Source organism: Natator depressus, chromosome 13, assembly GCF_965152275.1.
Source record: "Natator depressus isolate rNatDep1 chromosome 13, rNatDep2.hap1, whole genome shotgun sequence".
NCBI classification, from domain to species: domain Eukaryota; kingdom Metazoa; phylum Chordata; order Testudines; family Cheloniidae; genus Natator; species Natator depressus.
The window spans coordinates 5,576,309-5,816,140 of record NC_134246.1 but is presented as its reverse complement, the minus strand read 5'-3'; the positions used below and the strand labels follow the sequence as shown (position 1 = coordinate 5,816,140).

The following is a 239,832-nucleotide window of genomic DNA, read 5'->3' as shown; positions in this document are numbered from 1 at the left end:
GAAACAAGCACTGAGCGGTGGGATCACATCGTCATGCAAGTCTGGGATGACGAGCAGTGGCTGCAGAACTTCCGGATGAGAAAAGCCACTTTCATGGGACTGTGTGAGGCGCTCGCCCCCGCCCTGCGGCGCAAGGACACAAGATTGAGAGCTGCCCTGACGGCGGCGAAGTGGGTGGCTATTGCAATCTGGAAGCTCGCAACTCCAGACAGCTACCGATCGGTTGCTAACCAGTTTGGAGTGGGCAAGTCGACTGTTGATGCAAGTTTGCAGGGCCATTAATCGCATCCCACTCAGAAGAACTGTGACTCTGGGTAACATGCATGACATTTGTGCAAAGCCATCCATAATGGGTTTCCCTAACTGCAGAGGGGCGATAGATGGCACACATATTCCAATTCTGGCACCAGCCCACCTAGCTTCCGAGTACGTTAATCGGAAGGGGTATTTGTCTAAGGTTCTCCAGGCTCTTGTGCATCACAGTGGGCATTTCATTGACATTAATGCAGGCTGGCCTGGAAAGGTGCATGAAGCACGCATCTTTCGGAACACTGGCCTGTTCAGGAAGCTGCAAGCCGAGACTTTTTTCCCAGACCAGAAGATCACCATGCGGGAAGTCGAAATGCCAATTGAGATCCTTGGAGACCCTGCTTACCCTTTAAAGCCATGGTTCATGAAACCCTACACAGGGAGCCTTGACAGAAGCAAAGAGCGGTTCAACAACAGGCTGAGCCGGTGCAGAATGACTGTGGAGTGTGCTTTTCGCTGTTTAAAGGGCCGCTGGCGCTCTCTGTATGGGAAGTTGTACCTGGCCAATGACAGCATCCCCACAGTTATATCCGCGTGCTGTATCCTCCATAACATTTGTGAAGGGAAGGGTGAACAATTCACTCAGGCATGGAACTTGGAGGTTCAACACCTGGAAGCTGAATTTGAACAGCCAGAGAGGAGGGCTATTAGAGGGGCCCAACGCGGGGCTGCAAGGATTAGGGATGCCTTGAGGGAACAATTTGAGGCTGAAAGCCACCAGTGTAATGTCTGGTGCCCTGCACAGGAGTGAAGTGCAGTGGTTCCAATGTTAGTAGGAATCTGTGTTTGCTACGCTGACTTGCAGTGCCTGTTTCTTTCCTGGACTAAGGTATTATTGCATAAAATAAAAGATAAAGAATGTTTTCAAAGCCAAAAAATCCATTTATTGAAAAGAAACAACTGCTTGGGAAACATTGGGAAACAGAAAGGTCAAGGGGGTGGGGTGGGGAACAGTACAATCACAGATTTGCGTATGTCCTGTCTGGAGTGCTGTGCAATGAGTGCTGCACCTCAGGATGGCTATACTGCATGGTGATGGGGGTTGAGTGCAGTGGGTAAGGATTGTAGTTTTCAGGGCTGGGTGGTGAAGCTACAGGTGTTGGAGGCAGCTGGTGGCGGTAAGAACCCAGATGTTGGGGAAAGTGGGTTGGAGGTGACATGGGGGCACAAGGGAAAGAGTTTGGGGACAAAGGCTGCGGGGGGGAGGGGGGCAGGCATGGTAGTGCTCCGCCTGCATGGCTATGAGCACCAGCGTCAACTCCACTTGGCGCTCCATGATGCTTATCAGCCGATCCGTGCTTTGCTGCCGGAGCACTGCGCTTTTGTGTCGGCGCTCCTCATTTTGCTGGTGGATCCTCCTTTCACTGTCCCGCCACTCCTGCACTTTTTGATTTTCATTACTGGAATGCTGCATGTCTTCCTTGCTTCTACGTGGCCGCTTTCTGATTCATTGGAGTCTTTCGGCCGGTGATAACATGGACTGCTGAGATCTCAAGGTTGCATCTGTAAAGGCAAAATGCAACACTTAACAGAGGCAGCATTGTTCACACCAGACAGAGCAATGATTCCCCTGTATTTAAGGGTAAGGACAGTCTACACAACAACAATTTGCCCGTCCCAAAGTGAGTGCACATAACCCATGGGAGCCCCAAAATGGTGAATAAGCACAGGGTCAAGCGTGACTGATTGTTTCACGGCTGTCCTCTGCGTTTCTGTGCCTTGGGGAGAGCCAACAGCAGCAGGGGTCCCCTATACTGAACACAGTCCCCACATTTTCCACAGGAGTTCGTCCTGGAAGATCTCTCACTGCTGAGGGTGACCTGGGAAGCAGGGGAGGGTCTTCTACTGTAGTGTGGCTTCCACTCTGGCCCATCTGCAGCTTGCCTGTGTGCAGCAATGGTCTCCCTGCCCCTCACGGCACAGTGGTGCAGACAAGTTAGCCTTACTGGGACAAGGAACACAGTGGCTCTCCCGAGAAACCTGCGCAAACACATTGCCCAAGTTCTGGATGAGACCTTTGAAGAGATCACTGAGGCCGATTACTGCGATGTGAGAGAGCACATCAATGCCCTATTCCGTATCTAGGCATGCATGCAGCCCTAGCCCTCCTCACCGCAAGAGCCCGCACCGAATAACTTCCTTCCCAAAATAAAAGCTGCTTACCGGGAATCTCCTCTGGTGTTTGTCCTTTCCCAAGCACCAGCCGCCGTGAGTGGCTACCTTCATTCTGGCTTGAGAACAGCTCCTGACTGCATGTATCTAGGGATGCCAGGGTGTCTTCCTCTGCCTCAGTACCCTCACTCCCGCTTTGCTCCTCCTCCTGCCTTGTTGAACTGCGCTCTGAAGTGACCCTGGTGGTACTCTGAGTGGAGGTGGGGTCACCCCCAAGTATTGCGTCCAGCTCTTTGTAGAAACGGCAGGTTGCAGGGGCAGCACTGGAGTGGCTGTTTGCCTCGCGGGCTTTGCAGTAAGCATTCCGCAGCTCCTTCACTTTAACCCTGTACTGCAGTGCGTCCCGGTCATGGCCTCTTTCCAGCATGGCCCTTGATATCTGCCCGAAGATATCATAATTCCTGTGGCTGGAGCGCAGCTGGGACAGGACAGCTTCCTCCCCTCAAACACTGATGAAATCCAGCAGCTCGTCATTGCTCCATACTGGGGATCTCCTGGCGCATGGAGGCATGGTCACCTGGAAAGATTCGCTGAGAGCACTCCACCCCTGGCTGAGCAAACAGGAAGGGGATTTTCAAAATTCCCAGAGAATTTAAAGGGCAGGTCTGATGGTTGGTCACCTGAGGGCAGGGCAGTAGAGTTCAAAGTGATGACCAGAGTGGCTAGAACGGGCATTGTGGAACATTTCTGGAGGCCGATCAGAGCGCACTAACAGACCAGGGCGTCCATGCTGGCGCCGCGGCGCTCCAGCGGGGACGCACAAAACATTATTCTACTCGCCGAGGTGGAGTACCAGGAGCACTCTAGCCACGTAGGCAGAGCGCTCTACGTGCCTTGCCAGCGTGGATGGGTAGTGAGCTAGTGCACCCGGGGCTCCTTTAATGCACTCTAACTCGCAAGTGTAGCCAAGCCCTCTGTCTCTTAGGGTAGGTCTACACTTCAAGCTGGAGATGTAAATTCCAGCTCGAGGAGACTGCGCTAGTTCTGACCTCTGAGTTGGCACGCTAAAAATAAAGCGTAGCCACAGCATCATGAGTACAGTGCAACGGGTCCCCAATTTCATATAGTGCTACAAATAAGTCAGCAATATTCAGCTAAAGATGGGGTGGGCTTGTTCTGTACAGTTAGTGGCTAAATAAGATAAATAACCTGCAGGTAAACAGTACTATCAGGAGCAATCCAGCACAGACTAGAAAGGCAAGAGTGAAATGGACTAAATGACCTAACTAGTAATTCTCATCTCTCATTTCTAGGATTGTCGGATTGTTGCAATATGGACTAATTTGATCAACTAATAGAATGCTTTGTTGATGGGATGCCATGCCCTACATGTAGAAAAATATGAATTATGGATAAACGCATTTTTTAAAATTTCCTTTTATTTATTGTATATAGTAAAACAAACAAGGAACCCAGAGTTGGAAATAGTGATACTATCTAAATTATGGAAATTCAACCCCCTGCACCCATGTTTTGCATTGTATGAGAAAATTCAGAAGTGAAGGGAAGACTTAATGGTTCTTCATACTGGACATCCAGCTTTTTATAAAAAGCTTAAACTTTGAGTCTGGAAGTTTCATAATAATTTTTAAAAGTGATGTGCAGTTTTAAATTTGTGTATTAAGCATGAAAGTTCATTAGTGGATAGGGCTATTTCAGGAACACTGAACATGGCAAATTTCCAGGCTTCTCTGTCTGTGGGATCAACTGAAAGTTCTTTTTAAGTCAGTAATTGTTTCCACCTTGTAAACTGTAAAATACAATTAAAATGACAACAACATAATTAACAAGAGTCTGATTTAAACCTTCAAAACCCAGGAAACTAGGAACGGAGGATGGCGTTCCAGCCAGAACAGATTCTCTCAACATTAGGCTACAGACATATATTGTACAGTGTAAGCATTCCAGAATGAGTTAATGGAATTTTAGCCTTCATCCTGTATTTCCTTGCTTTTTGTGGTTCTCTTTGGCCCCCAAGCCTTTTATATTATTTGAGCATTTTAAATTTGTGGTTTTTTGCCGGCTTGCCTTTTTTTTTTTTAAAAGCCATTTTCCCTTAATGACCTCCCAAACCAGAGTTTAGATACTATATTCCAGAATACGTTACCAAAATAATTCCCCCCAGACACATACACACTATTTGTAATTCTTTTCGGGGAGGTACAATGAACCAACCGTACTATAATAGTTTGCGGCTGCTGCATTATATCTGACCAAACCTTTTAGGTGGTAATCTTATAGTTGATGTTAAAAATCATTCACTTCCCAGCCAGAAAAGAGAGACATTGTACACCAGGTTTCTGGTCTAACCCTCAAGCAATTTTCTGTCTGTTTACATTGGCACCAGTTTGAAAACTAGGCAAATTTGTTGGAAGTCTTCCCACCTTTACTCTGTAGACTTGATTCTTGGTTATGAACAGAGTGACCTCTAGTGGCCAACAAAAATCCCTCTTGTGATTACATACTGTGAAAGGCTAAAAAATACCCACTTCAGTCTTCCTGTAATTCAAACTCCTAGCATCCAAAGAGCAGAGAGCCTCAGCTTAATGACAACTTGAAGTTCTAATTGAAACGAGTTAAATTCAGTTCCTTCCTGTCTGGGTATTTACAAAATAAGGCAACAAGATTTTGATTGAAGTCTTGCAGCCATGAATGGCATGTATTCTTCTGACACTTTCTGTGGGGACTCCACAGCTCCTCTTTCCAATCAGACTGAAATCTGTTGGAGCAGTATAGCAATATAACAAGAACTTAGGTGCAGTTCTACTCTGAAAAATTACTGTAAAAAGGCCATGAAATGTCCCACATTTGTCTGTATCTTCCAGATCAAGTTTCTTCAGTTTGAAGATGCAATATGGTTTTTCTATCAGCTATGAGCTCGGAACCTTAAAGTCAAACTGGATTTTTTTAAAAAGAAAATAAGAATGGCCATACTGGGTCGAACCGATGGTCCATCTAGCCCTCCTGTCTGACAGTGACCGGTGCCAGATGCTTCAGGAGGGAATGAATAGGACAGGGTAATTATTGAATGATCCATTCCTTGTTGTTCTGACTGCCAGAAGCTGGGATGGAGTTTAGGGACACGCAGAGCATCCCTGCGTTTGCATCCCTGACCATCATAGCTAATAGCCATTGATGGACCTATCCTCCATGAACTTATCCAATTCTTTTTTAATTCAGTTATACTTTTGGCCTTCACAGCATCCCCTATTAGTGAGTTCCACAGGTTGATTGCGCATTGTATGAAGTACTTCCTTATGTTTGTTTTAAATCAACTGATTATTAATTTCATTGGGTGACCCCAGGTTCTTGTTACATGAAGGGGTAAATGACAGTTCTTCCTCCGCTTTCTCCACACCATTAATAATTCTATAGATCTCTATCATAATCCCTCCCCCCCATTAGTCATCTCTTTTCTAAGATGAATAGTCCTAGTCTTTTAAACTCTCCTCACATGGCAGCTGTTCCATACCCCTAATAATTTCTGTTACCCTTCTCTGTAAGTTTCCTGACTCCAATACCTCTTTTTTTAGATGGGGTGACCAGAACTGCATGCAGAATTCAAAGTGTGGGCATACCATGGATTTATAGAGTGGCATTATGCCATTTTCTATTATCTTTTTCCTGAGGGTTCCTAACATTGTTAGCTTTTCTGTCTACCACTGCACATTGAGCAGATGTTTTCAGACAACTATCCACGATGGCTCCAAGATCTTTCTTGAGTGTTAACAGCTAATTAAGACCCAGTCATTTTGTATATATTGTTGGGATTATGTATTCCAACATGTATTTGCATTTATCATAGCGTTGCCAACCCTCCAGGATTGCCCTGAAGTCTCAATTAAAGACTTTAAAGATGTCATGTGATGAAACCTCCAGGAATACGTCCAATCAAAATTGGCAACCCTAATTTATCAACATTGAAGTTCATCTGCCATTTTGTTGCCCAGTCACCCAGTTTTATGAGATCTCTTTGTAACTCTTCACAGTCAACTTTGGACTTAACTATCTTGAGTAATTTTGGATTGTCTGCAAACTTTGCCACCTGTTTATCCCTTTTTCCTGATCATTTATGAATAATTTTCCTGGCTCACATATCTCCCAAAGACATTGCAATCAAAGTTTAATGAATTCCATTGCTAATATGAAAGCCAGACTAGAATTCAGTGCACTTTCCCTATAGCTGCCTTGGCTTGGGTAACAACGTATTTTGGGCCTTGATCCTGTAATAGATAATATGCAAACATACCAGTCCACCCAGTTGCTATCATCTGCAGAACTGACCATTAATAAAGTTAGCAGATATGACAACTATACACACAGGGAACAGTTCTGAATAGGAAGATTCTATTCATACAGTTACTTTAAAAATAAGTCAACCTTAATTTGAAAATGAAGTTGACGTTTGAAATTGGTGTCTTCTCCTACTCATTTTGTCTTTTCTGTTTGGAAAACAGGTTGCTGTTGAGGTCTCTAGTATGGAACACTAGCCAGCATAGCTCCCTTTTGTTTATGTATTTAAATTTACCTGTTTGTCCATCAGCATCAAATGATATTCAAAATAACTGTGCAGTCCTGGAAACAAGGTTTGAAACTTAACAGCTGCTGGGAGTGACAGAAGAGAGTTAATGCACATATTTGTACTTCACGCCCAATAATGGCCCAAACCCATCTTCCATATAAAGAGATTTTGAAATCAGTGGTATATACAATTTACTGTGCTTAGACTGAGGACTTCTCTCTCTTCTCCTCCCACAAGACATTAAACTTTGCATTTGAACAATTTGAATGGATAACAATTGCAAGGGTCTGCCAAAAAAAGGCACACAAATACTGTCTTCTGCATACTCCACAAAGATGACTATCCAGAAATAGTGCGGGCACATTTTCAGTCACCCTTTGAAAATTCAGTCCCAAGATCACAGATTTTGAATCACCACTTTTGCTAGCAGAATAGGTTGCACATGTTAAGCAGCAGTTGGACATCCAGCTACCAGAGCTGGGGAGTTTTTGAACATGTAAAACGAAGGCTTGAGTCTGCGAATGTCTAAAGTACTGGCATTATTCCATTCATGCCCAAGTTGTCTCATTGGATGCGTTTGCAGGATCAGGTCCTAAATGTACAACCAATTTATGCAACAATAATTTACAAGCACAAAAAAAGTGGCCTTTTATGTCTCTGAGCTCCCATTCATATTGTCTTGACACAATACATGATTGTTATTGTATGTAACCAACTGTGAAATTAGTTTCATAAACAATATTTATTGCAAAAATAATTACTATACCTACAAATCAGTCATGTAATATCTTGCTCTTTTTTAAAATAAAATTAGATAGGGGAAAAAACAAAAAGGAAGAATTATGTAATTATCAAAAATCTATAGGCACTTTATTTATAAATTGATTTCATCTACAAAGACCAAAGCAGGAGAGGTTATAAGGGAAAAAATAATTTTGGCACCTACTAGTCTGTGTTAAGTACGTTCTGCAGTAAAGATCTGATTTCAAATTAATATTTTACATTATTTCTTGTAAACAATGAAAATTATTTTGGGGATATCAAGAGAAGAAATCAGCTATTGTGACTATAAATCACTATACAATCCTATGCCATCTCAAAAAACAGTAAGGAATGAAAAACCAGAACTTTGAGAATTCTAAAGGAATCCATCAATAGGTTTTGATATCAATAAATAGGCAGGGATGCAGCATCTTTAAATAAGTGAGATGAGCCCAGCTCTCTTGTTAATATATGAGAGTTATATTTTAACAAATTAAAATCAAAATCTGAAGAGGAAAACAAGTTTACCAACAGTATAAGAATAACAACATTACTTTTTGTTTGTCAACTATTATTTATTATATTAGCACCCAATAATATCACTCAGATCAGGTTTTCACAGAGAAGGTCATGTTTTGAGAGATTTAACCCCTCCCCCCCAGTTAACACTTATTTTTGTTAATTACAAATTTTACAGTCCTATCAGTCAGAAAGTGTGAACTAGGCCCACTACATACAATCGTCTACATACAGTTATAAAAGCCTGGTAAGGGAGTAGCTACTGTGCATGTTTGCATTTGGTTTTCATAACCATAATTACTGCAACATTGGCTCTTATAAATCCATGGCATGCAGACACATACTATTATTAACGTGCTTTTAAAGGGTACACTGTAATTCATATTACACACAAACCACTAAGTCATAGCAAGACCTTGGAAAAAGGCCAATATTTTTCCTATACGTGTTTAATAGTACTGTACCATAAGACAAGAAATTAAACCACAAGAAGTATGTTCAAATGATATTAAGGGTCTGCCTCAAGGTCTCAAAGGAAATCAAAAATCAAAGGGTAAGCCTGAAACATTCTGACCTTAGCCCAGCTGAGCCTGAGTATTATCAGATTCCCAAGACAGTGGTTGATTTTATATACTATTGGTTACCTCGAGCAGCAAACACAACTCAAATGAATATCAACAGCAGTTGCAGGTACATAACAAGAGAATGGTATAGCTCTATACATTCCATTCCTGAGCATCTTTCTGGGTTGAGTGGAGTTTCAGGTATTACTGATGAACTTTGAAGCTTGGAAAGTTAAGTAGATTCTATAGATATTTGAACATAGCTTTTCTGGTTTAATTATGGAAGTTACTTACAAAACTTCAGTCTTATCAGTATATGGTTACACACACCCAAATGCCTCACAGAGACCAGAACAGATACAATGGCAGAGCAACAAACTATAACATAAAACATTGTTCATGAAGCTCTACTCTGAATTCAGACAATATACACTTACTCCATGGGACATTATGAAATACTGTACTTGTTTTGTAACATGAGACACCACAAAAAGGAACAGCTTTGAGACAGTGCGTATAGATAAATATCCACAAATAGATATTCAATTGTCATCCAATGACATAGCGCTACAATTTTGAAAAAGAAAAAGAGCGTTTTTAAGCCAGAGACACTTTCAGTCAACAGAAGGGAACAAAAATTCCACCTTACTAAGAACATCTTGGTGGAGTCTGACACTTTCCAGGGAGCTGTGATAGCATGCATTTTTTACCTGGATAACAATGTTTCATAGTGAAGAAGCAGAGTTAAAGCACATGCAAGTTGTTAAAAGATTCCCTCCAATGCCTTTTGAAATATTTCTCATGGGCTCTAGTCAAATGTAGATTTGGGATGTATTGTAAATGCAACTACCATAAAAACACTCCTATTGATAGCAAGTTTTAAAGTTAATATACATACAGTAGGCTAAATGGCAAATATCAGTTACTTGTAACCAACAGGTGCTTATCAGAAACTCTTCCTACCTGTTAATGACAGTCTTTTAAAACAGGACCCTTTCTTTTTGAATTAATTCAGTGACACAAATAATAATTACATTGGTCTCCTTAGGTGGAACGGGGCACATTCATCCCTTCTCAAAGTAGCAAAAGTTTTTCTAGGAAGCAGTGGATGGAAATGGAAGGGATTAGTTATATATTTACATATTACCCTACTGTTTTGATTCGGAGAAGGATATGTTACCCACACCCACACACACTCACACACACACTTGTCTGGACTAACCCAGAAGATATAAAGATGAAAATCTATACATCACCATATTGCAGGTGAAGGGTCAATAGATATAACTATTGCTAATGAAGAATACCTGCAGTTGACTCTTCTTGCTGCATTAAGATTAGTTTTCCATTTCAGCTAAAGCTGAAATGGAGTTTTCACAGTACGAATGAGAGAGAAGCCCTGAATGGTAACCATTAAGTTCACATTTTAAAGATCTTGCTAAGGGAACTGGCTTGCCAGTATACTGCTGTACTATTAAACCCATACCAATTCCATGTGCACTCCTAACTGCCAACCATATCTTCCACTATTCCATTAGCTACTGGTTTGCGCAATTGGGCTGCTTTTGGAAGATGATGTTCCAAGTTAAGATGAAATCAATGTAAACTACACAATTGCTTGGCATTAAGAATTGTCTTTTCTAAGAACAGAAATTTCTTCCTGCAGGTTTGATAATACCTATTTTTGCAAAGTATTCTTAACACAACATGATGCAGAAGCAAGGCTAAAAAGTATTTACTGCATTTATTGATATAGAAACACTCATTTTAATAAAATTTGTTTTCAATTGCTTGACATTTTTGCATGCCTCATGAGATTAGAAATGACAATAAAAATTGCTTTACACACTTATTTTTCAACTTGCATACTTAAGATTTCAACAGTTTGAAGCTTGTTTCCTTATGTACTTACTATTCTATCAAAATCTACAAAGAAGTCACATGACATTTAAAATGCTGACTATCTGGAAAACAAAAATAGTCATCAGAAAAGCAGGTAATATTTCCATAAAATTTATAGACTATACAAAAAAAAAACAGTATGCTACAGTTAATCTAGTAAACACACAAATCTACTGTACTAAACTACAGTGCAAGTGCTTGTGCACAGGGAAAATCATATTTACAAGTCCCCTTTATTTACAGGCTATAAACTACACTATTTCACAGTTATATTACACATATAGACTTTCTACCATGTTTTTCATTGTGACAATGGGACACTGACAACCTAGAACCCAAACTGCTTGTGTATTTACTTACTGTATTCAGGCATACACAGGAAAAATATTTTTTATGCATTTTAAAGAGCCCTACAAAATCTAGCAAATGTAATAAAAAAGGCAAATCTGGTGAAAATCTGACAAAATATCTTTTATAGTTACAGGAAAAAACATCAAACAGTGCCAAATGCAAAGATAAAGTAACAGAAGCAACAAATAGGATTATTCATATAAATATCCACTTCAAGTTGTTATTGACCATTTTAAAAATAACAGACTTCTAAACGGTATCTGTAGAAAGACCTGCAATTAATAAATAGGAGGGGGACATAGTAGCCCAAACCAAGAGGCTGCTCGAAGGGTGAGGAATTGTCATGCCGCTGGAGAGAAAGGCATATATCAATTACAAACATGGAACACGAATGTTTAACAGTTAAAAATAATATCCTCGGAGGTCACAAAAAATGCAGTTCATAGGGATTTTATTGGTCATCCATACATTGTATTTTATAGAAAAAGACGTTAGTTGTCACAAGTACAGAGTGGGTATTTGGAGACTTTTAAAAAGGGAGCGAGCATAAAAGCATTGCTTAGACATTTTAGACTAATTCCTACATTTTCGAAGTGTTGCACAAGATTTAAAACACACAACTCAGTCAATGCAAATTGTGTGATTCAGTACCATGTAACGAAGTCCAGGTTAATGTATTTTGGCAAGACAAACTTCATTCACTCCTCTTAGCAAGTTAAGGAGACCATACAAATGAGATCAAGATCAAGCCCACCAACTGCAACTGATGAGGAAATACCCTTCTAACATAGCTGGATTATCTACTGATAGGGTTATTATTTAGTTAGCCTTTGAGTGATCCAAATCAATGCAGCCTCAATTGTTTCCTTCTAGCCCCCAATATTGTACACAGATTTTTCAAACAGGCCAAAATAATCAAGCAATCTTCCCCTCAACACATGAATATAAATCTCCTCCTACCATCATTACAGGAAGACTTGAGAATAAAGATTAGAATTTATACTCCATGAAATTGCAGGTTATAAAGTCTTTCTACACAAGCTACTTAAAGAAACTAACAAAAATTAAATGAACTAGTAAGGCTGTAAATCTAGTTCCTGCTAATCTACAAGGACAAGGTATACGTGAACAGCATTGCAGTCTCCTTGCTACAGCATAGCCCCAAACAGGGCACTTAAGCATTATGTGTCAGTAGCATAACCACTCACTTTGGCTTCCTAGACTGTTTCCACTTTCCTGTGCAACCTCTGAGAAACAAAGTTTGGTTCATTTCCCAGGACACTCGCTACTTCCTTTAGTTCAGGCTAGGAATGCCTGAGACTACCTGCCTTACACTATGTCCAGCACAGCAGTCACACATTAACTCATATCAGGTCTGTTGATTGCACTATCAGCGCCAGTCTTAGATTAACTCCTTGCTAGGTTTGTCCTTTTCCCACCCATTTTTTCTGAATTACTTTATAAGTGGTGCCAGAGGAAACAGCCACAAACCTGATTGCCCTAGCAATCTTTGAAAGTCAGCTGATCAGTTTAGCAACTCTAAGTTAAATTTGCTCTCCTTATTTATTTTTTTTAAAACCTTACGTAGCTTGCATCTCACCTCAGACTGGATTTTACAAAACAAGCTGTTTTCTGTGAAGGAAACACCAACTCCCTGCCAAACATTCCTCTCCTCCAAAATCTAAAAAAAATGTAAGGTTTATAGCTAACCTGAGACCCACCAGTTGAAAGGTGGCCAGTGCTTTGCTTCAGTGTTCAAAACCTGGATACCTCAAAGTACTATCAAAGTCTGATTTCGTACGTTTGTGTGTTTTTGCAGATTACTGGAACAAACAAGGTTTACCAGGTCAGATTTTTACCAATATCTCTGTTTAAAAATGAAACCAAATGTGTACTCCATTTGTGTCAACGTTAGGAGGACAGCATGGACAATGAAGTCTTTAGAGCACTGCCTAAGAATATTTAAAACCGCAATTTGGTGAAAGTGCAGCCAAGAGATTTCAATAGACATCTCTGTGTAGTTAGTTTTCAGGGAATGATATCCTTCTCTCTCTAAGCAACTGAGCACTTCATCAGCTTGCTTTTTAAAAGGGAACACTGCTGCAGGATAAAACTATAGCATACAACCAAGAAGGAGAGGAAACTTAAAAAAAGCTATGATGTTTAAGAATACAGCAGCCACATTCCCCAGCTAGCCAGCCTACTGCCATGTGTGGTCATGTTAACAGGCAAGCAAGTGGTACACATTTGTCAAGCCCTAAGAAGTATTTTATTTTTATGTCTACCTTTCTGCTTTCTACGAACAAGATACTTATTTTTCTCTGTAATAAAGCAGGTAATATTTCAGGGGATCAGGCAAAGGCAGACTCAAGACCTTCTCTCTCAGAAAGTTTACAGGGGGGTCTGGCTTCAGTTCAGAGATACCCTTTTCCTCCTCTTCTCTCCTCTCCTCCTCAGTCTCCTCACAGTTGTTGTTATCATCTGAGGGGTTTGAGATACGACTGGCAAAGACTTCTTTATCCAAGAAGACAATGGTTTCCATGCGACGGCGGCGAACACGTCTTCGTTTAAACCTTGGAGGGTTTTTCAGACCATTTCCATTTTTGCTCATTGTTTCTTGATGTATTATCCTTTTAATAGTTCCTCGGATGGCAATGCGAGCCAGATCCTGTAGGCTGCGGACACTTATTGGTGCTATAACACAGAACAAAAATATGAACAGGTATAGAAGCAAAAAAACTGGCAGCACAGGCTGAAAAGTTGTCTGAAATGGAGTGAGGATAACTATTTTAATTCCCTGTTATGTTTATAAAAAAAACCCCAGCTTTATTTCAAACTCTGTCAACTCGGATAAAGTTAATGTTTTTCCCTAAAAAACATGTTGTATTATGCACTTCTCCTGTAATCTGATCACTGAGAGAAGGAGCTGAGAGAAAAAGTTCAAACGCACAAACCCACTGTGCACAAAACACAAATCAGTAGACATTAAATATAATATTTAAAATAGAATTTTGGTATTTTATACTCAAATGATCAAGGAACTATTTTATGCAACCGCGTTTTAAGTTTTAAATCTTAAGACTTTGCAATTCAAACTGTACAATAACGAGGAGGAGTTTGTTTCCAGACTTCTCAGTAATGTGGAAACAGTCCTCAATGCGCAAAACAGAGTGAGTAGATCTGGATTCTACTCCCAGCTCTGCTGCTGATTAATTTCGAGACTTTGGGCAAATGACTTAACTTTTGTCAGTTTCCTCATCAATACTTATCTACTTCAAAAGGTGTAGGCTAACATCATTAGCATATGAAACCTGTTTCAAGATCTGTGGATAGAAGGAGTTAGAAGCATGTGACTGTGTATTATACAGGGTGCATACCCACCCTCTTCAGTGGTTTAGAGCAGCAGTTCTCAAACCAGGAGTATGTGTAGCCCTGGGGGTATACAGAGGTCTTCCAGGGCTACACCAACTCATCTAGATATTTGCCTAGTTTTACAACAGCCTACATAAAAAGCACTAGCGAAGTAAGTACAAACTAAAATTTCATACAGACAATAACTTGTTTATACTGATCTATAGCCTACATACTGAAATGTAAGTACAATGTTTATATTTCAATTGATTTTATAATGATATGGTTAAAAATGTATTTTTAGGTCTGCTCTTGTAAGCAAGTAATTTTTAAGTGAGGTGAAACTTGGGGGTACGCAAGACAAATCAGACTCCTGAAAGAGGTATAGTAGTCTGGAAATGTTGAGAACCACTGGTTTAGAGGAGTCTACATGCTTTTGTGCAGCACTATTCAGCCAATCCAAGGTGCGCAACAGTCAACACTACTGCACAATTCCATGTCTCTCACGTAATATAAATAAAACCTGTATTTGCATACATCTATCCCTGCACTGAGAAGCATCAAATTAAATTGAAAACTCTGTTCCATTGTGGATTACAAATACTTACAGACATTCTTCTAAGCAAAGAAGGGGAAAAATAAAGTACGAAATACTTGCATGCTTCCTCATAGTGAACACAATATGCAAGGTATACTCAGATGGACAGTTAATATGCTCTGTACAGTGTGATAAACAGATACCAAAGCAGCATAAAAACAGATTAAGTAGTAATTTCTTGAGGGCAGGGACCCTGTGTTCTTATGTGTTTGTACAGGACCTTGCACAATGGAGCCTCAATCTAGATTGGGATCACTGGGCACTACCTGCAATACAGATAAAAATAATGCAACTCCCCTCTGGAAGGGTATCATGTTTGAAGGAAACTCTGCATAGCCATGCTATTGATATAAATTGATAAATGTCACAACTGAAACAAATGATGTGTGCATTTTTCACTTTGTAATATATTCCCTTAATACTATAAGAATCCATGTATGAATCCACATGGGCAAGCCAGTACAGTCTGACGAACAGGAAACTGAAAATGCAGGCAGATTATTTTAAAATACAAAGATACGCACTTTCAATTTCACAGAGCAGACACTAACATTTCTGGATTTGTTTTTTCAACTTGCTTTCCTAATACCACACCTCTTCAAATACTGGAAACCTGTATGTAGCGTAGAATGGACAAAACTGGACAACTGTCAAAAGAATTAAACATCTTGAGTAGTTTTCTCCAAAAGGAGGAGGCTGTACTTCCGCTGTGTATGAGTATCATGCTTGGATCAAGGTGAAACTAACAGCCAAAGGGACTGCAGAAAGAAGAGCAAGCATATCTATAAACATTTATACTTACGCAAGTGAACAAGTCTCGATTTCCCTGAATCTGCATGAATGGGTTGAATCAGAGGAGCAAAAGAAACAGCAAGGATCTTCTTGGTTTCCCAGGCAGCAGGACCAGTGCGTGTTATCTTCGTCAGCTGCATCAAAGAGAGAAAGTGCTGTCTACTATGTAAACAGTAGAAACCAGTTATCTATAGTTAATTTTTTATGCCGAGAATGAACAATCTACTGTTTGCCTTTTGGATTTCAGGCAAAGTGTTTGAAATACAGAGAATTAGTGGCGACAAGGTGAAAAGCCAAGTAATACACAGGTTCATCATAATTCTTTCTTTAAAGAGTGAATATAGAATTCATGAAGAGAACCAGATTTACAGCCCTAATGGACAAAGTTGTCTAAACACAGAACGTGTGCAGTGGCAATACCAGATTTCATCACACTGCCCTCCCAATTTCTCCCCATTCTGAACTATAGGGGCTGCCTCAGAGTTCCGAGGGTAATTCAATCTTCAATAGACATTCATTCCTTGGCTGAGAGAAAGTTATTGCAAATAATATCGGTGGGTTTTGCTGTGTGAATGGGATCACCAATTAATTTTACATATTGTAGGTGACCTAACAGCCTCTGAATGGTAATAATTTCTGTGAGCTACTGACCTAAACTAACTACTGTACTTTGAGATGAAAGGCTCCATATGTCACTTCCAATCCTAAACCAAGCAGTTCCTTGAAACAATAAATCTTTACTTGCCAGAGACGCCAGAATTATGAAGATATATTTGTTTAGAAAGCTCGGACATGGTTATTCAGACTTTGAAATCAACAGTGACCTGTGGCATACCATTAAAAATGGCAGACCATTAGAAAAATTGGTATCTGGCTTATTGGGCCAGTAAATAACAGCACCACAATCCTAGGAAAAGTAGAGTCCATAGAGTGTTGCTGCCACAAAGAAGGCTGAAGCACACTGATAAGGTAACAGTAGTCTAATAACTGTCTTGCTAGTTTTCCACAGTATAAAGAGGGTAGACCTAGAAAGTTCTTTTTATATCAGTTGCAGTTTTTGCTAAAGGCTGTTGGACTCTGTTGTTTATTTAACCTATGACTTGCAACTATTTTGAATGCTTCCTGTTTGGCAAAGTAAGCTGCCACTTTTTCTTGCCCAATTCTCACTGGCTGTATCTGGAATTCTGAACAAAATTTTCTGCTGGAGAACGTTCAACAATGTATGGGATAAGTAGAAAAAGAAATTCCAAAAAACCCAACTAAACCCAGATTTGTTCTTGCAGAAAATCTTTTTGTTTCTTCAATAGTGAAGGAAAGTTTTAGCTAATCTTTACCTCCTTGGTTCAAATTTTCAAAAGAACTTTCCTAATACCTGTAATATTTATTTATGCAAGTTAGGTGTATTTGTATTTCATATACACAGAAATTATGCAATTTGTGTGGACAAAGTGCTCAGTGGCACTCATGAATGTCGGTATCTTGGATGCCTCTTTAGAGGACAGTTTGTGAAGTTGACTCTTAAACACTTAAAGAAATGATCAAGCAGTAAGTATCCTTGACTTATAATTTAAAAATTATTTTCTGGTTACAATAAATATAACAAGACACTGCACTATATACTTGCAAAATCTATTTATGAAGTAGTTTACAATCAAAAATTCAAGCTAATTTGAAATCAAATTATTAATTCAGTATTTTCTCCCTCTCCTAGCCTCAAATGAAAGATATCAAGAGATGTAAGATTCACATAGCTACAACTCAACCGAACCCTGCACCACTATCTTCCTTTTCCACGTACTTACTATGAAAAACTTTTTATGGACTGTCTAATTTACCACTGGAAAGCAAAGTGTAGTATGGTACCTCACTTCAACAAATTTTGACTGAAGCATTCTTGAAGAAGTACAAAAATGAAGTGTTAAACTAACTTGGGAGTACCTCTCACAATTCACTAAAAAGTTAAATACAAAACACTTGAAGAGGGACTGTCTGGTAGAAGTATGCATACTTTGTAACATAATTAAGACATGTATAGTTCAGTTTCTGGAAATTGCTCTCTTTATTCCTAGTAAACACTTAGTGTAAGAGCTGATATGCCGAATAGTTACCTATAAGGAAGGTAGTGAACTGCACCTATAGGCTAAATAAGAATAAAGAAATCAAATCCTAGGTAAAGAGGCACTCAACCTTTTCCTCGAGTGGCATGACGAGAATTCCCCCAACTTTCAGCAGACTCTTCATGTAGTCCTCATGTTCTTTCTGTACACCAGCACCACAGTAAACACGGTCATACTGAGTAGAATCTGGAGAGATCTCTAAACAATTGCCAGTAACAAAGGAGGGCTCACAGAATTCAAATCTGAAAAAGAAGAAGGCCAATTATAACACTACATACTTGATAAGAAAAGAAATTTCATTGGCCATTTCCCCTCCCAAGCCCCAGTTTCCTGGATCTCAAAAAGTTTCATTCTACAGACTACCACAAAGGGCCACAATTTGAGGCCCTCCAGACTAGAGTGATTCTGAAATTACTCATACATGAGATTTTCCAAAGATCTTAGGTGCATAATCTGAACACATACACTGAATAACTGCTTACACAAATTATCAGGATTGGGGATTTGTCATACAATTACCCGATTTGTGGGCCCAGTTACAATCTCTTTGCATAAATATTACAAGTACAATTTGAACTCTAAGCTCTTTTAAGACTGAACCAGAATGTCTTCGGCTTAGTTTTCCATAACCTTTCCCATAAACTGCTAAATGGTTTTCAACACTAAGAGTGAGATGCTGCCTCCATTGAAGTCAATGGGAATTTTATCATGAATTTCAATTGAGCCAGGATTACACCACGAATTCATAGTTTAGACAAAAATTCTTGCAATACAGTACTTCTGATATAATTTAAAGAGAAAAGAAACAATTTTATGCTAATTTCTGTTTTTGCAGAATAGCCAGAATTCACGAAGACTATAATAATCCCTAAATTTGATGCAGCAATAATGGTAAAATATTAGAACTGTCAAGTGATTTAAAAAATTAATCACAATTAATCGCACTGTTAAACAATAGGATACCATTTAAATAGTTTTCAAATATATTGATTTCACTTACAACACAGAACACAAAGGGTACAGTGCTCATTTATATTTACTTTTGATTACAAATATTTGCACTGTAAAAAACAAAAGAAATAGTATTTTTCAATTCACCTAAGTACAGTAGTGCAATCTCTTTATCATGAAAGTTTAACTTACAAATGTAGAATTATGTACAAAAAAATAATTGCATTCAAAAACAAAACATAAAACTTTAGAGCCTACAAGTCCACTCAGTCCTATTTCTTGTTCAGCCAATCGCTCAAACAAGTTTGTTTACATTTGCAGGAGTCAATGCTGCCCACTTCTTGTTTACAATATCACCTGAAAGTGAGAACAGGCGTTCGCATGGCACTGTTGTAGTCGGTGTCGCAAGATATTTATGTGCCAGATGCACTAAAGATTCAGACGTCCCTTCACGCTTCAACCACCATTCCAGAGGACATGCGTCCATGCTGATGACGGTTCTGCTCGATAACCATCCAAAGTAGTGTGGACCGACGCATGTTTATTTTTATCATCTGAGTCAGTCAGTGCCAACAGCAGAAGACGGATTTTCCTTTTTGGTGGTTTGGGTTCTGTAGTTTCCGCATCAGAGTGTTGCTCTTTTAAGACTTCTGAAAGCATGCTCTACACTGCGTCCTTCTCAGATTTTGGAAGGCACTTCAGATTCTTAAACCGTGGGTCACATGGTATAGCTATCTTTAGAAATCTCACACTGGTACCCTCTTTGCGTTTTGTCAAATGTGCAGTGAAAGTGTTCTTAAAATGAACATGTGCTGGGTCATCATCCGAGACTGCTACAACATGAAATATATGGCAGAATGCGGGTAAAACAGAGTAGAGGACATACAATTCTCCCCCAAGGAGTTCAGTCACAAATTTAATTAATGCATTATTCTTTTAACGAGCATAATCAGCATGGAAGCATGTCCTCTGGAATCAGTGGCTGAAGCATGAAGGGGCATATGAATGTTTAGCATATCTGGCATGTAAAGACCTTGCAATGCTGGCTACAAAAGTGCCATGCGAACGCCTGTTCTCACTTTCAGGTGACATTGTAACCAAGAAGCAGGCAGCATCATCTCCCGTAAATGTAAACAAACTTGTTTGTCTTAGCGATTGGCTGAACAAGAAGTAGGACTGAGTGGACTTGTAGGCTCTAAAGTTTACATTGTTTTGTTATGGAGTGCAGTTACGTAACAAAAAAAAAAATCTACATTTGTAAATTGCACTTTCACAATAAAGAGATTGCACTAGAGTACTTGTATGAGGTGAACTGAAAACTACTATTTCTTTTGTTTGCCATTTTAATAGTGCAAATATTTCTAATCTAAACCAATATAAAGTGAGCATTGTCTATTTTGCATACTGTGTTGTAATTGAAATCAATATATTTGAAAATGTAGAAAAACATCCAAAAATATTTAATACATTTCAATGGGTATTCTATTGTTTAACAGTGCAATTAAAACTGCGATTAATCATGGTTAATTTTTTTTAATCGCTATTAATTTTTTGAGTTATTCATGTGAGTTAACTGCGATTAAAATATACAGTTGTACCAAGATATCCACATACCACCTGAGGCCCTTGGAAAGAGGCAGCCTACTAAAATATGGTATTAGTATTACAAAAGCAAAAGACTTCAAGAAGTGCAGCAACATGATATGTTTGTAACAACTGGCTAATAGTCCTTACCTGTGTTATGCCAGATATCCTAGCAGCTATTTTCCTCTTTTCACATACCTGTATTTATACTCAAAAACATTTAAAAAACGAAGACTTTCTTCTTATCTATGACCGTATTAATCTCTGAAGTACAAATTGGTCAGCTGTAGAGCAATGTGGTTTTATATACTATTTTTCTTACTCCAGGTACCCCAAAGCATTTTACAAACAACGAATTATTGGCCAATTTGTTTGCCAACATAATTGCTGCACTGCTATCAACTCATCAGTAGTTTGTACAGAGACTTGGCTAGTAGGAGAGTTTTATTAAAAAGATTTTGATATAGTTTAAATGAGATATACCAGTTTCTATATACCACAGATGGGCAAGGATCTCATCTAAATGACACCATCTTTAATACTGTAGCCCCCACCACTCCTTTTGTACTTGCACTGCAGTGTCACTGATTTTTTTCAAACAGGTCTCTAGATATGAAACTTTCTACTTACGTTGGTCTTTGCCATTTAGCTACAGTTATTGCATTTCTGTAAAGTGAGATGGCACGAGAACAATAACAATAGGCTTATTTATTTTAGTAATGAAGGGGACTGGTCGCCTATTCACAGGTACTCTTACCTCTCTGCTTACAACAAAAGACTGCATGCTAAGGGCGGGGTTACCTCTTCCCTACTTAACCATCAGCGTCTCAGTGTAGTGACTGGTGAAGTGGCTGCAGTTCAGCTCTTCTTGTTTAAAGACGGTTGTACCCATTTTATTCATTCTAGCATTGTGACAGTTCCAGGTGATCAGAAGTACTTCCCACAAACAAATTGCAAAATAAATCCAAAAATATGACAGCTACAACTCGTATTGCTAAGGTAACTTCTGGTTATAGGCGTTTTGCTTTAGTCATCGTAAAAATAGTTTCACATTTTAACCAATAAAGTTTTTCTTCCAATAAAACTCTATTAAAGCAGCATGGAAATTACTTTACACTCTTTGGTGGGATTCAGGCTGAGAGGTCACGAATATAATTTTTTAGATAGATGACCATCACCATTTGCAGCCTCAAATATATTGGCTGTAATTAAATCTTATTGCTAATACCCAATTTTGGCTTCTTTCAACTGGTGTGGCATTAGAACAGCTAAGAGTACAACAACATAGCAAAAATTTCTTAACATCTCTCCTCCCACATACCCATCAGCTTAGAACGTCGTCACACACTGCAGCTCAGCAAGCCTAAGGAGCTAGTGTCCTAAAATCACCCTTAAATCTGCAGTTCTTGTGTGGGAATAGGGAGAGCTACCCAAAGAGCTAGTAGTTTTGTAGTAGTAATTATTAAATTCAAAATCATGAAGTAGGATGCTACAGGTGTTCTCTACTCTTACTTGTCAAAGCTGTCACTTGTTCTGATGAAGAAGTCCAATTTCTGCTTTGCATACTCTATAACATCAGAGTGAAGCTCCACACCATGGTTAACACCAAAAGGACCTGCAAGTTTAAAGAGTGCAAAGAAAATGGTTTTAAGGGCAACTGGATAAAGCCAAGCACAACTGATCCCTGTTACTTTCTCAATGTGTTTCAGATAAACTACTCCTTAAGAATGTTTCTACAATTTAAAATGTTTGTTTTGAGGTCTGCACTTAGAAGTGCAGGACCATTTACTACTAGCGATGGCTAGTGCCTGGATGTATAGCAACCTTTTGTGACCAGTGTGCTCCTACTTACACAGAAAATGGTGAGGCAGGAATGCTGATGTTTCAGATGTACCGCTGCTATATAACACAAAGAATCCACTGTAAATCACTAAAGATTATTGCTATGGGAAGTGACCAAAAATCAAAAATTGGCAAGAGTTACAGTTCACATGGTAATTTTAGCTAGCTCTAGAAATCAGACTCACTACTATTACAGGAACAGTGCTTGAATTATTTTTAATTGAGCAATATATAAAAGTTCAAGTTTCTGACAGAACAACCCTTAAAAGAAAAGGAGGACTTGTGGCACCTTAGAGACGAACCAATTTATTTGAGCATGAGCTTTCGTGAGCTACAGCTCACTTCATCGGATGCATACTGTGGCATCCGATGAAGTGAGCTGTAGCTCACGAAAGCTCATGCTCAAATATATTGGTTAGTCTCTAAGGTGCCACAAGTACTCCTTTTCTTTTTGCGAATACAGACTAACATGGCTGTTACTCTGAAACTTTAGAAGATACATCTTGAACTTTTTTTTTTAAATAAAGTCTTTTAAAATGTTTTAGAAGGATTTTTCTGCTCGTATTAGCATATTTATAAGGGTCTTTTCAACAAGGGAAAGCGGGTTGGCTTAAAAACACCACAAGATGTGTTGCCAAATGCAACAATTCCCACAAAGTTAAAAAGATGTTTATGTTTTACTTTTCAGTTATAATAATCTTAGATGTTACTAGTAACTAATAGGTAAAAAATTTCAGACTAAACATGGTTAATAAGTTGGAAACATCCCTTTGAACTGTAACTTTAATATATTAGAGTAATACTAAGAGTGCAGCTGAGTTCCATAAAAACAAGGGAAAGACACTTACTTAGTATGCCATGAGTAAGATTTATTATTCTCTGTTACACCTGAAAGAACTTGAACATTACAGGAATCTGAACAGGGCTTATAACACTTTTGCATTCCAGAAGTTACTACAGAGGCAATATTGGTTAGCAATATTCTGGTTCTTCTGAAGTGCTGAGAATCTAAATTCTACCAGAGGACAAAAGAGGAATGACCATAGCCTTCAGAAGATTCTAACAGTTTAGGGAATTAATCTTTGATTGATTACTTTTGTTTTGAAGACTGACTCCTCTGAATTAGAAACAGAACAGTCCCTACATATTTTGACAAACCGAATCCTTGTTTAATGTCATAACAAGTTCAATGCAGTTATATCATGTGACTTTACATAACATGATCAAATATAACAAAGAAAAATACATAATATGGCAATTTGCCTTCAAATATCTGAAAGGAAATTGTTGCAGAATTACAGTTATGCACAGTTTAAGAGTCCTGCTATTAAGCACTGAAGACAATAGCCATATTTACATTATAACTAGGGCTACACAAACCCCTCTATTATTTTGACATGAGACAGGCTTGCTCATTTTAAGGGAGAAATAGTTCAAAGGCACCTAAAGTTATAAGTGTTCATATTCTAATTAGTTTTGTCAAAGCTTGTTGCAAACCAATAAACAAGTTCCAGCTTCATGCCCGCTCACTAGAAGTGGGACTAAGTCTCAGCTCTGATGACACAAACATTTAAACAATTAAAATTTCCGACCCACAGGCAGGAGGGTAATGGGGACCCTCCTGCTATTAGCAGCTGTACTGGAAGTCAGAAGCAGTGTGTAAGCACTGACTTTGCATTTCATTAGGATCAATGCAGTTTGAAATTTATTTTGACAGTTCTCCACACAGAGTGATTATTACCACCATGAGACTGAGGGGTGATTTCCTGCATTTTCATATATTTAACTCTGTATGATCAGCCACGCTTTTACATCCTGGAAGAGCTACTCTACTTACACATTTACTCCTGTGTGTTTGTCTGGAGGAAGGTAAGGGAAAAAGAAGGTTGCTAACTGTGGGCAACCACCGCCCCTGTTCTTATATTAAGACATAAGACTATTTGCTAAATTGTATTTTGAAGCATCACCTTGCTTGCACTCGGGAAGTAACTAGAACTAGATACCAGGTACTGATCTTACACTGGAATAAATCACAATTAGATCTTTTAAATGTATTTCAGGCTGGTTGCAGGGGATTAAGAATAAATGGGTCATAGATCTAAAGATTCAGGGCTCTCCCTGGTCAAACTCAATCACCATCCCACACAAACTTGTCTCTCTCCACTCCTGACATCTTGATCTTCCCCTCAAGTGAGAGCCCAGCAAGCCTACACTCATGCCAGTAGGAGGCCATGACAATCAGCTGTGCACTGCATCAGTGTCTGTTCTGAGTCATCACTAGGTTCCCCTGAATCCTGCTTAATTGGCCAAATCTGATTAACATATTCTTTATCTGCACTTAGACCGAATTTAAAATCTTGAAATTAAAGCGAGGAATATTTCCTACGATCATGAAAACAGATGATAATTTAATCAATAATTAACATGACAAAGTTATTTACCCAAGATGAGTCCGACCATAGAACTCAGGTAACCGGTGCCACTGCCCAGATTCAAGAATGACAGTCCCGGCTGTAGATCCAAAGCTTCCATCACCTCTGAGTAAATGCACGGTGCAGAGAGATGAAAATTTCCATGTTTCCACGCCAGGTCTTTGTAAGCATTGTCCTTAAAATCATCAAGATAGTAGTCTGCTCGATCAATGGCACGGAATGCCTGCTCCACCAGCTCTGTCCGGATATACTGCGCTTCTTTCAGGTTATCAATTAATTCATCATTATCTTCTCCTGCACTCACTGCACCTCCCATCTTCTTCAACAATTTTTAGCAAGTTCTAAAACTCAATTGGGGTGGGGGAAGATGAGCAACAGAAGACACTTAACATCATTATAAGCGCTAAGGCTGTTAAACATAAAACAACTTAAAGTCATAAAAATAAGACAACTTCTTTGCAAAGATATCAATGTAAAAACACTAGAACAGAACATATACTCAAAAGCTGACTTAAAATATTAAAAACAAAATCATGCACCTGGAGTTTCAGAATTACATACATGTTTTGGGGAGGGGGGTAGGAAGGTCATATTACATTTTTAGTAGTATAATATTCTCCTCCAGTGCACCAACCTTGAACTGCTAAATAAGATTATAGGTTCTGGTTCCCATTCATAGAATATCAGAGTTGGAAGGGACCGCAGGAGGTCATCTACTCCAACCCCCTGCTCAAAGCAGGACCAATCCCCAACTAAATCATCCCAGCCAGGGCTTTGTCAAGCCTGACCTTAAAAACTTCTAAGGAAGGAGATTCCACCACGTCCCTAAGTAACGCATTCCAGTGCTTTACCACCCTCCTGGTGAAAAAGTTTTTCCTAATATCCAAGCTAAACCTCCCCCACTGCAACTCAAGACCATTACTCCTTGTTCTGTCATCTGCTACCACTGAGAACAGTCTAGAGCCATCCTCTTTGGAACCACCTCTCAGGTAGTTGAAAGCAGCTATCAAATCCCCCCTCATTCTTCTCTTCCGCAGACCAAACAATCCCAGTTCCCTCAGCCTCTCCTCATAAGTTATGTGTTCCAGTCCCCTAATCATTTTTGTTGCCCTCCGCCGGACGTTTTCCAATTTTTTCACAACCTTCTTGTAGCGTGGGGCCCAAAACTGGACACAGTACTCCAGATGAGGCCTCACCAATGTTGAATAGAGGGGAACGATCACCTCCCTCGATCTGCTGGCAATGCCCCAACTTATACAGCCCAAAGTGCCATTGGCCTTCTTGGCAACAAGGGCACATTGTTGACCCATATCCAGCTTCTCGTACACTGTAACCCCACGGTCCTTTTCTGCAGAACTGCTGCCTAGCCATTCGGTCCCTAGTCTGTAGCGGTGCACGGGATTCTTCCGTCCTAAGTGCAGGACTCTGCACTTTTCCTTGTTGAACCTCATCAGATTTCTTTTGGTTCAATCCTCTAATTTGTCTAGGTTCTTCTGTATCCTATCCCTACCCTACAGTGTATCTACCTCTCCTCCCAGTTTAGTGTCATCTGCAAACTTGCTGAGGGTGCGATCCACGCCATCCTCCAGATCATTAATGAAGATATTGAACAAAACCGGTCCCAGGACCAACCCTTGGGGCACTCCACTCCATTCTTATTCATTGTCCCTTTTCCACTGTGGAGTCCAAGCAATAATAATAAAAAATAAGTCATAAAAACATGGCCTGTGTTTGCCAAAATTCAAGGAACATCCAGACTCTGTTTGCAAGAACACCAGAAGAGGATTAATAGACTTCAAAAGAAACAGGCAGAAAAAAGAAACAGGGAGCCTCCCAAATTGCCTGCAGTGAAGGGTGAAAGAAAACATAACAGGATGCTAAATCCACGGACATACATTAAAAAAAAAAAAAAAAAAGATAATCAAGGGGCACAGGCAGAAGTGGAGAAAAAAAAAAAATGTATCCACCACCTCCTCAATAGAATACATACTTTCTTGTGGCTCAAGCTTCTGCAGCTCCAAGCATCACCTTCAGTGGAGAATGCAATAGAATAGAGAGCAACTGTTGGAAAGAAATTTCCTCAGAAGTGAGTGCAATTTCTCATGGTCTCTTCTAAGAGTTAAGTAAGATCATCCCCCTCAGAAACTATTTCAACCCCATCCAGCCCTTACAAAATAATGACACTGCTGATGTCACTTTTACAGACTCGCAATTCATTCTGGGAAAAGAAAGCAAACTACTTACTCTCTATTTAGGAGACACAGTTCATAAAGTACATCTTCATCTTTTAAAGAATGAGTTACAGAGGGAAAGCACTTCATTTATAATTCCAAATTAATCTAGTTGTTTCCCACCCACTAAAAAGTTCCACTCCAGAAAGTACAATGCGAATTTTTATTTGCAGTGCTTTGCTATGCTGTGCTAACAATAACTGCAGAAGCCGTAGCTTTAGTGTTGTTTTCTAGATTCAGTAGATCTGCCCACAGCTAAATTGTTCTATACATTCAGCAAGAGAAAATTTATATACTTTACCAGTTTCAAAAGAAATAGAGAAGAAATTGCAGCAAGAAAATCTCAACATATGTATTCTCAGAGTGTACCGTCCTGTCTGTCTGCAAACAGACGAGGCATGATGAACTTCCATCAAGTTCTTAGGAAGGACCTTTAGTCTGTTTAATAAATGTATGCCTCCAAGTATAGTAATCCATTAATAGTGTCTTGGATATTTTCCCCCATTAGCAGGTAATAGGAATTGTCTACCATCCCTTTTTCACCAGTTTAAAAAAAAAACACCATTATACTAGATTGCTAGTGAGAGTGCCCAGAATCTAGAATATGTACATCAGCCGGTCTTATCCTGCAATTTTGTTTTTTTCTTAAATACCTATCAATTTCTTGTGATTGCTTGATTACAGTTTGGTTGGTGCCTTTGGGTAGTTTCTTCACAGATTAATTACTAAGTGTAGAAAATTCCTTCCATCCCTTAAGACCTTGTTTTTCTTGATGTTTGTTTGTGCACACTATTTTCTTGAGCATGTTTATCTCCTTCCCTCCATTCAGACCCTCTTTACACTATTAAAATCTCCATGTTTAAATACAATTGTGAAGTATGGTTTTGGCCCTACCAGGGCTCTGCTGTGGCTCCCTGACAAGGTTAAACAAACTTCGTTTTTCCTTCTTGTGCACACAAGCACCACAACCGTGGCTTTACGGTCCAGTATACACTAAAAACCATCATGAAATCACAAGTCCCACATAAGACATAAAGAAAAGGAATACTTGTGGCACCTTAGAGACTAACAAATTTATTTGAGCATAAGCTTTCGTGAGCTACAGCTCAATTCGGAGCTGTAGCTCACGAAAGCTTATGCTCAAATAAATTTATTAGTCTCTAAGGTACCACAAGTACTCCTTTTCTTTTTGCGAATACAGACTAACACGGCTGCTACTCTGAAACCTGACATAAGACATTGTTGTCCTCTGACCAGGCTTTAGCCTAGTTGTAGGGACATCAACGGTTCTCATCCACACTACAAGCAACAGTCATTTTGTAACCCAGACAGGGGACAACCAAGTTGTAACAGGGTCCTCTAAGTTATACTGGTAGTGTCAATGAGACTTTGAAACGGTTATTTCTGTAGCACAGACTGGTCTTCATTTTGTGGAAAACATCTGCTTTATATGCAGAATTTTAAAACATACCCCATGGAAACTTCTCTTTTCCAATAATTACACATTTGTTTTCCTAAACTGATAGCTATAATCAAAGGTACTCCCCCCGCACCTTTTAATACTTGAGTTGCACTCGTTTGCAGTTCTTGTGCAGAGTACAGACTTCTCTACAGATCACAGTGTTACAGGTCTGGGCATTACTCTGGAGTGCGCATGCCACAATTATGATCACTCTCAGAACAGTGTAGTTACTGAGTTGTGTACACTCCAGGAATGGTTACGCCACCCGCTATTTATATGGTGCCATGCTCACCTCTTCTGAGAAAAAGAAGAGCTTATAATGTGAGAAGCTACATTCATATTCCAGGAACAAACAATGATATTTTAATGATTTATTAAAAAGCAAATAGAGTTAAATGCACTGTTAGTAAGCTCACAAAGAAACACGAGAGGGGTAAACTCAGCTTTTTGACAACTGCCACAGACTCCACAGCACGCTTTGCAATGAATAATAAAAGGTAGCTAAAGTCAGACTGAGTTACGCCCCTCTCACTGATCCTCCCACAACCCTCCCCAAAACACTCACTCTGCACCCCCATTCTTACTTCCACTACAAGACCCCATGCAGGTCACTGGTGTGTGTGTGTGTGTAATAAATACTGCTGTGCATCGCCCTCCCTCGTACCCACAGCCCTGTGTCCCTGCTCCACTACTCCACAGCTCAGGATTGCAATTTAAATAATCAGAGATCAACTCAGCAGCTAGACTCAGCACTGAAGAAACACTATATGGGGGGGGGGCAGGGGGGGTTGCCAGGTTATCCTGGGGGGCCTCCCACATTGTGCAGGGAACCCCAGCAGCCCTCCCCCCGTATGATTAAAGGGTCGTTGGCGAGGTGCGCAGGGCCGTGTCATTAGAGGGCGCTGGGGAGGGGGGGAGGGGTGGCTCCACCATTACTGAGGCCTCTGGGGGCCTGTCCCACTGAGAGGGAACCGCCGAGTATCGGGGGGTCTCCGTCCCGCTCCCTCCCCCAGCAAGGGGCTGGGGGCTCCGGCCTCCCCTCCCCCGCCCGGGGCCTGAGGGGGGAGGGGCCCCCGTGAGGCCAGGGCGGTTGGGGGCCTGCAGCGCTCGGTCCAACGAGAGCGGCCGCTTCAGGCCGGCGGAGCAGGCGGGGTGGGGGAGGGGCTCTACCTGGGCGCCGGGGCAGCGGTTCCTCACCCCCCTCCCCCGCCGGCCCGGCTCTCCTCAGCCCTCGGGCTCCGGCGGGCAGCTGTAAACACTCACCCAGCTGAGAGCCCCCGGGCAGCGCCAGTGCGCAGTCGCGGAGCAGACCAACGGCGCGCCCACCGCGGGGACGACGGATTGGGAAATGGCATATACCATTGTAGCACCGTGATGGGGAGCGGAGCGCTGAGGTGCCCGCGTGGGGTGACAGGTGTGGGAATGTACCACTCCAGAAAGGGGGAGCCCGGTGTGGGAGTGTCTCACTGAGGGATGGGGGGGGGAGGCCAGGGGCCTGTGACAGATGGACCAATAGCTCTGGGGTTACTGCATTAGTAGAAAGGGCCCTAGCAGGGCCTCAGTGGGAGCTACACACACACACACAGATTCATCCATCACCTGTCCCTGGGCCACCCAAAATATAGGGAACGCAGATCCCAACTCTGCTGGGCCCTCTTAACAGTGATTTGGGCACCGCTACCCCCAGCGCAGCACTCCGCCACCACAACACACCTCAAAAGGCACAAGCGTGGCTTAAAAAATCAAGAGATTTTTTAAAAAATAATAATAAAAAAAATTAGAACTTTTGGGGTTCATTTTGTTTGCGCTCTGGTTTTAGAGATTTTAGGCTGCACCTGGGTCACGGGTTCAAGTTTTTTCTCTGCAATGACCAGGCCTGGAAAGAATCTTACATTTAAAAAAACCCGAAGCCTTGAGACACGTGACTGCAGGAACTGAGGCTGCAAGGCAAACATCAAAGATCACCAGACTCATGCTGAAAATAATGAGGAGTCCTTGTGGCACCTTGCAGACTAACCAATTTATTTGGGCATAAGCTTTCGTGGGTTAGAACCCACTTCATCAGATGCATGGAGTGAAAATACAGGAGCAGGTATAAATACATGAAAGGATGGGGGTTGCTTTACCAAGTGTGAGGTCAGTCTAATGAGATAAAGCAATTAACAGCAGGATACCAAGGGAGGAAAAATAACTTTCGCAGTGGTAAGAGAGTGGCCCATTAGAAGACAGTTGACAAGAAGGTGTGAGTAACAGTAGGGAGAAATTAGTATTGGGGAAATTAAGTTTAGGTAAGATAAAATCATAAAATCATGATAAAATTACCAGAGTTGGCAACACTGCCCTGCCCAGCTCCGTTTAGCATGGTGCTTGCTGGGCATTGGCTGCTGAACTGCATTGCCCCCTTGAAGCTGGAGGCAGCCATCCAGCCAGCGTGAGGGCTAGTTGCTCAGGTCTCGGCTGCAGCTGAGTTTCAGTCTGAGGGGCTGCCCCATGTGCACGTTGGCTGGGGCCCATCTATAGCAATTTGGGGTAATAAAATTAGCAAACATGGTAATAAAAACGATTGTGTGGCTAAACTGAGCCAAGCCTGCTATGCTGAAAGTTTATCCCCAGGCGTTTCTGGAATGGCTCGCATAGCCGGTGCTAACAGGAGCCCTATGGTTTGTTTGTGATTCATGTCCGTGGAGTTAATCTCTGCCCACACTGTTCTGCCGCTGAATAGGGGCTTTCAGTTGGTTTTGTGTGTTTCCTGCGTACCCTTTCTGGATACTTGTGCAGTGTAGTGCCACTGGCAGGTAGTTTCAATTTACCAGCAGCTACTCAAGTTTCTTGGCCGTAAAACCCGCTTTATAAATAAGAATAATAAAGATAGTGGAAGGTCTAGAATTTCTAAAGAGATTTTTGAGGCTTATTGAATAGGAGTTGGACTAAACCATAGCATTACTGGATGTTATGGGCCAAATTCATCCCTGCTGGAGCTAATGGCCTTATTTAGGACCAGTTGAAACTACTCTGGAACCTCCAGCAAATAGGCCTTTGTCAGTTGTCTGTTTGCCTTCACAGGGCAAGATTCAATGCATTTGTGCCTTTTCCTTTCCACTTGCCATGAACAATGTAATGAAGATTGGTTAGGCTGGGTAAGTATAGTTTTTTGAGCCAAGGGAGGAGGGAATAAGTAGACCAGGTTTGTGAGCTAAATAGGGAATAGAATATAGAGGTTTCCTGTTAAAAGTGAGGGATGGTGATCTGCGTAGGAAATATCCTGATTCCCCTGGGGACTCTATCCCCCTTCATTTCTCCATCAACATACTGGAACACGAGCAGTTGACATCACACTAGCATAAACTGACCTGAGCGACCTCTGAGGCTGCAGCTGTGGCAGCATTGTCTGAACTGGCCTTGATCATATTTGCTACTGCAACTAATTACAATCTATACTTGGAGGGACTACAGCGTCTGGAAAAGACACACATTGATTTAAGCAGCTTGGAGACCTGTACCAAAAAAGAATAATATTGCTACTTCCAGACACAACAAACCCGCACTGGAAGCGGCATACAAAAAGAAATACCTCCCAAAAGTGAGATTTGAACAAGAGAAAGTGAGTCAGCATCTGGGATGTATTTATGCTTTAAGATGATTATCCTAGCTGCCTTCATTATCATTATAACAGCAGATCCTGTGTGAATATGCACAGGGTAATACTGTAGATGTCTGCACTTTCATTTCACAGAAGACAGCTGCCTGAGAGAATGGGACTATTTGTGTACTGTGAACAGTGAAACTCCTGGTTGCTGATTCAACCAAAATAGCACACAGGGGTTGTGCGCTGCCTCTTTGTGTTTACTAGTGGCTGCTCTCAAGAAGAGGGGCAATGCAGTTGAAACCTGTAAACATTAATCAGATACCAAACTTCTTTCATTTACGATTAGTGACCAGCTAATGAATGATCTAATGATTTCACCTTTCTGAACCTTTGTTTCCCTCCCCACTAGAGTTGAGTGAAAAATGCCAATTATTTTTCACAGAAAATTTCACTTTTTTTTTCATTTGGGTAGAAATGTCTCATAAAAACATTTTTGGGGTTTTGAGAACTTGAGATGTAGACAGAGTGGAACTCATGTGTGTGACGGGTTGGACCCCTTGGGAAGCCACCTGATGTGCTGAGATACCATTGGGTGTAGCTGTTCTGCCAACATGGGCCCCCTTTAACCTGTCTTGCTGAGCCAGGCTCTTAAAATCTCCTCTAACACACACACAGGCAGAGCCACACCCAGCTGCAGATCAGCTCTCGGACAACTCAGTTTAAGAGACTTGCTCCAGCACTCAGATGTCCCCTCCCTTGGAGTACAGACCCAAAGATATATTATATTCACCTCTTCTCTCAATGTGGAAGAGGGTATGCACAATTTCTCGCCCTCCCAGTTAGAAATCACATAAACGGGGTTGTATTATAAACCAGAAATAAATGTATTAATGATAACAGGTGTATTTTAAGTAGTTAGGGAGGTAGCAGACAGAACAGGGCTGATTACTAAGAAAATAAAACAGAGCACCCAAACTAGGCTTAATACACTAAAGAAACTGGTTACATGTGAGTTCTCACCCTAAATGCGGTTCTAATAATCTTCTTCACAGGCCAGACGCCCTTCCAGCCTGGGTCCAGTTCTTTCCCCCTGTTCAGTCTTAGTTGTTTCTAGCAGTCATCTTGCATGGGGTAACAGGGGAGAACTGACGACCTGGATTTCCTCACTCCCCACTCTTAAATAGGATTTGCATAAGGTGGGAGTCCTGTGTTTCCTAGTTTGACTCCCCTTCCCTTATAGTGGAAAGTTACAAGACGTCCCAGGTAATGTTTTAGTATCAGGTGACAAGACCACCTGCCTCTGTAGGGCCCCTGTAGCCATTTTTCACAGGCTGACCCACAGGGTTCATAGGAAGACTAAGCTCTTTAGCAGTCCATTGTCCTTGTTGATGGGCCATCCACCCTGTCTGGCTTTTCCATTGTTGTACCTGAAGTACTGGCAGTGGGCGTCACCCAAAGAAGCATAGTTGAAATACAGATACATAGTCAAATATTCCTAATTTCAGATACAGAAATGATACAGGCGTACAAATAGGATAATCGCATTCAGTAAATCATAACCTTTCCAATGATATCTCACATGAGTTATCTTGCATAAAGTATATCTCAGTTATGTCATATTCATATAAGCATATATTCATAAAAAATATGGAATGACATGTCACAATGTGGACATGCAAAGATTGATATTTACCTACCACTGTGCCCCCCAGCGGAGTCCATGACTCACTGAGCTAGAGAAAAAGGTTTATCCTGATAAGATGGTTTGCTTCTTCTAATGGCAGCATAGGGAGAATCAGAAAGAGTTTGGAGACTCCATCTGGGAACTCCCAATTATGAACACTCCTGGGTTTATTTACCAATTTCTCTCGGCCTTTCATCAGCATGCCAGGTAAGTTGCTGCACAATGTGGAGGGGAGCAAAACCACTGAAATTCAGCCAGGGCAGCATGTAGTGTGAAGACAACTAAGTAGGATGCTCACCGCCTTCAGGTCATCGCCTAATTTCCCCTCTACAAATGAGCTGTAAGGTCATTAGACTGTGCAGGCAAGAGTGGGCAGCATGGCCATGGGGAGGAGCCAGACTGAACAGCAAGTTTCTTTCCAAAGGGAACATGTTATTTTCTGCACTTCAGGCATGAAGCAATATTAACTCCCAAGGTCCATGCTGTGAACCTGGCTCAGAGAACACACTCAGGGGCTAACAGACAGGGCTAACAAAAGAGCCCTGCATGTCTGTGCATTGTTATAGATCCTGTTATAGGCCTTTACGACATTGAATTTTAAGCATCATCTATGTCAATTATTTGCTTTGCATATTCATGTGTTGTTCTTTTCCCCAGTGAAAAAGCTACATTTTTGGGGTCCACTCATTACACCTTCCTTTGGAATTGTGGCTCTTTTTGACCTGTTCCCAAATATTCCTCTCAGGTTACAGCACATGTACTTTAGTATGTTTATTATGCAGTTATTGAAAAAAGATAATCACAAGCAAAGACTGCTACTATCACTTTAAAAACACCATTTAAGAGGCCAGAATGTTGAATTTTATATACGTTTCCGACTTCATGCTTCTAAAACTGATGATTCTTTCAGATACATCCTTCCACGCACTTTAAAAAGACCTTGCCTGCATCCTTATAGCTCACTTGGGGCTTTGTTATTCGTGAGTTATGGTCACAGTACAGTGTTAATGAAATCCTTTGTCTGTGTTGTTTGCATGTGCATCCAGGAAGCCATCCCTCTCTTCCCAGGTTTTAAATAGTCCTGTCAGCTTCTGACACTGGAAAAAACAGGTCTTTCCAAAGCGCCAGTCCAGAGCTAAATAAAGATGGCCGATTGATACTCTTAAATCAGAGTATTTATTTTGTTGGAAATTTACCACAAGGTGTCACCATCAGTGCAGACATTGATATTAAGGGAGTGAATAAGCACAAACCAGGACCCAATCCCTTTCCTTTACTCGTGCAAGTAATTCTTACACAAGTGGTTCCATTGTAGTCAGCCAAGCTGGTCTGCATCCTGTCCCTACTGCTACAAAGAGTCCTGCTGAAGTCACTAGGACGACTCCTGGGAGTAAAGACAGGGATGTTGGAACAATCTGTATAGTGGGGGTGCTGAGAGCTATTGAACCAAACTGTAAACCCTGGATATGATGGAAACCACTTCAAGCCAGGGGGTGTGATAGCACCTTCAGCACCCTAGTTTGAGCACCTCTGAGTAAGGACTATTTAAGTACATAAGGGTCACATCCCTCGGTCCACACTGCTTCCCGCAGCCCCGATTGGCCTGGCATGGCGAACTGCGGCCAATGAGAGCTGCGATCGGCCGAACCTGCAGACGCGACAGGTAAACAAACCGTCCCGGCCGGCCAGTGGATTTCCCTGGCGGGCTGCGTGCCAAAGGTTGCCGATTCCTGCAATAGTGCCTTGAGGCCGTAGATATCGACCAGAACCCCACTGTGCTCAGCAATATTCAAACAGAGAGATAATCCTTGTCCCAAAGAGCTTACAGTCTAAGTATAAGCTAGGAGGCAATAGGCAAATGCAACAAACAAAGAAACTACGAGACAACATGATAAGCAGCAATCACAGCGCAGCAAGTGTTTGAATGTAGATCCCCAAAGAATGAAATTACACTTAAACACAGATCTAAGGCATGGCAACACAGTAGTGTTGTGCTGAACAAACAAATCTAAAGCCATAAATTGTGCATCACAAGGTCTTTTCAACGGCAGTATTATTTTATCTGGTGAATAGTCCTGTTCCTTTAAATATTTAGGGCCAGATCCTTAGCTTGTATAGATCAGCATAGCTCTATTGAAGTCAACAGAACTACCTCAGTTTACACTAGCTGAGCACCTGGCACTTAATATTAACTACCATGTTAAAGGAGGCACTGCGGAAAGTCTTGAAGGACTGTCTCCGTTTTTACTCAGGCCTTGCTCAGGCAAAACTCTTTCTGATATCAGTGGGCAAGGATTTGATGATTCAGCTCAATATCTGTGAGTTCAGAATCACCTCGCATTATTCTTTCCTCTTTTCAACATGAATTCCCATTTTTACTGGAGTCTAATTACATTTCTGAGATCCATACAGGGAGGCCAGCCATTCTTGATTAATAGTCTTTTAGGTGGTTCTGATAAGAATGTAGCAACAGCTACTGAGCTAACAAGCCCAGCTGCACAGTGTGTAGCTGAAGACTAATTCTATTAGCACGTCTCATTGTCAGGATTCTACTTTGAATTAAAAGCTGGGGGAGGGGGTGGGGGGGAATATAGAACTTGGCAGCCAAAGTCAGTGGTATTCAGCTTCTTAGCAAGAATCTTCCGGACGCTATTATAGCTGACAAAATCAGAATTTAACCTGTTCTTTTTCTGGCTGAAACGTCTACTTATTCTAGGCTCAGTGTGATAACTTCTAAAAATAAGAGTTGAGCTGAGTGGTGGTATTAAGTAAAATTAAAGATTATCTGATGGCATGATACTGGTGTAGTTCCTCTGTAGCTTGCCCTACTCTTGTTAGATGTACACAGGAATGCTAGTTTGTTAAGACAAAGACAAATAAGCACCTGATGTTGGAGAGGAGGAATCTGAGGGTATGTCTATACTGCAATCATGTGGTATGATTGGAGCTTGAGTAGACATACCAGAGCTAGCGATAACATAGCTAGTTTGCAGATCAGAGCAATGAAGCTTCAGCAGCAAGTACTTTGGCTGTACACACCCACCCAGAACCCTGGGTAACTCCTTGCAGAGCTAGCCTGCACTTAAGCCTGTGTTTCTGTGGTTTCTCTGCTGTGGTTTCACTGAGCTAGTTCAGAAAGCTATGTTTACTCACACTGCGTCCATACCACAGGACTGTAGTATAGATATATCCGGAGACAGTCTACGCTGGAAGGATGGTTCTCAGAGGGAAAGCTGGGTGTAAGACCCTACAGAAACGTTTCTCCACTATTTCATTGTGGCAATAAAAATATCTTTCAGGTCTGCAGTGCCATCCATTACTAAAGAACCCAAGCCCCTTTGCAAGCTCAGTTTAATATAATATATATATTCCCCTTCTGTAGGCCCAGGTCTGCTGACCTGACCTGATGTCCCAGGAGGTGTGCTGCCTTCCTGGAGCCTGGGACCAAGATGTTACAGAAAAGTTGCCGAAGCTCATCTGTCCCTCCGATCACTACCCCATGCTGTTCATTCATGTGGGCATTAATGATACAGCCAGGTCTGACCCTCATCAGATCAGCTGTGACTACAGGGCTGTGGGAGGAAGGGTGAAGAGGTTAGGGGCACAGGTTGTGTTTTCATCCATCATCCAGCTCAGGGTGAGGGGCCCATGCAGGGGCACAAGCGTTTTGGAGATGAATGTATGACTGCTCAGATGGTATCGATTGCAGGATTCTGGCTTCCTCGACCATGGGGTGCTGTTCTGGGAAGAAGGTCTGCAGGAAAGAGATGGGGTCCAACTGACCAAGAAGGGGAAGGGCATCTTCACACATTGACTCTCCAACTTAGTGAGGAGGGCTTTAAACTAGGTTCAAAGGGGGCAGGTGACAGAAGCCCTGAGGTAAATATATAAAAAAGGTGAAATAGGTTACCTCAACAGAGAGTTAGATGTTAGAGAGGACATGAAAAATGACAGAAGGGTCATAGCAGTGACCAGATGGAAATCAGTGGGGGAATCTGATCAACATCTTAGATGTCTGTATACAAATGTAAGGAGTTTGGAGAATAAACAGGAAGAACTGGAAGTATAGTACATAAGCTAAATGATTACTTAATTGGCATCACAAAGACTTGGTGGGATAACTCTCATGATTGGAATATTGGTATAGAGGGGTATAGCGTGTTCAAGAAGGACAGGTAGGGTAAAAAGGGAGGAGATGTTGCATTATTCATCAAGAATATATACACTTGTTCTGAGGTCCAGAAGGAGGAGGGAGACAAACCAGTTGAGCATCTCTGGGTAAAGATAAAAGGGCTAAAAAGATAGGGGTGACATCATGGTAAAGGTCTGCTATAGACCATCAAATCAGGAAGAGGAGGTGGTTGAGGCATTTCTAGTACAAATAACAGCAAGACCGGGTAGCAGTGGGCGACTAACTACCCAGACATCTGTTGGAAAAGTAATATGGCAAAACACAAATTTTCCAGTAAGTTCTTGGAAAGTATTGGGGACAACTTTTTGTGCCTGAAATTGGAGTAAGTAACCAGGGTGACAGCCATTTTTGACTTGATTCTGACCAACAGGGAGGAATTGGTAGTAAATCTGAAGGTGGAAGGCAATTTAGGTGAAAGTGATCGTGAATGATAGATTTTATAATTCTAAGAAAAGGAAGGAGTGAGAGCAGCAGACTTAAATAAACCCAGACCTTGACAAACTCAGAGAACTGGTAGGTAAGGTCCCATGGGACAACAACTGAAGGGAAAAAGGAGTCTAGGAGAGCTGGCAGTTTCTCAAGGAGATAATATTAAAGCCACAACTGCAAACTATCCTAACACGCAGGAAAGATAGGAAGAATAGCAAGAGGCCAATATGGCTCCATCAGGAGCACTCTGATGACCTGAAGATCAAAAAGGAATCCGTTAAGTAGAAACATAGACAAATTGCTAAGGAGGAGTATAAAAGAATAGAACAAGCATGTGGGAACAAAATCAGAAAGACTAAGGCAGGAAAATGAGTTACACCTGGCAAGGCTACAAGAAGAGTTTCTTTAAATACAAAAGGAGCAAGCAAAAGATGAAGGCAAGTATAGGCCCTCTACTGAGATGGGAAGGAGAGCTAATAACTGATGACATCAAGAAAGCTGAGGTGTAATGACTGTTTTGCTTCAGTCTTCACTAAAAAGGTTAATGATGACCAGAAACACAACATAATTAATATTAACAACAAGGGGGAAGGGATGCAAGCCAAAACAGGGAACGAACAGTTTAAAGAACATTTAGATAAATTAGATGTGTTCAAGTTGTCAGGGTCTGATGAAATTCATCCTATGATACTTAAGAAACTAGCTGAAGCAATCTCAGAACTATTAGCAATTACCTCTGAGAACTCCTGGAGGATGGGTGGGGTCCCAAAAGCCTGGAGAAAGGTGAACAGTGTGTCCATCTTTAAAAAGGGAAATAAAGAGGACCTAGGGAATTATATACCAGTCCACCTAATTTCAATACCTGAAAAGATACTGAAACAAATTATTAAGCAATCAGTTTGTAAGCACCTGGAGGATAATTGGGTTATATGGAATAGCCAGCATGGATTTGTCAAGAATAAATTATGCCAAACCAACCTAATTGACAGAGTTACTGGCCTAGTGGATGAGGAAAAGCAGCAGATGTGGCTGATCTTGATTTTAGTAAAGCTTTTGGCACGGTCCTATGCGACATTCTCATAAGCAAACTAGGGAAATGTGGTCCAGATGAAATTAATTTAAGGTGGGTGTACAAGTGGTTGAAAAACCATATGCGAAGAGAAGTTATCAATGGTTTGCGGTCAAACTGGGAGGCCATATCTATGGGGTCCTGCTAGGGTCAGTTCTGGTCCCATACTAGTCAATATTTTCATTAATAACTTGGATAATGGAGTGAAGAATATGCTTATAAAATTTGCCAATGACACCAAGATGGACGGGGTTACAAGAACTTTATAGGATAAAATTAGAATTCAAAATGATCTAGACTTGAATTGACAAGATAAAATTCAATAAAGACAAATGCAAAGTACTTCACTTAGGAAGGAAAAATCAAACGTGTAACTACCAAAATGGTGGTAGAACTGCTGAAAAGGATCTGGGGGTTTTTGTGGATCACAAATTGAGTAAGTCAACAATATGATGCAGTTGGAAAAAGGCTAATATAATTCTGGGGTATATTAAAAGGAGTATCATATGTAAGACACAATTGTCCTGCTCTGCTTGGCACTGGTGAGGCCTCAGCTGGAGTACTGTGTCCAATTCTGGACACCACACTTTAGGAATGAAGTGGACAAATTGGAGAGAATCCAGAGGAGAGCAACTAAAAAGAATAAACGTTTTAGGAAAACCTGATCTGTGAGGAAAGGTTAAAAAACCTGGGCATGTTTAGCCTTGAGAAAAGAAGACTGAGAAGAGACCTGATCACAGTCTTCAGATATATTAAGGGCTGTTATAAAGAGGATGGTGATCAGTTGTTCTCCATGTCCATTGAAGGTAGGACAAGAAGTAATGGGTTAAATTGCAGCAAAGGCGCTATTAGGAAACACTCTCTAACTATAATGGCAAGTAAGTTCTGGAATAGGCTTCTAAGGGAGGTTTTGGAATCCCCGTCACTGGAGGTTTTCCAAAGCAGGTTGGACAAACACCTGTCAGGGAAGGTCTAGGCTTACTTGGTTCTGCCAGTGCAGGGGGCTGGACTTGACGACTTCTTGAGGTCCTTCCAGGCCTACATTTCTATGATTCTATAATTCTAGTGCACTGTACTCTCATGATCCTGGGTCAGCATATCAGCCACGAAGGGCTTTTCCAACCGGTGTTACACAAAACAGCCCCAGAATAAAAGTGGCATTAAGACATCTATTCTTCCAGGTCCAGTGCGAAGCACAGCTTGGCTGGATCCAAGGCTCTCTCCTATAGTAGTTCATTTGCTTGCATCCGTCTCTCACAGCTGTGCAGGAGCACTATAACCTTGCACCATCTGTTGTGCTATGCCGAAGGACTTGCAGGACTGAGGCTCCACAGAAAAACAGAGCTCTGCTCTGCAGTCTGGGACTTCTTATCATTCCAAATGCCCTTGCTCCTTTCTTTGTGATATGATACTCGCAAATGCTCACTGTGTACAAGCCATAGTGTCATGTTCAGAGGCAGATTTTCAGAGCCATCAGCAGGAAGTGGGTTATTATAAAACATAGGAACAGCCATCAGAGCTTCCTTCTGTTTATGTAATGGTGATATCTCATGCTTAATTTGTAATGAAAGAGGTGCCAGGGCTCAAGTAATTAGGTGCCAGGGCTCCCACAAGTTTTTTACTTTCATAACTGATGCAGCAAGCCTACAAGTGCCGGGCCTATCAACTGCCAAGCTTAGAGGTGCCAGGGCTCACCCCTGGCAGAAATTAAGCTCTCATAATTTAATTTTGTTGAACTGTCAGAGATATCTTGGCCTCATTCTCCACTCATTCATACTGGTTTTATACCAGCGTAATTCCACAGGTCTCAGTGGAGTCATTCCTAATGTGCCTGATCCAAAACCCATTAAAGTTCCTGGGAGTGGAGAATCAACCCCCCCCCCCCCTTGTCATTTGCTAGTGGAATCCTCACAGCTAGACATTTAATAAGATGGACAGTCCACAGTGATCACATTTAGCAATTAAATAGCATAAAATCAGTAGCTAGATTAACAAACAGAGTCTAGTTAGCCTGGAGAAGTCTATGGGGTAAAGAGATAAAACTGTTTGTAAAATGTTTATTATTGGCTGAGGATGAAGTCATTCATTTAATAACTACCATTACATGGGGTCTTACAGTTGTTAGCAGTCAGAAGGTTGCAGAAGATTGGGTGGGAAACTTACCACTTTCCTGCTGGGAAGAGTCTTTCCTGGGAAAGCTGGAGTCCAGCTCCCATCTGTCACCCCATTATCCTCTTCTTTGATACTGAATATATTAACATGTTGCGTATCAAAACAAAACAAAATTTCTGCTGTCCAAATGGTGACATTCTGAGAAATTTAATGAGGGCGCAGTCCTTTGTGTGTAATACCATTTCAAACAGCTGTAGAGATGAATGCAAAACTCTTTGTTAATGCTATCTGAGTTCTCTGAACATCCATTCTACAATAAACACAGAACCAGGAGATCAATAGAAGTTCAAGCATCTTTCTCTTTGGGTGGCTGCAGTTCTGCAAAGTTTTGAGATTTGTAAGAATCTCCTTTTCAGTGATTTCTCAGTGGGGTGTAAGATTTGCAGAATAGGAACATGGATATTATTTCAATCCCTGCTGCGATTGGTCATTGGGAAGCTTCCAAGGTCCCAGTCACGACTTAAAACCATGCATCTTCTGGAGGCTGATTATGGAGGGAGTCCTCTGATTAGCATTCCTCCCTGCTGACCATTGCAACTTGCTGCTATGCTACTATGTATGAGACTGTGCACATTTCACATCATGGGGCAACACAAAGGTTTCATCTGATAAAGGTGCAAGCACATGTATGTAATTTAAGCAAATCTCTAGCCTGTCCTGTTAAAAACATGTATATATATATATATATATATTGCACACTACCAGCACAAGAATCAAACCTCTGAGGAGGTCCAAGAAAGCATGCGGAATGTTTCCCACATCCAGGAGGCTGTTCCACTGTATCTTCTGCTTCCTCTGGTCATTTGGGAGTTGTTGAGTTATTTGGAACCTTCTGCTATTGATTCTGCTTTGCAGCCTGGACAAACTTCAGGGGCACTTACCTGTTTCTCTGTGTCTGAGTGAATGTAGGAGAAACAGCACGAGGAGAGCAGAAAATGGAAAGAGGTTCTCTCTCCTACTTAAAGGCATTGTGCTAAAGGAGACACAGTGAGGGTGGAGGGAAGCAGATAATTTGGCAGCTTGTCTGCAGGGACAGGTTTCAGGGGACTAGCAAGCTTCTTTCTTTAATCCTTCCTCAGAGCGTACCTTGTAGCTCAGAACCTGCAGAAAGCGTGAAATCAGAATGAATCCGGGGACCCTAGTCACACAGCACATGCTGAGGCAAAACAAAAAAGGGAACCCCAAGTGGCTTGTAGTTTTCCAGGAAGCAACAGCGCAGTCAAGATGAGAATGAACACTGGGCCATGTGACCACATCAGCTGGTAGAGTGGCACCACCCATCTTCTTCCCTAGCTAAGGAGCTGTTGGTTGGAGTCAACCCTAAGGGTTTGCAAATGTGGCTGCAGAGAATGCTGGGTGACTGGGCAACAAAATGGCAGATGAAATTTAATGTTGATAAATGCAAAGTAATGCACATTGGAAAACATAATCCTAACCATGCATATAAAATGATGGGGTCTAAATTAGCTGTTACCCCTCAAGACAGAGAACTTGGAGTCATTGTGGATTGTTCTCTGAAATCATCCACTCAATGTGCAGCGGCCCTTAAAAAAGCGAACAGAATGTTGGGAATCTTCAAGAAAGTGATAGATAATAAGACAGAAAATATCATATTGCCTCTCTATAAATCCATGGTATGCCCACATCTTGAATACTGCATGCAGATGTGGTCGCCCCATCTCAAAAAAGATATACTGGGGTTGGAAAAGGTTCATAAAAGGGCAACAAAAATGATTAGGGGTATAGAACAGCTTCTGTATGGGGAGAGACTAATAAGACTGGGACTTTTCAGCTTGGAAAAGAGATTACTAAGGGGGGATAGGATCGAGGTCTATAAAATCATGAGTGGTATAGAGAAAGTAAATAAGGAAGTGTTATTTACTCCTTCTCAGAATACAAGAACAAGGGGCCACCAAATGAAATTAATAGGTAGCAAGTTTAAAACAAACACAAGAAAGTATTTTTTCACACAACGCACTGTCAACCTGTGGAACTCCTTGCCAGAGGGTGTTATGAAGGCCAGTACTATAATGGGGTTAAAAAGGGAGCTAGATAGATTCATGGAAGATAGGTCCATCAATGGCTGTTAGGCAGGATGGGTGTCCCTAGCCTCTGTTTGCCAGAAGCTGGGATTGGGTAGCAGGGCACGGATCACTTGATGATAACCTTCATTTCCTTTGGGGCACCTGCCATTCACCACTGTCAGAGGACAGTATACTGGGCTAGATGGACCTTTGGTCTGACCCAGTGTGGTAGTTCTTATGTTCTGATGTTCTAACACAGTGCTCCACGGGTTTCTCTTGACCCTGACCTGAGGGGAACCACCTCTAGGAGCTAAAGGGGAGTCCAGTCTCTATGGCTCCTAAGGCTTCCCTATTAAGACTGATGACAAAAGGGCAAAATTGGTGTCAGCTGGGGTGGTGAACTCAGTGAGGAGGAAGCGAGTCTGATGGGAACTGGGCAGAGCACACCTGGAAATGTTATTTAAAGTCTGCAGCATTTGCTGCTGGCAGCTTCATCCTGGACGTTCTGATGCCCTCAGCCAAGGAACCGAAAACCTGAGGCTAAAGAAAACCTTGTTTGATAGTACATGAAAGGCACCATGTAAACCTGTGAAAAATGCTCCTGCTGGGGGAGGCTGAGTAAATGTTGACAAGTGGAGCATACCATTTTGGCAGAAGGGTGGAGGGAGTATTTAGCGATCAGCTTTGAACAATTAACTGTCTCCATTTGCCATGCCAACTAATGATGTAGTAGGTTAATGGTTTATTGATGTGTTAGGAGCACACGTACACTGACAAGCCTCTTTTCCCTCACATCCTTGAAGCAAGAGAGCCACTCATCACTGCCTTTCAGCTTTCAGACCCTGAGCATCTCCTAAGCACACCTATAACCGTACAGTGTGCCATCGCAAACCCATTCAATTCCCTTCCCTGCGATAAAGGAAGCCAGTTCAGAGAAGATAACATCTCACAATGATGGCTCCCAAAGCTGCAATTTAACACAAATCTACCCGTTCTATTATGCAGCACAAGCCAATTTGTTAAGAAAGGACAAGTTAGCATGTCTATCACCATAATCAAATATTGGCACAATAAACTGCTTGGCAATGCAACGTCTGTGTAAAACAAGCCTAAAACAATTATACGCCCTTCAAAAAAAAAAAAAAGAGTCAGTTTAGCTGCACCATTACACACCCTTCTTTACAAATGTGCTGCCCCTTTAGTGAAGTGCATAAGACCCTCTAAGCCCAGTCCTTATATCATCCAAACCTCCCACTGCAGTGCTCCAGAGAGGTCTTCCCTCAGGAGCCACCATCATTCAAGAAGGTGCTTCATAGACAGGGGTGGGTTCATCACAGGGATAAGGCCATTTTAAAATCCAAACCACGGAATGGGGCAGTGTTTGTGGAATAGTGATGCATTTGTTTTATGTTGACAGAGCGGTTTCCACACAAAGGATCCCCGACTTTATGGCCTCAGTTTTCAGACGTGCGTGCCTACCCCCCCGCCCCACACACAATATGACTGCAGTTGCATTGCTAGGCACAATAACTCTGGGCACAAAGCAGGTGAACAATGGTGCTGGTACAACCCCCGGTCAGCGTAGATACACTCCCCCCTCCGTGCCTGGTCCACAGAAGGGGTGAACATTACAGCATGGGAGCCTGGCTTTTTAGTTGCTGCTATGAGCTCTGGAGGGTCCCAGTTCAGTCTCCAGCGTCGGCTAAGGTGGCCAGCATCACACTAGCCCCTGCCCTGAGGAACTTAAATCCTGGGCTCTTAATCCTGCATCCCTCACTCCTGTGCGTAGTTCTGCTGATGTCTAAGGGGCCATGTAACTAAGGGATGCAGGATAGGGCCCTAAATTTGAAAGATCACATAGAGTAATGACAAAGACCCTGGTGGGATGGGCTAAGAAGGGGAGAGTAGCTACAGTAACAACGGGATGAGACTTTGCTCTTGGGAGAGTGGCCAGGAGCAGACGGCAGTGGAGCAGCGATCTAGTCAGGGACTGGGCTCTGGAGAAAACCAGATATTAAAACTCAAAACCAAACAGAAATGTTGTTTATTACTTCAAATTTGAAAAAAACCAAACCCCATAATCTTTTGATGCATGAGTTTTTCACTACAGGAGACATTACCTTGAGAACAGTTTATTTCTCCACTGGGAGGGGTATTGGAGCCCCTAGTCCCCGTCCCCACCCCCATTAAGCAAGGCTGAGTTCAGGATCTTCGGGGGGACAGGGAGGCCCTTTCCCCCCTTGTTGCTCCTTCCCACTGAGATCACTATGGTCAGCCAACAACAGACATTCAGTTTAGGATTGTGGTGCAAACTGGAGGCCCCTCCTAAATCATGGATTTTATGGATTCCGAAAGCTGGCTCCCAGGTCCCTTTCTGCAGCAAGCTTTCCTGCAGTCTGCTTGCTTTGCATCCTGTCAGCGCACTTCCTGTAGAGGGTATATGAGGCCTGACAGGGGCTGTGCATCTTGGCTTTGCAGCATACCTATTTCCTGCTGGAACTAGGAACTTGGGATGCAAACTCACATCCCTACTGCACATCCATTAGAGCTTCTAACAAATACCTGAAGAACTGTTTTGCTTCCTGACTGATTGTAAATGATGGGCAAACGCTGTGCGGCTGACAAGCAAAGCACAAGACATAACACTGTGCATCCCAAGATGTCTTGCGTGTTAAGACCTAAATGCTGGTTGAAGCTGAAGGGAAGATTTGTTACCCCGGCACACAAGCATGAGGTCAGCGGGAAGGCTCTGAATCAAACTGTCTCTAGTATCTCTGACAGTTGCTGCTGTATTGTTTAATGGCTCCTAGTAACTCTCCTGATTTTGCTGTCATTCACTGATTGTAGGAGACTGCAGGCCCTGAGTTCAATTGTCCTTATCAGCCCATGCCTTTCACTTTCGAATGCTGCTGACATCTCTGTAACATGTCCACTGAGGGGCAGGGGAGTAGAGAGGAAAGCGAGTCAGTTACACAGCAGACACCTCAGCCTGACAACATACAAATCAGGGACACAAGCCTTTGGGAAGATTATAGTAGCAAAGCAGCCATGCCTGAAAACAAACAAGGGAGGTAACAAGAGCTAAAGGAATAGTTTGATGTGCCTGTGACAGGCCAGCTGACCCTCCCAGGAAGGATCTTCCTGTTCTCAGGTAGGTTCTAAGCCTCTGCCAGATGCAGTTAATCCTGCACCATGAAGATAGTTTAATGTAGCATGCAGCTGATTGAGATATGAGCATCTGATACGGATGCGGCTTCCTTTAATGCCAGCGGGGCCTGGAGAAAAATCCTTGTTGCTGACCTTTTTGCAGAAGTCAGTGATGTTGATTTGGTTATTTTTGCTTCTCTCATCCACACCCATGACTCTCAGATAAAGCTGCACGATCTCTCACACTGGAATGACATGCTTTAGACAATGCAGTAGAAAATCCTGCCTGTGGATCTCATCAAAGTTTCACTATATCTTTTCCCCTCCCTGCTTTGAAAGTTCCCATCATTTTGACCCGCATACGTCCACCTGCGACACTTAATTCTCTGTGTCTCAGCCACCATCTAGTCAAGGATGACTGATGTGCTCTTTTAGGGAGCCCAACCACGTCAATTCTTTGTTAGCCACGTCTGGATGGCTGGCTGAGCCAAACTGCCAAGACTTTAAGCTGACTCCCAACGACAGTAAAGTGCAATATGGATCTGCCTTATGGTTCACGACTGCTGTGTTGCATGGAAAATGAAAAATTAGCAACGCAACTGGTCCTTTTTTGTCCATCGAATTCAAAGTGCCCTGGAGAAGAGTGAAGTAGGCAGTATTATTTTAGCCATGTCAGCCCCAGAGTATTAGACAGACAGGGTGGTGGAGATAATATATTTTATTAGAACAACTTCTGTTGGTGAGAGAAACAAGCTTTTGAGCGACACAGTAACCTGAAGAAGAGCTCAATGTAGCTCGAAAGCTGGTCTCTCTCACCAACAGAAGTTGGTCCAATGAAAGATATTCCCTCATCCACCTGATCTCTCAGAAGACTGAAGAGACAGATATGTCTAGTGTCATTAGGGTCTATGTGCCTCAGCCAAAGCAACAAAAAAAGCATGCTCTCAGCATACAGTGTCCACTGAACCACCATTACACTTCAGGGATGTGTCCGTTGACTTCCTCTTTTAGGGACACGTTTTTAGTAGCAGCCTGTAAAATGGCACCAGTAAGTTTTCTTGCAAAATTTGCAAGCACAAAAGAATGGAGTCCAAGAGTGGGATTTTAAAAAGCACTCAGCCCCGGTCTAACTCTCCTCCCTTTGAAGTTAGTGAGAGTGTTTACCGTTGATTTCAATGGATGCAGAGCTAGACCAATGCCGAGCGTCTAATTACTTTTCACAGAGAAATACTTTTTTGGGAATCCTGTCCTACTGAACTCAACGGGAGCTTTTCTATTGATCCTACTGCCATTGAAGTCAAACCTTTTATGTTAATTTTTCTTTGTCTAAAAATATGGGCAGAACCCCCCCCCAAAAAATGTAGAGGCTGATTTGAGGCCCTTTGAAAGTGTTTTTTTTTAAGTATATGATTTTTTCCTTTCCTTTTTGAAGTGTGACCTGCAGACAGAAAAGAGTGTGTTTGTCCCCGTTTATATTTCATCATCATGTATAAAGAGGGCCTGAATTTCTTCCTGCTTGTTTCTGCATTAGAAATATTAGGTGTTGTCTACCCTGTTTTGGCTAAAGCACTCTGGTCATCTAGGGATTATGGTAAAAGGCAGAACACTGAGCAGCTGACAGGAAAATACATTATTATTCAAACTGATATCATTTTGGTTTTTGTTTTAGTTAACACTGATTTCATTCAAACTTCTAGCAGACACTCGTGGGAATAATCTCTCTGTTAAAGGTTCGGATAGCCCCATCTCTTCAAATGGGGGATGAGAAGGCTCCCACTCCAGTTCTCTAGTCCTTTTAGGAGTCCTTCAGTAACAGGAGAAGAAAACAATATTCCAAAGGTAAAACCCATATTTTTTTAAAAAAAATATAAAAGCATTTTCAATCTTCTTTATAGATTATAAGGATCTAAACCCTCCCAAATGTGCACAAATATATTTTTCCAGTTACTTTAAAAAGAGATATATGTGTAAAATTCTTCTGTGGAAGTCTCTGATACCAAGACCTACAATAGCTTCTCTTTCATTATGGCAATAACCATGTTAAAGTGTTAGATACATTTTACCAGGGCAAAACTCTGTTATTCCATGAATTTTGTCTAGGACTATGACCGCCAACTAGCTGCAAATAAGGAAGCTTTTAAAAACAAAGATAAACATCTTCCAATGTTTCAAAATGAACCTCAGAAAAGAAACCGCAGCCTTCTTGCAAGATTTGTTGAGAAATCCAATGAGACATTTATCTTTGTTCACAGGGACTGTTTTGTTTTATAGATAGTAGCCTTTGGGGCTCATTCTGGATAACCACACAAAAGAAACAGCTTTTGAACTTTGTAGGAACAACTTACCTCTGCCCAGTGTGAGGACACGTCACCTCCCTTAACAATGATCTTCCCAGGCCAGTAGAGTGATTTGGGGTTTAGTCTTCCAGCCAAACCTAACAAAAGTCTTCTCGGGGTCCAAACAAAACTGTCAGCCCTTCTCCAGGCTCAAGCATTGCTGAAGGCTTTCCAGTTCTCCCCAGATGTAGTAGCCTCTTCCTGAGCCCTCCCTCAGTTCAAGCAATAGTAACTTCAAACAAAAGTGATAGGAATAGCTGTAGTTTTCCCACCAAAGGTCCATTGCGATCAAGCCCCTGTTGACACAGGAGTTAAAAGTGGCTTCCTCCCACTCTTTCCAGAACAGCTGGCTTGGCTTGCTTAAGCACGGACCAGTAGTAATTGGGCCTCTACCCCACACAGCTCAGTACTGTACAGTATCCTAGAGTTTCCTTCTCTTCCTTCAACCCTCCTCCAGGGTCCTGGCGTGACCTACCTCTTCGGAGGCCTTCCCTACCCCTTTCGGTGGAGCACCCCACACAAGATCCAGTCTCTCCCGACAGGTTTTCCTAATAAGGAAACACTCTTCCCCCAGATCGCTCTCCATTCAGAAAAGGCTGCTTTTTGTATCTCCCAGCAGGCTTGGCTCTCAGTCGTGTCCTCTTAGGGTAGGTCGACACTTGTGTCAACATACAGAATTCACAGCTAGCACAGGTATAGACAGTGAGGCACTGCTTAAGCGAGTACAGTAGAGCCATGTCAGAACCCTATATACCCTACATGGCTCTCTGTATGCTCCAGCAGTGCCTTCCAGGCCTGCACGCCTATTTTTAGCAGTGTAGTGTCCCTGCTGCTGCCCCTCCGGCCAGAGCCTTTCACTGCCATGTGGAGCTGCGCATCACAGTGTAGATGCAACCTGCCTCTCACCACAGTGTGTAGCTACACGCAGGCTACATGGTGCCGCAAGCGTAGACAAGGCCTTATTTTTGTTGCATGATCAGGGGAGATAACAGGTCAGAGTTGGAACCTGTTGGAACAGCTCCCCCTGTGACACACAGGAACATTTATGCAACATTCTGGGATGACTTTTGCCTTAGTAAAACAAGGGTCTACAGAGTAATTTGTGCATTTTCCTTCTACCTATAAAATTAAAATACAAGTATAGGCTAGGGACCAATTGTGCAAACTCCCACGCATATAAGTAACATTACTCATGCGAGTAGCTCATTGACTTCAAGGTTACTCACATGTGTAAACTGACAAAATTTGGCCGAATGTCAGTTGTTTGCATCCTGCTGAGCTGGACACCTGGAATGCGTTCTCTTGGTGTGAACATTCTTGAGGACATTATCCAGTGCCCACTGATTCCACTGAGAGGCCATTGGTTGACTTTAGTGAACACTGGATCATGCCCTTGTGGGAATGATGATGGCTGAAACAAGTTGTGATCAAACACTGGAGAATATTTGAGGAAAACGAATTTCAAATGTGCAGCTCCGAATATTCCCGCCAATAGCCTGGATCTAAAGTTATACTCATCCTGGGGAACAGAAACATACCTTATGACCTTCTTGTCCAATCAAAAAACAGCTGCCAAAGGGTATGAATGCCAAAGGGTATGTACTCATAATGAACTTCTGGGAAACCAAAAAAATATGACAAATCTAAAGTCAAAATTGCAGTGCCCTTTCTGTTGTAAAAGGCCTCTGGAACAATGGGAAAAAGAATGCATCTTTGCTTGGGTTGCGCACTTCTGTATTACCATCTTAAGACTCCTTGAGTGCCCCTCTCTTATGCACACCTGCCTCCTAGTTAACACTGTGCTGAGGCACACAGCTGTGAGGGCTTTATTTCAGCCCACTGCACTGCAACCATTAACCCTAAACCACAGAGCGGAAGTGTCTCCTTTGCAATGCGCAGAACCTTTAATAACCATTGCACAAAGCAACGATTGATTTCAGTCTGGGCTAGGCCCAGATTTCTGAAGGCATTTAGGTGTTGCTGCACACTGCATTGCAATGCCTAACTGATTTAGGAGCCTATGTCTCATTTTCAAAAGGAATGTAGGTAATTAGGAACCTAAAATGAAAACAGGCTCCTAAATGAGTTAGGCATTGCAACATTGCAACATTGAGCCCAACAACGCCTAAATACCTTCAAAAATCGGGCCCTGACCTACTTTGAAAATCCCATAAGGCACCTATGTGCATCTTCAGTTGCCTAACCATCTTTGAAAAACTGGGTCTAATTCCTCTAGCTGGAGTCATAACAGACTCCCATCTTTTGCAGATTGTGCTCAAAAAGAAATTCGTAACATCGCTGAACAGTGGGTTACCCATGCATTGGAACAAAGCTCTTAGAAAATACTGGGGACTTTAACAATATCTTTAAGAAAGACCATGGGAACTAAAGTGACAAACAGAACTGGGTTTTTATTATGAAAGAACCCTGAAAATACATAATGAAATGCTGTCTGCAGCATACATTTCCTGAGAAAAGTGGATCACAGTATTCAATTTTCACAGAATAACATGTAGCCTGCTATAACTTTCAATGTGACTCTTTATTATTTAAATATGAACAGTATTCCTTCACATAAACAATTACTCAGTCATCACAGAACCAACACACAAACGTGACAAAATAAATATACAGCAAGAGCACAGTTCATTTTGACTTAAATATTAAATAAATAATAAATACAGAATTTTCATTTACCGTTAATCAGTGCCTGAAACAATATGAATGAAAACAAAATCCCTAAAGGTCTCTCTTCCCCTCCCATTGTCCCCCGCCCCTTCTGAAAAACAAACCAAAAAATTATCAAAATGCCTCAGTTATAAAATATCTTTAAAAAATTCCCATTGTTAAAAGAATAAATAACAAAATATATAAAAAATAACTCGGTTGCATCAAAATTACAAGTAGGAGTTGTAGATACATGGGTTTTTTCCCTTTTCTTTTTCTTCCTTTCTTTCTTTTTCTTTCTTTCTTTTTTGGAATTTTTTTTTATGGTCAAAAAAAGTTTTACTTTTTTATTTTTTGCTTTTATTTTCTTTTCCATGGTGTGGTGTCCAGTTTAAAATAAGTATAAAATTAATAAATAAGAAAGGTTAAATAAATAGGAAAAAGTTAACATAAGGTGTTGTGAATATAAATTACATACATCTTGCCAAAATTAAATAATTTACAGGATAATTAAACTAGCTACTTTCCCCCCCTCTCTCTCTCTTCCAGGAAGTGCAATTTCTCTACTTTTAAATACTAACTGAATTGTAGTCACAAGCAAGTTGGACTCTATTTACATGTTAAGAATTGTGTTTTTAACACATCAAATTACATTTTTTTTCCATTTTATTTTTGCACTTGGAATGGGTTCTAAAATAAGTGAATTCATGGGATCCAATCCAGCAAACTCTTAAGTATGTGATTAAATTTATTCACATGAGCTGCCCAATTGACTTCAGTGGGGCTACCTACCTACTCATGTGCTAAGAATCTGATCCAATGTCCACCGGAATCAATGGGAGTCTTTCCATTATCTCCCTTGAGCTTTGCATTATCCCCTAAATATCTGCAGGATTGGGCTCATAATGACACAAATATTCTTCATTTTATTATTGGTGAGCAAATTCCTCTCCACCCCTCACCTCACTGGAAATGATATTGAAAGTGGGGGGCTTATGTGACAAGTACTGGGGTGCTAGAGGCTTCTACCTCCCTCTTCTCCAAAGTGTTATCACCAGGCTGATAAAGAATTCTGAATGATAGTTAATGCTTGTGTGACATTTATTTATTAAACAAGCTTTCAGGATTTGCAATTTGCTGGGACAGACCAATACTTCTCTCCCTCTCTGCTGACTCCTTTCTTACAGATTGAAAAATACCTTAATCACTGTGCTCTGCAATGCTGGATGGTTAGATGAATGAGGTGCTAGAGATTGGTTTTGAAAAGACATTCACATAGTTGTACTTCTTTTAAGTGCATGGTGGGCTGCATGTACCAAACGGCTTACAAAAGGGTTCTTTGGAAGATCAATACCCAAATGCTCTTTTTGCGGAATGACGCTTGCTCTGTAACCTTGCACAAAATACAGAAACCAAAACCAGCCAACCAAAGCAAAACAAAAGAAAAACCCATTGCCATAAGTACATCTGTAAGGAATCAGCCACAGTCCATGGTAGATAAGCACTTTGCTGGCCATCAATTAGCATCTTTCATTTTTGTTGATAATCTCTTTAAACATTTCTCCGGCATTGATGTATGATCTCTGCACTGGCAGTACTGCACTGCTGTAATGATGACCATAATATTGAAAAGAACCAGAACAGTCCACCAATAGACTTCCAAAAAATCATATACACTGGACCATGACACATCTGGTATTGGTCTATTCATAATAGCTATTCTCATATTTAAGACAGACAAAGGAATACTGTAGTTGCAAACTCCAAAAGCTTCCCTGAGAACCTTTTTTCCATTGCGCTTTCCACTGGAGATCCAGAACTGCTCTTCAGAAAATAAAAATAAGCTACTTTATAATACTTAAGAGTTCCCACACCCAGTGGATATCTGAATACCTTGGGGGTGGGAGGCCCAGCAGAGGTTCAGATTTACAGATAGCCTGCAGCTCCAGCTTCTCATTTACAGTAACTTATAACATAATTCATGTGTGAGTAGGTGATCTGGACATATGACCATAGACAACATGAGGGTTTAAGCCAGTCATACTCTGTTCTTAAATCAGACAAAACCCTGTTCTTCTAATGTACTAACCCTTGGATTAATTCTGCTACAATGCCTTCTTTTCTCATCAGTAAAATGTGGCAACTCATGAAGATGCCTTATCTCTACCAGCAACCAAGCCCTGCAACCTATTGTAGTGTCTCATTGTCCATTCTCTTCTACCACTTGGTATGGGTAGAAAATCCCACTCTTTGCAAGAAGGTCCAAGTTAAGTAAACGACAACATGGAGTTCAGTTCAGTTCTGCTTCTTGTAAATGGCCTCTTGGTTAAATTTTGGTCCTTTTTCATTCATTAGACAAGTTTTATAACTTGTAAACCTGAATACTCGGAGTGAAGGTTCCATCTTCTTACAGTTTGTTTGTTTATTTGTGTTATCCCACAGCACTAGACTTGAATTCCCTTGACAGCCTGTTTAATGCTTTCTAGCAGGTCCCTGTTCTCAGGGTTCTGGTAACACTCCTGATTGGTGTACATGTCGGTAAGGGTATTAACATAAGCGTCAAAGTTCTGTTCACTGATTGGCTCCTGAATCCAATAAAACAAAACATAAATATAAATCGTTAAAAAGAAGAGGAAGAGGGGGAGGAAGAAAAAAGAGCCTAATCATTGTGTTTAATTCTGCTGGGGTGGTGCTGGGATTATCAATATTTGGTATTAATCATTATTTGTATTACAGCAGCAGCTACAGGGTCCCAGACAAGATCAGGGCCCCATTGTGCCAGGCACTGTATATATTGAGAGACACTCCATGCAGAGAAGAGTTTAGAATCTAGGCGTGATCCTGAAAAGACTTAAGCACACGGTTAACTTTATGCACTGCCCGCAATGGGACTAGTAAAAGCGTGTACATTTAGGAACATGCATAAATATTTACAGGATTGAGGTCTAAATAGAGAAGGCAGACTAAAAGTGGAGATGTGCCTAAGGGCACACAGCAGAGCCAGGATTAGAACCCAAGTCTCCTGAGTCCTTGTATCATGCTTTATCAACTCGAGCATGTTGCCAGTGCTTAATTTGCACCAGGGCTGAGCCTTGGCACCTCTAGGCTTGGCAGTTCATAGCCCTGGAACCTCCGGGCTTGCCGCGTCAGTTACTAAAGTAAAAAAAATTGCTTGAGCCCTGGCACCTGATTGCTTGAGCCCCAGCACCTCTTTCATTACAAATTAAGCACTGCATGTTGCCACACCAGTCCAGGTACCACACTGATTGGCTACCATATGAACACCCCAGATAGACACATCAGATTAATCAACAGAGGGAGAGAGAAAGGGGAGGAGGAGAGAGAGGGAGGAGGAAGAGCAGAAAGATGAAGAAATATTAGTAATATGAGTGTGTACATTTTGTGGACACTATTTGATTTGGAGATGGTTGAACACATTAAAAAACATATTTGCTGGCTGGTTTATTTGACCTTCACCTATCAAATAGCCAATTCAATGAATAGTTTTTCGTCAGGTGGAGAGCTGTGTGAATACAGCCCAAAAGTATTTGTAAAGGAAATTCTCTGCTGAAGAAGAGATAGTATCCAACCAGCCCAAAATTAAATCCAAACCTTTGTGAAAAGAATACTGAAAAAGGTGATGGGAAAGCTCATTCCATAAATCAAAAGCTCATTTCTATGATCATCTCGCAAGTCTCTAGTATCTGCAATCAGATGCCTTCCACCAATCTGCCCCCCAGCTCACATACATACTGCACACCTATTTTAGACAATAATAATTAAATTCCTGAGACTAGAGAAAAGGTAATTAATAGCTCTTTTTGATTTTTCTATTTTAATGTAGTCTTTTCATTTTGCAGTAACATTATGGCAACATGCTGTGTCCTGTTAGACCTTGTTAAATTAAACAAAACACACGCTCTTTAAGGATGCTATTCTTTGGCTGCTAGCTATTCAAAACTGAATTGAAACTACCTGCATTATAATAGGAGCCGTAAGATCTTTCTGACGTTGAAATCAAATCCCTCCTGATCTCTGCTTGTGCTGTCTTAGTCTGAAAGGCGCTATGCGCCCTTGATAAAGTTCCTATTTTCTGATTTAGCTACTAGATGGAATGAGACAGAACAATAGATACAAAGGGAGATCAGCAGAAAGTGACAACAAAAGGAAGATAACAATATGTGCTTCAGAGATACAGTATAGGTACTGATGTTACAAAAGGCAGATGTGTGAATAAAGAGATGACGATCTCTAGATATTTCTCCTAGTCTTTAATTGTATATACACCTTATCATGAAAATGGCTTTAGTGTTGCTCATTTGATCACAGTGATTATGATGAAACATTTTAAAAGTTCCTCACCATATGTGGAAGGCGGATATTGGCAAGACTTTGGATAAGAGCCTGGCTCAGACCTGAGAGCTCCAAGAACAGGGCTTCATTCTGCTCCTCAATGATTTTGTTTTCCTCCTCAATGTTCTTTAGGTTCTTCTCCATGGTTGATATCTGCACAGCAAAGAGTGCAGCAAAGTTATTTGCCCTCGCCCTCTCCTTCAACCTGTCCCTCCATATAATACGCCCTGGGGTTGGTCAAAGATTTTCTGTTGAAACTTTTTTCCGATGGGAAGCTGGGTTTTCAGTGAAATGAATGGTTTCATGGAAGGAATCTGTGTTCCTGCAGCACGTATGATTTTTCATCGGAAAGCCGAAAACAACTCTGTTTTTTTCAGTTTTTGGCTGATTTTTTTTTTTTGATGAAAAATCAAAATTTTTATTTGGACAATTTTTCTCCCATTTTTGCCAGTTTTCCTCTGGGGGAAAAAAGCTACTTCCCAAAGGGCTCTAATATATAGGCACTCCGAATTTTTGAAAGTTGGTATTGTGATTAGAAGAAATTAATCAGGGGTTTGATGTTAATGACACTTCCTTCCCTTCTGTAATTACTTTGCTAAGATAAGTTACTGCAAATCATTTACATACCTAGGAAATCAGTGGAAGACAATGAGGCAGGTCCCGCCCTCTGATGAGGTCACTTTGCATTGCTTTTCAAGTCTGCCCTGGCTGGTCAGCTAAGGAGTCCCCCCTCCACTTTCCATTGACTCCAATGAATTTTGGCTCCAGCTCTATGATTACAAGAGCTTGGTAAGAGTCCATACTCACATACCTGTGACTGCAGCTTCACCATGGCAGCCTCCATCTCCGAGTTGGACTCATTCAGCTCAGTAATCTCCTTGTTTAACTGCTTAATTTCTTCATCATTCTCTAGAACTGCAGGTGGGAAAATTGCAGTCAGTCATCTGCTGCTCTGACTCACAGATGAGGAAAAAAGCAACAGGAAGGCAGTGTTTTCTGATGAATGCAAGGCTCGTGCTCTGGGACTTTCTTTCTTTTATATACGCATCAGAGTGCTGGCAATGCTTACATTCTTCCTAACACCACATCTAAAGCGAACTCACATTTCACATGGTTTTATATGTTCCATAGCATCACAGTTAATTATTTCATAGATCAATGGTTCCTAGGCGCTACAGTAATAATAATAATAAATAATATAATAATGTGTCAAACCAGAACCAGATAATGGACTCTTCCATCTAGAGCCTCTCCTACTCACAAGCTCTTCAGAACTGATGTATGTTCTGCTCGGCACGCTGCGAGTTTGAACCGTGTGTAGTCTGAATTTGTGAGGATCTCGTTTCAAGTGATAATGTGGTTTAGTAATAAACTAGGTGGAGTATAAACTAGAGCAATATTTCTAGAACTGTGTAGAATTTCCTTGGATCAGAAAGAAGGAAGTGCTCTAGTATAACGGTAGGGCTTGATCAAATAGTAAACCAACAAACCAACCACAAAAATCCTGATTTGTAAATATTTTTGTGAGTAAAAGCCCTGAGTACGTGAGAGTATTTGAAAGATTAGAAGGAATTCCTGAAAATGTCTGTGAATTCTTGAAAGGTTTATAACTTTTGACACTGGCAATTTTTCATCTGAAAATTCACAATGGCAGCTCATTGTTTATCATACTCCTTTTTTTAACTTTCAGTCATCCAGTCCGGCGGCAGCAACACCACCATGTGTCTTAGACAATCAGTTTCACAACAGGAGTAATGAATTTTCACAGCAAACAGTTTGCTAGCAGTCAGCAGGCTGAAAATTATTTGCTGAAGCTCTGTGCTGTACACGATGACTAACGAATAAACTCTCAGGAATCAGGATGGGTTTGCCTATGATTTGCTAAAAATGGAGCTAAATTCATAACAAATGTCAGTCATAGTTAAGGTACTAGTTGAATTGCGGGATGATTGTAGAGTAGTTGCAGCTGAGTTGTGGACAAGACATGGAAAATAGTGGAAAAGTAATAATGGACCTTTACTTATTGGGGTAATTTGGAAAAACCTGAGAAGACCTATTTGTTTAAGAAAAACTTGCTGGAACAATGTAAACACTCGAGTATCATGTTATGCCTGCTATTTTTGTTTGTTTGTTTTGGTAAAAAGACATTTTGCTGCCACTACATTATGGTCGGCAAAGAGTCCGGTGGCACCTTATAGACTAGCAGACGTCTGGGAGCATAAGCTTTCGTGGGTGAATACCCACTTCGTCTGATGCATGTCATTATGGTCATTAGTGTGCAGGGCTGACAGCAGGAGTCCCAGCCGGCCGGGAGTTGCAGCCCAAGCCCCTGCTGCTATCAGCGCCGATAAATGGGGTTCTAGGATACTAATGGAGAAAAAAGTGTATGTTGCAAACCTCAGAAGGTATGCAAAATTGTGGACTGTAAGCTAATTAAAATCAAAATTGCAGCGGAAGCCTAATATTGCAGGAATTGCAGTTTCCACAGTATCGCAAATAAAGAAGGACCTTACTCATCGTGAATACTCTGATCAGCTCTATTTAGCATTCAGAAATTTGTACAGCACATTAGACTTGAATATCTATTTTTTAAATAAATATTATATGAGCAGGGGTGAAAGTGGGCTGATACGGGCCAGTACGGTGTACGGGTAGGAAGCCGGTACCAGCCCGTAGGCAGCTCATGTTAAAGCACTGCCCAGCCCCTTCTGCCCATGGCCCTGCCCCTTCCACCTGTGGCCCCACCCCTTCTTGGGGCAGGAGCCAGCCCCCGTACCAGTAAGAATGTAATATTACTTTCACCCCTGTATATGACAGTGACCGCTGCATATCTGACACTGATCTTTATGATAACATAAAGACAAAAGTGGGGTAATCTCCAGTTTCAACAATATAAGAGCATAGGTGGAGGAAGAAATAGCAGGATAAGGGAAGACAGAATGACCCTATTCACGGTGATGAGCACGATCAAGCCCTAAATTGGGTGAGCATGCAAAGAAATGATAGGTTTCAGAATAACAGCCGTGTTAGTCTGTATTTGCAAAAAGAAAAGGAGTACTTGTGGCACCTTAGAGACTAAGCAATTTATTTGAGCATAAGCTTTCGTGAGCTACAGCTGTAGCTCATGAAAGCTTATGCTCAAATAAATTGGTTAGTCTCTAAGGTGCCACAAGTCCTCCTTTTCTTTTTGCAAAGAAATGATGTAACTGATCAATTTGTGGGAGCGAGAAGCTGAACGAACAGTAGGGCTATCGCTATACTAAGACAACAAGTTCGTATGTTGATGATCAAAGGCTGATAATTATTAGAGATAGTCAAATGTATTCACCGATTTTGCTGTTATTTGTTAAACAAATTGTTCATCAAAAGCCTGACTGTGACACCCTTATTCATGCCGGCAGTTCCACTGAGCAAACCAGGACTAACTGTGTACGTAAGTACTACTCAAAGTGAGAAAAGGTGGCAGAAGTGAGTCCCAAATAATTGTTTTGCATTTCTCTGCTGATCAATGGCTGGTCAAACAAAAACAAATAAACAAACCCTACGAAAACAAGACATGGCCCTGCACATACTTCTCCCCTTGGGGAGAAGATGACAGAACAAACAAGTGACAACTGTGGAGTCATGTTGCTTAAGCACTTCTGGCAGGTGCTCAGATACTAGACTCATGAGCACAGCGTGAGACCCTATATAGAATAGAACGGAACACAATTATTTCAAGACTTAATTGATAACAATGACAGTTGGCAAAATAGCAATTCTTTTTGCATGAGTCATCTGATTCTAATAATGATACAGGATGGATACAATACACAAATAATCAGCTTATCAACACATATGCAAGGTAAAGCAACCAAGTGCAATATCCTTACCATCACTGGTCTTGAATTTAGTGTTGAGAATTTCATCCCCTGAGAGTTTTCCTTTCTTTCCAGCAAAAGTAGCTCTTGGACACCCTGATAAACTAAAGGCAAGTAAAAATGGGTTTCATAAACTCTTAGCATCTATGGATGTTTATGTGCCCAACAAGGGTTCCCACCATTTGACTGAGTTTGTGCCATGAGGCGATTCTTCTAAAAACATCCTACACTAAATGTTAGAGAGGAAATTGCATTATGAACAATGCCACAATCATCCTCATCTATAAAACAAGAGCGATTTTTGTTGTGCAAAGATTAGGAAATGCAAATCCCCTAAAGGAGTGGACATGATGGATTATGGGACATCTCTGACTAACAATGACATTCAGAAGTGTCAAAAAGATGCCATAACATGCTAATTTAATTCAATTAAATTATCAGTTTTCACAATCTGCCTGACGTCAGATTTCATAATTTTTCACAGCACACTGGCTATTCTTGTTCTGCTGGAGAAAACCCCTTTCAAGTTCATGAAAAACCGGGCAAAAACTAAGACCCAAAGTGTGAACTTTTCCAGCCTATTTTGTGGCTGAAGGTCTGAATATTTTTAGCCCACCATCTCCAGAAAGGATGGAAGAAATCAAAAATACCAAGGCAACCTGACATTTACTTCCTTGTTGAGTGTGGTTGTGCATAGGATTGCTGTGGACCCAGTTATCACCTTCTGTGCGTGAGGAAGCTTCCGTTAGCATGACCTGAGCCATCACAGCCAGGGGTTGGACAGGTAGGCCCCTCATTCTTCAGTGACTTCCAGGAAAATGATGAGCCATTGAGTGATCCTTCTTTCTGCCGGCGGGCGGCAAGAGGACACCCTGATGCACTGCGATGAGAGGCATATTTGCCACTGATGTGTCCAAGCCCAACACAGCCAGGAACCGGACACCTAACCACAGGGAATTACAAATAGTTATAAGATGAAAATGGGAACAAACAGGATTTTAAAGGTGTAAACACACTTTAAGATAAAATTAGTGATGGGGAAAGCCAAATAAGGTTCTGAGGTGAGTACTTCAAAGCCAAGATTCTCATTTAAATTGTGGTGTGCCGAGACATTTTCAGGAGGGCATGCATGTCTTTAGAAGTCCAAAATGGTGTCCTTCATGCAGTGTGACCTCTCACATAAGGTGCGTGAGAGGTCACATTGTGCGGAGGATACCATTTTGTTCTTCAGTGCGCGATCGGGGCCAGGCAAAATCACCCCATGGGCTAAAAGCTGGCCCATGTTTTTTGAATTCTGGGGCAAGCAATGCATGTCTTGCATACAGAGATGGCACACCACTGGATCTGAACTTTATCTCAGCTGGAGAGGGCAGATCTTCAGCTGCAGTAAACAGCCACATCTCCATCACCATGTACACCAGTCTAAACACCAAAGGAGGGTGAGGAATTGATTAGGGTGTTCCAAAGGGCGATGTTGCTCCCCACTCCCAATAGCTGTGGGGCTTGGAGTTAACAAGTCCCTGCAATGCATGGGGCAGTTCACACCTCTCAGAGATACTGTTTCAGGCAACAGTTGGCATAGCTAGGAGTAGAAATCTGGCTGGGCCTCAATTTATGGTGGATGGGCTATGCTCACCCAGCCCCTTGGGTGTGAGGTGGAGAAGAAGCAGGAGAAACTAAACTGGCTAAAGCAGGTACACACTGCCCCGGTACACACTGCTATGGCCTCTTGGAGACAAACACAGGGATGAGATGCAGCCTGGGCCCCTAAAGGCCGAGGAGCTGCCCGACACCTGCACAAGGAGAAGGGATGTGTGCGGGGAGGGCTCCGCTTGCTGTGAAGGCAGCTGTTTATTGGGGTGGAGGGAGGGACCAGGCTCCCAGCGCTGTGGGGAAGGTCTCTTTGTGCGCACAAGATGAGCTCCCTGGTATTTGTGTGTGTGTGTGTGGGGGGGGGTGTCACTGTGCAATTTCCATCCAGGCCTGGAATGGAGGGGAAGCCTGAAGGGTGGGTTGGGAGGTTGGAGACCAAGCCCGCCCCACAACAGCTCCCCAGTCCAGCCTGTGGGCTCTCAAAGGAGCCTGCCACAGCATCAAGTGACCTGCAGGTCCATGTGCAGGTAGGGCCCTCGTGCCACAGTGCCCCATCCCCTCCCTGGCCCTGATACCGCTAGACATGGGGCTAGGTCTGCCCCGCCAGGCATGAGGGTGGTGTGGTTTAGAAAATGACAAGGCAGAGCTGCCAGAGCGTAGCTTTCTGAAGTGACGGAGCATCGCTCTGTCCTGGATTTCAGGTGCTGGAGCGATGCTCCCGACCGCTCCGGCAGCACTATGCCCCTGCTCAGATTTGGGTGGGCCTGGGTGGGGCATGGCTCCCCAGTGGCTACGCTCTGCTGTGCAGACACCACTGCATCGATTACGCTCCTTTCATGCTTCAGACTTTTCTTTGCAACCACGAGGGCTAGAGAGGTATTCTACTATTTTTAAATGAAAGCTGAGATTCTGTCACGAACACTTGCCTGCAGGAGCTAGGGCCCCCCAGCTATGGGCCTATGTGGCCTATAGCCTTAATCTCACCCTGCTTAAATTCTTTGCTGAGCTGGGGCCTAAATGCTGTGGTCTTGAAGCTTTACAGTCTTCTCGCCATGGATTTTGATGTAGCCAAGGGATTTCTTGTGACATGGCCTCCAGCTTTCCTAATGCAGCTCTAGTGCATAACTCAACAGCGCTGTAGAGATTTTGGCATGTGTGGCCCTCTGCATAGCAGCTACTCCACAGGACAGCGGCCAACAATAAGTCATCTCCTTACACTGGCTCCTTTTGTTGCCAAGGGTAAAGAGTAACAGGAGCAGGAGATGGGTCCAGCACAAAGCATAAATAACAGAGAGCTTTGTGAGGAGAGGGAATATATGATAAGAACGACAATGGATAGGCAGGCAAAGAAACAGTAACCTGAGGCAGTGCAATGTGTAGATAAGAGCAGAGCAGCAGCCCCCAGACAACTGTGGGCCCACGGCATCAATTTGTAATGACTGGGTGGCCATAATGCCTCGAGTGTTTGGCTCCCCTGTATATAGCGGGACAGCAATGCGGAGCTCAGAATGAACGTCACATCACGTACTAGTGAGCATTTAACATCAGCCACTGCTTTCAGTGAGGCGTTTGGCACTCACTGAGACATTCACAGGGAAGCTCAGAAATGGGGGACGCGGGGAACAACAGGAGACTGGGACAGAGAGAAAGACTCATCTTTGAAGGTTCTGGCGGCTTCTCCTACTCTTGACCCTAACTTATGTTTAAACCAATTTCAGGGTTTACTTTGACCGGCTGTTCTAGTTTGTTTTTTTAAAAATAAATCAGTGTTTAAATGTAAAGGCATCATAGAAAGGGCCACAATGATGGGGTATCCCCTTAACTACAATGGCAACATTGGTCAATGTGTCAGTTTTACAAACACAAAATAGATGTTGAGCAAATTTTTTGGGGGGGGGAGGGTACAACTGTGGAAGCCAGCTGAATTTTGTCCCCACCCCCCTTTTTAAAAAATCTAATACATTGATTGTAGACTTTTGGGAAAATTACAGATTAACCAAGAGCACTTAAATTTGCTGTCAGCCTAGAGGTGGAAGTGTGAGGTTATTTGCTGGGTGAGCAAGTTTTTGTTGTTTGGGGAGTTGACCAAAGAGCGGATCACAACTGAGGAGGAGTGGCATGGGAAATTGCAGGGTGGATAGGCTGGAGAGCAAATGGAGGGTTCATGGATGGATGATGGAAAGCACATCTCTCAAATTCAGTTCACCCCTTTCCTTCTCCTCTCTGTCTCCCCATAGGTGGGGAGCAGGAGAAAAAGATTTACATGTTTCATTCATAATAAGTTGACAGATCAGGCAGACAGAGTTGCAGGGCACAGAATTTGATTAAAGATGCCGAGAGGCTAGTGTTACACGTGGAGGCTCTAGCGTTTGTTTGATAGCAGCCTGGCCATGCCTTGCATTCATGACACCAGACTAGCTTCCTCCTGAAATTTGACCCTCTTTCTCCCGTGCCACTCCTCACATTTGGGACAAGCCTGGCCCATCTTGAGGAGTGGAAGGAGTAAAATACATTGGGAGGCAGCACTGCGTTGTAGTCTGGGAAGAGAGTTACCTTGGAGGGTAAGAAAAGGAAGTAAAAAAGATTTGGTTTACATCTGTTAACTGGGTAACCGAAAAATCCCTTCAGTCGAGAACATTAGCATTAATCCTTTTCAGCTTCCAACAGAAGAACTAAAACCCAGGTCACAATCCTGTTCTCAAACCACACATCTTGATTACATCAATGACTCCAAAGATTGACACTCAGTCATCAAACTGGCCTTTTTTACCCGTAGGTGATGGAATGATTGTATGGACACCATGGTAACACTAAACCAACGGGCACCCATTTTTACACAGCTACAGCAAATTATATCTGATATTCTTGCCAGGAAATCCAGACTTTTAAATCCCTTTTCCCCAAACAAGCACAGTTAAGACAATAATTGCTGACAATTCTGCTAAAGATTAAGGCAAGGGGATTTGAATGTACTAGCATCATCATAAATTTGTTAAAAGCTACTTTTGTGTTGTGGAAACACAAATATTTCCATGGAATCAGTCACTCGTTTAGACCTTCATCACGCAGCCACTCAGGTACAAAGAAAAGGAGGACAGACTAACACCGCTGCTACTCTGAAACCTGTCAGGTGCAAAGGTGTGACTTTAGGATTGAGGCCTCATTGTTTCATTCTGACACTCAGAATTAAAAAGCTAAGGAGATACATTAAAAAGATGTCTAAAAGTAATAATAGCTATTGTTTCTGGATTGTGACCCTGTGGCAATTCTATAGGCCATGTTTCAGCAAATGTTTAAAGCTGACTATAAAGTTCTGGAGGTGGGGATTTATAATGGAAGTGCAGCCACAACTTACAGTAGTAGCCATGTGGAAAAGTGCCCCCCCTACAAAGGAATCTCTTACCCACCCCCGCCTCCAAACTCACTTGCTAATGGCATGCTAACTAAATTCAGTCATTCAAGGAAACCTGGTGCATCTGTTAAGGTTTCTGCTGTGGTCTGCATTTGTTTAAAGATGCTAGTCAATTATAAATACAGTTAAAAGTTTATTACTCAGGGGAGAATGCCATATATATATATATATATATATAAAGTAGGTATGAAATGGCAAAGCTAACCCCGTCATCCTCTTCGGGAAAGTAATTAGGGATTTCAAGCATTCCTATCAAAACATTCACTGAGCTGTTCCTGGAAATCACAATCTACGTTTCACCAATGAAATGATTACCTTTATTATTTTTATATTGTATAAAAAGAAATTGACAGCAGAGGAGGGAGCTATACACCCATTTTGTCCAAGATAATTTGAAAAACGTTGATCTCCATTTTAATCATCTGCAAATGCAGCACAATTCACTTATAATATCCCTGCCAGCAGGAGCCTTGCTAAATTCATAACCGCGTTGCTTTTATATGATCACAAGCAAATTACTGAATCCCCAGGAGTAAAAGGGGTGAGGGCGGAGAGAAGAAAGAAAGAACCCCCCCCCCACCATTTAGAATGCAGCCTCTATGGCCCAACTGTTACATATTTTACACTGTTAATTTAACTTTCATTACACTTTTATTGTAAAAAATAAACCAGAGCCTTTATTGTGCAAAACAGCTGGCTTGGACTTTATTTTTTTTATTTAACTGAAGTGTTAGTAATGGCTGATCAATTAGAGAGCCAGTCTCTGTTATTTTCTTTTTATGCCAGGGGTAGGCTGAAGGTTGAGGTGATCTGTTCAATCACATCTGTAGTAAATTACTTGAAGGATGAGCAACAAAACAACAGGGACTAAATTACTTTCTCCTCGGTGGCAATGTGCAAAACTCGGATCAGTTCCAAGTGCCTTTTGGTACACAGATGGAGTAATGGAATTACAGTTAAGCCTCTTTAATGCAAACCTGCTGGGACCTTCACCAGAGCGTACCTTGTTAGAGAAGACAAAATGCTAACTTCCCAAGGACTAGGTAACTCAGCAACAAAGGGATCATTTCCTCTTCTTGCTGTTTTGCCCCCAAGTCATCTCCAATGGGCTCCCTCTATTCTGATTGCCATTTCCACTTGTTAATAACTGCGGGACAGACAGATATTGAAGCCCATACAGTGAAATAAGGGGAAATCTCACTTCCCTTTACAGCCCTGCATTGCCTTCCTGAGCCCTGGGTCTGCAAGTCTGATACTCCCCTTGCCAAGTAGGGGAGGGGCATGGAGTGAGTGGTGCTTAGATCTGTCCTCCAACAGCATGCTGCTAGCAGAGGAGGCTTGGTGCAGTGATCTGAGCTATTCTCCTCCTGGAGCAGTGGGGGAGGAGGAAGAAGTCCTGGGGTGCTCCTGGGGCAGTGCACAAATGTGCTACCCTACACAGGAGGGCATATTTGCAAATGCAGATGAGCCGCTCAGATTGTGGGCTGAAGGGTTATGCCAGTCTGGGGAGGAGGGTCCTGAGTCTTCCCTCATGATCTCATTTGGGTGCAATGTTTTATCCAGCCCATATGGCTGGGAGTCAGAAAATCCAGGCTCTTTCAGTTAAGTCCCTTAACTCCCCCGCCTCAGTTTCTTTATCTGTAAAAGTGGGGTAATATTCTTACTCGCCTACACCATGGGGCTTTTGGGATGGTCATTAGAAAAACTCTGTAAAGCACTTTGAATACAAAGGGCCAGATTCTTGGCCAGGTGGGGGCTACTTTGTGCTGTTTCCAGCACGGCAATGCACCTTAAAACAGGCAGATCTGGCTTCCTGTGGCTCCCTCTACATGGGGGGCGGGGGAATATGCAGGTAGCATAGGGCCAGCATAACAACTCCTATGCCACACCCTCCACTGGGAACTGGTGCAAAGCAGGGAGTGTGACCATGGTGCCCTTTTGCTTCACTGAGCTGCTGAAATGGCCCCTGGGGGCTACTGAAAGCTGGTTTAAATCTGGCTGCTGGCCCCATGATTTTGGATAACACAAAACCCCGTTTTTCCCCATGGCTGCACTGAGCATCTCTCACTTACAGCTGAGGATCTAACCTGTAAATTGCTAGATGACAGACCTGGTCGAACAATGTTTATGGAAGAGCTTTCCATCAAAAAGCGCAGCTTTGTCAAAACTGAAACGATTCCATTTCAACAAAACTTGTGAAGGAGAAAAGCCAAACTGAATCATTTCAACCTGCTCGAGTTGTTAACATCAAAATAGCTCCTCTTGGGAGTGGCACAACATTTTGTTTCAACTTTATCGTTTTGATTTGTTTAGCCTTTTATAGTATATTAAAATATTAATTTTAATATTGTATGTAGTATGTTTTATAAAGAGACAGAACATATTATATTTAATATTTTCTTATAAAAGTTTAAGCAAAATGAACCAACATGATAAAATCTTCACAAAAAGTTTCCACATTATTGAAATGACCTGTTTTTAACTTATTAAAAGTTTTGACTTTATCTAAACAGAATGATTCAAACATATCAAATCAAAATGCTTCAATGGTTCTGAACAGAATTTTGGGGGAATTTTCATTTTGTGGGAAAGATTAAAATTTCAGCTTTTTGTTCAGATCTGGAACCATTTTTTCCCCAAAATGTCAAAATTCTGGTTTCCAAGCAGCTCTACTGTATGTTATTTCAGCTGACCTCATCAAGTGTGTATGTATTTGTTTGTGCGTGCGAGTGTGTGTGCACACATGCACAGCAACTGCCAAATGATGCAATGGTCCAACCAAGGACCTCTTTCTCCTTTTTACTGATGTGTGATCTATTCTGTATATATATTTGTGCGTGTATGTAAGTTTCATATGTATAGACTGGAGCTTCCCATGGATCCTTTATACTGTGCTTCCTTTGCATACTTTGCCCACAGTTCTGCCTTCATTTGAATTTCCTGTGTCTTCACTCATGCAGCATCAGCCCAATTTTAGATCTCATGGGACTAACTCAGAGAAGTAAACATTTAAACAAAATGGCACACACGGCGTAGCTGATTGTCTGTTGTACTTACAGGGCCAAAATTGAGACAGTCAGCACTTTGCCAGCGCTGTCTTTCGATTTCACTCCCCTCTCTGTGCCATTGGTTAATGGAATCAGATTATGGATTTTTTTCCCCTTAGCAATTTGGAACATTTACGTCAAAAAGGATTTTTCTGAAGATTGTAGAATAGGTTGCTTAATTTTTAATAAACTCCTGCTAATTATCACACAGCTCATTTAACCAAATACTTCTCTTCCTGTGGATTGAAGACTAAAAGCAGAGCAGATGGCTCAAATATCATCTAGTTTTTAAACATCTTTTCTATCAGTTATTGCATTTCTATTTACCGTGGACACCCATTGGTGAGTAGCAATATGCCATTTTCCCTGCTCATGACAGAAAGTTGCACAGCACTTTAGGTGCATTACACAGCCACATTTTTGCACTTGCAGCTGAAAAGGGAGCACAAATTGCTAATGTATCAACCTGCTGGAGGGCAGAAATTGGAAATATAGAAGCACAAAAACTCAGATTTACTCACCTGCAATACATGTTGCAAGGACAAACTTTACACCCACAAAAACACAAGCCAGAACTCAGGCCAAGACAAAATATGCCCATTTTGGGTGCTTCCATTTAGAGTTGAGCAAATTATTTTGGCTAAAATACAGTATTACCAACCCCATATAGTCAAAAATCATGAGTCAGGCCCCTCCAAACCATGAGATTGCCTTCAAAATAATGAGATTTTTTTAAAAAGAGTTTAAAAATGGGGTGCTTTTAATTTGCCTCCAGTGTTTGAGACTTTAGGGTATGCTTGGATTATGTTTTCTAACTTTTCCTCAGCCACGATGGCTAGAAACTTACTTCGAAAAACCTGAAACCTGAGACTGCCTCACAATCAAATAAATCCAGGATTCGAGTCGTAAGAAAACACCCTCCCAATGTCAGGAGCACAGTGGTAAAATCAAGAGAGTTGGCAACACAGACTTTTCCAAACACCTGTTTGGAGGTTTGAAATGTTTTTGATAATTATTATTCTCACGTGCCTCTGCACTTCCTGGTTCCCACAAAAGGGTTGTAGGATTCTGAAACAACTGTTTTTTGTGGTCATTTTGGTACAAAGCTGTAAGATTTGTCTCTTAAGGTATTGGACTCTTGTCATGTGACAGAGGCCTAACCTTCTGTAACCCATATTAGGTGACTGAGGCTAGGAAATATATTTCAGTTACTTACCACTGCTCCTGTCACACATTTATTACAAACTAGTACAAGGTACTTCACAATCGATGAGATTTTCCAAAGTGGCCCAAGGGATTTAGAATCTCCATTCCTCAATCCCCTACATGCGTTGAAAATCTCAGCCGGAGACTCTAGGGCAGTGGTTCTCAATTCGCAGTCTGCGGGCCACTTGCGGCCCAATCAGCACACAGCTGCGGCCCATGTGACATCCTCAGGGCCATAAAGGTAGTATATATATTGTGTGGATGCAGCCCACATAACACAGAGAGCTGCATATGAGGCCCACAATGGTAAATAGGTTGAGAACCACTGCTCTAGGGCCTATTGTAAGTGCGGGGGCCATTGCGGGGAGGAGCAGAGCGCTTCTTTGAGCGTACATTAACAGCATGAAATAGTCAAACTAATAAAGTCTTGTTCAGTGTTGTCCTGGGCCCGATCCTGTGGAGTGCTGCATGCCCTCAATTCCCACTGTTGTTAATGGGAGTTGAAGGAACTCAGCAGCACCCGTGGACTGCTCTTTGCCAAGATGGAAGCCTAGAACACTTGGACAGAAACTCTGTCTGGTCAGTTATAAGAACAGCAATTTCTTCACGAAGTATTAAGAGAAAAGGTGTCAGGAAATTAATAAATTGAGCTGGTGAAAAATGTTCTACATTTCAAATTTGGAAAATAAGTGGGAAATATTGACCACATTTTCCCCCCGTCCCCCATTTTTATTTTTTGCCAGCTCTAGGACTAGTCAAAATTCTTCAAATTTCAACAGTATTTTGGATTGTGGGGAAGAATAAACGGGAAAAAATGGAAAATATTTTACAATTTCTACCTCCCTCCCCAATCACCTCTTCAAATTAAGGTCCTGAGCCTGCAAAGACGTATGCATATGCTTAACATTAGGCACAGCGAGAATTCACATTGACATCAATGGATAGTGTAAAGTTACACATGTGTGTAAATCGGTGTAATGCTGCATGAGTTATTGAAATTGATCAGTTTCCAATCCTGAAAGGATCTACTCAGGAACTTCCTCTGGACTTACTTCATCAGCTCCGGGTCTTCTTTGTCATCTTTCGTGGGGGTTATCTTGATGCCACTTTTCTTGGCACGGGGGCAGCCTGACAGACTATGTTTAAAAAGAGAAGAAAGGCCCGTCTCATTGGCAGAATTACCGCTTCTAATATTCCCCTGCCTCACTCATCTTTCCCTTGAATTTACTGTAGTGTTGTGATCTCGCTCATTTTGGAGCCTCACATCACGAGGAGAAGTGAGGAGGGAAAAAAAGAGCACATTTTGAGGGAGATGGATAGTAATTAATGGTGTCTAGATAAGAAGATATCTGCTAACAGACTGCAATGTTTAACGGAATTGTTGAAACAGAAGGCTTAGATCGCTTCTATTAATGTTCTAAAGTCATAATAGAAGTCATAAATAGGCAGCATTATTAATAGGAACATTGCATCAGCTAAAATCTGACCCTTTGTCTTTTATTCTGCTGAAGAGAGCTTCTAATCAAATGCTGGAAACATCCAAAAAAAAAAAAAAAAAAGAAGAGAGTCAGATTAAAGAGACGAAAATAGGCTTCCGTTGTCAGTAACATTCATGTTTTATTCAGAACTTTCCAACTCTGCCCACTGCAGAGGAAAAAAATAAAAAGAGGCCATAGAACAAAATAATATCAGTGAAGACCTTACCTCCTATGTGATGCATAATTTCCTGTTATGTGACCAGAACCATCACATCCAGGAGTTGGGCACCTGAGGAAGAATGGGAAACAATGATTAGCAAGGGCTTGAATGAAACAGTAGGATAGCTCACTTTAAAGGAAGAGCTGGAGAGCATCAAACTGGATGCATCTCTCTTTTAACCTTCCCTCCAGCCCCCACCCCCACCCCAAATAGTTCGTAATAATACACAACCCATACTGTTCACACCACAAATCCAAATGGAAACCATTTGAAAACTGGTAGATAGCGCGGTACAATTTAAACAAAAATGAAGTGAAAGTTTCAGGCCTATTTGATGATTGGGATTGGTGGGTGAAGCCCAAAACAACAGAAGGCCTGTCTCTTTAGGTGTGGGAACAGAATCCAGGTATCAGCTGAGTGAGGGGCAGGCAGACACACATACAAAAATGAACAGGGCTGTGGATGCAGATCATAGGGTGAAAATAAGGGAATCAGAAGGTGAGCAGAGAACCTTTGACAATGCCTACTGCTCCAAGAAAGAACCGGAGGAGTCAGGGGATACCACCCAGAGTAACATTACCCAGGACTGTGCATGTACAAGGGACTAGAAAAAAGTCTCATAGCCACACAGAATCTCCCCATTGAGCTTTCCGCCTCCTGGATTGATGGGTGGCGAGGCTGATGAGAAGGTCTCGGATCAGGCATATGAATTTATGGAGGGTGACCTTAAATACACCAGGAGAAAAGGCCCGCTCCTTCAGCCCAGAAAACAACTGATTCCATGGGACAACAAATGATACAAGGGTATTGATACGAGGGTATTTGGATGGGGACTCTAAGCAGAGAACCCCAAACAGTCCCCACTGCTCGGTGAAGGGGTCCAAGGAGCCAGTGGATGTCACCCAGAGGACACAAAAAGATGAGGGAATGGAAGAAGGCCCCATAGTCACAGAAAACCTCCCTGCCAAGTTCCCTTCTCGTGGATTGGTAGATGATCATCTTGGCCAGTGCCAGGAGGAGGTTGATGAGTAGGTCTCAGCTCAGGATTGACAACTCTGGAGACTCAAGTTTACGCCCAGAACAGGTAAAGTGAGAGCTGCAAGAGTGCAAGTTCCCACTATGGTAATTTAATTGTCATTTTTATTTATGTATTATCATTTGTATGCACTCATCACCATAGTAACCGAGCACTTCACAAATGCCAGTGAATTTAGCTTCACAGTGCCACCATGAAGCAGGGAAATATTATTATCCCCATTCTATAAATGTGGAACCGAGACACAGAGAAGTCAAGCGATTTGCTCATGGTTACTCTGTGGAAGAGCCAGGAACCCAGATCTCCTAAATCCCAGGCCCATAAATTAACCACAAGACCATTTGATTGTGACTGTGCCTTATCGCTAGTCTGACGGTACCTTCTCTAGCGGTGAAAGGCTAGTTCAGTCTCCATGCTCATTCAGTCCTTTTCCTTTCTGGTAATACAACCAATCAGGGTCCTGGTTGCTTTTGTCTGTGGAACTGTTCTCACCACGAGCTGGCACCAAGACCACCGAGGCTATGGCTACACTGGAGAGCTTACAGCATCACCATTGTAGCGCTGCTGGATTAATTAAGTCTCGAGTCGACTTAATTAATCCAGCTACCACTGCTCGTTGTGGGAATGCTGGTGGAACACAGTGCTGTCCACGCTGGTGCTTAGATCGGTGTAACTTACGTTGCTCGGGGGGTGGCTTATTCACACCCCTGAGCGACATTAGTTATATTGACCTAAGCTGTGGCCCAAGTCACTTCACATGGGGCATCATGAGTTTTTTATACTTTTTTTTAACATTGCAATACTGCAAATACTTCCTATACCAGCTATAAAGAAATCATTGGCTGTACATTTATGCTCAGCTTTTGCCAGCTATGCCTCATCTGAAGGTACAGCATCCAACAGTCAAAAACATAAATGAAATTAAAGCATGAAAGGAAAAAAATAAGAGCACGTCAATGCAGCTCATTTCCCAACCTTTCTATGATCATTTAAAATGGCATGGAAGCTGGCTTTGGCTTAAACTGTTACCAAGCAAGAGATAATTGAGCAAGTCAAACAGTGAGTAATTAGGGCCATGGAAGCAGTGAAAAAAGTTTTAGAATATGAACTGTGATGAGCAGAACGCTTGGCTGCGGATGTTGTAGGCAATGCGGCAGAAATAAAAGTTGTCATGGGGACACACAAAAGATGTGAGTAGCTCTAGCAGAGGAAGTAATTTACCTGCAAATTAGCTAACAAAAGTTTTGAGTCAAGTTTCAGTATCTGAATGAGAACTCACTGGGGATATGTGAAATGAATTGGAGGTTTGCCATTCATTTCAATGGGAGTTTGAATACCAGAGAGAGAGAGAACTCCTTTCTGAAGATCGAGTCTCCTACACTTAGGCTTGTCTACACTAGAGAACACAGTCATTGGGGGCTAATTACAGGTGTAGACCCTACTCCTAGTGTAGACAGGCAGAGAGCTATAAGCCACAATTTACACTAATGCAGCTCTCCCTGCCTAGCAGCCAGGGTAGGTTGCGCCACTAAAAACTACACTTATAGTGGCTTTTCCTGTCTACACTAAGGATGCACCAGCTCAGATTATCCAGGTGGCTGTGGCTGGGTCACATCCCCAGGGTAGACAAACCCTTAAACTGTGAACCCTTCATCTAACCATTTACTCATGTTGAGTGAACCTTGCTACACTGATTGGACATTTTCTTAGTCCCTTCTTTTTAAGGTATAAGGGCCTGATCCTGTGTGACTGAACCCCATGGGAGTTTTGCCACTGGCTTTACTGGGAGTAGAATTCATCCCTAAATGCCCAGCTATTTAAATATCTCCAAAATGTACCAATAAAATAATGCTCAAACTTGTAATGTGAATGTGGCCCCTGAGCCCAATCTTTTGTGAACACAGCTACATAGTCACATCCCACACAGTCAACAATTTAGTTTTTCCCTACTACTGTCATGTACATCTCTATCTTATTGGCAATACATTTGGATGGCAGCGTGGAATCTACCATGATTAAAGCTGCACGATCCTAAGATAAATACTGGGAATGCCTTTTTTTCCCTACCTTTTCTATAGGTGTCCAGACCAACTAAAGCTGAGATTTTGAAAGCTGCCTCAGCATTTGGACTAGAGCTGGTTGGAAAATAGAAAAATTTTGTGTGAAAATTGTATCCCTGTTTTGTCAGAAAATTTCAAAATTTCACCTTATCCAACCAGCTGTGATTTGGGATTGGAATGTCCAAATCCTTTGGACAACTTTCAAACTACAGGCCTGGGAGACGACAGGGCACCAGGATCTTAAGCATTTTAAAATCTGAAAGTAGAGCTATTTCTTTGTAGTTCTAGGATTGTTTTAGATACGTATCACTGACATCTAATTCCTTCTTGCCTCTCAGTGCCTTTTAAGAGGTGAAGAGAATTATCTGGTTTTTATTTTTAATTATCTTCAAAGAAATCATCCCTGACAGATACCTTGTACTGGATGTTTTGGCCTGCAGCTAATTTTTTATATCTGAGAGATTAACCCCTGAAATAGAATTTATAATGCTGCTGACATAGCCTTATCTAGAACTGTGGAAAAAGTGACACTATAATATGAGTAATACCTGTGGAATCTATTTTCCCCTTTTATAAATGTGCTAAACCAGCATCAAAGCACAGACAAATAATAATACTGTAGTATAAGGTTTGGAGATTTAGTGCTAGCCAGGATTCCTCTGGTTTGTATCACAGGTTGGTGTTAGCACCAGACCATTAATGTGTTCAGGTGAAAAATGTCAATTCGAGGTGTCCATTGACCAACAAATTTTCTGAATAAATTACAGTTTCAGATACATCTGCAACCAATACCTTTTTGCTGGTCCACAGCGAATATGGTCAATGTTCCTAATAAAATTTAATGTTTCTTAGCAGTGGTGAAATGATCCAGTGGTCATTCTTTGGGCTACTATATAAAGCATGGAGGAATATTGCTTAAATAAAGATATCTTAAAGTGTTCTTTGAAAAATATTATCTGTATTGTACTTAGCACTGACCATATAGATACTGTGCTTTCCACCTCCATAACAGGGTATTAACATTAACTAATTGGACCTCCCAATAGTTCTGTGAGGTAGATAGTCATTTCCCCCTCCATTTTATATGGGTATTTCCATTTCCAGAACTACCCAAAACTAAAGGGAAATGTCAGAGGCAAATGTCAAGACAGAAAAACACATGTAAACAAAACAAAATGAAAAAACACCACAAATACCACCTTTTCAAATCTCAGAAAAGGTTTTAATTTGATTTAGTTCAATGTTTCAGCTCAGTTCTTATTTTATCCAAACTACTTTTACCCGTCCCTACCTTGTGATGGAAAAAAACCAATTCCATGAGGAGACACATTTCGGATTCAGGATACCAAGGTGGCATTGCTATAAAGGGTAGTATTAGAATATGGCAGGGGGGTTTTGTTGTCGTTAAGGGGGTGGAATAGGCTTTAATACCATGGTAGTAAAGCAACTACAGCTGTGCATACCTAACATCCCTAATTAGGTAGGACAGTCTCTAGGTTTTTGAATAAAATATTTACCATTTTCCCTTCCTGTCCCTCCATTAAGCATTCCTGGCCCAAAGTATTTCAGTGCAGTTAAAAGCCATGTCCCTATTTTTAACTTGGCACTTCTGGAAGAGGCCCCAAAAGCTATACAGACATGAGGAAAAATGCAAAGAGAAAGGAATTACACCAGTCTGACTATGGAAGAATCCCCCGTGTTGTAATAACTTTTATTTTTAACCTGACACAGGGCCACATTTTTAACACATAGGCCTCAAGGACCACCTATAAAACTGTATTTGCAAGTGCAAGTGGTTATAGCATTTGTGGATACAATGGCTGCCTATAGGCAACTGACCAATTTACATTTGCTCATCTGGCTCATTTGTTGCACATGCTCACATAAACTCAGTTTTGTTGTTGTTGTTTGTGCAGCCACATGTTGGGCAGCCATGTTTTGGAAATTCGGTACTGTAGGATCAGAAGTGAGGGAAAAAGTGATTGTGAAGAGCCTGATCATTCTGAGTCAATAATACATTCACCCAAAGACACACCTGAGTATCTGTTAAGCCTCTCAATATTTCTTAACTAGCACATTTAGAGGTATTTAAACAGGTAAGCGTGATTGCATAGCTGACCAGATGTTAAAGAAGGCACAACATTCGTTAGGATGGGGAGGGAGAGAAGTAGGTTATGCCTCAGCAGGAGTAAGGAGCTTTCCAGGAATTATATAAATTAGGCTTCAGTCTCATCCAAGCGAGGCTCACAACTTAGACATGTCCTAGGATAAGGCTGAATTGCAGATTTGGTTGGAAAATAGGTTTTTTTTAAATTTCAGTTAGTTGAAAACCCAATTTTCCATAGAAAAATAGTTTAAATGCAAAAATTTCAATCAGCCCTACTGAATTATCTATTGGGAGATAACGTATAGATAGGAGATCTGGGTTTGATTCTCTGCTCTGCTGCTCAAAGGTCTATGTGACCTTTGAAAATTTAAGTAAATTGCCCATTCTTCTGTTTCCCCTCCTACCCTCTCTGTCTTGCCTATTTAGATGGTAAGCTCTGCTGGGCAGAGACAGCCTTTTGCTATGTGCCTGTGCAAAGCCTAGCTCAATGAGACCCCACTCTCAGCCAAGACACCTGTATGCCACTGTACTACAAATTCAATTAATAATAATCCTTGTAATATCCACACAAAGCTTTGCTGAATCCGAAGTGAAAATCAACCAACAAGAAAACAAACGGCACAAACTGGCTCCATCTAATATATCTAGAATAATGATTCACAACGCTTTATTTTCCATGTTTCTTGGAGGGATATTAAGTATCCTGCCACACCTTTGAAAAAAAAATATAGAGGTTTGGCCTGAATTTTCCTTAGGGGAGGGAAGTTAAGACAAAACCTGACAAACTCTCCTGTAAGCCTTAGGACCCTTATTAAAGATTCTGAGCCAGAACCTCAGCTTGTGTAACTCAGTGTAGCTCCATCAAGCTTAATAAGGATTTGGGAGGGGTGAAGCCATTGGTAGACTAGAGTTGCATGCAGATTTCAAATATGGATTCCTTGATTCAGGATCATATACGAAAACAGTGCAAATCTTAACTCCAATGTAATGCTTTGGGACAGTTAATTGACGTTGTTGGAACTGTACCTATTTGCAGCAGCTGGGAATCTGGCCCTATGAATGATGGTGCTTCTGCTCCCTCTCTTTCTCAAATCAAATTCCCATTGAAAGTATGGAAATTTCTCCCTTTTGGTAATGAACATCCCCCAAATTTTTGCATGTAATTAGATTGTCAGGTTGCTTGCAAAGAGCTAGCTTCCTTCTGATACTGATGGGTAACAAGTATTTTACCAACAGCAATTCTGTATAGGACATCTATGGCACTATATAAAGTGTTTTTGGACAAAGATAATAGCGTTACTTAGCTACAGGAGCTCAGAAGGAGACACCAAGTGAAAAGAAAACAGCACATTTCCACTGCAGCCAACAAAAATCTGCCCGGGGTTAAAATCATACATCTGACCATCTTCATGGAACTTCATCTTTCACAATGAGACTTTCTGAGCTTTGATGCTCTTGTCTTATTATTAATATTATTATAATTTATTATTTGTATTACCACAGTGCCTAGGAGCCCAAGTCATGGACCAAGATCCCATCTTAACCTTTCTCCCTCCTCCCCAAGCCCAGGGAAGATGTTTGGCTCACACACTGGAGATCCATTCAGGCAGATTTTGATTGGTTTTTCTAAAGATGAGGGGTATGGGGAAAGCAAGAGCATAGCACAAGGGGGAAAAAAAAGGAGATTTGAGTTTAGCGCAAACATACTTGAGGTCAGCAGAGTGGGCAGCCATGAGGTTTCTGAGGCTCTTGTCAGCAAGAGGACAACCAGAAAGGCTGAAAGAGAAGAGATGGAATATCTGGATAAGCCCAAAAAAATTAAGAAAAAGAGGGGAAGGGCGAAGGAAGGGGAGAAGGAAACAGAACCAAACCATCCACACGATTAAAAAATATGTATTCTAAAGAGTCAGAACCTGAAATGGTAGGTCAACAAACCTGCGGTGAGAGGCATAGTTTCCCGTGATGTGTCCACTGCCATCACAGCCTGGGGTAGGGCAACTGAACAAAAATAATAAAAAGTGTAAGTGCCAAAAAGAAATAAACTCATTGAAAGATTCATGCATGGGTAAAAACAGGGAAGAAACCTTTCTTGGGTGAAAAATAAAATAAATTTGGTTGGCGTGTGGGCCAGGGGTCTTTGGGTAGGTGAAATACCGGGGTGTGTTCTGGATTTTGTTAGCACAACTTAGCCTTGGCCTTGATATTTACTTATTAGTGTTAGCAGCCGGTAGAAATCTGTACAAATAAACCAACTGCTTCCTTTTTGGCCTGCTCTCTTTCCCTTTGTTCCCAAAAGGCCACGGCGACCTTTCCTTCTTTGAAGGAATTTGTGGCAAAATATGAAGAATGAGTAAAAAGATTGTTTGCTTGGGGTATTTTGTTTTTGTCTGTGTTTTTAAAAGGAAGAACTAAACCAGCCTTAATGGCATTGTAAATGGAAAACCAGCTTTACAGACTCAGTATTGCCAGTTCTCGTGGTTTTTATCACAGTCTTGTGACATTTTATTAGAACCCCCAGCTGCTGGAATCAGGTGATTATCTGTGAATCTCAGCTTTCATAGAATTATAAAAGTGTAGGACTGGAAGGGACCTCAATAGGTCATCTAGTCCAGTCTCTTGCACTCAAGGCAGGAGTAAAGAAAATAACTAGACCATTCCTGACAGGTGATGGTCTAGTTATTAGAGCTTTCTTTCTTTCAGTTTCTAGCACTTAAGGCTGCAGAGAAAAGCCTGAATCCTAAATGTTCCATCACCTGAAGGCAAATTAAAAGACCTCAATTTAAAAAATAAATCTCATGATATCTGGGGTTTCACTCATAATTCTTTAACAGCTGGAGCTGGGCATGCTGCAAAGAGATGGTTTATCTTGGCTTTGTTTTATATCTCTCTACCTCCCCACTGCTTCCCAGTGAATCTTATAGGTAATGGGACAGGTGTGGTGGGTTTGTGATATTCAGGAAATAAAATCCATAATGCTGTCTGTGATTGCACAGCTACAGTTGCATACGGTGGGGCTTACTATACAGTGTAGCCAAACACAGTCTTCAAATATGGATTCCTGGGTTCAGGACCATATCTGGGAATTAGTGCTAATGAAATACTTTGGGCTGGATTCTGGCTCCCCCTGCATGGGTTTGCAAGGTATGGTGGGGGTTCTAGGGAGCCATCTTCCTCCATCCCTTGTGCTCCATAAGGACCAACGCTGGGAGAGCCAGAGTGCCACCAGCAGTGGTCGATATGCCAAATGGGTCGGGACATGGCCATGACCCCGTCTCCATTTTCCGCTGGCTAGTGGAATGAGGCCATGTGACCAAGTAAAAGCAGCAACTTGGAAAGGGTTAAGCGATCCCTACCTGTCACACATTTGGATGGAGCATATAAGGAAGAAGAAGCTGGGTCCAGGGATATCACAGGGGAAGATCGTGACCTCTTGAGGCCTTTGGGTATTATGGTCAGTGATTTCAGCAGCTGTTTTATTCTGTTGTCTGACTATCGTGGTAAACAATAAAAAGCACCCCGCGGAAAGGGCCTTCTGAAGGACTTGGGCTTGGAGTTTGCTTCCCTCCCCTGGATGCTGGAAAAGCCCACCAGGCCAGTGCTGGGGGAGCACAAGCTACACCTCCAAAGACAGGTGCAAGATCTGCTTCTCAGTGAATTCCCACAGCAGGCCACACGCATTGTGTCTGCCTCGGCATGTCTGCAATATGGCATCCCTCCTTGCCTTTCCATAGCACAGCTTGCCCAGCCATGGTACAGCTCTCTGCATAGAAACAAGCCCAGTGACTTAATGGTAGTGTTAGATGCTATTATTCATGGTTCCAAATTTGGGGCCTGGTCCTGTCCCTAACTGCCCAAGCTGAAGGGATTGAGGGAGTCCTGCAAAGACAATGTTCTCAACCCTTATGGGGAGGGAGTGTCTTGCATCAGCCTGGAGCAACCATGGTAGATGCACAAAGCAATAATGACAGGATCTGGTCAGAGGGTTGCAAAACATGGCGCCTTTGAGGGTGGTGGAAAGTAGAAATACCAAGAATGGGTTGGGGCGGGGAGGAGATGGCTGTACTCTGAACACAGAAAGAAGCAACCCACATCAATACACAGTGCACAGGAACTGGATAGAATCTTGGTACTAGGGCAGGACAACTACCTCATAGTTTGTCCATGATGATGGTCCTGGGACTCCCGTTTCTGATGCCCCACAAAACAACTTGTTTTATACCCTCTGCTGTTGCTGCCTCCACTCCCTCTGCATTATGGGACAAGGGGCACATGCAAAGGTTACTCACACCAAGATACAGAAAGGAAAATCAACCTCAAGTCCCTCTCACAGGAACAAAATATATATATATAATCACTGGAACTACGATTAACTTGCAGATGTTCAACCAACAATATACATTGCTGTGTGGCACTAGTGACTTGTATGCGTAGGGTGGCCATAAACAAGACAGAAATGGGCAACACTTTCCCAGACACTTGCCACCAGCATCTTGAGATGATGCAGGGACCATATGGACATAAAAACTCAAATCTACATGACAAGTGAGTTTGTTCATGGATGGCCTTCATGCAGTGCACCGTAGTTCAAGGTGATGGCAGAAGGATCAAAGAGGACTTGTGTCCTGGTATGGAAAGGAAGCTCGGAGCTGCCTAGAACGCCAGGAAGATTCCTTTCCAGAGCTGTTCATTGCCATGAAACAGTCTCCCTTTGAATACTGCCAGGGGTCAGGGAGAACTTGGCTTACCCACCCCAGAAATTGATGCTCATGCCATTTCTGAAAAAAAAAACCTTTAAAATTTTGCCTATGGGGATTGTTTGAAGTGTCTTGCTCATGTAGGGAGGATTCATTCCCCTCTTCCTCTGCTCACCTGGGACTTCCACATATCCCCCGTTTCCTTCCAGCATCACATACTCCCCTTCAAAACTCCCACTTGCATTGCCAAATAATGAACTAGACTGAAAGAGGTCAGCGAAATGAAGGCTTGTTGGGCCCTTCCTACCTTATATTTTTTTAAAAGGTCAGACTTACTCTGGAAATAAGCCTAGGAATAATAGCTCCATTGACAAGTTTACTTTACTTCAGGGATCAGCCTTCCTTTAGATTAGAGATGGGTCCAAGCTGCAAAGTTTGGATCAGGATCTGAATTCTCCCCTTTTGTTCACATGAGCAATACGGATCCAGGATTCTTCATCGTCTCCTAAGGAGAGGGATCCAGCTGAAAAGTTCTGGATCCAAACTTTCCAAGTTTCTACGGCATTCAGGTCTGGAGTTTGATTCAGGGCCCTCTCAAACGTAGCACACAGTGCAATAGTATACACTTGCATTGTTTCAATAGTACACATTGCAGAGTCTTTATAGCTTTCTTCCTGGGGACTGTACTCACTGCTCTGTGTTACCAGAAAACACTGTTGCACTAGCTGAGACGGCTGCTAGACTGCCTGCTTACCTGCCTTTTCAACTCTGGGCGTGATGGCACTGGGTTCTGAGCACCAGCTGGGAGGTACCGAGATCCCTTGGCTACATTGACGTCAAAGGATAGTTTAGCATCTCGTACCTGAGGAGGCAGGGGACTGGGCAAACTCTTTCCCTCGATCACTGCACAAGTATTAATTTTAAGGGGAAATATATTGGGAAAATGGTCTCGGAAATTATGCGTTCACAGCCATTTTCATGAATCCTGGGACTAAAGAGCTTTCAACTCGGTTCTTTTAATCATTACACAGGTCCAGGAAGACCGTCTGGGATAACCCTTCATCTTGATAATCAGAAGTAGTCAGAGGCTGAAATTTCTTGAAGCTTCTGGTTTGAAGTGTTTGGATTAAATAAGACCATCACAGTATGAAACAATGCTGAACATTTTAGTTGTGTTTTTTTTTTTTAACTGATTCCCACCTCCCCACCCTTCCTGGCTGTCCTGCGCATTTTATACATTTCACTTGGGCTCTGCCGTCAAAGAGGCAGGACTTACGTGAGTAGCTCCTTCTTGATGTCCTTGGGAAGGAATTTAAGTTTGAAGTTGGTTAAGGTAACTTCCCCGGGGTATTTCCGTTCTTCAAAGTTCTCCTCTGATACTTCCTGCTCATCTGCTTCAGAGGAGGCAAAAGAATGGGCTGCAGGCTCTGACTGTAAGAAACCAGTGGGAATAACATCTTTACTGATCCACATGCTGTGAACATGGCAGTGCTGAGGGATCAAAAGAGTCCATCTATCCATCGTAGCCTTTCTATAGCTCCCATCATCTGAGCTCCTTGCAATCTTTAGTATATTTATCCTTCCAACAACGCTGGGAGGCAGTGCAGTGCTATTATTCCCTTTTAAATGGGAAACGGAGGCACAGAGAGGTTAAGCAGCTAACTAAGTTCACACAGGAAGTCTGTGGTAGAGCAGGGAATTGACCCTAGGTGTCCTAAGTTGCAGGCTAGCACCCTACTCACTGGATCATCCTTCCTGTCAGGAATTCTAAATGTCCAGTGTCTGGTTCTGGTCTTGCTCCCACTAGATGTTCGCCAGTGTAATTTCACTGGAGTCGCTGCTGATTTACCCTGATGTCACTGAGATCAGAATGAGGCCACTGGGTTTATAGTTATTGATTATTTCTCCCCTCCACTTGGCTCATTAATTCACGCTGCAATCCTCTCAGTCACGAGTGGGGACACTCATTTTGCCTGACCTTGCAGCTGCTTGCACGTTTTGGGTCAGATCCCGGTCCCCAGCTCCAGCCTCTCTGCCCCACTCCAGCGACACAAAGGAGACAGAGAACTGCCCTAACATGATGTTAAGGAGTTCCTAGGTGATGCAAAGCAGGTGTAGCCAGCTTTATGCCATCTACTGCAGAGGGGCATTCCTGAGCAGGCTGGGATAGGAGGGGGCATGGTCTGAGCATGCTGTACTGTGGTGATCCCTGGCTGGGGGAGCAGTCCCTAAGGGATCACTCCAATCTGCATAACTTAGAGCAGCTGTTAGGTTGCTCTAAATTATGCTGAGTGGCTGATTCAGCCCCAGGACCAGGGTGGCAGAAAGTCGGCTTAGAGCTGTTTCCTCTTTCACCCTGTGTCCTGTGCTGGGTGCAGGGATCTGGGCCAGAGGGTTTTAAATTTGCATGCAACTTCAACCTTATCACATCTGCATTCTACTCAGGGGAGATGGTGAGAAAAAGAGAAAGAAAGAGGAAGAAAACAACAGACAAAAACAGAATGAGAACTGGAGAACGGAGTGGGCAGAGTGAAAAGTGAACACAGAGAGGCTGAAAAGGGATCAGAGAAGCAGGGAGAGAGAAAGAGAGAGAGAGAGAGAGAGAGAGAGAGAGAGAAAACCCTAAACACAGTATGGGTGGGATTTTCCAAAGTACTCAGCACTGGCCTAACTCTGCCCCCATTGAAGTCAATGGGAATAAAGTGCCCAAGGAAGCCAAGAGTCACTGGTCTCTAGAGTGAAAACGTATTACTGTAGATCAATCTGCATCTCAGTGGAAAAGGGACCTAATTACAAGGTCTCATCACCGCTCACCTCTTCTGGCTCCTCTTCCCGCTGACGATTTGGTTTGGTGTAGTCAATGGGGCCATCCCATTCATCCTGACGGGAGGTCTGGCTGGACTGGGGTGAGGTCATGGTGCTGCTAGTGGCACTCGTGCTATTTTGGCGTTGGGACACATCTGGGGACTTCACACTGGGGCTGCTGCTGCAGCTGCTGCTGCTGGGGAAGGTGCTCTCCCGTTTGCGATGCTTGTTCATGCTTAAGTCCAGCGTCCCGTTTTCATCCACCTCAATGTCCATAGACTGAAAGATGGGGGACAACATTCTAAATGAGGCCCTGCAATCAGTTTTTGGAGTGTATTTCTTGCTTTACAGGGCAGTCAGGGGCCTAAAGCAATATGGAGTAGTGGGTACTAGCATGCAACACCCTTTCTTCAAGCTCTGACAGGCAATGGGATGGAATGGAGCAGAATGGGATTTCCTCTCAGAAATGTCCCATGTGAATATGTCGCAACAGTGAATGCAACCTCTGTTTGGAAGGGATGCTTGTCTTGGACAGCTACTTTGTATAGTCACGTGTCTCCATACCATGTTCTACAGACACCGTTGTGGATACTGACCTATTTTCCAAATGAACAATCAAGCACTCTTTCTTCAAAACAGGACATGCTGACTATGCAAAAGATGTACAGTGGTACCCGAGCCAGCACAGGCACTTCTTATTTTAGCATGTCAAGAGTCTTACTCCCAATTTTTCAGTTTAGGCCTCATCCTGCCTGGGGCTGAGTGCCTTTTGATGGTGCCAAGTGCCTTCTGTTGCTTGAGGTACAAGCATGCATAACTACTAAGGAAGTGCTCAGCTCCCCGCAGTACCTGGTGCTTGTGAAGTCAAGCTCCAATAGTACCAGTCCCATCTAGGCTTCAAGTACAGCGGGTCAGGAATTTTAGCTCTAAATGTTTTTTCCACAGAAAAGACATTTTCCTTTTTGCAAAAAAAACCCACTGATTTTCCATTAGGAAAAATCTAAATGAAACATTTAATTGAGGGTCAGTTTGACAATAACCTGCATTCACTTGAAGGCCAAGACCATAACAGGTTTCAAAAAAGAACTAGATGAGTTCCTGGAGGATAGGTCCATCAATGGCTATTAGCCCGGATGGGCAGGAATGGTGTCCCTAGCCTCTGTTTGTCAGAAGCTGGGAATGGGCGACAGGGGATGGATCACTTGATGATGACCTGTTCTGTTCTTTCCCTCTGGGGCACGTGGCACGGGCCGCTGTCGGAAGATACTGGGCAGACGGATCTTTGGTCTGACCCAGTAGGGCCATTCTTATGTTCTTATGATGTGGTGCCTAATGGGAGCTGTAGTTAAGATGCCTCCTGTCCCTGTTCTCCCCCATTGGCTAGCCTTCCTGACTAGAACTACATTTCCCATCGTGCATCAGGGTCTCCCCTCTGCCATTTCGGAAGTCAAAACTTTTGAGAGCCTTTTATTCTGTGTAAAGTTTTGGCATTTTGTCCTGATTCAGGATGAAAACTGATGTCAAAATATCAACATTTCCCTCAGGCCAGAAATACTGATTTTCAGCCCGCTCTAGTTTTAAGTACATTGAAGTTAATTACCTGAAGATCTTTTCTGAACAGTGTCCTGTTTGCATTGTCTTTGCTGTTGTGGATTTTACCCTCAGCCCCCTGCATTTCCTTGCCGTCAAGCTCACCTTGCTGGGAAGATCCTGCTGCTTGGTACTGAGATTTTCTGGCATTTCCCAGCAGCGGGTGGAGAGATTTAAAATGGCGGTGGCAGCCATATGTGCGGCCTCGGCATCGTGAGAATAGTCGAAGCCTGTAGAGGAAGATGAAGTGCTCTTCACATAACTGCTGGAAGGGCTGTGGCTGGGGGAAGAGGCCTTTGGAAAAGGTTTAGCTGCAAAAAGGGAACAATACAGGGCTGATATATAACTTACACATGAGCGTTATAGGCAAATCAATCCCATGCCACTGATTTCAGTGTATATGCATACTGCAATGGCAGCCCTTTACTTATTATAAACCTGTCAGCAAATGTACTGCTCCTGGAACTGAAGGTGCTAATAGCTGGGAACTCATGCTCAGGTGTGCTAAGGTGAAAGGTTCCTGCATTAGCTGACTGCACCATCAAATTCCCAGAATACTGTAGCCCTCTTCATTAAAACCATACCCCTGCACTATCCTGAGGGCTTCAAAGGGGAAACAATAGCGAATCTTCACCTGTTTTTTAACTTTGCCTTCTCAAAACTCATATAATTATACAAACATATGTAATTTTTTTAAAATCACATTTTAACAGCAAAACCACACCAATGACAGCTATAAAATGTGACTTTCTGATGATGACACCAGTGAAATAGAGCTCTTCTGACAGCTGGTCTAGCTGTATTAAATCTCCTACAATATAGCTATACTGTCTAGAACTACATTGCCCTGTACATTATTATACACTGTGCCGGACCTGCGTCTGACCTTGCCAGGTGCTGAGCACCCTCGACTCCCATTGAAACACTAGTGGGATGTGAGGAGACTTGCCATCTCTCAGGATTAAGTCAATATAAATCATGGCCCCAATCTTGCAAACCAATCCATTTGTAAGGACTCTGACAACCATATAGACTCCCTTGGAAGTCAGTGTCTCCGTGTAGGCGGAGGGGTCTTCTCACATGGATCCAGCTGCAGGATGGGCTCTGTCTTTCCAGATTTACATGCCAGATCCTGAAGTTCTTGGTCAATTTTTCCTTTGCCCTTATCCAACCAAAATTCCCATTAACTTCAGTGGGAGTTTTGCCTGCGAAAGGCCTGTAAGATTTGGCCTATGTTTGCAAAGCAGCTTGACAAGCTCAGATGAAGGTGCCATAGCAAAGCAAAATGATTTTATTATTCCCATTATGAACTCTAAAAATAAGACAGTATAAACTGCTAATCTTTTCGAGGACTGCTTCCCCCCTCATTGTGTGTGTGCATAATGCCTATTGACATTAATAGGAGTTATGTGCACGCATCCCTCTGGATGAAGAGCTCTTTAAAGTAAGTCCTTAATGAAAGGAACAGATTTGCCTGCTATGATTGGCAATCATATTAATCTTGTTGCTCTGATTAACCCATGGGAGTCTTGCCCAAATGGTTATTCTTGCACATTACTTTTTTTTTTTTTTTTTTTTTAAATTTTGGTCCAGTTTAATCCATGTCTTTTGGTGGGGTCGGGGTATTTGCAAGCACAACCTGACAATATCCAGAATGGTGAGATGCCAATTTCAATTTCACACTGTACACTCAGCGATGCTTTTCCATTTCATAAGTATTGCTGGCACTAATGGACTTGCAATCAGCAAATTAGTAAAAATGAGTGACGAGAAAAAATAAAAAGGATTATCCTAGTGGGGCTGCTGGAATTATTTTTGTCAGTACAATTACCCTGAAAATTCTTTGCGAATATTGCAAATAACACAATCTATTCAGCAGCAGAATCACTTGTGCTGGGAAACAAATTACTTTTCCATCAGCCCTAACCCAGGATGACAGTGGCAGTTGTGCTCTCTGGCCTCCATCCAATTTCATTGTCTGATCCTTTACAGATTTAGTACTGTAATAAAAGGGAGCTTCCATTGTAGTGCAACAACTGGGATGCTTTCAAGCATGAGCACTTTTTAGAGAGCAGCTGCGTCAGGATTAAACAGGACTCTGAAAGTGGGATTAGCTACAAAGAGAAAGCCCTCTTGAGGCTGCTGACTTCTGCAAACTGGTTTCCTAAATCTTTTTTTTTTTTATGCTTTAAAAGATGGATTCAGCATGCATGTGTGGGGACTAATGGAGTAGGAACATTAAACAGTGAAACTGCATGAGTCTGTGCTGGCCATCCACTGCAGAGGTGTAGCATACAATTCTTAGCCCACCATGTCCATCTCAATTCCTGGACCTAAAGGTCCATCCTCAGGGGGGTTGTTTGATCATTTCATTTTACACATGCATCTATTTGGAGGCTTCCTTTGGTCAATGGCTCTGCCAAGTCATGCAGAATCCTTGGTAGATAAGAGTGGTAGGTAGATAAGATAGATAAGATATTAGACAACTGATGGCTAGAAGGTGTGTGGTTAATACAATATAATACGTGAAACAAACAGGTAGAATATCTTAGTTAGATATCAGATAGAGAAGAGAGAAAATATAAGCCAACTAGCTAGAATGGAAACAGATGGATGAATGGAGGAATATACATGAGCCGTAAGATACTGGGGACAAACTGGAGGCTACTGTGTAACTTATCCCACCTAGAGATATTGTTCAGATGAACGTACCCAAGGCTGGATGCAATTCTCCCCAAAGCTGAAGCCAAAGAAATTGTCCTTTGGGCTAAGCACTCCATAGATGACTGTTCTTACTTGTCCCAGCCCCTTCACTCAAACACACCCTCCCAAGAGCCACAGTATTCTCTGGCAAGTGATATTTGATGATAAAGCACAGAGCACTCAGCACCAAACCCCTCACTTGTCCCAACTTACATTTAAAGGCTTTCGGTGAGGTTTCGCTAGTCTGAATCTTTGGGGCAAGCATGCGTTTGCCAAAAACCTGAGCATCAAAACTTGCATAATCGAAGGTGACCTTGGAGTACTTCTCCAGCTCCTTGGCCAGGTTGGCCCTAGGGGTTGCTGGAACCATGTTGGGCCTGTAGCTCCCATACTGAGGAATCTCCAGCTGCTTCACAAAGCACATAGGCCTGCAGATAAAAAAAGAACCAAAACCCAACAATCAACAATACTTCTCTTTCTTTTCCCCGCTTTGTAAGTGATTCACAGTGAAAGTGCCAAGCCATTTCTTTTCTCCAGAGGATGGTTGACAAATATTATACCCAAAACAAAGCAGGATCATTTTTTCATAACTCTGTTCATGGGTTTATCAGATTTTCCTTACAAAATACTATGTGGGCCAGATTCTGATTTCATTTCCTCCAGACCTACATCAGAGTGACAGAGATCAGAATCTGACCTTGAGCTTCTAAAGAGTAGGGCTGGAAATTTCACGTTCCTAATTCTTGCACGGGATCCAGTGATGTTCACTGCATAAATCACAGTGCAACCTTTTATTGTGGGACACTGTGTCTATGTTTGCTCTTTGCCAACAGAAATAAAATCTTGGGGTAGTGCTTTCCTTTGGGAGAGCTGAAAAGAAATGGCATTAAATATTATCAAGAGAGCAGAGTTAAGCTCAAGTCACCACTGTAGGTTTGACTCCACAGTGAATGTGAACACACAATAAGGGAAGGCTGCTACCCTATCTGCAGAGTCCCTTTTAATGACCCACTTCTGCTGTGCAGCCCATAGTGAATCAATTTGACTTGCATATACATTGTATATAAAATGCCTATTGTTATTCCCTTCCTCCTAACCTCTTTCCACTGGTTTTTCCTTAGACTGTGAGCGTCTTGGCCTTAGCACATGGGGGGGGGGGGGAGAACTATCACAAATAAATCAATAAATAATGCTAATGGTCTCCCCCCCGCCCCCGAAAAAAAAGATGCTGAGCACTCAAAACTCCAGCTGACCTGGGTTTTCAGCTGTTCTGAAAAAAAAACAAAAACCCATCAGAGCTTGATGCTTCGCTGGGCTGTAGCACATCAACATTTAGAAGGGTTTGCGCAGCAGTCTTGCCTTAGTGCTCTCATTGTAAACTAACTAACCATATTACACTCCATGTGTAGCATCGTGAATCACAAAACTGTGCAGGCAAGGGATCATCAGGGACATTCTTAGTACTGGCCAGTCCTCATCCCCAGCAGATCAGATAAAACCAGAATAAATCAAATAATTCAAAAACGACGATACTCCCGTCGAACCAACAGGGTCCCACTCCTGCAAGCCATGTCGTCAAAGGAAGACAAATGTTGGGGTTTATTTAAAAAAAGCTGCGACTGAATAATTTGTATGTGGCCTTAAAAAAAAACGCTACTTATAATGCTAATATAATAGCCATAATTCTCAGGCAGTTTGCATTGTAGCGTAATCAGCACAAGTGCCTTCTGCTGTACTGTTAAAACCCTTTGGCCTGTAGCCTCAGCATTAATTGATGCTACAGAAGCAATTCATTGTCCTGGATGCCCTCCATGGGATCATCAATTAAATATCCCCGCACCTTGGAGAGACCTATGATCACAATAACAGGCATCGGCAGTATCAAGATGCAGCAGTACATGAATGGATTGTGACGGGGTTCTTTTTGCAACAGATTTGATTTGATTTTATTTTGGGTGGGAGCTGGGGTTGGAAGAAATGTTGTTACAAATTTCCTTGTTATAAATCTAACATACCTGAGTATCCGGTCAGAATTGGAGCTACTCTTAGAGGGGTCACCGGCCTGCGGTTGTTGCTTTTCATGAGATTTGGCTAATTTTTCAGCAGCGGCTATGGGGCACCCAGATAAACTGTATGGAATTAAAAGAGAAAGAAAGGAAAGCTAAGCATGAGGAACTGGGATGAAGATTTCCATATGCTTTACAGACCAGGATCTGCACTGAGCCCATGAGAAAAATCTTTTTATTATTATTATTGTTATTATTTTGGCAAGCTGTAAAGCATTCAGGCATCCACCGTGATATTGCTCAGAAATAAAAGTTCAGAAGCATTCAAAGAACCAGGATATGGATAAAAAATATCAATAACCTGGGTTGAGTTCCTCAAAGAGCGAATGAGGGAGGTATGGTTCATTTGGAGAAATTTTAATGAATAAATGTAATTTCTTCTCCTTACTTGTTCTGGTTCCTTGCTTAAGCAAACATTTCCAGGGGTGATTTCAGTGGAAAATGTGCTTTGTAGATGTGCAGTTGTGTCAACATCTACTGGTACCAGGGGGCTTGAGTGTGACTTTTACACACATTTGCCATGACCTCCATGGATGGGGCCTGAGTGTGGCTTTTAAGCCACAGCTGTTCATAGGCCATGGTGTGGTGCTGCCCTGCCCCAAAGGAGTCCCAAAAAGAGTCTGCCTTGAGAGAGGGACAGTCCCCCTCAGCACAGCTCCTTGGACATGGGACAGATTGCACCCCGGGGTGCATGAGCTCCGATCCATGGGCCGTTGCTAAAAGGGTGGGTGATGGAGCCAGGGCAGCCTTTGTGGAGTCCTGTTCTCTGCAGGGGAACAGAACACGCCCACCCTGTGCTTTCTGCCATGCAGGGAGTGAAGGGGCTGCTGTTTTGGGCAACCATGAAAGGGATTGGGAGGAGAAGCTACTTTAGGGCGACCAGATGTCCCGATTTTATAGGGACAGTCCCGATTTTTGGGTCTTTTTCTTATATAGGCTCCTATTACCCCCCCACCCCCAGTCCTGATTTTTCACATTTGCTGTCTTGGCCACCCTAAGCTACCTACTCCCCACTCTGCCCTAGCAAGGCTGAAGAGGGGCCACTCACAGCCTAGGCCATGCAGATCCTGAAATGCTTGCTATGATTGGCTGTAACTCAGAATTACAGTAGCGGCTCCCATTTTAGCAGAGCTGGATCCTCCAGGCCTTGACTGCCCCCTCTTCAGATGTTTGCAGTGGGGATCCTGCCCCTTCCTATCCTAGTTGGGGCGGGGGAGGTCCTGGGAAGGTTTGGGTCACCTCTGTGTCAAGCACCCCTCTTCTGTCCCCCCTGGGGAAGCTCCTCTGTCAGAGCTCTGCAGGGTTCAGTCTCCACACACATGGAGATGGTGGGGCAGGGACAGGTGAGGGGTAGGGCCTTGGGTAGGCAGCCTGCAGGCTGACACTGGGTTCTCCCCTTCACACCCACAGGGAAAACTGGTGGAATTTCCTGTGGAAAGAGCCTGCAGCAACTTAGATGGCTCCCCTTCTCAGTGGCTCGGAAAACATCCCCCTCAAGCCCCAAGAATGGCTCTGAAGTAGCTGATACCAAGGCAGCCACTAGAAACCTGGCTCCTGTAGAAGCAATTCTCTCCAGGGGTGAGCAGGAGCCAGCGGGCCCTGACACTAATGCAATGGCAAAGGGCTTCTGTACAGAAGCTCTTTGTCATGGTCTCAGGAGATTCATGGCTTTGAGGGGCATGGAACCTCAGTTTATCGAAGGAAGTACTCCTGCTCCCCTCCTTGTGCAAGGATCTGACTGGAATTATGGGTGGAGCGGCTTTGTTGCCCTGGAGACAGGCTCCAGGCCCTCCATGTTTACTCAGTCCTGAGTCAGGCAAAACTCCTATTGACTTCTGTGAATTCAGTGTTCCTTTAGGAGAGATGCTGCTAGGGCTGGCTTGAACAAGCAGAGTACAGGAGGCGCTCCACGATCTTCCCCTACAGAGCTCTGCATCTGAACCTCAATCCTGGCTGGGGTCACCCCTGCTATTCCAGTCACAGACGCCTTTTGAGCAGAGCTTAAATGGCAGTTTTGGGATGTTGACTAAGGCCCTCGTACTTATTATCACCAGCGACCCAAGCCAGGATTTGAATTCGGGCCACTTGACTCGAATCTGGCTCATGAACCCAACTCTCAACCACTGCCCCCGCCCTCCCTTGCGTTGAACATCGATTATCAGACTGAAAACAGTTGACAGTCTCTTGTATTATCACTGGGCTGACCTGCAGGTGAACTGAAAATGAACTTTTCTCCCAACTCTTGCTGCTCTTTTCTGCTACCCACGCGCATCAGTCAGTAACTGTGGATGCTTCCACTTGTGTTGCAGATGCTCACTGCTACCTGCTAGTTAGTGTGCAAGACAAATGGGTCTTATCAAGTGAGTGAGAGCATTTCACTCATTTTCCCCTGGCCTCTCAGGCTGTGAGGAGGCATTCATCACATCAATTTATTTCATGATTTCCCCACAATGTATGAATAAATAATTAAGCAAACTCACCTAGTGCCAGCAAACGAATTTAACATTTATGATTCTGTCAGTCAATCTGTATGTCCATTAAAGTCAAATGATTTGACCAAGACAGTCCCAAGCGTGAGCTAGATAACCGCAGCACTCTGTTATACAGCCTATATTGTCCAAGGCAACACCATTGGCATTTCTTTGCATGACAAGCTTCATAGAAGCCCTCCTGACTAGCAAAACATTTTCTGAGGACCACCGCAGAATTCTCAGCCACCAATAACCTTCTTTACACTAGAGCAAGGGCAAAACCAGAACTTGAGGTACAATTTCGGATCTCCAGATCTGAACCAATCTCTACTGATTAGGTTCCGTCTGAGATCCAAAACTAGAAGGGGGCTATTTTTCACTTCTGGTTGGAGCTACAGATGAAATTCATGCTGAGATGGCAGAAATTCAGGTGAAAATAGCTGATTGCATGACATTTTTACCAACCAAGAAACCTCACAAGTGTTCTGTGCCATCAAACACTAATCCTCCTTTGGACTAGAACCTCATCTTAAACTTCCTCTAGAGCGAAATACCATCTCCTTGACTCCATTCTAACTAAATAACTGCACCCAAACCAAGAAACTCTGCTCTGCCTTATTGCCCATTTCCATTTGATACCTGATATTCTGTCTGATTTCCAGTTTTTTTTTATAGCCATCTATAATTAATCTGTTTTAGTTACACCATATCTCAGTGTGAAGTTCATTATGCAGGGATAAAACCAATGTAATTTTTGCTGTTTGCCTTGATGACGTTTCAGCCCCTGCAGATTAGAACTTGAAGTAAGTACCTTCTGTGTGTGTTGCGATTGCTGTTCACATGACCCTGTCCTGTGCAGCCTGGTGTTGGGCATTTCAACACATTCTCGTGCATAGCCAAGACTTTGTAGCGAGGAGAGGAAGGGAAGAGCGGAGGGAAGTAAAAACAACTTTATAAAAACAGAGCAAAAAAGACAAATAGTCAAGTTTTCATGCTGGCTTCCTAGAAATCAGCAAATATGAAACTGCAATTAAAAGTTGTCTGCGTACAGAAAAGAGTTACAAGCCAACTCTGCTCAGGTCAGCACAAGATTAGCATTTCTGCACAGGCCAGCTTGGTCTTTTTTCCTGGTTAGCTGATTGCAATCCATTTTTCCTCCTCCCCCTTCGTTCCGGAGCCATGCCTGCCCATTTCAGGTGGATTTAAGTGATTGGAGTTGAATCTATGCTTTTATCCTTAGGACTAGTCTTTGTTTGATTTTTAAAAATTTTAATCTTCAGGATTATTGCTCCCTGCAGCGCTGACCTTAAAAGTAAAGAAAATAATTTACTTTGCAAGCCTTTAGAAAGCACGCAGATTGCTTTTTAATTTTTTTTGTATGCACACTTGTGTGAAGATAACTGTTACTTTCGCCTTGTCTCCTGCAGTTCTGTGTTTATGGCAGGTCTGCAACCTCTGAAATTACAGATAAGGCAGCGGTTGTGGGGGTTTTTTTGGCCATTATTTCATTATCATGAGCACACAATACTGAACTTTATTTACATGTACAGAGAATTCTATTTAGGAGGTTGGTACAAATAGAAATAAAATCTATATTTGAAAAAAAAAAGCCAGTGGCATAGTGATAAACATTTCCTGCAGAATATATGAATCTTTATGTGCTATGTTGTAACTGTCAAGGTGATGAGTGAATAAAAAGAGATTTGACTCTAGTGTGCATATCAAATGGTTACTTTTTTTGCTATACAATAAAACATAATTAAATTCTGCTGTCGAGATTTTTTTTTTCACCCTTCTTCCCTCTTGCCGACAAGCTACTCCATAGCGGGAAAAGAATCTGTGGGATTCAATATAGGGACCAAGCCGACATGGTTCAACAGAAGCTCAGTAGGGTTCTATAGAAATTACTGACAACATCTAGAGAAGTTAACAGAGAATGAGATCCTTTCTAAAAGTTGCATTTTTTTAAACCACCCTATAGAATTCTATAGCAAGGAGATCTGTATGAGATGGATCTAAAAGCCTATATAAAGATTATTATTTTCTATTAAATTCTCCAGAACTTTCCTGTAAGGGTAGCTATAACTTTTGTCATCATAAGGGTAAGACACTGTAACTGCATCACACAACATGAGAAATTAAACAACGCTCTTAAGGCAGGTTTCAGAGTAACAGCCGTGTTAGTCTGTCTTCGCAAAAAGAAAAGGAGTACTTGTGGCACCTTAGAGACTAACCAATTTATTTGAGCATAAGCTTTCGTGAGCTACAGCTCACTTCATCGGATGCATACTGTGTATGTAGTCCTTGCCTACAGACAGCCCCTCAACCTGAAGCAAATACTTACAAGCAACCACATACCACACAACAGAACCACTAACCCAGGAACCTGTCCTTGCAACAAAGCCCGTTGCCAACTGTGCCCACATATCTATTCAGGGGACACCATCACAGGGCCTAATAACATCAGCCACACTATCAGAGGCTCGTTCACCTGCACATCCACCAATGTGATATATGCCATCATGTGCCAGCAATGCCCCTCTGCCATGTACATTGGTCAAACTGGACAGTCTCTACGTAAAAGAATAAATGGACACAAATCAGATGTCAAGAATTATAACATTCATAAACCAGTCGGAGAACACTTCAATCTCTCTGGTCACGTGATTACAGACATGAAAGTCGCTATATTACAACAAAAAAACTTCAAATCCAGACTCCAGCGAGAAACTGTTGAATTGGAATTCATTTGCAAATTGGATACAGTTAACTTAGGCTTGAACAGAGACTGGGAGTGGCTAAGTCATTATGCAAGGTAACCTATTTCCCCTTGTTTTTTCCTACCCCCCGCCCCTCAGACGTTCCTGTTAAACCCTGGATTTGTGCTGGAAATGGCCCACCTTGATTATCATACACATTGTAAGGAGAGTGGTCACTTTAGATAAGCTATTACCAGCAGGAGAGTGGGGTGGGAGGAGGTATTTTTTCATGCTTTGTGTGTATATAAAAAGATCTTCTACACTTTCCACAGTATGCATCCGATGAAGTGAGCTGTAGCTCATGAAAGCTTATGCTCAAATAAATTGGTTAGTCTCTAAGGTGCCACAAGTACTCCTTTTCTTTTTGCTCTTAAGGCAAAAATTACCCCTGGGCAGAAGGCCAGCACATGAACTATGCACCACTAAAGTTGAATCTGGAGGGCTTAAGTGCGGCTTCAGTGGTGTACTGACCTTGTGATGGGGCTCTTCCGCGCAGGGGTGAATTTCACTCTAAGGGTGCTTCTACTTTGCCGCTAGGGGTGTAAATGGCAACCTGTGTCGACGGACCCGCATTAGCTGTACTCTAGAGAGCTCGCTAAAAACAGACATGAGGATGTGGCAGGGTGAACTGCACAAATTTGCCTGACCGCCGCCACGGGTTCATACTTGTGCAACCAGCATTGAAGCCCTTGCCACTGTGTCCTCACTTCTTCTAGTGTTCAGGTAGTGTGGATACATCTGGACAAGTTACCATTCACACTCAAGACTGCAATGCAGATGTGCTCTGAGGCACAAGTCAGCTAAGTGCCTCAGCTCCCCAGGTTAGGCAGCCCTTTTTCTGCGGTGTGGAAATCCCTACAGTATACTCACTCTCTGGAGGGATCCTGTCTTTGTGTGGGCAACCGGACAGACTGCGATGGTGAGGGTAGAGTCCTGTGACGTGACCGGTGCCATCACAACCTGGAGTAGGACATTTGATCTCTCGCTTCTCAGGTCTTGAGGGATCTAGGAAATATGGGGAGGGGGATGTGGGAAAAAATATTACCCCAGGCAAGGGCAGCAACTGGGTACAAATCATGAGTGACTGGATACAAGAAAAGGAGCTTTTGTACAGCACTGCTGCAAAAGAGTTTATCACCAAGATTTCGGGGTACGTTTGCACCTGTAGTTCAAGTGAGACGCCAAGGTAGAATATTCACACCACTAGCTGCCTGACTGTTGGTGCAAATCAGGTAGTTACTGGTGCAAAGACTCTGATTTGCACATACAATTACATTTTTGTAGGTGTAAAAATACGGGTGCAAGTTTTGCATGTGGATACGAAAGGGAAGCCATGCTCAGTGTGGCTGAAAATGTATCCTGTAATGTGCTATATAAGGTCAGTGAGGCCATCTAAGAATTATGACAGGATAATCCCATTGGCTCATATTCAATCATGGACCAAGCCAAGCCAAAAGAAGTTATTGATCTTAGGCCAGGCTTCAGTTTCTATAGGTCTGCCCACTTACGGTCTAGTACTTCCTGCAGAATTCAGAAAGGCTTAGCAGGTGATACACTGCTTCAAAAATATGTGAACTGCATTAGTTTTCAGGTTGATATTTTCATATGAGTCCTATGCAGAAGTAGTTGAAATGTTTCACATTTTAATAGTTTTGAAATTTGAAAATTAATTAATTCATTCATTCATAAATTAGGAACATTTTAAATGAAATTCTTCATGAAAGTTTTCAGTCAATTTTCAAATGGAAATTGATAGAGCTGGTTGATTTTGTTTGTGTTTCAATTTCAAAAATTGTTAAAATTTTTAATTTCAAAAATGAAAAGGCGGAAACATTGGCAAATATTCCCCCCCACACTTTTTTTTTTTTTTTAAATCTGCCTTGTGCTAGGAAAGAGGACAACAAACTCTCAGTAGGAGAGGTGTGCATGGAATCAGGTGGTTCCTGTCTCCTGCTTTTCTTTATAGTTTTAGTTCAAAAAGCTATTTAAAAGTAAACTGGTGCTGATTAAAGATTCTGATGAAACTGATGGATTGAGGATATTGGTGGAACTTTCTCCACCTGTCTATTCAATATACATGTACACCATGGCCCCCATGGAGAAGGCTTCTACTTATCTATTGCTCAAGTAAATTATGGCACCAAAGTCCAAATGACCTTAAAATTAGGCCACCAGGTCCATAGTATCTGGTCTCATGGGCTTTTTCTGGAATGGGAAAAATGAGCAGAAGGGTGGCACTGGTGGGAGAGTTTTTGTTCTGAGTTTATTTTGGAGGGTCCTCTCGTTTGGATTTTGGTCTTAATTGACACTGGGAAGACTTCATAGCCAGAAGACTGGGTGGGAACATTTTAATAAATGGAAATAAATAAAATGAATATAAATAGTCTCCCAGATTATCCACTCTGCATCGCTTCTGCCATTTCTGTCTTAGAGGTACAGGTTGAGATTTTCAAAGCCAACTAGGGGACTTGCCACGCAATTCCCACTGAAAGTAACAGGAACTATGTGGCTCAATCACCAAACCAAGCTTGAAAATCCACAACCAGGTAGTTTTCATGGGACACTTAGCAGTGAAGCTCAGATTCTTTCACAGTCCAAGGCTGCTGGGGAGAAAGATGGTGCATGGAAGGTTGTTCAGATACTCCACCTTTGCTGTAGTAGTTTTTTCTGATAGTGTCCAAAGGTTTGTTTTGTTTTTCGTCCACCTGGAAATGCTTTACATGCTCCCCTGGCAGGCGGCTGGGCTCCCTCATGATCTTAACCTGCTCGGCTTTGAGTGCAATGGCCTGCTCCAGCAGCCCCAGGTTCCCTCTGGTCATCATGTCGTACATTTCAGACTCATCGGTCACGGCAGATTTCTGGGACCGAGCATCGTCATCTTTGTCGTCATCTGACCTGACCTCCACGATGACCGAGTACTCAGGTTTTGGGCTGAACCGCCCTTCACAGTGGGTTTTCTGGGAGTCCCGAGATGTTTGAGGAGTTTCTTCACAGATCACTTCAGGTGCCATCTCCTCCTCTTCTTCCTCTTCCTCGTCCTCCTCCTCCTCCTCCTCTTCTTCCTCCTCCTCTTCTTCTTCTTCTTCTTCCTCCTCCTCCTCTTCCTCCTCCTCCTCTTCTTCCTCTTCTGCTTGCATGGCCTTTTGCAACTTGCAGGACTCCTCACAGTTCATGTCGTCCCGATGCTCTGGACACAATTCACTGCTACGTTCGCTAGTGACCTCAATAACTTCCTCTGCATCCTCAGTTTGGATGATAATTTCCTTGTCACATTCCTCCTCGACCACCTCTTCTTCCGCCCCTTCATGAACCAGGTGCACAACATTAACAGGAGGCTTGGAGACCTGCAGTTCATTTTCAGGCAGCTGCCCCTCTATTGCAAGGGTTTCTTCTGCTATTTGGCCTAGATTTAGGAGAGAGTTGGCAATGATTTCTTGATAGCTGCTGTAATTGGCCTTGCTAGGGCCGGGTGTACTGGTAGCTGCATTTTGTCCATAGCGTGATGATTTTGCTGGGCTTCTTACTGCAAAAAGGAAGAAGAAAAAACGTTATAAGCTCATAAAGAACTTTTTGTCTCCTTTCAGCTTAATTGAACCCCAAGTCTTGCTGTTATGCCCTGGGTGAAACCTGATTTAATGCATTTAGTAATGGCAGGTAAAAAAAGGGATTTCCATTTTAAAATGATTCCCACTGATAAGATGAGCAACACCTTCAGATATCTATTTTCTCCACTGAGCCACCAGAAACCATCAACTACACATTTTTGCATGTTGCCTGCACTAGCCCAAGGTGATGTTTTCATGCTAAAGAGCACCCCATTGGAGGCTGATGCAAATTGCCTCAATAAACAGGGGTCCATGATGCACAAATACATTTACAAGGAAAGAGATATGGGAGAAGGCTAAGATCCGAGGGCCAAAACTCTTCCCTGGTTACGCACATACACCTCCTTCCAAAGCCCATGAAAGTGGCATGAATTTGGACCTAGGAGCCTTACTCTGTGACCACTGAGCATAAGAACAGTCATCCTGGGTCAGACAAATGGTCCATCTAGCCCAATATCCTTTCTTCCAACAGTGGCCAATGTCAGGTGCCCCAGAGGGAATGAACAGAACAGGTAATCATCAAGTGATCCATCCCCTGTTGTCCATTCCCAGCTTCTGGCAGAGAATAGTGTTGCATCCCTGCCCATCCTGGCTAATAGCCATTGATGGACCTATCCTCCATGAACTTATCTAGTTCTTTTTTGAACCCTGTTATAGTTTTGGTCTTCACAACATCCTCCGGCAATGAGTTCCACAGGCTGAAGACAATAGAGAAGCTCACAACCTGTCTCTGGATCAGGATCCAAGACTCCAAGTTGCCTTTCCCATTGTTTTACCTATTGAGCCACACAGAGAAGTGCTTTTATACTCTACATAGTTCCTTCCCCAGGAATCGTCACTGATGGAAAAACTCTTATTTTTAAGATGTTGGAGACAGTCTGTGACCAGTATAGCCAGGAACATCCCTTCTCAGATTAAACAGGGCTTTTCTGTTGTTCTTCCACTAAATATAATAATGGAAGAACCCATCCTATACATAATTTAGAGGTGCTATAACTCTTCATTATTAACACTCACTTCCCTTTTTCCATCTGTAAAATAAGCTCTGCAATCAATAATGATAAAGCACCTTCCGCTGGCTCAGGGCTGGGGGCCTCCTCCTGTTCTATTGTCTCTGCCTCTTCCTCCTCCAAAGTCCCCTCTGATTCGTCAGTGACAGACTCCTCCTTCACCTCTGTCTCCTCACTCCCATCGCTGTCCACGTTGTAGCCTTCATCAAGGGCCAGCTTCAGGGGATGGGATTTTCTCTTTGACACCAGGTGCTCGGCCTCAGCATCCTGAAGTTTCCTCTTCTTTGCTAGAGGGCAGCTTTGTAAACTAGAGGGAAAGAGGACTCATTGCATGAGGGAGGCATGTCTGAGCAAGACCTCAGAAATGGAGGCTTTATCAATGAAGCAAGGGGTAAAAAAGTCCTTTAAGGACTAAAGAGAAATGGGCAATGCATAGGGAGGGCCAGGTCTTCAGCTGGTTTATATTGTCCTAGCTCTGTTGACCAAGCTGAAGATCTGGCCTTCATTCTTTTTCACTCTTCTCTAAAGAAACTCACCTATGAATGGGCCAGCTCCTGATGCCTTTACTCAGTTTTCGCTCAGAGATCACTGGGAGTTCGTATAACCCAGTAAAAACATTTAGTCCTATGGCATCTTATCGGGGTGGCCAACCTGGGGCTCCGGAGCCACATGCGGCTCTTCAGAAGTTAACCTGCGGCTCCTTGTATAGGCACCGACTCCGGGGCTGGCGCCAACTTTCCAATGTGCCGGGGGTTGCTCACTGCTCAACCTCTGGCTCTGCCACAGGCCTTCCTCCTCTCCACCCCTTCCCAACCCCTCCCCTGAGCCTGCCATGCCCTCGCTCCCTTCCCCTCCCCTCCCCCAAGCCTCCTGCACGCCACAAAACAGCTGATTGGGAGGTGCAGGGAAGGAGGGAGAGGGAGGCGCTGATTGGCGGGGCTGCCGGTGGGTGGGAGGTGCTGGGAGCAGGGTGGGGGAGCTGATGGGGGGCTGCTGACGTATTACTGTGGCTCTTTGGCAATGTACATTGGTAAATTCTGGCTCCTTCTCAGGCTCAGGTTGGACACCCCTGCATCTTATATCTGCCATCACAATTTATGCTAGGCCCAGTTGTTTCTACCCTGGACACTGTTGGATACTAAAGGCTGTTGGTTGCTTCTAGCTATAAAACTAGAACTGGTATTCAGATCCAGCCATAGTGGCATATTTAACTCATGGGCACCAGGAGTCCAGATGTGCACAGTATAATGCACTGATGAAAAATCTGTTAGCAGAAGAATGGACTCCAAGGCAGCCAAGAAAACTATTATTTCCCACTCCATTCCCCTCTACCATGCATGCAAGTAGCAAGCAGACCAAGTCCTCAGCCTGAAGACATCTCAGCAGAATTAATAAACCCATTGTATAGCAACACAGTCTATTCCTTTCCGCCTCAGCTGTGAGTTTGGTAAAGCTCATTTAGGACCTGATCCAACTCCCATTGTAGTCAATGGAGCTGGATCAGGGTCAGTCTGTCTTGATTCTTACATCTCTCTCTACCACTAGCATTGAGGTTCCTTAGACTGGAAATCCTCCAGCCCAAATCTTACCTTCTGTGTCTTGCATACTTTCCACGGATGTGTCCTGAGCCATTACATCCTGGGGTAGGGCAGCTTGAGAGGGAAACAATCAAGCAACAAGAACGGTGATGACTTGGACAATGCGTTTTAATTAAAGTATATAAACTATGGAGAGTTAAAAAGAATCTGTGCAGAAGGAACAAAACCTGCAAACGGGAAGATAATTTCCTTTAAATAGTTCATTTCATCCCTTTGAATTCCAAGCAAGGAGGGCAGGATGGCGGCTTTGCAGTTTGCTAAAAATTAATGAAATGAGTCACCCCATTTAATTAAATGAACGGTTCATTATAGTTTTATGAGTATGTTTAATTAAAGATTTGCATGTGTAAAAGCAAGCCTTTAAACACCAGACAACTACCGTACCCTGCCTCCCACGGTCACTGTTTAGTTTTGTTGTTGTTTTGTTTTTTTTTCACTAGTGCATAAAATAAATCATTTTTTAAAATTTCATTTTATGGCTTGTCAGAGAAGCATTGTTTGAGGATGCTAGGAATGGGGGACCTATTGAGGAGGCCAGGTTGAGGAATGGACATGGGAAGCCAGGCCTTTGGTGATAGGAGTCAGAGCATGTTGGACAAAATTCACAAGCTCCCCTGCCCTGGCTTCTGCTCAGCTGAAGCGGCAGTCTCAGTGCAGAGGGCTCCAGAAACCCTAGGCACTACTCAGCCCTTAACACGGACTGAAGTGGAAGATGCTGCTTTGCATAGTTCCTCTGCGCTGGTAAATGTCACCCCTACAGATAGCCCAGTCTTCAGGAATTATAGGGGCTCCAAAGGCTGAAAAGCAGCTTCAGCCAGTTTCCCTGGCAGATGTACCTTAGGCTTTGGCTACTGCCAGAGGCTGCAAAGCAAGGGGGACCACCTGGGACACGGCTTGACCACTTTTTGACCGGCCTGGCTGGTTTCTCAACTCTCTTGCCAGTTGCTGGTCACGAGATGCAATTTGCCAGGGGGGTTTGCTGAGCGCACATGCCGCCGCACGCATAGTGATCTCGTAACTAGCATCCGTGCACGATGTGGCGGGAAGCGGTGCTGCGGCCGGCACCCAGGTCCTGCTCTGCATGTGCAGTGTGCCCTGTGCCAGGCCCTTGTCACCTGCTGGCTGCTGAAACTGCAGCAACTCTTCAGGATCTTCCCTCCCCTCCTCCCCCCACGGGTGTCCCTATGAACTAGCCCAGCTGAGCCAGGCAGTTCTGAGGGTTAACTCCTGGCCAAGGTCCAGATGGAAGCTGATGCAGTGCCGCGCTTCGCTGACCAGAATTCAGGGCAGGGAGCCCTAGGAGAACAGAAGCACTGCCCTGTTCGTTTTGTGTTTGGGAGCTTGCTGACTGGCAGGAAAGCTGAAGCCAGAGACTCAAAAATCTGAACTCCCAGCAAGGTCTTAGACCTATCTTGTCTCAAAACACTCCTGGTCCTGCTACATGTCCTTGTAACACTGAAACCCCAGGGCTGCCTTTTGCAATAAACTGACTTGTGACCTGCTTTATATCTGAGGTGATGATCCTCCTTTAACTCACGTGATCAACTGGGAGGATACACAGTGTTCTCTTTGGCCTCCTAGCCTTTGTCCGGTGCATATGCTCAAACCAAACTGCACCTTTCACGGGGTTCCTCGTATGAGTGGAAGTGGCAGCTCAGAGGATTCTTCCAAGTGACATGCTCGAGATCATACATAAGAAGATCTCTCCAGGCTAATGTGCATAATTGGAAGAAGGTCCCCCTCCCCTTTACTGATGATCTTAAAGTCTATTTAATTTGAATTGCCTTCAGTCATGACTGAGATTGCTCTGTTCTGAACAGCCCCAGACACACTCTAAGTGACTGCACTCAGCACAGTGGTTAAGCTAGCAATGACTTGCCTGAAAAAATAAAAAGGCTTATTTAGTGTGGAACAAGAACAGCTCTGATGAAGATGTTATGAGCATTTCTAAACTTTGCTGAATCAGTTAAGGCTGATTCCCCTTTTTAAGGCAGTAAATTACAGCCTGTGGTTAAAAAAAAAAAAGATAATAGCCCAGAGGCTCTGAGCCAAATGTATCTAAAGTGACTCGTGATTTTAGATGGCTCAATTTTTGGTGCCTAGCTTTAGACAACTTCAAAGGTGTCCAATATTCAGAGGGTGGGCGCTCAGTGCTTTCTGGAATGCCAGGTCATTCTATCTTGGCCTAGGACTTTGATTTGTGAAATCCTTAGAGATGGAAATTTCTTACATCTTGGCAGGGGTCATGAGTGGCAAAGGGCTCCATGGTTTGTTAATGGTTCCCCCTTCTTTACAACATTCACCAATTTCTCTCTCTCTCAAGAGCTTTAATACTTTTACAAAAGCCTTCTTATTGTCATGCAGACGATGCCTAGCTTCCAATTAGTCGATTAATCGTCCAGTTAATCAGGCAATTAGGTGACAGCTGCAGAGATGTCTGTGTGGAGCACTCTGTGCTGCCCCTGAAATATGTCACCTGCTTCAATTACCACCTCCACTCGAGTATTCAGCAATAAAAGTTAGGGAAGTGTAATGCCCAGCATCCCCCATGCTAGTCTCTTAGGAGTCATAGCAGAGCGTAGGAGCAGAAACTCGAAGAAATTAGGACAGTTAAGCTCCAATTACTCTTTGACATGGAAAGCTTTCTAATAGAGGCCACTAGAAAATGCAGCCCCTGCCATTAGCACATGCCCAGGTTAGTGAATCCTCCTCTTGCATAAGCACTTATGTCAGTTTTACAGAGATCTGAGAGATCCAGAAGCCAGTGATTTATAATAAAAAGCTTTGTAAGACTGCAACGGTTTGCTCCAGTTTTTTCTCTTGCTGTTGCTAGCATGCAAGCTACATCAAATGAACAACAGGACCTCCTGAACATCTCAGTCATCGGGCTAGGGGATGACCAGGCTGACGTGGGGCGTGGGCATCAGATCTTTACCGATGGAAAATCTTATCCTGTACCTGTGGGGCTAAATAATTTTAAAATCCATCCTGTAAGGCAGGGGAGGGGATGGAAGGAGAGACAGAGACCAGGAACATGGATAAGGGAGGAGGACAGAAGTGACAAGAGGGGAAGGGAACCAGAGAATGATCCAGGAATGGGAGCAGGGGGAGGACACAAGAGACGGAAGGGGAGGTTTGCTGTTAACCATTGTACATAACGATACTTTTCCAAGTGACATTATTTAAGGATGCAATTCCCTCTGGGGGCTGGATCCTTGGCTGAGTTAGCCCTTGGTGCATCATTTCACCTCCTTTGCTCCTGGGACTGGTTATGGGCTGGAGTGGGGCCTAGCAATAGGGCAGTCACAGGGCTGCTCTAATTAACACCATCTGGAACAGTCCCCCCGGGGCTTCCCTGCCAGCCAAAGATTGCTCCTTCTCATCCTTATCCGGCCGCCTCCCGCCCTCAGCCCACCACAGAATGCACCTTGCATGGAGGGGGTCGTGGATGGTAAAAGCCAGATTCCCCGCCATTAAAGTAAGTGGGAATGGGGAAGTGCAGAGGGCAGCTCCCTCTCTTCTGCCTGGCGTGCGTAAGCAGTGTTCCCTTACAGCTTCCCCCTACACTGGTTCAATGAGAGCTCTCCCCTCCTGTTTCAATCTGCTATAACTCTGGGGATTCCCTTACCTTCCTGGGGTCCCTTTTCGCTCTGGGCTGGTGCAAAGAGGACTTACCCAAGCCCTGAGTGTCTGGCTACATGATGTACAGGGAACTGTAACACAGCTAAAATCCTGTTCATTTTTCTTCCCCTTCCCTATAGCCATAGAATGGGACTCGCCAAGTGGGAGGGGCAGAAGAAGGGGCTGCGGGAGGAGTTAGGGTTGGGCCTGGGCTTGGTAATAGATTTGCCCCGTCTAATGCTTTCCACAGCTTTTATTTCCTTAAGGAATGGGCCAGAATCCCTCTCCCTCCCCAAGCTATGAGGCTGAGAAGAAACTTTTCTTACCTCACCTCCTGTCCTATGAGTTCCGTGGGCACTGAGCAGAGGGACAGGAAACAAGAGTGGAAAGAAACAAGGCCATGAGTAAAAACGCAGATTCCTCTGCCACCGCTGAGCTAAGTCATGCTCGATCGTAAACTATGCAAGGCTACATAGTAATAGAAAAGCATAAACTGTCTGCAGCCCTCAACCTGCTAACACTTACACACATGCTTAACTTTAAGCGTGTTACAATTAAGCATGTAGTGTTTTCAGGGAAAGAGCCTACATCTCTATGTAGACACAAACACACACACACACTGAGCCAGATTCTTAGCTGGTGTAAACTAGCATGGCAATATTGAAATCAATTGAGCTACCTTGATTTAAACCAGCTCAGGATCTGGACCTCTACTGGTAAAGGAACTGACTGAGTTCTCTCATGTCTGTTCAGTTTTTTGGCAGTTCATATGCATTTGAAATAGTTTTCTACATTTGCATTTTTCTAGTTTCTCATTTTAATGCCTTTTGTAACGATAGCCCAGGCTCTAGATTTTTAGGGATGATTCTTCATTTCTGAGTAATACAGATGACATTACTGGATCTTTACTGAAAACCTGATGTCCAGCCAGGAATCCAAACAGCCAGGAAAAAAAAAAAGAAAAAAGAAAAAAAAGGAAACATGCCATGTGGCACAGGCTAAAAGGCATAACACAGCTGCTCAGTTTGTTTGAGCTAATTGGGTTTCTGGGGGATCCAAATCTCAATGGAGTGACTCACAAACTTCAACAAACTGGAGGCAACAGTAAGTAGCATGGTCTATCCAAGAAATTACCTTTTCACATCAGGAGACCTGGGTTTAAATGTGTTTAAGGCAGGTTTAAGGTGGGAAAATAAACAGAATCAGGCTGGTCTCATTATAATCCCTAATGAGCATTATATATATTACAAAAACTACCACATAATGTGGCACGATTCAGCACAATTGGCTGTATCTGATTTCTGAGGAAAGCAAATGCCTAGAAGGAGAATGATGTAGGTCAGCATGGAGTGAGGCGCAATGGCCCAGCTGTGTGGATGAAGTTGCATAATACCTTCACACATCACCCTCTATTTTCACCAGTGCTATTAGTTCCTCACTTTCAGTGACCTTTGAAATGCATCAGATCCATACACACAGAAAAGAGACAAAATAAATTCCGAGGTTGATCTGTAATCATTACACAGGGTACCAATGATCTGGATATGACTTTACACACTGCAGAATAGATTACAGCATCTTCCCCTTCTTTCTAGGGAAAAGGCATCTAGAGGATGAAATATACATTATTATTTTTTGTAAAGCTGGAAAATAAATAGCAATCAAGCTTTGAATTAACGAGTCGTTTGTCCTCCAGTCCCTGCCATGAGACGGCCTGTTTGCTTCTGCAGCGTGTTCAACCTCTGCCAGGCACTCTCAGATGTTCGACTTCAAAGCCTGTAGCGGAGCATGCATGATGAAAGCCTCTGGAACTGATCTGAAGCCATCACGATTCCTATAGAACTAAGCATGGAAGGGATTTTTTTTTTTTTTTGCAGGGTGGAGGAGGGAAGGTTAAATACCATGTGGGGTGTAAGTGTTTATTGCTCAAGCTGTTTTTGTGAACAGATCTCCTGGGTTTGGGGGGAGGCGGGGAAGCAGTGTTTCCGGGTCTGAAAGGAGAGCCTGCTTGGAAAAAACGGAGCACATTAACCTCAGATTTAATTCCACACAGGAGGAGAATAAATGGCTCACCTCTGATAGACTTTGATCGTGTGCGTGCTCTCTTATCATCAGTTTCTAAACTCATCTGGAATCAAACAGCGACAAAATTAGCATTTAAAAAAAAAGTCTCAGTCACATAGAATGTATTGGAAACCATTCCCCAATATAAGTGCTTAGAGCTGGGGAGGCTGGATTGTCTTTTTTGAGAAAGATACTGATTGTATTACCTTTTAAATTAAGGCCAGACTAACTTTGCTGGGTTGACTCTAAGGGGAGGAGCCCTGATTTGTCTTTTCCCTATAATATGAAGACTTCACCCAATAGGAACGTAGCGTTTCTCTTGCTCTATGGACCAGATGGCTGAAAACATGGCCTTATTGAAGTCAGTGGGAATTTTGCCATTGATTTTGATGGGTCCAGAGTTTCACCCAAAGTATTTCTGCATGCTCAGCTTGTGACACTATTTGATGATAATCAGGGTATTTTAAACCACTAGTGATCCCACTGAAGTCAATAGGACTTCTGAGATAGGTGCTACGCAGTGGGAGAATGGACCTGCTATTCTGGCCCACCAAGTAAATAGCTGGCTTTGTTTTGCAGACATTGCTTTTTAGGGGCTGAGCACCCACTGTTGCAAAATGGCATTGTTCCACTGACTTCCTTGAACCAGTTGAGGGTTTGTCCCTTCAAGTATAAAAAAACTTGCATGTTTTCATCCCAGGGAGAGGTGGGGGAAAGGACACAATTTTGGAGCCAGACCCTGCAAAGGCAGACCCTGCTGAAGGCAGCGAGAGTAGAGGGTGACACCATATCATCGGATGAGGCTCTAAATCTGTATCCAAAAACCTACCAACTTCTTTTCCCAGCTGTGTGCATGAAGGAAAATAGCTACAGCCTTGAGGGACCAGATGAACTTCAGCATGACCAGATGAACTTTAGAACGGAGTAAAATCATAGTGGGTGAAATTCTCCCCTCTGCACAGGGGAAATGTTATCCAGAGGTCTTCAAAACCCCACCTCGTGCTGTAATAGCTGAACTAAGGTACAAAGACATTTTCCCCACACAAACAACAATCATGCTTTATTAACAGACATGGTAACTAGGGGATACCAGAACTAGCCCAAACCTTTCCACCAAACTCAAATCAACCCTTTTATGAATGACAAGAAATTCAGTTAACTTTAGAAAAATGTAATATGTTCTAAGGTCAGAAGGGACTAGGGCGACCATCTTTTCTGACCTCCTGGATACCTTGGCTTGGAAGGGTTGGATTTTTATTGGTAAATGTTGATTTCATCGTACACACACAAACCAATGACAAAATATTTCCTACTGATGATCATTGAAATTCACTGATAGGCAAGGTAAGAAAAATGCTGCTTGAGAACCTGGAGTTTGTTTCAAGATATTTACTTTGTATATTTTCACACGTGACGTTGACAACTCATGTTTTAATAGTTATAAAGCTTTAACTTTTGGAATCTCACTGTCTACTGTCATGGAATAATTATGGTCTGACCCCCCCTAATGTCTGACCTCCCATAACTTCCCACGACAGTGAAAATTTAAATCAATAAAAATAGAAGAAGAAAAAAATCCTGACGCCCCATAATTTTGCCCAACTCTGAAAATTTAAATGTATAAATATTAAAAAAGAGCCTTAAAAGTAAACAAACATCGATGTTATCCATCAAAATGATAAAAATATAAAAATCAAATTCTACCAAGCCTATGCATCCTGCAGGCCATAGGACTTCCCTGAATTAATTCCTCTCTGTACTAGAGCAGACCTTTTGGAAAAATATTTACACACACATGCACCTTTGTGCTTCCTGCTTTCATATCCACCAGAACTGTTGGCACACCTGCAAAGAGGGCTATACTGCACTACCCCAAGCCCAACTTGAACTGGACTCTACTGGGAATATTGCAACCCATTCCGGTGAGGTTTACAGACTAGGGTCTCAACCCTGCAAGCATACATGCTTACCTTTACCCACAGGGAGCAGTCCCATTGACTTCAGTAGGCCCAGGTTTGCAGACAAGGCTATGCCTTGGCTGAAAAAGGTGTGCTTTTCCACAGAGACAGCTAAGTCGGTGTGAACCCTTAGTGGAGACAAGGCACTGTAGTTTTTACCTGTATGTAGCCAGCTGAGGTAAATCCCGAGTTGGGTAGGGTGTAGATAGGGTGACCAGATAGCAAGTGTGAAAAATTGGGACACTATTTTTTGTGGGGAGGGGAAAGGGATAGTTGCCTATAGAAGACAAAGCCCCTAATATTGGGATGGTCCTGATAATATCGGGCTATCTGGTCACCCTAGGTGTAGGGTTGACCTCACCTAACTACATTGATGTAATAACTATTTGTGCCTTGTTTCCACAAGGATTTTACATGCAAAGCAGTACCCATTGTTTGGCGGTGAAGACTGAGCCTCAGCAAGGTTTGGATGAGGTTCTGATTAGCATCTAAACTTTTAGAACTTTATCTGAATGCAACCTCCACATTTCTGGCATTTCACTCCGTCTCTGAGTCATGGGGCCATTCCAGCACTGTATCAGGCATAGCTGAAAAAAAAAATTCAGCAAGGTGCCGTGCAACTCTTTCCATGTGCTTTTTATGAGTATTATTTAACATATATGTGTCAAAATTGTAATAGGTCACTGGGATCTGCACAGCCATTTATTATTATCAAACATTTATATTGGTGTAGCTCCTAGAAGCCTCCACCAGGTCAGTGCCCTATTGTGTTAGGTGCTGTACAAACATACAGTAAAATGACAGTCTGTACCACTAATAGCTTACATGCTACAAGATGAGACATACCAGATGGACAAGACTAAAAAGTATAGAGGAAGACAGGTAACAAATACAATGGGATGTTTTAGCCCAGCCCAGCTGTGGGTGCAGTTCTCAGACAATCAGTAGCAGTTATAATAATAACTCCTATCTCTTATAATACTTTCCATCAGTAGATCCAAAGGAGGTAAGTCATTATCCCATTACCCCCAATGGGGAAACTGAGGCACTGAGGGGTGAAGTGACTTGCCTCAGGTCATCCACCAGGCCAACGGCAGAGCCAGAAATAAAACTTAGGTCTTCCGATGCCCAATCCAGTTCACCGTCCACTAGGCTACACTGTCTCGCCCATAATAGCAACTCGCCATCTGCCCGGCTTCCAGCAGATGGCAGCTTTCTGTGTGCATTGCAACAGAAATGAGTTTTGAAGGCAGATAAGACAGTGGCTGTATTTGGACTGGGAGCTTTTTCTTACCCACAAGGGGCCTTGTGGGAGACAGCACAGAGATGCTTGGGGGAGACGCAGATGATCAAGGCTGGTATTGTTGGCAGGCGGCAAGCAGGGGCTCGAGTGAGCAATAAGATATAGGACGGATAGCTTATTTGTCTCAAACCACAAGCTCTGGAGATCGCTCTGTGCAGCCTTGAATGAATTCCCTCTATTATGAAATTTCTAGGCAATAAAAGTGGCATCTGCACTTTTGTAGAGCATTAGTAGATAAAAATTGCCATCTATTGGCATGTGAGTATAGGGCATGTTGTATTGTTCATGTGTCTTTATGTTTAATAAAGTTGTTGTCGTGCACTATGAATAGCATCTTCTGTGTAGCTTTTCCCTTGGCACGCTTGACAGCACCCCTCTACCTTCACTCAGAGAAATTTTACACAGATGGAAGGAGGCATCCAGATGACCTCTAGATTGTGGACATCAAACATTATGCTCAGTAGGGAATGACAACATGAATAAATAATACTTGGGACTTCAAAGTGCTCGACATTAATTAATTAAGCATCACAACACACCGTGAAGTAGTGAAAGCTGCCATGCAGCCACCTCTGGGGTGCAACAGGGCATCTGTTGAACAGTCAGCACCACACAACAGCTTAGGCAGGAGGAGGAGAAATAATTATTTATATTACAGCAGCACCTGCAGTTCCCCAATAAAAACCAGCGCCCCCTCACAAGCTATCTCAATAGGCAGAGTATAACAGGAGTTAGAAGCTAGAAGAACAATAGGAATAGGCTCTTATGAAACACACCAATGGATCTTTAAAAACTTTCAAAAGCAGGCAGGGCATCAGTTTTACTTCTCAGCCTAAAGATGGTCAAAGAGATGAATGAAGTTAGCAACTTCTTTATATCAGCAGGATTGTGCCCAGCTCCAATCCAGATATATAAAGGAGCAAGATCCCCCCCCCACACACACATCAGTTTGGATCCTGATCTCCTATTAACTCCATGTAGAGGCAGAGGTCTGTTCTCATGGAATCAAGCAGAGCAGGAACCCAGTAAATTTTTTCCGCTGAGCTGTCAGTCTGTCTCCTGCCATAGGCATTAGTGTGGAATTACTCTGCTTCTCTTGCAATGCCTTGACTCTTGATTACCTGAACTCCTGCCTAGCCAAATGTATTTAGCGTTATCAAAGTGGTGCAGAGAATTGGGATTCTAGTGTCCATTTAAAACGGTTGCATGGGGGAGGAGGGAGAAGATAATACATTTTCTTGGGGGTATTTCATCCCCATGATTATCATACATGTCTGGTTTGGAGACAGCACAAGAAAATTCAATCCTGATTTGTCCTAATAAGGGTGAATTACCTTCTGCACAGAATGTCCCTGACTAAGTGTTCTCATCTTAACAAAGTCCTGCCGGCCATCATGTGATGAGGTTCTGCAATGTAACAAAATGAAGTGGCTCTAAAACCTAAAACCACTGTTTAAAGAGCGGGTGTGTGGAATCCTAGCACTGGTTAAATAAATTCAAAAGGAGAAGGAAGGGAACAGAACTGGAAAGTGCAGCTGGAGCATGCACTGTAATGAGCAGTATGGTGCTGCTTCCCTTTTCTGTTGCTCTGCTGGCATTGTGTATAATGAAAACAAAGCATGCTGGCTCCTCATTGGAATAAAGCCCAGCACAAGAGCCAGCTATTGGCCACGTGATCTGTTCTTCAATGAGGAGCAGGAGAGGCTCTATTTAAATGTGTGACTCAAAATGCCTACTCTAATTCTGCTTAAGCTCTTGAATGTTCTCTTTCAAAACGTGTGTGTGTGTGTGTTTCTTTATGGTAAGAATTGAACGGGCAGAAAGTATGAAAAAATACAGGTGCAAATCGCACTAAGGTGTTTATTTTAGTTTCTAAAAGCCAGGAGATAACAAAGCCCCCTGAGGTGCCACCGCTGAAGAAAATGCCTCAAATCAGCAAGATGAAATTTCCCCACGTAGCCCTCCCTTCCACCCCCTGGTAAAGCACCAGTAGCATCCAGTGATTTATGTCATTTGTTAGGGAGGCTGGAAAAAATCAAAACCTGGAGTAATTTATGCATCCTGTCAGCTATAGTCTTGTGCTGCCGGAGCGTTATTCTCTACGTTTATTACAACCTTCCCTATAACCCAGAAGACAATTACTATAATTTCTATTTTTAAAGCCCTGGTTCCCCATGGACCAATGGCTCACATTTAAAGTGTGGAGAGGAGCAGGTGTCAACGGGACTTCATTACATTTATGAGCCTTTCAAATGTGCCATGCTCTGAGCTAGCTCGCTAATGCCTTCCGATGCATGCTGTACAATAGAACTAATATGTTTGATTGCTAGGTGGCTATGTTCAGCTGAAATGAAATCTAGAGCTTTCTTTCTTTTTCTTTTCTTTTTTTTTTTTTTGTCAGTTTTCCCAGAGAAATTGGCAAGCATTCTGCTGGGGCCTTGGCAATTTGGATTTCCAGCAGATAAATTATTCAAAAAGCAGAGAATAGAGAGGGCTGCAGAGAGCGTAATGGGCGCTGCTTGCAAACTGCTAACTCCTACTGATGGAACTAACAGCTGTGGTATTCCTTTTTCCAGAGCACCTTGCCATTTGCAATGTATTGACTTTTTTTTTTTTTTTTTAGAGGACAACAGGAAGCACTTCTTCGCTTTGGTGTGAAGAGCTTCAATTTAAAGGGAATAAAATACAGAGGGGCAAAAAATTCAGGTCTTAATCCTGCCCTTTTGGGGAAGGTAGACTGGAAAGCAAGCCTGGAGCCTAGCTAGCTTGTTCATAACTGTGCCAATTGAGCACTGCTAGAGCCCAGAAAAATTGGTACCCTCATACACAGCATACGCAACGTATTTATGCTCCTAATCACTCAGAAAGCCAGTCACCAATTAACCCATTCTTGTTAGCAAACTCAGAAGATAGGCCTTGGATTAAGTCACCATGGAGACTGAACTACCAACCCTCTCTTTGAAACGGAAGGGAGTATGCACTGAGGCTCATATTTTCCAACAACCTTTTGCATAAAGTGCAGGAGGGACTTCTGAGTCTTTGCTCTTTTGCAGACACACAGTGGCGTCGATCCTCAAAGAAGAACGCATACATCACTTACACAGGATGAAAAGTAGGCCGGAACTCTGAATGGCCAGGGCTGGAGCATGCACAAAGTGTCTGGGTGCAAACACATCCCACTGGGACTTGGAAGAGAGGTTTGGCAAGCCACGCAGCTTTCCTGCCCACATACAGGTAAGCATCATTGGCACCACATCACTGCTTTTTGCAGCTACTACAAGAAACAACTGTACAGAGCTTGGACAGACCATCACATGACCCCAAGTGGAAAAGGCAGAGGGATATTGACAGTTTGACTTGCTGGTGTTGCAAATACTGGAATGTGGAAGTGTTAAATGGACTGGCTGGATCAGCTGGCTTTGCAATGTATCCTTTTCACATTTTCCCATGGATAAGACCCTCTATTTTTTGATAAGAGCTTCACATGGCTACAGCACTGGGGAACTCATCAAAATGGAATCAATAAATGTTTTGAGTTCTTTAATAAGATTTGCTGTGGGCTTTGGGGGTGGTAATGAGTTAGGGCGTGGCTTGCATTAACAATCCCATATTTCAACTACCTACCTATTTAACATGTTTTGTCAAGCAGAGTTAAAACTTTCTAAATTCTGTATATTCTAGCCTAATATTTTACAGTAGATACATACTATTGTGGAGTAAGATGGTTTCAAATCCTAGGGGAGCACTGGAATTGTGCAAGTAACAGATTTTTCGGTGCAGTAGCTGCACCACAAATAACCAAACAGAAAGTAACTGTGGGTCAACTCCTCAAGAAAGGAATGCTTTACATTTCTGTACTGTGCTGAAAATTCTTTTCTGCAGGGCTTATAAAACATTAATTTATATATTTTTTAAAATCAATAGGTAAATCTAGGACCAGCATTAGTTTTGCTAGCCCTATTTTATTTTATTTTATTTTATTTGCAAAACTATAATCAAAAAGTCCAACCAAACAGTCCATTCAAAATGAAAGGTTCAGTTTGAGGGGTTTTACTTTCAAATGATGCAAAATTCAAAATGAAAAGGGCATTTGGAATTGAAATAGCAAAACATTTCATTTAGAAATGGTCAAAATGAAACATTTCAACTCTTTTTTGAAATTTTTAACCGCCCCCCCCCCCACGGCACCCTTTTCTCCCCCAAAACAATTTGGCAACTTGGTGAAATGTTTTGGTCAATCTGAATTTGCATTTTTTGGTGAAAAAAAAAAGATGTCTTACAAATTTCACCCAGCTCTCGTCAGTATTTTCATATCATTGGTTTCTCCCTGCTCGAGTCAGATAAAAACATCACCGTCTGTCTTCCGATTCTGGCTTACAAGCATGAGCTTGATGTATTCCTCTGCTTTACACTGGGGATGCAACACACGTAAGATTTAATGTATGTGGGGGGGAAGGAGACATAGCCGCATGGCATGTGTCTTTCCCCTGAGCCCACAAAAGCCCCTTTAAATGGTTACTGAATTAGCAGGGGGCCTCTTGGTGGAGTGCTGAAAGGAGAGGGCCTCTATATGGCACACTGCCCTCCTAATTTGATGGATTTCCAATAGCACGCTCAGATGGAGGCTAATAGTTCTGGAAGAGATGTACACACAGGCACGCACTTTTGAAACTGTGGGCCTATCTGAAATAAAGTTCTTCCCATACCCAGAGTCCATAAAGCAGCATGAATGAGAGTCATGCAAACACAAACAGCTGTCAGGTTTTTAAAGATCATTAGAATAGAAAATAAACCTTTTTTTCTTGGGTGACATTTCCCAGCAAGGTGCAAAAATACAAGGAAGTGTTCTCCTCTGAGCCCCATTATACCTTTCTCTGGTGGCTTAAGCTGACAGTGCCAACAGTGAACATCCTGAGATCTCAGTGTTGTCAGGCTCACATGCATGAGGCTTATTTATATGAAACCACTGTCCTTTAGTTTTTGCCTCATCAATGAGAAGTCTTCTCGACAGATCATTTTAACGTGAAATTTCAGGTCACATAGAGCATGTTGGCAGTCTTGGAGACTGACAGGGTATTTCCATTTGGTTTCTCACTCGTGTTCATAATAACCCGGTTGGAAAGCCACCCAGATTTGTATTATTATTATTTTAACTTAGACTGAAAAAAACAGAACCTTGCCCCTCTATGAAAACCTCTGGGCATTTCCCGGCACTGCAACAATCTTTTATCCTGGATCTCTGTAACGATGTAACACTGCTCTGATGATCTGAATACTGCACTAAACTAAAGAACTACAGAATGCTGACCCTATCGCACACTAGCTCAATAGCGTATTAATAATACTGCAAGGACACTATAGAACAAGCTCCCTACCTTAGAATTTTATAGGGCCACCTATTACCATAATATACCAGCAACTTCCATGTAAAATCAACACTAATAGCAAAGGCCCTAGTGGATTTACTATCCCAATTTTATGTGACAATACAGCCTTGTGGATGGCGTACTGGGACTGGATGTCAAAGAAAGCTGGGCTCCCTCCCAAACTCTGCCACTGAATGACTGACTGGTTGGGTAACCTTGAGTAAGTCACTTCACCTCTGTTTCCCCTTCCATCCTGTGTCTATTTAGTCTGCAGACGTTTAGGGACAGGAACTGTCCCTTACTATGTGTTTATACAGAGCCTAGCACAATGAACTCCTGATGTGGGTTGGGGCCCCTTGGCACTTCCCTAATCTGGATAATGTGAACAACATCTTAATACTATAGGGCCAAATCACGAGGCCCTTACTCAGATAAACTTCTGTGGCAGTTTTGCTTGAGTAAGGTACAAATCAAAACTGATAGTAAACAAACACACACATTAGTACTATATAAGTATAATAATTAAAACACTACTCTAGTGCTATAATAATAATGATACAATATAGATCTGAAGCTTAATTTGAAGAAATATTTATGGGTGTTTTTTTTTCTAAAAAGCTCCCACATTTCTCTTCCAATGAAACAGCCACCAAACGTTTGTTGGTGCTAACGGAAGTATTAAACATGGTTTGAACTTGTTTAAGCTCATGCTCTATCTCTTGTTCTTTAAGACACCCACGTGTGACTGCCTTTGTACACCTCTCAACCACTCATGGGGTGGAGCCCAAGTTGTCGTTTTGACAGCTCTATGCAAATATATCATTAAGGGCCATGCTGAAATTCCCCAAGGTCAGAGTTAATACTTTATGTATATTCAAGAGCACTGCAGAGCTCGGAAGAAATAGACCTACTTACAAAGCATTCGTTTTGACAAAGAGGGGTGGGGATTCTGAATGGAATATTGATTTTAAATGGAAAGAAAAAGCAAAAAACAAAACAAAGTTTCCAGGACTGTTCATTTTGTAGGTAGATACAAATTCCATTGACAAGAACCTAGGTCTCATCTACAGCCAGAAAAGGAAGTTTTCACTTTAGTTTTTAAAAAAATAACTGAAACCAGCCTAGCAAAAGCTGATAAGGAAAATGATACAAGAAACATCATGTTTCTCCAGCAAAAGGGACTGAATAATAATTCTTGGTCTGATGTTTTCCATTCTTCCCCCATCCCTACTCCAAAAGGCCTGTTCCCTCAAAGAAGAGGCAGTAATAATTACACCCAACTTTAACTCAGCCGTGGAAGGGAGCAAGGGGGAGTAAGTAGCCCCAGCCAATCGGGTGTTACATATCTCAGGTCTTCAGTGCAGCGAACCCCTGTGCAGCTGCTGTTCCCCACTGTGCCTCCCTAAGCGTGTGGGTGGGGTGGGCAAGTCCCGTCACTCCCACAGGCTGAGCAATGGAACAGCCTGGAGTTGAGAGAGCTGCATCTCCGCAGTAAGCAATGCGGTATTCCCCACGTTTCCACCCGGACAGGGTGCTCTGGAGGAGCTGTGCTTCCCAGGGGTGTGTCCCAGGTGCAGCGCCTGCCAGGGTGATGCAGCTTGCCTGCCACTCCATCCCCAGGCCACAATCCAGCCCTTGTTAAGCGAGCACAGATCCTATTGAGGAAGGAGAGAGCCAGGCTGCTTTCCCACATAAGTGCCATATCTTCCAGGAGAGCCCTTAGAAGATTAAAGCACTGATCGACAAGTGGTGAATAGATTGACACTTTTAAATGACGTATGTCATTACAATTGGGCTAAGATAATTTATTAGTTGCAAAACATTGCTAGACAGGGGGGTGGTTTAACTGGCAGCTTCATTAAGCTTTATTCACGTATCGCCTGCTCCTTCAAAAGCAGCCGGCGCTATCGTGTGCACGTGTCCACCCTCCCCGCCCCCAAGAGATGGCGCTATCACGGGGCCCAGGCCAGCACACGCCCCCTCCAAGAGCGGGCACATGCTCATCTGAAGGTCTGAGCCTGTCCCCAGAAGTAGGTTGAATGGAGGAGAGCGAGCTTGGTCGTGCAGGTAACTTATACCCGCAGCACCTGGCAGGAAGAGCTCTCGGGGCAGCTCAGCACCAGGCACCATCAAGCCCTTAGTTTCCTCCTCCTGTCATTATCAGTGTGAGTCAACTAGAAGAGGCATAGCTAGAATTTCAGTTATCTGCCCTATGGCTTTCTGACTGCTGGGGAATTAGCTTTCCATCCGGAAATCAACAATGTACCTTGGAACAAGTGTGCAACCACCACCTCCTCACACCAGGGATCATCACTCCTTTCACTTCAGTGCAGTTACACCTGGCCCGCGTGAAATCAGAATGTGGCCCAATGGCGTTACATCAACCAAAAGTTTAAAGATCAGACTCTAAGAACATCCCTTCCCACTCCCCCCAAAGTATTTTTCCAGCAAACATTTCATGAAATGATAATGACTTTGGCACCATGGGCCCGCTGTAGCTGTTAATTAAAAGAAAAAAAAGGGGGGGGGAATTAGCTTAAAGCCCCCTCTACTTTTAAAAAGCAGAATGTATCCTGAAGCCTGCATATCAGCTCTGTAGCTCCCAGCTGTTATTTTGTTACCACACTCAGAGGTTGGTTTTCTCCCTCCCTCTTCTTCCCCTTTAGGGTTCTCCCTGCTGCTTGATTTAAATCCTCCTGACATTCCACCCATTGTGAGTCCCCTTCGCAGCTGAATAAACTAGCGGTTGCTTTTTGCTCCCTCGCTGCTTTAGAGAAAGGACACCCCGCATGGTTTTCTCTGGCTTCAAGTCTTGGGAGGATTTCTCCTTGACATCTTTATGTGTAAGATTGCAGCTCATACCAGCCCCCAAATTAAAAATTACAGCTGGATAATAAACATCCTAATGAAGCTGTACTGTCAGTTTTCATTTGCTAAAACTTACGGCACAAATGAAACATTTACCAAGTGCTAATGCTTTGTAGCAAGAGCAGAGCATGGGGGAAACAGACCAGAAAAGCTGCTACACAGCATCACATCTGACATAGCCAGAGCTGTATCATCTGTATTCACAGAGCTGACATTTAGGCACTAGGCCAAGGTAATTTCTTATGCGGTAGCTTAGGTTTACATATAGTTTCCTACTGAAAGTGCGACAACATGCAATCCAAACACTTCATCCTCAGAGGGCTCTGAGTGGTTTAGGATGTACAAACAATTCTCTCATCCTTAAAAGGGAAACTGCAGTTCCTCAACACCATTGTTTTCAAGCTCTGTAATAAGCCGGCATTTTCATGAGGTTTTTTTTCTCCCCAGGTAGTACAATCTCAGGAAATTGTCACAGTGCTGCTGCATGTCCCTCCCCTAAATTGCCACCAGGTTTAGTGCCAGGAGGTTATGCCAAAGTATGGGATCCGATGGGCCAATTCATGTAATCCCTACCAGCGTTCATCAACACAAACTTCCTGCTATTCTATAGTCCGTTCACCTGGCATTCAAGAGTGTAAAAGAAGTAAGGGGTGGGGGGGGGGAGAGAGATTCTTTTCCCCATGCAGTGTCAGGGCCCAGGACAATTATGAACAGAGGTTTCCAGACTGATGGGCTCAGCTGGATCTGTTTAAAGAGTGACCCTACCCATCACGCTTCTGATATCTCATTTCAAACCTGTAAAGAGAAATGTTACCCTGAGCCTTTATTTCTTTGTATGCACAAAAACCCACCACACAACACATTGTCCTTCTCCGCTGCACCATTCTACGGACTACAAATCACAACTGGACCTCATAAAAAGGAGATGTTTATATTTTATATATATGCATAAACACATACATGAAATCCAACACTTTATCCGAGTCCGAACTATGATCTCCTGCTGGGCTTCCATAAAGTTTACGTAGCAGTGTAACAGTATGTGAATACTTCATTGCATTGATGTGCAGAGGTACATCTTTAAAAGTGTTCCTAATCTGACTTCAGATGTGTGATACATAGGGAAAGCTGTTTGAAAAGCTGGCAATCCTTTTAGTAAAGGTTATCTTAGATTTAATAATATAAGACCAGAACCTGCAAACTGTTACTTAGGGGAGAAGTCCTTACCAATGCAAGGATTGGTCCAATGAGTAGGGGCTTGCAGGATCAGGTCCAAATTTGCACAAGCGTGTGCGTATGTGTGTCCAGGCCCAACCTCTGCACACGCACAATGTGACTGTTCATGGGCATGGGCAGGTGAGCACATGCAGTCCTTAGAGGGACTGCTCTGTGCAATAAAAAGTAAGTCCACTCTCAGGATTGCAGGCCGCAGACTTGCTGCTTTACTTTACTGCATCACAGTAAGGGTGGGGGAAGAGGGGTGCTCAACCCCCCCACTGACTAAGCAGGAAGTAAGCTAGGAGTGGAAAATGACTCCATTCCATAATACTCTGGGTAAACCCATTAACCCTATCATGACCACTTCCGGACTTGCATGTGAACTTTTGAAGTTGTAGGGTTGTATTTTTAGATATCTACCAGTTGTCAGCCCTCAGTCAAACTCCTGAGTCCTAATCCCAGTTCTAAGATTTATCCTGTAGCCATGGGCAAATCCCTTCACCTTTCTGCCTCACTTTCCCCATCGGCAAAATGGGGATAAACAACACACCCCAGCTGGGGCGTTGTGACAATCAGTGACTATTTGCTTTGCAAATGCTGAATGATAAGTATTATTAGGAATCATTTTTTTTCAATCCTTCTTTTAGTCCCACACAACAGTCTTATTAAATCCAAAGAAAGTGCTTATCTGGCTCAGGGCATGAGCATTCCGGACAGCACTTGCCATTAGCTCACAATTTGCCAAACAGAGAAGGTGTTTCTGCAGATAGGTTTAATTTTCAATTTGGGAGAAGTAAATTAACATCAGCTACAGGGTGATTTCTTGGCTATTTGAATGGACTGATAGTCCATCACATGATGACATTTTGTTATCAAGACAGTTCTTGATAGGGCCAAAGAGAAAGCAGGAAGTGTCACTTGTATAGCGAGCAGCCTAGGTTTATGTTGAATTAAAGCTTCCGAATCGGCCATGAGTTTTGACAGTGTTGGCTTTACCCCTTTCACAGGGTCACAGCTGCGACACTTTTCCCTAAAAGAACTGCTGTGTTGAGAACATCAGAGTTGCTTTTCTCTCCCTCAGATGTCTAATAGGCCGGGTTCATGAATGAATGACCCATTTATCTCCTTCTAAAGCTTTGAGGTTTCACCTGGTGTGCAAGGGGCTTCTTCCAATGAGCCTGTGTCTTAGAGAAAGAGCCTTTTTAGTCAGAGATGGGCCTTACCCAGCTCTCCAGACCCAAGCATACCCGATGACGGGTTGTGGGGAAGGAAAGGATTGAAAAAAAAATCCAGACATGGATCTGGATCCAAATTGTACAGCTGGAGGCCCTTTCTCCTTTTATACCTGGTGGTGTCTAGGATTCATGACAGGTAGACACTTCTGCTAATTCCTGCTTTGGAGACAATTCACTTTGGGTTTTGTCTGCATCAGTAGAATCCACAGCCTCCATACAGGCTAAAAGAGTGCATGGGCCTTTGTGCAGGGTGTGTGTATTTCAGCTTTTTATGCTGCAGGAAAGGTCAGGTCATACGATTCTTTAATGGTGCAGTCTACAGTCCTACAAAGCAGGGGGAATAGGACTTCTAGGCTGCTTTACTGCTAGGCTCTGGCAAGGTTGCCCTGCCTGCTCACCTTGATGTGTCTGCTGTGTAGGCTTTTTGCTGTCTCACAACTGCTGAGCTTTTCTCCACGTGTCCACCTTTGATTCAGCAGCTCGCCCCGGAACTCATTTTCTGAAGGGTTAAGAGAAATACAGTGTCAGGAAACAAAACCAGTCCTGTGGCCACTGGCCACACCACTTCAGCAGAGCCATCAGGACTGAGAAAGAGGAACCCTAGTTATTATTTGTATGGTGGTAGCACCTAGGAGCCCAGTCACTGGACTGGGACCCCCATTGTGCTAGGTGCTGTACATACACAGAACATAAAGATGGCTCCTCCCCCTAAGGGCTTACATGCTACTGGCTTCTAGCACCAAGACACTATGTGCATCCTTTTGGCACTCGACAGTGGGAACGACATCACAGAACTGGCAAAGCCGGATTTCCTTCACTGTGACTACAACTTGACACATGGTAGAGGGAGAGAACCAACAAACAGCTAGAGAACTGTAAATGAGCCTACCACAATTGCCTCAGCATTTTGCTGCCCAAGCACAAAGACAGGATGATCACTGGAAAAAAAACGAATTGTGCAAAGAGAATGTTGGAAATGGTGTTTTACATACTGGTGACACGTTTCATTATACACATTAGGCCCACCTCTTAATAACCTGAAGGTTTCTTGTCGGGTGTGTTGCTGTCAATAGTCCAGCGTTCATAAAAAGTTTGGATCGAGCATTTAACCATAATGCTTTGGAGGAGGAGAATTGCTAAGAATCAGCCCCTGACCGCTCCTCTCAAGGTGAGATCAGTCCAGTCATGGAGGGGCCCCAGTACACAGGGATCATCACCAACCTGCATAGAAGGAGGGGTGTGGCCCAACATGGCTCAGTCCATCCACCCTCTGAATCCAAGAGGCCTCGGTGAGCCTGGTGTCTGTGCCAGGGGAGAGGGCGGAGATCGGGTGGATACATTTGGCCCTGTGGAGCTTGGTCAGAAGAGATAATACCGCCTGGGAATGTCTGATCCTTACCATCGAGCCCACCACAACTGGGAGCCAACACCAGGAGGCGGTCACCGGCAGTGCTGGAGCAGCAGCCTTGATGTATGCCAGGGCTAGTATGGAGGCACCTAGCCTCCAGGCAGATGGCCTGGGTTTCTAAGGAAACAGGAAGATCTGTTGGGTTTGTCGGTAGGCCCTGGGGCCTTCTTTTACAGCATAGGGGCAACCCCTCCCCCAGTGGGGCAGTGGAGGGGGATGTTCTGCAAGGGGGTCCTCATGGAGATTTGATGGCGCAGAGTCCACCATCCCTTTCCAGAGTGAAACCCATGGGAGATCAACCCTAACTTCTTAATTCAGTAAAATGCTCATTGAAGTCAAAGGGAGTTTGTCATGAATGAAGACTGAGTAAGGACATCAAGATGTGGTTCTAAGGATGGTCCATCAGGTCCAGAAATATAAGAACTCCCAGCCCTGAGTCTGGAGCCAAACTTGGACTGAACTTTGACTACTCTGAAATTCAGCCCTTATGTTTCTAGGATTGGGGGGATTTTTGGTACCGTTCTGCTGTAGCTTCCAAGCTGGGACCAATCCACACAATTCCAGGGGAATAGTCTCACAGCATTTCAAGTGATCAAAAGCAGGGCAGGTCTGAAAATAAGCATATTTTTCGCCAAAGGTTTTGCAAAAAAAAAAAAAAAGACCCTGATTTGCATGTGCGTGTGTGTCGGGGGCGGGGGCTGGGGGGATTCAAATTCAGAAGTTTTCAACCAACTCCACTAGAAAGCACAGGAGATAAACCTGTCTCATGAGAGGTCAGCCCCGTCTCGCAGGTCAGAGATGAACAGGCTCTTGAGGGAAAATTTGGCTTATTTAAACTCAAATGCAAAACCGAGCATTTGAGGTTCACCCATAGTACCAATTAGAGGAGACGAGCTGTGGAATTATATATACTGTTATTTCTATTGCAGTCACACCTGGAGACCCCAGTCAGGGACAGGAGCCCATTGTGACGGGTGCTGTACAAACACAGAACAAAAAGATGGTCCCTGCCTCAAAGAGTTTATAGCCTAGGTAAATTAGGTAAAAAACACTCTGCTCCTACTCATCTCTTCCGTGGTGACTTCCACTTGGGCAGACCAGCCTTAAGGATGGGGAGATGGTACTTCCCACATCAGCCTGGGAAACGTAATGGGTGGGGCGGCTGACAACACACACCAAAGGGTCTGTGGTACGGATGAACCTCTGCATTCCTCTCTATGGTCTTTGAGTTCCTTCTGCCAATCCCTTTCCCCACTGACACAGATCCTGTTGAATTTTAATCCTTCACAAACATTCACACATCTGAGCAGAGGACGAGCTCGTCCGCTGGACACTGCGAAGAGCCATGTGGCGTCCCTATTCTCACCCCAGGTTTCCATGACAACTGTCTTTTACAAGACTAGCACTTCGGGAGCAGGTCATTAAACCAAACCACAAATAATACAAAACCAGGGCTTTCAAAGGGAAGGCTCCTGCCGACACAGCCACTTTGGAGCGAGGGAGGACCGAGCCCACTGTCTGATGGGAGGATGGCGGGCAGCCTCCTGCTTGAATAGGGGAGGACCAGGCTCACTACTGACTCTTGCATCGCCTTTGGAAGAAAGATATCTTTGCGCACCCACCTAGCATCAGCCTCCTGGGGGAACCCATGGCCCAGCCCCTGCAGACATACCCCCTCACCCAGGAGCACCACACTCCCTAGAATTGAGGGGGCCACCCGCACCTGAACCGTGGTCCTGCCCCCTGCTCCGCCACTTCCCCAGAGGGCCCACTGGCCCCACCCAAGCTGGTGTTCTTCCCCGCCCACCCCGGTTTTACTCAGGCTGGCGCATTGACATCCCCTGCATGTTAGCACTCGAGACCCAGTCCAGTCTGTGCTGGAGCACGGCCACCATTCAGCCCACCATTTTCATTTAGCTTAGTCCCTTCGCTTTCTCCTTGTTTCACCCCCACTTTAGAGTGCATTTGGTTCTTATGGGGGGCTCACAACGTTGGCTAGAGACGGGGACAGCACAGCTCCATGTACACCTTCCCCACACATGGCTGTGCCAAGGCAACATCTCCTGGTTCGGGCCTGCAGTGCCCATAATATTCCATTCTTGGCTCAGGCCCACTTCACAACCCTGCCACTAAACCTCAGTCTGGACCTGCTATTTCTTTGCTAGTCCAGTCCTGGAACAGCCATTACCAGTTCTTCTCAGTCCTGAGCAGCAAGAACTGCTACAATTGGAGTCATAACCTGCCCTTGTAATGCCATCCAGAGTGATCTCATAGCCACGATTGGATTGGGCAGGACGGCAGTGGTGGAAACATGTTATTAGAAGCATCACGTCCATTGGGAAAGGGGCGTAGGTAATTATTCCACAACACCCAGTATCAAGGATCCTGATATAAGCAAGGATCAAACGCACAAAGGACACTATACCACAAACTGCAGGATTCAACTGCATTTTCCATAGGTTGACAGCAGCAACGGGTTTTGTCATGTTGTTATACACCCAGTGAAACAATCCTTCGTCTGCCCTTCCTCAATACAAAGAAAAAATAAAAGGCATTTTACCATGTTCCATTACATTTGGGCTTTGCACACCCATGGGTTTCTGAACTTGAAGGTCTGTGAACTTTCTAAAGAAAAGCAGGTAGCCCCGTGGATGGGACTGGGCTGCACTTGATCTCAGTTCTATGCCTGGCTCTGCTATATGACTGTGGGCACCTCCCTTCCCTTATCTGTTAAATGGGGATCATTGCTTCTTTTTCTTTAAGATCTGTGGATGAAAAGTGCTATGTAAGAACTCGTTATTACTATTGTATGCATTTTAACTTGGAAAAATACCAGGGGGTACCTGCAACCTGAGTAAGAGGGGCAATTTCTTGGAGGTTTTTCCTTCATCTATTCTAACTCTGAATATAGAGTATGCCTACATGTTGAGCTGGAAATTTACATCTCCTGGAGACATACCTGCGCTAGCTCCGATCATGCTAGAGCGCTAAAACCAGAGCGTAGCTGCAGCAGGATGAGTGGTGGGAGGGGCTAATTGTCCGCAGTGTATACCACCTGAGACACTAGGTATGTATGCAGGGCAGCTAGCCCCTCCACCACTCTGTTTTTAGCACATTAACCTGATCACAGTCCATTCACACCAACTGAGAATCTGCTCCTATGTGTGAGCTGCAGCATCAGTATATTAGGCTGCCTTCCTTTCCCCGTATTAAGTTATACCTTGTCACAATCAAATCAGAAGGGATGCCCCCAGATTTTGGCCTCAGGGCCCTGAATGTCACAGCTCACCTTGGCAAACTGTGGTTGCTTTGGGCGATTCTGCTACGATCCTTCCCCTTGAATCTTTAATTGTGGTTCCCTATGGTATTTCATGCTGAATAATTTACTGCCCGTTCTCCAAGCCTTGCTCCATTTATCTACCACCAACGTAAGAGGAATTACAAAAGAAGAAACCTGCAGAATAAAAGGAGGAAATGTGCCATGCGGGGAAGCCCTCCACTCTGTTGAGTTCAATCGTCTCTAGGTGTTTACGGCCTGGGGAAGAGCTAATGGGATATGTCACATTTGCTATTGCCACAGTGTGTTTCCACGTTCTTTAGGCTTGGTCATTTCTATTATTGGAGGAGAGTTTAAGTGACACTAGGGGCAGTTGGTGCCAATAACCTCTACTGAAAGTTAATGGGAGTTTGTCATCTAATTCCCATTTGTCTCTCTGAAAGTCACCCTGATTATTATAGTAGCCCCTTGAAGTCCCGACTGAGATTGGGCCGCATTGTGCCAGGTGCTGCACATACACAAGGTAAAATTTACTCCCTGCTGGAAGAGCTTATAGTCTGGATAGACAAAACAAAAAAGCATGAGAGAAAAAGGATCACACTCCCTATTTTACACACGGGGGAATTAAGGCACAGAGAGATTAAACTGTTTGCCCAAAGTCTCACAGGATTTTGTAGCAGAGTAGGATTTGAAACCAGAGCTTTCGAGTCTCAGTTTGGTCCCTTAGCCATTGCGAGATGAAAGGTAGACCAGTGGTTTGGGCACTAGGTAGGGACTCCAGAATCCTGTGTTCAGTTCTCTGCTCTTCCACAGGCTTCCTGTATGACCTTGAGCAAGTCACTTAGCCTCTCTGAGCCTTAGTTCCCCACCTGTGCAATGGGGATAACAGCACTGCCCTGCCTCCCAGGGGTGTTGTGACATTAAGGGTTGTGAGGTGCTCAGATACTGTGGTAACAGGGACTAAGATTAGTAATCATAAGGCCACCTTTCCTCTGTTTGTCCTAAATATGACTTTTGTTAGGTCATCTGATTAGATTATTTTTCTGGCTTTGCATCAATGACTCCCCAGAAATCCCCAAGTTAGAGATTTCATTCCAAAATTTGGATTTAGAAGATTAGGAAGTGATGAGAGAAGCTGCTTTGTTTCAGTAAGAACCCCTCAGAATAGCATGGGGGTCAAAAGTTAAACAGGAGTTATTAAGACCACAGTCTGTTTTGCAGAAACCATGAAATCAACCATGATCAAAAGAGCTAGAGACATAAAGGGTAACAAGAAAACATTCTACAAATACATTAGAAGCAAGAGGAAGATCAAGGACAAGATAGGCCCGTTATTCAATGAGGTGGGGAAAAATAACAACAGAAAATGTGGAAATGGCAGAGGTGCTTAATGACTTTGTTCTGGTTTCACCAAGAAGGTTGGTGGTGATTGGACATCTAACATAGTGAATACCAGTGAAAATGAGGTAGGATCAGAAGAGGCTAAAATAGGGAAAGAACAAGTTAAAAATTACTTAGACTAATTAGATGTTTTCAAGTCACCAGGGCATGATGAAATGCATCCTAGAATACTCAAGGAGCTGACTGAGGAGATATCTGAGCCATTAGCGATTATCTTTGAAAAGTCATGGAAGACGGGAGAGATTCCAGAAGACTAGAAAAGGGCAAATATAGTGCCAATCTATAAAAAGGGAAATAAGGACAACCAGGGGAATTACAGACCATTCAGCTTAACTTCTGTACCCGGAAAGATAATGGAGCAAATAATTAAGCAATCCATTTGCAAACATCTAGACGATAATAAGGTGATAAGTGACAGTCAGCATGGATTTATCAAAAACAAATCTTGTCAAACCAACCTGATAGCTTTCTTTGACAGGGTAACAAGCTTTGTGGATCAGGGGGAAGCCGCAGACATGGTATATCTTGACTTTAGTAAAGCTTTGATACTGTCTCACATGACCTCATAAATAAACTAGGGAAATGCAACCTAGATGGAGCTACTAGAGGGTGGGTGCAAAACTGGTTGGAAAACCATTCCCAGAGAGCAGTTATCAGTGATTCACAGTCATGCTGGAAGGGCATAATGAGTGGGGTCCCGCAGGGATTGGTTCTGGGTCTGGTTCTGGTCAATATCTTCATCAATGATTTAGATAATGGCATAGAGAGTAAACTTTTAAAATTTGCGGATGATACCAAGCTGGGAGGGGTTGCAAGTGCTTTGGAGGATTGGATTAAAATTCAAAATGGTCTGAAGTAAATAGGATGAAATTCAATAAGGAAAAATGCAAAGGACTCCACTTAGGAAGGAACAATCAGTAGTACACATACAAAATGGGAAATGGCTGCCTAGGAAGGAGTACTGTGGAAAGGGATCTGGGGGTCATAGTGGACTAAAAGCTAAATATGAGTTAACAGTATAGCACTGTTCCAATAAAAGCAAACATCATTCTGGGATGTATTAGCAGGAATGTTGTAAGCAAGACACAAGAAGTAATTCTTCTGCTCTACTCCGCGCTGATTAGGCCTCAACTGGAGTATTGTGTCCAGTTCTGGGTGCCACATTTCAGGAAGGATGTGGACAAATTGGAGAGAGTTCAGAGAAGAGTGACAAAAATGATTAAAGGTCTAGAAAACATGACCTATGAGGGAAAATTGAGAAAATTGGGTTTGTTTAGTCTGGAAAAGAGAAGACTGAGGGGGCACATGAGAACCTTTTTCAAGTACGTAAAAGGTTGTTACAAGGAGAGGGGAGAAAAATTGTTCTTCTTAACCTCTGAGGATAGGACAAGAAGCAATGGGCTTAAATTGCAGCAAGGGTGGTTTAGTTTGGATATTAGGAAAAACTTCCTAACTGTCAGGGTGGTTAAGCACTGGAATAAATTGCTTAGGGAGGTTTTAGAATCTCCATCATTGGAGATTTTTAAGAGCAGGTTGGACAAACACCTGTCAGGGATGGTCTAGATAATACTTAGGCCTGCCATGAGTGCAGGGGACTGGACTAGATGACCTCTCGAGGTCCCTTCCAGTCCTATGATTCTATGAAAAGAGGAACAGAGAAAGAGAGATGGCACAAGCAGGGTGAAAATGGAGCAGAAATTGGAAAAGACAGTGGGACAGTGGAGGGAGAGGGATGGATATATAAAAACAAAGGCAAAAGTTAAATGAAAACTCAATACAGGTCATACGCCATGTACAGGGCACCCAAATGTCCCAGCCTATCTCAGAGGAGCTGTGTGTCCTTCTCCACCTGATACAGATTTCCCTTTAAACCACAAATACATGTTTTAAACTAACAATCACTCTTGGGGAAAATGGGCATACATTACAGAAAAAAGGTTCATGAATTCAAGATGTCTTTGCAACCCCTGTTCGTGGTTTGAGGGGTTTGCAAAAGCCTCCGACTTTATGGGAGTCAGACACCCTTAAGGAGGAAAAAGCATAGTTCCCACCCCCCATCGGGCCTGCTTTGTTCACGTGTGTCCAAGTTGTAGGGTAGGACTGACACAGCTGTCACCCTAGTCAACTGCCTGGGTAAATCTGACCACCTGATGCCACAATTCCCCATCCGTTGGCCAGTTACTGATGCTTACGGGTGACCCTATCCCCACTTCCTTATACTCTTGGTCATGCCATGTGATCGAGCCGTAGCAGGGAAGAGAACAGGCAATGTGTGTTAGGAAAACACAGACACCCTGACAGCCAGAAAGGTTTTGTCGGAGAGCAGCTTGTCACAATGAGCTCACCACACTCCAGCCCTCGTCTCCCCGTCCTGAATTTAGTTAGCTGGGATAACCTTGTTAACACATTAATTGTATTTCCTGTATCCCTACTGCTGACATGTATACTCCCCAGAGGGCAACAGCTTGCACCCTCCCTCACCCCCAAACCCTGGTTTCAGCAGAATCGCAGCTCATGTGGCTACAGTTGCAAGGTGTGGAAGGAAGTTCCTCCTACACCTAGCAAATTTCCCTGACCACCCCAGAGGAGAGGACTCTGGAGGACTGTGAGCTCCAGAGATTGTCTGACAGACTAGTGTGGGTTGGAATCAGATTCAATGTCTGTGCCTTGTGACCCTTCTCCCACTTTGCAGCAACTCTGAACTCTATCAAGTTGCTTTTGAACCGGATGGAATCCACCTTATTTTTTAAAAAACCCAGCATCATTCCATCATGGTCCAACCCACAGCTGTGACCCTACTTGGAGTGTTGTGCAAGCATAGCCGAGGGCAGAATTTGGCCTACAGTATTTTGAACCATGGCATAGAAATGTTTTGGGGTTTTTTTTGTTAAATAAAATACAGAATAAGTTTCACCCAGAAATTCATCAGTTAATCCAATTCCCTGAGATGTCCCCAAAAGTTAAACAGTAAAACTTCCCCTCTAAAAGATACAAGAAGATATTTTATTTCATTCAGTATTTTAGAAAAAAAAATAGAATAAGCAAATAGTCTAGGCTGCAATGAACCAAGCTTGCTGAAAAGCTGTGCAGAGAACTCCATGCAACCCTGCACTGAGTTTCTAGTTCAAATGGACTAAGGCAGGGTTGATTTTTATAGCACACGTCTCCCTGGGGAGACAGGAAGTGCTGAGCTGAAGAAGTTAATTGCCAAGTGGCATAGAGATTCTGTGCTGTACAGAATTGCCCACTGAGGAATGATCTGACACATTACCCAAATCATTTAAGAACTGATCTGGAGAGGTGCTGAGCTCACACAATTCCAAATGAAATCAGTGGCTCTTGTGGGTGCTCAGCATCACTGCCAGACCGGGGATGGGGGAACTGCATACTATCCAGATTCTTACCTGCAGCTCATAGAACTAGTTTCCCCATCCCTGCTTTGTGCCCCCTTAGGTCATCTATTGTGTAGGGTGGCGCTCTGCTTGTGTTCTCTTATGAGCAGTATGCATCCCCACAATCTGTGTTTTCCTCCCAGCATGGGCTCATTTTCAAACCCTGGATCTTGGCACCTCCAAAAGATTTTGACGAAGTTCAGATCTTGACCCCAACTTCAGAGCTTGGGCTCCTCTCTAGTATATAAAAATATGTACCCTGTGATCACACAAAATACTGCATCATGCCAAAAAACCACTTCTGTATTGCTGTGGCATCATGGCTCCACTTTTCCTCCCAATCTCTCTAGCTTTTCTAATCTCTGTCTGGATCTACATAAGCCCCAAAGCCTTGCAGAGGAAACAAGTGGAGAGAACAAATGAGACAGCAAGAATTTGTAGCTCCCGAATTTACGGCACATAGTCAGCCCAGTTTTGAGCAGTGCAACACGCTTGCGACGGAAACCAAATTAAATAAACTTTGCCTGGTTTGGGGCATTCTTAGAGAGTCAAAACTGGTCCCAGATTCATGGAAACAGCTGGGAACCTTTGGAAGGAATCTGGGTAAATATATGGGATCTTGGCCAAACCCTGCAAAATTCGGGTGCCCAGTTGGAAACCAGGTGCATCTCGGTAGGTTCATCAGCCTGTTCTAGCACGTCATTAACATGGAGAAGACGTAGGCATGGGCAGTGCATTCCTCTCTCTCTGTGCCCCACCCATCAATGGTATATCAAAATGTACTACCAAAGGAAGTATACAACTTGCTGTAGGGCTCCGCTCAGGTTTTCAGAAGCAGAGGTGCTGTGATGTGTTTCACAGAATCATAGAATATCAGGGTTGGAAGAGACCTCAGGAGGTCATCTAGTCCAACCCCCTGCTCAAAGCAGGGCCAATCCCCAACTAAATCATCCCAGCCAGGGCTTTGTCAAGCTTGACCTTAAAAACTTCGAAGGAAGGAGATTCCTCCACCTCCCTAGGTAACGCATTCCAGTGTTTCACCACCCTCCTCGTGAAAAAGTTTTTCCTAATATCCAACCTAAACCTCCCCCACTGCAACTTGAGACCATTACTCCTTGTTCTGTCATCTGCTACCACTGAGAACAGTCTAGATCCATCCTCTTTGGAACCCCCTTTCCGGTAGTTGAAAGCAGCTATCAAATCCCCCCTCATTCTTCTCTTCCGCAGACCAAACAATCCCAGTTCCCTCAGCCTCTCCTCATAACTCATGTGTTCCAGTTGCCTAATCATTTTTGTTGCCCTCTGCTGGATGTTTTCCAGTTTTTCCACATCCTTCTTGTAGTATGGGGCCCAAAACTGGACACAGTACTCCAGATGAGGCCTCACCAATGTTGAATAGAGGGGAACGATCATGTCCCTCGATCTGCTAGCAATGCCCCTATTTATACAGCCCAAAATGCCATTGGCCTTCTTGGCAAGAAGGGCACACTGTTGACTCATATCCAGCTTCTCGTCCACTGTAACCCCACGGTCCTTTTCTGCAGAACTGCTGCCTAGCCATTCGGTCCCTAGTCTGTAGCGGTGCATGGGATTCTTCCGTCCTAAGTGCAGGACTCTGCACTTGTCCTTGTTGAACCTCATCAGATTTCTTTTGGCCCAATCCTCTAATTTGTCTAGGTCCCTCTGTATCCTATCCCTACCCTCCAGCGTATCTACCTCTTCTCCCAGTTTAGTGTCATCTGCAAACTTGCTGAGGATGCAATCCACACCATCCTCCAGATCATTTATGAAGATATTGAACAAAGTGTTTGTGTGTTGCAGAGCTATATACAGTGTGGCAATCGGAAAATGCCTCCCTGGTCACTAGGTGAAGCGTCCTCCCTTTCACCTTCTCTTTGGAGATGTAGGATGCATTCCCTCAGCTCCCCTCAAGGGCTGCCAACCAGTGCAGAGAGGGATGAGGTGGCTCTGGACTCCATCCAGACAGCTACACGACACCCCCAGTCCAGTGTGGAGTGCACCTGGGTGAACTATTCATCCCTTGCATTACAAAGACCTGTTGCTCTGCTCACCCATACTCAGTGTAGCCCTAAGCGTTCACAAAATGATAGTCAGATGCCCCCCCAGACTCATGAGATTGGGATTTTTAAGCCAACGAATAAAATGTGAGCTGCTTCTAATTCGTCTTCTGGTTTTTGAAGCTTTGCAACAGACTCAGGTTACATTTTCAACCTTTTCTCTACAACCACAAGGTCGAGAAATTTATTATTTTTTAAATGAAAGTCAAGATTCTCTTTGTTCACATGACTCCAGGAGCTGAAGCTTTGAGAAAAGTCAATATGAGTCCCCAATAAAAGTCACAAGCGTTGGCAAGACTGCACACTGGTTCTACGCCAGTCTAACTCCACCAGCTTCAACGGAATTGCTCCGCATTTACAATGGGGGTCAGCTCCTCAAGTGAAAGCTCCCGAATCCCCTCTGCTCCTTGCCTGGAAGCATATGGCAAAGTCCTAGTCCCATTTGCCCCCTCTGTACATATCTGCACCGGGGAAACTGCCATAGATACAGCAAGCATTAAAAAGTTTTCATGTTTAAAAATGAAAAAGGTTTGATTATTCCACAACAATATTTTAAGCTTGTTAGACTAACCAAGCAGGAGGGGATCTCATGTGTGATCCCTCACAGGACATCAACTTTCCATGTTGCTTGGGTCACAAATTATATCACTCTTTTTGGAGTGGGGGTGGGTTTGCTTTGTTTTTAAAAACAAGGCGGCCACCACATACAGGCTTGGAAATACCAATCACAATGAAAGGCTTTACTTCCAAATACGTGTAGCAGCCCCTCTGGAAATGGAGCTTCCTTTTAAGGATGTTATAAAAGGCATTAGTAATACATTAAGGGGAAAATGTTTTAAGGCACCGTTATAAAGCAAATTACATTATAGCCCTTCTTCAAGGCATGATTTTAAGTCACTGTATCCACGGGCTAAATATGTCTGGTGGTTTAATACATGACGGAGTGTTTAAGACAACTCCTTTAAGGCAAAGGGTTACTGCTACTTCTACAGAACATTTTATGTCAAGTGCAATGTCCTGTAAGGTCGGTAAGTATCATCCATCTATCCTAGGATTTTATACTGCCCCCCATCACCATAGCATTTGACAATTCTCTGCTCCATCCCATTATTTACAGTTGTGGAAAGGGTGGCAGGAAGTTTCAGTGACTTGACCAAGACCATAGAGAGTCACTGGTTTAGCAATTTCCTGACTCCCTGTTACCATGTCTTTCCTTGCTGATATATTGTCATTCATACCATACAAACTCTCAACGATCATCCAGAAAAGAAACAGGAGTGGAAGGAAAACATTTTCAAAATGAGAGCTCTTCCTGCTGAATCCAGGGGTAAGATCAGCAAGCCTGCAATTCCATGTGCAACGGATGACACCCAGCCCAACTCCATTCAGCACGGGGACAACGAGCACTTCATAGCACCGCAGCTTTGGCACCAGGTTACCTTTTTTGTTTTAAGTATGCATCAAGCGTCTTTTATTCCCACAGACACAAGAAAAAAAAAATAAAATGAAGGAAGAGGATGAGATTTTTCCACATTGCTACTCAAGGATGCTGTTGTGGCAAAGGGAAGCCCTATGGTTGCATACTTGGAATGTGCTGAGGGGGTATTTAATGCTTCAGCCAAGCCAGTCACACCTCAGCCTGGAAAAAATTCAGGCTCTATTCTTATACTACACACATCAGGGCATGGCCAAGGATGGGAAACTGGAGTGAGGTGAATTAAGGCCTCCTTCCCAAAGCTGACCTAGAAGCACTATGAAGGCTATGTTGGGGAACTCATAAAATGGGGGTGGGCTAGGTCTCAAGAGAAATTGAACCTCATTTTGTGTGTAAAAAACTCTCTAAGCAGCATATTACTTGTGTTTGCTGCACTTGGAGCCTGATCCGGAGTCCACTGAACTCAACAGTCGCCTTCCCTTTCCTGTCAATGGGCTCTGGAGTAGGCCCTTGGTACTTGCAGCCTGAGCGCCCTTTATGGAAAGGAAGCGTGCATAAAGGTTCCCAGAGTCTACCATAGATGTGCTCTGGACACCGTTCTTTGGTAATGGGCATAAAGGAGAGGGAGTCATTTTGCATTTAATGACAACTCAAATGCCCCCAGCAATGTCATGCAGACATGGTTGCTGTGCACTGTTAAAAAAAAAAAAACATACAAAAAAACTACCAAAACCCACCACCCGCTATTGTACTTCACACTAGAGGCAGCTGCATTACAGTGGTGGGTGATTCCTTTATTTGTGTAATAAACTGCATACACACACTGCATGAATTTAAGGGATTACTAAGAGCAGTTCTGGTTGTTTTCTTTGCAATTAACCAATGCAGATTTCTTCTGAAAACACTCAAGTTACTAGTTCACCTTCCTAATATTTTATAGAGACGTGTTAAATGTTGTGAAAAGGTTGCCACAAAGGAAAGCAACAGGGCTTCTCCTCACTGCCCTTTACAACCAGATGGAGGCTGGTTCTCAGCAGCGTAAGATCCACCTACCTGGAGAACATTATTAACCAGAATTTGTTTTCCTGTGTGGTCAAAGCCATGGTGGAGACAGGGCTTTTGTTCCTGCAGGCATCACTAATGATCCTTTCATCACCGATTTAAGGCTGCTGTCTTTTGGATCCTAACTGCACAACTGAACCCCTCTTATACAGTAGACAGGACATAGCACAATGAAACCCAGCCTGAAACGGGACTAAATTTCTCCATGCTCCTCCTCTATCCACACACGCAGGAAACACAGATGTGCTTGAAGTGATACATTGTGAGTGCATGTATCCGTTTAGCCTTCAAGAATATGGCAGCATCTGGGTGCTTTTTCAAGGGAGCTGAATTAAAACCTCTGTTGGTATCAAAGTAAACAGCGATGGCTGTTCCAGGTTAGCCATTCTTCCCATTCGTGGCTCAGCGAATGGAAGTTTAACCCCTTTTCAAGGGTCCACAATGTTTCCCATCCAATGTGAAGATCATCCTGCGTACTGCAGAAGAGCAGTGCCCAGTGCTTGGAATTTTGCTTCCCAAACATGCATTTAATTTAAGATTTTATACAGGATGCTAACTATATATTGCACGGTTAATGACCAATCATTAAAACACTAATTGAAGTTAAACAGCCGTGTAATAGATACAGATCTCTTACTTTATCAGTAAATATGATTTAAGAAATAGATTAGAGTGAGATGTATAGATGGAAGTGCTAGTGGGTCTAGATTTCTGGTGATTCTTCCATGTGTTCATCATCTTTGGCATGTCTGGAGAGGAGCCTAGTGAATGGTTTAAGAGAAGCTGAGTCTTGGTAGCTCTTTGTACACTCTAAGGCCGAGAAAAGCCCCAAGGAGCCAACAGTCTAAATAGACAAGACAGAAAATGTGTGGGAGAAAGGAAGGGATTATCATCCCATTTTACAGATTGGTGGAATGAGGCACAGAGAGGTTAAGTGATTTGCCTAAGATCACACAAAGAGTCTGTAGCAGAGCTGGGCAATGGTCCCAGATCAGAGCCTTAACTGTGAGACAATCCTTCAGCGCTTTGTATGAGTGAGGTACTGCCCCTTTCTCCAAACTAAACTGAACCAACATCTCCAAATCCAGAGATGGGGGAAAAAGGTTGGATTAATTCAGGTCCTTATGTTTGGAGACCCATGAGGCCACGGATGAGCATTTGGCTACCCAGTGGCCAGGTGGGGACAAATCAGAAGAAGTTTTAGTTCTAAAAGCTCACGCTATATAAATGCAAGCCCCAGTTTGGGCCTGCACTCCTCCCCTCCCAGGCAGTTCCCCACTCTCCCAGAATACAGGTTCCGGCCCATGCTGGTGTTTGTGTTGTGGAGCACCATGTGTGTAAAACTCAGACGTTTCGGGTTTGTTGGGGCTCACATGTGCTTCCGGGAATGCCCTCGCACTGTGGTCCTCCAGTAGACATTACCAGTGGAGAGCCATATGTATGGGCACTTCCCCACGATGCACAGCCGACATTTAGATTCAAGCTCATCTCTTCTGCATACAATATTTGTGCCCCATCCCAAAGGCTTTTATTTTTTACTTTTTACCAGTAAATCTCATTGAAAGCAATAAGGTGAATGACTTTCACGTTGACAAGAAATACAGACACCGCTTACAAGAAACGCAGTTCAGAGGCCACGGGACAAACTCGCCCCCAACCTCTACACCAAAGCACCTCCATCCTGGGCACTGACTCTCCCATGGCTCGGTCAGGGTACATTATACCTGATCTGACACATCTTGCCACCATAGTCCTGGGCCCTTATGCAGGCCTGCCAATGCATCTGAGCACTATCCTTACACTCCCTACTACTTCACACCCAGCATCTCCTATGCCCTTGGTGAATTATGCAAAACTGTGTCATAGTCAAATGCCCATTAAGGACCAAGGTGAGACAAACAAAATCATTTCACTCGTGGCGTTAAGTTTGGAGGGTGTTCCTCCAAAGGTGAAATAGTGTTATGTTAACCCACCACCTAACCCCACGCTCAGACTTTCCCGGGGATTCAAAGCTGGTGAAAGCTGTGAATATTTTCCTTTCTTCTTCCCTATGGGAAAGAAAAGTTTGCAATTTCAGTAGGGTCAGATCTTTATACTCTCTCTGCCTTGAACGTACGCTCCCAGCGTAGCTTGCATTGCTAACAACTAAGCAATCAGATCAGCAGAAGTATGGCTCAGAGGTGTTTACTGCTGACAGCTGGGTATAATCTGGTTCAGCTCTGCAGGCACCAGGGTGAGAGGATAGAGAGAGGAACACTAGGGCTTCTAGCTGGCCGTGTCAAGGGAAAGAGACGAGTTTGTTGCTACCAGGAGCCAGCTGTTCCGTTAGCACCAGAAGCATCACCCTGCCGTCCTCCATTCAGTTACTCTGACATCTCATGAATGCGTCGCCATCACTTTAAATTCAGCATGGCCTAAACCAGCTTCTAATTCTCCCGCCCCCAAGTCCTGCCCTAATCACAGTGAACAACACTGTCATCCCCCCGTCACTCCGGCCTGTACCTGGGCACCATCTTCTACTCAGCCCTCTCTCAGATCCTGATTTCTAGGCTGAGTCTTTCTGTATGACATCCCTAAGACACAGCCTTTCCGAGCCATCCACACAGACTCATCTCAATGACCGCACCATCCTTCTCTTCGGCCTTGACAAATGCTGTTTCTCTCCACTCGTATCCATTCAGAAGGCGGCTGCAAAGATTGTTTTCCTAGCTCATCACTTTGACCACATCACCCCTTTCTTTGCATCCCTCCCTGGGTTCCCCCTTCTCTATCACATCAAAAATAAGCTACTTGTCTTCTTTCAAAGCCCTTCATGGCCTATCGTCACTCTACTTATCTCTCATTCACTTCTGAGATGTTAACTCCTGCCTCTGATCAGACAATGGAATACGCCTTCATAGCCCACTGGTTAAATTTTCAAACAAACATCTTTGTATATTCTCCTGTTCTGCTCCTGACGCTTAGGAGGAGCTCCCCATAAACTTCCCAATGCTACATCATTGTCCTCCTTCAGATCCTCCTTTGCCACGATGCATGGATGCCGGAATGGGGCGGGGGGGGGGAGAAGAGGGCCAAAGTGGATGGGTCTGGCCTGTCCACTTTTCACCATAGGCCCAGCCTGCCCCTCCTCTTCCCCCTCAAGGTCCCACGTCCCAGCCATGCCAGAACCTGGAGCCCGGCCCAGGTAACAGCGGCCCAGGGAGCCAGGGGAACCATGAACCCTCCACCTGCCCGAGGGAGAGGGGCCCAAAAGCAGCCCCTGGCCCATGACTCTGCCCCCCTGGGTCTCCTGCTCAGGGCAGATGGAGGGTCTGCGGCTCCCCATAGCTGCCTGGGCATCTCTTACCATGGCCTGGCAGCAGCTCTTCGGCCCCCGAGGCCTGAAGCCAGACTGGAAGCTGAAGCTGGGTCACAGTAAAAGCCACATGGGCAGCTATGGGTAGCCGCAGATCCTCCTGCGCTGCTCGGCGGGTCTGGGGGCAGAGACACAAGCCAGGGGCTGCTCTTGGGCCCCCCTACCCTGGGCAGATGGAGGGGACTGGGCTCCCCAGCCTGGCTGTGGCTTCCAGCTTGGCTGGGGACTAGGGCCCCCATGTTCACCACCACTTTTAGGAAAAATCCATTGCCTCTACCATGATGCCTACAAAAAAATTGACAACAAATAGGCCATGGGTATGCTAAGGTCACTGCCTGTAATGCTAACCAATATTGTCTCATTTTGTCGTTGTACTCTTCTTGGCTGTTTGTATAGATCTATTATATCTTGTCTTACACTTCAAGTGTAAGCTTTTGGGGGCAGGGGCCATTTTTTTGTCCTGTGTTTACACAGCCCCTAGCAGAATGGAGTCCTAAGTGCTCCCACAATATAAAAACAACAAATAAGGCTAAAGACCCCGCTCCTTAACAAGGATATTTAGGGTCCAGTGTTCTTGAACCGTTAAATAGACAATGCCTTTTTCTGAGTGTGAGAGAAATACATTAAAGAAGGCTATATAAGGTTCAAAAGCAACATCTTTCTCCTTCTACTTCCTGATGTTCATGTCACTCACACATTCTTCAAGGGGGGGGAACAAATGTTTCATGCACATGGCAGCAGTTCTATTAATGTGTCATTCTCTAAAATATGTTGATTAAAAAAAACAAAACCAGAGACCATTTTGCCCAGTGAATAGAATTATGGTATTTCAGCGTTTTTCCCCCTGCTCCTGGTTCTGTGGTTCTCAAACTGTGACGCTGCTCTTCTGCCTTCTGAGAAGGGGGGCAGAAAGCCAAAGAACAGGAAAATATAAGTTACAGAAGTTTCAGGTGAGGGGGGGCTCAGGAAAAGCAAATCTACTATTCTACAGTGGATGCTACTGTGCTTGGCTAAATTAGCTCCCAAACCTGGAAACAGTTAAACGCATGCTTAATTTTACTCAGGAGAGTAGCCATATCGAACGCTATAGGGTAAGAGTTATGCACATACTAAAGTGCTTGCTGAATTGGGGACTTAAAGTCGAAATCTAACGCAGCCCGAGAGATAAATTACCTGGTATGATTTCTCCACTAGCACCTCCATTTAAACATGTTTATAAGCAAACGTGGCCCAGATACCACTGCTGGTGCCTAGGAGAGGACTGCCAAAATGAAGACTACAAAGAAGGAATATTAAACCTACCAGTTAACTTTTCCCCACATCCCTAGAGAACTTCTTTATGTTCTTCGGGACAACAAGAGATCAACAATAGTGACAGTTGGTTTTAACCTTTGACTGCTTTCTAGGTAACGCCTAGTCCTGCTGCCTAGTCTCTACCTCGTGCACTAGTCAGGTAACCTGGGAGCAACAAAAAGCTGTTTAGATCGCCCATCTGTTTCTTTTGACCACAAACGCGGGAACCTTCTATAAGCACATTAATAATTACCAGCTGAACAGATCTGAGCATGAACAAAATTTAAACTACTGGCTTATCATTTTCAGACAATTACTCACAACATACCTTCTACTGCCGGGGACAGGAAAACCATAACAGTCCCTACTTGTAACCTGCTTTGTCCTCCAAATGCCCTTTTGCATGTGTGGTTCCTCTTGGTGTCTGACGGGGCATTTGTACATTGCCTGTGTATGCATGATGTGTTACACGCTTGTTTGCACATGAGTGTGTTTGGGAAGGGAGTAAGGGGATGTTGCTTCTTTATTCTTGCACATTTACCTCATTATTTTGTTCTAATTTGGCTTTCCTGGTAACTTTTCTATTCAATAAAAGCCAAATACAATCCCTGTCCCTTAATCTCCCAAACAGCGGCTCACTGCTGAGAAAATAATACAGCTGTAACTTCCAGCCTCATACACTTTCTTTTCCATTTATATGCAAATACTGACCTTTCACCCAAGCTGTCTCAAAGACGTATTTCCTTAAAAATGCAAATAGCATGTTGCAGGCAGTTACTCTGGCTGAGTCTCTCTTATATTCTTATTATTTCTTTTAACCTGACCAGCAGAGTAAAAAACAACTGCTAAACGGCACCACCATAATAATTACTTTTCATACCAAATCAAAAGCTTCTGTGGAGCCAATATGTCGACACAGCAGGAGAAGTCCCTGCCAATAGATTTTAAGGGACAATTCAGGAAGACCAGCAAGTCTTGAACTCCTGGGGACGTGGCCAGCACCAGGGGATTGTGCTTCTTGAAGGAAGTAGCCAATGGCTCAGTGAAAAGCATCAGATAGTTCCTCTGTTATATAAGACATATCATGTGTGAGTTTGACACACACCTGACAATACAGAAAGTATAATAGTAACACCTAGCTCTTACACAGTATTTTCATCAATAGATCTCAAAGTGCTTTGCATTGTTCATTATCTCTTTTAGAGATGAGAAACTGAGGCACAGCGAGGGGAAGTGGCTTGACTATGGTCACCCAGCAGGCCAGTAGCAGAGGCGGGAATAGAAGCCAGGTCGCCCAAGTTCCAGTCCAGTGCTCCGTCTCCTATATAGGCTTGTGCGCTTCAGCAGTGTATTTAAAATAAGTGATGTGTTTATGCACCTCTGTTTCAGCACATATCTAGAGTCCAGTCCAACCGGATGACTTTGCATGACTGAGTTCAACGATGCACAAACTGAATGGGAAAAGCTTGCACGCGGATGGAAAATGCATGTGGGAAATGTGCAAGCCAGGCAACTGCCTACAGCCACCAATTTGCATGCATAAGATACATGGTTTGCAAGGGTACGAGCTTATTCTTTCGGGATGTGGTCCACGCTGTTTTAACAAAATGCTGTTTATATCATGCGTTTTATGGCAGCGAATATCTGGCCAGGGCTATTGGGATAGATGATCCTCTCTTTCTTGAATGGAGAGTTGCTCTGGCTTCCTGCTGATCTGTGGCATGGGAGCTGCCCTCCGTCACACAGCCGCAGGACTCTTGGGGCCCTCCTGACTCCTGTGGAATTTCTGCTTGGAGACATGCGTCACACAGCACAGAGACAGGGGCCACCATGAGAAGGACTACAGGAGCTGACCCCACAGGTGTGGGCATCATATGAAGGGGTGATTCACACCTTAGCTGGGGAATCAGAAGGTGTGGAAAGACACCTCCATACGTCTGCTGTGTGTCTACAGCACCAAGCACAATGAGGTCCTGGTCCGTGATTAGGACTCTGAGGTGCTGTGGTAATACAAACAATAAATAATAATGTGTGTGAGGGGGCGGAGAGGAGAGGAACTATGAAGAAAGAAGCTTGTGAGATGGACTAACACCCGGGGTGGAGAGGTTGGGACTGGAGGACAGAGGATAGATCCCTGGATACTTGCTCTGTTCTGTTCATTGCCTTTGAAGCTTTTGGCACTAGCCACGGTGGGAGACTGATACTGGGAGAGACAGACCTTTGGTCTGACCCAGCGGGGCCATTCTTATGTTCTTAAATAAGCGGGCAAGAGGGCAAAGAGAATTGGGGAGGGACAGAAGGGAAAGAAAAACAAAAGAAGAGCAGGATGAAAAGAGATGGGAGCTGGACAGATTACATCCTAATCAAATAGAGCCAAGCAGAGAGGATGCTGCTTCCATTTTGGCGAAGTCAGGAAATGTGGCATTAATAGAGGGAGGCAGAGTCACTGGAGCCAAAGTCAGACAACTGGGGTTGCGGGGGAATGAAAATAGAAAGGAGATGACGGTTGTATTGTTTTGGGCATTAAAACACTTCCAGAGGGGGTCTTTTTTTCAAAAGATTTTTCATAGGAAGGATCCACCTCACCCCTGCCTCCCCCCCCACCAAAAAACCTCAGGCGTATTTCAGATTCAAAACCTCCAGAGAATTCAGCTCTTTCCCTTCCCTTGGAAGAATGGGCTAAGTTGAGAGGGAGGCAGCTTACGCCTTCTTCCAGCCTGTCAGAGACACCACTTTAGATCCAGCTAGGGTCTCTCCAGTTGTGTTAGATCCTTTCCACTCACACACGTATAAATTACATTCCTTCCACACCACCTGTAAGTTTAGCCCACTCAGCCTCAGGGAGTCTCTAAACTGGTGCAACTAATCTGCCAAGGAGAAGGTGTAAGTTACATCAGCTTTGAGCGAAGCCTGATTCTTCTCTCTAGTGCTGGTTTTACATGGGCAGAGCTCCATTGGTTTGACTGGAGTTGCTCCCCATTTAGGCTGCTGTCCGATAGTTCAGAATGAGGCCCATTGACTCGGCTGAGAATCTGGCACAGCGTATCTGAGCTGTCAATATAAGAGCCAAAGGAAAAGGAAGAGAGCTGCAGCGGTGGTTGTAAGTGAGTGTGGGTCTGTGCGGAGGGAGAGGCTGCACCTAAGGAGTTTAGAGTAATCGATGAAATCCCTAACACACTCGTGAGCGTGAAGAAAGTCGATGGCTTGTAACCAAAACTACTGCATGTTCCATTGGGGTCTTCAAAACCTTAAATAGGTCCGGATGCTCGTTAGCCAAACCTTTCAAATTTCAGTCCTGTCGAGTGTGTTGCTCAGGTCTCCTTCTGCTTGAAAGGCCTTTGACAGGCAAAAAGGGCATTGCCAACCACACAGAGCAAAACCTCGAACTTCAAGGGTGAGATTCTCTAAGTGGCCCAGCACAGAACTCCCAGCCTCGTGGACTGGGAGGTTAAGGTGACTTTAAGCCACCCTTCCACCCTCTTGATTCTGTGGCCCATGGCAGTTTTGGTGCCTGTCTCAGTTATGACAGCCTAACCTTAGATCTTTATGGGCTCCATCCGGTACTGTCCACAATCTCTGCTGCATGGTGTGCTATATTTCCATGCCCCACACACCCCTACCCCAGCACCCCCAGCCCCATGTCTGGCACATCCCCGATGCCAAGGCTTGCAAGGGGGTCCTCAGAAGGCCAACTTACGGCTGAGCTCTGCAACGCCTGCATGGGGAAGTCCTCCCCAGCTGGACCAGGGCTTCTTTACACCATTCTGGACCTTCTACCCTATGCACAGGAGCTGCAGTAGGGGATGAAAATCTCACCCCATGTCACTGATGACTGTAGCAAGACTATGCAAACGTCCCCAGCAACCCATGGTTTACTAGCAAAGACAGACCTAGACAAACTGTAGGGAACTGGAGAACATTCTTACGGACAGCCAAAAAAAAATCCAGTTTTACAAAAATCGATAAAACACTTTGGGTTGTTTTAGTTTAGTTTTTAAAAAAACAGGGTGATTGATTTAAAAATATACATCACAGGTCAGATCTTCAGCTCATGTAAATCAGTGTGACTTCACCAAAGTCAGTGGGCCTGAACCGATTATACCAATGGAGACGTTGACCCATCATGCAAACATATAGTAACTTCAAAGGGACACTTCATTGCTTCTTAAATCGGATCCATTCCTCATTAGCCAAAAATCAAGATTTCAGACAGATTTCTGCATTTTTGCTCCACCAAATACCCGTGCTCAAGAAACTGGGGAAAATTTCACAATGAGTCAAGTTGGCAAGGTTCCATAAATAAAATCTGCAGCCAATAGATTTTGTGTTGTGCGTGTATATGTTGGATGCCACATCAGTTGTTGGAAGGATAAAGGAGCAGAGAGGCTATCTTTAAGGCAGGCTGCTAAGCAGCCAGTGAACAGACTGGCTGTTCGTGTCACTGACGTAGAGTTAGATGACTAAGTGGGCTCCTTCCAGAATGCCAGCTTGTCGTTATGATATTAAGCCTTTTCTCTCTCCTGTCACATAAGAAGTGAAAATTTGACACATCAGTGTGTGTCGTAGAGTCAAACAGACAGAAGCAATAAGGCATAATAGGAGGTGAGATCATCATGAAATAATCACTCTCTTGGGGTAACTTAGCATTACTCAGCACGCTACGACTCTCAGCCTTCGAGAGGGTCAATCATCTCTCGACAGCGCCCCCCGTTTCCACACTTGGTACGGCTGCTGACGCGCGTTTCAGTTCTATTCACGCGCAGTCAATCAATGACCCCATTAGACATTAAAAAGGTAGCCTCAAACAAAAGTACCAGTTTGCCACTATCATCACACACTGAACAGGGGTTCTGCTGTGCCCAGTTTATTTAAAAGCAAGAAGACTCATCAACTATGTTAACTGCATCATCTCTCACAAATCTTGGGAGACAGGCCAGTCCTTGCCTACAGACAGCCCCCCAACCTGAAGCAAATACTCACCAGCAACCACACACCACACAACAGAACCACTAACCCAGGAACCTATCCTTGCAACAAAGCCCGTTGCCAACTGTGCCCACATATCTATTCAGGGGACACCATCACAGGGCCTAATAACATCAGCCACACTATCAGAGGCTCGTTCACCTGCACATCTACTAATGTGATATATGCCATCATGTGTCAGCAATGCCCCTCTGCCATGTACATTGGTCAAACTGGACAGTCTCTACGTAAAAGAATAAATGGACACAAATCAGATGTCAAGAATTATAACGTTCATAAACCGGTCAGAGAACACTTCAATCTCTCTGGTCACGCGATTACAGACATGAAAGTTGCGATATTACAACAGAAAAACTTCAAAACCAGACTCCAGCGAGAGACTGTTGAATTGGAATTCATTTGCAAATTGGATACAATTAACTTAGGCTTGAATAGAGACTGGGAGTGGCTAAGTCATTATGCAAGGTAACCTATTTCCCCTTGTTTTTTCCTACCTACACACCACCACCACCCCCCCATTCCTCAGACGTTCTTGTTAAACCCTGGATTTGTGCTGGAAATGGCCCACCTTGATTATCATACACATTGTAAGGAGAGTGATCACTTTCGATAAGCTATTACCAGCAGGAGAGTGGGGTGGGAGGAGAGAAAACCTTTTGTAGTGGTAAACACCCATTTTTTCATGGTTTGTATGTATAAGAACATCTTCTGTATTCTCCACAGTATGCATCCGGTGAAGTGAGCTGTAGCTCACGAAAGCTTATGCTCAAATAAATTGGTTAGTCTCTAAGGTGCCACAAGTCCTCCTTTTCTTTCATCATCCTTGTGATGCCATTTTCAGTGCTCCTGGAGACCCCCTTAATTGAAATGAAATAGGAAAGTGTGATACCTTTATGTCTATCGTGTTAGGCTATATGGAGACTGCACAATCGCTCTTTAAGTGTGAAGTAGAGTTAATAGGCTAATGATTAAGCATTCACCGCCGGGAAGGGGGAACATGTACGGCACTAGGAGCAGTAGCCAGAAGCCTTCTCTCTGCAGAGCGCTGAAGCAGACAGAACACCTCGAGGGCGCTGTGGGGAACATGCTTAGAAGTGGCTTTTGTACCTTCTTTCGGGGGCTGCACGGAAGTCAATGACAGCTCTGCTGAGAGCAATGAGAGTTCTGGTTCTGAGGGGCTTGCAGAACTGAACCCTTTTAAAGGTGCAAGCATGAACTTTCTCTAGTACTGGCCTCCACCCCAGCTTCTGTGCTGTATGGGAAAAGTCCCCATCCTGCCTAGCTAGGCTCCTTTTGGGATGTGCAGGACCTCCAGCCAGGCCAGTCCATCCCCAGTTGCCTTGGCCTCACAAAACCCAACATTCTACCTGTCTGATCAAGTAGCCATTGATTGAAGAGTTGATCACTGGGCAAGAATCAGAGGCCAGATCATGCCCAGGTTGGCATGGGTATGTAAGTTGCCTCTGAGGAGCTGAGGCAGATGGAAAAAGGGCACAAGGACATTTCCTTCACCCCTGAAATGGCTCAGGTATAATAAGGTATAGTCCTAGCCCTTGTGCTTCCCTGAGTGCACCAGGCCAGAAGCCACGACATTAGCCTTCTTAAAGGGTCAGAGAAAGCAGGGCCATTGTGTCCCTTGAGCGGTCCCATCCTGGTACCTGGGGAGAGCATACAGCATTCTTCAAAATGGCACATTGGCTCCTAGAGCCATTTTCCTTCCTGAGGTAGGAAGCCTCTCATAGCTCCTTCCAGAGCCGTACAATGCTGCACCTCTCCCTGTATGGGGTTCTGAAGTCCGGCCACAATCAAGCCTATGTTGTTCATCACTCTGCAATTGTTACATTCCCAGCGAATGCTGAAAGGGCTACATTGCTACATAGGGCTTACTGTACAGGATCAGACCAGGGCGCATCTAATTCACTGTCCTCTGAGAGTGGCCATTGCTAGCTGCTGGAGAAGAAGGTGCACGAAACCCTGCAGGAGGCAGTAACGTGATATCCTGGCCCTAGTGAAAGTTTCCTCCTGACCTTTGCTAATTAGAAGTTGTCTCTTGCCCTGGAGCATGAAAGTTTATATTTCTTCCAAAATCCCTAAAAAAACCCAACAACACCTTTACTATCACTGGATATGCTTGTTATCCTTAAAAACAAACAACAAACAAAAACCAACCACCCAGTCCTGTTTAGAATCCTGCAAAGTAAGTGATGGATGGAGTGAACATGCCAAGGGTCCTCTGCCACTCCAGCAGCAATCTGTTTTTCTGCCAGTCAGAAAGCTCCATTCTCAACACCGTGTAGCTAAAAGTTTCTAAGGGAAGTGCGAGAGGAGATGACAACTCATTGTGGGCTCCTTTGAGACCCCTGGGGCAAAGTTAACTGCTCAGGCTGTCATTTTTTCTTAAAGCAACTACACAACTTCCAGCCACTTTTTAAACAAAGCAGCTCTCTTTATAGGGCGACTAATCCTTGCCTGTCACTGATGTTATTGGAGAAAGCATTTCTCTGAGCAAAGCAGCTAGTTGCTCACTGACTAATTAAATCAAAACGTTGGGCCCACAAACAAACTTTAACTCCACTTGCCAGAAGCTAGCGAGACACAAAGCTTCAAAATTATGGAAAATAGATGTTGTATTAACTGTAGAAATTAAGGCTGTAGAATTGCTACTATCCAGCAGACAATATAACTACAGCATCTCTCTCTCTAGACATCAGCATGAGCTTTCATTCCAGCCAGGTTTATATATTAACACCTTAGGAGACACTAACGTCTGAAAAACACACACACGCACTCCCTAAGACACTCCACTCTCACCAAAACAGTCATACTTATGTCTTTGCCAGGTGGATGATCTTCTCTCACTCCTGTACTTGTGGTTTTTTCGATTGTGACTAGAACAGGGGCTGGACCTGAGTTACCACTGGGTGACTCCAGTTTTATGCTAGTGCTATTCTCCTGTAATCAGCCAGTGTAATACCAGAGTAAATTGGACCCACTGAAACCAACTGGGAGTTTTGCTGACAGCTAGCAAAGTAGAGGTAAACCAATGCTGCCTGCCTTTCAGTACCGCACCCAAAATGTGCACCACACCTCAGAGGCAATATTCATTGCACTGGGAGGGATATGTTCTACTTTGATGCATAAGCATTCATGCATAATGGTGATTAAACAGATACTGGAGAGTGGAAAGCAAGGATGGAGTTGGAGAGTTACTTCACACATAAATAAAGGCAGACAGGAGATTGAGGATGGTGGTAACGATGGTAAACCAAAGTGGAGTAGTGTGAAATGTCACTCTAGACCCCTGAGGGGTTAGCATAGCCTTTTGCAGAGTTGTCCTCCATTGTGTTTCCTATATTTGGAGAAGACCACAAGAGATCCTCATTTGTTACAGTCATAATCAAAATGTTCTTCCCTTGGGAGGCTAGTTCACATTCTAGACCATTTCCCTGTCAAGAAAGGCTAATATTTCAGCCTACATTGTTCCTCTCTTAATTTCATCCCATTACTCCCAGTTACACTACTTGTGTACCCTAGATAATTCCACTCCCTCCATGGTGTTTACACCACTTATGGACCGTTCTCACACCCCATCTGAGGCCATGTCTACACCAGGAGTGCTTTGTTGGTATAATGTACAGTGTTCCTACACCCGGAAAGCAATGCAGTTTATACCAGAAGAGCTCACGCGCTGTTACCAATATAGCCCGAATCACACACATACCCTGAGCGAGGCGAGCTATTCCGGTAAAAGCACGGTTGACATTAGGAGCTTCAGATGGCATGGCTATGTCTGTCACAAATCACACCTCTTCACAACCTTGACCAACATAAGTGTGCCCCACCGGTCTGTAGTTTAGACTGTTTAGCCAACTGACACACACATTTTCCTTTGAACTTGCCTCGTAAATTAATCCCTCCCGTCCCCCGGTCATTTTCCTTGCTCTTTTCTGGGCTCCAACCAACGAGTCAATAGGTATCCTGTAATATGGAGAATGCAGATTGATAATAGCAACATCATCAGAATTCTTAATCGAGCGCATGGCCAGGGCTTAGTAGACTTGCGTTTCTAGTGTTTGGGCCAGTTGCTACCGGAGTCAATCGGAGCGATACCAGCACCACAGTGTTACAGAGATAGGTCAGAACCAAGACACCCAATCAGCACAGGCACAAATTAGGAAATGCTCGGATTTAGTTCCAGGTGCAGAGGGAGATTTTTTTTTTTCTCTCAATCCTCTCCCTTTGCATCATGAAGGCAGAGCAAAGGTGTGCTGAAAGCTCCCATAACACCCTTTCTGGGAAAACCCTCAGCCTAAGGGAGTCTCCAGTAAGTGCAGAGCTGACAAAACAAGCTCCTATGCCTTCCTCCACATAGCCTGACAGTCCCCCATCCCAACTGTGCTGCGTCAAGCAGCAGAACCTGTGCAAAGCAGAGAATCTGCCCCACCGATTTAGACTCAGACATTGAGGCTAGAAGGGACCATCATGATAATCTAATCTGACCTCCTGCACACCGCAGGCCACAGAACCTCATCCACCCACTCCTGCAATGGGCCCCTAATCTCTGGCTGAGTTACTGAAGCCCTCAAATCTTGATTTAAAGATGTCAAGTTCCAGAGAAGCCACCATTTACTCTAGTTCAAACCAGCGAGTGACCCAGGCCCCAGGCTGCAGAGGAAGGTGAAAAGCCCCCAGGGACTTTGCCAATCTGACCTGGGAGAAAATTCCTTCCTGACCCCAAATATGGCAGTCCTGTTACACTCTGAGCATGCGAGCAAGACCCACCAGCCAGACACCTGGGAAAGAATTATCTGCAGTAATCAGAGCCCTCCCCTCTAGTGTCTTATCTCTCACTGTTAGAGATATTTGCTAATAGGAGTCATGGATGGGCCATATGTCATTATAGGCAACTTCACAGCTGGTGCCTATATGTACAAATAGGTTGAACCAAAACCTGTGTTCTAAACACCCCTGAGCATGGAGAAATTTTGGATCAGGATCCACATCTTTGTGGCAGTAGTCCATCTTGAGTGTTTGGTTACCACGAGTCTGCAAGTCCTTTAGGTTACATGGGGAAGCCCAAGTTTGAAATGTGAGTGCCTAAATGGGAGGGCAAAATTCTGCGTTTAGATGCTCCAATTGATACTTAGAGTTCTTCCAAGGGATGCTGGGTGCCCAAATGCTGATCTGAGTGCTCATATGCAAGATCTGGATTTCTGAAATTGGGTCCCAAATGCTTTCCTGCTAGATAAACCATTCCTTTTCTCCTAGCAGAACTTCCCCTCTTCAGGCTCAAGAAAAATGAAGAGTCACAGGTGCTGGAAAGACAGCAAATTCAGATTCTAGGACATTTAAGGCCATTCAAACCATCCAAAGCAGTTGGTGAAATTCTATTTAATTATCCTATGTGCAACATACACATAAGTATTTTGGCTACAGTATATCTATTCAATGTCAAATGGTTGCTTTTGAGAGATTAAAAAAAAATAAAATAAAATCAAGCACACAGTAAGGGTCACCTGCAGATTAAGCCAGAGATGCCTTGGGTTTTAAGTAGTGTACATATGAAACCTCCCCCAGAGAGATCTCATGTACCTTATAACAACACTCGCTATGGGGAATCCATAATGTGGGTTTTGAATTCATTTCTGCTGAATATCCCCGACTCCTAAGCTGGCAGAGAGCACTTGAGTAAACAAGTCTGAGGTGCCGCTGCAAGAGACAATTTTATTTCTAATATTTTGCACTCAAACGGGCTCTGATCTCAAACCCACTGGAGTAGCCCGCCCTCAGTTGACAAGGCTGGGAGTGGGGCAGGAAGCTTGCCCTAGACGCATCTATTCCTGTTCCAAACGGTTTCAAGCTGGTAGGTTTCTTCTTTTGCCTAAGTCCCCCTGCAGTTATATTTAATTGGACCAAAGGCAGCTTGTGCAGCCGTTCTGGAAAGATATTGTCTTACAGCATATTGGATAAATGTATCTTAGCAGCTCAAGATTGATTTCTTTTCTGCAGAGGAAGAAGGGAAAATAGCATGCCCTAAGTTGTGTCTGTTCCAAGGAGTTGCCTGTACCATTTGTACTCCTAAACATTAGTCATCAAAGGCGTGAACTCATATATTATGTATGGGAAGTAGAGTTTTCAGTCTTCTGCAAAAAGGAATTTCCAACGTTTGGTATTTTGGCTGGCACCGTATGGCTCTCCCCTGCTGATCGCCTTTCACACCAGAACTTTATATTCAGACGCTTTCGTTAATATTTTACCCAGCAAGCATAAACAGGACTCAGAGATTGCCGTCGCCAGCAACCTCCTTTTCAAACGAGGTACCTGTGTTAACACTGAAAGATTCTTTCAGCAAGTGATTTACTGAGCGCACATGATTTTTCCTCGGGGGTCTGAACTGAGTTGTTTACTTCATCTGTGTTATCAGACAAAACACAGGGAGCAAACCCCAAAAGAACTTTCTTTTCTATTGCGATCAAGAGCAACATTGGATACATTCAAATGTGCTGTCTATGTGTCTAAGGATGCCTCCCGCTTTGGTTTTTATTTTGATAGGACTTAGCGCTGCAAGATACCGTGAGCCATTATCCACCACTGAAACCAATGTCAGCTGAGAACGCTAAGCACCTCCCAGCTTCAGTCTGCTCCGCTGACGGCTCCTTAGGGCCCTGCTTTCTGCTGCCTGCTACTCGCTGTATGGTGTTAGGCATTTATCCACTTGAAAAGGCTTTTAGTGGAGTTGTAAACTGCTGCTTTCAAACAGAAGAAATAGATGTCTTACAAACTTTCCATTTGGGGACAGAGGTATATTCTCCCCTCCCGCAAGGCAAATTCAAGGGCAAAAACATGCATTCTGGACTTAGGTAAAACTCTCATTGACTTTGGGGGATGTTTATCCTAAGTAAGGACTGAAGGCCTAAATTGTCAAAAAGTAATCAATGATTTTAGGTGCTCATCTTTAAACACCTTAAAGAGGCCCAATTTTCACAGGACGTGGAATCCTTTTAAAACATCTTCATTTGGCTATTAAAAAAAATCACTATTTTGAAACTAGCTAAAAGATTGTGGCCCTAACTGCTACATTTAGATTTCTTTTTTTTTAATTCTGTAATATTCATAAAACAACCAGGGCTTAACAGATGTCTTTCAGCCTGCACTCTTTTTAATGAGAATATTGTCAGAGTGGAAATCAGGTCACAAATGTTTAATACTTTGTTTAAAAAGTCTTCAGCTTCTTTAAAGAGTTCCACTAATCCCAAACATGACAGATGTACAAGGCAGTTTTGCTTGGGGCAGATTAAAATTCTCCTTTTTGCTCTTTCATTCGGTCTGATTCAAATAACATTGCAATTTCTTTTAAATGTGCTGACTTCAAAATTTTAAAAAAGGAAAGAATAAAAGATGCCCAGGAAAGGCCAGTGTGATCACAGTAAAAGCAAACTTATTGCTGTGAACATAAAAGGGGAAAGGGGGAGGGGGGAAAGGTGGGGCCCATATACAGGTCAGCACTAAAGCTTTCTGTTAAAGATAAAAAGGGGACCTTTTCAAACTATACTTTTCCATTTGAAAGTGTTTATTAATCTATTCTCTCTGAAGCAAAAAGTTCAATGAAAGACAAAGATCAAAGGCATTTTAATTCAGGTGAAAATTATTATATTTTCCATTTTCGTTTTGTTTTTAAAAAAAGATAAAGGGCAGTATTAAAGCAATGTGTCACTTCTTTTATTTTAAAGACCTGACAATTGCTTGAAATCGTCTAACCACGGAGACACTGATCTCATTCTCTTCCAACTTGCCATTTATCAATAAAAAGAGAGTTCACAGAACCCCAGTTTGCCTTTCTGCCCTCCTTTCCACACTACACTGGACCTTTGCCAAGACCTTCACTGTAGAGGCTTTCAAAGTCACAATTTCCCCTTGCTTCAGTTTTTCCTCCAAAGTTTACCACCACACGCAGGCAATGCACAGGGGCAACTCTGAGCCAGGCGGTACAGGGGGTATCAGAAATCAGTATTCCGGGGGTGACCTACTGGGATGAGCACAGGATTAGGAACCAAACGTGAAACCCTGGACCTGTCTTCTTCTGGACAGGCACTAGTTTGTTGTAAACTGGATCCATGTGCGTCTAAGTCCCCTGGGTCTGAGTAGTGACTGGTTCCTAACTCTGGGTCTCTCAGGCATGCTCCCAAGTGCAGGCCCCCATGCTGAACACTCTAAGGCAGTGGGACCTTGCTGTCCTGCTGCCTTAGGCCCCAGAACCTGTACCTCATCCCTTCCAAGCCACCAGTCGGTTAGATGCATTCTCCCAGAGACAATCCGGCTGTGGGAGCTCTGGTTTCTCGTTAAGCCCATCAGGGACAATGGGGCAGGTAAGCAAGGAACACAGGCTTAGTAGAGCAATTAAACCACTGATACTTTGCTCTTAACAAGCCACACGAGAGAATTAGAGATTTTGAAGGAATCTGAATGCAACCCTCGGGTTCCCAGGATAAAATCCTTGCCTCACTGAAGTCAGTGGCAAAACTGGAAAGTTTGGACAATACCATGAGTGTCACCCTGTGTGGAGTTTCCATGGACTCATCCAGCCAATGTGATGTGCACACACGTGTGAAGGAAATGCCAACCTGTCAGAGTAGGCAAGGGCCACAAACCTCATAACCCATGCATATCCTACCAATCTCTGACTATTCACAGAGGGCTGATACCTGGGGGCAGAACCCTATTTCTCCCACAATATTCCCTAGGGCGTCTCTCTTCCCACCCTAATAATAGCCCATGGTGCAGCCTCTGGTTCTGTCTGGGCTTGCCAGAAGCCCTCCACTCCCCTCAAGCCTACAGCTGGTTTGAGAAGCAAGTAGCATCAGAAGATAAGGCTGAAAATGTCTTATGCAGGGAATTGGAAATCCCAGTGAGTTTGGGGAGAGGCTGATGCTGTGGAGACCAGTTTCATGCCTCACCTCCCAGCCCCAAAGGCAGAGTGACAAATGTGCAGATATCCATGTAAGCAGCTTCAGAAGCAGAGGAAGGGTAGATAATACCATCCCATAGAAAAGACCATAGGAAGTCTGGGGACTATATAATGAGTTGCAACTAGTCTTCATGGAATCACCCCATCAAGATGATACATTTGCATCCTCCTCACTCTGTCACACACGCACACCTACCTGCCTCTCTTCCTCACCCCCAGCAAAAGTAATGACAAATGAGTGGGTTTTCTTTTTGTCATTGGAAAAAATTTGGCCCTTATCCTTTAGTTACATTTTTGGTAGGTGGCAAGAGTCCTTGGGGAAGGGTGATGTACCAATGCATGCATTATTACTCTAGCAGTAGTTCTTTACAAGTGAATTAGTCTGCATATACAGCCTGGCTTCTTTATTCATAGCATGATATCCCCACTCCCCACCCTTCCAAGCTACTAAAACTCCTTGAAAGATCAAGTCCCCATGTAGAGTCAAATAACGTTCAATTTGATACAATGTTCTTTATAAACTGATATTTAGTGGTGCTTTGCTTCAAAAGCTGCCCCAATCCATCCCAGAGGTGGCTGCCTCTCAGTGGTGGGTGAAGTGATGTATAGTACTTAGGTCCTGTTAACCTTTCTGTGCTTCGATTACCCTAGCTGCAGATCAGGGGCATAAATACCCCTATTATTGGCCTTTGAAATCCTTGGACAAGAGCAACATATTATTCAGTTGTATTATTATCCTTCGTAAAGTTTACAACGGATTCACGATCCTACGTATAGAAACGTCCAATGAGAAGGAGCTAGTTACCACTAACGGATCTAAGTGGCGTCTGTCTGTCTAGGTTAATACACGGAGCTCATCACCAGGAGAAGGCCAATTTCCTCCCTCTGATCCCTGTCCATCTGTCCTTGAAACACTCATTAACTGATGCGCTATCCCCGAGCCAGATCGAGACAGCCACGGGCTGCTTTCATCGAAAAGTTCCCGGCTTTCGGGAGTTAGTTCGTGCTCTTTGGAGCAGCACTGACCGTCTCCACGGCGGGTCTGCCTCTCCCCTCCTTGGAGAGGGACGGGGCAGGCCCATTCCCATCCCTTTGGCAATTCCACGCAAACATCTGACTTCACAGCAGCCTGGATAGCGCGCTGCTCCTTTGCGCCGGCTGCCTTGATGCTTTCTGGGAAATGCAGTGGGTCTGTCGGGATGAGTTCACCCGAGCTGAGGCCACTTCTGGCATTTACTGGAAGCTCTCATTGCAAAGCCAGACCCTCCCCCCCCCTCCACGTTAGTCCTCTGCCTTAGAGGCCGAATCTCCCCGCTTGGGGAGGTAGATCGGTTCCCCTTTGCAGGGAGCAGAGCGCAGCACGGGCTGACACGTGCAGGGAGCAGAAGGGATCAAGCCAGGTGGTCTTCCCGACTCCGGATCACAACCTATTGTTCATACGGTGGGATTGGGGAGGGGGTGGAGAAAACTGCTTCCCCTCAGGTGAAGCAAAAGCTTTGAAAATGTTTCCCCCTCCCCCCAGTGCAAATGCAAGGGAACAGAACGCGCAAAGGCGCACACACCGGGCTCGGGAGGTCAGAGGACCGGGCTCGGGAGATCAGAGGGTTAAAGTGTTTTCAAAATGTCTGAGTAAAATGGCAGCTGGTCTGACGCGCTGCACACGCAGCTCAGCCCGGCTGGGGATCATATGACTTCCAGTAATAATTCAAAAGCTTTCTCCGGCTTCTTCCGGCAAGTCTGTGTGATCTGGTTACAATGATGTTAACCAGCAGTCCTGGCCAGGCAGCCTCTCCGCGCTTTAAGGCTGCAATCAGCAATAAATAAATAACTTAAACAAAAACCAAAACGTAACAGGGCTGAAGGGTTTTTTGTTTTATTTTTTTGGCAATTGTGCCAAGACAGCGTCAAAACTGGCACCCCCCCCCCCCCCCCCCCAGCTAGGGAGCAATGCAACACCCTCCCCCGACCGGGGAATCATAGCTCCAGTCGGGCACACTGGCGAGGTAGGCAGCGGTGTAACTTGACATCTTACATGCACATGGAATGGAGCTCCCGAACAGTGCAGCGCGATCCCACTGCCAAATGCCAATACATTAAGGGGGCGGGGGAGGTTAAAAGTACATGGGCCGGGTTCTGTTCCCACTTTCAGAGTAGGAGTAACTCCAACGTCAGGGGAGGAAGAGCAAGCCCAGCGCCTAGAGCTGTTGTGAGAGCCACGCTCGATGGCTGCGTTAGTGTCCCAATTACGCACAGGAGCTGCTCTCCCGGCGACTGGACTCAGCCACCTGTTATTAGAGGCTCCCCTCTCCTCCAAAAAACTACGGCAGACGCTTCGCCAGCCAGCCCCACCGGCCTGAGGCTGCAGCTCGGAGCACTGGGCTTTTTGCTTCGGCTGCTATTCCCCTTCCGAGTCAGCCTGATACTGTCCACACACAAGCTCTCCCCTATGTCCCTCCTGACCCTTCCCGCCCTGACCTCCAGTTCACTGCTTTGATTAAGCCCCAACGAGAGAGCAGCTCTACCCAGCTGGTTTAGTCGCAAGGATAATTACTGTCGTCAGCTCCCCGGTTTGAAATCACCTGGTCCTGCTGTGCCCCCCCCCCCACTCCCCCGCCCCTGCCCCCATTCCCCCAGCCTCGTGGGATGAGCCGCACGAAATCAGCATTTGGCCAGCGCCAAGAACGCAAACAACCCCCAGCGCAGCATCAAACAACCCAGGAAGGCAGAAGGGCGCACACAGGCAAACAGGTACCCAGAGGCCAGCCCGACACACCGCCTCGGGACTGACGGCAACGTTAGCCTGTCATTCAAGCCACCCACTGCAGAGCCCCCGAGAGTCCAACTGGGAGCTGAAGTTTATTAGTGTCACGCATCTTAGGTCTCTACCCCCCCCCCACACACACACTTCGGGTGTATGCACCTAACGCCTGTACAGATCGTCACAGACACGGGAGTAAAGGGGAGGGGGAGATGCGTAGGGTGGCAGGAGGCTGTAATGTTGGCTTAAGAGATAAAGGTAGAAAATATTTCTCAGGAATTAGAGCAAGGCATTATTGTGCGAGGCTCAGAAATTCCCACCACCCTGTATTTTTTAAAAGGGATTTTATAAAGGGGAGAGTGCGGGTGGGAGAAAGTTGCGGGGGGGGAGGGTCGTTTGAGGTCACTGTCTTATTGAATTGGGGACCTTGTTGTCAAAAGGTGAAATTCACCCCTGTTTAGAGAAGCAGCAGGAGACCCCCTGACTTTAGTGATGCATTTGGGCCTCTGCACCGGGTAAGTCTCACACACACACCCCGGGGAACAGGACGTACTGGCCCGCAGCCACGGGCCGCAGGGGTCCCGTGGGGAAGTTAAGCAGGGGAGCGAGACCGGACTGGCCCCGCCGGCAGGAGCCCACGTGCGAGCTGTGGCGAGGCTGCATTTCTGATGCCTGCACCCAGTGCCTCAGCCCAGCTCCCCCCAGGACTGTCGTGCAGTTAAAAGGTTAGCGAAGAGCCGTGAAGGGCGATCAGATGATGCCTTCCACGAGACCGCCTCCTCTGACAACAAACCTGGCTGCAACGGGCTAGGCAACGCGGATCGGTTTTACGCGTGCGCCTCTAGAAACATCCCATTCTCAGAGATTTAAAAACAACCACCACCCACAAACCAATGGAGACTTCAATTATGCAGGGCAGACATTTGGGAGGGCCAGAAGGGCGGGTGTCTGCAGAGCTACTCTGATAAACACCCGTGTTGTCTTCCCACATTTATCCCCAGTGTGACTAATATTTATTAATAACCCTCCTTCAAAGGAATCCCATCAAATGCCCCTGGGAGACTCTTGGAGGCAGGGATGACAGGGACACTGAGGAGACTGTGCTGTTTTCACCCTCTGGGTTGTTAGAACATCCCTGCATGCACTTTGTCCTCACTATAAACTGAGAAGCGTTGAGCATGCATCTCCATGTTCCTTCTAATAGCGCATTCCCCCGTGGCTGACCCTCCGAAAGCTAATTCTGCAAGTGCAGTAGCTGTTACTTGTGCAGAAGCAGACCTGGCCCCCCAGTAAAAATAACCCGCTGTGGTCTAGTTGTACCTTTAGCTAGAAGCGCGATCTACAAATACACTCCGCTCCGTAGCCAGTTGGCAATTCTGTCTGAATGTGCAGCTAATCACAAAACAAACTTTCCTGAGTTCTCCTAAGGGTGCAATAGCTCTTCCCAGCGCCCCTCTGACCATTGGGTTTCCGTCAGATCACAATTCACTCCCCCCCCCCCCCCCGCCAGCGAAAGTGATCTCGGCCTCCGCAAGGCACAGGCAAACGGGGTGTGTGTGTGTGTCAGTCATAGCTCCAGAAACAACCAACTTGGCTGGGCGCCTTGAATCCTAGAGCTAAGAAGGACCGCCGCCGTCAGATGGGTTTGTGCTTCCTTCCCCTGCAGCAGAGACCCTGCCACGGCGTGTGCGGCCGCTGGAACAATAAACAGCATCATACAAAGAAGGGCATAGGCGGCATCTTTGCTTCGGGTTTCTATGACAGCCCCACCACGAACCCGCTATAAACTCTAATTCCTGGATTCCTCTCTTCCTCCCCCTCCCCCTTTTGTCTGCCATTAATTAAAGTGACCATATGGAAAAAGCTGATAATAACAGCAGAAGAGCCAACTGGGGGGGGGGGGGGAGAGATAAAAGAACCGGCAGAGAGATGGGGAGGACTTTGCCTGAAACTGCCTTTCCTGGGGAAAGGGTTACAAGACAAGCAGAGGGGCCCACAATAGATGGAGGATAAACACAGCGATGGGGGCTGTTTGTGGCTGCACACTGGCACGGTTAGATTGCACTCCTGCCTCTCCCCCACCCCCGCCCTTGATGATTTGGAAATGGCTGTCCTGCAAAACTACACACTCGTGCTTAGTAAGTCAAAGACAAAAGTAGGGGAGAGCCCCCCAGACAGCCAGGTCCTGGATCCAAACCAAGCTGTGAGCGAACGATTCACTTCAGAATAGGGGGAAAGGGAGGATTTCAAGGCAAACATCCTGATGACTCATAACACAAAGGCCTCCTGCCACTAGGTATCTGTTTTGTTCAGTGGTTTATGTTCATCTTATTGTGACTTGCTCTTTTGTTTGCACAGGTCACTCGCACGAAAGAACCTTGAACGTGTCTGGGTTTTTGCTTTCCAGCTGCTACAAGAGATGGTTTCCGTAGTGTCCTCCCTAATACAGAACAACCTCTGCCATCCAGCAAACTGGTCCTTTCACTCCAACCCCCAGGACTAAGGAACTGTTTTCACTTGCTGTGCGAACGTTTTGCGGGATTTTTAACTTTTCCTCTTCGGCGAAATTGTTAAAGGGATCATTCAAGTAAAACCTCTGATCAAAGCTAACTAAAAACAAGGCTTCAGATGTCTTTTTGTCACGGTAAACAGAGAGCACGGAAACAAATATCGCATATTTTCCTCCTTTCTCCTTACTATAACTAGAGAAGTGGAAAGTAGTCAGAAAAAAAGTCTACTAGCTGAAACAGCCAACACATGGTCTTTTAACACCTCACATCCACTTGCTTTTAAAGGCATGCCATTTTCAGAGGCTCTGCCCTGTTTTGTTTAAACTAATTATCTTCACTTAGTTGAAGGAAAATGCAAAGCTCATCAATGATTTAAGAGTAAGAAACAGCAGACCGAAGACACTGGCCTGCATCTTTTGTACAAGGCAAACAAGAACAAAATATGTAAAGGTCCCCCCTCCCCCTTCAGTAGTTTGAGAAGAAAGAAAGAAAGAAAGAAAGAAAGAAAGAAAGAAAGAAAGAAAGAAAGAAAGAAAGAAAGAAAGAAAGAAAGAGAAAAACAACAACCAGAGAGATCACAACCTCAGACAGAGTCAGTCACAGCATCGGCTCCTGTTCCAGTACTTTGGACTGGAAGTTACCACGCAAGATATCCCAGTGAAATAAACTATGAAGCTTGCCTTTTCGTCCTCTCCCTTTACGAAGCTTCTTCTGTTAAAACCACAGTGATTTCTCCTGATAAACATCCACAGATCTCTATGTCCACAAACATATCTGCTCTTCCTCTTCCAGAAATATTCAGAAAGTTTCCCAGCTGAATCCGATGCTGTGTCCCCTCCCCCGCCCCCGCTAAAGCTCTCTTCTTCAGTCAGAAGCATAACATGTCCACTCGAGTCTCAGAGAAAGAGAGAGAGAAAGATGGACCTAGGAATAATCATTATCTTAATAAAACCGCCTCGGTTCTCCAATGCAATTTTAAAACAACAAACCCTGCCTCCAAGAGCCAAGCCTGTATCTGTTTACATTAACTGGGTTCTCCGAGACCCCCTTCCTCTGCTCTGTACCAATCCAAGGTGAACACCCCCCCCCCCGGCATTATCTGCCTTTGTCAGCGAAAGAATATAATATTGACTTACCTTTTCCCCACAGCTATTGTCTGCCCCTTTTCAAAATGACATCACGGAAAGCAATCATGAAATTTACATGGGGAGGGGGGAGAGGTTGGAGGTGGGGGGGGGGGAAGAGTTGTTGGAGGCTTGCCCACTTCCCTACACCAGTAACATGCGTGTAAGATGGTTTGTTGGTTTCAATTCAATAGCTGATGCGCCTTAGTGTGTGAACTCTTAAGCCTGCTACAGGCAAAGTCTCATTTACTTAATGACCGCTCTCATTAATGGAAATGGCACAGAGGGGGCTTGATGCGCCTTCCCTTTGTAAATACACTACCCATGAACCCTTGGGGTTGCAATATATCTGTTTACTCTCCGAGGTGAAATACATTTACAGTGTAGCCTCAAAAAGATGGGACTGCTGACTTTTTGGAGTGGAGAGAGAGCTGGGGCGCTGCTCGACCCGCCGCCCCCCCCCCTGCTCCCACCTCCCCACTTCCGCCGCCAGAGCCAACCGAAAGGGCCCGATTTTGCCCAAGATGATTCATAATTAATATGCAGAAGAGTTGGGGCTTCTTTGAAGCCCAGCACACAGAAGGGCTGCGAATGTTACGACTGCCATCCTGATCCCCCCCCCGTGCATTCCCTTCCTATGGTACAGTCCAATAATTTCTAATAGCAACAACCAGAGAATGACAGATGCCCTAGGTTAGCATAGCTACAGCGAAAGTACTTTACAATATTTATTGGTGGTTAGGAAGATGACCTATCATCATAAAGAAGAGACCGGGAAATTTATCGCCTATATGAAACAGGAAGTATGGCATATTAGCCCATGTACATATTCAAGGACCAGTTGTTATAATGTATCTATAGTTCTTTTAAAAAGCATCACACACAACAGTCCTAGAAAACATCCCCCCCTCTTTCAAAAAACAGGAAGGAGGGGGGTGACGGATAAAGTTTCAGATAGTTCCATTTGTTTCTTTCCGCTGAAAGCAGAAGAACGATCCTTCTAAAAACAGCCCCACAATATCTGCTTAAGAGTGTGTGTGTGTGTGTGTGTGTGTGAGTGTGAGTGTGTGTGTGTGTGAGAGAGAGAGAGAGAATCGGTTCTTCCTGGAAGCCTGTTTCCCCCCGGAAAGAGCCTCCCCCCTACCCCGGAGCTATCATTAGACTATTCTCTCTCTCTCTCTCTCTCTCACACACACACCCCTCCCCACAGGCCCCATCACCACCCATGAGGTGTGCCATGAAGCCGACACGTGCTATGTGTATCCCGGCTCTTGTCAGAGATCCCCACCCTCCACATGGGCAAGCAAGGACAAAAGTTATCACCCTTCCCCTGTGTTGGACTGGGGCATTAGCACTTTTAATCGGTGCTGATTGTAACTTTGGAAAATCGTGGCGGACATATGATCCGATTGAACCAAGCTCTTCGCACTGGGGAGGATATTCTGCACTTCCCAGCCTCTCCTCCTCCCCTCACTGAGAAGGTGACTCGACTGTCCTCTTAATGGAGATTTGAGAGGAACAGGCTGCAGCTCACAAATGGACTAAAAAACCCCGGGAGCCTTCAGAGATGCTAGAGCCAGAGAGCGGTTGCAGAGCTAAGCAACCCAAGTTGAGGTCGGGGCCTGTGGTCCCCCGTGGCTGGTCTGGAGGAGACCCTGCCGAGCCAAACTGATGACCGTCTCTCTGCTGGAGCTCGCCCAGGCCCGCAGGGACAGAAAAGCCAAGAGAAGGCAAAAGTTGCAACCTCAGCATTGTCAAACACTCCACTCAAGTCATTTATTCTTCCTCCCAGAGCACGCTGAGGAGCGGAACATCTCGCCCGTGTCCATCTTTACGGTGCAGTTGTGTGTGTGCGAGAGAGAGAAAAGAAGTAAATGACAATTATTCTGAGATCGATTCCTGCCCTGATATTTCACGGTCAGAAAGAAAGAAAGAAAAAAAGAAAGAAAGATTGGTCGTGTCATCGTGGGCCCTGATCCTATTCTCATCCAAGCCAATGGCATTGATCGTCCTGGGTACCACCACAAAGGGCCCCAAGGAATAATCTTTAGATAAAATCCCATTTTGCCACCCAGCTCCTCACCCACCACGCTACTATTGGGCCAAAGCCCATGTCCTTTAGTTAGTTATTTTGGACTATTTTATTCTGAATGCATTGTTTTAAGATTTAGGGGGAGGGGCTGTAACAACATTGTAATCCCAGAACATTCAGCGTGTCTTGGAAAGAAACATCTTACAATGCCCATTTCCATGACTGCAGGCCCAGCTACTGGCTCTTGCCTGAGCTGCTAAGCCATTAACATAAAAGGAGGAATTCAACTGAGAGTACTCCTGAAAAGCCATTTTCTATCTCCTTTGGACATGCTGCGAGGACAGGGATATTTTACATCCTAAACCTTTGGCATTCAGAAATTCTATTAAACTCTTATCTCCAGGCAGCAGGCCCGGTGCTACACCGCATCTTCATTGTTCTGCATTCCAGATAGAATCAAAAGAGAGGAATCAGGCGCCATCAGCTCCATTCTGTTAACAATACTGGATGGTACTCCTGAATGCTATTGAATTCGGCCACGTAACACTAAAACTTGGGAAACAAAAGCAAAAGAGATAGCATGGAAAACAAGAGGAAAAGGTGTTTGTGTGTATGCATGCGTATGTGGGTTTACACACACACAGTCTCTCTCTCTCTCACACACACACCCCTTCTAAACTTATTTACCCTGGAACTCCAAAATCTGTACAATTGACTGCCGATAGCATTCCGTTGTTTATGCAAAACCTCAACAGAAAAATAAAAGTTAGTTTGCAAACGGGTATATCCAAATACACCAACCTAGATTTAGACGCAAAATGGGACAGTGTAAGGCTAGAGTTTATCGTTATCACTAAGATGTTGCTGAAGAGAAACAAAATATTGAGGGTTTTATTATTTTGTCTTTTAAACCTAACCTGTTTGTTTTGCTAAACGAAGATAAATGGCTTACATGGCAAACACATTGAGAAAATTGGAGGGGCGATTTAAGACATTAGCATACAGAGGTTTCAACTTTTAAAAGCCTCCAGAAAGCGGAGAAAATTAAAGAGAAACCAGGCAAACACAGGACAATCAGCACTGGTGAAGTGGACAGCTCCTGCCATAGCTTGTAGCAGCCACTGTCCAGAAACGATTTAGGAATACCCGCCCCTGAGCTTGCTGCTAAAGTTAAGATCACAGCTGAGCAAAACCTTCAAACAACTGGCTACAATTTTCGGCTCTCTTTAAGTGATACATGTGTCAGACCAAGAAATTACTTGAAGCACAGAATGTGAATAGTTACAATTTGTGTTTTAAAATTATGTTATTTCTGATTTCTAAGTAGCCACTTTTTAATACGCTGACTCTTTCTCTGTGTTCCACATTTTACACATGGCTTTTTCCCCTTTGAGGTACAAAATTACTGGCAAACACTGGAAAATCTTAGCGGCTGCAAATTGAAACTGACACGTTTACCAGTCATTGATAACAAGAACAGGAGGACTTGTGGCACCTTCGAGACTAACCAATTTATTTGAGCAGAAGCTTTCGTGAGCTACAGCTCACTTCATCCGTACCCTACAAAATGAATATGGAAAGATTTTAAAAAAAAAAAAACACAAAAATGGATTATATTCATCCTCTGGTTTAAAAAAACCTGGATGAGTCCATTTAAAAAACTCGAATTAAAGGTCTATGTTTGAAGGTTGTTTAAAATACAAGTGCAGTTACTTGTGTATATCCAGACATAATGCTAAGCTGCAGTTTACTTGCTTCCTAGAGACTCTTTGCAAGTACTTTAGGTCTCAAACTTTATACATTTGCAATTGGCACCAATTTCTACGGTTACCAGCTGGGGGTGAAAGATTTTTCTTGTTTCTTTCTGAAAGCTTCGATGCAGATGGGCTGGCTGCCTTAATGCCTCAGACTACAATTAGTGCTGTTGTATGCCGAATAGAAATGGCCAGCATTAATATTGTATATGGAACAGCTGAAGGGTTGGGAAAGAAAGACCTGCCCACTACAGGCCCCTGGCAGATGGGACACCACCGCACACGCACAAAAACTCTTCAATATCCCTCCGTTTCTCTCTCTTGATTTACACAGTTTCCCTCAGGAGAAAACTTCTTTTGTCTAAAAGGAATTTACAGTTGGAAGCTTATTTTTTAAACTACTATTAATTTCTTTAAAGGCGTCCGCCTCCTTATCAGTCCCATGCAAATCTTTGCAATCTCAACCCTGCATTTTCTACGTGGCATTTAAAAACAAAAACAAAACTCGTCTGCATTGTGTCCCGGCAGTGAAGTGCAATCTTTAGGACACTCCATCAACGGCTTGACAGGCTTTAGGCAGCTTTATATTTGAGCTACCCCCTATTTATCCACTAATATGCAAAAGCCGAGAACTCTGGACAAAGCTTTGATGAGAAACAAACAGAGAAAAAGATCTCTTACCCGCATCATTCCCCCCCCCCCCAAAAAAACCGAATGATTAACAACAACAAAGCATTATTTGTAGTCTAATTTCAGCACGAGCAGGTGAGAGTCACACACACACACACACACACACACTTTCGCCTACGTTTGTAAGAGTGTTTAGATCTACAAACTTTTGCATCTGAAATTGAGTTTAGTCAATGTCAATCATTTTGAAAACGAGATATTTAAAAAAGAACAAATCAGAATCTCACTTGCTAAGTGCACACACTAGAGGTGAAGCTTGGCTTTTAAGCCTGTGCAAGGTATTGAATGTATTGAAATGTATTGCTGCCATGCACTCAACAGAGGAGAATACAGATAAATGGTTGGTTTGGTTTTTTTTTTTTTTTTTTTTTGGTGTTTGTTTGTTTGTTCCTGGCCTCCCTGACACATTTCCTTTTCTGAGCCACATACACAAAGCGATTAACATCGAGGCACGCCTGGAAGTTAGTCACTTTCGCCACCTTTGCTTGGTGCATTGAAAAATGACATGTAACAGACGCGGAAGAGACCGGCTAAGAAGCTGCAAGGAAGGAAAACAAAACCCAAAGACACAGAAGTCAAGAAAAGTTTAGAGAGGCTTTTTACGAACCAAGGAAAGTTCCACACAGCTTCATCCTTGCTAGCGATTTAGCCACCGCCTCCCCTCAAAAATAAAAAAAACCAAAACACAACAGCTCAAGTCAGAAGTTACTTCATCCCTGCAAAAAGTTACACTCCAGAGCAAAAACTTATGTGCTCGAGAGGCCCATAGAGCGAGGCCGCCCGGCCAATGGGAGCTCGCCGAGCTGCTCATTACAAATCAATGCGGCCAATCGCGGGTCTGCAGATCTGGAGCCGCGGCTCAATTGTTCTCCGGGCTGCAGACAATGGGAAGCTGCCGCCTCAGACTGAGCATGCGCCGCGGGAGCCGAGCCTGGGGCCGCTACTGGTGTGCAAACTCCCCTCCGTCCGACCGAGTATGTCGGCTGGAGCGTGCCGGGCATAACCGGGGCCATCAGCAGGGAGGGACACCCGCGGCTGCTAAATGTAAGCAGCGAGGCTCTGTAGATTAAAAAAGCCACCCAGCTGCAGTGAGGCTACTTAAGGCTTTGCTTAGGAACGTGTAGGTGTGTGTGTGTGTGTGTGTGTGTAGGGGTAGGGGTAGGGGTAGGGGGGCTTCTCTCCTCCAGGTGTCCTGGTGCAATTTCAGTGTTTCTGCCGAAATGTTTCCCATGCACATGGGGAAAGTCTCCACCCGCCTCTGCTTTGATGCTGGAAGCAGGAAAAAGGGGTCCCCGTCCCCCCCCGCAAAGGGACACCAATGTGAGGACATGGAGGTGGGTGCTGGAGATGTGTTGGCCCCCTGCTCTGATGCTGCCAGCGTCCGGTGGTTGAAACAGAATCATCCGGCCGCCTGGAGTCTTTGTCACAGAAATGTGGTCTCCGAATGGAAGTGGTGGGGTGTTGAATCCTTTCTCCTTGCTGGCCCAAATGGGTCAGGCCTGGCCTCTCTGTAACTGGGTAGCTCAGGTTATGCTTTGTTAAAGTGCAGAGTATGTGGGTGGGTGGGTGGGTGGGTGGATGAGGAGGGGGAACTGCCTCCTGGCTGCGTCCAAACTGTAATGGGCAGCCCTGCATCTGAAGGGACAGATGGCAACATGGCACTGAACTGCTTCCCAGCTGGGGAAAACTGGCTAAAGGCCAGGGAGGTATGCTTTCACAGGCCTCCCAGATAGAAGTGGAGGGAACCGAGTTACCACTGAATCCTAAAGATAAACCAGGGGTGCGTTTAGTACGTTTGGCAGCGGTGAACTTTTATGGCCCGGTGGGCTTGGAGGGCCAGGATTTTCCGTAGCCCAGGTGCCCCATAGCACAGCGCTCACCATCACTCTGACATGGAAAACAGGTGACCTTTTCTTCTTGGTCTTTAGTGTTTTTTCTGGTGGGCCGCTTGGCTGGCCTGCTGCACAGAGAGAGTTCTCTCCAAAAGTGAGGAGGGGCCATTGTGTTACACAAAGCCTGATTGTCAGGAGGAGCCAAACCCTACCCACTGACCCTTGGGAGGAAGGTAGTGAATTTGCAGGGGTGGGAGCAGGGAGCTGGGGAGTGGGAGAGGGCAGGCCCACCCAAGCCCCTCTCTTCACATCCTGGGTAATTTGGGAACTGGAAGGGGGAAGCCTGCTGTTTGAAAGACAGGTGGCAACAGTAATAAGGAACAGGGACAAAGCTGATATTAACTGATGTGGAGTTTAAAGCAATTTATCCCAGCAGGACACAACTGTCAGGGTTTTTTTTATTATTATTATTATTTTATTTTTATGATTGTGGGGAATGGAGATGGAATAAAGGTTAGCAAAGAATGAAGAACAAAAGACTGTAATGCACGCTTTGGTCCAAGATCCTGAGCTGAACTCTTTGTTTAAAGAAGTTTGATTTCTTAATCCAGATTTCTTTGGCAGGGGAGGACTGGGGGGGGGGGGGAACAGCTTTGCTGATTATTATTATTATTTTTTTGAGTCTTTAAGTGCACTATTGCTTCTATGACCCTCCATTAGCCTCAGGGGCTTAGGAAATAAAGCCATGAGTGGCTTGAATCAGGAAACAGAGATTACATGTACAGTCAAAGTCCAGATCCGTAAACAGCTGGCCCAATTCTGCCACCCTTATTCAGTCTGAGTAGCACCTAACTGTGGACGGGGCTGTATTCATTGCAATGGGACTCCCTGCAAAACTGACGTGGGAGGGCATGAGTGAGGGTGGGAGAACTGGACCAAAATAAATTCCAATTGGACAAATGCTATTAGTTTATCTACAAACCTCCTGTTAATCTACTGAAAACTCTTTTCTTTACATTGGTGGCTTCTTCGTTCCTGAATATTCCTTCCTTTTATTGTATTTCCAACCCCACTTTGGCAGATGAGAGGTGGCATCGTGAAAGGCTCTGCACTTGCAAAATGACTTTCACAATTACGTCCTGGCAATTTGAAACTTTTGTCCTTCTCTCATCTTCAGCCTCCTGGGGCTTTAATGGCAGACAGCAAAGTGCCTTCCCCCTCCTTCCCCACTCTCACTCCCGGGCAGCTGCAGTGGCCGGAGATTCAACAAGGTCACTTACCTCCACTTAGTGCCTGTATTTCATGCATGGAGGAGATTTCAAATTGATGTATGTCGGGAGAAACACATGAGATGAAACAGGGTTTTTTAAAATATTTGCTATCTGAAGAGCATAAACAAATACAGGAGTGCTCCAAAATGGCTTGTCTTGCACAGATCATAATAAGATTAAAGCAGAAGAAAATTGGAAAGTCCTTGGACCAAACATTGCCATATTTACTCAAGCACATCTGGAGAATCTATGGACCAGCTCCTATTGTCTCTGCACTTTACTTTTGACAGTAAGTCACGGACAGCAGAATTTGGCTCTGCAAATGGCGGATGAACAAAGCAATAGAAAAGAAGAATCTCACACATGCATATTACAGAAACTGATGAAGTGTGATTTAAACATTTCTGTGACATGTATGGGGAGGCCACATTGCTAATGAATGGAACTAGTCAGGGAAAAACTCTGAAAAATTCATTTTTATATTGCTGCTTTTTGTTGAAATGCAAGATTTGGATGAAATTTCAATGACAAATTTCATTCAACCTTCACATTTTGGAGGGAGTGCAATCTGGTTTTGGTTTGTTTCACAGCACATCATCAGAGTAAGCAGATGCTCACTATAAAATGGAATTCCAGCCAGTACATGGTAACAACATTAGTGCAGTGAAACAATCCCAGATTTTCATTCTTTTTCACTTTAATCATGAATTTATTGAATTCATGCCTAACGTGTGTGTATCCATGTATATACACACATACAGCAGTGGGCCCAGATGAGATGCACCTGAAAATTATACAAGACCGATCAAGGGAAATACCAGAACTTCTGGAAATACATTTCAATAAATTATGGGTGTCACTGTTACCCCAGGGCTCAGTTTTACACCAGAGTTAAATATTATTTTATCAGTAACTAAAATAACCTAAAAGACCTGCATCAGTGCTAGAGGAACACAACTAAGACAAGAAGGAGTGCAAGGTTTGGTCTCAACTCTAGTTGGGCGTTGTCAATATTCAAGACATGGATTCCGACTCATAGGAAGTATTGTCACGCCTCTCTTTGCATTCCTCCACTGACTTCCCCTTCTCTGTCCCATCAGACATGAGCTACTTGTCTTCACTTCCAAGGCCCTTCATCGCCTATCCCCGCCCTTCCTGCCATCTCTCATTCAGTAGCAAGAGGTCGACTCCCACCTCCTATCTGCTGACGTTACCAGACTCTATTGCTCCCTTGTTAAATTTTCAAACAAGCACCTTTGTGCTTTCTCCCATGCTGTCCCTCACACAAGGGAGGAGCGCCAGGTAAATATCTGCAAAGCCACTTCATTGTTCCCTTCAAATCTCTCTTTAAAACTCTCCTTTGCCATGATGCCTACAAAAAGCTTGGTCACGGTCATGCTGCTGGCGTGCAGAGACCGTGGCTTAGCGTGCTGGACAATATTTCCTCACTGTGCTACTCCTGCTGTCCAGGCCCACCGTCAGCAATTCCAGGCCCCAGGTCCAGGACCGTCCCTAGGAGGGTGCGGGGCCTGGGGTGGAAGTGACGAATCGGTCACTTCCGGGACCGATCCTTCACTTCCAGAACCAACCGCGCTGGCCAATCGCACCGGCCCGCGGGGCCTCTCAAAGCACAGGCCCCGGCGCGGTCGCCCCAATTCACCGTACCCTAGGGACGGCTCTGCCCAGGGCGGAACAGTCAGTGGGCCCCCCTAGAAAGGTCTGCCTGATATTTGGGTGGTGGTGTGCCTGTGCTGGCTGGTGCCCAGCGAGCTGCCGGCTGCGCTGCTGGGCGCACTCTTCCAGCATGGCCAGGGCTTCCACATGCCCGCCCGGCTGCCTTAGCCGCTGCCAGTATCACCCCGCACGTGCCTGTGGCCAGCCTGGGTGATTTAAAAGGGCTCGGGGCTTCTGGCCACCACCACTGCTATGGCGGCCACCCCCCGGGCCCTTTTAAATCACCCAGACCCCTGGGCAATTGTCCCCTTTGCCTCCCCCTGTCGGCAGGCTTGCTGCTGTCTATATCCCTCTGTTGTCTCTTGTCTTGTGCTTAGATTGTAAGCTCTTTGAGGGCAGGGATCGTCTTCTGTTCCATGTTTGTACAGCACCTTGCACAATGGAGTCTTAGTCCATGACTAGGACTCATAGGTGCTATGATAATACAATTAATAAATCAATAATATATTACAGCAGTAAATAATAATAATAATAGTAAAAGAACAGAGGTCTGCTCCAGAGATGAAACCTATCCATTGTGTTTATAAAGGACCTGTTTCCCCCACCTCAAATATATGTATCTTTTTATCATATAACCATCTGACTGCATTAGAGTCAGTGTGGCACTATCCTCACCATAAATAGTTCCCCGGTCCCTAACAGGCATGGCCCCTCCACTAAGACGGGGATCTCTCCAGTTATCTGTGGACTGTTTGCCTCTGTATTAAATCACTTCCCCGACCACATCTCTCCTCACTTTCCCAACAAAAAGCTGGAGACGCGGCATGCATAGATTGTCAAGCTCAGCTTGATAGGCCCTGTCAAAACTGCCAGAGTGTGGTGACAATAAACATTTTAGCTGGCGAACAATTTGCTGCAAAAAGGTTTGACCCTGAAATCAAGTTCTGCTGTAATGAACACTTTGTCGCCAAATATTTGCATTTTAGCTGACAAGGTTCAGTTTCCAAGGGATTTTATACACCCAGAAACAATCTGCTTTCAAACCGGGATGCTAGGAGCTCAGAGGATGAGCAAAGTTTCATCATCGAACGGTGATGGCTTGTGTGGGAATCATACATGCCCCAAATAAATGGAAGGACTGAGGATGAGGGGGCACTATTTGACTCAGAGGCATGGTAATAGGCTTCAGCGCCATTCACCTCTAGGTTAGCTGTAATTCTTATCAAGAGGCCCCATTCTGCTGGCACTGTACATACACAGTCCCTTTGTAGAAGAGCTTATGGTCTAAATAGGGAACACAGACAATGGGTAGAAGAAAGGAAGTATTTTATCTCCATTTTACAGGTAGGAAAACTGAGGCACACAACAATTAAGTATATTGCCTAAGGTCACCCGGGGAGTCTATGGCAGAACTGGGAACTGAATGCTGATCTCCTGAGTCCCAGTACAAAAGACCATCTTTTCTTTCTGGTTCAAACTAAGAAATGAGGGCGAGAATCAATTTGTGACAAAGGCAATGTTGAAATTCATATGGTGGGAGGTGCAAAAGATTACTTTGAAAAGATATATTTTAGGTTAAATGTTCAAAAATAGCATCTAAACTGGTAACAACATTTCTGTATGCCCTGTGGCTAGCATCTGCGAATAACTCCTCTGGAGTTCCACACATTAAGGGCTTGCTATATCAGCGCAAGAATTTGTATGTACGCCTTCTCTCTCTCTCTCTCTCTCTTTCTCTCTCTGTCTCTCACACACATGCACGCACACCTGGGAAATTTGGACTTTACATCTGGAGTTTCTTAATTGTGTGAATGTAATTGCAAAAACAATTTTCACCCAGATTTATCAGGACTGTGTTTGCAAATAGCCAGTTAGGTATCAACTTACTCATTTGCATGTGTTGTTACATTATAATCATGGCAACTATATTAATAATCACAGAAAAGATACATGCTGACTAGTTATGCTGGTCTAAAAAACTGGACTTTATTGCCTTCAGTCCATTTATTTCTGTTTGATATTGCAAGAAAACTTTAAATGCATCACAACATTTAAAAATCGTTGCCCTGTTCAAAGTCTTAAAACTCAGGTTTTCAAACCTGAGCACTTGCCTCTCCTTCTAGAGAAATGTGACAAAAATTGCATACTTAAAGGCAGCATAGTCTAGTGAGAAGGTAGGTATCTGAGAGCCAGGAGACTCAGATTCTATTCCTCACTCTGCCACTGACTGGGCATGTGACTTTTGGCAAATCACTTCACTTCATTTTATTGTTCATCGCATTTATATGATAGTGCCTCAGGACCAACCAAGAATGGGGCCCTATTGTGCTCGGTGCTGTACAAATAGAGTAGCAGACAATCCCTGCCCTAGAGAACTCACAAGGTAATCAGATGAGACAGACAGTGGGGGAAGAGATTGAACACACAGGCAGAGTGAACAGTGTGATGAAGGCAGGCAAACATCATGGTACTTCAACTTATTTTGGGGTGGGTGGAATTAGGAGGGGGTCAGCTAAATGGAAAGAAAAGAGAAGGGAGGGTACATTGAAGGAAAGGGAGCGAGGGGGACAGGGTAAGAGAGAGGGTGTAAAACGAAGCAGAGGTGATGAGACTTGGAGGGAGAGGACTGGAGCAAACAGCCAGAAGGCAGAGAAAGTCCAGTCAACACTGTAGAAAGTTCTCGGAATGTCTGTCTGTCTGTTTGTGTGTCCCTTCCATCCTCTGTCTGTCTTGCCTATTTAGAATATTTAGGTGTTTGGGGCGGGGGCTATCTCTTGCTAATTTTATGTACAGCGCCTAACACAATGGGGCCCTGATCTTGGTTAGGATCTCTAGGCACTAGCCCAATACAAATAAACAATATCAACACTCATCACTGCGGGTAAACCAGCAAGGAAAACTTTCTCCACCAAGTTCAAGGATAAAAGCAAAGTTTTCTTTAATTTTTATCTCCCTTCTCTTCCTAGTGAAATGAAAGGCAGCTTTAACTGGCAGAAGTTTGTCATTGTGCCTAAAAGAAATTCACAACTTTGTCCAGTGGGTGGATTTCAGCACAAAATGCTGCACATTGCTGGGAGCAGTGATAAAAATCCACCTTGGAACAAATCCACAAAGACTCACAAACAGATCACATTTGGCACGTGTACTTAAGCAGGGACCACACCTCTCTGTTTGCGGTAGGATTACGAGATCAGGGAAATGATGAGGGAGGGAAGACAGCAAGAAGGGCAACCAAGAGTGAAGGTGCAGGAGGAAGTGTCGCTGATCGAACGGTGGCCAGAGGGAGACAGCTTGTGATTTAGTTAATGTCAGGATGACATTTACCAAAGTGCAGCTTACTCTAAACAGTGACGTGCTCTCAGACTGCAGCAGTGGGTGGGTGATGTCACAGGGACCAATGACTGCAGAAGCAATCCGGCCAGCAGGGAGTCAGGCCTGAAAACTGACCTTGTTCAGCTGATTGCTAAGTGGGCAGTGGCATGTCAACTTCATACTCATTTAACAGTGGGATGCTGAAAGGGACTTTGAATCAGACAACGCTCTTTTGCTTCAAGCTCACTACACCAACAGTGCAAGGAAAGATGGTACACTGGGTGAACGGTAGGGCACCTAGCTAGAGAAGGGGGAGGTAGGCACCACAACAATCCAGAGGTTCTTAGTCCAGGGGCTGCTGAAGTGCGTTCTGTGAACCGGTGGGAGTCTGCAAATGCTGCCCACTTGCCACAGAACGTTCTACAGCTGAGAATGGGAGAAGTGACGCATGTGATCTCAAACTGGAGAGGGGAGGTGGGCTACGAGACAGTCGCTCTCTCCAGAGCTGGTTGACCCCATGAAAACATTTGACAACCCCGTATTCATCTTTAACCTCTGGTGGTCTGGATTCCAGTGTGACTTATTATCATTTATATTACCATAGCACCAAGAAGCTCCAGTCAAGGACCAGGACCACTGTTCCCTCTAAGCTGTGCGCGTGTGCGCATGCACACAGATCCTAAACCCTGTGCACATGGTGAAACACTGCGTGCACAAAAATTTGCACAGAAGAAATTTTTTGCGCACCCGGCCTGTCAAAAATTTGCACAGAAGAAATTTTTTGCACTCATGGCCTGTCAAAAATTAGAGGGAAGATTGACCAAGACCCCACTGTGTTAGATGCTGTACAAACACAGAATAGGTAATTGTAGGTCACAGGTAAAATGTGTTTGGTGGCTCCAACCTGGTCCCTGATGAGCATTTATCCATCTCCCAAAAACAGCACCCAGTGAGGGACAATTGGGCATGATTTGATCTCTGATCAGAAGCTCAGAACCAGAGTCGTAGGTGGCACATTAGGTCTGGATGGAGCCACTGTGTGGGAGCAGTCCATGGCGTGTACAGCAAAAGAGTGTCAGATCAGGACTGAGGTACATTAGCAGATCTCCATGGGGAAATTTTGTGAACTGCTTGACTATTCTATAGCTGATTTTGCCAGGAGCTATAATCCTTCATCTTTATGAACACAAACATTCACCTAATGACTCCTAACTTGTTTTAAAAGGTGATAAGAAATGTAGTCGCCCCTTGTCTAACTAGTATAAATTCTTTAAATTTTCAGCTCGTGAAAAACTTTATGAAGATTCATTTCATGGTTCAGCTTATAGAAAAACGTGGAAAGCAACAGCTACAAATTAGAATTGGTTTGTTAAGATGATTTGCACAGCACACCATTCCCAGCTGCTTCATCTTCATTCCAGCTCTCCAACCCTGTCCACAGACAAAGTGACATGCATGAGTATTAGCATGACAAGCCTTGTCAAGAAGGCAAATACCGGGCTGATTTGCCGTTGCACATCTTTTGCACAGAAGTGGAACAACGTTTTAATATAACTATAAATGAGGGGTACATGCCGCGAAGCGTGTGAATACAGCTAGTTGTTTAACAGAAAATAAATATTAATTTGACATTTTATTTAAAATATTTAGTGAAATTGGTCAAATAAATGACTATCAAGTTCTTCCTGAAGCATTCACGTTGCTCCTTACACAGGGCACATAATGGGGGTTAAACTGTAAAATAGTTTATTAAAATTTTGGAAATAGTTGACTAAATTGTCTGACTAATATTATTTAGACAGTTTAATGCAGATCCGGTCCAAGCTGTGATTCAGCATCAACCTTTAGATATTCCTGTTACACATAGAATGTTCTTACACAATTGCCCCTCAAACACCCACATGTGCATACAAACATGCACACACGCGGCATCTTCGTTTAAACTGCACCTGGCAAAAAATATCTTCCTGTCCTGTCATGACCAAACTGAGATTTCTGTGGCCAGTGAATGCTACATCCCCATTGTGGATCCCCAGTGGAAATTTCTTGTGCATCTTGCTACCTGGGGATTTCTTAATGTTGAAAAACACGATCATCATTTGCTCCCAGCCCACAGGGGCTTATCTGCATCCCTGGGAAAAGGCGAAAGGTTACCTCCATTTTCCCTCTTCCTTACAACCCCTACCCCTGAGTGCTGGTCTCAGAGCCCCAGCTGAGTCCTGGATGGGACTCACTGAGGATCCAGCCCACCCTTAATTGGTCAGAGGTGGGGAAATGTTGAGCAATGTGAATTTTTCCCAACCTCGGGGGTTCATTATGCTGCTGCTGCAGCGCATTCAATCCTTAATGGCCTTGTGCAATAAGAGACAGTGACCAGGGGTCAAATGGACCTCTCCGAGGTGGCTCTGCAGACCACTGCAATTAAGCCCCTAAGTTGCCTCTTCACCATGTTTTTGAACAAACAACACAATTTAAGATCCCACGGGCCTGATTCTGCAAACTCACGTAAGTAAGGGTTACTCACCTAAGGCTTTGCAAGATTGAGCCCTGAGTCACCAGAAGGAAATGAGCGTTGGCTTAACGGCTACCTTGACTGAGTTACTTCAGTTTCACAATGGAAACAATGGCATTGTGTTGGCATAAAGCTGGAGTAATGCAGTGGTGAATTCAGCCCTAGGATTTTCTAAAGTGGCCTCCAAAACTGCACACACCCAGTTGAATATGCAAATCTTGGTCTACATGTGCAAAAGTGTATATTGGCAGGTAAAAGTGTGTGCAGTTACTCAGTTTGCATCTGCAAATGCCTACTTATTTATTCAACTACAGGGTTTGTGAGCTGAAGTGGGGGTACATCTGTAGGAGCCATTTTTAGAGGCTCATTTGAAACATGGGTCCTTGTGGTTCACACAAATGCACTTTGAAAGAAAGCCTTAGAAAACATTTTCTTCTTTCCCAGGCCTGCCTATCCTTGAGCCTACAAACGTTTGCATTTCCCACGCAAGAACTGAGCACTTTGCAGCTATTTAAAACAATACAGGGCAAACAGCTCCCCATAAGCTTTTAGGTGGTACAGATCTCCTCCATCACTGCACGAGAAATGGAGAACCACAAGTCTTCACAAGTAAACAAGCATTTTATTCACTTTTAAAATATTTCCTGCTATGTGCCTTAAGATGACCCAGGCTTCATACATCCACGCAACCATCACTCAAAGGAAACATTTTTCTTTCCTTTTCCCCAATTCAATACTCTCTAGAGAAGGACAATTATCATAGAGCCAAGAAAAAAAGTGTATTATTTTTCCCAATTTATCAGCTGAGTCATTTCACCCCATCCTCATTGCAGTCTGTGCTGGGAAGCCCATAAAGCACTAGGGAGGGATAATTACTAGTCCCAGCAGCCACGAGATAATTAATACACTGATAAGAGGAGGGCTTGGGAAGTCAGGGAATGAAATACAAGCATAGGAGGGGTAAAAAAAAAAAAAGCCTGAAAAAGAATTGCTTTAAACTGGAGATGTGGGGAGTATGGGAAGAGAAGAGGTATCTCTCTGATCTAGACGGTAGTCTAAGCAGACTGCCCACTCTCTTAGCTAGTGCATGGGAGTGGTTCTCTAGACTATATCCCTAGGAAAAGTACCCCTCTGCAGTTTGGATGCTGTTGAGATGGAAGGAAGGTGTTTTACTGAGCACTCTACTGTCGGGGATACCCCTTACCTGGGAACTAATGGGCTATGACTTAGGAATGATCTGCAGCCAGTATTTCAAAAGAAACCAGCCAGCCGTTGAGCTGAAATGCACTTCTCTGAGAGCTCAGATGTGCTCTCAGAGGGATGAGGAAACCCTCTACATAATCTTTTATATCAGCAATGGAAACTTCCTTCAGTTGGGGTCCTGATTTAGTTGATGTCCGCCAGGCAAGGTTTTGCCTTGCCTCATAATGTCCAAGTCTTGGACATTTGTGTTTCAGTGTTTCCCATCTCTCCCCATCATTCCAATGACTCCTCTTTGGTCATTTGACATCTCACTTCTGTGGAATTTTACACAGCATTCAAAGCACATTGTCTTAACATTTTATAAGAAAAACATTTTTCTTTTTTGTTTAGAAAATGTCAAAACAAAGTGTTTTGGTTATATCCAAAGTGTTTTTTTTCTTTTGACCAAAACAATCTGGTGAATTTGACACAAATTCACAAAATGTTTTGCTCAACCCAAATCTGCCTTTTTCAGGAAAAAAAAATCCGACAAATATAACCCAGCTCTGCTATTGAGTAAAATGTGTTTGGCCACTAGTTAGGTATGCTCTGTTTTTCATGCAGTGGTTGCCATTAAGAAGTCACCGTTTACCAACACAAGCCAGGCTGTGGTATCACAGACACAATAGTTATGGCCTGTTTTCAAGTATGGGGAACAATTGCAGTTTCTCAGCTACCACTGTGTTGTGAGTGTTGGTAAATACTGACTTGTTAATAGCGACTGTTCTGTAGGTGGTGACTGTAGAGAGTATCTCAATGGGAGTTGAGGGCACTCAGGACATGGCAGGAATGAGCTCTTATCTCCGATAGTATCTTCACACTTATTGCATATCAAACTTTTTAGAACAACAGAGTTAAATAAAAAGTAATACTAAGGGGAGATTGAGATGGAGAGGTACCAGCAAGGGAGAAAAACATGTTTTCAGATGAGATTTAATAAGAGATGTTTTGTTACTACTGGGTTGGCATCATACAGTCATAGCCCCATCAACATAACATGCTATCACTGCTAACATGACCATTTAGGAAATACGGAAAGCGAACGGAAAGCAATTCAAATAGAAACAGACTGAGAATGCTTTAAAAGAAGATAACAAATATGCAGCAATCTCATTCTGTACCAGGGAACTCCACCTTGGGGGTTCTGGTGACATCATAGTAGACAGGAAGTCACCAGAACCCCTGAATAGAATTAGATCTGTATACTACATGGCTCCTTAGCTTTAATTCTTATTATCTATTCCTAATAGAGAAACGGTTTAAAGACAGATGCTCTGGCATCAAATAACCCTGTCGTTCCTTTCTAATAAAAATAATTATCTGTCTTCTCAAGAAACTGATTTGTTTTAAATCCCTAAGTATCGCCACTCAAAGGAATTCATCACCTTGGGCGAGTTAAAAACTGGTTATCTCAAGTCCCCTGGATCTGAAGATACTCAATCCTGAAATCCATCACTCTAATTAAGTTAGGGGGCAAATTTTCAGACTGTTGGCTCTCTTTTTGATTGGCATGAATTTGCCCCTGCAACCAAGTCACAGCGTAAATCCGAATACTAGCTTCTCTCTCGGATTGTGGGACACAGCTCTGGTAGCTACGTGAGTAAATACTCAGACCTGAGTGCACAATTCATTGGACGGGTGCAGAAATATGTGAACTCAAACTGCATCCACAAGTAGAAATTCGGCCTCATTCTAGGTGAGACTGTATCTCTAAATGAGTATGTCTGGAAACTCACCACCCAATAGCATTGAATGTGCTATGCTGACCAACAAAGTTCTGGCACAAACACAGCTATACAAACCATAGCAATAAGGATGACGGCATGGCAATGACAACCCCTACACAAAAGAAATTTAAGAAAAAACATTCTTTAAAAATATTGACTCTGAAGCCTTTTTAATTTGTATTATTCTGTCTAAAACTAAAGAAAAGAGATGTGAAATCTAAAAATATCCCAGAAGCTATGTAAGATACTTTTAATAAACCTAAAGCCAGACATCTATATTGATAGATATCAGAGATATTACTGATGTTCTTCACAACGTAGAGAAATATACACACATGCATTTGTGCATGTAGGTTTGTATAAATGTTTCTATAGTTGGCTGTGGTGTTTAGATGCTGCTTGTAATTATTAGAACTGGGAGCACTGGCTGCTGGGTGTCTGAAAGGACAGGAAACAGGAAGGAAGGGGGAAGTTGAGGAGGCGGAGTGAGAGCTACCGAGGGTGCAGCAGCAGCTTGGTAAAGAGGTTTCCACTTTAAAAATAAAGTCCTGTTGAAGTTTGTTTGTATCTTGCCTGGTTGCTACAACATTTTGGCAATGAGGATGGGATCTTCTGCCTCTGAACCCACCTGCACCCTTTCTGCAAAGCCCAGGTGAGCCTCCAATTGCTTTTACTGCCTGGATCCATATGTTTGAGACTTACTTGCTTGCAATCACTGCTACAGAGATTTCTGAAGTAAGAAAGCGCGCTCTGCTAATCCACTGCCTTGAAGCAGAAGGGCAGCGTATATTTTACACTTTTCCCCTTGCAGATGATAAATATGAGACTGCACTCACTGCATTAAAGAACTTTTTTGTGCCAAAAGTGAATGTAGTAGCTAATTGCTACAGATTTCGCCAGCGTGAGCAGAAACCAGGGGAGACTATAATGCAGTATATTGCTTCCCTGAGGAGTCTGATTGTAACTTGTGACTTTGGGAATATGGCAGATGAGATGATTAGAGACCAGCTCATTGAGAAAACAACCATGCTTCGTGTAAGAGAATGCTTACTTCTAGAACCACAACTTACACTAGGAAAAGCAATAACCATTGCTGCTCAGATTGAGTCAGCTACAGCTGAAGCCAAAATAATGAGCATGGATACAGGAGGCACAGTCCAGGCTGTGAGTCATTTGCAGAAAAGTTCACTATCACTGCAGACAAACGATTACAAGAGGAAAACTAATGGAAAACCACTGAATCAGCAAATTCAAAATACAGTAAAAGTATGCAAAAGTAGCAAAATTTTACCACGTGTAAAATTGTGATTTTTTCTGATTCTGTGGGGGTGAAATTTTGCATTTTGTTTCATATCAAAAGTGATCTGATGTAGAGTTATCTGAAGGTGACTCTAAAGGGCAAGAGTTGCAGAGAAGTTTCTCACCTCAGGAGTGTCCCCACTGTGTGAAGAGGCAGGAAAAGAGACAAGTGTGGCATGAACAAAGGACTGCTAGTAATGTACCAGGAATGAACAGATGAAGCAATGACCACTCATGGTCACTGAAGACCTGATCCTGTAAAACATTCACAAGGGCTTGTGTCACCTAATACTAAGATTGTCAGTGCTTTGGGACAGGAAGTATCTTTTCTGCAATGGGTGTATAGTGCTTGGCACAATGGAGCCCTGATCTCCGATAGGTGCTAACACAATACAAATAATAAATAATAATACTAAATAGTCCCATTGAATTCAAAGAGACTGTTTGCATATGAGAGTATTATTCAGCATGAGTAAGGGTTACACAGTCTGCCTCTAAAAGATTCCAAGACACGGTAGGAGTGGGTAACCCCAGGGTCCAAATTCCAAGATGAGTAATTACATTCTGCTGGCTTAAAATCCCCCTGGGGTTACAAGCAAAGACATGTATCAATTCACAGCTATTCTCCACTTCCCCTCCTAAAACACAGTTACACAGATTTCCTGGCCACTTGCCATGCATGTTCTATCCCAGAGCTGGCTGCCTATCAGTTGTAGGTGAATGATCCCTGCATGTACAGTTCATTAAGGGTGCTGGGAGCCTTAGAGTCACTAGATAAATGTAATGAGTGTATATTATTCTATTTCTCCCCAGCCACACTGTTCGTCTTCAGTTTGATCTCATCAACTCATTGCAGACTAACTGTGTGTAATCCACATGAACTCCACATGTCGCACAGGGAAACCATGAATCTTGGCAGGTATGAGCTGCAGGCTAAAGGGACCAATGTGCTGTTTGAATATGCATGAACTGGGAACTGGGAAAGTCATATGTCATATTGCAGCATGCCCTGGAAGCTAAAATAGCTGATCTTTCTGTTATAGACATGTATTGGACACTACTGCATACATATGGGAACGGGATATGGTCCTGGGAACATGAAGAACTGCAGCTATGTAAGCAGAGATAGGATCAACTCTATAGACAAAGACAAACATTTCTAAACATACTTATCACCTTCACTTGATGTCCTTTAGAAAGACTCTGATATTGTTCATTATAAAGATGCTGGCTCCACCCATGCAGGTAGCACAAATAGTTTGCTACGTATCAATATTTACTCATGTGACATGACTAGAGATGCTCAGAAAATTTCAACAAATGAGAAATGATTATTTTCAAAAAGTCTTGCAGTATTTCCCCCTTTTCCAACCAGCTACTAGAACTGGACTGGAATTGTTCAACATCACTTTTTTGGGGTCAGAAAACACCAATTTGTCAAACCCAAAACTTTTTGCAGGAAAACTGTTAAAACAAAACATTCTGACATTTTTTAAACACAAAATGTGGTTTTCTGGTTCAAAATGATTTTTTTTTGTTTTGAAATTTAAGCTAGTTATAGTAAAAAAAAATTGTTTTTAAATGGTCAAAATTGAAATGAAACATTCTGATTGACCTGAAACAATTTTTTATTTTTTGTTCATGAAAATGTTTGAGATTTTTTACTTTTTACTTTTACAATTTGTGGTGGGCAAATTTTCTGAACTCTCAAAAAGTTTTGCATGATGGGAAAAACCTTTTCTGCCCAACTCTGTGAGCTATAGATGTGATATTAAATCCACTTCATTGTGTCAGCTTCCTCTTCTGGATTAAATCTCTCCTTAGCTGGTGAGGGTGATAGATAGATAGATAGATAGAGTTGTAACTGTGTATGAGAGGAACATATATGAGAGGAACAAGGTGGGTGAGGTAATATCTTTTACTGGACCAACTTCTGTTAGTGAAAGAAACAAGAGGTAAACGATATTACCTCACCCACCTTGTCTCTCTTGGGTTAATAGATATGTAGGTAGATAGAAGCAATTCAGTGGCTCAGTATCAGGAGAGCTGTCTTCCTCGTGCTACATCATCACTTATTATTATCTCACATTTATAGCCTACACTGTTTCATGGACTTTATACACATCGGGCTACTATTCACACAAATACTTCCCAATTCTGTATTGTCCTCACCCCTGAATCCAATCTCTGCTGGAAACACACAGCCTCCACAAAGCCTTCAAAGAGTGTACTACATTTTAAATAAAAACTTATGGTTTACAAACGAGTCTGCGTAGAAGTGTGCATGAACTGCAACCCCCCATGATCTTACTGAGGTCCCCTTGTCCAGTCCCACCCTAACCCTGTTTTATTTCCTTCTCATCCTCCCTTGATATGTCGCACCTAATTCTAAATTGTAAACTCTTCAGGGCAAAGGCCTTGCCTAACTCTGCTCTGGGAGGCGCCCAAGGCAACTTTAGCCCCAACAATAAGCAATGATAATAGGGCACCAATGGGCAGGTCTTCTGCTGGTGTACATTGTTATATTGCCATTGACTTAATTGGAGCTCTGACAATTCACAACAGTGGAGGACCTTCCCCCAAATCCTAATGGAAGTCAGGGCTTTCTGCAATACGCCTCAGCCAGCCTGTATGTGGATAAATAGTTGATACACCTGGAGACTCACGGTAATTTATTAAATGTCTCCTCTTACGATGAAGGTGGGCTATCAGTCATAAAACAGGGAAAAAACTGAATTAACTGGGCTAGTTTTTCTTCACCACCTAATTGTTCCAGGGAGGCTGAGTTCTGAGGAGATGATGAATCATTGTTTATGAGATATTTCTTCCAGGAAGATGATTTGAAAAAGACATTTATTACAACCCCTTGCTCTCTGGGAATGGCAGCTAAAGGAGGGATTCCCTCCCCCTTTTCTTCTCCCTCCCAATTCATTATTTTTGTAATCTCAGCTCTCTTTTTCCCCCCTTCTTTAAATTTCACATCTTATTCTGTGTATGTGTTTGTGTGGGGGGGTGTGCGCATGCAAACGGGGGAGAGATTGGGAAAAGGCGTCATATTTCAGGCTGGCTCTATTTAAATGAGTTTGGGATTGTGCTTCTGTAGAGCAGATGGCCCTGGGAGATAATGATGCCTGAGCAATGGAGGCTGTAGCCCCCTCTCTTCTGTTGCCATGGCAGGCCAGAGGACTGAAATGGATTCTGCTTATTAAATTTGCGAGCTCTTGTGTACTCAGATGAATGGCGCTCAGTCATAAAGAGGCCCAGCCTCCCAATGTCACTGGATAGTTTTATCTTAGAAAGCCAGGCACTCTAACTCAGTCAGATGAGGGTCTCATTAACCTATTAACAGCAGCCTCCGAGGAGTTCAAACTGCAGGGGCTTTTAACGCAGAGTGTTAGGTGTTTCCAGGAATAAGCCAAATGCTAGTGTTCCTTATGGCATATAAACCATAACGAGAGCACTTAATAAACTAGTATTTATTGGCTCATAAAGGATAAAGCATCTTCCCCTAATATGTGATCAAATATAGAACACGTGTCTATAAACTATCGCAGGGACAAATTCTGTTCTCATTGATGCCAGGGCAGGGACTGTGGCTTCCTATATGTTTGTATGGGACCTCGCGCTGCGGAGGTCCGATCCTGATTGGTGCCCTTGAACAGTACCATTATTTAAATAATGAATATTAATAAGGATTTCAGACTCATTGATTCCAATGGGAGTTGTACCAGTGTAACATCCCCCTGTGTCCAGATGCGTTATTAGCTCAATTTCATAGATCAAAATTATATATACATATATTGTACAACTCTAGCTATATTAGAAACATAGGTGATGCCTCAAAATGTTACTAAAATCATGGCATGGTAGAGACTGCAGCAGGAAGAGAAACTGGGAAATAGGAAACTTTGGGGCCTTAATGGTTGGCAGACATAATGTGAAAAGATCAGTGTCCTTTTTTTTAAGATTTCACTGCACATTAGAACCGTCCTGCATACTGTGTATTGACTGAACATTCACATATGAACCCTAAAGCACAACGTGCTAAGTAATGCTCGCTGGAATTTTTTCATCAAAACTTTTTTTTTTTATTCAACATTGTTTTCCTCAACAGAAGTCCAGTTTTGTAAAATAAAAAAAATTGGGGGGGGGGTGGGTTGGTTAGAAAACTGAAAATCAACATGTTTGTGGGTGCCAAATCCCGCCTCTTCCATCCCACCCCCACCAACTGTCCAAGAAAAATGTTACCGAAAACAAAAAACCATTTAATTTCATCCAATTGTTTAAGGGAAAAATAATCCTACTGTTAAATCAGTGTGGCTGAAATTCTGTTTTCAAGAGAGACACATCAGTCCCATGTCTAGCAGATTTAGAAGCATGCAAAAGATTCAGAAGCATGGAAATCTGACATGCAGTTAGACAGTACATGTTGCATTACAATGAACTTAACTGTGATTAACCAGAGGTAGGTTACATAGCACTGTACTATATTTAGTTTCACAGCAGGGTTTTTTTTTACTTTTGTAAATTTTGCACATCTCGTTTTGTATGCTACACAAATATGTTCTTCCCCCACAAGGGAAAAATCCTGCATTGCTCATGCATCCAAAAAGCCCACCTGGCAATGCTGCAAGATATAGATTTTCAGTCATGATGTTGGATACAATACTCGCAGTGTCCATGTACCCTGCATCTAGGAAATAATCACTCAGGAGATTGTCATCACTGAATAATCTTCCTGGAAACAAGATGGAGGCAGCAGCCATCTGCATCAATTTAAGCATTCCCACTCCTTAAATGGCAGATGAAATATAGATGCCTAAATCAACGTCAGGCACCTAAGTAAGTGGCCTAATTTCCAGATGGGCTGAGCAGCTCCCATCAACTTCAGCAGGAGTAGTTAGTTGCTCAGCACTTAAAAAAAAAAATCTGGCTTCTTATATAGGTGTCTACCTATGAATTTAGAGGGCTAACTTTCTGAAGCCATTTTAGAAAATCTTGGCCTGGTTGCACTGTGAACGAGAGCTGTTGGCAATTTTCCAATGGAAAATGCAGATTCATCAAAACTGAAAGATTCCCTGGGAATCTAGCTGTTCCAGGAAGGCTGCTGCAGAGCCTGCGCTCCCAGTGTTCCGCCGGCTTTTAGGCTCCTGCCTCCTTGGTAGCTTGCCAGGTGAGCCACTAGTTTGCACTAGTTCACTGAACTGTTTGCCCAGCCCTTACTTATGGCTTTTACATGGGGATGGGCTCCCCAGCTGAATATCAGAGATATGAACATTAGAGCATTAAAAGAGCCTATAAATGGAAATCTGATGAGCAGATATTAGAAGGACACTGAGATGAAGAGGCCACAGCAACTGAGAAACCCTCGTGCCCTGCCTTCCAGCCCCTGCGTTTCTTATTGAAGAAAACCACAATTTATCCACTTATAAAGAGAGATATTTACACCAAAGGGAAGACTCAGTTCTATGGATTTCTCCATATCAAAGTCTAGTCCAAAATCTCCACAGAACTCCCATGGACCAAGGCGAAGAGGCCAGGCTCTTATTTCCAAAATGGGCCTTATCCAAAGGCCATGAAATTCAGTGGGAAGGTTCTCCATTGGCTTCAATGGGCCCCATGGATGGCTTTCAAGAGAATGTTAGTGAATGGTATATGAATGTGGCTGACTGGTTTTCATGGGTATTATGTTTTAGGGAGGAAGCTTTCAGTTTAGGTGGTAAGCTCTTTGGGGTGGTCTGCAAAGCACCTAAGGTTGGCATTACGCAAATAACAACCCCAACCATTGCCCAGGCACCGACAGGCTGACCACCAGTCTATTTTGCCAACACATTTTCTAAAGCTGGAGCTGCCCGTAAACAGGGGGAATGTTGAGTTCCAAAACAGATACGATCACCATCCCCCGCAAGCTCATCTAGGCTATTGCAAGACAGGTGGTCTTCACTCTGTCTAACAAAAGTTTTGACAGTGAATAAGGGAGCTTGAACAAAGTCTTAACACTCGAAGTAGTTAAAACAAAGCCAGTGGGAGCTAGAAAGGTCAACCTCCTCCTCCGTCCTCCCTTAGAATGGCCTGAAAGTCAAACGGGCCAAAAGGAGCATCATCATTTACATGAAGGCAAGCACTTGGCAACATCATATCAACATCACGTACTCTTCTGTCTGACTCCCCCTTGTCGCCTACCCTCACCAGAAGCCAGGGCAGAAGGCTAAGAGAAACAAAGACATAAGAAGAATTTGGGCAGGTGCAGGATTCCTGATACTCTGCCTCTTGTGTTATAGAGTCAGCAGCAGAAGCTGGAGGGGTGGACAGGATTTGCTTATAGTGTGCCTTCATGATTAAATATCATTGTATATTTCCCAAGAAAGACAGGGTTATGTCTTCTCATTCACAGAGCATACAGAGAAAAGGCCCTTTAGAAATACAGGACTGGAAAAAAAAACCCTCTAAAATACAGACTAGAGTTAGGACTTTTCCCTCCCTTTCTTATGAAACAGCCCATTTGAAACCCCAGCTTTCCTACCTTCTGGATATTTTTGGGATCATCCAAGAGTAGGACCCACCTGTAAACAGTTTTATAACATGGTGGAAATAAAGGTCAGAGAGAGAGGGATTTCAGCCAGGAAGTTGGCTTTAACGCATGGGGAAAATGGGAACAGAATTAATCTTGGGCTCATGAAGAAGTGAAGTTTGTCACATTTCTGAAACAACTGATTTGCAGTCTGGGAGGGGTGGGAGGAGTTATTTTGTTGTGATTATTGCAAAACACACAACAGCTTCTTTTCTCTCTCTCTCTCTCACAAGAAGCTTTGTTCACCAGCAGAAAGAAGAAAAGATTGCCCTATTTGAAATGCATGAATACTCATAAAAACTGGCAATGGGAGAATTTAAAAAAGCACGGAGGGGAAGCACTGATTTAGGGGAAGCATCCAAAATTTCAGCTGCTTATCTGAAGCACGTTGGAGTTTGCAATCAAGGGTCAAATAGGGAAAACAAACATGTTAAGGTATTCTCCTAAATCCCACCCACAAATCAAGCTCTGCCCAATTGAATCATCAAACCAAACATGCCGCTCATGGCAAATTGTGAAAATCTACACAATAAGCTCATTCTTCTTCTTTCTTGTGTGATTCAATCAGCAGCGAAACAGTTAATAGTATTGGCATTTAAATTGTCATTAGGCTTCAGTGTTAACATCCTCATGATGGGTAAATTCATGCCTATTGTTTCAGGCTGCCGGCAGACTTTCCTGCATTGGTTAAAGTTGACAGGTTATCTTCACAACCCTAAGGGCTCGACAATTCCTTTTTTAAAAATCAAAGCTTAGATTCTGGAGCATCCTTCAAAAGATGGAGCAGCATGTTACAAACTGGCCCAGTTCAATCCATCTTTGTATCCAAGTCTAACACTATTGGGTCTAGAACTTTCTCACCAGACTCGGGACCACAAGGCTATCTCCCAAGATTTTCAGTTCTTTCTGATTTAGGCCCCAGTCAAAAATTCTATGAGAATCTTCTCTCTGTTGCTGTCTAAGTCTTTCTGTTTCTGGGTCTGGCTGGAACAGAGACATTCAGGGAGACAGTTTAATTAAACAACCAAGAATCAAAAAGAGAATGAACTCAAATTTATTTTCCCCTCAAAAGATAGAGACAGGCCCAAATTCAGATGTCCTCAAACCTTGAAGAAATTCAGCTGCAGAGCCAGATCTGAACGTTAAGGCTTGGACCCTGCCACGTCTATCAATATGGATTGGGTTGGGGGTGAAAGTCTGGCTTTGGATTAGAGCGGTGTCAGACCAGAATGTCCATTTCGTGGGAAATTCTGTGATTTTGAAATTTGGAAAATTGAAACAAACCCAAAGAATTTCAAAATTTCCCATGAAATACGATTAAGAAAATCACTTAGAAATGTTTCATTTCGATTTTGGCTTCTTTATACTAATTTTAATATAATAGGAAATAAAATTCAACATGAAAAATTACTTCAAAACAAACAAAAAAAAACATGCTAAATGTTCCATTCTGATAATGTTGAAACAGAACGTTTTGATGTCATCAATATGTTTCATTTTGATTTTTTTAAAACAAAATTTCACTGAAACTGAAACATTCTGTGGAAAGTTTCGATTCTGGTGGGAAAATGTCAGAAAAATTTTCCACCAGTTCTGGTTCTGTCTCCTTTTATCATAATCAGTTTGTTCTTCCTTAGTGAAAACATCAATTTTTGCTTGCAACTACTCACAAAACAAACAGAAGCCATTTCTCATCTCCCTCATCTATGCATGTGTGTTGAGTTTTATGAAGGCTAGTGAATCTGACTTTTTTGGAACTGCTATAATCGCCATTATTAGAGGTCCATAATCTGAGTGCACAGAGCTGTTCAAATAATGGATTGTATTTTTTTTTTTTTTTTGGTTCACTGGTAGTTCAAAAAACATTTAAAAAAAATTTATTTCAGGTCACCAAAAATGAAATTTGTCGGAATTTTTGGCAAATCGAAAAGTTAGCAAAAAAAAGTGTTTTGGGTTGAACAAAACTTTTCATTCAACCTGAAATGAAAATTTTCAATTTTGAGCAGGTTTTTTTATGTTTTTGCATCATTAAAAATTGAATTGAAGGGGAAATTTTGAAATAAAAAGTTGTTTCGACCTGAAAAGTTGAAACATTTCAACCTTCTAGAATAGGTTTGCTTTTTCAGCCAAAATCATTCAGTAAAGTAAACAGAACTTTGCAATGCATTTCGCTGTTACTGAATCTGCATTTTTTGCCGAAAAATAGCTCCATCCCAAAAATTTTGCCCAGCTGTAGCCTACAGTAGCTAGGAAGCCACAAAGCAAGAAAAGCAAAGCCAAGAACAGAACCGAGATCCCCTGAATGCAAGTCCTGTGCTTTCACCACTAGACAATGCTTCCACGATTGTGTATGTGTATGTATGCACTAAAAACTATGCAGGGCCATGTGAGTGTGCATGGAAGAGGGCTCTGTTTGTAGGTGTGTGCGAGAGAGAGAGAGAGATGTCCCTGAGTGCGTGCATGTGAATCCAAGTATCTGTGTGTATTTTCTTCACTGCATGATGACATGGCTTGGCTTTTGTTTCCTGAGTAAATAGAGAGGCCTAGCTGGCAGGAGGAAAGAGGCAATGGCAGGACTCCACAAACAGCGGCCTGCTTAGAATAACAAAAGACCCTGCCACACTTCTGGGAGGAGATTTTCCTTCCAGGCTTCAGGCTTCATTAAGTGAGTGGCCACAGCTAATAGGCTTTGTGTGCTACAGGCCCCCGTCTTGCAGGGTCCAGCTGTCACTGGGGTGAATGTCAGAAATGACAGCGGGCCCAAGCATTCTCTCTCTCTTTCTCTTTTTAAAATTTATTTTCAAAAGGGGGAGGAGCCAGGTGGTGCAAAGTAGTGAGCAATTAATAGGAAACAAAAGCAAATGAACCCAAAGTGCTGATTGTGTGGGGTATAAATCCCAAGAAGCGCAAAAGGGGAGGATGAAGGGGTGTGTGTGGGGGGGGGGGAGACAAAAAAATCAATTGCTGTAATGAATACACAAATTCCTTATAGAAAAAGGCCCGGAGAAGTGGGAGGTCAGGAATCTAGGACCCCAACCAGGGCATTCTTTGGACTTTGGTCAGACTGAAGCAGCTACCCCCACCTCCAGGCATTCTTCACTCCTGGAGGTTTCGTGCGCAAATGGAGAAGCAGAACGGGGGCAGGGGGAAGCACATTTTCCCTTTAATAATCTGAATCAGGGATCAGAGCAAACTTCTCTGAAGTTGTAGTCTCTCTCTGCCTCCCAGCCACAGAGGAAGTGAAATTTAAAGCCAAAAAAAAAAAAAAAAAGTCAGATCTAGCCAGAATAATTGTGCTCAGGTATATAAATCTCCTCACTGTATTTTCCACTGAATGCATCTGATGAAGTGAGCTGTAGCTCACAAAAGCTCATGCTCAAATAAATTGGTTAGTCGCTAAGGTGCCACAAGTACTCCTTTTCTTTTTGCGAATACAGACTAACACGGCTGCTACTCTGAAACCTATGCTCAGTTGTTTGAGGTTTATTTTTAACTCCCCCCCCTCCATCCCACATATAAATCTGTCCCTCAGCACCATAGGACTTCTTGGCTTCAATAATATTTGTAAAATGCTTTTTCCTGTGTCTCTATCAGGTGTCTGGGGGAAGATGCACAAAGCATTTGTTTCATTTGTTTATTCGTGTAGAAAGTCAATAGGGAGGACGGGTTCTAGAACTCTTTAGAACTTCAGGGGTTCTAGAATTGAAGGTCCTGTAGAACTTGCCCTGCTCTGTTTTCATCTAGCCTCAAGTCTCCTTCTGATCTGGCATAGCCACATTTGTACATACCAGCCCTTCCAACCGGTCCCTTCATTTTGAGATATGCCATTCATTTTGTTCTAAAAGTTAGCACTTTTTGTGGGGGCTCTCCTCACTTTCATCACTGAAAATTTTTACATCAGAAATCAAGAATCGTGAAAATGAGGTTATGGAAAGAATTGGTTATGCTAACAGAGCAAATCCCACAACATTTTTGAGCATCCAGCATTAATGATTTTTGTGCATCCCTCATTTTGGTCACACATTGTGTCCTGTGTTTGGATCTTGCCAGGTTGAGAGGTATGGTACACGCATTACTAACATGCACCTCATACGTAATCATACAGTGACCCTCTCTTTCATATGCATGCACATGATCACAGATGCGTACATACACGAATGGTCTAAAAGAGCATGTTCACAGGAGCGCGGGGCAATCCCCTTGCTGAATCCTTCCACACAGAGTAGATTGCAGACTCTGTGGGATTCTACAGCTGGGCGTGTCCCTACCTGTGTCTGTGTTGGAAAGGGGCTTGAGAGCCTGTCACAGCAGCACAGAGTTGATGGGACAGGCCGGCTCAGTGAGACCCCAGCACATCTAGTGGCATTCCAAAAGGGGGGTCCAATCTGTCATCTTTTGTAATTCACTGATGTTTGTAAAATGCGTCAGTGCCGTTGGATAGGAGATATGATAGATGAGTACAGCCTTGCATTGTGTATTAGACAATTTACAGTCCAAATAATTGCTGACTTTGGAGGTGGAACTTCTCCATCACTGTAAAATATTTCAAAGCAAAAATTTGAAATACTGAATTTTTGAAACAAAGGAGTTATTTGCGTTGCCGTCAGCCAGGTTTTTAGTCACAGACCTTCATTTTTGCTCCCATAAATTATAAGTGCAGATAATTGTGGGTGCAGTTTTGTTTCACAATAATTTGTGGATACCGTTTTGGTCATTCAGATTTCTAAGTACTTAGTCTGTGGCTCCTTGTCATCCTGTCCATCCTGCCAAAGAAGGAAAGATGGCCCCGCTTCATCTCTGGTGTAGCATTATGAGAAGGAGGCAAAATATACTATAGTACGTTACTGATAAGGATACCAAAAATGCCTTTCACCCAATGGAGGAACTCAAAACAATGATGTTGCTAAGTTTATTCATAGATCCATAGATTTTTAAGGCCATAAGGGACTCCTGTGATCATGTAGTCTGATTTCCTACATAATAGAGGCCATAGGACTTTCTAGCTCACCCACAGCTATTGGACTTGAAGCAGGTATTAATTCAGGAAAGTCTCTTTTAGATATTCCATCTCATTCAGTGTTTTTTGTTGAGTGCAGATCTTCTCGCATATAACATTAAAAGACACATTAGAGGAAAGTTACTGGTTACTCCAAGGCTTAAAATATGGCCACTGATTACCTAAATAGTGACTGGAAACATTTAAGGGTTCCCTGAAAATAACTATCATTCTGTCTGGATCAATCCTTCTTGTAACAGACTGAATTTTTGGAGGAGGAAGCAATACACCTTGATTGAAACAGGAGAGAAACAACCTACTCCAAACACATCTGCTCAGATCTAGAGTGCACCATGTTACACTTGCAAAGGGGAATTGATGCAAATAAACAGCTGTTGAATGGGTCAACTCAGAAGAGCCTATGGAACAGTGTAACAATTGCATGACATATTCAGTTAATTTATGCCAAGGCTATATGCATGACAAGCACCTCTTAAGAGTACACGTGACGAGGAAATTCAATTTACTGTTTGCCAAGGCTACACATTTGGGATGTCATGCATGATATTTGATAACAATAATAACAGCAGCAACTACAAGGACACTGCCTGAGCAAAGTCATTTCCACTGACGTTGTTGTGGTTTTTTTTAAATGCACATGGTTTGTTTTTGCTGAGCTCTTCGTTAACACAGAATGTTTGTGGTTCCTTTGTCTTACCTCACTGAACGCCATTCAAAACCAGCGGAGTCAATTCCAGTGCTTGTGCTTTTCCTGTATGCCAACTGGGATTTGAATTCCAGCAGCAAAGACAAGAAAATACAACTGGGATTCAAAGAATGTGATGAATTTAGCATCTCTCCTGTTTAATGCATATACGAGATCAGTTTCCTTAATGCTGCAAAATGCTAGGAGGTACAGCTGTGCAAATAATGTATTTGACAAATGTATCCTTTTCTCCTGCTCAAGGAATACCCATTAGCCAGTCACCATTTCCCTTCATTTATTCATTATTCAAGTGTATCTGATGGATATCCTTTCAATATTCTTTACTTTATACGTTGATTGCTAAGAATCAAAATGTGAGCTTTCTTGTTAAGTTGTGTCACATGATATCTTTTCTGTTTGCTGATTGGGTGAGCATTCAGCCACTCTGATATGAGTATTTGTGCACGTGAATTTTATAATTTGGTCTCGGATTGCACTTCCCCCCTATGTTTTTGAGCATGAACTCAGTTGCTGGAATACTCATTGGAGGCAAATGCAAAAGAGGGATAGAACAATGGAGTTCATTTAAAAATTCAGACAAAGTTCATGGACATATGGTCTTGGCATTTTTGCCAAGCTCATCTTAGGGCACAATATGGGGATGGGTTTTGTAGGGCAGAGTACAGATCAAGGGCGAGGGTGGGAAAGAACAGAGCTTGTGTCATTTGGATACAGACAGACACCACCCAGATACATTTACACAGCCACGTAGGCATCAGTAGGGCACTAATCAGTGCTTTGGGATCGTTTGTGAAGATGATCAAATAGTTGCCTTAACGTAACATCCAACCCTTTGAGAAAAATCAAGTGGAATGGAGAAAGAGAAAAGGACGGAAAGATGACAAGATGAGGGAAAAAAGCGGAGGGGTGGAAAAGCGGGAGAGTGAAGAAGAGAAAGCACACAAGCATGAGGGAAGAAGAGAGATAAGAGCACAAAGAGGAGGATGAAAGCTGTGGAAAAAAGTAGACAGACTGTGCATGTCTTTGTACGGGATCAAATCAAATCCGTAGTCCCCACACCCGTAGAAATTAGAAGCCCCCACATTTAACTGAGAGGAGGGGGATATTTGAGTGCAAACAGTCAGACAAAAGCTCCAACTTCCCCTCCCCAGCCCTGCCAAAAAAGAACAAGACAAGTGCTCAAGGGCAGCTAGCAGTGAATGCTTCGCCATGTGTTCCTGTAGGGCTCAGCCACCACTCTGCTCTTGAAGCAAGGAGCTTGGGGGAGGGGGAAGAGACTAAAACTCCAAGGACAATAATAGCCCTTTCTGAATGGCCATTGTCCCGCCACCTGGGCTCTGGGAGTCAGCAGACTGGCTTGCGACTACTAGACAGAGATTTTAGGTGGTCACACATTGGCCAGCCTCCCCTCCTTTCTATCCCCTCGCCCCTCACTCCCACACCCAAGCCCCTCCAATCAACTTCAGCGGGGGTGAGGATTTCCTAAGCATCTGTATGCAAATCACATGCTGCCTGGGCTGGGAGTTGGGGGGAGACGTGCTAGGGGAAAGGACTTTGTTCACAGATTGCCAGAGAACCTGCCGTGCAGCTGCTTTGTTTCCCCAGCCTGAGCAGGGATGGGAAGGCTGAAACCTGGCTTTCTCCATCCCATTCAGTACTGGCAAGTGCTGCGAATTTGAGACATGCTGAGAGTTGTCCTTAAGTTAGAGGAAGAGCAAAGTGACATCCCCTGCCACCAGGTTCTGTTTCCGATCGTCTCAGCCAATGGCAGAGTGAAGGCCTCTGGGGAGAAGAAAGAGGTCTTATGGTTAAAGGATGGAGCTGGGACTTGGCAGACCCAGGTTGTACTCCTGCTCCGTAACAGCCATGCAGACTGACCTTGGGCAATTCATGTAACCACTTGCCGAGTCAGTTTCTTCATCTGCAAAACAGGGACAATAATGCCTACCCCAGAGGGGAGTTGTGAGGCTTAAAACATTAACTGTTAAGTGCTTTGAGAGATTCTGAGATGCAAAATGCTAGAGAAGAGAAAAAGACAAACCGTGGGGCATTCGTTGTAAGGGCTGACTGTGAAATTCTGATCTGAATCCAGACTGGTCTCCAGGCTCCCAGAATGTTTCAGGTTGGTTTAGATCCTGGGTTTGTGGCTCAGGTCTAGTTGCACTCGTTAAGGAGTCCATCTTGCTCTTAGATCATAAATGTCTTTCAAGGATGTCACTCAGAGTTTCTTCCTGCACTTGGGTCATGACAATGACCATAACATAACACCTCCAGCTTCTGGGTCATACATTTAAAACACTGTGAATTCAGACAGGAATAATAACATAACAGCTTTGAGATAGTTACAGAGCTAGTATCATACCAAGGATGAAATGGAGGGTTTTGAGTCCACATTCCATAAATATGCAGTAGATTTGATCATGTATATGAAGTTTTATATAGATTTTGTCCTGCATTGGGAACATTTAACCAGCCAGTGGTTTCTCTCTGCCTTATGTACTTCCTCTTTCAAGTTTCAAGAGACACACAGGAACATCAGGTTTGTCAGACCAGATCAAACCACTGGACCTCCAAGCCAGCAGCCTGAGTCCAGGAATGGCCATCTGTCCCAGTCAAAACTTAGTGGGCCCTATTCATCCCTAATCTAATTCCAGTAGCTTCAGTGACGTTACAATAGGAATGAATTTGAGCCACATTACACTGCTGAAACAGGAGTGCACCCAGCAGGCTAAATTCATGTCGTCCCAAACTACCAACTTTCTTCCCAGACAGTAACCATCCCCACTTCTCTCCAGCTCAATTTTTTTTCTATTGATACTCCTGAGAGCAGTTTGAATCCCTGCATTTTAAAATCAATCCATCCATAAATCTCAGAGCAGGGACAGTACAGAAGGTGGACCAATAGAGCTGATCAAAATTTTACTTTCAGGGTTTTTTCTGTTTTGTTTTTTGTTCTTGTTTTTCAAAAATGGCTTTTTCATCAATATGGAAATTTCCATGGAAAATATCCATCCTTGACAACTTTTTTGTTTTTTCAAGAAAAGCCCCCAAGCACCCAAACTGAAAAACGTTTAGTTTTCCACAACCAAACCCCATAACATTTTGGCTGAAAACTGCATATTTTTCACTAACTGGTCATCTGAAATCATGATATTTCAGCTAAGCTCCCCAGATTTGGGGGGGGGGGACGGAGGGGGGTTGATGAAAAGGCAAAAACATTTGAGGGGGGAAAAGTCACTGAACACCAAAACTTGTTTGTTTTCGTCAGAAATTTTCACGGGAACATAAATCATTTCCTGACGGGCACTAAAGACAGAGAAACCCAAATCTGCCTGGGAGATGTGATTTCACCCTACTAAAGCAGGAGCTAAGGAACTTTTCCTGGAAATCTTAGATGACAGAGCAGTGTGGCTCTTTGTTCCTCACAAGAAAGGTAACGCTAGGGCACTGAAAGACCACATGTGGCTTCCAGGTAGAGGGAGCACTCATAGTCAAGGGCAAACTTGGATAACTGTATGCAGGAACTAGTAGCTTGAAGGCTTGCCCTGCATTCAGGGGTAACGACGTCAGCTGTGCACTAGACGTAAGATCTCCCGCTGTTTTGGTTGGAAATTTGTAACAGGTGTTTATAATGCAATGGCAAAGTTCACACTAACACACATTAATGCCTACATGCTGTCGCATGATAAGACACCACTCATGCATCTTGTCACTGCACAGAATTCAGTGATTGCACTGTTCTGTATCATAGGTAGAGTTGATTACCCTGGGTGTCAATTCTTAGCACCTCTTTCTGAACCAGAGCGGTTACCTGTTTTCTCACTGAGCTCTTTTTGGCAACTCGAACTGCCTCAGCTGATGTAATAATTTTTCTGTTTTTGTTGTATGAGATTCTCAGATTCAGTGTTTTTCAAAAGCAGCCCCCCCACCCTTCTCCCATGTGACATGGATGTAAATGGGAAACAGTAGGATGCCAGCTTATCTTTTATTTGTGCTTTTAGGTTATAATTGCAGTCGGAATCACTGACTTTTAAGTTATTCTGCAGAAGCAGGGGAAAGGAAAGAAGTGGATGCATGGAATACTCCCTTTCAGTTCTATAAACCGAGTGGCATTGTGCAAAAAGCCATTGTAAATGTGGCCCGTTTGTTAAAGGCACAAACAATTTCTGTGGTGAAAGAATGAAAAGAGCTAATTGGGATGAAAAAAAAAAACCAAACAAGAAACAGGTCTTGGTTTGCGTGTGATCACTGCGGGGTCGGGTCAGGTTTTGAGCTTCCTAGCTGCCAGCTCTGTACAATTTCTTGTTCTAATTTGTAAGTGCAAGAGCTTTTTGCCCTCCCAATTTCTCCCCATTATTGCATCTCCTTGCATGTTAACAAAAATCTTCATCCAGGTCATCCCACCACATATCCCTTCTGTCATCTGCATCTGAAGTCTGGACATTTGCAGGACATTCACTTTGCAATGCCACAATGCAAGGAGTAAATGCACTGTACTGAGATACGTCCCAGTATCACACACAAGAAGTAGTCCCGACAACACAGCCACACCTGATTTCCATAGTTACTTGTCTTGTCCCCATGATCCTGCTGGGTTGGTCTTGAATGGAGAATGTTCTGTTCCTCTAAGTCCTAAAGAGACGTTGTTATAGTCATGTACATAGTATTTTCACTCTACAGTGTATTTTGTCTTAAGATTTCAAAGTGCTTTATACCCATTCATTCATATACAACACCCCACGAAGTAGGGTGAGTAATGTCAGACCCATTTTATCAATGCATACGTGGCGGTACAGAGGATTTAAGTGATGTTCCCAAGGCCATATAAATGAGATGTCCGTAGAGCTAGCATTAGAACCCAGGATACCCGACTCCCTGTCACCTGCCCTAATCATGATTGGACAATGCTTCCTAAGATGTGGAAGTTCCCTTGTCCCACCACTTCCAGGGAAGTTAGCAGATTTCCAACCACTACCTCAGGGAGGGAAACCCAGGGAGATGGGACCTTTCAAACCACCTTTGGTTTGCCTTTCTATCCATTGAAATGCCACTCCTGAGATTTCCAAACACACAGTAATGTCACATTCTGCTTGTCTGATGACCTCAACCATGACCTGTTAGGACCACCCTCCCTGGAGGTGAAAGATAAGTCAGTCATCCTGCTAAATCATTCCTCTCAATGTTTCCAGCACAAAGAACCTTCCACAGCCCTGAAGGGTCTGACTCTGGGGTGCGTTGATAGGGGGAGTTTGGTGGGAAGTGCGGTCTCTGAGCTGAAATCACTGCCCTCTTTCCTGTGTATTATTCCAGAGCTAACTTTGTACTTGAACCGGGAGAGCAGAGGTGAAAGGGCAAACCTTTAATTCATGGAGCCCCTTCCCTAGTTCTGTCTCACTCTCGACATTGGCCTTTGTGTTTCAGTTTTGGTCCTCCTTGATCTGGCCTCCTTTAAAAAAAAAATCCCAGACCAATGAATAGGAGAATAGTTCACACGAGGATAACTTATGAACTTGTAACAGCTGCCAGACACAGGGGATGGCGCATTTATCCTCAGAGTTCAGAGAATCCAACACTTTCCAGACATTTTTTTTCTAAATTAAAAAGTGTTTTAAGATATTTTGAGGAAGACAATTGCCAAAGATTAGATCTTTTAAAAGGGATGAGTGGAAGGTGCCAGGCTAAACAGCCCTGGACACCGAAGTCTTCAGTTCATCCATAAGCCAGGCCTGGCATAGAGAGTAGCAGGGCACGTTTTCCTATGTGACTCTGTCTGACTTCCTACAGTCCTGTCTGACTCTACCAACAATGACCTAGAGAAAGGAGCATCACCTCTTTTGGGGAAAAGGACAATTCAGTCCCAATTTCCATGTAATCCCTGATCTCCCTGCTTGGACTAAAGATGCCAGCTGTGATGGCAGTTTTTGCAATGTGTGCACTTATCCATCAGGAACTGCTCTGAGGCTATTTCACATAGACCATTAGATAGGTGTCAGAAAGCAACAACTTCAGTCACTAGCATCCTAGTACAAAGACAGCCTGGAGAAATATGCTGAAAGGTCATTGGACTCATCTTTGCTTCCTTAAATCACAGCTGGAAATAATTCTGGCAGCCATTCCCCCACCCTCTTTACTCAGAGTAAAAGGGATGGAGGGGCACTAAAAGCCCTGGATCAGGCTCTGCGAAACCTCTTGGAGACACAGAACTGAATCACCCACCTTGTCCCTGATTTTTAGAGGTGCTGAGGTCTGTCCTCTCCCCAGGAGCAGGAAGGAAGGAAGGCGAGGTAAAGCCAACTTCCCCACCTCCTCCCCTTCCTGGCCCTATGTCCAGCATGGCTCAGCCAAACCAAACAATCTGTCCTGTATGCTCTGTGGGGCAGGGGCCATGTCTACATAAGTATTAGCTCCTAGCACAATGGCATCCCAGTGATGACTGGGGCCTCTGGACACTAATGTAATAGAAATACTGGACCAGATCCTCGGCTTGTCTTGTCTTCTTTGTGCCATGCTAGCAATGCCATCTGTTTGATCAGGCAAAGCTACCTGCTCCCATTCTTCCTTGTCTCTCAGCACAAGGGTATTCTGTGGTAGGGAAGTGGCAGGTTGGGGGACAGGAAGGGGCGTTCCTTGACTGGTAGACCAGTAATTTGGGAATCATTCCAGCTAGTGTAAGTTAAAGCAGCCCTGTGGATGTGGTCAGCTTAGCCCCCGAGAGTCATGAATGCCTGTCCCCACCACAGCTGCTCCAAGCTTGACCCTATTACATTAAAAATAGCAATGGAGGTCAAAGACTATTTGCAAGGTAAACTATTTGCAAGGATCATCACCTTCAAGCCCTGTTTTCTGTATGCTGGACATTGCAAATGGAGTTAGGATGAGTGTTATGTGCACTCAGTACAGTTGTGTCTGTACAATAACAGGGAAAATACTCCCACGAAGGAGGTGAGTTGGATTTGTGTGGGTCAAAAGAAAGCGAGAGAAACAAAATACCCCCAAACCTCTACCCCAACAAAATCATTGCCCTGTCAAATTTGCAAGTTAAGAATTGTTATACACCAGCTGACGGTCAATTTCCTATTGCCAGGGAGACCGCGTATGTTTATTAGAGGCATTGGTTATTTATATTTCCCAGTGGCCAGACTGGTTTATTGCCATTTCATGTTGTACAGCTCGGGTTTTGAGGTTTTTTTTTTTTTTTAACCTCAGCAAATCTGCACCATTCTTCTTTCTTGGTAGTGTTGGCCATGCGTGTGTGTATGCGCTTCCCCCCGCTCCGAACCCCCTCCCCCCGCTCCGAACCCCCTCCCCCCGCACCCAGTGTGTGTTCATGTGTGAATCAGGACTAGCCCACTGGATTCAGTGAGGACCAGATGCATACTTTTATATGTGCCTCACTAATGGACTTTCAGGTACAATGTTATTATTTTCCTCTAATGACGTGCTTTTCTCTTGCTCCCTCTTGTAAAAGGCAGAACATAACTACAGAGGGAAAGAAAAGGGAAAAGCTTTGCAAATTATAGCAATCAGAGAGTCTGAACCATTAGGAGCATCTGGGACTGTGTTTTACATAACAGTGGACACTTTCTTTGAAACAATTACGGCTAATAATGAATTAGGATTGACTGGGCTGTAAATGCTTCAAACTGCAATTCAGCGACTCCCAGTGCCTGCCATCCCCTCCTCTCAGGAGAAAGGCCTCTTAACACTATACAGAAGTTTTATAACCAGGCCCTTTTAAAGAGACAAGCTCTCTTCTGTAGCCCCATGGAAGGTGGGACTACTATGGAGGTGCTGTAGACTCTTGTTTATTTCACCCACGCTTGACATCCTCTCCCCACCATGTATTTATAATTATGTGCTATGGTTTCATTGACTGGTTTTACAGGGTATTTGATTCCACTGAATTTTTAAGGAGCGATGGGCCCTTTCCTTCAAGAGAATGCCCTCCCCTGTTTTTTCCTCTTCAGTCTGGTGGTTGGAACCAAAGTCCCCCAGCATTATAATGTCCTGCCATTGCTCATTTCTAAAAGGAGGGAAGAGTGGAGGAGACTGAGATAAGTTACAAGACAAAGCCCACCCCTGTCTTCTTGGGGAGAGGGGGCGTGGAGGGCCATACATAGTTGTGTGTGAGGCCAAATTTTTAAGCTTTCAGCATCCACAAATGAGACTAGGTTTTCAAAACTGCTCAGCAGCCAGTGTGCACCCAACGTGCTGGGCTCTTGACAGAATGTGGCCCCTAGTGCCTGCTCACTTTTTATTCTCAAGGGGCTGAATTTTGGGGTAAGTGCAAATGGAACACGACAAGACATAGATCCCTACTCTATTAGAACTGGGGACGAGAAGAGAAGGTTAGCATAAGGCGTAGAGGCTCATGGCTAGACCACAATTCAGGTCTCTCATTAACAATATGCAGTAAAGCCCGCTAGTCCAGGGAAACTTAGATTTGTTCATAGTTGATTGAGTTTATAACTAACAAACCATCACTGGTTTGTTGTCTAGTGTAACATACGGCTTCCATCTGATTTATGCTGGTGTTTGGTGATGCTCACACCCTACAGCGGCAGGCACCTTGGAAGTGTGTGAGATAAATAAATAATAAAAGGGATTTCCCCTCTTTTTACCTTGTATTGGATGTTTCTGATGGTTCCTCCTATGATCTGAGGTTATTATACAGAGAACTGCTTTGTCAGACTGGGAAGACTCATCATGGAAAAACAAAAGATGTTCAAGAGGGAGAATGTGTTTGCTAAAATCACCCTAGATCTCCCCTTGCAAAATAATAGCTGGGAATTACCTATGCACAGTACACATGCTGCCTCTCTGCTGTCTCTCCTGTATTCATGCACCGTTCAGGTTAAAATATTTTCAGAGGTAGAGAAAAAAAGCCCAATATTAATAGCACCACCTAGAATTTTAAAGCTTAGAACAACAGCCATTGTTCCTAGAGACCAAGGGCTGTGTTTCGGAGTTACATTGGATGAATTAATTTTTACTCCTAGACAGGAAGCCTGGCAGGTTGTAGCTACCGTCATTAGTAGTGCGGTATGTGTTCACACTGCAGTTTCCTTGGTTATATAGGTAGCTAAACTTCAGTTAAGAAAGAGATACCAGTCTCTCCACTTTCACCAGAACAAAATCTCTATTTAAAAGGAAAAAAAATAGAGGGAGATAAACTGAAAAAAGGGGAACATTTGCTTCTCTTCCTTTGGGAGTGCAGATGCGCTGAGACTGGGAGTGTTTGCTTTTACAAGTGGCTTGGTCTCTGCTATCTCAAAGCCCCTTTCTCTCACAAGTTGGCAAAACCATAAAAGCCCGTTTGTTTTAAAAGTTGGCTTGTGGGTTGTGCCTCTTCTCAAGGGCGGGGACAATAGTGTCAAAACAGGTTTTAAAAATTACTCTTGCTGCCCTTATAAGCCCTTGTTTGCTTCCAGCCAGTCAGTCAGTCCAGTACTCCAGTGGGTCAAACCCTCTGACCGCCCTGTGATGGTTACACCTGGCACCCTAAGACAGGCACACTCCCTTCTCCTCAGGGAGGGTCCAAGAGATCCCAGCTTCTCCCAACCCCCGAATTTGGCATGGGAAAGTTTGGATCCACATTCAATGAAACTGAAAGGAGACAACTTCAGAATTGCGGAAAGGCAATAGTTTTTCACACAGCATGCAGCCAGATTCTGGGACTTGCTGCCACAGGATGTTGTGGAGACCAAGAACTGAGCAAGATTTAAAAAAAAAAAAAAAAAAAAAGGATTTCATATTTATGTGGACGGCAAGACTACCCAGTTGTAATAGCTAATGCTTACAAATAAAAAGGGTGTTAAAGGGATATAAACCCTCATGCTTCAGGGATTAAACGGATCCCTAATTAACTGAGGTGAGACTTTCACAGGGGCAGAATATCCCATAACTATCTATTGCAGGGTTTCTTGCACCTTCCTCCAAAGCATCTGGGACTTGTTTCTCGGGGTTAGGATGCTGAATTCGATGGACCTCAGGTCTGAGCCAGTCTGGCAATTCCCACATTTCCTACACCTTGTTCTGGATCTGAAGTTTGTGACTTTGAAAAATCAACACTTAAACCTTAGAGACACTGAACCATTCAGACCTCAGTTCTGATAGACTTTAATGAGAGCAAGGCCCATGGGACTAAGAGAAGAAGTTGTCCCTTCCTACGGATAACAAAGCAAGGGGATTCATTCTCAGTTGTGCGTGAAGAAGTCACTGTAAGCGTATGGACAAATGACCATTTACACGTTCCGTTGATCACCGGCGTGTGCACTGACTATGGCAGTGCGTGGAATCAGAGTAAATACACGCATGCCTTGGCATGCCCAGAGATGCATGGACATTTTTGCATGTGCAAATATGAGCACACAATTCTGAGAATCCAGGATTAATGAAATAAACCCTCATTTTTATGTACCCAAATTTGAGTAATAGAAAAAAAAAGCAGCTTTCCAGCATCTTTACCATCATTCCCTAAAGAACATTTCTGGTTGCATTTGGCCTTTGTAGTTATTTCAGAATATTAGAAAACTCTTTTGTCTTCTCGTTACTCCTGAATTGTATGCATGGGAATGTCACACAAACACAGACATGCACATGCACAGTCCTAGTGGGTTCTGGAGCACATTGTTTTTGAAGGGGACAGCTTTGAACTGCATCAATGAATTTGTGAAGATGCGTCTCGCTACAAGGATGTACTCCAGCTACGGAATCCATGCTACTGAGAGTGTCCTTGACAAATGCATCAAGTGTCCTGGACTGTGTTGGACGATTGCATCACTACATGATATTCATTGTCACTGGATGTGTGTAACTTCAATTACTTAATAGCATCTCCCTATAGTCTCCCGAGTAACCTTTATATTATCTTTTCCTATGGAGATGTTTTGTTTTGTTGTTTTTGTCCTGACCAGGGCTGCCACGTTTTGGGTGGAGTCCCAGAAGAAAATATTCTCACTGGTATTTTAATTTTTCATATAAAAATTAGGGGCCAGATCCACAGCTGGTGTAAATCAGCATAGCTCCACCAACACCGATTTATATCAGGTAAAGTTCTAGCATACTATTCCTTATACATTTTTGATTCATGTTATTTCAGATGCTGAGTAGACTGGAGATATATTTTTTCATTTACAGTCTGCTTGAAATTTGAGGCACTGGGACAAATACACAGGAACTAGCTACATCATTGTTTATAGAAGCACTCACACCAGCTTTAAGGAAACTCTAATTAGAGAAAAAAGAACAGTGAGTCTCTGAAGCACAGAAGCACTTAGATATTATTTCAAGCCAAGCAACGAGAAAGTTACAGCTGCCATAATTAAACATGACACAGAGAAGTCAAGCATTAAACACAGGTTCATTATGAAAGTGCAGGAGCTCAGTGATCCATGAGAGAAGGACCTTGTAATTCTGTGCCAGGCTGGGAGAAGATCAGAGATGTGAAAATTCTCCTGCCTACCTAGAAAAAGCAGCAATGAATCTAATTGTGTTTGCACCAGAGGTATAAGCAGTTGCAGGATAACTTTGCAAGGCTTAACTCACCTGCTGTCCTTGGTTACTCTTGTTTCTCCAGCAGAGCTATTCTACAGGTGATTCTATAGCCTGAAGCAGCCAGGCTGCTAGTACATGTTTCCAGCACCTGTCACTGACACTTTAGTCCTGAGTTCCCCTTTGTTTGCCTTTGCCTGTACAAACAAGCCCTTTTGCACCGACCTGAAAAAGGATAATAGAAAAGCCACCAACCAATTCTCTGTTTCCTGTCTCTTTCCCTTCCTTCCAATGAGCTTGTCAGCAAACAGGTTAGCTTGTCTCCAGCCTCTGCTGCCACTTCTTTCTGTGTTAGCTCAGGTGTTCCATTTTACGGAATGGTCCCAGATGCTGCATCTTGCTGCTATTTGCTTGGCTTTCTGCGTATAAGCAGCAGATGTAGAAATGAAATTAACAGTCACATTGTTTGCTACGTCAGCCTATTTTCATATGTTTTAAAAATTTGGGGACCCTGGCTGTTTGCTGGTTAGTTTCTTTCCCATGCTCGGGAACTATCAAGTAAATGTCATGCTCTTCCTTTTATCAAAGCAAGAGATGGATCTGAACCAGGAACTTTAGCTCAGGAAAGTTTGGGGCGGTGGGTTCTGATCTGGTTTTTCCGTTCCAATCTGTTTCAAAGGACAGTTCTGATATCTCTCTGTCGCTGCTAGCACTAAGCTTGGGAAGCCTGGACCACCCAGCCTAGAGCTTGTTACAGATTCTCTCTTTCCATGTCGCATCACCTGAGCTGGAAGGAGTATGCTGGATCCCTGAACTACGGGTCCCATTCTGCACCCATGCTGTCTTGCCAATAGTGCATCAGCGGGGAGGAAAGATAAGTGTACCATATATTCTCCAGGATGCAAAGGCTAGAGCACTATACGCATCTCAGGAGGCTATAAGTAAACATGCTTTAATTCAGCCACAAGTTATTGGGCTCAAGGAAGGAATCCCTGGGTGAAATTCTCTAGCCTGTGTTCTGCAGGAGGTCAAACTAGACGATCACAATGGTCCTTTTTGGCTGTAAAATCTATGAAACCTGGGTAAAATATCCAGCTGGCGTGACAACCCCTGACAAAGTTGATGGAATTAAGAAAAAACATAGTCTATGACTTTGCCCAGTTTCATGGAGTTGCACAATTTCTCCAGCCTTTCTGAAGCAAAAATCACGTTGTCCTTCAGGATGAAAACTAGTGAATAATGTAAGTCATGGCCTTGGCCTCCAGCTCCACATATTCCGCAGGCTGGCCACTGCTCTGTGTACAGTAGATTTGGATACGCAGAGAGAAGTCTAGAGCCACAAACTGTAGAGGGACCACAGGGGAAAGGCAGTTGGCAAGGAACTAGAGTTGGGGATGGATTCTCTGAGCCATGTCCAGTCATACACGAAAGGAGCGGAACATGCTATCACTCTGAGCTGGGGCTGAGGTGCAATGAAGAACCAGGCCCACGGACTCCAGCCGTGAGTTAAAAACATAAATAAATGCAGGGCGGCCCAAACGTAAGCGAAGCAACACAACGATAGCAGGGAAAGAGGGAACGAAGAAAGGAAGAATGTTCAGCATGATCTTTCCTGACCTGGGAGCGTGCAGGTCTGCAGCATGGGCCTTTGTCTCCCTTCCCTCCCCCTCCATGTCTGAATGTACAATAAAGGCAGCTGCTTGGAACAGGGCCGGCTGCTATAGAAAAGAGGGCAAGAGGGCAGAGAGTAATTTATTTACTCTTCACAATGTGCTGTTTGAACAGACTCCTAAAGAAAATGGAGAAGGAAGCAACCCTCTGCCAGAGAGGAGAAGGAGAAGGGAGGGAATGGAGGAAGGGTCAGCTCTAAATGGATTAGAAATTTACCCTGCAACAGTGGGCCTTTAATTGATATGGGGAGGGAAGGGGGCAGTAAAATTTCTCTCTAATTGCATTAAAGATCCACTAATTAGGTTGATTAAAAACAGAGAAGCTTTCTTTCTTTCTTTCATTCTTTCTCAGAAGGCCTTGTGGGGTGGCACAATGGGGGGGGGGGGGGGGGAAGAAACTACAAACAGATTTGAGTAAAAAAAAAAGTTTTCAAGCACAGATGTAACACAGAAGAGAGTTACTTTATCTGGTCTGACCCCTGTCAGCCAGGCTCTCACGTCTGCATTCAGAGGGCTTGCGTGGCATCAGTATTGCCAGTTCCACATGGTCAAAAATCACAAGACTGACTCAGCAATCAAGAAGTTTTAAAAAATCATTTTTGGGTCTTTTGATTCACCTCCCATTTTCTGAGCCTTTGGGTAAATTTGGATGACATTTTAGAGCTTTTCTTTTCAACCACAAGGGCGAGAAACTTCCTTTTTTTAAATGAAAGTGGAGATTCTCTCAAAATCACTTGAATCCAGGAGCTGAGGTGATAAGGAAGACAACATATATCACCTGACTTAGGATACGAACATAAGAGTTGACAGCCCTGGCTTTTGCTGGTGTTACTTTTTTATGCTGCGTAGTATTGGCTGAGCTCATGGTGAGAAAAATCAAGTGTGCGCACTCAAACTGGGCAAAATATTTTAGCCAAAACTTTTTCTCTTCAGTGAAAAATGCAGATTCGGCAGCTGTGACACATTTTGTGCATTTGTGCTGGCATTGCCCATTTGTTTTGGTGAAAAAAAAATCAGAAAAAATCCAAACATGCCATTTCAACATTTTTAAATGAAATATTTTGATTTTCTAGTTCAAAATGACTTTTCATTTCAAATTTTCCTCTCGTTTTACTAAAAATTCAAAACTGTTTAAAATGCTTGAAATCAAACCAAAACATTTCAATTTGTATCAGGCAAAATGTTTTGTTTGACCTGAGATTAATTTGTTCAAAAAAGTTTCAAGTCACTGAAAATTTTGGAAAAAAAAATGTTTTTGGGTTTCCCCAGTGTTTTGGAGCTGCCAGCGAACCAAAAAATTTGGTATTCACCCAGCTCTAGTGTATGTGTAACCCATCGGTGAGTGTGTTTATAGAATCCTCTCTGTGATGATTCACAGAGGAGATGAGTCTGCTACAGACCCAGTTAAGGAGCCTTTAGCTCAAGCTGTACCAGCTCATGGTTTTAGGGCTCGAGGTCCCGCACTGGTGATTCCTAGATGGTGGCTGTCACAAGTGCATTGGTGGGAGACACACAAAATTCAATTTGGTGTTTACCTGGGTAATATGGCAGGTGGAAATTCTCCACTAATTTATTGTTCTAAGTGACCTGGGAGTCGTCCATGTGACTAATAACTACCAAGATGACTAGCAGTAAGAGCCAGTCTCTGGACAAGCTCATGTCAGGAGTAGCTGCTGGTGTGGCAGGCCAAGGTTCAGATGCTCTGGTGGATGCAAGACTAGAAGAACAGGGGTGCCACAGTTCAGGACTGGCAGCAATGGTAGAGTTGTGTGTGCCCAACACTAGACTAGGAGGGGCACTGCAGACTGGCACATTAGTCGTTAGTGAAAAGACTGCTGTAGGCTTGGCTTATGCCAGTGCTATTGATTCCTTTTTTTATCCTGAGCATAGGAAAAATATCTGCCTTGATTATCTTACTTAGTCAGAGAACACTAAGCTTGTGATCTACCCATTTGGACACGAGGCACTCAATCCAGACATTACCCTGAGTGCCATCTGTACTGGAAGTTTATTGCCTTTGGAAAAGTACCTCTCTAGAGTCTGGCATCCTCATAAATGGGAACTCCTCATTCATGGAACTGCCGCTCTCTGCTTCTTTATGTAAGCACCAACAAAACAAAAAGATAACGTCCTTTCATGATTAGGAAAAACTGATTTTACAGAACGCCTTTCCTCCTCAGAGTACCCCCATTGCTTTGCAAAGGGAAGTATTAGATAGTGGGGACAAATTTAATCAGGACTTAGATTTTTGCATACAGATTGGACAGTTGGATTTGCAATTACTTGTTTTCTGTGCACAAATGTAGGTTTTGCACTCAGTGAATGGGTGTTCATGAGCATGAGCACATTGTCTGGAAGCCTGCTGAAACTTTTGCCCGGGAAATGCAATTGTTGTGGAGGCAAATGCAACAACCATGATAGACAATGCAAAAGCTCACACAGTCCATGTGTTGCAGAACTGATTGCTGATGTACATTCCCAAAATATGCAGCTTGCAGTGTGCCTAACATATCTGAGCATGACAACATGATCTCACTGAGCCTGGTGTTTGCTGAAATTGAGCTTTTTGTTACCAAACATGAAATTATGCCCTAAAAATATGAACACAATTGTGTGCCTAATTTTGCATGTATGTGCCACAATTGTGCACCCATGTAGGGCAATTGCACACACAAATTATCTGAGTTATTTGCAAACCTTTAGCTAATTTGTATGTGCAACTATAGTGATGCATACAAGTATGCCATGGAAATGTGTGCACATTTTCCATGTTCATAGATTCATAGATTCATAGATATTTAGGTCAGAAGGGACCATTATGATCATCTAGTCTGACCTCCTGCACAACGCAGGCCACAGAATTTCACCCACCCACTCCTGCGAAAACCCTCGCACCTCTGTCTGAGCTATTGAAGTCCTCAAATCGTGGTTTAAAGATTTCAAGGAGCAGAGAATCCTCCAGCAAGTGACCCGTGCCCCATGCTACAGAGGAAGGCGAAAAACCTCCAGGGTCTCTTCCAATCTGCCCTGGAGGAAAATTCGTTCCCGACCCCAAATATGGCGATCAGCTAAACCCTGAGCATATGGGCAAGATTCATCAGCCAGATACTACAGAAAATTCTTTCCTGGGTAACTCGGATCTCACCCCATCTAATAGCCCATCACAGGCCATTGGGCCTATTTACCATGAATAATTACCAAAACCATGTTATCCCATCATAGCATCTCCTCCATAAACTTATCAAGTTTAATCTTAAAGCCAGATAGATCTTTTGCCCCCACTGCTTCCCTTGGAAGGCTATTCCAAAACTTCACTCCTCTGATGGTTAAAAACCTTTGTCTAATTTCTAGTCTAAATTTCCTAGTGGCCAGTTTATATCCATTTGTTCTTGTTTAAAACCTATGTTTTTGGAAATCTCACCCATAATTCACGATCACGTTTCCCCCCCCCCCCTTCTCTCCCCACAGACCTTAGCAAAATATTCCCTGGAAGGAAACAATCAAAATGTATTTAATCACTAATGCACTTTGTATAATGTACAGTAGCAGTCCATGTTGCAGCTTTACTTATATGTATCTTTTAGATCTATTCACTTATTTTCTTTCTCCCAGGTAAATAGCATGTATATGTGTATATCTTATGGAGCTTTGTCCATATATCTCTGGTCTTTGTTTATGCTTTGGGGTAAAATTGGAAAGGTATTCCAAACTTCCCCCCATTAAAAAAAACTCTGCTCTCCCCATGGAAGGTTTTATTGTTAACAAGTAAGAAATCTGTGAATCTGTCTTTAAATTGCTGGACCATACAAGGGGAAGGCAAATAAAAGGCTGTGACTTTAAAAAATATATTCACTACATTTTTTCTCTCTCTCTTCCAAATGACCATGTTCTCCTTAGCATTAAACCACTGGCTGAAGGACAAATTTCCAGTTGAGGAGGGAAGCTGTGATAGTTTTTGATGCTTTCCTTACTGCATGATCAGAGACGGAAACAGCAACCAACAGTACTGGCTTTGTAACCCAGTGACTTTTGACAAATGAGGATCATTTTCAATGTGGAACTTACCTCCTTCCTCATACCCCGCCCCATCTCCTTTTCTTAATATTTGCTTAGAAATCATCTGAGGAGGAGGGTCCTAAGGAGAGACCCTTTGGAAGTTAGCAAGATGGAGAGCAGGATTCAGAGTAGGGAGAATGATTTGACTGCCTTTGATTGAAGTTGCACGGGGCAGAGGGGTGCAATGTGAGGGAGGAGGGGAGTTTGGCCCAGGGTGCATAGTTATACAACCATCTTGATCAAAGGATGTTCCTGACTCCAGGAGATGGGCTTTAGAGTCCCTGATGGGCTTTTATTAAGGATGTTCAATCGCCTGAAGAACAAAGATTTCAGAGAGACAAGGTGGGTTTTTTATTGGACCAACATCTATTGGTGAACAAGAGAAGCTTTCGAGCTCCACAGAGCTTCTCTTCAGGTCTGGGGAGCTCAAAAGCTTGTCTCTTTCACCAACAAACTTGGTCCACTAAAAGGTATTACCTCACCCACTTTGTCTCTTTCATATCCTGGGACCCACAGGGAGACAACACCACCACAAACAACAATAGAAGATTTCAGAGACAGTTTTCCCCACTGCCCTGCTCACTGGTTACACTATACAGCTCTCCAGGGTGGTCTCAGAACTGGTGGGGAATTTTTCAACGAAACATTTTTCCATGAGAAAATGTTGGTTTGTCTAAACCAAACCATTTTGCCAGAAAGGGTTAGTTTCCATGAATTTTTCGACTCAAAAATGTTTTGGAAAAAAGAAAATGCTTTGAAAAAAGTTTAGAAATTGCTAACATGAGTTAGCTGTTTCGATGTAAAAACACCTCTCTTTTCAGGGAAGCATTGCATCATGGCTAGTGTTTCTCCTATCTATAAATGTAAGGGTGCCACTTTTAGAAAGTAATGCTGAATTAGGGTCTAGATCTTTTCCACATAGGCACTGCTACCAATAGTAAATTAAAAGGGAAGCTGTAGAAAACAAATGTGTTCTTTGAGCAGCTGTTGGTTTAAATGTGTGCCACTGACTCAATGCTCTGAAGAGATTTGCTCATTAGCTTAAATCTAGTTGTAAGTAACCAACATTTAAATGAATTCCTCAATCACTGCTCTTCCTAAAACACTAATGGACAGTGTGCTGAAATCAGTACTGCTGCCTGAGAACCACTGAACTAAATGAAGCTAGATTAGCCAGGTAAATTGGCACATATATTGTTATATTGCAGAAGCTTGGCCCCCATTTTTTAGTCCGTTGACTGTTTTAAATAACTCCACTGGTTTCTTTTTAGATGCTGCTGTGGGTCAATGACATTTGCTTGCTCTATATTTGGTAATCGCCAGAAATGGTCGACATTTTTCAAATTTCAAATGTTTCTATGAATTTTTTCGAAAAATTTGAATTTTACGTAGGAAAAAAACCAAAATATTTTGACCAAAATACAGTCCATTTCTTTTTCATTTTTTGGACAAACCATAGCTCTTGTAGGTTTTGGGTTTTTTTTGAAAATTTTCATCAGTACTTTTAAAACCCCAAAAAGTATATTTAAAAAAAATCACTATTTTTTATTGTTTTTCTGACCAGTTCTAGTAATAACCTTCACACAAAAATCATATTCAAATCCTGATCTGTCAAAAACCTTGTGAATTATACGATTCTTAGACAATGCACATATCGGCTGATGCATTTTGAGTGCCCTCCACAGAACAAAGTTGTCACTTACTGTGCTGTCAGGGGGAGAGAGCTGGAAAACAAAGCTATGTGCTTCTGGCAGCTTAAGGACATGAAATCTTCTGGATCTACTAATATCTACCTAATATCTGTACTTAGACTGTAAAATCTTTCAGGCAGGGACTGTATTTTTGTTCTATTTTTGTACAGCACCCAGCACAATGGGACCCTGGTCCACGACTGAGGCTCCTATGTGCTGCCACAATACGATAATAAATAATAATCTGTAGATAGAGTATCTGCGGAATGTGGGTCTAGTTTTTAGATCAGTGACCAGCCAGCAGGACTCCTGGTTACTGTGACTGATTCTGCTTCACTGCGTGACTGCAGCATAAAAGTTCACTGGATGCTACTGAGCATGTTTGGTAGCTGCTCTGTGCCTCAGTTTACCCATCTGCAAAATGGGGTTCATACCTAAGAATTGTGAGGTCTAATTACTTCGTTTTTGTAAAGTGCTTTGAGATCTTTGAATAAAACATGCCATGTAAAATAAGTACCAAAAAGAAGATCATAGGCAAGATTCTGATGTCACATTCCACTTCACAGAAACCCAGGGAATTTCAGGCTCCAAGAGGAGTGGTAATGAGGACATTAAATATGCCCCTAATTTAAATGTGACTGCAATAAATGCACCTTACGCAAATGAAAATGAGCTCGTCTGCATCAACTGGTGCCAATAAGATCGTTATTTGTGCAGCACCTTCTCCGACTGTGCACAGTTGTGGGTGTGACACTTCCTTTTTCCACGCTGGAATTACAGAGGTCACAATTCAGCCTGGTAATCTATTGTGCGGGTCAATCGGGTCATGAGGTATTGTCATGGGACTGCCCAGTAACAGAAGTAGTGTAGTCCTGAAGGCGTCAGGACCAATATACCTCTTCTTAAGCCGGGGTCAGCTGGTGCAGCAGAGTTATCAGGCAGATTGTATTGATTAGAGGTATTTGCATACTGCTGCGGAACTTTATGGACTGGCTGCTTGGCATGCAGCGTTGGTGCTGGGAAGTCTAACAATGACTGCATGTTGCCCCTACTTCCTAGCATCTCCTATTAGATCTACATCTCCTATGTAGAAGTAAGCAATTATTTAGTGAGATCAGCATTCATCTTTCATATGAACATCCAGCGTCCCATGATGTCCTTTGAAGACTTCCAATCGTATCTGAGGACAAAGTTAAAGTGACTGGATCTTTCGTTAGCAGATCAGGATTTCCTAGGGCGATCGGGGAATATTTTATCACACTGGGGCAGCTTTTGGTCCCTCTCAAAGTCCTAAGAAGGCCTCCAATATTGAGTAGTTTTAAAGTTACTGGACATTTTTCCAGCAGGTAGGTACTCACAGGTTTAATGTGTTGAGCTGTATATACCAGGCCAAAGCCAGAGTTTTTAGATGTGTCCTAAGACTGTACTAAACTATGCTGGAGCTGGCATAGAACCAACCCTACAATCAGGAAACAAAAACATGCCCCTAGCTGCAACCAGCAGATATTGGGTGGAGATAACACTTTAGTCTTGCGATGTCTATGTAACATTTTGCCATTTTTCAATAGCACATCACCTCCTGCTTTGCCCTACTCCTTCTTACTTTCTCCTGACAGTTGCTTTTCCTGCTACGCTCCACTTTTCCAGCCAGGAAATGTTTAAGGTATACCAGTTTAATTTCAGGCAGACTCAGAAAAATAAATTGAGAGGTGATGTGTCAGGAGCTGTACTTATGTTGATGAGTAAGGGCCTCTTTATCTGGAGAGACTGGGCAAAGAGGTTCAGTAATTGCTGGTACTTTTGAACCTGGATTTATTTAAAGGCACATGCAGATTGGCCAAGCAACCTGTTACAAAAGCACTCCATAAAAGAGATGTGCGTGTATACTGCATATGTAAATAGTAAAGAGATAAAGAGCCAGTAGGTGGTGCTCAGAAATATACACCATAGTTCCTGGGTGTTGTGAGACCAGTAAAACTTCTTGATGTACACTGCAAACATCTCCTTGTGTGCAGCTCAATACAGACAGCTCTCAACTTAGGCTACAGCCCCGTGGGCACTGCCATGCCTTTTCCCACCATTCCCACCACTACTTAGATACAGAGCTGGTCCTTCCAGGAATGAAGTCTAACAACTCAGTGGCCTCTCCCAGGCTGGGGTACTCACTCCCAGGTGGGTTGGTTATTAGGGGGCCCAAGCGGTGTTGCCAACGCTTGTGATTTTATCATGAGTCTTGGGATATTTAGTGTATTCTTCAATCCCTGTGCTCCTGGAGCCAAGTGATTTTGTGAGAAGCCAGAAAGCAAAGGAAAAGACCCCAATATTTGCTATTGGAAGAAGTGCATGATTTCAAAGCCAAGCTCGTGATTTCCTGAGGCCTGACCCATGATTTCTGAATGTGTGAGGTTGGCCACGCTGCGGAAGTAGGTATCATGGGATACTTGTACCGTTTCACGTCCAGGTGATATTTTGATTCAGTCATAGATTCCTGCATTGGGGCTGTTGCTGTTGTATAGAACGTACACTTGGTCTCCTCTTTAAAGAGTCCCTCAGCTTCTTAGATGTTCCCTGTCCTCTTTGAAATAGACCTACAGACTTCGTAAGAGAATATCACACCATTGCATAAGCCACATGCCCTCTAAGCCAGCCTGTCGGCTGCAGAAAAAGTGGTACTTTAAAGAAGGCTTTTGAATGTCAGTGAACAGAATAAGTAGATCTGAGGCCTGCAGCCATTTCTTTTGTGCACACAGAGCTGGATACATAGCCAGGATCCCACCTACAATGGGAGATAACACAGGAAATCTCCCAAGTGTGGCTCTGCAAGTGGTGAAGGAGAGATTGCTAACAGCCTGCAAAGGGTTTCGGAATAAAATCTCTCTATGACCTAGCTGCTAAGGCAGCCAGGAAACATCTCCCATAGTGTGAAGTTCAAGTGACTGGGAAAGCAAACCAAAATCATCCCTTTTATGGTCCCCTTTTCTAATGTAGCCAAGGCGCAGTCAAGTTAAATACTCTGCCTCAAAGCCCAAAGAAAGACCCTGGTATCTATTTTAAAAGGAAATTTGGAACAGTCCCTCTGCCTCATTAAAATCACTTCTCATTACCCTCTCAGACACTCTCTAGCACTAACCTCCTCCCGTTGGCCGGCCGGTACATTGATACCATCCCCTCCTGGGGAGTGCTGTTAAACTGCCTGAGTCTGGCATTAACATGCAGAGGGCTCTGGCTGAAGAACAGGCCTGGTTCTCTCTAAGCTGATCTAATTAAAGGAGTAACCCTGCTTGAACAGTAGCTCGGCAGATTAGTATCACACCATATGGCCCAGAGAGCAGGACAGGGGGCTGCAAAACTTCTGTCTTGCCTTGGCTTACTGAAGGAGGCAGATAATCTTGTTGCACTCTGCAAGATGTGAAAGGCAATGAATAACTTTTTCAGTAGCCCAGTGCAAGCCCTCCTTTCCCCCCCACCCCCTCCCAGTGAAAACCCAAGGGCTGCGATGGTGCCCCCAACACTTGCAGAGCAGAACAGTTACCAGCTCCTGGGAGAGCCCTCGCCATCTGCAGCAGGTCCTTCGCCCGGATTGCGAATGTGTGCAGTGGCTTAATGCAGACAACGGTTTAATTTCATTAACATTTTAACCAGACGGCATATTTCGAATGGAACAGAGAGGAAGAAAACGTAGGAGAGAGTCAGAGATGCACAATGGCAATAAACTCATCCTTTGTGGGTGAACGGAGGGGCCACAACCTCGACTAGAGCTAGGACTTCAATGGTCAAGGATCAAGGAAACTTCCCCCAAGCTCTCCCAGTGCACCTTAGTCCTGACCTGTGCCATCCCCTGCTTTCCCAGCCACTGGCCTCTCTTGATTGGAGACCGGCAACCCCATCTGAAGCTATTGAATTGTATGGTGGGCCTTTGTGCTGTGCACGAATGGCCTGCAGGAGACGAGACCACACACGCGCATCATCACTCAGTACCGGTGGAGTCAGGATTCAAAGGCCAGGTCCTCTGCAGGGAAAGGCTAGAGCCGCTGAGCTGCCCTCTGAGGACATGGCTGCTGTAGTTGCTTGACCTAAACTCTTCGCAGCTGAGTTGCAGTCATTACTGCACAACTGCCGTTTAACCCATCCATTGTACGAGTTGCGTTAATCTCCCATTAACTTTAATAGTATGTGTGTGGCTAAATCTTGCCCCACTCTTATCAGAAGGCAGGTGAGGGTCCCGTTTCCCATGGGCTTCCTAGCTGTGTTCACAAAGGGCTCTAGCCTGCGTGCATGGGAGTTCTACCACTGAATTCAATGAGAGAAGGAGTGAGCCCAGCCCAATATTGGTTGGCATGTCCAGTTGTTGACCCTCCCCACCCTCCGAAGAGCACCCCTGCAAACATTGACTATTTCTGCATGTGAGGGTTTGTAGAAAGCTGCACATATGGTGGAATTAAGGAGGCTTGTTGGAAATACGGATCTAAGTGTCTAAAAAGAGAGTTTGGCCCTTTGTACCTAATCACAGTACTGCAGATTAATTCTGCACCATGGCAACAGCAGTTAAGGTTGTAAAACATCTTTTATAACCGCCAAGGTTTCCCCTCGCTTTTGAAGATGCTCTCCTTCTGTAAGGACACTTTCCCTGTCTGGTCTCAGCCCAAAGTGGAGGTCTGAGAAAAATCCGTTCCGCCATTGGTGAGTTCCACTGAACTGCTGAGATTTTCAGCTTGCAAACTATACAAAGGCCTTCTGAACACAAACAACTGCCTGTGAAAAACAACCTGGGACAGGCGCTGTCTTCTTTGTTGCTTGCCTTTGCAGCAATTCGCACAACTGGCCACTGATCAGGTTTCCTAGGTACCACTGGACTTTAGCTAAGGTACTGTTATGGCTCCCATTTACATAGCACCTGAGTGCCTCCCCTGGGAGGTAGGGAAATGCTCTGATCCCTGTTTTACAGATAGGGACTTTAGGCACAAAGAGATTAAGTGACTTGCCCAAGCTCACATAGGAAGTCTGTAGCAGAGCAGGGACTCAACCTCAGTTCTCCTGAATCTCGGGTGAGCATTCTAACCACTGGGCAATCCTTCCTCTCAATATAACAACACTAATAAATAACCATAGGGAAGTTTATCAGCAATGAAATGAGTAGGTGTTGCCGTGTGTTTCTGACACAGTTGTTAGCGCTCTGCAAATATGCTTGTATCACTCAGTTCCAAAAAAGTAATGTCTGCTCTTGATCCCCAGAAACGTCTACTAAATAATGCACATTTGAGTGTATTTTCAGCATGTCTTCTGAACCGTCACCTGCATTGTTACTTATTTTCTGCCTGTGGATGTCCCTCTTCTGCTACGGTAGGGGATTTGTGAGTAATACAGAGATAAAGGTGCAATCCTCAGACTGTGTGAATCAGCGCATCTCTCCTGATCTCCACAAAGCTGCATCCTTGTACACCAGCCGATCGGGCCCTAAATGGCTTATTTTTTAGCCATTTCTTTCATCCCCTGATGGGTTTTTTTCACCCTCTCCTTTCAGACTCAAGGCTCTGCACCTTCCTTCTGTTCAGGAAGTTGAAACATTCTTGTCTGGCTCCCTCTGCAACTGCCCTAACTATGCTCTGCTGCCAGGCTGGATAGGAGGTGGGGAGGGGGGTCTTCCCTGACTAAGCAGCTGTTGCTCAGTGCAGGTTTTCCTCCCTCCTTCCTCCGGCCCAAGCCAACTGAGACCAAATGTGTCAAACATCCAGCTGCATCCCTAGGCTAGTTCAGAGACTGTTTGCATTCAGCCATTCTTCCCTTTCAGCGCCTCCGACTGGGGTGGCACTTAGTATTCACGAAGGCAAAGCAACAGATGAAGGGAAGTTAGCTTCCCATTCAGACTTCCTTGTATAAGAAGCTTCCCTGAGCAGCGCCAACAACTCAGGGCAATTTGACACAGCGAGCTTGCAAGCAAATTAGCACTTCACGTGCCCTGGGCCAGAGCTGGTGTTTTACTCTCGGAGATGGGACGCTACCATACATTTAATAGAGAGCTAGATCGTGCCTTTAAAGCACAGGCCTTCATTGTGGGAGGCAAGCGGGAGAGGGCTGCCTTGCAGCAGGGACCCTACAAGGAACTTTGGGAGACTTGGCCAGAATTTCTCATGGGGCAGCTTCACCACAGTTGGAAAGGGCGGTGTCGCTGTATATTCCCCCTCTGACCCAGCCAACTCTGTAGGCTGGTGCTAAGGGTCCTAGGATGGGTAAGGGGCCCATTCTGCCCTTGCTCCCAACCCAATCCACACTCAAGGGCACCGCATTCTGCTGAGGAATAGCACACTGCTGGAGCCGACGTGCCTGTGCTCTGCGTCCCACGTCGAACCAGCTAATTAATGAACTGTTAGTGCACACCAGCAGGGTCCACACAGACCGTCCGCGGCAGGCTCCTGCGGGATAAATTCCCACCCCAGCTTGCTGCACCCTAAACATGCGTGTGGACAAGTCTTTGCAGTTGAAGTAGGCAAGAGGGACTGAGAAGAGGAAGGCGAAGGAGAGGCATAGAGGTGAACAGCCTTGACCAAGGCCACACAGCCGTTCAGTGTCACAGAGGGGAACAGAACACAGGTATCCAGGCACCCGACCCTATGCCCTGTGCCAGCAGATCAGTGGCTCTCAATCTTTTTTTGCCCAGTGATCTCTAAACTGCGGCCCCCCAACCAGAGGTGACACAGGCTGGGTGGCTCGCTGAGGTGAGTCAGAGGTTGGAGGTGGCGCTCCCTCTCCGAGCCCCGCCTGGGGCTGAAGCCCTGTTTATTTTGGCGGACCCCCTGAAACCTGCTTGTGCTCCCCCAGGGGGGACCCAGGCTCCTGGCTGAGAACCCATGCACTAGATCACACTGCCTCCTAACTGGAGACAACTGGGTGCTTTGTGATTGGCGCTTATGTAGCACTAGCCATGGGAGGATTTCAAAGGATGAGAGAGAGTAAGAATTTGTGTGTGTGTCTGAGAAAAAGCGAGACAGACACAGGCAGGGAGAGAAAGGGAGAACGTGGATGCCTTTTTCCCTAAAAGGAAGGCACAGGATTCCTAAATCACTCTCTTGTCCTGGAACTAAAGCTACAGCTATCAAACAGCAGAAGCTTTGATTTGCAATATAAGCCCAACTGTTCAGTATGAAAACCCCAGGGGGAACGGAAGGGAGCGGATGAAAAGGAAAGAGACAAGAAGCTAAATCACCCTCCAACTCAAGCTCAGGATCCTGAGACACCAGGCAACCCGAAAACCTTTCTGTGCAACAAAAATCCTTCACTATGTCTCAGTTGCAAGAGCGATGGGAGCGGGTCTCTTAGTTTAAATGCTACCCTGGGCAATAGAGATGGCTAAGGACAGACGGCCTTAGAGTACTCAAGTCCGCTGGGAATCAAAGCAGCAGTGCAGGCACCAAGGGTGGCCCCTGTGTAAAAATAACCCCTGAAGGGGGAAAATGTTACAATCTGTAAAAGAAGTCACCTCCTGCGGAAACCCCACAAATGAGGCAGAGCAGGACAGACACAGGTGCCTTTCACAGCCTCTTTGGCCTCAACAGGAGGGCTTCTCCCGTCGACCCAGCTACTGCTTCTCAGGGAGGTGGAATAACTACGCTGACAGGAGAAGTCGTGTCTTCACTAAAGCTGCACTGCTGTAGCGTTGTCAGTGAAGACGAGCCCTCAGACACAGCAATGTAGCTCCTGACATGCAAGCAAGGAAGAGATTGCAGTTAGCTTGGGCTCTGGCAGCCTTGATACCTCAGAGGAAAAAGGGAATAGATGTTTTCCTCGTTCCAGATAAACATGAGCTCCCTGGGAGGAGATAACGGGAGCGGGCAGGCACTCTGGGTAGTTTGGTAGAAAAAAGCAAAATGTACTGGAGAGAGGAGAGCCCTGTAGAAAACCAAACGCAGACGTCATGGCCTTTGAATATTTTTTGCTGGAAACCGTGAGGAGATACTATTGCTCAGATTTGTCCACACGGCTGAATTGCACAAAAATGTGGGTGCAACTTGTGCTCACAAGTCAGAGGCTCCTCTTTTCTTCTTCTTCTTCTTCTTCTGTTATTATTATCTGTATTACCGTAGCACCTAGAAGTCCTAGTCCTGGCCCAGGACTAGCAAAAGCGAGGTGCTGTACCAACACAGAACAACATGCCATCCCCTTCCTCCAAAGAGCTCATGAGCTAAGTGAAAAATGGTCTCCTGGGGAGTTCATGTCATCAAGAAACTTATGCTCAAAACCCCACTGCTGAGTGTGCAAAGTGGGTCCACGTGCCTTTTGCATGTGCAAATGTCTGTTTGTACAAATTGCAAGTTCAGTTTGTGGGGATACCAAAGCTGCATTTGTAACCTTAGCCCTCTTATTCAGATGGTACCCCAATTAGGCTGTACCAGTGCTGAAACCCCAGCTACCAAACTAAGTGGAAAACAATAGCAGTTATCATATAATGCCCTGCCACTGATTTTCCTGCCTCCTCTTTCCTCCTGTGCCAACAGGGGGCAGAAATAGGCAAGATTCCTTCAAAGAAGAGGATAAGAATGCAGATAAGAATGGAACCAGCAGGGGAGATGAAGGGAGGGTGTGAGGTATTACATTCCCGTTTGCAACCACACATATGCAGAGATGAGGGATTGCCCAGTTTAGGAGACAGCAATCAAAGACTGGGTTGGCCTTTTTTTTTTTCTTCCGAGATTTGTGTTTCATCTCGGGGTCTTTTGTTTTTTTAAACAGAAAAGACCAAACGTTCAGGTGTCGGCACGCTCACCGCACCCATAAACCCTGCATTTGCATATGCAAATCAAGTTTTTTCCCCACATAGGTCTAAAGCCAACAAGTCCCTCAAGCACGTGCAGACCTTCAAGCACAAGTCATCCTATTGAAATCAGTGGGACGACTCCTGTGCCGAAAGCGCGTTGCGGCTCCAGGGCCATAAGCATGCATTCTCATGTGCAGTAATCGCCCAAATTGCACTCCGAAACACATGCAAATGCTGCAGGCAGAATTTATGAGCCCACATTTCCAATGTAGGCTCAAAAATAAATGTTTCGGTGGGGTCAAGTTTTAGAACCAATTCAATCTATTTAGATAGTAAGGTCATCAGGGAAGGAACTGTCTCTTACTCCGTGTTTATACAGTGCCTAGCACAACGGGGACTCAATTTCAGTCACGGCTTCTAGATGCTACCATAATACAAATTGATAATAACAGTAATTAACAAATCAGGGTCACTTTAATAGGTTAGCTGCTGTACGTTAGAGATAGGCATAGTCCAATGAGCAGATCACAGGTAGCAACACTTTAATTCCAATAATAAAATATTTGTATTCCTAAAGCACCCCTCATGTCTGCATGCAGACAGTGCTGTATAATCTCAGTTTTGACAGTGACTTCTTTATAACCTTGGGTGAGTCACTTAACCTCTCTGTCTCTGTTTCCTACTCTTTAAAATGGGAAGATTATGAACACAGTTTAATAGGTGTGAAGTGCTTTGAAAAGATGCACTCGTCTGAACACAGATTAAGGTGGAAAATAAATTTATTGACACGAGTGTTTATATTTTTAATAGAGCTGGCAGGAAAATACACTTTATTTTCTGTGAAGTTAATTTTCCATGTTTTCATATTAAAAAAGCCCAAACTGATTTCCCCCCCCCCAATTTTCAATAAAAACACGGACAATATTGATGCAAAAGAAAGGTTTTCTATTTAGTCAAAGAGGCAATTATGTTAAAAAACAAGTGACAACAAATTTCCTACCAGCTCTAACTTTTAATAATCAACTGAATTTCTCCAGCTCCAAATAACAGTCTTAATTAAGGTATGAAGCCACAAGCAGGGGCTTAGCTGCACATCTCCTTTTGACTGCATGTGAGCAGGACCTGAAACTCTTATAGAGATGGAGGGTTAGTGCCTATTATATAGAGATCTTAACTTAAAGCATCACCTCTCTTGCCTTGTGCTCCAGTGTGACAGATGCTGGGAGCGACGATCGCTCCAAGAGAGAACCCTGAGAGGGCAAGATACAATGGTGGAGAAAAGCAGGGCCTTTTCTTTTATCTGCCTGCGATTTTGGAAAATGCTCTCCTTCAGTCTAGGCTGAATTACCTCTGGAGCATCAACGAGGGTGATGGTGTTCAAATGTGTTTGGCTTGTTTTCCTGCTTTAGCGTGTGCTGTGTTGTAATATTTTCATGTTGTGAGGGACAATGGAAGTTGTTTTCTTTGTTATCTTTGAGCCTAATCCAAGTCCATTGGAAACCAATGCAAAGGCTGCTGTTGACTCTGATGGGATTTGAATCAGAATTTACTTCACTGTGCTTCTGTACTTCTAATAACTCTGGGCCCAGTCACATCGGAAACCACTGCCCTGTGCTGGGCTGTAGTGCAATGGCCCTCTGTCCCAGGGGAAGCCTTGAGAAGCATGCAGGATGCTTTCCTGAGACCCCAGGGTGCACAAGCTACTTCACTGAGGGCAGTTTATTTCCTGCCTAACCCAGCCAGCTACTTCTGGGAGCCAGCGCAAATGTCACCTCGTAAACCTGATGCATTTGCAGTGTGAAGAAATAGGAAATTGGACACAATACATCCTCTATTTGCTAACAAGAGCACTGCATCCAATTTCATGGTCCGTGTTGACAATTAACAGATTTTTATTTTCCTAATTGAAAGGATTTGACCTACAGGATTTTGTGCTTGTGGTTCAACACTACCCATAGGCCAGGAAACCCAGCCATATTCTAACTGTGGGCAGCAAGGGAAGAGGAACCCAGATCTCCCCACTCTGGGTTGTGACAGACATTCTGTGGCAAGCACCAACCCAAAGGAAAACCAAACCCATGAGCTGTGCCTTTAATTCCTGCCCAGGCTAAAGCACACACATTACAAAAACAACATTTTAATTTAAATTCCGATTCCTCGTTCATTCACGGGAGCTGGCTCTGAGCGGGGATTTCATTAAAGGCTTTAATAGATTTTATAGGACTTGTCAGATCCCGAAAGGTTATGGAGCAAATGCATTTTCTCTGCTTCCAGAATTTCAACAACGGTTCGGTAAACAAATTTACCATGAAAATGCAAAAAGTCCAGCCTTGTACAGACAAGGAGAAATGAACTTCGTCTGAGTGACTCAAAGGCATCAAGATGGGCTAGTCTTTCCCCCTCCTTCCTTGCTTCTCTTATCCTTTTTATTTCTGTTAACGTGCTATGCAGTTCAGCAGACAGTTGTGGGTTTTTTGGGGAAGGAAACAAGGGAAAGAAACTTCAGGGGGGTTTCTGTTGATCAGACACATCTGAGTTTTTATGAGAAATGCTGAAATGTTGGCCCTTAAAAGCACAGTTACCCCTGAGCATGAGGCTTAGGAGGAGGCACTGCTATGGGACTTCTTGATCAGAGGTTGGAAGATCCATGCAGACCTCATTTTAGGGTGGTTCTGCTTGGGATCTGGGAGCCCCACTTGCTTGGAAGGGAAGCGCCGCCACTGGCATAGAGCTTCACTGTGTTAGGACAGAACTCATGCTGTGAATGGGATACCCAGATTTCATGTGGTAAAGTCAGTGGCGTGTGTGTGTGAGAATAAAGAGAGAGCCAAGACAGGACAACATTCAGGCTTCATTCCTTCCTCCAATGTAGGGCTCTGGCTCATCAAGCCCTTCCTGAAGTAGAGTTATCTAAGTTCCTAGACATAACCATACTATAGTGTCCCCTATTGGGAAACGATCGTAAGGGGGGATCATTCAGTGCATAAAGTTAAGCACCAACAGAAATCTTTGCAGGATCAGGGCCAAAATTAGTACAGAACCTTGTGCTCCACCTGCCGGGTACTGTTAAGATGGAACATTGTGCCGTGGGGGTGGTAGAGCTCATGTATGGGCAAATGGGGCCTAGTTGCATAGGAACTTGGTTTTGCATATTACTGTGAAATGTGCCAGTTTAGTCCAGGCAATAAGGAGAAAATACCAGCACTCAAAGCCAACATTGTGTACTGCTAAATGTCAATACTCCTGAGATCTGGGGAGCAACAGGTGAGGAGAGGTGGAGAGAGCAGTCTATGCAAATATCTGACTTTTCCCACAGGAATATGTTTAACATCCGTTTAGCTGCAGGGATCAACAAAAATTGCCATTTCCTCCCCATGGTTTTGGCTCATTTACAGATTCAGAATGCGCTCTGCCCCAGAGGAGCAGCATTGTGCCTAGACCAGGATCTAGACTCTTCTTGCAATAAAATGCCATGTCACCGAAATGAATTCAAGTTACTTTGATATCGTAAGTGTCGTTAATGCCTTTGACTTTACCAAAGCGGTCAGAAAGGTAACACTCCCCTTTGTCGCAGGGCCTTTGGCCACTAGCGCTTCTATTACCTGCAGAGGTAGAGGAGTGGACTCTTGCTGCAAGGCAAGGGAGCTAGAGGGAAGAGGATGTTTTCTGGGCTGTGAATCCCCTCTGAGAAACTTGTTCAATATCAGAGGCCATGTAAAATTCATGGGTAGTTGGTTATGCACAAGCACGTAGAGTCCATTGCAGTGGGGAGGGGAATTCTGGGAGCCCTGTGTCTGTCTAAAGGGGAAATATATTTGCTAATTCTTGTTGTTGATGCTCTCAAACAAAGAAGGGACTTGCTCAGTTGGAGAATAAGAGAGGTTGTGTGTTAAAATCGGGGAGGTCTTCTAGTCTGGGAAAAATGGAGTCTTGGTAAGTACCAGACAGGAAGTCGAGTCCCTCAATCTGGGAAGAACAGTCTATGCTAGCCTCACTCCAGGGAAGTCTCCTTAATCCATCAGTTCACCTGAAAGAGAAGGATAAAAGGGCAGGACCTGAATTTGTATTTCAAAACTCAGTTCCCCTCTGTGCTGGTTACCAGACAGGTGGGTGCCCACTGCTTTACAGCATCCTGAGTGTGATGGGGAATTGGGTGAGAAAGGAGAGGGCCTGGAAGGAAAGAAGACAGGAGAAGAGAGGAGACAGGAAGTATGTGGCGACTGATGTAAATGATGGAATATTATCCCTATGGTTCAGAGTAATGTTCTGCAGTAAATAGGGCTCATGGTGTGGAAACATCCAAGGCCAGATCGTGCCCAAGTAGATGCTGTTGGCAGGAAGAGCAGAATCATGGAGGAGCGGGTTTGCAGAAGCGCAGAGTACTCACATTTCCGCCTGAAGTCAATGACAGCTATTAGCAGCGCTGCCCTAGAACAGAGTGGAGAAAGGTCATTCAGTCTGGTTCATGGAGAATTAAGATATTTCAAAATTTGGTTTCATTCTGCTTTGGAATGAAAACCAAAAATTCTGAAATTTTCCATGAAAGGGTACACAGCCCCAGTTCTGGGGCAGCCTGCCTGGAGAGCTTCCTTCCCCCCAACCAAGCCATGGACCCTGGAAGACCTTGGAGCCCAGACTGGGGTGGAGCTGCCAGGCTCTTGGCTCCCTGTCAGCCTACCAGGTGGGTGAGCTGTCAGGAAACTAGGGAAGTTTCAAAACTAGCCTGGTAGGCAGGATTCTGTCAGAACTTCATTGAAATCAAACCTCCTGAACAAAACATTTTGATTTCGACAAACAGGCACATTCCGACAAAAGAATGATTCTTTGGAATTTTTCTGATTTGCTCTATCATCACCTCTGAGAAATCAGACCTGGAGAGGGGGATCCCATAGTTGGAGGGCAAATAAGGCTTCAGATTTGAGACTGTTTCTTTTCCTTACTCTAAAGAAACCTGGGTTCTGATGCACAGCATCCCCAGGTGGAATGGCTCACCATGCTGCTAATAAAAATCAAGCTGCTTCATAGATCACCATTTAGAATCACCAGTAAGAGCCAAACAACAGAAATCAAACTCTAATTCCCTAGTGGGTCCTGGCAGCTGATTCTAAATGATGATGAATCAAGTGAAGAGAAGGCCTCTTGTTTTTTGATGAGCTTTGTAAACACAGCTGAATATCAGAGGAGACTTTGTGGGCATGTTGTTAATATTAAGGGCGTAGGGGAAAGCAGCTTGGATAAAATTATAATTGACAAACTTTCAACCCAACTTTTTTTGTCTGAGATTCAGAAAAGTTGATGCCATTCTGTTTGCCCCCCTCGCCGCCGCCTTTGTTATTTCCTCTGCTTATGATTTTGCAATTTGAGACTGACAGATTCTAACACACACCTGCTCTGGATGCCTTCCCAGCCCTACAAAAACATGTTATGAAAAGCAGCAGTACATTTCAAGCGCTGCAGTTATTAGCATGTCACTGCCTGTGTGGGAGAAGTGTTTGGCCTCACAATGGTAAGGCATCCAGGTGATTACACGTGCACGTGGGGCCAAGTGCTAAGACGTGCTGATCATCTGCGTCTTCCATTGACTTCCGTGGGAATTGCAGGCGGCTCTGGATTTGGACCATCGTCTTGTCACTTGATTGCTGACAGAATTATAGTTTTATGGCAGCTAGGGTTGAGGGGGCGGGGGGAACCAATTTCAGCTAGTCTATTCTCCTGCCAGTGCTATATAGTTCCCTGTATAATTTACAGAGCTTTGCATAGTTTTGCATTAAATATTCAAAGCAATGGGGATTCTACCACATACTTGGGAGATGATTTCACCGCGGAATAGCTTTCATTTTCAAGAAAAGTTTCCTACCATTCAGCTTAAATTTTGATTTTCAGAATTCTGTTACTCCTAGTTATACCTTACCTGTGTCACACTTCATCATTCTTCTCCGTCCGTGCTGTATATGGCTGGGATTTGCTATGTTACCTAGGGCATTTGGCTGCTAATTTCCTGTTCATTTTATTGGCAGCTGGGTATGCAAAATCATTAAGCAGTTCCAAAAAAATATAATCTCAGCCTATTACATCCAGTAGGCTGTCATGCAGGACCGTTCTTTCATTATCCAGCAGCTGAGGTCCATAACAAGTAAACCAACCTTGTCAACACTCAAGGGAGCTTCTGCACTGATGTAGCAGGACATTACTACTCATAATTCTCCTTTTTGTGTCACATATTTGGGAGCAAAGTTCATATTTCCCTCACAATGTGCTGCACTCTAAACGAACTTTTGGGTTACTCTGACACAGAAATCAGCGTGAAGCTGTGAACCCCGTACGCACAATCAGACCTACACAGTTGTGCATGCATGCACCCACACATAGGACTTTTCAGATGTGGAACATATCCCGGGGCTTTTACTGAATCCTGTCTTTAGGTAGACCACGTGGTTAGGGCTTTCACATGTGAATGGTTTTTAAGGGTGACAGGGTGTTGTCCATCCATAACAAACAGCTGTTTTTCACCATTGCTGAGGGCCTTAATCAGAGAGCAGCCATTACCAGCCAAACATAAAAAAAATCCTATCAGAATAGGATTCACAAAGAAACATGAGAAACCACTTCTCTGCTGCCACCTAAAGTTCCAGTCGGGCAGTGACACCTTAGAAAAGGCGAAGACACAGGCTAGATTCCAGCTCTTTGGAGCAGAGCATTTCAGCAGTTGTGATCTCTCTTTGAAGGTGCTGCCATCTATTGATACCAGTTATACAGGGCTCCCTGTAAGAGGAGTCATTTTAAGGACAACCTGAGAGAAAGAGTTAAAGCAACTATAGTCTGCATAGAATCTGGTAAACTACTCAGAAGTAGGGATACGCAAACTGGTCCCTGCCTCCAAACCTTGGACCCCAAATATGAAGCGAATCTTTTTTTTGCAGTTTGAAGGAGTTAACCTTTAAGAATAATTTTCCATTTTCCTATTTCTCTGCTTCTGGATGCAGCAGGACCAAAATAACACCAGAGAGGCAGATTCTAGACGTAGATCCTTGCCAGACGTAGCAGCTACGCAGAACCTTGCCAGGAATACAGTTCTTGTGAGCTCTGCAGCTGGCGTTTGCAGCACCATGATTTTCAGAGGAGCAGCCAAATTTTTCAGCATTCATGTGAATTAAATCTCTGGAGATCAACTCATAGCTACACATAACTCCTTTGTTCCACCAGCTATTGGAGGAAGCTTACTCAAAACCAGAACTTCTCTGGAGTTCTGTGACCCCTGAGTGAGCCTAGTCTACACCTTTACCCTCCTCCACCAATAGTCCATTGAACTGCAGGAAGCAGGACCATGTCCTGTATTAGAAACTGATTTTAAAATAGCTATTTCCAACTACGTCTGAAGTGATGTTTTATCACTAATTGCCCCCTTTAATCAGCTCTGTCCTTAAGATAGCACATTTCTGTCCTCCCTCTCGCAATTTAGTTGTCTGTTTTCCAGAATGAGAAATCTCTCTCCTCACCTTAGATATATGTCAATATACCACAACCATCACCATGGTATCTGAGTGCCTTAAATGATAAGATTGAATATTAAAATATTAAAAATTCCAATGACTGCTTTGTTTTTCTCCCTCCATCTCCTACTGGTTAGGATTGTACCATCCTTACTGTGGAAAAGCAAGCTAGACACAAGAAGGGAGCTTTATAACGAGTCTAAGATACTGAAGAACATGGTCCACCTAATCTCATTCAGAAGCATGTTCCTCAGTCATGGGACACCTTGTGCCAGGAAACCCCCAGGATAAAAATAGTAATATCTACACCACCACTTGGAACTTTGAGCTTACATTTCTTCTTGGCAGGTTGGGTAGCTGGAAGCATGAGGCAGAACATCATGGGTGTTCGGCCATTGAAGCAAAACTGGAATGAAACCAAACCACTCACTCATAAAAGCCGCAAGAAGCTTCAAGCTGATACTTCATGTCACCAGCAGAATTCTCTTTCACAAGACCATGACAGTGCCCTGGAGGCATAAAGGGTTTTCTTACAGATGTGCCAGCAGAATTATATACATAAATCCACATGCCCGTCTTCAAGTGGAGAATATGGAATAACTGAAGCTGCTGGTAAAGTCCGGTTTTCTCCTTTTTCACAGCCACCATCATTTTGCATTATTGCTTGTGAAATTGTCTCGGTGAAACAGTTTGGAAAAATCAGAGTCAGCCTGAACCTTCGTCCATCTCCTGAAATGAACCCAAACTTTCTTGACTGTCGGTCAGTATGGGGAAAAGTATCAGCTCCTTCTTCTTTCCTTATGGCTGTGATTACCTAGGTCCTGGTTAAAACACACTGATGATTGATCTTATTATTTTTACTTGCAGTATATTATTTAGCGACTAGATGTCTCTTTGTGCTGTACAGAGTTCCAAGTAATGTGTGCTCCCTAGTAAATAAGGGAGACAAAGGTGGGACTTATGTCATGTGGAAACCTGTACCTGTAGTTACAACTGTTTTCTTTAACCAATGCCTCCTGTTTAAGACAGACTAATTTTGTTAACATTTTTTTAGTTTTTTTATTGACTGAAATAATTCAGTGAAAACACCAATTCCTCAACGGTTTTCAAAATCATCAAGTCTGAATTTTACACCAAAAAAAGTTTCATTGAAACGTTTCACCGAGCTCTATCCAAGAATGCTAATTCTGTGTGCATGTGTTTGAGTGTGCCTGGGTATAGAAGGCCGACTCTTTGCATGTGTGTGTGTGGAATTATTTCCGTGTTCTGGATTCCAGCCCACAGTTTGCAAGGAATATCACCTTCCCCTCTCCTCACCCAAATTCTCTCAGAGCTGGGACAATGGAAGGCTCATTCTGCCACACTGCCAGTTAAGGCCAGTAAGCTTCCAACAGCCAAGTGGCTGAAATTTCCCTGATCAGATCTGATTACATTTAGTGAAGCTCCTGTCAGTGGTTCTGTAATGGAATTCTGAAAGTCATTGTACATAACCCAGATGGGCTCTTCACTGCACTTTTAACCCTCTTCCAATTCTAGATGACAGTGACATTAGCTATGAAGATTTCAGCCTAACGCAGCTATATTACAGTGTTTGCTGGCAACGTTAAAGCTGAAAGAACCCTTCTGTTCTGAACCCCTCTTTGTCATGGTATAGAACTTTCTCAGGAGGAGAGGAAAGGAAAAGGATGAAGGTGGAAAGACCTTGTGATCTGGTCTCAGTGGAACTCTGTTCTGTGCAGCTTGGGTATAGTGAGGCACCACTTAAGTCTCACGTAAATCCAATTTTAAGGCTTAGATGTTGAGTCAGCTTTCTGCGCAATGGTGAATTTTACCCATAAGTACCTATAACTTTAACAATAAAATGGAGCTGACAGTGCATGTCAGAAGAGAATATATGGTAATGGGTTTCTGGGTTTGGAGCAGCACATATAAAAATTACAGATAAAAATGTATAATGAACACTTAGGGTTGCAAAGCCAAGCATTTCAAAGTTAGGAAATACCTAAATTAAGGATGCCTGTGCAACCTTAACTCTGCCCCTTTATGTAACTACATTATGATACACACTTTAATCCTATTCCTCCCCCCTCCCGCCCACAAAAAAGTGATGTAGGAATACAGGTAACACAAACAAAGAAGATATGAGTGTATCTTCTACTTGTTTTTCTCTTCCTTGATGGCATATTTATAACACAAGAGAACTATACGATGACTGGGGTGGTAGTATCACATGATACCATGAGCAGATCCCTTCAGAGGGATGTTTCAATGTTCATTGCCATGAAAACACCAGTATTGGTGGGAGGATAAAAACTATAATATAAATCTCAGGTTATTTGAAATGGTTTATCACCGAGTCTGTCTTGATTTTCAGACTACGTGAGCAAAGATTCAACTACTCTTGTTCGCTCAGGAAATTCAGCTGTGGGGCATTTGTTAAAACAAACATGTGAGTTCTAACATTTTTACATTAATACAGCAGTGAGGGTATATGTGTGTATGTGGTATGGGGGATATGAGGTCACTTCTCTTTGAATGAGTCCCGACTCTTATTCTCTCGTTAACTCAAAAGAGTTCATAAATGCTATGAAAAGGCCTTGAAACACAGACAAGGTTATATTAATTCAGCCACCTTGCTTGCACAATGGACTCTTTGTCAGAACTCCAGCTTTGAACATGTTCAGTGTTACTTCCTTTTCCATTCCTTCATCTCAAGCCCAGGGCTACAACAAGCTCCGCTCTGTTGAAGGACACAAAGAGGCTATACAGCATCTTCCTCCAGATGTGAGGTTGACCAAAGCTCTCCTCCTTCTTTCTCTATCTCCGCACCCCCCAGCCCTGTTCCGCTGTTGTCATTTCAATCACAGAAATGATTTTCTTCGGTCTGGTGATTCCTGTACTCAGATTTGTTAATTTCTTCACAGCATCCCAAGATCTTCAGCACCCAGATGTCACGGTAGGAAGGCTTTCCCACCTCCGGAAGGAACAAAGCACTCTTAATAATGCATAAAGAGGTTTCTGAGAAGTTGGCTGTGCTTGATCAGAGAGTAGCATACAAACCCTCGTATATTTATTACAATTTACAGTGGATGAACCAGTTCAGTAGAAATGATGATGAATCAAGTGAAGAGAAGGCCTCTTGTTTTTTGATGAGCTTTCATAAACACAGCTGAATTCACCAAAGTGAGCCAGCCACACCTCGCCAATGTTTGGAACACAAGAGATGATACTCTAAGAATAGCTGCAAATTTATCAAGGAAATTTTTAAGACCATTCTTTTCAGAAATGTTCTGCTTCTGTTGTGACATCCCTGGAGGCTTTGTCTGCAAGGATTGGGATGCTCTGGATCTAAAATCATAAGGCTCTACAGGTGCTGTTAAAGGACCAGGTCCCAGGGTCAACCCCTGCACACAGTTCAGGTTTCTACCTGCTTCTTCAGATTCACAAATAGAGAACTTGAGTTTCACAGAATCAGCATCAACTGGGTATACATTCTGTCCTGACTGCTCAGAGCCCAGACCATTTGTGCCATCCTCCATGGCCTGGTACCTTTCAAAACACACCTTTCTCCACACACTTTCAATCATGATCCAAAGACACAGAATGGACTGGACACCTCCTCCTAAACCAAAGGACTGTGCAGCAGAATGCAGGAACACATGAACAGGTAGGTATCGTTTGCTGTAACACAGTCAAAGTAAGTTTGATGCGGTTGCGATTAGAACAAGCATCAGCTGCCTGCTAAAAACAGCTAAATATGAAATTAAATTTTAAAAATGACCTGTCCAGGAGCTAACAAACTGCATCTTTGAGTGCAACTAAGCATCCTGCCACAGAGTTACAGGTTGGTAGGACTTAGTATGCAGTGGGGATTTCACACCATGGTAAAGATCAGCCAGCATACTAAATTATGACATTGAAAGTTCTCTCCATAAAGGCCCATTTACCTCAATCTGGATATGAGCCAGTTGGGGCCAATGGAGTTTCAGACACAGTTATTCTTTGTTGGCAGCACTCTGTACCTGCTCCTCCTCCTCCCTTGGCTCAAGACCTGGTTTTCTTTTTTCAAACAGGCACACTGGAGTAATGTTCTTCCTGTTGACTTTGGCCATTACAGATAAGCCAGTGTGTATGTGATTGTGTGTTCAATTCTGTTAACACAAGCTTATACACTTTATAAAATATGTTTGGGGACAAAGGCTCTCTCTGATTAGGGTATTTTTATATTGTATAATAGTGTATAAAGTGAAATTCTATCGAACTCCACCACCATGTTTATTTAACATATAAAGATCTCCCACCCACACAACAGAAACAGGATATAATACACACACACATACACACACACACACAGGTGAGCAGAAATAGGAAGTAACTTTCATAGAGTTTCACAAAAAATGTCCTTTGTTGACATTCAAATTTTGAATGCAAAAAATGTAAAAAAAAAAATTGAATTTTGAAACCTTTTTAGCTGGTTCTATGTTGGTCAAAAAAGGGATGAGATTTTTGTGATTTTGTTGTTGTTATTGAAGCATTGTCCTATTTTTTCATCAAAATTTGAAATTTTGCCAAAAAGTTTGCTGAAAATTTGAAGTTCTAAACATTTTGACCGGCTGTAATATTAAAGTTACAGCTTGCTTTGAAAACAGTTATTTTGGCTGATGAAACTAATAATGGTAACTTGACCAGTCATCATTCAAAACTGAAAGTATACTTATTGTATCAGTGGTGTAAAGGCAAAAGAGTTTAGGAGCATCTCTTGTGTGTCACAATATTTTGGTGGTTTCCCATGTTTATTAAAGGCTGTTTTTCTTTTTCGTTGTAATAATCCTGTTCTGTGTTTTGTATAAAGATTGTGTTTTCTTGACCAACTTAACTGAGAGTTAAAGTTTTTAGGTGGGAGTGGAATGCAGAAGGAAATCCCGATTCCATAGTGAACAATTTAATGAGGGTTTTGCCACTGAAGAGGGCCAAGATTTCACCAACAGAATACCACAACTATAAGTGTGTGTGTGTTTGGGTTTGTCCTACAACAGCAGTCTCTGGTGGACAACAAAATGATAGCAGCCACCTAAACTAAAATAAGAGAGACTTTCTTAACATGGTTTCAGAGTAACAGCCGTGTTAGTCTGTATTCGTAAAAAGAAAAAAGAAAAGGAGTACTTGTGGCACCTATGCTATGCATCCGATGAAGTGAGCTGTAGCTCACGAAAGCTCATGCTCAAATAAACTGGTTAGTCTCTAAGGTGCCACAAGTACTCCTTTTCTTTTTTCTTTTTTCTTAACATGAGGATCTGATTCTATTTTCACTTAAACAAGAGTAAATTAGGAGTAAAGTCTATGGAGTTACTCTGTCATAAAACTGGTGGATAAGATATGCCCCCCACTTTTCTGCTATTAAACTTTTTTTCCATTGCTGAATTTTGAAATTAACAAAAATATTGAAATGAGGTGAAACAAAGTGATTTAGAAGCAATAACTAACTCTTCAAGAATCTTCTGCAAAAGCTAAAAAAAATTAGCTGTAATGAGTTAACACATGCAAGAAAATAATGTTCAGGTGAAGAACAAGCTGCCTAAGAAATGTGCTGTCTTCACTGGAGCTTTGTCCCACACTACAAAGTCAGACTCCTTGCTGACACCAGGTGCAGCCAAACTCGCACTGAATGTGGTTTAGGCCCATGTGTAGCCAAGGACAAACTGTGTTCAGTGCTCAGCATTCTTTCAGTAAGGTTCTGATCAAGGTTACCTAAAGTTTGTCCTGCTTTATGCTTGCCGTGGCAGCTGACCCTTGCTCGGCACTGGTTTGTGTGCCCCTGTTGGTATTTGTTCTAGAGTAGACCCTGGCTTCAGAGTCTTTCTGCCAGAGATTTAGGGCAAGATCCTTAAAAGGGCTCTCCGCATGTTGGGTGCTGACCTCTGGACAATCTTGGCCATAAGGTGTCACAAGAGGATTTGTGGGGCGAGTACTTTTGAAAGCCTGACCCTCACTTCAGTGCCTGAATAGGAAGTTGAGCTCTTTTGATATAGACCCCAATTGTGGATGCTGAGTGCATGAAGATCTGGATCCAAACTCTTTGAACATCAAGCCCATGCCCCTTGATGTGCTTAACTTGAAACACGTGCTGAAATCCTATTGGAGTCAGGGATGGACTTAAGGAGATGTTTAAGTGCTTTCCTGAGTGAGGGTCTACGGTTCAGCCCTAGAGTGCTCAGCGGGCAAAATGCCCTTTGAAGTTGACAGGAGATTTCCTCCTTCATAACAACTTGCTTGATCAGCTCTTCAGTGCAAAAAGGCTTTGGGAAAACAAATTAGGACTGAAATACACTAATGCGACTTAAATATTTAACTGGAATTTCAATTGGCCTTGATCCCTTGAACCACAGTAACCGCATAGTACGAAGCTGAACATTTCCTTACCCCTGCATGTGGATAAGTGGTAATTGTCTAGTCTCGTCAAGGCTGAACTGAAGCATTTGAGGCAAGAAAGGATTTAAAGCCTGCTGCACCTGGCAAGCTTAAAGCCAGAAGTTTGCTTCTGTAACTAGATGCTGCAAGTCACTAAACGAAAGGCTGATCTATGCATGGCCATGTAAATATCTTCCACCACTTGACAATTCAATTATATTCGTGTTCCAAGTGCTGTTGATCTCTTTGTGAACATATGTGCAAGAAAAGTAGGCAAACTGCGGCCACTGGGAGCTGTTGGGGGCCGTGCCTGCAGATGGTCAACGTAAACAAACTGTCTCCTGGCCTGCCAGCTGATTACCCTGATGGGCCACGCATCAAAGGTTGCCGAACCCTGTGATAGCCAATGGAAACAAAATAAAATCAGCCAGTGCAATGTTAAGCTAATGAGACAGGTATAAGCCATGAGGTAGCTTCCTTTCTGAACAAAGGTTACCAATTTTCTCCTCTGTAATACTCGTGGGGGAATTCTGCACCACTGCACATGCTCAGAATATATGTCCTCTGCAGATTTTGTTGCTTCCCCACAGAAAAATGACTTTCTGATGGGGAAGCAAAGGGAAGCCACAAGAGTGATCATGTAGCCCTCCCCAGCAGTATGTTTCAGGTGCTCAGGGCAGCCGGTAGAGAGGTAAATCACTGAGGGGCAGGGGACAGGACTGGGGAAGACCTGGCTGGTGGCTCCTACCCTGCGCTGGGCTCAGCTGCTAGTCCCAGCTGGACTGGGGAGGACAGGACTTCCTCTTCCCCTGCATGGCATCCGGGGCCATGTCAGACCCACCCCGAGATTTCTCCCCCAGCTGTAGGAAGCTCTGCAAACTCCCTCCCCCCACCCGCGCTTCCTGCACCCATCACTCCTCAGCTGAGCCCCTCACACCCAGACCCCCCTTCCGAGCTCTATCCCCCCCAACCCAAGCCCGCCCCCGCTGAGCCCCAACCACCTTCACCAACCCCCTGCAGAGTTCCATTACCGTTGCACCCAGAACCCTCCAACAAGCCTCTGTGCATCCAGATCCCCCCTGCACCCAGATCCCTCACTGAGCCACCCACACCCAGATTGTCCCACACAGAACCCTCTTAACCCACACCTGGTTCTCCCCACACTAAGCCCCTCCACACCTGGATCCTGCCTTGCTGACCTTGCCTGACCACACCTGGTGCACCTGGCATGGAGGGGCAGGGCCCTGGCTTGTTTCTGGGGCGGGCCCAGTCCTTGCGCTGTGTCAGGGTTGGTGCAGCCATACCACCGAGTCTGTGTCCCGGAGTGGGGAGCTGCACAGTGATCTCCCACCTGTGTGCAGCCAGCGGCCTGTGCTCCCCAATGCCCTGGTGGAACCTCCACATTTATTTGACGAATAAAATTTGCAGAACTTTAAAGTATTGTGGGCAGAATTTTTAATTTTCTGGCACGGAATGCCCTCAGGAGTAACTGTAAGGATAATGCTAACTGGAATCAGACCTAAAACCAACCTCCCAGATTCACACTGCTCCAAATTAGTTTGGCTCCAGATCCAAAGAGTGCTGCTTCAGCCCATCTCCGATGCTATCGAAAGAGAGCAGCTCTCTTTTACAGCAAAGGAGCACTGAGCAGGGACTGAATGGTAGAGGTTTTTGCGTGTTCATGTCAAGGTGCCACATGGTGGCAGAGTTGTTCTATGAAAAAGTTCCTTCCCGAATGAAAGGAAAGCAGCAGCACTTAAAACTGAGGGTCTCAGACTGGTTTCTAGTATTCTGGATGTCAACCAAACACATTTTGGTGCTTCTACAGGCCAAGAGCGAATGGCACACGTTAGGGGCTCCTCATAGCCCCCATTCTCCGACACAAGCTCTCTGAGTTCCATGCCCCCTTCCCCCGCTATTTCAGGGACTCCCTGCAAACCTGCACCACCTCCCTCATGCCAGGGGCTCTGTGTTCTCCCCATCCTCCCTCGTAATCTCATTCCACATCATTACAGGTGCTGTGTCCTCCCCATTGTCCCCTCAATCACATGCCAGGGGGTCTGTGTATTCTTCCATGTCCCCATCTCCCCAAAGCATTTTCGTCCATCCCTGCCATGCCAGGGGCTCTGTGCCTCCCCCCCACACACACACACACGCACTCCCCCGCCCCATTTCTTTTCTCTCTGTCTGGGAGAGATGTCATTCAGGGTGTCAACATTTTTAAACTGCATTGGACCAATGGGCAGAGCCAAGCCAGTATCATACTGGAAGCTGTTCATGGCTGCCATCAACCGGTTCTTTGATCTGTAGACAAACGCAGATGTGGTTGAAGCTGCTAAGTCTGCTACTGAGATGCCAGGGCCCCTGTGTGTCCCCCAAGACAAAGACAGACCGAGAAATGCCATCAAGTTCAGTGTAGACTCTCGCTTTGCTCAACTAATCAATGTGCAATTGATTATAAAAAAAAACCTAATGAATTGAACTCAAAGTGTAACTTAATCAGCTGCAATGGGGCTGAGCACCCACCATTCTAAATGAAGGCAATGGGAGCTGCAGGTGCTTGGGACGTTGGTAAATCACGATCCATGTAGGTAGGATGGTGAAGATGAGAGTGCCTCCCCCTGGCTCCTCCAGCTCTGCCTCCTCCTTCGCTGATGCAGTGAGAGCTCCCTTGAGAGCTTCAATCTGCTTTGACACCCATGCAGTCAGGTTCTAACGGCTGAAGGAAAACAGAAGGGAGAGGTGGGGAAGAAAGGCCCAGCTGACACATTACGTACACACAGCCAGGCTTATCGGCCTTAGACAACCTCACCTTCTAAAACAAGCCAGCCGTGCTAGCCCAACGGAGGCACCTCCAGCACACCTCTTCTGCCCAGGAGAAGGGAGTCTCAGCAGTTAGCACCATCCTGGAATTCCCTGTCCCCAAGGGAATCCCTAGGTAGCCACTAGGCCTGCATGTGGCTCTGCCACCAGGAGGGAAGCCAGATTCTAGCCCCAAAACTCTACAACCTGAGACACAACCCTAGATTGGCAATGAAAACATCAGGTTACTTCCAAGAGGTTGCGCCAGGGTTAGGAACGCAGGCCTGTGAAAATGCTGTGCGTGAAATCCCGGCCCCAATGCAGGTAGTGGCAAAACCCAGGTCCTGAGAGGAGCCAGAATTTCAGCTTTCCTCATTGATTTGCCACTGAGAACATAAAGCAAGAGCTCTGATGCACTGAGATGAGACAAGCACCCTCTGCCTGGAAAGCCTTTAGTTTTCAAGTAGTCAACTCATCTCCTTTTCGAGGATCCCCCTTCATCGCTATCACCTGGCCCCCAGAAGCTCTTTGCCATGTCTGCCATAATTCACCCCCATGAGGATCAGGCAGGATACTCTATAAAGATATATAAATAACTCCATAACGGGGCCGAGAGGTTGTGATTGTAAACAGGCCTCTCCTTCTCCTCTCCAGGTGGTTCAATCCCTCCCAGTCCTTACTATTCAGGCCAAACTTCTGTTTAGGTCCTATTGACTTCATTGGGAGTTTTGCCAGACCAAGGCCTAATGACTAGGCCTCAATGGCAAAGAGTTTCCAGCAGCTTTTCAAGGCCTGCACCACATGCAGCCATTTCTCTACTGCGATGCTAATGAGAAAGATCACCCCACTGGTGCAAATTAATTAGTCACGAGTGTGACATGAAGTTTGGACACTGCCAAGAAGAAGCCAGAGAAGAAAGGAAAGCGATGAAGCATGAAGCCTCCCTCATTCTCTGAGCTCAGCTCCTCTGACATGTTCTTGGCCAAAGCAAAAACAAAACCACGAAAGAGGACAGACGAAAGGAGCTAAAGAATAGTGCTGGAAACTGGAAAGAAAATCGAGCGATAATTGAGATTCTCTAGCAGAGATATGGCAAGACACAGAAGGTCAGCTACATCAGCAAACCGTAAGGCCTAAAGGCTGGTCCAGGTAAATGATCTGACAAAGAAAAGCTGTCTGGCGCAGAAACTTAATAGAGCTGGTGAAAGATTTCAGATTTGGAAGTCTAATAACGAGGCACCTAAATCCATGGTTAGGCAACCTGGGTAACAGCAGCTTGATTTTCAGAGGTGCTGAACACCCATTTCCTTCACTGACTTATGTGGGTGCTCAGCAGAACCGCTAAAATTCAGGCTGCATTCGCACAGGGGCCAAGCTATAAAGCAGATACCTGTAATCAGTTATCTGTGTTTGCAGAATGTTGCCCTCATCCTTTTAATTCTACATGCTGGAGAGTGAAGATAATAGAAATCAAATACCTACCTCTAGCCTGGCACCTTTCATCAGGAGATCTTAAAAACGTGGCCAGTAGCATTATCCCTACTTTAGCTGATGGGGAAATCAGACACATAGAGGGTCACGTAAGGAAACCGGCCTAACAGGCATCTTAAATGTCACAAACTCTTCTTTGTTCAGTTGGTTTTTTGATCTAGTTGACATTTTTCTTAATCCAACATTTCAAAATTTGAAGAAAAATGGAAAAAAAGAAAGAAAAATTTGAATCTTCCGGTTTTTCAACTAGATCTACTTTTTCTTTTTAGAGTAGCAGCCGTGTTAGTCTGTATTTGCAAAAAGAAAAGGAGGACTTGTGGCACCTTAGAGACTAACACATTTATTTGAGCATAAGCTTTCGTGAGCTACAGCTCACTTCATCGGATGCAGTGGGGAGATTTATATACACAGAGAGCATGAAACAATGGGTGTTACCGTACACACTGTAACGAGAGTGATCACTTAAGGTGAGCTATTACCAGCAGGAGAGCGGGGGCTGGGGGGGGGGAACTTTTGTAGTGATAATCAAGGTGGGCCATTTCCAGCAGTTGACAAGAATGTCTGAGGAACAGTGCGGTGGGGGGGGGGGGGGAATAAACATGGGGAAATAGTTTCTTTTTAGTTGAAGATGAATAAATATTTCCCTCTTCTCTGACTTATGTTAACCACCAGATACTCTCTTGGGATATTCTTATAACCTGTGAACCCTTTTCCCTGACTCATATCAGCACAGATAAAAACAATCATAACCCCCCATAACCTATTACAAAGAAATTTGAAATAACATTTTAAAAAACAAATTCCGCCCCCCCCGTTCATACTTAACAAGCAGTGTAGAGCCTGTTTTTTTTAAAAGTCACAGAGCCCCATAATTTTAAGGAAATGACAGTGGGCTAGTATTTCTCACTCTTTATCATCCCTTCCTGAACATTGTCAGTCCTTCATGGGAACAAGGAAGCAACATTTCCATCATACAGCAAATGATTCTTCCAGATATGGTACCCTGACTGACTCAAAGCTGATCAAGTGGATGAAACTTCAGAACAAGCGAGTGGAGTGTCTGTAAATCTTGCTATTGGCAGCAATGAAGAGAATTGACCACAAGGTGGCAGGGCTCGATCACGCATTGTCTGCTGGTTGTCAGCTGTAGGGAGCCACAATTCCATTCAGGAATGTTCATGGTTAAACCTTTCCTGAAAATTGCAAGGGCTTAAGGGCTCTCTAATTCACCTGAGGAACGAATTGCTGCAGGATCCTGCTGAAACTAATGGCTTAGTAACTTTGCAGGTGATGCTGCTGGTAAGATACCTCCTGAGTGAAATCTATCCTTCCCAGGACCGGGCTTGAGTAATCAAGTTTCATGCAAACAACACAGACACATTATCAAAAGTTGTTTTTGATTCTGGATCTCTCTGTTTTAGGGTGCTCACCCAAGAAATCTTGGGTCCAGTTTGCAGAGGTGCTCAGCACTCCCAACTCCCACCAGCTTCCGTGAATTGCTGCCTGTCAGATACCATCACTAGATTTACTCTTTCTCTCTCTCTCCCCAGTTCATTTAGGCTGGCAAGCCCACTAAAAAGAGCAATGGAAAATTTAAATATCCTGTTATCTGGATGACACCCCCACTTGGTCTGATTCATGCGCGTGAGTTTCAGGCTAGTTCTAAAGACAGTTGGAAGGGGAAGGGATATCAGAGAGGAAATCCACATGTTCTAGAGAAGGATGCTGTTTTCTCCATCACTCCTAGAGAGGACACAGCATGCTGTCACTTCAGTTACCTAAACCTACATGCAAGAGAACATAGTGCTCATGTTAGTCTCTCTGCTGTGCGGTAGAGAGAGGGCATATAGAGTAGCTACTTTGTGGAAAGGCCATGGACATTTGGCCCCATTTATTTTCAGTGTTCGGGTGATTTGAAATTGTTATAAAAATTAAGATAGAAAAAGATGCTATCGATAAAATCCAGCTCTCACCGAGAGCTGCTTCCCCTTCAGACAAAACTTAGAAAAAGAGCTTTCCTTCTGAAAACTCTTCTTGCTTATCATACATTTGCTGAATTTCTCCTGCCTTTTTATTGCAAAGGGCATTTGCTTGAAAATATGATTTTTAGGGCCAGATTTTCAGAGGGATTTGGGCACCTAAAGATGCTAATAGGTGCCTACTGGCATTTGCAAAAGAACCTAAGCAGGTCAGGCAGAGAGCTCCCACTGAAATCAACCTGGCCCTT

The 239,832-nt window shown here is 43.7% G+C and overlaps 2 protein-coding genes across 16 annotated transcripts; both read right to left on the bottom strand.

Moving 5' to 3' along the window:
• Nucleotides 1-8,371: 8,371 nt before the first annotated feature.
• PCMTD2 (protein-L-isoaspartate (D-aspartate) O-methyltransferase domain containing 2) lies at nt 8,372-29,875 on the bottom strand. Of its 7 annotated transcripts, XM_074969471.1 has the most exons (7): nt 29,724-29,784; nt 26,758-26,828; nt 24,777-25,108; nt 22,006-22,108; nt 18,029-18,200; nt 15,852-15,975; nt 8,372-13,794 (listed from the first exon to the last, which is right to left on the bottom strand). In XM_074969471.1, exons 3-7 carry the CDS (start codon nt 25,081-25,083, stop codon nt 13,412-13,414), a joined length of 1,089 nt encoding a protein of 362 aa, XP_074825572.1. In that variant the 5' UTR covers nt 25,084-25,108; nt 26,758-26,828; nt 29,724-29,784; the 3' UTR covers nt 8,372-13,411. The 7 variants fall into 7 exon arrangements, with proteins under 7 accessions (XP_074825572.1, XP_074825571.1, XP_074825570.1 ...); XM_074969470.1 differs by lacking the exon at nt 26,758-26,828 and having other exon boundaries at nt 29,724-29,875; XM_074969469.1 differs by lacking the exon at nt 26,758-26,828 and having other exon boundaries at nt 24,777-25,114; nt 29,724-29,844.
• A 21,995-nt stretch (nt 29,876-51,870) lies between these two features.
• Nucleotides 51,871-165,332, bottom strand: MYT1 (myelin transcription factor 1). 9 transcript variants are annotated; one of them, XM_074969389.1, is made up of 24 exons: nt 165,200-165,332; nt 121,471-121,571; nt 107,134-107,188; nt 105,387-105,417; nt 101,431-101,493; nt 99,901-100,148; nt 97,874-98,749; nt 96,097-96,231; nt 93,279-93,369; nt 89,946-90,059; nt 88,144-88,358; nt 85,333-85,538; nt 83,647-83,916; nt 82,109-82,263; nt 80,286-80,384; nt 78,074-78,136; nt 77,846-77,914; nt 70,942-71,004; nt 70,290-70,373; nt 60,701-60,922; nt 59,992-60,083; nt 56,931-57,034; nt 56,129-56,272; nt 51,871-54,351 (listed from the first exon to the last, which is right to left on the bottom strand). In XM_074969389.1, the coding sequence occupies exons 1-24, from the start codon at nt 165,222-165,224 to the stop codon at nt 54,211-54,213; spliced, it is 3,666 nt and encodes a 1,221-aa protein (XP_074825490.1). In that variant the 5' UTR covers nt 165,225-165,332; the 3' UTR covers nt 51,871-54,210. The 9 variants fall into 9 exon arrangements, with proteins under 9 accessions (XP_074825490.1, XP_074825493.1, XP_074825494.1 ...); XM_074969392.1 differs by lacking the exon at nt 165,200-165,332 and adding an exon at nt 160,129-160,198; XM_074969393.1 differs by lacking the exon at nt 165,200-165,332 and adding an exon at nt 159,673-159,794.
• Nucleotides 165,333-239,832: the final 74,500 nt, after the last annotated feature.

What these genes read in the sequence shown, in the direction of transcription:
- PCMTD2 (XM_074969470.1), bottom strand. Translation starts at nt 25,083, where the DNA reads ATGGGAGGTGCAGTGAGTGCAGGAGAAGATAATGATGAATTAATTGAT. An exon ending in ACAAGTGACAGCTTTGACAA is followed by an intron (nt 18,201 to 22,005) that starts GTAAGAGTAGAG and finishes CTTCTTTTTCAG; the next exon opens with ATTTGAATTCTGTGAGCCCT. An exon ending in ATCGAGACTTGTTCACTTGC is followed by an intron (nt 13,795 to 15,851) that starts GTAAGTATAAAT and finishes TCTGTGTTATAG; the next exon opens with CACCAATAAGTGTCCGCAGC.
- MYT1 (XM_074969387.1), bottom strand. Translation starts at nt 159,870, where the DNA reads ATGCTTCTGACTGAAGAAGAGAGCTTTAGCGGGGGCGGGGGAGGGGAC. An exon ending in ACGATCAAAGTCTATCAGAG is followed by an intron (nt 105,418 to 107,133) that starts GTGAGCCATTTA and finishes CCCTCTGCTCAG; the next exon opens with TGCCCACGGAACTCATAGGA. An exon ending in AGCAGGATCTTCCCAGCAAG is followed by an intron (nt 83,917 to 85,332) that starts GTGAGCTTGACG and finishes CCCATCTTTCAG; the next exon opens with TCTATGGACATTGAGGTGGA.